The 242,500-nt window shown below is 47.3% G+C and overlaps 2 protein-coding genes and 1 pseudogene across 2 annotated transcripts in view; all 3 read right to left on the reverse strand.

Annotated features, from left to right (window-relative positions):
- LOC116906639 (myocardial zonula adherens protein-like) overlaps positions 1-39,631 on the reverse strand; it is a 112,138-nt gene extending 72,507 nt beyond the window's left edge. The window contains 7 exon segments of the mRNA XM_032909416.1: positions 112-237; positions 3,230-3,382; positions 6,628-6,741; positions 8,249-8,341; positions 11,756-11,911; positions 27,071-27,157; positions 39,463-39,631. Of these exon segments, the coding sequence (XP_032765307.1) occupies positions 112-237; positions 3,230-3,382; positions 6,628-6,741; positions 8,249-8,341; positions 11,756-11,911; positions 27,071-27,157; positions 39,463-39,537 (804 nt within the window). The 5' untranslated portion in view covers positions 39,538-39,631.
- Positions 39,632-47,995: 8,364 nt separating this feature from the next.
- LOC116908203 lies at positions 47,996-50,478 on the reverse strand (annotated as a pseudogene).
- A 19,462-nt stretch (positions 50,479-69,940) lies between these two features.
- Positions 69,941-220,357, reverse strand: Cgnl1 (cingulin like 1). The gene is made up of 19 exons (XM_032910331.1): positions 220,283-220,357; positions 172,035-173,630; positions 170,891-170,985; positions 169,225-169,330; positions 161,837-161,938; positions 160,868-161,016; positions 159,705-159,840; positions 150,255-150,467; positions 100,641-100,847; positions 99,866-99,970; positions 95,900-96,052; positions 94,928-95,098; positions 91,091-91,252; positions 87,322-87,411; positions 76,155-76,238; positions 75,285-75,409; positions 74,324-74,432; positions 73,930-74,093; positions 69,941-72,880 (listed from the first exon to the last, which is right to left on the reverse strand). Exons 2-19 carry the CDS (start codon positions 173,613-173,615, stop codon positions 72,748-72,750), a joined length of 3,885 nt encoding a protein of 1,294 aa, XP_032766222.1. The 5' UTR covers positions 173,616-173,630; positions 220,283-220,357; the 3' UTR covers positions 69,941-72,747.
- Positions 220,358-242,500: the final 22,143 nt, after the last annotated feature.

The following is a 242,500-nucleotide window of genomic DNA, read 5'->3' on the forward strand; positions in this document are numbered from 1 at the left end:
TGCCTTGATTCCTCTTTACATCCAACCTCATGACTCCCTTCAAGGACAAAACCTTCCAACGGAACCCGCCAGCCACGTCTCATGCACTCTGTTTTAGGAGCGCACACGCACCAGGAGGACCTCCTTCTCCGCGCTGTGCTTGCGCTGTGCTTCCTGCAGCTTCTCTTCATACTGACTGTACAGCTTTCTCGTCATCTCCCGCATCACCTCAGCATTGGCTTCTTGGGACGACTCCACCTGCAAACAATTCCATTGCAGAACTGTGCTTTGCCCCTCCAGCATCTCCACACAAGAGGACAGAGCACGAGCCCCAGGGGTTTGCAGTAGAGAGAAGCAGCAAGCAGGAGGGCACAGAGAGAGGGAGAGAGGGGAAAGAGAGAGAGCGGGGGAGAGAGAGAGAGAGAGAGAGAGAGAGAGAGAGAGAGAGAGAAGAACACAAGGTGTTTCAGAGGATTAATTTTTGTCAGAAGGCCACTTCTTAGTGGTCTCAGTTGGTAGCTTTTTCCAGAACCCATGAAAGAAAGAAAGAAAGAAAGAAAGAAAGAAAGAAAGAAAGAAAGAAAGAAAGAAAGAAAGAAAGAAAGAAAGAAAGGAAGGAAGGAAGGAAGGAAGGAAGGAAGGAAGGAAGGAAAGAAGGAAGGAAAGAAGGAAGGAAGGAAGGAAGGAAAGAAAAGTGGAAAAGGAGTAGGGAAAGGAAAGGAAACACCATGCATGGTGGTACACTCTCATAATTCCCAGCACCGAGCAGTAGTTGGAGACAGTCAGATGAGCCCCAGGGCTCACGCCAGCCAGCTATAAACACCAAGCCCTGGCTTCCTGTGAGAGACCATGTCTCAGAAGACAGACAGCTCCTGAGCAACTGCACTTGAAGCTGACCTGACTTATACACACATGCACCTTATGTGCGACACATGCACACATTAATTATTTTAAAGATTGCTTCTCCAATCAATCCCACTCACGGTACTGAACAACCACATCTCTAAGTCAGGCCTTGTTAAACCAAATACAAAATCTGCATTCATCTTTCCCACACTGCATGCTTTGCAAACTGTCGTCCTTGAGAACATCTTGGCCTAGTGTGGCCACTGGGCTGGGAGCCTTTGGTGGCCAGCTGGAACTGGCACAGCTTGGGAGAAGCTTTGGAGCTAGGGTGGGTGTGGTGGATCTCCAGAGATGGGGTCTCCTTTCTGGCCATCGGTAAGGACCTCATACCACTGACCCGATGCTGCTCCTACTGGGATGTGCCCTCGCCCCTCCCCCCAGGCTTCTGCTCATCTAAGGCACCTGAGCTCTCAAGCGCCTCTGAGAAAGGGAGGTGCCCTTTGGCCTTAATGAATTGCATGGTGTTTACTCCAAAAATGTGACAAGTCCCTCTTGATGCCTTTGGATGCTCATCACTGGGCAAGAACTCAGGATGGAGATTCCGGAGTAAAGGTTATCATTACCTTAGAACCCAGGTCAACCCCACAGACCATCTCTACTGCACAGGTGGCAGAGAAAAGGGCTCTGCCTGAAGTCTGTCCATGCTACACTCCAGTCACACGAGGCCCCTTGAGTCCCTGGAACTTCTTTCATTTTTTAATTTGAAGGATTAGAAAATTTATTTGAAGAATAGAGGGGAGACACTCTATTTAAGTTCTAGTGCTTGGAACCAAACTCAGCATCGATTTCTAAAACAGGCCACCGTAGGCAGGACATGAGGGATCAGACTTTCAGGCTACCTTGTCATGCCGGATGACACACTACCCCAGAGAAAAAAGGAACACACAGGGCTGACCCTAACAGTAGGTGCTCAATAAGTGGTTGTGAGACAGATACACAAAGGTTTAATTCAGGAACTTCTGACTACTTCCACAACAATCTTTTCTTTTTTAATTTTCAAAATTAAAATTTTGAAATAGTGGAAAATAGAATGTATAAAATTGTAAAAAGAAAGACTGACCTAGCACAGAAGAGATGGCTCAGTGGTCAAGAGGACTTGTTGATCTTCCAGAGAACCTGAGTTCAGTTCCCAGACCCCACCCAAGGGGCTCACAATCATCTGTAACTCCAGCTCTGAGTCATCTGACGCCCTCTTCTGGCCTCTGCGGGCACTACACTCAGGTGCACAAACCCACACTCAGATACGCATATAAACACATAATAAATATTAATAAAAACACAATGAGTCGTCTTATTTGGAGAGAGAGCAAAAGGGGGCTGCTATGTTACACAAACCTGATCCCAGGGTAGCTGTAACAGCAGGACCCCAGAGGGGAACAACAGAGTGTCTATGGTGCAGCCTGGCACCACAGGGAAGGATACACTGCTAGATGGGCTCCCTGACTGGGTTATTAACAGTTCCACTTTTCACTGGCATACTCTGGTTTAGGTGACAAGTTATACCTGATCTACAGAATAGCTTAAGGCTGTGCAGAACAGAGTCTTGAAGGAAGAGCCTATGAAGCCACTCCCTTTCTTGTAGGTAATCAAGGGAGAGAGAGAGGTTTCTTTCAGTGGTGTGGTTGTTGGTTGCTAACACTCCCGTAAATAATCCCTCACCCACACTCCAGTAAGCAAACCCAATCACACTCACATACACAAAACGACATAAAGCAAAAGGAGGCCTAGCTGGGACAAAGGAGGTGATCTGGGAGAGCTGGGAGCAGGGATAAGAAGGAATAAAGAGGGCACAGATATGATCATTTGATATATGGATGCTATGCATGGAGATGTCATATGTAAACCATTCTGTAATAGATGCTTTAAAAACCCCACAGGATAAAAACCTGGGGAGGCCCCACTGGACTTCCAAGTTTTAGAAGTCTAGCTTAGGCATGCAGCCTAGTGGTCAAGAAGGACAGATCTTTGTGGGGTGTCTACATGTGTAGGGCAAGGATTGTCCTTGGGACTTTAAAGAGTATATGCACAGTGAAGGGAGAACCCTTCAAAGCTCCTGGGTATATCCATTGGCCTTCCCAATAACATAGCCATAATGTCATGCTGATTCTAGGAACGCCTTGAAGCCACTGTACTTAGCCATGTAGTTAGAAAGGCACGCCCTAAAGGAGTGTTTGTGCACTACCCCAACTCTAGGTGGGACACTGTGAACAGACACTTCCTCCTCCTCATCTTTAGACCACGCCTGTAAGAAGCTCTGATGAGAAGGAGGATAGGGAAAGGGAGATGAAGAACTGAAGAGGAGAGAGAGAACAGAGAGGTCCGAGGGGAAGGTCGACTGCCTTACCCTCATCTTCAGTAGCTGGTTTTCCATTTGAGCAGCCTCCAGCTGCCTCTGCTTCTCTCTCAGCTTGTCCATGGACGCTTCGTAGGTTTGCTGCAAATGTCTGATTTGATCCTTGATGTTGCTGTTTTCCAAAGTCACATCCACAAGGGTTTTCTATTTGGGTGAAAATTAAAAAACAAAGACCTAAGGGCTGTGGGAACACACACAGCAGCACCCCAATTTTGTCTTGTGCTGCAGCAGCTCTCAGGTGGGGGTCCAGGGATCCCTACAGTGGCTGAGGCCTGTCCCACTGTGGTTAAACGGACCACAGCTTTCCCTACAATCCCCAACAGCTGTGGACTATTAGACCACCTACTGCTTAGGGTGGGAAGATGAGTTAAATGGAATCTTTGCCAGGGAAAATGATCATAATGATATCATGTGACATTGGGGGGTGGTGCAGGTATAAAGTAGTAATCACAGGCCAATTCCACTCAAACCCATGATAGCCCTCACTACCCGACAGAATTGAGATTTATTTTATTGTTTTTCCAACTTTCCCACGTTTTTTACAATGAAGTAAAACAAAGTACTTTACAGAATAAAGATAAAGTTTGACAATGTTGCTTGACAAGTTCAACATTGTTGCCTGTTATGGGTCTGTTATAGATGTGGCTCCCATGGTAGAGAGCTTAGCTAGTGTGCTGGTTAGTCAACTTGACACAAGGGGGAGGGGTCCTCTGGAAAAGGGAATCCTCAATTGAGAAAATGTCTCCATCAGATTGGTGGGTGGGCAAACCCATGGTGAGTTTTTCTTATCTGATAATTGATGTGAGGGCGCCTAGCTCACTGTGGGTTGTGCTGCCCTTGGGCAGGTCGACCTGAGTTCTATAAGAAAGCCGGCTGAGCAAACAAGTGAGCAGTGCCCTCCGTGGCCTCTGCATCAGCTCCTGCCTCCAGGTTCCTACCCTGTGTAAGTTCCTGCCCTGACTTCTTTTGATGATGAACTGTGATGTGGAAGTGGAAGTCAAACAAACCCTTTCCCTTTCCTCCCCCAGGGTGCTTTTGGGATGTATTATAACAGCAATAGAAAGCAAACCAGGGAACCCAACAAGCACTCAGCCCAGGGATCCATCCCCAGCACTACATACACGACTTGTGGTAGCTTACTTAAGTTGCCAGGAAGATCAAATTCAAAGGCATCCTGGACTACACAGTGAGTTTGAAGCCTCAGTTTCATGAGACCCTGTCTAAGGGGAAAGGGAGATGCTATTGACTGCCTGCTGCTCCTGGACACCCAGGTGGGTGGAGCTAATTAAATTAATAATGCTGCTGTTTATTGCTTCCATCTCTACCTAATTAATTAGAGAGAAACGATTCCCATAATCCCCAGACTCCTACCACTGGACACTGGGTGTGGGCATTATCTACCACATCAGATTGCAAGACTCGGAACCAGATGGAGTGTGTGTCTCCCCTGTCCTGTGATGGATGGATGGACGGCCTCTGAAGACTCCCCATCCCTCACTGGACAATATACCTCTCGATCCTAAATCCACCTGAATCACCTTAGAAACGGTCAGTGGAGGGGAGAAGGTATCAAAGGAACACTGAAGCCATCAGAGTCTCCCAGAACTTCAGAAGACACCTAGCCTAACACCCAAGTCCTTCTGGGAGAAAATAAATACACAGACACTTAGCCTTGACCAGGAGACAAGGTTCTTCTAACCCTGTCTCTGCCACTAGCTAGATGCTTAATGTCAGGGCATTGATCTCTGCTGGTCTCAGTTTACCTACAGTCTGTCTATAGTGCTACTTTTCTAAGAAACAAAGCCAAGAGTCTGGTCTCCATCAACAATAACAAACAAGGAGAAGAGATGGGTGGCAGAGGCTGGGATCTTGCACAACTAAGAAGCCAATGAGCTTCAGATATGACCAATGGTGTAATATTCTAGTTTTACGGCCCTGATTTTTATAGCCTGGAACTAAGAGAGACTAAAGATCCTTGGGTTAGGGCTAACATTGTTCTAATTAGAAACCTGTGGGGGATAAATGCCTAGATTGTCAGCTAAATTGCAAATGACAAGAATTTGCCTAAAATATACTATTTTTCTGGGAAGAGAATCCAGAGACACAATGCAGACACCAGCAGGTCTAAACTCAGGGAGGCAAAGCCGTTTCTGAAGGCTGGGGAGTGAAATGGTTTCTAAGAGGGAGAGAAAGAGAGACTTGGCCAGTCCCCTTCATGATAGGAAGAAGGGAACAAAGGGCTCCTGAATAAACCAGGGACTTGGCCCAAGGCCGGGGGGAAGCTGCCATACACAAAGGGGAGCCAGGAAAAGCATGGGACCGTGGCCCAACCAGAAATGGGCATCCCAGACAAACCCAAACACAGTCCTGCCCCACCCATTTCTGGAAGCTGACCAAGCTGTTGCCTCTGGGGCTCCATCAGCTGTGGTTGATGAATACCAAGTTCTATGAGAAGTGGAGGGGCCCAGTATGGCGGTCTGCTTGCTTATCCACAGAACTATTTGCATAGGACCAGAAAGTACTAGAAACCAGTGGGATGAATTTTTAAGAGGACATAAAAAGATAAGCCAAATAAACTTAGAGGGTGGCAGAAACGATTGTTTGTGTATTTGAAAACTGAGACCAGAGGCTTGCTTTGAACATCTTCAAATGAACTTGCATGCTGGTCAAGGGACTACATCGTTGGAAGTGTAAAGACTGAAAGGCCTTTTAACGGCTAGCTCAGAGCCAATCTCTGGCAGTATGTCTTAGTTAAGAATGTGTGTCTAGGGGCTGGGGATTTAGCTCAGCTGTAGAGCGCTACCTAGGAAGCGCAAGGCCCTGGGTTCGATCCCCAGCTGAAAAAAAAAAGAACCAAAAAAAAAAAAAAAAAAAAAAAAAAAGAATGTGTGTCTACCAAAAATGTCTTCATTCTTTGGAACACATGACTCTTTCCAATGTAAAATCGTGTTTAAATCAAGAAAATGTGCTTGCTGTGAGAGCTTCTTCTTGTGAAACGTTACATCCTTTCTTTGGATGAAATTGTCTTTTCTATCACCAAGTGGGACTTCCTGAAGCACCAGAGCTACAAGGAGAAAGTAGTTGATGTACTGAGTAGACAGACACACTGAGGATCTAGGGAGCAGGAGACGTCTCTATGTTGGAGCTGAGCCTAAAACCTCATTGACATGGGCACCCGACAGAAGGTCATGGGCACCTGACAGAGGCTCAGCTGGAAACATTTCCTTCAACTTCCTACCCACTTTCCAGAAACTGTCTTTACTGCGGCTGTGCTTAAAGGACCATGACCACAGGGAATTCTATGACTTTTCTGCAAATGGGCCCCACTCCTGGTTAGGCTCATCTGCCCTGTAAGAGAAGGTCCCAGCTAAGGAAAAGCAGAGGGATACCTGTAAGCCAACAGAGTCCAATGCCAACGCCGAGTTCATGGCATTGAAGCTATCCAGGGCCGATGCCTGGGCTTGGATGTGACTGTCTAGATAGTCCTGCTGAGCATGGGAGACCTGGGGAGAGAAAGACAGTCACTCCAAACCAATCCACACCCCACAGGCTCCAGGGAAGGGGAAATCTTCTGAGAGCAGCTACTTCTACTTAAGTAATATTTACAGTAAAACTATAGAATACAAACCAACATCTGGGGCCAGAGAGCTAGCATAGTCAATGAAGTTCTGACAGGAGAGAAAAAACATACTTTTTTTCTTGGTGTGTATTTCAATTTCCATCTCTTAAAAACTATTACAAATAATTAAAAAATTGTTTCATGCATGAGTCATTTTGCATGTGTAGGAGCCTATCTGTAGAATAAATTTGTAAAAATAGAATTTGAGGCTGGAGAGATGGCTCAGTGATTTAGAGCACTGACTGCTCTTCCAGAGGTCCTGAGTTCAATTCCCAGCAACCACATGGTGGCTCACAACCATCTGTAATGGAGTCTGACATCCTTTTCTGGTGTGTATGAAGACAGTGACAGCGTACTCACATACATAAAATAAATAATTCTTTTTTAAAAAAAGAATAGAATCTGAGGGCTGGGAATGTGGTTCAGTTGGCTGAGCATGTGCAAGGCCCTGGGTTTGATCCTCAGCATACCATAAACCAGGCATAGTGGTGCACCCTATAATCCTTTCACTGGGGAAGTGAGAACAGGAGAACGAGGAGTTCAAGGTCATGTGACTTTGAGGCCACTCTGGACTATTCAAGTTTTTTTTTTTTTAAGTAAAAAAGAGTAAAACAGATTTTTAGAGAAGGCCATTAACTAGAATTCATGTGGGTAGGGGTTGGAGAGATGACTTGGTAGTTAAGACTGTGTAGTATACAGTTGTAATGCAACTGTAAAAAAGATTATTAGACATTTTCCTCTGAATAATAAAGTTCAACCTGCTACTCAGAAGATGTCCTCTCAGGTCCTTTAAAGTATGACTCAATTCATTAAAAAGCATGAGCTATTCAAACATCTCCAGGTCACTGCGTACGGGCCCCAAGTCCCACCATTCTCTCACGGTCTCAGAGTTGGGGTGACCTTCCTTCCATTGCATTAAGATGTGTATCTGTCTTTTCAGTTGTTAATTCTGTACCAGCACAGATCTAAATGCTGGCAGGATTTTGGTACTGTTATTTGAATGGCCTCTCACCAGCCTGTAACAGCCCTCAACGCCTTAGGCAGCCAACGAGATGTTCAGGTGTGGTCTCCCTGCTGATTAGTTGTAATAAAGATCTGACGGCCAATAGCTGGCACAGGAAGTACAAGGGCGGAACTTCCAGGCAGAGCGGGACTCTGGGAGATTCGAAGAGGACTGAAGGGAACAGACAGATCAGAGCAGAGAGGTGAAGAGTTAGCCATGTGGCAGGTCATAGTGTTAGAATAGTCAGTTAAGTTTAGACAGTAGCTGGGAGACTGCCCCAGCTAACGGCCTAAGCTTTAAACGATATTAGAAATTTCCAGTCATTACTGAACCACTGGTGGGACTACAGAAAGTCCTGTAATACCGTAGTGCTGAGGTGTGAACTCACCGACAGGTCTTGGGTGAGCTGTCGGATCTTCTGTCTCATCTCGTCATAATCTCCGTACATCCGCTTCCTCACTTTCTCCAATGTGGCCCTCACCTGCAGCCACAGAGGCGCTAGTTAGAAATCAAGTTATAATCTGTTCCTGAAAGATACTGGAAACTTTATTAATAAGAGAAAGACTCACAAAAACAACCCTTAAGAATAAGACACGTAACAAATTAACATCGAGTTAGAAAAAATAGAAACTATCAAAGCAATAATGTCTATCATACATGAAGATAACGATTAACAAATGTTACGTTTTCCAAACAATAAGCTATAGGATGATACGCTTGACTGTGTTGAGACTCACCCATCACCCTCAAACCCTGTTTGAACAAAGTTCACCCCTTCCAACCACATGTCTTTACAAGTAGGAAGTTTTTAACTAGTCGACGGTAAACACATGGCTGTGAGGATGAAAACACTCCAAAGAAAGCAGCAACCTCTAATTTTCTCTCTTCTCTCTCTGCTCCAAGTGCCAAAAAGCAATTAAATGTCTAGAATGTGAGGTAGAAAAATGTGAGGCCTGAAGGGGTCATAAATTCAGATGTCAGTTTCTCAGTAATTATCAACAGAACACACACTGGGTATAACAAAGAGGAATGTGGTCCTCAAACCCTCACTCATGCTAACACTGTGCGACCCTGGGCGGCGGGTGGCTAGCAAAAGTGCGTTAAGTGGGAAGCTGACACCCAACCCTGTTTCCCCATTTTCTGGTGTCCTTACTAAAGTTCTTGGGAGTCTTCCAACAGATCAAGAAGTCTTGAGGGAGCTTCCTCCAGACAAACTCTAAGCTGCTGGGCTTCCAAATGGCTGAAGGGAAGCAGTCTGGCTTGAGTGTAAATGTTTAGCAACCGTGCTGGAAGACTTGCTACTAAAGGTATTTTTGTGGAAGAAACGCCCTGTTTTGCTTTCAAGGTTTTTTTTCTCTTGCTCGTACTAGGGATTTGAACTCAAGGTCTCGTGTATGCCAGGCAAGAATTCTAATACTGAGGTACATTTTATTTTAGAATGGATATTGGTAGAGATTGAGAGAAGAGAGGAGTCCCCAGTTGAGGATTTTTTGTTTGTGTTTTTTTTTTTTAAGATTCTATTTTTAACTGTATGTGCGTGTGTTTGTGTGCAAGTATAAGTACCAGTAGAAGTCAGAAGATGTAGGATCTCCTAGAACTGGAATTACAGATACTTGTATGATGCCTGGCATAGGTAGGTGCTGGGAATCAAATTTGGGTCCTCTACAGCAGGAACCCTTAACCCCTAGGCCATCTCTCTAGCCCCCACCCAAAAGAGTTCTAATAGTCTACATTGGCCACAAACAATTGGGAAAACAAGGTTCAAAGTATGACCCTTCATTCAAGAGGGCGAATGACTCTTTACCACCCTAGCTGGCTCTTGTGCTGTCTGTCAGCAGAGGGCGGAACCTTGAGCTGGGTGTTGCTGCCACTGAACAGTGTAGGACACCAACAAGGCCAGGGTGTCTCCCATCAGGGAGCAAGGGCAACAAACTCATAAACACACTGAGGAATGAGCAGGCTGGGCTGTATCTGAAACCAGCCATTAAAGGTGGGACCTAGGAATTAACTTTGTATTGCAGATCATTGTGGAGGTTGGGAATTTGGGGTCAGAACCAGTTCTGTGATTTCAGTGCATATCATTTATAGCTGAGGATTAGCCTGGACCTGCTGTGTTTGTCTTGGGCAATTTGGGAGTCTGAGCTCTACTTAGAAGGTTTACTTCCAAATTAATCCCAAGTTATATGGAGCGTGAAAATGAAGCTCTAACTATTTCCTTGAGAAAGGACTGCATTGTTTAGCAATCTGGGATGAAATATTTTGCACCATTAAAAACAATCTTTAGGAGATCATATAACTGGGTGTTCAAGACTAGTGGTTATAATACATAATGAGTGTGTGCGAGTGTGTGCATGTGTGTGTGTATTTACGTGCCCATGTGCATGTGAGCATGTGTGTGTGTGATGTATGGACCTGTTTCTGTGGGTGGTACATGTATGTATGGGTGGATGTGTATACATGTGTGCACATGTGTGAAGGTCAGAAAATATGAGGTATCTTCCTTGATCACTCTCTACCTTATGTTTTGAGGTAGGGACTCTCACTGAACTTGGAGGTCACCTAGTCAGCTACGATGGCTGGCCAGTGATCTCCCAGGACCATCCTGTGTCAGCCCCACCAATACTAGAGTTACAGATGTCAGCAACTACACAGTTTTTACACGAATCCTGGGGATCTGAACTCTCAGATCCTCATGTACTTTATGGTCTGCTCCCAGCCTATGCATGTGTTATTTTAAAAAACAAACAAGAACAAAGCTTGTACAATAATAGCTAAGAAAATGTGGCTTTGCACATCATCTGCCCCAAATCGAATGAAGCTCACAAAGCCTGCCTGAGGGCTACAGAGGACAAAGGGGCACAGTAAAAGGAACCTGGATCTGTGAGGATAGAAGCGGAAGCAGTGAGCTCACAGGCATGCGGGGGACTTCTCAGCCCAGTACTGACACTTGCTTCCCCCAGCACTGAGCCACGGGTCAGTGTTTGGGGCCCATGGGCATCAGAGAAGTTCGTTTCTCTCTCATCTAACTAGTCTGGTTTGAGCTCAGCAGCGTCAGTCAGGTTAGTGTGGTGAGGAGACTCTGGCCAGAGAGCCATCAAAGCATTTGAAGAAAATGATCCAGAACGCTAGCCGCAGAACAGGTGAATGGCGAAAGCGTGGCCACTTGCTTTCTTTTTCACACACTTCCGAACCCTCTTGAGGTAAAAGACAAGAGGAAATACACTAAATACATAGGATTTGCATTGATTGGCTGAGACCGAACCTTGTCTCCTGTGGTTGACTTCCCAACATTCATTTCAATCCAAATCATTGGTGTGAACCTGCCAGGTTCTCTTATATTCCCTCTGTCAGGGGTTGGTGTGGGATGGGGTGCAACCATCCCTGGCCAGGATGGCAATATAGGGGCAACTTCAAAGACTGTCCAAGTGGGAGAGACCCAGGCTTGAGGCCAAAGATACAGACAACCAGCCCCAGAGCCCAGTTGTGCCCTGCCTGGAATGCCCCTCTCTCCACTCCAGGTTCATCTCCAAGGAAGACTTTCTTTCTGAGTTGGTGGTTCTCTTACAAATAGCCAGTAACACCTACGTTTATACACTTGCCCAAACGTATACATTATGCGTGTCTAGTATCTCACGCAAAACCACCCAAGAGTCTCCACAGCACACCCAGCAGGAGCCCTGGGTCTCACGATCCCTCTGCCTGGAACAACCACCCAAGAGAAACCTGTTGAAAATTTATACCTGAACCTTTAAGCATCACCATAAAGAGATGGAGAAACATTCCCATCCCAAATAAGACTTTCAAAATGCCTACTTAACATTTCCATCCACGCTTCTGACTCCACCCTCCTATCTACTTCAAAGCACAGAAAACAAAACATCCTTGAGTCGCTCACATCCTTGATGTAATTCATCTCTTCTTTCAGCTGATTGGTGGACCAGCCATACACCACCATTTCCTTCTGCTGATTGGGATCTGATCTTCGCACCACACCGTAGACAACACCCTGAGGGAGCTTCTTGGTAGATTCTCCATTGCTTAGTTCTGGAGGCTGGGAGAAGGCAAGAAATGAGAAAAAGAATATAAGGCTCTTTAATACAGCAATAAAAATGACCACCCATGTATGATTAAGCATGGCTGGCCCTGGTATCCCAGCAGCAGAAGCAAGGGGGCAGAATCCCAGCCTGGCATATGTTGGTTACACTATACCTGGCATGGGCTGGGTTGCCTACAACTATTGCCCACCTCTAACAAGCCTTTGATCCACCAACCCCATCGGTAAGAACCCTCATACCCCAAGTCCCCAAGGGTACAACCATTTGTAATTCTCGAAAAGATGCCAGAGAAATTATGTCATGAGACCTTGTACTGAGGTGACACTGTTTTCTGCCAGTTCCTCTGATGACTTTAGCTGCCTGGCTAACCACGGCCTGAATTGCAGGAAGTGGATGCTGACACTCATCTGGTAGCGAAACTGTCCTAGGAGGGCAGAGCTAACCCTGCAGCCGAGATCCGGGGTAAAGAGGTGGGGGTACCACATGACCTGCTGTGTCCATTTGCGAAATCTTTCTGAAAAGCCAAGCAGAGGTGGTGTGACTCCAGCCCCAAGGAATCTTCCCACTCCGCTTAGCTGGTTTTTAATTCCAGCAGTTAAGGCTTGAATCACCAGTAAACTGCAATTCAAAAGTAATATGTCCAACTCTTACACAGCTGTGTAGGGTGAAGGCTTCAGGAAGCAGGAAAGAAAAGTATTCTTTGACCACCAAGAAAATTCCTTCACACATCTAAAGTTTATAGCCACTTAGCAACACAGAGTTTTTCCTGTCCACTTCACAGCTGAGGCCGTGGAAGTTCAAAGGGCCCAAGTGGCTTGTGTGTGACCACACAGTCACATTTAGGCCAATCTTGTCTGGTGGTAAGCAAACCTCATACTGTGGGTTGTCAGATGTGGGGAGGAAGAGTAGGGACCTCCTCAAACAACAAAGAACTTTTAAAATAGAAGGGGAGGGGGTAGCTCAGTCAGTAAAAGTGCTTGCCACTAGGCCAAGTGACCTGAGTTTGATCTTCCACATGGTCAAGGGAGAGAACTGACTCCCACAACTTGTCTTCTGACCTCTTTCTTCATGGGCACCGTGGTTCACCCATGAGTGCACATGTACAGGAACACAAAGAATAAAAAAATAAGATGTCACAAAGAACATTTTTAAAAGAAGTATCTTTTAAAAGAATAAAAGACAGAAAGAGAGAAAGAAAACAAGACCAGCCTGAGACTTCATAGAGAAGCAGCCATTCTTCACCACCCAGTACCTAGTTCTCCCCTTGGCCACCAACTTTTCTTTTTTCTTTCCTTCTTTTTTCCTGTTTTCTGTTTTTGAGACAGGGTCTCACTACATATAGCCTTGGCTGAACCGGAATTCACTATGTAGAGCAGACTGGTCTTGAACTAATGGAGAGCCACCCGATTCTGCCTCCCAAGTGCTGGGATTAAGGGTGTGCATTACCACATCAGACTCAGTACCAACATTTTCAATTACCTTTTTGTAGATTTTTTTTCCATGTCTTCAGAAAAATTTTGAAATACAAAACTGTAATTTGTATTTTAAACTATTTGTTGCCACCAAATCTAACGAGTGCCGAATTCATTCATAGTTCATTAAATAGCAAATACAGACCAGAAAGATTCAGGACCATTGTTAACGGTGACCACCTCTGAGGAGAGAACAGGGAAATAGGTAGGTGCCAGAGAACAAAGAGGGGGGGTTTCCTCCGCTTTCTGTATTACTCGTTTGAGTATTTATTTTACCACAAGAACTTTTAAAGAAAAGGAGGGAACACAGGCCATGCTTCTCACTATTCTGTACGAACTTGGGAAGTGATGGCATGTGAGGGTCCGAGGCATCTGGTGTTTGGTTTCTGGTAACAGTTTCTGGTGTTTCCCAGGCGCCCCAATCCGATCCCATGGGTGCTGCTGCTACCCTTGAAGTTTGTTTGTCAGTTCAAGGTCTGGGCTGCTAAATGGTTCGTGGTGGAGCAACACGCCGGCATTCAGATATCCCTCAATTTGCTAAACACGCTAATTAGGAAAAGGAAAATCTCCTATGAAACTCCCCACAGACCGGGACACAGAAGCTGTTCTTCAAGCCCTGGGCCCTGCCCAGTTCCTGCAAAACAAGCTGCTGAGAACGCAAGGCTCTGATGAGACACACAGCACAGATGAGCCCAGAGGTCTGGTGGCCTGACACCGAGGATCCCACCACTTGAGAAACGAGGCCAATACCCGCATAGAGTCAGGTCTGTGATCCCAGCACTCTGAGGCAGGGAGATTGCCATGAGTTTGAGACAAATAGGTGCTACACAGTGAGTTCTAAGCCTGTTCAGGCTACAGAGTGAGCCACCAACTCAACAAAGGAAAGGATTTATGTAAAGAAACCTAAGTTACACTGAGTTTACATTCCTGATTTTAAGAATGTGTGCAGAATATTTTCTAAGATACAATCCAAACCTTGGGGACAATCTCCTCAGTGGCAAGAGGATGCCACCTTTTCCTTTGTGTTCTTTTGTGCCCTGGTCTGCTGCTGTTGTTGCTGAATCATTTTTTATGTAAACTTTTTTTTAAAAGATTTATTTTGGGAGTGGACATGAAGTCCTACCCCTGGCTGCAGCTATTAGCATTTGATAACTGCTGAGAGCCAGTTTTCTTTAAGGGCGTGATAGGTCCACCACACTCCGGGGGCGGCCCCACACCCAGGAATATTTGGACAGCACAAACTGGACTGGATTGTTTCTTATAAAGGAGACCAGTGGGCAGTTGGGTGGAGAGTGAAGTGGGGGTGGGGAGGGGAGGAGTTGGCGAAGGAGTAAACATGATACGTTGTATGAGAGTCTCAAAATGTTAATAAAACAGTAAAGATGTATCTGTGACTATCTGTATATAAATGTACCTCTGTAGGGGTGTGTGTACCTGTGAGCACAGGAGTCCACAGAACCTAAAAGAGGGTATCAGATCCCCTGGAACTACAATTACAGGCAGTCGTGAGCCACCCTGTGTAGATGCTGGGCTCTGAGCTCGGGTTCTGTTGCAAGAGTGAAACACATTCTTAACCATTAGGCCATCTCTCCTGTCCCCTTTTATTTCAACTTTCAAACAGAAACTAAAAGTAAAATTCATTAAATTATCATCTAAATAAAGGACCTGTGGAAAAAGGGTCTGGTCACAACAGGACTAGCAGCACGGTGCTCCAAGATGGCAGCACGGTGCTCCTTGGAGGAAGACCCTGGACCATTCGGGAAAGGCCAGAAGGCCACATGTGAAGAAGAGATGGAGGAAAACAGGTGCTGCCCCATGATTTTTATTACACAGTACTTCCTTTAATCCCCACAGCTCTACTGTGTAGCTGTTGGTTCATCCAGGGCGAGCATTCAGGTTCCTGTCTCTGTCTTTCCAAATGCGACCTTCTCCAACCACACTGCCTCCAAGCCAGTGAATAGTCAGTGTCAGCAGGGAACTAGACTTTAGATGGCTATGTTTCTAGGGGGCAGGGAAGCCACGATCCTGGCCCTCACATGCCAGAACCATTGGGAAGAGTCAGGCCAGAGATAGGGCTCGTCTCCACTTCTCCACCCCACCTCCATCCATCCTCATGGCCCCTCTTCACTTCTTCTACCAACTCATGCCATTCACAAGACTCTTCCCTCTGCCATACTGCTAGGCTGAGATCTCTCTTCCTCCAGAGTGACTTCCTTGACCCTTCAGAACTGTGAGGCTTCCTCATGCCGCTTCTCCCCACAACGACAGCCATGCACGAGTGACTGTGGCTATCCTTAGGGTAAGAGGCCTGCTTCCCAGCAACCACCAGTCCCAGGATGTCTATGCCCCATCTGCCCTCTTTCTCACTCCTAACTGCAGCAGCCAGCAGTGATGGACAGACTGTGGCTCTCAGCAAATATTTACTGGATGGGGCTTTAGAAGTCAGAAGAGGCTCTGGGGAATCACCTCAAACATGCAAATGTAGTTCAGCTGAAGGAAACGCCTTTTGTTCCTCTTAGAGCAAAGGACAGACAGGAGCCCAGAGCCTCAACCACAATATGAAATACAAAAACGTCCCAGAACAGGAGATGGGGCCATTATGTTTAGAAAATAACAACATGCTCAAGGTCAAAAAACAAGAGAACACAGAAGAAAAAAGAGCTAATAGGTCCACAAATGCTTATAGTTCGTTTTTTCCCTCCTCTTAAAATATCGCTAAAACGACTATTACTTTTTGGCATGATAAAAGCATTGTAGCAATATTAAAAGGCAGTGTTTATCTTTGAGACAAGCATAATGAAGTATTTATGACGTATTTATTTCCTTATGCAAGTGAAGGAAGTAGACAGGATGTAGACTTTAGATGAGGCAGCACTGACCATGGGTGTAGGGGGAGCCCTGACCATAGGTGGAGGGGCCCCCTGACCATGGGTGTGAGGGGAACCCTGACCATGCGTGTGAGGGGAACCCTGACCATGGGTGTAGGGGGCCCCCTGACCATGGGTGTGAGGGGAGCCCTGACCGTGGGTGGAGAGAAGCCCTGACCATGGGTGGAGGGGACCCCTGACCATGGGTGGAGGGGACCCCTGACCATATGGGGGGGAGCCCTGACCATGGGTGTAAGGGGAGCCCTGACCATGGGTGTAAGGGGAGCCCTGACCATGGGTGTAGGGGGAGCCCTAACCATGGGTGCAGGGGGAGCCCTGACCATGGGTGCAGGGGGCCCTGACCATGGGTGGAGAGGAGCCCTGACCATGGGTGTAGGGGGAGCCCTGACCATGGGTGTGAGGGGAGCCCTGACCATGGGTGTAGGGGGAGCCCTGACCATGGGTGTAGGGGGAGCCCTGACCATAGGCGCAGGGGGCCCTGACCATGGATGGAGAGAAGCCCTGACCATGGGTGGAGGGGCCCCCTGACCATGGGTGTGGGGGAGCCCTGACCATGCGTGCAGGGGAGCCCTGACCATGGGTGCAGGGGGAGCCCTGACCATGGGTGCAGGGGGCCCTGACCATGGGTAGAGAGCTGCTGAGGCTGAGGCAAAGGCTAGAAGCACATAGTCCTTCGGTATACATGTTAAACTCTCCATGGTTAAAAGATTTTTTTTTGAAGCTTTAGAACACTGCTTTGTATCTTTTCAAAAATCAAGTTTTAAATTTTATATGGAGGCTGGCAGGATGGCTCAGCTGGGAACGGTGCTTGCTACTTAGCCTGAAATCCTGAGTTTTCCTGGAATCCACCCGGCAGAAGGAAATAATCGACTCCTGCAACGTGTCCTCTGACCTCCTTACATCCGTCATCACACAGAGAGAGGGAGAGAGAGACAGAGACAGAGACACAAAGAGAATGTGTGCGTGTGTAAAATAGATGTAGAAGACAAAACGTCTGAAATATGTTTGGGGCTGAAGAGCTGGTTCCGTGGTTAAGAGCACGCACTATTCTGTTAGAGGACCCAAGGTAAAGTCTCAGCACCCACCCACCTACATTGGGTGGTTCACCACCACCTGTATCTTCAGCTCCGGGGAACCGGATGCCCTCTTCTGATTCCAAGAGCACCTGTATCTATGTGAACACACACACGTGCACACACACACACACACACACGCACACACACGCACACCTTAAAAAGAACAAGTCAAATCTTTTAAAAAAGAATGTGTATACCAGTCCTATCATTAGTGTTATGAATCCACTACGAATATGACCTGTTATGAAAATATTATGAATATGATCAACGTCAGGCAAAGATCCCTGAGATCTGAAGCCCTGTAGGTGTTGCTCCTGTCACAGTAGGGAACAGAGACAACTCACAAAATTCTACCAACCCCCGTCAAACGCATCAGGGGCAAACAGCAACCCACGGGCGGAGGCTGTGATCCACGACTTCTCATGAGCACTCGCAGCCCAGAATTTACCTCAGGCTCCGGCTACAGCTGTTTCCCCTGGGCTGGAGAAGGAGGAGAAGCTGCAAAAAGGAACCCAGTCCAAAACTCTATAAAATGGCCTAAGGAATCCACTGGTCAGTGAATTAGTTAGGCTAGTGATGGGGAACTAGATCTCTCACCTCTTAAATTAGAGTATGCGATCTGACGACATAACTAACTCCACAATGGCGGGGAATGTGCCTAATATTTTCACAGCTCCATCTGAATACCCAGCATAAATAGACATTCAGTAAACCTGGGGAGGATGGCATGTGTGTTCACATGTTGGCAGGTGCACGCGTGGGTGAAGTCAGTGCGTGTGTGTGTGTGTGTGTGTGTGTGTGTGTGTGTGTGTGTGTGTGCGCACGCAACATGCAGAGGCCAGAGAGGACAACCTCGGGTGTCAACCTCAAGAATAATATTTCCTCCTTTGAGATACTGCCCTGACACTATTTTACATAAGTGTATCAGTGTGAAAAAAGAGCTCCACTGTTGGCGAGGGGTGAACGCTCTTGTGTTCTAGAAGAGGAACCGGGGTCCCTTCAGGAGGGCTTGGGATAGGAGTCCTGCTGACGTCAGTGAGGGATCCAGGACCAGAACCTCAGGCCTGTTCGTTGAGAGGTGGACACAGCCCCTGCACACCACACAGGCAGCCCAGCCCGTCTGCAGCCGTGAATCATGGCAGTACACCCACTCACCTGGCAACAGCCAGGATGTTGTATAAACAGGCTCTCCGAGGGCAAGAACCAGCAGGCTTGCTCATCCAGGCTTTTAAAGGAAAGGGGCTATAAAATCTGCTGGCCAGGGTTTCCTCCTCTGACACAATACTGGCTCCAGAAGCCCTGGACTCTGCACCCACACGCACACAGCCACTCTCCCTCACTTAGCTTCTCAAAGTCTCAAAAGTGAGTAATGAACGGTCACTGAGGGACATATAGTGTCCTTCCTATGTGTTAGTAGCTTCTCACAGCATTGTCTCTTCTAGCTAGTCCATTAATATGCACCAGATTTTGCTCATGATGAAGATCTCAGAACCAGCTCCAACCAGATCCAAGACTACGCAGCGACATTCTGGTTCAACATGATAGATCTGTCATAGCTAGTATTGGTTTCTCTCTCTCTCTCTCTCTCTCTCTCTCTCTCTCTCTCTCTCTCTCTCTCTGTGTGTGTGTGTGTGTGTGTGTGTGTGTGTGTGTGTGTGTGTGTGTGTGTGTTCACTCACAGGATTACAGATTTGGGCAGAAATATAGATACAGACCTTCAGAGAGTTACAGAGTTCTTTGAAAAAGACAGATGACAGTATTTAATTTCAAAATGATCTGCTACCATTTTGATTCCTAAAGGTTAGCCATATTTGAAAACATTCCACACTGACCAATTCCTCCAAATGAAATCTGGGTTCAGAAGAAACCGTCTTTCCTCCGTCCACATTATTATGTTCGGTAAACAAAGACAGAGCCGGAAGCTGTACATACACCTGTAATCCCAGCCCTGGGGAGGTAGGGGGAAGAGGACCAGGAGTTCAAAGCCAGCCTCACTCTATGAAACAAACAAAAAGACAAGCAAGCAAACAAAAAGTAAAAAGAAAACAAAAAGCTAATCTATCTGAGTTGCTCATACAATTTAAAACAACTTGCCATGGTTTGAAAAAAAACTTGCCATGGTTTGAACTATGTCATTTCCCAATAAAAAAATATGGTGGGGTCTTAACTGCTAGCAACTCAGAATCTGTCCTTACTCAGAGATGGGATCAACTTACAAGAAGGCAGGAATTTAGACAGACGTGGATGTGCACACAGGAGCTCTGTCTGTGAAGACAGCAATTACACCGCCGAGAGACCAGGACTGACCAGAGGCACCAGACTTTGGATGAGTTTAAAGAAGGGCTCTCCCTTCCCAGGGAACATGGGCCCGCTTTCATCCAGGCTTCTAGTCCGCAGAACCAGGCAGCAACAAAACTCTGTTGTTCAGTCCATGTAGTCTACAGCGTTGTTATGGCAACTTCTAAACCTGATCATCACTAAACCCCTACTGCGTGTAGGGAGCAAGGCTCTATAGGGACGGAAGAGTCAATGCCTTTTTGCTCTGTATGTTTCTGTGCTAACTCAGTGTCATTTTCACATCCAAATATTTAAACAAATGTGTATCCATGCCTATGAAATTTCTTTGCTAAGAATGCTAAAGACAAAACAAGAAAGGCAGGCAGGAGCCTGCAGCCTGAGGGAAGCATGGTCATGGAAGCACAGGGCAGACAGGGGAGGTCTCAATGGAGAAGCGACGTGTTTGTTGAGCCTGGATGGACAGGATATCTGGGCAAATGGGGACAGAGAGCTAAGAAGACACTGCAAGCATGAGAAAGAACCTTAGCATGGGCTCTGAGGAGGGACGATACGCCGGGAACACAGAGATGACGAGAGCTTACTGGGCTGGGTTAGGTGGGTGAAGCCCATGAGGGTGAGTTGGCAGGGCCCAACCAATGCTGTCACAAGGGAGCAGAATCACAATACCAGAACTTGGGCTGAGGAGAGATAGTATCACCATCTTTCACCTTCTATTCTCATAGATCGGGTCCTGTCTCCTTAGAACACTTCACAGGCCGGCTGCTGAGGAGAGCGCTATGATAACTCAGCCACTGTTTGTTTGTTTGTTTGTTTGTTTGTTTGTTTGTTACTTAGAGACAGGGTTTCTCTGTATAGCCCTGGCTGTCCTAGAACTCACTCTGTAGACCAGGCAGGCATAGAACTCACCAAGATTCCCCTGCCTCTGCCTCCCAAATGCTGGGATTAAAGGCATACACTGCCACCACCTGGCTTACTTTATTTTTAAAAATGTTCATGTTCATATACTGGGGAGGCACACACATGTGTGTGCAGAGGCCAGAGAATGACCTTATGTGTCACCCTCAAGAACATTGTCTACTACCTTTGAGAAAAGTTTTCTGACTGACCTGGAGCTCACCAATTAGGCTAGACTGGCTGCCCAGCAAACTCCAGGGACCCCCTACCTCTGCCTCCCCAGCTCTGTGGTTACAAGTCTCTATCTCCACGCACAGCACTTTTATTTGAGTGCTATGGTTGCATCTGCTCTAGGGGTAGGAAGCCTCTCCAATACACCCCGCTGTCCCACAACTCCAGGAAAAGTACTTACCTTGAGCATCTTCCCAACGCATTCCCATGCAACAGGGTAAAATGTGCCCTCTTCAATACTTCTAAGCTGTGAGGAATTCCTCTCTATGGTGAACAGAGAACAGACAGACGAACAGCCAGCAGGCAGTGGGTCTACGTATAGCCAGCTGCCTACTGGCATCTACTGTGCCAATGTCAGTGACTAAGGCCCTGCTGCCCTCAGGCAGCTACAGCTCTAAAGGTCAGGAAATCTTCAGGGAAGTTCCACGTCATTAGAAGTCGGCGAGGCCATTTGATATCTTGAGACTTCTGTGTCCTATCCAGCCCCAATCCCTGCCTTGGCAAACCATGGATTCCTCTTCAAAGGAACCAAAGTCACTGAGCTGGGAAGATCATCCAGAATGTTGGGCACCTTGCAATTTTGTGGCTCCCAGGGTGGGGCAGACACATTGCAACCACAACAGAAGGAGCTGCTCCGGGGAACCTTTGTCAGTATGTGAACCCTGCTCCCAGTGACTCAAGCCCAGGAGTCCAGCCAGGACAGAGGGTCAGAATCACTGTCTAGCTGCCACTAGAACCTTTGAGTGCTGCCACCACCCAAGAGCTTCAGTCCTAGGGAAACAGCCAGCCTCGCCCTCCTCTCTACCCCAGTTCTTCTGCACTGAGTCAACAACTTGTTACAGACAGGCACTTAAGCATGGTTGTTCCTAAAGTACGCGTGTGTGTGTGTGTGTGTGTGTGTGTGTGTGTGTGTGTGTGTGCGTGTGTGTGTGTGTGTGTGTGTGTGTGTGTGTTGATTCAAAGAAGAAATTAAGAAGCTCAGAAATGGTCTTCTTGGAAAGGCTAATGTTGAGGTTTTTGTCTTTATTCTTAGCATTCCCTTTGTCAACTGACAGACTGCCCCCAACAGTACCATTTGCGATGCCTTGGGATCAAACCCAGGTTGTTAGGCTGTGGCTCTTCTAATCTTTCCAGTGATGTCTCAGAAGAGTAGCCACTTTGCTCAGGGAAATGTGAGGAAGTATCTCTTAGGGAAAAAAGTAAATAAATCCCAGGACTTAAAAGTGGGTGATAAAACTTAGCCCCTGAAAGGGTTAGACTTATACTGTCTTTCTGATTACTAAGGCAATTGGAAATTACACCATTGGAAGAGTGAGGTGCCCTTTCCTAGTCCAACAGCTTACACCACTTTTACGTGACTTAATTCTGAAGCAAGATTATTCTCTTGTATGCCTTCCTCCTTTATTGGATATACTCTCCCAGCAGGGATCCTTTCTGTTAAAGTCTAGAGCTATTCTGGGACTTCTCAAAGGTATGGAATCTGGTTTCTTTCACTTATCATTTCCTTTACAAGTTTAAATATTTACTTAATGCATATGTGTGTATGTGTGTGTGTGTGTGTATGTGTGTGTATGTGCAGAAGTGTGCACATGACATGATGTACACATGGAAGAAATAAAAGGACACGCTGAGGGATCAGATCACCTTCTACCACACAGATCCTTGGGACCAAACTCAGGTTGCCAGGGGTTGTGGAAGGTCTTTACCATCTCACTGCTCCTCTCTGCCCTCAACCCCATGGACTCTCGTAAAAGAGAGCTTCTCTGCTGACTGCTTAGAGTGCACACGCTATTTTCTTCTAATTGTAATCAATAGTTGAGATTATTGTGGCGAAATATACAACAAGTATATTCTGTCATGAACTTTTTCTCCCCGAATGGATTGTTTCCCATTGAATGTCTGTTATAAAATTCTTCTTCTGACTTCTGGTGCAAGTTATAGCAATACGCAAACGATGCTGTCAATGTGTCCTTAGCCATTTGCATAAAACCATTTGAGATTTTCATTTTAACTTTTGACACTTCTTCTTTCTGTAAATAGAAGCAATGCCTGATGTTTCATTACAATAAAAGGAAAAAGAAGTCATTGCCTTAACCAATTTGGAAAGCATTCTTCAAGACAAAAGATGGGCACATACACTGACTGTATGTCTATGAATTCCACAGCTAAGCACTCCAGCTCTTTCCTTGGGAATGTTTGGTTCTTCTATGAGAACACCCACTCCATGGTGCCTTCCCCCATTGCAGGTCTCAGAAACACCTCACTCCCCATAGCCCATCCATGCACAGGACACAGCCACCATGACCCTGGTCCTGTCACTCAGTCTGGACTTTGCTTCTCCCTCAAACTCTCCCAGATGCCATCAGCTCTAACAGGGACAGTGAGAGTAAGGACACAAAGGGGAAGAGACGATGTCCCTTCAACAAGAGGACTCCATTCGATCCTGGTCATCACAAGAGCCCAGCAGTTGAAGGAGCCTCACTGCCCCTTGCTCTCGTTGGTGTTATGAGCTTTGGCACCTCAGTGGTTAACACTGACTGTCAATTTGACAGGATCTAGGACCACCTAGGACGTCAAGTACTAGGTACCTCTGTGAGGGAGCTTCTAGATTGGGTAAACTGAGGTAAGACTCCCCATCCTGACTGTGTATGGCGCTATCCCATGGGCTGAGTAGAGAGGAGAAGGCAAGCTGAAGTCCAGCTTCCATTGCTCTCTTCTTCCTGCATGCTGATGCACTCTGACCAGCTGCCTCTGGTTCCTGCCGCCATGGCTTCCACACCGCCATGGGCTGTACCCTCAAACCATTGGCCCAAAGAAAACACTTCCCTCTCCTCAAGGTGTTTTTGTTAGTTTGCCACAGTAACGAAAAGAGTTATGAGTGTAGCTGCCAAGCATTTATGTCCATAGCTATGAGGAAGCTGAAAGAAAACTTCATATTTCACATACCTAAAAACAAAACCCATTCAGTAGCCAACACACGGCCCATATTCTAAATTCGATAAGTATATCAACATGTCTGTTACAAACTTTCTGGGCCCCGATTAACCAAAGTTTGATCATAACATTTCCTGTTCAGTGTCTTAATCTATGTTTTCAACAACAGAAACTCGTCTTGTTTTTAATATCATCAAATTCATGGGAGGGATTCAGGCCAATTGTTCTATGTATGTATAGAATGTCCTATATTTTGGACTTTTCTGTGTCCTTATCATGAGTTCAACCTGGAGATTACATGGGTATTGTGTGTACTTCTTAATTACTTCAGAATCTTAGTCACTTCACTTCGGAAGTCCCTAACAAGACTGTCATCTGCTGGTAATGCTGGGTTGGGTCACCTGGTGGAAACTTTACTCTGCTTTAAGGTCTGCTATTCCTTTACAAGCTATATTTTGAAGACCATGTGAATAATTGAGTGATAATGTTTAACTAACTAGTGTCTGAACCATCGATGAGCCTATCTGGAAATTCCAAACGGTTTCTAGATTAATTTGCATTCCATAACAAGCCTTTCCCCTTCCCCTTCCTCCTCTTTTTCCCTCTGTGCCTCTCTGTTTATCACTAGTGTTGTGAATTTTTATTATTATTCAATATATCATAATCCTTATAGGTTGAGGGTCCTTTTTCTCAAAATGCTTGGGACCGGAAGAGCTTCAGATGTTGGAGTTGTTTAAACTTGGTTGAGAATATTTGTACAGACTTTGTCAATTAGGCATATATATCCGCCAAAATTCAACATCCAAAATGTCCCCAAATCCAACTCATCAAGAGGCTCATAAGATTGGAACTATTTAGCTGGGCACTAATGGTGCACACCTTTGATCCCAGCACTTGGGAGGCAGAAGAAAGTGGATCTCTGTGAGTCTGAAGTTAGCCTGATCTACAAAGTGAATTACAGGACAGCCAGGGCTACTACACAGAGAAACAATGCCTCAAAAAAAATTAAATAAAGGACTGGGGCTATTTAACTTGTACAAATCTTAGTCTTTTTGATGTTCAAGCTATGTCCATTTTAACCGGAAAGAGCTGTCAGGACTGGAGAGATGGCTCAGTGGTTAAGAGCATCTTTTGCTCTTCCAGAGGACCAAGGTTAGATTCCCAACACACCTCACAACCATTTGTAACTCCAGGTGCAGGGATCTGACACCCTCTTCTGGCCTCCATGAACCATGTATGTGGTACACAGACATACATACAGGCAAAACACACATTCAAATAAAATAAAAATAAACAAATATTTAATAATAAAAAAAAATGAAATCAGTTCCTAAAGCCCTACCTGTGCTACCTGGATTCCAGAACCGGGTGTCTCAGGTCTAGCCTGTCCTCCCAACCTCCTGGAACATTCTTCCAGGTGCTGTTGGTGAGACACTCCCTCTCCTCTGGAGCAGGTTGGAGGGTTTCCTTCTCTCACAGCTCTCTGGCTACTTCCTGTCTCCCGCCTGCCATCTGCATCAGCCCTGGTAACTTGTTGTCTTTGGTAGAACGTGAAGAAGAGGACGCTTGGGAGACGGCTCAGTTAGTAAAGGACCTCTGCACAGCCATGAGGATGTGGGGGGGGGTCAATGACCACATTAAACAAACAAACAAAGAGGGTGAAGGGAGGGGACAGAAGAATCCCAGGAGGTCCATGGCAAATCGGTAAGTTTTGGGTTCTGTGAGAGACCCCACATCAAGAAATGAGGCCAGTTATAATAATAGTGTATGACTTTAATCCTGGCACACAGGAGCCAGAATTCTTCATGAGTTTGAGGTCAGACTGTTCTACATAGTGAGTTCTAGAACAGTCATGGACCCTATCTGAAGAAAGAGAAAAGTAGGCTAGAGAGATGGCTCAGTGGTTAAGAGCACTTGTTGCTCTTGCAGAGGACCCTAGTGCAGTTCCCAGTGCTCACAATGGTGGCTCATAACCATTCACGACTTCAGTTCCAACATCCTCTTCTGACTTCTGAGAACACCAGGCACATGTGTTGCTCATACGCACACACACACACACACACACACACACACACACACACACACACACACACACAGGCAAAACACTCTTATGTGTAGAATAAAACTTGAAAAAATTTGAAGGAGAGACAGACAGATAGACAGACAGAATAAATATGGCGGAAAGCAACTGAGAAAGACACCCGATGCTTACTTCTGGCTACTGAAGGCACACGGACATAAATGGACATACATAAACACGCACCACAACAAGTGAGGAGAAGCATCACGGGAAAAGAACCACAGATAACAGACAGATAACAGACAATAAACCCTGGGACAGTATGAGCCTCTCAGCAGTCTACAAGAGGCTTCCTTGTTTATGGTTCGTTGCTGATTAAGTCAAAAGTGAAGGTTGCATTTCAAGAAGTCACAGTCTCATCATTCTACCCATGAAATTTATAACCTATTATTTCGCTTTATGTCCACATAAACTGTCCACCAGAGACCTGCCCAGTCTCCGGCATGCCCATCGCTTTCTCCCACACCGTCCCTCCAGAAAGCACATCATTATTTTGCTTTCTTCCATTCTCAACCCACTGCGATGTAAGCTGCGTGGGTGACAGCCACTGCCTTGTTTACTGCTGGGCTCTCCACTGGAGTCCTAGTGGAGGAGATTTCACAGGTGCCAGTCATTGTTTAGGAATGAGAAAAACGGTCACCCCGGGCACACAGGCGGAGAGGTAAGCAGGTCCTCCCACTTACTTGTTAAGCCTGAACTTCTGCCAAGTCACTTGGTGCCATCTCTATGCTCCCAGGTGGGAACGAGCACACGGGACATGACACCCCCACTGTTTCTTTATATGCTCGTCCCGCCTGAAAGCCTGCAAGTCCCTCTAAAGCAAAGGTAAGGCCATGCTTATCTGTACAGTGCCAGCACTCTGTTCAGAGATGACACGAAAATGCCTGCAGAATTCTCTGATATCCAGCCAAAAGCATGCTCAGCTGCCCGCTGGGCTCTTCCCGACAGCTAGAGCCAGGCTCCCAACTTGTTGCTCCAGTCCCAGCAATTCACAAAAGGCCCTTTGACTCCACCGCATGGGCCATTCCAGGAAAAACCACTTTCCCTGCCACAGCACCTGTCGCTAAGTCCAGTGCCCTCACAGTCGGGAGGCTGCACAGAGCCACGGTGTTCCTAAGGAAACAAGGCTGGGGCCCAAGCTGCACGGGCAGCTGGGAGAGCAGTGTGGAAGGCTGAGGGTCTTTTCATCAGCAGCGGCCAACACATAACTTGGTGAGGGATGGAGAAGAACACGTTAACTACAAGACCAGCCGTGGGCCCTGGCTCAGAGATGGCTCCTCACCTGATCTTTCCTCTCAATCTTCTTTTCTTTTTGCTGTGGCACTGGATTCTCAGGAGGCACGGTCAGCCGCAGTCTGCAGACATTTGCCTAAGAGAGGTGGAAAGCGAAGTCCAATTAGGATATGTGTTGGCCGGAAGAAAGAGGCCCTGGGCTTCCCCTCTGCCCATTCCTCAGTAACAAGCACATTGTACCATCCTGTTCACACTGGAAAGAAACTAACATGCTAAGACCAGCATGGCCTGGTGCCAATTGCCCACCAGCATCCAGCAGCAGACTGCTGCTCAAATAAGGAGCTATTAAATAACCTCAGAGATTTCAAACACTTTCAAATGGCTCAAATTTCATAACACGAGGCCTAAAAGGATCTCGTTTTACACATAAAAGCCAAAATTCCACTGGAGAGCTAAAAGCCAAAATCCACAGGGCAGTGTGACCTATTGTCTAAATTCTAAATTGTGTAGATTTCCTCTCGTTTTTCCAGTGATGGAGTAGGAGGTATTTTCTACTTCTCTGGCCTATGTATTTAACGTTCCCACAACAGACACGGAAATGTTAATCACAAGGGTTTTATTCCAGATACTGTGTGTGCACGGGCGCGCGTGTCACAGCATGCAGGTGGCAGTGCAGAGGACAGCTCTATGGAATTCAGTTTCCTCTTTTCACCTCTGTGTGGGTCCTGGAGATCAAACTCGGGTCGCCGGGCCTGTGTGGCGGGTGCCTTTACCTGTTAGTCCAATCACAGCGTTCATAAAGGTCTCTAGTCATACTCGTTATTCTCAATAAGTAGCAGTGAGTTAAGGGTCTATTGCCAGACGGAGGGGCCAAGTGCATACACGCAACAGAGCGTACTCAGCCTGCGGGAGCTAAGGAGGCAGAGAACCAACCGGGAGCTGGTGTTTATTGGGTCTAGACTTTCAGTTTGGGAATTTGGGGGAACTGACGGTGGCAATGGAGCCGCAGTACTGTTGATGCACTGAAAGTCACCAACCTGTACACTTAAAACAGCTGGGGCGAGAAACGTAATGCTGTGAGTAGTTTAGGATTGAAGGGAAAAGGAGAAGAAGGAAAAGCCAGAGCCGCTTGTGTTGTTTGCTAAAAATCAAAAGACATTTAGCAGAAAAGGCCAGGGCACCAAGAACATAAGCAGTAACGTCTCCGGGTTTCATTAGCTATGTAGTGAGCGCCTGTCACTGACCTCGGAGGCGCTCCTGTCAGGTTCTCAAAAGCTGTAGATGAAAACCACTGAAATACTGGAAGAAAGGCCAGGCATAGTGGCACACACCTTTAATCCCAGCACTTGGGAAGCAGAGGCAGGCAGATCCCTGTGAGTGCGAGGCCAGCCTGATCTACATAGTGAGTTCCAGGATAGCCAGGGTTACATAGTGAGAACCTGTCTCAAAATCAAACAAAACGTAATATAAACAGGCCCATACACACACATACACACACACACAAACACACAAACACACACATGCATTCATACATACATGCATATATACATACATACATACATACATACATACATAAATACATACATACATGAATGAATGAATGAATAAAGGTTCCCAAGGAGTTTTCAAAAGGCCAGCATGGGGAGTATGTCTTAATGGTAAATTTCTGGACTAGGAGGCCCTGGGTTCAAGCTCAGGACTGCAAGGCCAAACCAATCCAACGAAAGACTAAACTGCACTGTTCCTCTTAAATTAAACACAAAGGAAGCATTAAAGCATCCGCTGAGGAAAGGTATAGCTTGTGTGATTTGTTGAGAGTCTGATGACAGTGGGGGATCCCGAGCGCCACCATGCCTGGTGTATGTAGTGCTGGGGAGGGAACCCAGGGCCCGGTGTATGCTAGAGGCAAGCTCTCTCAACCCGAGGTCTTTACCGAGGCAATCAGGTAAAAATGAGAGCACAGAGGTAATCCTTATCCAAAATGTCTGGTTACTGTATGAAAGTGGGAAGTTCCGAGACAGATGTAGAAGGAGAACACGTCCTGGCCATTACAATGCTCATCTAATTCAGGTGGTGCTGGTCCACAGCCTTAGCTACCTGAGAGCCGGAGGCAAGAGTATGGCAAACTGAAGGACTGACTGCCTGGCCACACAGTGAGTTCAAAGCCAGCTTGAACAACTTAGCGAGACCCTCCAAAACCTGCCAGGCTGGCCATGGTGGCATATGCCTTCAATCCCAGCACCCAGAGGATAGAGGCAGGGGAATCTTTGCAAGTTCAAGACCAGCCTTGTCTACATAGCAAGTTTCAGGGCCAGCCAGGATTACATACTGAGACCCTGTCTTAAACAAAACCAAAAAGTAATCGCTTAACATGCACAATGCCCTGGGTTCTGTTTAAGGCTCTCTCCATCCTGGTTCTTTAAATATATGATGAAGTGTCAAGGTACTTTTCCATTCTTGCATTCTCCTGGACAAGCTTCATTTCCCAGTGACCTCAGGATGGAGTCTGCCCCACACCCAGGGCTATCTTTGTTCTGGCCAACTTTACAAGAAGCATTCAATGCTCACACCCAAACATGTTGTCCAAGAGAAGAGCTAGCCATTCCACCAGGTAGCTCTCTTTCTGGATGGGCAGAAACTAATGGCTCTCTGTCACCTATAGAGAAAGGCAACCTTTGAACTGTAGGCCACTCCTGGATAAAACCAGCCTGGCATTTACAAACACTAAAACGTAAGCCACACCAGGTGGCCCATGCAAATCTGTGATTCTCTGCAATCATTTCTGTCAGGCTGAATCTGATCCATGACGTATCTGTTGGCAGAAAGAAGGAAGTATGTTTCTAATGCACCACATCCCATACATATGTGAGGATGCTCACACATCTATATGAACTCGCATGCACAAATACACACATGCACACAGACTCTAACATCCACTGGCTATGTAGCTATGGGAAATTTATTCTCTGAATTTCAAGTGTAAGATGAGATTAAAAGAAAGGCATGTCTTTATAAGTGTTAAAGTTGATCATGTCTGTGTGTGTGTGTCTGCATACATGCACACATGCATACATTTATGTATAAAAGTATGAGCACACACATGCCATACATATGTGGAAGCCAGAGAACAACCTCGGATGATAGCCCTTGCTGTGTCAGACCAAGCATCAGGCTTTCAGAAGGACAGCTTCTTGCAAAGAAGCAAGCTACTAAGCTTCTTCCAAGACGATATATCCATGCAAAGAAAGACAAGGTCACAAAGACCAACCCTAGGGCTCTTAGTGCTGGCACAGTATGAGGACAGGTTTGCAACAGAGCGTCTTCACTGTTTGCTGCTGCACATGCCAGACTCACAGGCTTGTGAGCTTCCAGGGACTCCCCACCTCCCATCGCTTCGTAGGATTTCAGTCTGGAAGTGGGTTCTATGGACTCAGACTCAGATCCTCACACTTTCTCAGCAAGTGCTTTGCTGGCTGAGTGGCCTCCCCAGCCCTGTTAAAGTATTTTTATTAGTGTTTAGATAGTATCACTGTGTTCTCAACCTATGCTCCAAAACAAAACAGCTCCACGTGGCTTCCTGACCCTTGTTTCCATGGAAACTATTTAGTCAATGGAATTTGGGACATTAGAAGGTAAACAACGCCTTTTTCTCTGGCTGGTGAATCCTAGAGGGGCATTCACTGACGGCTACAATTTTCAGGAAAAAGACTTTATGCATTAAGTCACCCCAAAGTGAGATGGCCCTTCACCACAGTTGCACCCACTCTCTACTAGCCCTCCCAGGACTCCGACATTCCTCCACACACTTCCCACAGTTGGCAGCTACACTATGTCCATCGGGCTGGGCTGTTTGAGCCATGCCTACCATGACATGCACAAAGTCAACAGTAAACACAATACACAAAAATGAAAAGAGCCTGCAAGATAAAAGATTTGGCTTCAAAGCCATTTGGCTGGTACAGCAGATGCCTGGGGCTACACTCTCGGGTCCTATCCAAAGCATCTGCTCTCATCAATAAAGGGCTTTGATGGAAATATTAAAGAGCTTAATCCCAGTTTGGAGCAGGATCACACGTCTCCCTATCAAACATATAGCTGCAGTGATAAAAGGAGGTTGTTTGCTGGGCAGTGGGGGCATACAGCTTTAATCATAGCACTTGGGAGGCAGAGGCAGGTAGAGCTCTGTGAGCTATAGACCAGCCTGGTCTACAAAGTGAGTTCCAGGACAGCCAAGGCTACACAGAGAGACCCTGTCTTGAAAAAAAAAAAAAGAAAGAAAGAAAAAGAAGGTTGCAGAATAAAATGTTAAGACTAACCCTGTTTTGCCTTTAAACATGCCCTTATAATTCATATAGATTTAAAGGGGAGAAATAAACCCTTAAGGAACCACAAATGTTAATGTTGTTTATCTTTAAAAAAGGAAGTGTTTGTGAGTGAGGTATAGATTTCTGTTGTTCAAAAGTGTTCAAGTAGTTTTTTAAATTAAAATAATGAAGGGACTAGTGTGGTAGCTCATTGATTAAAGGCATATTTTCCCCAATCAAGAAGACCAAAGTTCAGCTCCTAACAGCAACCATGAAACAAGGTCGGCATTCCATCCATATGTGTAATCCTAGCTCTGAGGGGGATGGAGACAATTTGCTGTTGCTGAAGCTATCCAATTTAGGAAGAATTAGCACCCCTCCGCACATATTCCCTTTTAACTTTTATTATTGTTATTACTATAATTGTGTGTGTGTGTGTGTGTGTGCGTGCACGCGTGCACGCGTGCACTCTTGTACATAAATGAGGAGGTCAGAAGAGAGTGTGGATCTGGTGCTTACAGCATAGCTGGAAAAAAAAAAAAAACATGAGCCCCAGATTTGAGGAGAGATTCTGCCTCAAAGAAATAGGTGGAGGGTGATAGATGAGGACACCACATGTACCCACTCTTCTGACCTCCTCATTTGTGTATAAGAGTGAGCATGCGCACACACGTGCGCGCGCACACACACGCACACAAACACACATACACACACACACTTATAGTAATAACAATAAGGAAAATTAAAAGAGAATATGTGTGGAAGGGCTGCTAATTCTTCCAAAATTCAGAAGCTTCAGCAACAGCAAATGAAATATACTAGAGGCCCAGGAGGTATTCTGAATTCCTGATAAAAGCTCGGGTAAGGAACATGACCCCTGAACCCTGCGCATAGGATGACTGGGCAGAGTACACTTCCCTCTACCCATCTTCCCGGTGTAGAATCTCCTCTGAGTAACACCAACCCAACATGGCTTATCTCAGCATTTTATGATGCTAATCACTACAGCTTCCTGAAACTCACAACTCCCAGGGTTTTCCCAGGCTAAACAGTGCTCAAAGGTAGTTAGTGCAGTTTATACCCAGGTATCCTCTCAGCAGTGGGCTCAGCCCCTGAGTTCTGAACAATTTGGAGATCTGCAGCTCACACACCATTGCTGTCTCACTGTCTCACAGCGTGCTCCTTTGAGCATTGAGTTCCTATGACTTGTAAAGTACTTTCGTAAGGGATAGAAAGGGACCATGATGACAAAGAAGCTGCTGTACCCCCAGGAGCTAGTGAGCTATTAATATTCTCAAACAAAGCTACTAAAAAAATGATGGTAGGCAGGGCCAATACATGGTACTCAGAGGCAGGGTAGCTTGGAGGTTAAAGCATGGAGTTTGCGTGTCTTGGGTTATAATATTGGTTTTGACACTAGCTATGAAACTTTAGAAAGTGGCTTCGTCCTCAGTGCTTCAATTACCTTAGTTGTAAAACAACTTTCTCTTTCAAATGTGAAGGCTAATTTAGCTGACATGTTAAGAGCTTTGAGCAGTCTCTGGCATATGTTAAGAATTCTTATTATGAGGTTAAAGGAAAGAGAACCTTAATCTTAATCAAAGTGGGACTCTATGAGAAAGGCATCAACTAGAAGTGATGCCAGATGAGCTGGGTATAAAAGGACAGAGCCGTCCTTTTGAGTGAGGTCTTTGGGTCTAGGAAAGCCATCATCACCCATTGCTGAACAAAAGACATCTCTCAGGCAAGATATTTCAAGATAACTCAGGTAAAGCTCAATGTTGACACAGCCAGAGAGTGGCATGTTACATACAACCTGAGCTTTTTGTATAGCAGGTGAGATGAACATAAACAGAGAGCTAAGGGCCAAACTCTCCCAGTGGACAGGGAATGGATAAAGAGACTTAACACTGAAATATAAGTTCAACAACTCATCTGAATAATGACATTTCTCTTAATACTCCCTGCACTACAAAATGATGGAAGGGAAGACACAGGTTGAAATTAGGCAAGCATTTTACCAGGATGGCTTTTATAGACTTTCCAGGGCCTAGCAAGGTTTCAATGTAGTTGGATTAGATTTGAGAGAGTGAACTCAAACAAAGGAGACCATACCTGAAACTCCCTAGGGATTCTCCCACTGTCTTTAAAGCCACCCTCCTGGGAGGGAAGGCAAGGGAGAAACAGCTAACTAACATTCAGGTCTCCTTCACACAAAAAGGTACAATCGAGCTTCTGTTTATAGCTCAGGACTGAGGAGCTCTAGGGCTCTCTGTGACCCCTTTTGTGGAGGCAGAGGTCTTCATCTAAAGACATGCTGGGGTTTCACCCACCTTTCTGTTCTCAGCTTCTGAAACTGGGGTTCACCTAAGGGGGAAGGGAAATCTATCTCAGGGGGTAGAAAAGATGACCCAGGGTGGTAACAGGAGTTTGCTAATCAGTTTGCAAACTGGATTTCCCTAAGGAAATAAACTGAATGCATTTATGTTTCCCTCAGGTCGGGTCCACTCCTACTGTGGAGTCCTGCCAAACTGCCCTTCACAACACCTGGTGTGGCCTTTGTGGGTATGGCTGGAGGACGGACCTCCCCTCCCTGCTCAACACAAAAGAATCCAAGTCCTGGAACCTGTATGCCAGGCCAAGTGAGAATGGAACATACACCATCTAGATAAGGATTGTTGTGACCCTGAACTTACAGCTTCATTATCTTTATCAAGATGGGGTCAACTTTTTTATATAAAGGGCTAGATAAGAACAATTCAGACTTTGTAGGCCATGGTAAAATCCACTCTTAGCTCAGAGACATTCACAACAGAGCAGGCCAGATCTGCCTAGGGAGCAACATCCACCCTCCACTCTCACCATGGGAAGGGACCCTTCTTTCCCATGTCAGGGCTGCAGCCTCACAAAATCCACCAAGAAGGAGGCAGGGGCCTCCCTTGCTCTCTCGACTCTCTCTGGATCACTTCTGTACTAGCTATACAATGCATCCAAATGCTAAGATATGGGAAGGAAGTATAAGTCTATAAATGCACACAAAGATTTTAACCCCTTGGCCCTGCCCAACCCATCACCTTGACAGCCATCTGCAAGGCCTAAGGGATCTTGCTGAATGTCTCAGAATATCTGCCCTTCCAAGAAATCTGCAATGCTTAGAGAAACACTCGTCCTCAACTGTGCTCACAATCACATGGGGTGCTCCCCATGAACACAGGCACCAGTCCATGCTTTCAGCCTAGTCCCATATGGTTCAAAGCCTGAGTTGGCCTTAAGCTGCTGGTAACTCTATATAGATTCCCAAGGTTGGGAATCACTGACTTAACCCAATAAACGAAATTCCAACTGTGGCAGAGGAAGAGGCAAGGTGAGTACTTGGAGACCTTCCTAGAACCATCACACTTGTCACCTGGGCCAGCATTCCCACCCACTTGTCACCTGCTTCCTTCCTAGGTAGGACAGAAACATCAGGCTGGCTGGATCCCAGGCCTTCTCCTCTTAAATTCTCATTTCCCGAATGGATGTGAAGTGAGGTTTCTTTGGGACCCTGGATGCCATTATATCTCGTGGCACCCACCTTGGATTTATCAGAACATGGATCTCTTTTTCCCTGCATCCCCATTGCTGAGATTATGAACACATATTGCTGACATTGCTGAGATTATGAGCATACACAGCCACCATGCCCGGCAGGCAGGCAGGCAGACAGACAGACTGACAGGCAGACAGACAGACTGACTGACTGACTGACTGACTGACTAACAGACTGAAAGTCTGACAGGTAGGTAGGTTGACTCTAGGGCTTGAACTCAGGACCCTTTGTTTGTATGGAGAGAACTGCATCGTCAACGTGTACCTCCAAGGTCTCTAAAGCTTCTCAATGGTCATGCATAGCTTCACACAACTGTGGGTCAGACAAGCTGAGGAAGGGAGGGTTCAAGGCAATTCAGATTCTCATTAGGGGAGAAGTATGAAGCAACAAGGGGGCTGGGGGGACAAGCAGCATTAGAAGCTCCAGAGAGGGAGGTATTTGAAATATCTGGGAAGAATAGAGAGATAGGCAAGGCAGACAAGAGTCAGGCTGGGGGCCTGAATATCACATGTGGACTTTGGCTTTGTAGAGGCTCCTGAAGCGGAAGAACCAGGTGGCAGGATTTTGCATGTTAGAGAAGATCGTCATATGGTTGACATTTAGGAGACACGGCTCATTGGAAGAGGGAAAGAGGCAGGCACCACTGCTATTCTCCTACATGCTGGAAAAGTACTGGGGCCATTTTAAAGCATAAAGCAGGTAACAGAGGAAGTACTTCAGGTGGAAGTACCTCAGGCTTAGCTCCAGCGAGCCAGCTCTTAAACTCAGACAACTGAGGCTCGGAGACTTGGAAGGGTGTGCCAGCTACCAAGAAGCTTGGTAGGGACACCGAGGTCCAAATCAGTTTTCAGTGTGTATGCACAGCATTAGAGAAATAGCAACAGAGACCACAAGGCTGGACTCCCAGTCCACACGCTCTGCAGAAAAATGTGGGTGCTCCACAAACCCAGCGTTCTGTAGTATCCTTCAGAACCCCGAGTCTGACCACCCTACACTGAACAAGAGTAGACAAAAGAAAGAAAAAACCAGCTGGCGTTTCTGAGCCTCTGTCATCTGTCTGTCTGTCATCTGCTTGTGGCAGAAGCTTTTGGCTTAAGTCCTGATGATGCCATAATTCTAAAACTCCACCTCCTAGCCTGCCAGGAATTGGCTCAGGAGGGTCCCAAGCTAGAGCCAGGCAGTTTTTGAAATGCAATGAAAACCTGATCCCCACAGTGGATACATCAACCAGCTTCCTTTCATCAGGGGCTGAATTTCCCCCAAATCCCCATGTCCCTTCCTCAGATCCTACAGGATGGTAGAGTTTTGTGCACTGTCCTTGGATTCCACAGGGTGCAGGAAACAGAGCTATACAGACTGTTTCCTCCACTGACAAGAGGAAGTTGGAACACCTGCCAGTTTCTTTCATATGACAGCCAAGGGGGGATTCCTTTTTCTGAACCAACAAGGTAGGATCAAGACTCTGGTGAGTACGGCATCAGCCAGGGAGTGACGATGGACAGGCCTGTTCTGGGTTTTAAGAGAGAAAGCCTCTGCCAAAGGAAGGGCTGGCTGGGAGAGAAGCTTAGCCCGTGGCCTTGTTTGGATTTGTTTCAGGTTGTTTTGTTTTTTTAATGCCACTGAGGGGTCACAATGCCAGCCAGAAGCAGCCAACAGTCTCCTCTTATCAAGAGAACATGGTGTGGAGAGAATTTGTGACAGGCTTCACAGCTCCTTCTGCTCTAGTTCAGGGTCTGAGCTCAAAGTACCTGGCTACAGGAGACAGCATGTGCCTTCCATGCCAAGCACACAACCGACTTCATTTCAAAGGCCTATGCTGTGAGATTAACCTTCTATCGCAAAATTCCTTTCAAAATCATGAAGTTATTCATGTTACTATTTTTTTAAAGCCCACCCCCACGTCCGTTCCCCAAGGTCATCATTCTAGCTGTGCCTATTCTCCACACATTTTATCTTCCCACCGTTGCCATAGATAAAACTATTTTTAGTGCACAACTGGTTTGAAGGCAGATCCTGTTTTGTTTTGCTTTTTAAATTCCCACTGGTTGCTGTGTATGAACACCTCTCAGAGTTTTGTTTGTCGGTTAACAGAAACCGTTCTCCCCGCTAGGCACCCTCCTCCCCTTCGAGATGGTTTCAGACAAGAGGGAAGTAAGAGCATCTGCAGGTGGCAGTCTCTGAACAAAGGGTGACCTGTGACAGCCTGGTTGGATACTGCCCTTGCAGCTGACTCAGGGCAACTCCTGCCCAACGTCAACTGCCACCAACACTTCTGGTTGGCTTGAACTCTGCGACAGCACAGCCTGGTTTTTCCCACAGCCACTACCTTGATAAGCCCTGTGGATAAAACTGATCTATTTTAACAGCTAGCAGACCTTTTGACTTTGAGACACGGCGTTGTCCTTTACGAAGTTTACACTCAAGAACCACGCCATTGAATTACAAACCAAACCAAAGCGTCTCATAGTGCTTTAAGGACATTTATGATTCTGTGCTGGATTGCATCCATAGCTACCCTTGGCTGGAGGCTCAGGAACCACTGGTTGAACCCACCCCAAGTATGCCAGTTTGAGACCACTTCCCTTCCAACATCAGAGAAGGGGTGAGAGACGGCTTGACTTCTTGAAAACTTTTCAATTTCAGAAACATTTTTCATGGTTATTTATTTAGCGTATAACTTTATTTTCTTTCTAGAACGGTTTTTTAAAATTATTTAAAAAACACTTGGTGTTTTGTTCCAAAGCAGGTCTGACACACATACAGTCCCTGTCAAAAATCTACTGAGATAAAGGATAGTTCTCTTTTTACAATCCATCAATCTTGTCAACTGCCTTCCAAACTCCTGGTCCTGCTTGGAGACTAAGTAGCAGCTCAACTTCAGGGAGAGGCTTGCCCTACACACCACCTCCTTTCAGTGTCACTGAACCCTGGAAACATTCTGTTCACTACACAAACTCATTTGTGATAACATCTGCCTCCAGGAGCAGAGTGGAGCTGAGTGCCCAGCCCTGCAGCACACAGAAATAGATCTATAAATATTCAGTGAGTCAGTCAGTCAATCAACACACACACACACACACACACACACACACACACACACACACACACACACAGCGTAGAGCCTGGAGCCTTTAGAAAGATTTTGTCCACAAGAAGTGCTAGAATGTTCCAATCGGTTCTATATGGTCTGAATTCAGAAGCCTGAGTTCTTCAGCCCAAAGAATCGATGCAGTCTTAGCCAAAAGACAAAATGTGCCAGGATGTCCAGACACCATCGAGAGAAAACTCTCAAAGGTGCTACTGAGTGCACTGGCTATACCCGTACTCACCCACAGGATCCCAGCATCTACCTAAATCGGAGGCTCCCTGTGGGTAGTGGCCGCTGCACACAGCTCAGGGCTATCTTTTTAATGATTTCTCCAATTAACAAAGCCGTCCATGGGAAAAGGTCAAACATCTTGCAGTAGGATAAGCCTATGGTTCGAAACCCACTAACCAAATGTGAAGCTTTCTATGAGCCTTACGTGTCTAACATACACACACAAAAATAAATAAAAACACACCACACACACACATACACACACACACACACACACACACACACACACACACACACACACACACACACACATCACTTGGCCCTCACCACAAAGCAGCACATGCCTTTGGTGCATAGGTGAAGAAAGATACACTAAAGGTCAAATCAAACTGACCTGACTACAGGAGGGGCTTTTGGAAGGGGACTTAACCTGTTAAAATGAACGGTGGAGAAACTCGATTAGAGAAGAGGTAAGTATTTAATAACAGGATACCAGGAGAACCAAAATGCTACAAGCCAAGCTCCTGGCAGTCTTCTCTGAGGCCCTGATCTTCCAAAGGGCATGGAATTGAGCCTGACAAGTCTGGCCATTCTTTCAGGAGCATCTGGGAGGTAAGAAGAGATTCAGCAAAGATTGTGGCTAAACAGATTTTCTCAGGGAAACCTCCCTGGAGGTGATGCTCCGGGCTTTGGGACCTGCCCCTTTGCCACAAAAACAGAAGTGCCTGTATAAAATGAAGAGTCCTGCACAGCTCAACTCAGGGCCGGCAAACAGGAACCACCTTGGCAAAGCTGGCTCCTGGGTCAGAGGCTATCACTGGTGGATGGACATACGAATGATGCTCCCAGTCGAGACATGTAGGAAAGTTTGCGTTTCAAATATATTCAGTACTTGTGCATCTCAGGGTAGAGACCACAGAAACCTCTCCCTTGCCTTTTAAAGACTGGTGCCACATTTAAGCTTGGCTTGACAGTGGAAACGCGAAGGAGAAGTAAGTTCTGGGTATTCCAGAAAGTCCCCTAAGCCCTTTCTTCCAGCCTCCGGGACATCCAGAGCGAGGGTCATTGTCCAGTCCCTGGGAAACTTGAGCCAAGATGAGGTATCGGCGGGCCAGCAGCTGAAACCAAGCATCCTTCTCCCCACACCCCTACAGAGGGGGCAACAGAGATGGGTGCAAGAGAACCCCCACCCTCTTCCCTGGCAGCTCCTTCTTCAGCTAGCTACTCACCCTTCTACTGGGCGTCCCAGGCGGCTTGGCACTGCCGCCTGAGAGCAGGGTGACAGTGGACGTGGAGCGCAGCATCTCACAGCGGCTGTGGAGCTAGGGCTGGGTGCCTGCGCAGCTCCGGGACAGGATAAGCATGCGGGGCGCACCCGAAGCGGGGGAGGCTCAGACACTAGAAGCTGCAGCTTCCGCAGGGCGAGCGCTCAGGGGGCGGGGCATGGGAGGGGCCTGGGAGGCGGGGCTAGGGTTCTGGTGTTCGCCAGACTAGTCCGGCAGCATTCTCTCCCCAAAGTTGAGCGTCATCCTCTGTATCTCCCTGTTCAGTCTTCCTGCACACAGTGTGGGTCCCGGTTCTCTATCGCCTGTCTATTCGACCTCACGACCCCAGAGCTTTCCATCAAACCCCAAGGACCATTGGGACCCTTGGTCTGTGTCATTTTTCCCCAGTAACTACTGAGTGCCTACTATTTGTGCCTCCTAGTGAACGACTGATTCCTGTCCTTACAGATTTGCACCCTGATGGTGACCCTGAGAGAAGACAGCTGTCTTGCTGTGGTAGAAAAGAGGTATGTGTGCTGGGAGTGTGCAACGTTCCTCAGGTCGAGCCAGAGAGAGACTCCCAGAGGAAGTGACTAAGCTGAAGACCAGAAATGCAAGTTGGAGGAAGCCAAACACAGGCTGTCCACATTTATTTAGTGATTGCTGTGTGTCCACCTGGCAGGACTGACCATCCTTTACGTCAATCAATCTTCACAACCACGCTCTGGAGTAGGTGTCATTATCCTGCACCCCACTTTGCAGATGAGGGCATTGACTCATCGAGGGTTGAGTAAGGCAGTAGGAGCCCCACCAGGTGCTAAGTGGCCAAGCTATGAGGCAGACCTACCCTGTCAGCCCCTAGGGCCTTGCTGGACAACACTCTGCTGCCCCCTAGGAAAGATGAGCAAGGAAAGGCAGGTCAGCGACCCTGCTTCAGAACCCTGTCAAGGTACAAGGAGAGACTCTAAGGGAGCTGAGGCCTGGTCATTAAGAACCTGGTGTGTGAGTGCTTTGGCATTTAACAACAAGACAAAGTGCTTTTGGGGAAAGGGAGGGAGGACACAGTATCTCCATTCACCCTTCAACGCCGAGACAAAGCCAGCCTTCTCAACCTCCCTACCTGACCATTGGCACCCTAGAAGCTTTGTTCCCCTAGCTTCTGCGCTCTCTCTCTCTCTCTCTCTCTCTCTCTCTCTCTCTCTCTCTCTCTCTCTCTCTCTCTCTGTGTGTGTGTGTGTGTCGAGATTTACTTTTATGGGCTGGAAAGATGGCTCAATGGTTAAGATCACTGACTGCTCTTCCAGAGGTCCTGAGTTCAAATCCCAGCAACCACATGGTGGCTCACAACCATCAGTAATGAGATCTGATGCCCTCTTCTGGTGTGTGTGAAAACAGCTACAGTGTACTTATATATAATAAATAAATAAATCTTTTTTAAAAAAAAATCTTCTAAAGGTAGTCATTGGAAGCCACTAAAGATGTATGCATGATTGCCTCAGTGGAAAGAAACTAATGGTTACTGATGATTTGCTATTTTGCCCCAAGGAGATAGGAAGTAGGCTGTTTTTGCAGACACAGTCGAAACAACCTGGCATAAGTAATGTTTATTTACATCATGGCCATCACCCGGGAGACCATCAAAGATTGATAGGCTCAGCATGGAAAGGGAATTTGCAAACCAAATACATTTTGTACATTGTGCTGGTTAGCTGTTTGTCAACTTGACATAAGCTAGAGTCACCTGGTAAAAGGGAACCTCAACTGAGAAAAATGCCTCCATCATACTGGTCTGTATGCAAGTTTATAGAGAAGTTTGTTATTGTGATATGGGCGAGCCAAGCTCTATGTGGGTAGAGCACCCCTGGGCAGGTGGTCCTGAATTCTATAAGAAAGCAGGCCATACAGAAAGCCAATAAGTAGTATTCTTCCACAGTGTCTGCTTCAGTTCCTGCCTCCAGTGTCCTACCCTAGTTCCTTCAATGAAGGTCTATAAGCAGCAAGCTCAAATAAACCCTTGCCTTCCCAGGTTGCTCTCGGTTACAGTATTTTATCATGAATGACAGAAACTCTAAGCCATCCATCCACCCAAGGTTTTTGTTTTCACTTTAATATAATGGTTTCGGTTATTAACAAAGCAGCAAATTCCTTACCATGTGACTCTGGTTAAGAACTGGATCCTGTTTATATCCCTGCCCCACATCTACAATACATCACTGAGTGCTACATGCTCAGTAATTTTGAATGGGTGGGAAAACACTACAGATCAACACTGCTGTTCATTCATAACCAATCCAAACAAATAAGGTCCTTGCCAGCCCAGCTTAGAGGGCAGCCCAGGGCCTCCCAGCAGTTCAGTAGTGTGAGTAGCCAAAGCCCCACTTCGTTCCAGCCAGGGCATCCCCAACATCGGCTGTCACAAGGTGTGTGGGTGGTGATCAGGCAGGTGCTGGCTCTGGCCCAGCTGCCCACCATGAGAAAGATGAGACCACAGGAGTTACAAGAGCAAGGAGATGGCCACACCCCCAGAAGGGGGAAGGAGAAGTAGAAAGGAAAGAGGGGAGGGAAACTGGACTTGAATCGATGAAACTGGAGTGAGGGATAGAGGGGACTTAAAAAAAAAAGAGATCCAGTTTTCTGTAAATGGTTCTGGAAGAAGATGTACAAATGAAGGCTGTCTTTTTCAAATGAGGAATTAGGGCTAGAAAGACAGCCCAACAGTTAAAAGCATAGACTGCTCTTGCAGAAAACCCAAGTTTAGATCTAAGCACCCAAATGGGATGCCTCACAATGACTATAAATCCAGCTATAGGAGATATGATGCCCTCCTCTGCACTCCACAGGCACCTGCTATCACACACACACGCGTGCACACGTGCACACACGCACACACACTCACTCACACACACACACACCTCCCCACACCTCTCTCTCCATATATATATGTGTGTGTATATATATATATATATATATAGTTTTGGTATATAAATATATTAAATAAAATAAATCTTAAAGGGGAATCAAAGGCTGAGAACTGCAAGGTCTGCAGACGGTTGGGGAAGAGAAGAGAAGTGATAAGGGTTGGGGCAGCTCTGGTGCAGAAGGCCATCAAGCAATCTCCCAGATGCCCTCCCTGGTCCTCTCTGGTCCTCCCTGGGCTCTCCCTACACATTGATGGTGGATGGATGCCATTGTCTGTACTGGAGGGAGCAGGAGTCTGACAACACTATCTTGGCTGCCATTGTTTTGCACCCATGGTAATAGCTATGCATGTGTGAGTTCTGTCCTAACAGCCTCTGCTGAGGCACGGGTGTGCAGAAAATTCTGGATGCCTGTATGAATGCCCTTCCCTTTCTTGGAATCAGTTTTTAATGGAACCTCATTCCCTTCTGTCCTCTAAGCCTCTGCTTCCTGTTGTCTTTGTCGCTTTCTGATGAATCTTCCTAAACTTGGTGCATCCTTAGCTAAAGGCCTTATGGTGGATCCATTTGTCTTAAAAAGTCCTGAGAAGCAAAGGTTGTTTTTATTTCTGGGGAGAAATGATCAAGAATTGAATCACTCACCAGACACCAGAGCACAAAACGGGTGAGTTCAGGGCACACTGGGTCTTCTGTTGTGCCCTCTTCACTTCTGAGTCCCTGAAGAAATCCCTTTCTTCTGCTTTCATTGGACAGTGACAACATCCCAGAGTCCTGGCATATTCTCCTCTTGTGAATGCCACAGAGACCAAATGTTCACAATGGGAAAAGGACACATTTCCAACCCTGGGCAAGGGTGTTGAATTACAGATCCTCTTTGCACAAATGGAATAAGTATAACAGCCATATTGACAGGCCTCTGAGAGACAGGGAGCAGGGCACAGTGATAAGGCAGGCAGACAGAGAGGAGCCCAAGCCTCAGTCAACTGGCTGCCTCGGATGGATCCTCTGCACTCAGTGTAGCTGTGGGCTGGGTCTGCTGCTGACCCGCTCTAGAGAGACAAACCCATTGAAACAGGCCTGCAACCTCAGAGCTAGCGCAGTGGACAGACGGCACATTCATCACGCCGATCTGTACTGCTTGGGTTTAGGTAAGCAGTGTTCCCCCAGGCCGTGGTGCCCGCCTCTTGGTCCCTAGGTAGTGGCTACTTTTCTGAGACTGTGGAACCTTTAAGAAGTGAGGTCCAGCTGGAGGAAGTGAATTACCACAGGCAGGTTTTTGAGCAGCAGAGTCTGGCTAGACTCCTGGTCCTGTTATTTTTGTTTGTTTTGGTTTTGTTTTGTTTTTTTGTTTTTTGGGGTTTTGTTTTTTTTTTTTTTTTGTTTTTTTTTTTTTTTTTTGCTTTCTCTTTGACTGTGAATAGCTGCTCTGCCACATGCTCCTTCCAACATGGACTAAGCAACCCCTGCCACCAAGGCATTATACCTTGATGGACAGAAATCCCAAGAAATGGTGAACTGAAATAAGTCCTTTCTCCCTTAAGTTGCTTCAGTCACAGGAATGAGAAGTTACCAATACAAGTAGTGCTTTTTGGACACTGGGGATACAGAAACAGGGAGAGCAGCCCCTACTTGCTAGGATTTGGTTAAAAAATTGGGGCGAGAACAACTTGGGTAATAAATGATGGCTAGGACTCACACGGGCCTGAAGAGAAAAGTGTTGGTGCATTGGAAACTTTTGGACGTATGACAATAAGGAAGGTGCTAATGTGTCCCCTGATCTGCAGATGAGGAAGTGGAACCACAGGTAGGTGGAGTGCCTTGCCCGTGGCACCAATACTAGGAAGTGGTTGGAGTAAGCTTCAACTGAGGCAAGATGACTCCGGAGTCTGAGACATTGGCAACTTGCCTTGTGCTCTGGGATAGAAGCCAGATTTGAGGCATGCATAGGTCCCTGGAGGTAGGGAAGAGATGGCCTGGAAAGATGGCCCATGAGCTGGCCCTAAAGAATGAGGAGGAAGAGAAAAGAGTTCCTTAGAGGAGACGGGCTGGAGGAAGAGTCGGGCTCGGTGGGGCTGGGATGCATGGATGTAGGAGCAGAGAAAGCTCCTGAGAGAGTCGAGTCCTGAGCGAATGTGTGTTTCTAACATAGGCACAGTCAACATGAGACCCCAGAGCCTCAGACTTGGAGGGATGCCAAAGCCCTCCTCGAGGGACAGTGAGAGGGTTAGCTATGTCCAAAGAGTATCTGCCACAGCTTTCTCCTCTCTGGGCATTTACAGCCTGAAGACCGTTCCCTCTCAGAGCCCTACCAAGATTAGCTAAACCTGATTCTTTGATCCAGCTGTGTACCATAAACCCCGCCTGTTCATCTGCACGAAATAGCCCTGCCTCTCCATTCAACTCTATATAATAAATGTGTGGCCTTTCCAGCCTGCCTCGGCTTCTCCAACAGAGGGTCCACGCCATCCGAGCCAGCTGTCTGTGAGTGTGTGTGTCATTTCTTTCCTCTCTTACTGCCCCACTCAGGTCAAGTCCCTGAGACTGCACGGGCATGGCATGTGGTAGGAGGGACTGTCCAGAGAGGAATTAGAATATAAATGGCCTCAGTCCGGTTGAGAGTTGTCTCACGTGGGGGAGTCTTGAGCTTTCTGAGCAGGGCAGTGATAGGATTTCATTTTCATTAAGAAAGACGTCAGCAATAAAGAGGCTCACGGGCGGGAGACAAAGGCTGAGGAGGCATAGCCTATGGTGTAAAGAAGCTTTGAGCTGGGAGGCCGGGTACAGTCAAAACTCAGAGTCCTCAGAGTTTAAAGCCAAAAGCTGGGATTTTGTAAATCATAGATCACCCTAGTGACTGGCAACCAATAATTACATACATCATGGGGGATGGGGAGGGAGGAAGTCAGTTGAGAAAATGAAATAAAAAGAAGGCGGGGCCGAGCTCAGTTGGTCAATATTTACCTAGCATATAGGAAGCCCCAGATTTGATTCACATCAGGGAATACGCCAGGTGTGGGGACACACGCCTGTGCCCTCAGCCCTCGGAAGGTAGAGGTGGGAGCATCGGAAGCTCATGACCATCCTCGCTGCATGGTGAGTTAGAAGTTGACCTGGGCTACATGAGACCATGTCACAAAAGAACGAAGAAAACTGTAGCTTCTAGAAGAAGGCGCCTGTCTGACTTTTTTCAGTAGCTACCACTCTGGTATAAACCCTTTAGATGCAGAGGTAGAGAGCTCCTGTGTCTATTTTTCAGAAAGACATTCTGGTGACTGTCTCTAAGAGGAGACGGGCCCCACCCAGCGCCACAGATGAACGGAAACAGGAGGCAGACAGGTGAGAAGGGCTGATGGGGTTAGGGCTTTCCTGAGTCTTGTGGCACAAAGTTGTTGGGGAGATTTGCCGTGAAAGCCACTCAGCTGGTGACTGGCCCTATTTGAACTAAAATGCGATCGTGTCCATAACCCCACCTCTACCAAAGCGGACATAGCTCATCTACTGAGAGGGAAGTTTGCTCTCCACATTGTCTTCCTGTTACCCTCCACCTTGCCTTGTGAAACACGGCCTTCCTGGAGCTTGCTGAGTTGGCTGGGCTGTGAGCATTCCAGAGAGCCTCCTCTCTCCACCTCCACAACGCTGGGATTACAGGTACACGCTGCTACTCCAGGACTTTTATGTGAGTTCTGGGACAAACTAGGGTCTTCATGGCGATGCCAGAAACTTTACAGACTGCGCCATCTCCCCAGCTCAGGAAATTTTTTTCTCATTTTAGTGTTTCTACAAATATTTTCCTGAAGGACTTCTGCTGTGTCTTGGGTGTACTACAGCTGTCATTTCAGGCCTAATTCTTCAGGAACAGAAGTGGTCACTAAGAAGCCGAAGCCAGGAAGAGTAGCAGCTGCAGACCGGGGAAGACGCAAGTTGAAGGTGCAATCTTGGGGAACAGTCTGGATTCAGCCTGTCCCCATGGGCAGCTCTGCAATAAATGGCACCCCAGAGCTAGTTCTTCCTCAACACTGGGAATCTCTACACTAGGCCACCATTGACTTGGGCTCCTAAAGGCTGGAGTGCATACAAAGGAGATGCACGAACTCAGAGAAGAATCATCTGAAGGTCGCAAGTACAGAGAGTTACCATCAAAGGACACAAAAGCTGGGAAAGAAACACCAAGAATCAGTTAAAAATGAATAATGAGGTTTGAGGATTGTGTCTGCTACATCTGTATGTTAGTCCTATCTACAAACCTAGTGGACAGTCTGAAAGAGTTGAGGGAGAGAACATTTAGTCCAGATCAAAAAAGCAAGATACAGAATCCGATGAGGTGAAGACTGTGGTCCCAAGCCTAGGTCCACAGCCAACAACAGCACAGGCGGGACCTAGGGGATCCAGCTGCACAGCATTGTGGGTTAGAGAGACAATTGTGAGCCGGGCCGGATGGAAAAACCCAGAAGCTCAGCACTTTGGAGGTGGAGGCAGGTGGTCATGGGTTTAAGGTCACCCTCCACTGTACAGCAAGGTAGACAGAGGTCTGTCCCAGAACAAAACCAAACGAAGGTACCTGGGAAGCTCAGTTTGCCCAGCTGCCTCAGAGAAGCCCATCCCTCTGTGGTACAGAAATTTTGATCACCTAAGAAAGCAAAAATCCCTGATGGGTGGTGGTGACATAGCCACGCCTGGAACATGGCCTTTCGGGTGGGAATACTATGTTTCAAAGTTACGTGGAACCCCAGGGTGATTTCAGAAGAACATGGGCCACGTGACAGCAACGGGATGTGTGAGTAAAGAAACTGGGGAAGAAGAAAGAAGTTAGATGCCCTCCACAGTCAGGCAGAGAGGAGAGAAGAGAGGAAGAGAAGGTGGGGCGGTTGGGCGGTGGGCAGTTAGCTTGGATGTGGAGGTAGTGCTTCCTCCAAGATGGGACTAGGACTTTGCCAGTAGCCCCCAAGTCAACTGCACAACAAAGCTAGGTCTTGCTAGTAATAGAATATTTCTGCACATGAGTCTACAGACATAGTGACTCAGTGTGTCAGCATACAGAAATTGATGCCCCAAAAGCTCTCACTGGGTTGGTTGTTTTGATTTTGTTTGTTTGTTTTGTATTCTCCATCCTTTACAGTATGGCCGCAGTCTAGACTGTGAAGACATTGCATCGAAGGCTAGCAAGGGCTCAGCCTCAGATGGACAATGAAACAGCAGATATGGTCAGTATCTGCTGAGTTTCAAATTCTAGACACTCATGGCCCCAGGTCTCAGGTTAGAGCAACATAAGCTCTTTGTGTATGTATTCATCCTGGTTTTTTTCTTTTCCATCTCCGACAGATTTATTTTTAAAGGAATGACCTAAGGTAGGGGAAAAAATGGGATACAAAAGTATGGACTAGAAAATAAATCCAAATGTAAGCTGTTCTACTAATTTTATAACCACAAACTTGCACAAAGAACGATTCCTTATACAAAATACAACATATTAAGACGGGGTGTTCCCTTAGCAAGGCTGAAGGCAGTCTCTGGTGTTTGAAATTTAGGATGCAGTCCTTGTTTCTGGGTGGATCACTGGGTGTTTGGCACAGTCCACGCTTTTAACCAGATTTGAATGGAAGAGTGGCCACCTGGCTCAGGTAGAAGTGGATGGAGTGTTTGGTCTCGTGTGTTGCGTAGCTACCGAAGTTCTGGGCCACAGTGCAGTGCCAAGGTGGAGTTTTATTTCTTGTCAAACTTCTCCTTGATATGGGCCACAAAACCCTTTTCTAGGCTGTACTTCTTCTTTTTTTTTTTTTAAAGATTTATTTATTTATTATGTATATGAGTACACTGTAGCTGTCTTCAGACAAACCAGAAGAGGGCATTACAGATGGTTGTGAGCCACCATGTGGTTGCTGGGAATTGAACTCAGGACCTCTGGAAGAGCAGTCAGTGCTCTTAACCACTGAGCCATCTCTCCAGCCCTAGGCTGTACTTCTATGTCTGAGTAGCACGCTCCACCGAGTTCTGTTGCATTTCTTTCGACATTCTTCATTCTCGATCACCACCTTCCGGTCGCACGTGGTCACTGTGGAGCAAGGGCCAGCCCGCTGCTGTGAGCTCCTAGGGAAGCTGCGGGCGCCACTCAAGCAGCAGAGGACAACAGGTTACTATTGAAACTGTGGCACATCTAAGCCTCACGCAGGGTTTTTTAAGCCTTTATTTATTTGGTGTACAGGTCAGAGGTCAACCATAGGACTCAGTTTTCTCCTTCCACCACGTGGATCCCAAGGATCAAACTCAGCTTATCCGTCTTGGTGCCCAAGTGCCTTTAAAGGCTGAGCCATGTCCCTGACCCTCATTTATTCATTTATTCACTTGTGTGTTGGGGGAGCAGGGGTGACAGTGAGGCCAGTGGTCAACCTTAGGTCATACTTTAGTGTTTGGGACAACGTCTCTCACTAAACCTGGAATTCACCAATTCAGCTCGTCTTGGCTGGTCAGGGATCCCCTGTCTCAGAGGCCTGACCAGCAGTGGGATTACACGTGCACCTCACCATACCTGCTTGCTATTGGGCTCTGGCTCGTCTGCTTTGACAAGAAGCACTTTACTGAGCATCTCTAGAGCCTCTGAGCCCCACTAGATAGGGGGCTTAATGGGGACTCACACCCCAGAGCCAAGCTCCTGTAGGTTTTGTTTACACTGTTGCTCACTGTTTTTGAGATAAGGTCTTGGGCAGCCAAGGGTGGCTTTGAATCTCTGGCCCTCCTACCCCTACCTCCCAAGTGTTGGGATTATAGGGATGCACCACCATGCCCGGCTGATGCAAGTTTCTGTTCCTGCCCCACCGCTATTAACTGGAGTCTGGATCAAGTCACCACTACTCTCCCAAGTCTTAATCTTCTCACCTGTAAAATGACAGCTGTCCCTCTGGGGGCGGCTATAAGGCTGGACTGATACCATCAAACAGAAGCCGTGTGAGTAGACCGCCACAGCCCTCGTCTGCTGGGAAGTCCATTTGAGGACACAGAATAGCCCCAGCTCATGCCTTGGGTAACACTGAGTGTAGAGGAGAACAGAAAGCCTCTTTAGACTTGGAGTGACTTCTTTGAAGCAAAAATGTTGAGTGTTATGGGTGGCGGCAGCCTGTAATCCCAGTGCTCATGGGGCAGAGGCAGGTGGATCTGAGTTCAAGGCCCACCTGGTTTATACAGTGAGTTTCTGGATAGCCAGGGCTACACAGAGAAACCCTGTCTCAAAATGCCAATGCCATTGGATGGCGTTTGGGAAAGAATATAGAGGCTTGCGTTCCCTGTCCGGTTTGCTGAACAGAAGAGCTTTCCCTGCAGAATTTATCTGCTCTCAGCCTATGAGAAACAAAGAGGCATTCATTTTTCTGTCATAACAAGACCAACAATATTCCTTAATATTATTCCCCTACTTTTTTATATTTTATGAACATATATAGGCAGGCTTGTATCATGGGAGTGGGGTAGGGATAAAATTCATTATAGAGCATGAGAGATGAATACATGCTTCCTCTAAGTTTGATTTCCTCTGCCTTAAATGTGTACCAGGCAAGTCCTACTTCTACTTGCAGGGCTTTCTGAAGTACCAGTTGTCAGTCCCCTCCCATGGCCTCTGCAGGTGTCATGAGGGTTGTTCACGGCACAGAAGTTTTGTGCTGCCAAGGGAATACACCCTAACATACTGCACCCTAATGCGAGGCTGTGCCCACCAGAGGGAGGGATGCTATTTTTATCCTCACCAATCCGTATAGGTTAGTGGGTGTTCTAACACGAATGTTGGAGGTGTTATTATTTTTGACTGACTAGGACTCCTGATCTCCAGTAGCTCGAACCATGATCCTTGGGGGGAAGGGGTTGTCATTCTTGCTCCCTTCACTCAATCCCACACTTGATTTTTCACATCTGCTCTGCTCCCAGAGTGTGCCTGGAATCCAAGCAGTTTTCCCAAGCAGGTCTTAAGCTACCTTGGCCTCTCCTCTTGGTCCTTCAAGTGGCCTCTTGAAAGCTCACCTCTGCCCTTAGCTAGCAGTGGCGTGCTCACAGCACGGGTCTCACTATCCTTTTCATTCATGCCACTCTCTGCTTAGCTCTGCAAAGACTTCCCAGGTCTTCCAATGGAGGCCCAAGTCTTGTACATTTGGCTAACATCTCAGAAAGGCCCTGTCAGAGGAAGTGGGCCCAGACTAGCAGAGGCCCACAGCAGTACCTGGCCCAGCATCACTCCCAGAAGTCATTCCTGAAAAAGTACACGGTCTTTTGTCCTATCCCTGTGGCTACAAGCATGTCCAAATCAGTCCTTCAGGATGTTACCACCTTCGGGCAGCAATGGTATGGGCTTCGTTACTCTACTGGCTTGGAAGAAATCAATGTCTTCTCCTACCTCCCCTCCGACCTGGCCATTCTTCCTCCCATGTTCTACAGCAGGCCTTTTCATCTCCTCTTCATAGACAACCGTTGCCTGGCTTAGGGCTTTATAGAACAAAAGGAAATCCTGACACAGCCATAACCCCAGTGGCCAAGGCAGAGGCAGCAGCTCCATGAGTTCAAGGCTAGCCTGGTCTGTATAATGAGTTCCAGGCCAGTAGGACTACACAGTGAGACCCTGTCTTGAAAAGGGAAAAAACAAACAAATAAACAAACAAAAAACAGTTGAATTGGACCTCCATAAAAGGCCCCGAAGTATAGGAACAGAAAAGCCTAGAAGAGAGAGGAGGGATAGAGAAGCCAGAAAAGGCCACCCCACCAATTGTTCTGGGATTGCCCTAACCTTCTCACACCCTGGTTCTTTCCCATGCCTCCACAGTCGTCCTTCCTCTGAGTATGCTCCTTTGATGTCAGAGACTAATCCTGCATCAGTGCAGACATCTGCGTGGTTTTGAGAGTCAGTCCCCAGTCACAAGGTGTCAATCTCACAAACCCTGTTTATCTGCAACCTTGGGGCTGGGGTGGGAGGGAAGAGGGAGGCCATGTGCTGTTGCTAAATCAGTAAACATGGGTGCCTGGTCGTGTGAGCTCCTAGTCAGCTGGGATCATGTCACCAGGCTCTGTCTCTGTGGCTGCTCAGCTCCCCTGTGCAACTGACAGAGCAGGAAGATACTCTGTGTGTGCTGAGGGCCACTGGAATGGATCAGTGCCACTCAGTGGGGCAGGAAACACTCTGCCTCAGCTGCCTGGGTTTGGAGGAGATGGAGTTCAGCTGAGACGGGAGGGAGCCAGCATGTAAGCAACTTCCTAGTTGACAGCCTAGCCCGTCACCCACCCAGACGTGGGGAGTCTGGGATTAGACAGCGGCAAGCTGACTGGTGGCTCAGTCTAGCCACAGGGAGTCCTGAGGAGAGTTCACTGGGGTGCATGGTGAGCTGCCAGAACGCGTTGGCCGTCCTGACGAGGAGCTTCATCCAGATGGCCCTCCTTACACAGTGCAGAGCTTCTGTACCTCCTTGGTGACAAGTCCCTGCCTGATTCAAGATTTCTCTGAGAAAAGGACTTCATGTTGGGCAAGGAAGTTCCAGCAGTCCCTGGGCAGTTCTTATGAGCCACTGCCATCCTCCACTCCATAGAGAGAACTAAGGGTAAAGAGGACAGAGGGAGCAGCCTGTGGTATCTGCAGCTGAGCCTCCCACCATGACTGTGATAGCATTGGCTGAAAAGCCTCTCCCCTCCCAGCACCACTCCCACAAAGTGCATCTCCCAAAATGCCATAGTTTTACCTCCTTAAGGACAAAAGTGCCTTATGATTCTGTTATATCAAAGAAAGAGCAAGAGGTCCCTGCATCAGACTATGAGTTCAAATTTTGCAACTACTCATTGTAAGAATAATCACTTTTCCTCCTTAAGCCTCGTTTGCTTAATCTGTAAGGTAGGGGTGGTCATTATTGCCTTTTAGAATTATTAAAGTCAAATAAGCACTGTCAAAAAGTCAGTACTGGGTAAGGCCAGAGGCTGCTTCCTAAGCCCTTTTTTCAACCAGAATCAACAAAGATCTGATTATTCAGTAACCAGAGAGAATACAGGGAAAAGTCAAGGAGGAAGAAGCCTTGATCCCAGAAGCAGGCATCCTGGGGAAACCCATCCCTTAGTAGTAAAGGGGCATTGGAGATAAAGGAGGCCAGACCTGTGGTCCTCTGACCTGCACAACTGGGAGAAGCCTGAAACTGGGAGGGAAAGTAGCTGAGGGGAAGAGCCAAGACCAAGCCTAAGCCCTGGCTCAGAGCCTGCATGCTATCTCAGAGCGGCTCAGCACCTCTGTCTGTGCCGAGTATCTCTGCACACACTGTCTTTGCTGTGTTTATCTCCCCCAACAACATTCTCCATGGATAAGCAGAAGGACATATCATAAATGCCAGGCGTTTCCTCCCTCTCGGTTAGATTTCAGGACAATGTATTTATCGCTGGCTCATCATATGGGCCACCACGCATGCTACGGAAAATAGGAAACCACCTCTATTAACAGGGAACAGTGGATCCCAGCTCTCTCACATCCTGTCTCCCACAGGCTGGGCCAGGCCGGATACCCCACTGCAAGCCCACTTCCTGTTACCTCCATCCCCTCTCTCAGCAAAATTGTTCAGTGCTTTCCTGTCCTGGCTAGACACCGACCTTTGTCCTGTCTGCATCTGCAGGGGAGTGAAAGAGGAAGGTATGTCGGACTGGAGGTTTCTTCCACCCCTGCTGTTCTTGGAAGTTCAGCATTGCCTCCTCTGGGTCCCAGAGTTCTTATCCACATGGTGGGTTTTATGTCAGGCTATTTTTGCTCAAAACCCTAAAGGATCCAAACAGATCTAAATCTGCCATGAGTTAACATTTAAACGGCTAGTAAGTAGTATTTGTTATAAATACTTGACAAAATTCAAATCTCACCTCAGCTGGCTCAGTATAGACTGGGCAGTTTGAGGTGGGCATGGGAAGAGAGGCTCTAACCTAGAACTATACAGTCTTATGTTCGTTCATTCCATGAGCCGTCTTCTCACCTACGAACTCCACGTGCATCCTTTTAGTTGTGACTTTTAACAGACCACGCACTGTTCTAGGGGTATGGGAAACGAAAGGGTGTCAGAGTCATCTCTTGCCTTGGAGAAAACATAGTTTGGAGAGGGTGGGAGGGAAGAGAGGCAAGGCTGCATGAAAGTGTTACTCACTGTAGTGGAGGGAGGGGTGGAGGGGGCCTACACTCATATGTACACATGGTATTCACAGTTGCCCTGAATTTTACCATTAAACTTTACATCTGAAGGTCCTGGGAAGTTTCTGAAGCCTTTCCAAGAAGAATAACCCTACAAGACTGTTGGTAACACCTCCAGACTATTATACAAATAAGGGGTGGGGGCAAAGAATATGGCCTCTCTTACTCAGTTGCTTGCTTTGGATGATGGCATAGGCTGCCTGAAGTTCAGTAAATTATTCTCCATGACCAAATGCAGGAAGGTGCTTCAGAACGTCAAGAGATAAGAGGGTGGGAGAAATTAGGACCTTTTGAAGTCTAGAAAAGGTTTGGAAGACCCACAATGGGAACCCAAGAAAAAAATAAGCAAATGATGGAGAAACAATTGGGGGAAAAAATGGCCTTAGCCATTGAGGTTGTGCAAATTCAAACCACAGTAAGATATACGTTCATGTGTAGGACAGGATAAGGGAAATTCGTACTCTCCTACACTGCCTGTGGGAGACGAGTGTAACTGGTGCAGCCACTTTAGGAAATATTAGTTCCGGGGATAGTTTAATATAGACAGAGCACTGGTCCAACAAACATATCTCTCCCAGGTATACATACAAGAAAAAGAAAATCAGGGGTCCACTCAAAAACCCACCAACCAATGGTCACAGCATTATTTTTTTTTCTTTTTTCTTTTTTTTTTTTCAGGGCTGGGGACCGAACCCAGGACCTTGTGCTTCCTAGGCAAGCGCTCTACCACTGAGCCAAATCCCCAACCCCTGGTCACAGCATCATTTATGGTCATTAAAAAGTAAAATCCTTTAGGAGCTTGCTCTGCACCCCCACTCCCACCCCCAGAACCTGTGTGAAAACATCATGATGTGTTCTTGTAATCCTGGTACTGGAGAAGTTGAAGCAGGCAGATCTCCAGGGTTCTTGGGCCAGCCAGCCTAGCCTACTGGGTGAGGACCAGAGCAGTGAGAGACCCTGCCCTCTGCTCCCTAACCAAATCACCTGAGAAGTGACAGCCAAGGTTGTCCTCTGGCCTCCACGCACATGCGCCCCCTCACCTCCTAACACACACAGGTAAAAACGAGTCTGTGGTGAATAGCAGTTTCTAAGTCGCTCAAGGTATCTGCAGGCCCACTGTAGAAAGTTCCCCCATTATCTCAGTATGTAAATATAGTTTATGTGCGTATTAACATATAACAATACATACATTATGCTGCCCCCATCCAGGGAAGAAGGTGCTCTCGTAAACTTCAGTTTACACACGGGAAAACAAGCGTTCTAGAATGATTACGTAATTCATCTGTGGTCTGATGGCCAGCGAGCAAGGGTAGGGCAGGATGCTCAGCACATACTTAATGAACCCAGCCGAGGCGAGCCGTCTGCCCCGAGGGTCAGGACTGGAGACAGGTGCAGAGGGAGGTCATGAGTTGTTACTGCCTTGGGAGGAGCTCCGGTGGCTGTGTGGCTCAGCGAGGGCGGACTGGTTCTGAGAGTACTACACACGATGGAGGAATCCGCAGTTATGACTCTGGCCTATCAAGACAGGCTTACTTACAGCTTGGCTCATTGACACCTTGGTGCATTCCAAGGTGTGGAGGAAGTGTGGCTGGACCAAGAGTATGGCAGTTGCCTGTGGGCCTTTGACAGCCAAGGCAGGTTTTGTATAATCCCAGGATGTGGGATGTAGACATAGCCATGTCTTGAAATCCTGTGAATTTCAGAGATGAACATGCCAAGCTCATGTCTCTCGGGGGACAGTTCAGGGGAGCCCCATCACCGACCAGCTGAATCTGACAAGAAGCCAACTCCCAAGGAACAAAGTAGTTTGTGTCAGTGTTTTTCCAACTTTCTATTCTAGGTAGAGCCCCTCGGCAACACTAATAGTGTTTAATATACAATTGCATATTAAAGAGTAGGTAGCTTATTTCCAACATCCTCCATTAATCAAGGTGATTTACGATTGCCAACTAAAGCCCCTGGTTAGTGGAGAGAGTCAGCCTCCTTGGCTGGGGTGCTCTGAGTCCTAAGCTGAGAAACCTTGATCTTACCAGCCAAGGCAGCTCCCTTCAGTAGCCGTGTGGTCTCTTCCTGTGAGATTTTCAGAGGAATAGAATGTAAGTTCCGTGAACACATCTCCAGGCCCTGAGGAGTGCCTGGGTCCTGTGCCAGGACTCACTGTTCCCATTCTGTCTTTTACAGTTGGGGGAGGGCTGAGCAATATGGTAGGACACAGTGTCTAGCTAAGTAGCTGTGGCCGGGCCCAGGGCCACTGGAGGACAAGACACTAATATCCAGAATTGGCGAAGGCACTGGGATGGCACCTGCTGCTCTCCAGCTTTCTCAAGAGTCGTGAAGCTTGTGGGGTTTTGTTCTTTTCAGTGAAGGTGATCCATCGGGGGTAGAGCCTACGTTGCTCGTCCACAATAAGAGTATAATGTGAGCCACTTTGGTGGTTTTAAATTTTTTAATAGCTGGTTTCCCACTTTTCTTTTATTCAACCATGGGGATTGAGGATTGAGGCCAGGACCTTCCCACTGAGGTGTATCCACTTCCCTTTTAGCCACATTTTGGAGGAGAGAGAGAGAGAGAGGGAGAGGGGGGAGAGGGAGGACAGGAGGGGTCTTAAAGACATGGTGACACTTGGAGAGGCAGAAGCAGGAAGATTTTTGAGTTTAAAGCCAGCTTGATCAAAACAGTGAATTCCAAGACTGTATAGAGAGATCCTGTCAAAAACAAAAACAAATTTAATTTAGTAATTTTTAAGGTGTATTATTTTGGGGGTCTAGAGAGAAGACCCAGTGGTTAAGAGCAATCACTGTTTTAGCACAGGACCTGGGTTGGATATTAGCAACCACATGGAGATGCACAAGAGTCTGTAACTCCAGTTCTGGGAAAACCTAGCACCTCTTCTCACCCTTATAGCTCTTTCTTATAGCTCTTTTTTTTTAAAGATTTTATTTATTTTTTAATTGAATGTGAGTATACTGTCACTCTCTTCAGACACACCAGAAGAAGGCATCAGATCTCATTACAGATGGTTATGAGCTACCATGTGGTTGCTGGGAATTGAACTCAGGACCTCTGGAAGAGCAGTCAGTGCTCATAACCATTGAACTACCTCTCCAGACCCCCTCATGGTGCGTATATGCACATTGTGCACATATATACATATACTCAAACATATGCACATAAAATGTTTAATAACATTTTTATTTCTAATTATTTGTATATGTGAAGTGGTATGCACATAGTGCAGATGACCGGGGGAGCTAGAGTCGTGAGCTGCCCAACATGGCTGCTGGGAACTGGATTCCACTACTCTTCGAGAGCTGTGTGCGTTCTTGACCACTGAGCCATCTTCCCAGCCAAGTTCTAAGGGTGTCCTCTACCGCTGAGTTATTACCCCAGCAGCCCTTTCAACCACTTTTGGAAAAAAGAAAACAAGTAAAGTTAATATGACTGATCTATTTTATTGAATCCATACACCCAAAGAGTATAATTTCATCATTGATATTCATGTCACCGTTAACGTTACAATGGTAGTGAGACATTTTTACAAGTCTGGCATTAACTTTTTGGAGGTCCACTTTGGAGTTCTTGTGCTCACTGTCTCAGTTTGATTGGTTCTTTCCAAAATGCTCAAGAGCCACGTTGGCCAGTGGCTCCCCTGCCGGTCATCTGCAACTGAGTCCAGGGCCGTGCTTGCCCTGCTGTAGTACATACCATGCTTTGTTTCAACACAAGACAATAGTTTCTTTGAAGATACTGGTAAAATATACCCAGCCCAGCGACCTCTCCCAGATGCCTGAGACTGGACCTTACAGAGTATATAAGAGGAACCTAAACTCATTCGTTAAGATGGGTTCCTCACTATACTCCCATAGGAACCTTCCCTTGACTTTCTCTTATTGAATCTCCTTCCTAGTCTTTACCAAGTGGCTCTATTCAAGTGCCAGCTAAGTGGCTATTTTCTGTCACATGCCAACTGGGATTTAGAGGAAATGTGGGGTATTCTCCAGAGCAGATTCTTCTGACATGAGTTTACATCGATAGGAAGTTGTTCAGGACCCCAGTGTCGCACTGAGTCTTCCTCAGGGTGAGCTTTTAAGCATAAAAATCATATTCTAGGTTAACGTATTTTAGTTAACAAGAACAGTTAGCCAGAAGTGGAACTGCAGAAGACAGAAAAAACAAGGTTAGGACTTTAGAGACTTTGCAGAACTATATAGACTTTGGTGGGGTAGGCCTTTGCTCTGGTTTTGCCTAACCGTCTACACTTCACTTTGATTTTGGCTGTCTACCTGCTGAGTCTTACAGCCTGAATGGTATTTTATCATGGAGTCAGTTGTGTTTAGGTCTGGGGACCAACTTCGGTTTGGGGCTCTGTTACATAATGACAGGAACGAAACCACAACTCATCTCAGTCCAAGGAAGCAGACTAACTCAGGGAGCCAGAGGGAGAGGACTGACCAGGGCCTCAGAAGCCTGATCCATGACTCTGTTCACCATTAACTAATTACCAGAAACTTGGATAGGAGGACAGACTTTCAACACCTTACCTTGATGGCCCTTGGGCAGCCGGCAGGGAGGAGTCCTGGGTGACAGAATGGGCGTTTTGGATGCTTAATAAGCATGACAGGATACTGTCTTACTCAGGATGACACCTGGCTAACTGTAGTACTTATGGGAGCTGGCCTCCGCTGAGACACGGCTGCCAGCAGAAAGTCTCCATGATCCTACACTAGCCTGTTCCCTTTTGGTGCTTATGGTTCCCTCTCCAAACTCTAACTCCCCTCACCCTATCAGTACTCAGGGTGGTTGGACGCCCGCCCCATTGCCATCATAAAACTTATCCCAAAATACCTAGTAGCAAACAATGTCTTGGTATAAAATAAAACATTTACAACCAATTAACAACCCCCAACCCAAGACTGTTGCTGTCTTTTCAAGCCGCTAAAGCCAGAACCCAAGTGTGTTTCGTTCCCCGTTCCTTTAAGGAAGTAGGTCTAGGCTGTTCCTATCTGTCCCTGGCTACTTTCTATATGGATGAAGAGCCCACCCTCACGAAGATTCAGCTTCCTGTCTGTTGCTAAGGAAATTTGCCTATCACTTCCAGATTTGTCCCAATTTGTCAGCAGTATAGTGTCCCGAAAGATTTACATCCATGACCTTTCTCTGTGAACCTGAGAGCTATCAGATCTGCCCTCTTCCTACAGGACAGGCTTGTAGACAGTTGTGGGGGTCTGAGAGAGGGTGTTTGGATTGGGAGTGAGAAGATATCTACAGAAAGCACAACCGACAACCCACCAATAGCTTCCATCCACACTGCCCCTTGGATTCTGGGAAGCCGAATGTTGCGGTTGACTGGCTGACTGGCCTTGATTGGTTTGAGAGACCTAAAGAAGAAACAGCCTTATTCTCTGTCTCTGGTTTGTTCGCCCTGCGGTAACTGCCGTGCTCTCTGCTGCCACCCAGTGGCTGTATTGACAAGGACCAGATGGGAAATTTAATTCAAAGGCTGGGGTCTAGGACCAACAGCCTGTCTTAAATCCCCAAGGTTATTCTGAGTCACATTCAAGTTTTAGGAGCAGGCAAAGGGGCTTTTTGACAAGGCTCATGACCCAAATTCAATCCCCAGAACCCACATAGGGGAAGGAGAGAACTCATTGCCACAAGTTGTCCTGGGATCTCCACATAAGAACTCTGGCACGTGTACCCACACACAAGTAATAAACAAACAAACAAATAAATAATTTACAAATGTAACTTTAAAACATTGAAAATATAAAAATTAACTAAAACTCTCCAGTTGTGTTAAAAATATTCATTCCCGGGGTTGGGGATTTAGCTCAGTGGTAGAGTGCTCGCCTAGCAAACACAAGGCCCTGGGTTCGGTCCTCAGCTCTGGAAAAAAAAATTCATTCCCCCTTTCAGGGATGATGAAACCTGGAAATGATACTTAAGCTCCTTAAATATTATGACGCCAGGAGCCGGAGAGACGGCTTAGTAAAGCCCTTGGAGGAGAAGTACAAGGACCTGAGTTCTGATCCCAAGAGCCCACAGAAAAAGCTACATGCAGCACATGTATGTGCCTCTGACCTCTCTATCGGCATGTATACCACCCACACACGTGCGCACATAGAACATGGCTCCAAATCTTTTCCAACCGCATCTTCAATCATTCTCCAATTATCCTGGACTCTAATGCAATTGAGGTCCAACTGTTATTCCTGTGTTCGCATTCCTAAAGATGCGTTCATTGGGAAGGTGATTCCTTCACAATAAAAAGCTCCAAGCCCACACCTATTTTCGGGACCGCTCAGGCACCACGTCCTCCAGGAAGCCTTCTCTGATTGCCCTGGCAGACTATGGTCATTTCCATTTTGAACCTCACACTTCGTTTTTCCATGAATCAAAACTTTATTTTTACCTAATAATGAATTCTTTTTTCTTTCTTTCTTTCTATTTTTCGGAGCTGAGGACCGAACCCAGGGCCTTGCGCTTTCTAGGCAAGCGCTCTACCACTGAGCTAAATCCCCAACCCCCTAATAATGAATTCTTAGTGGGCGTTTCTGACCTACGAAAGCCCAAGCCCAGCGTCTGCGCCCTCTTCCTTCCGGCATTGGCTGGTGCAAAGCAAGCACACCGCAAATTCTCTTTTAAAGGGACTATCAAAACAGGGACTCGTGGCAAACTCTGGGATCAGATTCCTTAGAACAGAAGCGAACAGAGGAGCACGAAGTGACCCTGGCAAAAGAAACCTTGGTGTGGTCTTCTTGGGATTCTGCCACTGATGGGTGGGACTGTTTTCACAACACCCGTGGGCCAGAAGGGGCCATCAGCTCCCTCTGCTGGCTACTGTATGTGTTACACCAGGACTCTAAAAGTATCCTGGAAAAGCCTTCCACTTCCACCCGCTTCTTAAAGAGCCCACGGGGAACCCTGTAGCCTGCAGAAAACTTGAGTGCCACAATCGCCACTGATACTTAATGGTTACCGATGCTGCCTCCCACAGACGATACGGCTTTCGTTCAAACCTGTGGTCACTTCAGGAAGATGAGGCCAACGCTGTATAGTAGGTCTTGTCCCAGCAGCTCACCCCCTTGGGCTCCGCCCTCAATGCCTTTCTGGCTAGAGTCTCTATGGTTTCAACCCACTGTGGACGGTTTGGGTAGCGATATCTCAGGTCTCTTGTCCGGACAAGAGGGGTACTTGAAACTACTGAGACTGTGCCGGCTAGTTTCATGTCAACTTGATAAAAACTAGAGTCATCTGAGAGGAGGGGATCTTAATTAAGAAACTGTCTTCATAAGATTAGGCTGTCGGCAAGCCTGTAGGGCATTTTCTTAATTAGTGATTAATATGGGACCACTCTGGTTTCTATAAAGAAGCAGGCTGAATAAGCCAAGCGAAGCACGCCGGTAGTTGGCTCTCCTTCATGGTCTCTCCATCGGCTCCTACCTTCGGGTTCCTTCCCAGTTTGAGTTCCTGCCTTGACTTCCTCTCCTCCCTGAGTTGATTTGGTTCCAGTAACTTAAGACTCAGAGAGTGAGCAAGAGATCCTGGGCTCCCAGAAAGAAACAGAAGACCAGAAGATGGTTGTCAAAAGAGGGGAAGCGGAAGGTAAGTAGAAAAGCAGTTCACCCAGTGTCTTGGGGGATTTGGCCTTTGCAGGACTGGGCCGCTTGCAAACTTCCTCACGCCTCTTAGAAGTGCACCCTTTGTGTTGCTGGCGTTACAGTACTGGAAGGGACAGCCCTCATGAACAAACTTCAGGGCCACCTCACTGGCACAAACTGGGGCCTAGTTAAAGTCCTTTTGGTGAGCAGCCAGGGCAGGTAGGACTCTCACAGTAGCAAGCTTAGTGAGTCTTCAGAGGGAGGTGTCATCCTGAGGGTTCTCAGTCCCAGGACCCCCACTTGCTCCCTTGTGAGAATCCTCTCAATTCCTTTGTGTTGCTGGTGATGGTTTTGAGACCGGGGCCTTGTGTATCCCAGGCTGGCCTGGAATTCACTATGTACCCAAATCGACCTTGAACACCTGATTCTCCTGTTTCTACCCTCCCACCCCCACGTGCTCTGATTACAGGAGTATGCCACCAGCTGACTTCAAACTGACTTTTTCTTTCTTTCTTTATTGGGGGTGGGAGGGAGTCGTGTTTTGAGACAGGGCTTCTCTGTATGGCCCTGGAACCAACTCTGTACACCAGGCTGGCCTTGAACTCAGAGAACCATCTGCCTATGCCTCCCAATTGCTGGGAATAGAGGCATGCAACGCCACCACCCAGCCTTCATTTTTACTCCTTGTTTATTTGTTTTAAAATATGTTTTATGTGCATGAGTGTTTTGCCAGCATATGTGTGTGTGCACTGTGTGTGAGGACCTGCAGAGACCAGAAGTAGGTGGAGCCCCTGGATCTAGGGTTCTAGACAGTTGTGAGTTGCCCTGTGGATGCTGAGAACTGAACCTGGTTCCTCTGGAAGAGTAGCTAGTGCTCTTAATCCCCCCTGAAGCATCTCTCCTGCCCTGCCTTTACTTTTCTGTGGCACCTAGAAACTCTGGGAACATGAAAATGCTGTCTTGGAAGACCTAGAAACTGAAATGTTTGGGCCAAAGAACGAGGGACCTAATTTTTCACTGTCTAGCCTATTGTGCTATTTGCATGCTCTCTGAGAGGCCACATAAAACTTACACAGACTTAATAAGGTTAAAAGACAAAAATAGACAAATCACATACTTTATAAAACTATATGCCACGATAGCATACAAAGGACATTACCCCACATGATGGATGGCTTTACTTGTCATTTTGACATAGCCTGGAATCACCTAGGAAGTGTCTCCATGAAGATTTGTCAATGCTGGTTTGGCCTATGAGGATGTCTCTGAAAGATTGTCTTAGTGTAGAAGACCCAGATCACTGTGGGTGGCACCATTCCCTAGGCATGGAGTCCTGAAATATGCAAGAGTCAAGAAGTAGAGCTGAGCACAAGTAATGAAGTGAGTGGGTACATGTGAGGCATGCGTTGGTTCTCTCTGCTCTCGACTGTGGACATGGTGTGAGTGGCTGCTTGGAGTTCTTGTCTCGACTTAATAATAATTGATTATAACCTGCATTGTAAGATGAAATATATTTGCGGTTGAGACTGTTCTTATTCCTCCTTGATGTATAATATTCCTTTAAGTGTCTTCTGCAATGCTGGCTTTAGTGATCATGAACTGCCTTGGTTTGTCTTGAGATGTCCTTATTTCTCCTTTATTTTTAAAAAGATAGCTTTGCTGGGTATAGTAATTGTGATTGGCAGTTCTTTCCTTTCAGGGGTTGAAATATTAGTACATGCTCTCCTGGCTTGGAGAGTTTTGCTAATGAATGACCTGGTGTTATTTGGTGTTTCTGCTTCTTGAAGGTGAGTTAGCATTTTTCTCTTATAGCTGTTTGATTGTGATTTAGACATTTTGACCATAATACATCATAAATCATAGAGAAGTTTCCTGATGTTTATCTGGGGTCTAAATGTCTCTTGTGTTTGAATGTCTATTTCTCTGGATTTGGGAGGTTTCTGCTATAATTTCCTCAAGTAAATGCCTTTCATGTTTCCCTCAACTCCTATCTCTTGGGTTTTTAGATATGGTCTCTTGATCGTATTCCAGAATTTTTAGATTGTTTTGTTTATTCTTTCAGAAAACCAACTGGTTGTTTTTTGTTTTGTTGACCCTTTGTGCTTCTTAAAATTTCCACTCACTTATTTGTGTATGAGTGTACATTCACGTGTGATGGCCCATGCATGTCACAGTGTGTGTGTGTGTGTGTGTGTGTGTGTGTGTGTGTGTGTAGAAGTTAGAACAACTGTTAAGAATTTGTTCTCTCGGGTTGGGGATTTAGCTCAGTGGTAGAGCGCTTGCCTAGGAAGCGCAAGGCCCTGAGTTCAGTCCCCAGCTCAAAAAAAAAAAAAAAAAAAAATTTGTTCTCTCCCACCACATGGGGCCTGTGAACCAAGCCCAGGTCGTCAAGTTTGGCAGGCAGTAGGTGCCTTCACCTGCCCAGCCATTTTTCCCGCTCTTTTGTGCTGTTCCCCCAGCGTCTGTTTGCTCGTTCCTGCTCTGATCTTTGTTATTCTGTCCCTTCTGCTCTGGGATTTGCTTTGTTCGTTGAGTGACGTTATTGGGCTGTTTATTTTCATGTTCTAATTTAGGTTCTAGTTCTGTAAACTTCCTCTTGCTACTGCTTCGCTTGCCTAAAAACTTTGCTACACCACATTTTCATTTTCATTTATCACAAGAATATTTTTAACTTGTTTCTTCATTGACCCAGTGGTAATTCAGGAGTATATTTAACTTCCCTGTATCAGAGTTCTCTGGTGTTTCTCCTCTTGCTTTTCTGGTTTTATTCTATTGTGCTCATAGAAATGGGCCTGGTATGAATTTTGCCTTTTTTGAATGTGTTGAGATTTGGGTGGTAGCCCAAGACTCTTCCATGGACTGAGGGAAAAGAATGCAAACCCTGGGGCTGGAGAGAGGGCTCAGCGGTTAGGTTACTGGATGATCTTGCAGAGTCCGGGAGTTCTCAGTATCCATATCAGGCAGCTTACAACTAAATACAATATAGATCCAAGTGACCCTAGGTCCTCTTTGATCTATCTCTGCTGGCACTGAACTCCTATGCACGCACACACACACACCTATAGACCGATACACTTAAAATTAAAAATAAAATATACAATTTCTCCATATGGAAATTGTGAAGATGTTGGTGGAATTGTTCATAAATCACTGTGAGAGCATTTGTTCTATAGCCTAGCCTGGTTGTTTATTCATTTATCTGGCCTGATGGTCTCCACTGATAAAAGCAAGGTATTGAAGTAACCAACTATGGCTGTATTAGGTTCTGTTCTCCCTTTCCAGATCTAATAAAGTTTGTTGTATATAATTCTGTGCTTCAGCACTACCTCCCTATGTCTAAGACGCCCTCTTGTCAGGTCTCTCCCTTCGCTGTTACACAGTGGCCTTCTTTGTCTGTTACTTTTTAACAGCTTTTCATTTAGAATGGATCATCTGATAAAGGCAGATCTACTCCTTCACTTCGGGTTTTCATGCTAATGTGGCGTCCTTTCCTGACCCTATGCGTTTAGTTCCTGTGTCTTTCATGGTGAAAGGAAACAAGTTTCTTGTAGGCAGCATATAGACGAATTTGGCTCTCTTTGGTTGTTTATATCTTCGGATCAGAGGTTTTAATCCAGGTACCTCTAACGTTATTAGAATACGGTGAATACTTGTTCCTGCAAATGTGCCTGTCTCCTGGGTGCTTGGCAGACTTTTTTTTTTTTTTTCTTTTTTTTCTTTTTTGTATTATTCTACTTTTGTGGCTCGGAGGTTGTCTGCAGTGATGGGGTTTGGTTCACTTCTCTTCCAGTTGTTTGTGGAACTGCTTTGCTCAGTCAGTTTTAATCTTTTGTGCCTTTATTTTATAATAGTAGCTCCCAGACACAGGACTTCTTCAGCCATTTCTTATAGGACAAGCCTAACGATGATTAATTCTAATCTTTGCATGCTTTGGAAGGTGATGTTTCTATTCATACCTGGATTATGCTTGATTTGGAAGCCCCAGCTCTTGAAGCACTGGACTTACAGGTACATACTACCTCCCCCAGCTTAGCAGCTAATGAATGTAATTAGTTGTTGATACCTCAACAAAATGAACCAAAAACATACCTAGAAATTCCCAGTGATCTGATGTAGCACTGTTATATATCTATTTTGTCTTCCTTATATTCAGCGCCTTAAAAGTCCCAATTGGAGCAAAGTCCTGGGACTCTTACTGTGTAAAAAGCAAGTTCCAGACACATTGCTGAAAAACGTGTGCCCAGGTGCCGACCAGAGGAGGTGCCAAGGCTCCCAGCTTCCATATCACTGTCTCTTACAAGTGGTGAAAGCCCTGGTATTTACCTTGCACGCGCTTGACCTTTGCACAGGACCTTGAGGGGGTCACTGGACTTTGGTAAGCACCAAAGAATTCAGAAGCAATGAGGCATACAGCCATAAGCTAACAAGGTTGTTATGAGGTCTGGGAGACCACAGAGGGGTTGCTTTATTTCCTCTACCACTCAGTTTCAGAAAGTGAATGGTATTTAGCCTGCTCTCCATGTATGCATCAGGAGCCAGCATTAAGGAGTTTATTCCTGTACCAAAGGAGGAGGCTGAAGACAGGGCGAAGACAATGGGAGTTGTTTTCTAGTTCTTTAGAAGCTAGGAGAATCCTCTCTGGAGAGAGAAGACAGGGACGTGAGGAGCCAAGAGGCCCAGAGGGAGCTTGGCTGGTTTCACAGAGCTCTTCCCTGGCTCTTCAGGGAACTTCATATGTGTTGGCAGATTGGCAGTATGCATGCCCCGGGACATTCACGGGACAGATGAAGCATAGGTAGCCTAAGCCACCAAGATAAAAACCAAACTGACTTAAGAACTGGATTGGCCATCTTATCAGCCAGTCCCCTCAAACAGGAGGGAATTTAATTGGAGGTGTCAAGTGTCTCCCACTCTCCAAGCTCATTTCTACAAAGCAAATCTGACCTAGACAAGCCACACAGAACAATGAGTGAGGTGGGCTGGCAGCATGCAGGTGGCAGGGAGGAGGAGGGCAGGCTGTCTGCCTTCCACTCAAAGGTCTTAGGCTCCAAGTACAGACTTCCATTGAGAGGCCAGGGGCGAGAGGCCTGAGCAAACCACCCGCCTTTGTGCCTAGGAAAGTCAGCAGTACCTACTAGGGAAAGGGAGCACAAAGAGCGGAGGCCTGGTACAAGGCCGTGCTGGGCTGGCAAGAACAGTAGACCTGTGCCATTTCACTGTGTGCTTTGTCGATGACCTTGGGCGAATTTTCTCTCTGCACCTGTTCCCAGGCGTGTGAAAAGGAACTAGGCTTTGTCTAACTGCAGTTCTTCACAGTTAAGAAAATTTATTAATAAAGAATCATCCCCAGGTCATGGGACTTACTGGTAGAGCACTTGCCTACCAGATCAGTCCATCATACATGAGATCTAGGCTTCGATCAAATGTCATAGAATGATTGGACATGGTGTCACTATAATCCTAGTACCTGGGAGCTGGAGGCAGAAGGATCAGGAGTTCAAGGTCATCCTTGGTTATATTGCAAGTTCAAGACCAGCCTTGGCTACATGAGACCCTGACTAGGAAAAAAATATTTTAATTATTCTCACTACCTCAAAATACTATTGGGCAAAGCTGATCAGACTGCGGGGTTCTGAAGTGGCACCTCCCGCTTCGTGAGTCATGGGAGGGGTTTCTATCGTTTCCCCAGAGTGAGCACACACTGCTTACTTCCTAGTCCACAGCACACTACACTGAGGCCAGAATCCTATTCCATGGGTGGAGTCTCACTACCACTGGGAAAGGCTGGGACAGAGGCAGCTCCTCCCAGGGTGAGCTGCCACAACCACTCCAACCTCCTCATACTTCCTCTGTGCCCTGCAGAGTTCAGCCAGCCTGGACAGGCGCGTGCCTGTGAGTCCAGAGAGCCAGGGCGCCCCCCTCCCATGACTACTCCCCCAGCTTAGAGACTCTGCAGCTACTCCCTGCAGGGAAAGGTTTCACTATGAGCTCAGCTGACTCAGTGATCTGTGAGGACCCTGTGCTGGCTTCAATTTGCAAGTGCAGTTGTGAATTCCAGGCTGTCACATCATGCTCTCTGGGGACAGTTACTCTGGTGATAATGGTGTTAGGTTTTTCACCACAAAGCATTCTTTGAGGCAGAGGGGATGGATGAGTTCTGCCAGAACTGCACACACTCACGCGCTTGCTAATGTTGCCTAAATACTGCAGTGAGACGATACAGGGCCCTGTGACTACCCAGAGTGGCCCTGCCACCTAGATCAGACTCAGAGAATCCAGATTAGGGCATCAGCAGGAAATATCCCAATAAGACGGAGCTCCGAAGGGCACAGCTGCCAATGTCCTGGACCACCAGTTAGACTAAGCTAAAATAAAGGGGGGGGGGGGCGGCAAAGGTTCACCGATCTCTGTCGACCTCTAGTGGCTGCACTAAGTAGAAGCAGGCAGCAGAAGTGTGAACCTACAGGGTACAGCAGTGATTGAAGTGCAGGTTTATTGGAAGCCAGTGGGAGCCCTCGTCTCAGGAAGGATGTGAACAGCCTCTGTCTTCTCAGGCATGTGACGTTGGTGGGATGAGCAGAGAGCGCACTCCAGAGCCTGAGCCGGATTTACTCCTAAGTGTCCATATCCTACCCTGTGCCTTTGGCAAGGTTATGTGTGCCTCCGTCTAGGTCATCTCACTCGCCCACCAGGACATACTCCAAGGTGGTTGTGAGTACAATGTGCGGTACATGGCAAGTAAGCCAGGGATACACTGGTCCCTGCACAGCACACAAAGTAGGGGAAACTGGAGTGCTGTGCAGGGGGCTTAGCAAAACAGAAGGAAAAACAGGCAACCAACATGGCATAACCATAACAAACACTATGTGTCTAAACTCCTATCTCCACCACTTTTTTATTGTTGTTTTTGTTTGTTGTTTAGAGCCAGGGTTTCTCTGTGGAGCCCTGGCTGTCCTGAAACTCTCTCTGTAGACCAGGCTGGCCTTGAACTTGCCTCCGGAGTGCTGGAATTAAAGGTGTAAACCACCACCACCCTGCTCTCCACAAATCTTTAATTACATTATAAGCTCCCAGGGTTCCCAGACCATTTAGTGCTGTTGCCTGCCCCCTGCTGGCAGGCCCTACAGGGGCACCAGCTGCTGCTTCCAAGTGCACCCAGCAGCAAAATGCACAGTGTGCCAAGATCAGGGTTCCTGCCTTGTCTGTACCAGCCTCCTAAAAGGGCTGTGCTTATTCAGCAAAGCCCTAGGCATTCTGGCAGATTGTCCACCCTCTGTGGAGAGACCTAGCTGATAGTCTGTGGGACACTTGTACCCTCCCTAGATACAGTAGCTGCTGTGTGGAATGACTTCCAGAACATATTCTTCCATATTTATAAACACAGGACATGTATCTGTTCCCCTCTCCTGCCCTCTCTCCACTCTCCCTTCTCTCCCCCTTTCCTTCCCCCCCTCCCTCTCTCTCATTATTGTTGTTTTATGGAGACTTAGACCAAGTCTTGGGTCAACAAACAGAAAAGTTAGTGTTTAGCAGGTCTGAGCACAGGGGCCAGGTGTGCTGACTCCTCTGGAAGGCCAGGCATTTCTGGACTGGGAACTCTTAAGCCCCTAAAAAGAACTTGCTGTTAGCTGGGCTTTTGTTTTGTTTTAATTAGAGGGAGTGACTTCTAATGAGCTGTGTAAGAGTCAGGATTACTGGTAATGTCCAGGAGGTCAAGGATGGAATGTCAAGAATGTGATGGGAAAGCAGGGCAGTGGTCCTGGGAGGACTTGGGTTTTTGGGGTTTTGTTTTGGTTCTTTTCCCCTCCCCTCTGGGCTTCCCGAGCAGAGCAAGCATGTTCCTCCTGACAGCTCAGGATCAGGAGCCACACAGAATATCACTGCTACCCTGGGGATCCTGAGAAGAGACCTACAGCAGTCTGAAAGTTAGATGCTGGGCAGGAAGATTTTGTTGACAAGGATAAAGAACGCAGACGGTACTAGAACATTCAGGAAAGACACTGAGGGATCTGGAGAGCCATGGCTACCTTTAGAGAGAATGGTACAATGGTCAGGTGGGATACCCGAGTCCCAGGGAGCACACCCAAGAGTGCTGCACACAGGAGAAATGTCCAGATTCCACCTGTGGCCGGGCCAAACCAGTCATCTCAGGAAGCTGGACTGTAGAGCTCCCTGAAGTCAGGGTAGAGGACAGAGCTGACAACGGTGGTCAGAGTGAGTCCTTCCCAGGGCCTCCCTTCTAGGGAGAAGCGGCTCTTGCTCCATGTAAAATGGGGACTGTGGGGAACCTGTTATGAGAGCAAGAGAGACCATAACTGTGCTTGCAGGGCAGGCAGCAACTCTAGGAAAGGGGGGGTATTCGAGTCTCAGTTGTCAAGCTGGAGCAATTCCCCTTTGTGATTTTTCTGGAATGAACCATTTGGGGCTCAGCACATCATGGTCATCCGTGGCTAACATCTCATCAGCATTTACTGCTGACCCCCACAGTCTCTCAGAGTGGCCCTGGGGCTGGTCAACCCTCGCAGCATTTACACTGGTGCTTTCTTTCTGGCTTGTACCTCACTAGTTCCATGCAGCTGGCTGGCCACCCAGCTCCCCAGCTCCCTGTCTCCAGCTCCCCAGGAATTACAAGTGTGCACCACCACACTTGCCTCTTTTATGTGGGTTCTGGGGTTCAAACTCAGGTCCTCTCGACATAACATCCAAACTCCACAGAAATCAAAGGACAGGAAGTAACACAAGAGCCAGGATTCCTGTCAGCCGACAGTTTATTGAAAGGAAATCTTGCTTTATCCATGAAGTCACTCCCATGGAGGTAGCTGTGATAAAAAGTGTCTCTTTCCCATGACATCGCATAGCGACCAATCCCTACTGAAAGACCCGCCAGAGTATACCAACTGTCATGGTGGAATGACACTCCGGAGCAGGAAAAACAAATTTATAAAAGGCATACAGTGATTGTCTTCTGAGCATTGTGGTTGGCAACACATATGTTTTCACACAAGATATTTTTAAGCTAGCGAAAGAAAATACTCAAGCAGGATTAGTTCTTAAAGCAATAAACAGGGGAATAAAAACATCATGTATATATAAGAAAACCAAGTCTTGCTCACAAGTTTGAGCCAAGAAAGACCTGGAGCCCCTGGATGATAATACATACATAATCCCCACCTTGTCCCAGGATGCACCTGTCATGATCACAGGGAAGAGATGAGTCTGGGATTTACAAACCTCTCTCTAAACCTCAGTCCAGTGTTGTGCCGCCGGCGGTACCACACACACCGCACAAACCCCGACTGCTCCCATTCCATTATGGCACAGGAGACATGTCCTCACCCTGCCTAGCCTGCTTTGGGGGGAAGGGGGGCAGGGAACTCTACAAGTGTTTCCAGTGGTGACCTCTGTTCTCCCTTTCAGGAGCTGTTTTCCTTCATGTAGCTAGCCCCATGGCTACCAGAAAGAACTAGAATAGGAGCTGGCTGATTTTGTCAAACCCCAAAACAAACACCCCCTTTCCTCAGGGTCTTGATTTTGTCACCTGAATCTCTGGGACGAGTGGCCGAGGCATTTCTAGGCTTACTGCAAGTATCAAATGATGACATAAGATTCTAGGAGTCAAAGAATTCCTGTGAGTTCTGGGGAACCAGCCAACCAACCACAGGCTATCAAGTTGCCGAGAGGACAAAGTTCTCAGAGGCTGGGTATAGAGAGGCTCAGCCTGCACCACCACACTCTCCTGGACGGTTACTGGAGGGCAGGGTTGGTTTGTTTTTTTTGAGATGGGGTCTCCTATATCCCAGGTTGGCCTGGAACTGCCTATGTATCCAAGGCTGACCTTGAACTCTGGATCCTCCTGTCACCACTTCCTGAGTGTTGGGATGACAGCATGCTGCACCACACCCGGTTTAGGGAGTTGGGGATTTAAACACAGGGCTTCCTACATGCTAGGCACAGCTGAGCTCCAGCTCCAGCCCACAGACATTTTCACTTTTATTCACTGTGTGTCCAGTGCTAACGTCTGTGCCTGACACATCTTGATGGATGATAATACATATTGGTTAAATGGAAGAATGGCTGAAAGCAGAAATCTCTCCATACCCAGTGAGGAAATGGGCAAGGGCTGTGTCCAGCTATGTCGAGGGAGACAGTGGCTCTCGTGATGTGTAATAGGGCTTGGTTCTCTGGTAGCAAATGCTCATCCTTCAAATCTCTTCTCTTTAAATCTAGGTGGTGATCTCTGACCTGCAGGGGACCAGACTTTTTGGTAACCTGGTCCCCAGGAGTCCCCACATCAGGAAGCCCGGGGACCCTGCTTCAGTGTCCTGTCTCCTCTGCCTTACACACATAGGCAACTCACAAGGTTCTTTCATAGGCGACTGTCATGGTTATGAGGAGACACAGGTAGGCCAGGAGATAGGCAGGGATGCCCAGCATCCTCCCAAAGCCATGCATCATGTGCTTACCCTTGGACCTCTCCCCTTCCCAACACCTGAAGGTCCAAAAAAGACCTTCAGATGGCAAGCACCCCCAATTCTTTTTCCCATCATCCCAAGCTCCAGCTCAGCCCCCAGCCCTCTGTCCTTCCTGCACATCCTCCAGCTTTCCAGAACATCTCTGAATTCCTTCCTACATCAGCCCTACTCCCACTTATTCCTTGAACCTCCTGGATGCCTCCCTCCTCGTCCTCATATCTAAGCCCAGAAGCCTCATCTCAGGGCCCCTCCTACTCCTCCAATTCCAGGCCTGAGCAAGCTTCACTTGGAGGTCTGCCATGGAGGAAAAGGGCCAAGGAGACACAACAATAGGGTTCTTGACCTTTGAGAAGCACAGCACTTGTTGAAAATCTCATCTGTCTCCCCATTCTACTTGCTTGAAGGAAATGGGGAGTGGAAACAGCTCTTTGCATGGTTCAGATACAATAAGCCTCCTCGGTAAAATAAGAAACCAAGGCCTCACACTCAGCCCTAAGTGTCCTTCCCCAACCATCAATGAACTGTTTTCCCATACAATCCATGGATTGATTCCCAGTGCTAATTTTCCAGTCTGAACCCCTCTGGTTTCCAGAGTAGCCTTCATTCTCCCTCCTTTGCCTCCCGCTTTTTAATTCTTGAGATCTGGTAGCTTCATATTCTAAAAGTTAATCAAGATCCATGTGTGAACTTTACAAAGACGTCACACTCCAAAGACGCTGAAGCATTCTAAAGTAGAAGAGCAGTGCTTGAGAAGTTCTGGTTTAAAATGCGTGCAGTCTGTCCATCATTTCATCCCTACACGTACGTCCCTATAGTATTACAGCCGGCATTGGAACCTTCCCAGGGGCAGGAGAAGGAGTGATGGCAGACAGCAGGGCACAACAGGGCTTTGTCTTACCCCCAATATCCCAGTTAGGTCATCTGAAATTTCAATAGCTCCCTATCTAAGATCCAAGGTCACTCAACCACGTAGAGGCCCCGGGAAGAATGTGAGGTGGGAACTGTGGGTCTGACTCCATTCCCAAGCCCTCCTGCTGTCGAGATGGCTGCGGAGTCCTGTCAGGATGAACGGGCCCGGAAGTGGATCAGATCTGGCCGGTGATAGTGCTGTCTTTGGGAAAGGGATAGCTCAGTGGGGCTTCGTAGAGGCTTCCCGAATCACTGCTGAGGTCATCATCGTCTGAGTCATCCAGTACTTTACTAGACAGTGTCTTAAGCCTGCGGAAACACAGAAGAGATATTTCTCGATCCTGGCTAGGGCTTGCCTCTGATTTGGAGATGGAGGAAAGGACGTTGGGCTCCTACCCTCCACACCCACTGCTGCATCTGCAGACATGAATTTGCCAGCAAAGGACACTTGTCACAGGTGCAAACTGCCTATTACTCCTGATCGATGTTGTTAGGGTGAGCCACCAACAGTATAACTGAAATCTCCTAACTCTAATATGGCTGCTGGCCAGGGTGCTTCTGATTTCACTATGGATCAAAAACAAGTTTTCTTCTAAGATGGGGGGTCTCAAATAGCCAGCCCATGCTGGCCTCAAGCTAAATATGTAGCCAAAAATGGCCCTGAGGTTTTGATCCTCTTGCCTCTTAAGTACTGAGGTCATAGGTCACACACCTATATGAAGGGAAGGAACCCAGGGCCTTCTGCGTGTGAGACAAGCGCTTACCACCTGAGCCACATCCCCACACAGTAATGTCTTCATGGTTTATCAAAACCTTATCTCTCGCCCACTGAGTCCTTAACTATTGTAGCAGACTGCTGACCTTGGGGCAAGTTCTCAGTCCTGTGTGGTAGGATTCTCAGGGAGCTGGAGGCACGTGAGTGGAGCTGTTGGTTTGAGAGCTACCTCAAACAGCAGGCATCAAACCCCAGGTGCAGACAGCCTCCACAAAAGGCTAGTGCTCTGGGTGAGCATGACCCTGCACTCAGCCTTCACCTCAGTATGGGGTTCTGGTTCTGGGGTAGGGAAAACACTCCTCTAGTCCCAACCTTCAGCTTTCCTCAGAGCAGCTCGGAAGATCCTCATTCTTAGAAGAGTATAAATGAGAACTTTACTCTCCAGTCAGATAGGAGATGCTCCTCCACAGTGGAGGGGATACCCCGACCCTCCCTGTGCCTCAGGCTCCCTCTGGGATGAGGGTGGCTTACGTGAGACCTTACTGAACAAGTAAGGCGACTCATGTAGACACAGCCACTTTCACCTCAAGAATGGGATGACCCCATTAGCTATGGGCCTTGGCGGGCCACCACCTCTACCCACCTTAAGCCCTTCTTCATAGAGTTGAGCTGCCCCTGCAGCTGCTCGTTCACTCCTATCTGCTCCTCCAGCTCCCTCTGCAGCTTCTTCTTAGAACTTTCCAGTCTGTCGATCTCCTCTTCAGCCTCCTCCACCTGGCGCTTCATGGCTTTCAGGCGCAAGCTCAGCTGTATGAGGGAAGATGGCACTTGAGTGTTAGCTGAATGTCCAGCTGAGCTAGAGAAGCCAGAGCAAGAGATGCCTGGGAACACTGCCTCAGCAAAAGTGAGAAGACCTGATGTCAGGGAACCCGGCCTCACAGAAAAGTGAGAAGACCTGTAGGGTGAGTGGGACAGGGGACTCTGTACGGTCCCCATGTCCAGGCCCCATCTGAGAGAGGAGGCAGAGACTCTCTTACCTGGTCCTTCTGTTCAGTCAGTGACAGATGCTCATCATCCACCTGTATCACCAATTCCTTCACCTTCCGCTCCAGCCTTCGGTTGTTGAGCTGCAGGTTGGCCCGGTCCCTGGGAATAGAGAAAGCAGTACAGACATATTCTCTAATTCCTCTAGTTCTCAGCCTTGCAGGGACCCCAGGCTGGGAGGAGGAGATGGAACTCCCCAGCCATAGGTGCCTGGTCAGCTCAGGATCAGAGAAAAACAGCTACACAGGAAGAAAGGGCTGATCGTATCACAGGAGGAAACATGAAGCCCTAAGAGGGGCAAGACTCTCCCAAGGCTGTAGGACCAGAGCTCAGAAGTGGCCTGAGCTCTTCTGCTGTGAAGCTTAACTTTTGAAGCAAAGCATCACACACCAGTATTTGGTGCCTATATCAGCCAGGCTTAGAAATCTTACTGAAATCGTGTACATATGTGCCAGGCAGCTTCAAGGAAGGTTGTGGGGATGATCCTCAGGCTGGGACTTTGTGGTGAGCTCAAAAGTCATTTTGTTGGGAAGAAGTCCCACATCTTTCCTACCCGCTGTCGAAAGACCCCCCAATCCTGGTAGGTGGTTGGTGACTTCTGTTTGAATACACCTACCCTCAGGGCCACAGCTGCTTCCTGCCTGCCTCTAACCTGTCTCAAATTCAACAGTTTACAAAGTAGTCTGCTCTGCTAGTGAGATGCAGACAGTGACCAGCTGCAGTCCAATCCTGGATTTCTGTGCAGGCACACAGAGCACAGCCAGACCACCCTTATCGTCCCTTACCTTGGTGGAGCTCAATGGTTTTATCTGAGAACTGGAGGTGGCTATAAGGCTGGGCTTGGCTCCACCTTGCATGGGGGCTGATAGGATGGGAGGAGAGCCTCCAACCCACCAGGCCTAATGAATGACCAGGGCCTACCTGGCCCCCTGCCTCACTCCAGACTGGGCCTACCTCTCTTCGTTCTCCAGCCGGTCCTCCAGCTCTGCAATCCTGGCCTCCATTTGCACCACCAGGCCCTCCTTACTGGACCTGTAGGAACCTTCCAGGTGGGTAATCCGGCTCTTTAAGTCTTTGTTCTGGAAATGGAGAGGGACTCTGTGAGAGACTTGGTTGGGTTGGGCGTGCTCTTTGAGCAGAAGCATACTAGGTAGAATGAGGAAACTGGTCAGTGCCTAGACACCAGGGGATTCCAGAGACTGTTCCACGAAGGCCCTTTGAACTCAGGTCTTAGCAGGTAAAAGGGAGAGACTCTAAGCTGTTGCCTTATGAGCCTGGATGAAAGGGCTGGCACGTGACAAGACTCCTGAGCATGGAGGGAAGGGGCAGTGTTTTTCAGCAGCAGACAGAGAAAACTGATGTGACTGATTCTTCTCAGTCGCTTACATTTTTAACGATGTGATTATTTTCCATCCCCTTTACACTGGTGTTATACTCTCCTGTGCTGATGGCTTTCTTGCCACTGGTTATAGTCAATCACTTCTAAACACTGTGCTAAATCTTCCTTGACTGCTGAGTCTACCTACTGTAGACATTTGGGACCAGTTTCTTGGTGAGTCACCTTGTCAATTAGGAGCCTCCTTGAACTGGAGCCTTTTGTCCACTCATGAAAATGACCTGGGCCCTCAGCAGTGAACTGCAGGGTTGGCCTCTGAGAAGGGCTGACACTGAGGTTGAGCACCAACTTCATCCTACCTGTCACCTCAGTGCCCCACATGCTGACCCTGGGGTAGGGAGAGCGTCTGCCACATTCCCATAGGAGAAGACCAGGAGCCCAACATGAGGGAGTAGGAGGCAGGAACTCATGGAGCCGGCTGTCCTCACCTGTCTCTCTAGGGAAATCTTGTCACACTCTAGGTCTTGCTTGGCAGCTTTCTCCTGAAGTAGCTCACTCCTTATCTGCTCCATCTACAACAAGCAGAACAAAAGGGGTTAAAACTTGGCCCTCACACTCTTTCACTTACATGGTTCCAACAACAAATCAGGTTTAATGAAGGCAGGATACCCATCAAACTGCTTCTCTTGAGTAGACCTTTTTCTGAGATGCTCTTGATCCTTTGGTGAGTACAGTGATAGTTAACTAAAAATAACAGTAGTCACTGGAGCTAACTCTGCGATTATATATTGAATTGTTCTCTTTCCATATTCATCTGTAGGTCCCAGAGATGAAGACCTATTGGGTCTCCATGTCCTATGGTCCAGTAACCATAGGTTCCTGGTGACATAAGATTTACATCACCTGTACCTGATCTGAAAAAGTTAGGAACAGTGCTTTCTATATATGTACCACAGATCAGACCCTAGTTCCTAGCCTCTGTACAGCTCTGCAAGCTCACATGTGCTGCACAGTCTTGTAGCCACTTTCAGGAAATGTCAAAGTCAACCATGGCACAGAGACACTGCTAACATCAAAGATGAAGACATCACCACAGGCTAGACCACCACGAGCAAACCTATTTCACAGGATACAACCCCAAATTTCCAAATCTGAAGAGATCTGTGATGCTCAAAGTACGTCAACTAGATTCACTTAAAACAGATCATCACCAGGGTTATGTCAACATGTCACAGGTATAAGACAAAGACAGTATCATAAAAGTAGTGAGAAGAAAATGACAGTGAGAGCCCACTAAACTTAAAGCAGATTTCTCAACAGAAACCTTACAGGGTAGATACTATATTAAAAAACTGAAAGGGGCTGGAGAGATGGCTCAGCAGTTAAGAGCACCGACTGTTTTTCCTGAGGTCCTGAGTTCAAATCCCAGCAACCACATGGTGGCTCACAACCATCTGTAATGGGATCTGATGCCCTCTTCTGGTGTGTCTGAAGACAGCGACAGTGTACTCACATACATAAAATAAATAAATCTTAAAAAAAAAAACTGAAAGAAATAACACTTAGATACCTAATACTAAACCCACAAGTTAGTCTTAATAAGTGAAAGAAAAAAATAGTGTTTCTCAGATAAGCAGCACCAGATCAAACCTACAAGAAAATACTAGAAATGAAAAGATGTCAGCTATCATCCTGAAAGCACACATAAAACCCAGTAGGAGAGCAGATATGCAAAAGAGAAAGGGAATCACACACAGGTGAGGAAAATAAATCACAAAAATAAATAGTAATGGAGATAGGAAAGAACAAACATTTAAAACAAGCAGAGTGTAGTTGACAGATGAGAATGTTATTTATTGATAACAACCTCAAATGTGAATATGATAAATTTATCAATCAAAAGACAGATTAGTCAAGTGGGGAGAGAAATAAAATCCCAACTGGATGCTGCCTACAAGAAACTGACTTCATTGGGAAAGACATAGTGAATAACAGTGGGGAGCTGAGAAAAGATTATCATTGTTATTCAGAAATGTGGAACAACCAATGGCCGGCCCTAAAAACATGCACATGTGTGCAACATTAAATGGACTCATGTGTACATGCACTTAATAATTTTAAAGAACTATAGAAATAAAACATGAAAGCAGGAGGAAGATTTGAAGGAAGAGCATGGAGTGGGGGCAGGATAAGGGACTGCAGATGATGGAAGCATGTTATGTACACGTGTGAAATGTCATGAAATCCATTAGTTCATACACTTAGTAAATGATATAAGGCTGGGCATGATGGCGCATGACTTTAATCCCAGTACTCAGGAGGCAGAGGCAGGAGGGGCTACAAAGCGAGTCCAGGACAGCCAGGGCTTGTTACACAGGGAAATCCAGTCTTGGGAGAAAAAACAGATAAAAAATGTAGCAGAGTTTAAACAAAATGTTAATATAGACCCAGTTCAACAAGATTTAACCACTGCACCATATATGTGTGTATATATATATATACATATACATATACATATATACATATATATATACATATATATTTGAAAATCATTACTTTTAAGGAGATCTCTCAGACAAAAGTAGTGGGAATTCAAAAAATCAGATCATCCAGGTTAAAAAAAAAAAAATCAACAAACCTCTGAGTCCTGCTGTTCTACATAGAGAAAGGACCCAACGGATACTTACTGAACATCTCACCAGCAGCCACAGAATACACATCTGTATTACCAAGTGGGACATCCTCTAGGACAGTAGTTCTCAACCTTCCTAATGCCGAGACCCTTCAATACAGTTCATGTTGTGACTGCCAACCATAAAATGTACTTCATAGCAGCAATTTTGCTACGCTTAACACTTGAGAGGCAGAGACAGGTGGATTTCTGAATTCAAGGCCAGCCTGGTCTACAGAGCAAATTCCAACTTAGCCAGGGTTACACAGAGAAACCCTGTCTCAAAAAAAAAAAAAAAAAAAAGAATTGTAATACCTCATACTGATACACAGGATATCTGATATGCAAAGGGGTCTCAAACCACAGGCTGAGAACCACTGCTCTGAGGTAACACGCATCAGCCCACACATCAGGTCTCAAGAGACTGAAAGCTGTGAAACTATATCATGTGTCTTCTTAGATGATGTGGTGGTTTGAATGAAAATGCCCACGCCAGGCCAAGTAACATTCTCAGTTATCAATCTAGTACCATGTCTGCCTGTGTGCCGCCATGCTTCCTGCCACGATGCTAATGGACTAAAGCTCTGAACTGAGAGCCAGTCCCAGTTAGATGCTTTCCTTTATTAAGAGTTGGTTATGGTGTCTCTTCATAGAAATAAAGCCCTGAGCTAAATGATGATAATGGAATAAAATTACAAGTCAAGAAAGAGAATGGAAAGTATACAGACACAAAGAAATTACATAATACTAAATGGCCCATGGTAACAAAAAACAAATTGGAAAAGGAAATGTTTGAAAGCTTTACAAAAGAGGGGCTGGAGAGATGGCTCAGCGGTTAAAAGCATTGGCTGCTCTTCCAGAGGTCCTGGGTTCAGTTCCCAGCAACCACATGGTGGCTCACAACCATCTGTAATGGGATCCGATGCCCTCTTCTGGTGTGAGGTGTACATGTAGCAGAGTACTCTTACACATAAAACAAAATTTAAAAACAAAAAGCTTTGCAAATAAAAATTCCAACCAAAATCTGTGGACCAATACAAATGCAGTATTGAAGGTAATCTTGTAGTAATCAATGTATCTACCCATTAAAATAGACCATGAGCTGGGGGCTTGGGAGCTGGGGGTTGTGTTGAGGGGAGACCTAGGCCAACCCAACACTGGAACACCTTCCTGTCAGCCTGGGCTACATAATACCCTGTCTGAAAAACCAACATGGCAGAACGAACTGATGGGCAAAGACTGTAAAATCGTTTCTATAGATAGAAACAAAGCATTTGATAAGATTCAGTATTCCTTTGTAATGGAGGACCCAAAGGTCATCTTGCTAACTGAAATAACCCAGTCCTGGAGAGGCAAACACAATTATCACTCCTGTGGAGACTAAGGGGTGTGTAGAGCTGAATGGAAAAGAGGTCGGGATCTGGGAAGGGGATGGAAAGCTCAAAGAGGGACTTGAAAACCACACAAATGCAGTAACGACTTCTGGTTCTTCTTTGGCATAGTAAGGTAGCCATCAGTTAAAACATAGCTCAGTACTCACATGTAATCTCAGTGCCGGGAAGGCTGAGGCAGGAGGACTGTTTTGAGCTCCATGGCAAAAGCGTCTCAAAGATTAAAAAAAACCCTAAAGAATAAGCCAGGCAGTGGCGGTGCACACCTTTAATCCCAGCACTTGGGAGGCAGAGGCAGGCAGATCTCAGGAGTCCAAGTCCAGCCTGGTCTACAGTGACTTTCAGGACAGTCAGGGCTACACAGAGAGACCCTAGAGAGAGGCTGGGAGGTGGGGGACCAAAAAATTAAAAACAAAACCCAAAACTGTTTAAAATCAGTTTTTAAAGAATTATTTATTTATTCTATGTATGCGAGTGCACTGTCGCTGTCCTCAGACACATCAGAAGAGGGCATCGAATCTCATTACAGATGGTTGTGAGCCACCATGTGGTTGCTGGGATTTGAACTCAGGACCTCTGGAAGAGCAGTCAGTGCCCTTAACCGCTGAGCCATCTCTCCAACCCTAAAATCAGTTTTTAAATGACTAGGTGACACATGATAATGTCCCACTCAGAACTACTGAAAGGCAATGGCTGCCAGGGAGGAAGCATCAGTTTGTTCGGGGTTTCATCCTGGTAGGTTAACCTCACACCAGCAGGCAGGCCTATACCCAAGCACGTGAGCAGCACTAGTTGGACTTGGTAGGTTATTAATTAAAGGTGTGTCAGGGGAGCTGCGGCTTGCAGTAGATGGCAGTTAGAACAGAAAGCCACAACTGATCGATGTCCACAGAATAAGAGACTTGGGAGCACTCAGCCCTAAATGGGATGAACCACACCCTCCCTTCAAGGCCCAGGGATCTGTGTGGAAGAGAACGGTGGAAAGATTGCAAGAGCCTGAGGCGGTAGAGGACGTCAAGGAAATTGTGTCTTCAGACACAACACAGGGCAGGTACACATAGGAGCTCAGAGAGTGACAACATGTACAAGACTGCACACGCTCAGATAAAATCCCAGTGTGCAGGAGGGGAGGTAGGTATGAAATGCTAGCCCGAGCGAAGGAGCTATCAGAGCCTAATTAATTACTGTTGGATGAGAAAAGAAATCCGTTTTCTTTAATGGCTGATAATCAGAGAAGGCCCAGGGCCCAGGAGGAGGAGTTGACCAACAGAAGCAGACTCTGTGTTTTGTTCTGTTTTTCCTCTTAAACGAGAGAACATTAAGTTGGGCGGGTCAGGGGTGTGGAAGAGTTGAGGGAGGGGAAAGAACATGACCAAAATGTACGATAGAAAATTTTCTCAAAAAAATTAAACAGGGGAACTATGAAGTTAGAAGGAGCTGTGAGGGTGAAACACATTGTATACATGTATCATTGTATACATTGTATACATGGAATGCTCAAAGAATAGTGTTACACTAAAAATCCTTAGTTGTTGAAAAGATGGAAATACTTATTGCCCTAACTAGAAAATGACACACTGTACACACGTGTTAAGTGATCACAGTGTCCTCTATAAGGGTATTCAAATACTAAGACACAAAACCAAAATAGCCCAGTCTAGTTCCCTCAGGCCATCTTTGTACAGAGCAAGGAAAAATGCCAACAATGTAACGGACAAGCAGAGAAAATGCCACACTCCACCAGCTACTTCCTTCCACTTGCCCCAGAGCCCTCAACAGTCACACGCTGTTGAAGAGCATGGACTTATTCCTGTGACTGCTGGCTAACGAATGCGGGCTCACAGCCTGCTCTGGGCACAGCCATGCCTCCTAGGGGAAGCCTGTGCTTGGGGGGCACACCTGCACTTGAGGCACACTGTGCATACCTTCCATGGTGGGAAGGAACTCCACAGCCTGGTCCAGCTTCTCCTCCCCCATGGGACCTTGCTCACAGAACAGGGCCTGCAGGTTCATTTGTACCTGAGCAAAGTAGCCCACAGTGCCCTTTCACTTGCCCAGAACAGAATGTTTTGGTTACCACCCAATCCTGTAGGATGCTGTTCAAGGAGACTTCCAAGGAAGCCAGAGGACCCTGCCCTATCCTACAGAGAAGGAAAAACGGTCCCCAAAAGTGAGGTGATGCAGAAGACCCGACTGATGCTAGTAGAGAAATCAAGTTGACCACAGAAGTATTAAAATGCACACAGAGCAGAGGCTAGCCTCTCCCGGCAGCTGTGCAGGGAGCCAGAGGGGTAGTAGGAACAGCCCTGCTCCAGCCATGTACTGGGTCTGAGCCTGTTAATCCTTCTGGAAGCTCCCACACAGGTGCTATCACCCTGTTTGTCTGATGGGAGAGTCAGAATAGTGTCTGGATCAGATCTGAATGGAAGCAGCTTGGGGATTTTACCCCAGGGCTTCTGACAAAAGCCCTCAGTCCCCCAACCTCCACCCCCAGCCATTGTCCCTCCACAGAACCATAGACTCCAGAGGTTTGATGTATGGCAAAATCCTACAGGAAACCGAGTGTTAGTGGGGAATTCTGTAGAGCTCCAGAGGAGGTCTACAGTGGGTAAGTGGGGAGAGCCCTGCAGCATGGAGGACTGCCTCCATCACTGTGCTGGGTCCCAGCTGTGAGCTTAGACCATGCAGCGTCCAGCATCTACCAGAAAAGACCTCCCCTGTGGCAGAACTTTAAGGAAGAGATACCTCTGAGGGTCTCTTCAGGTTCAAGCCCTCCCTGGAGAGCTCCGGGGAAAACGGAAAAAACGAAAACAAAATAGTAACTTTTCATACCTCACTCCATGTCCCCTCAAAAGAGGGCTCTTAAGATGAAAGTGTAAAATAAATCGGAAGAACAGGAAGGAATAGAAAGCAGACAGCCATAAAAACCCAGCGGTGACAGCAGCCAGGTAGGCTGTGCTGCTGAGGCTTTTGGAAAACACAGCAGGGTCCCCCCCCTCCACGCTCCTAAAAACCAGCCCGACATTATGCTCTAAAATAAATCCACCATGTGGAGGAGACTCAAGGAATTCTGCATGGCTTTACAGTCAAGGTCCCAAAGAAGAATGATTTCACCACAAATCTAGGCAAGCCTCAGGGAGCCCTTGCTTCTGCGGCTCAGCTCTGCACCCGGATCTCACGTTCTGATCGTTATTTGGACCCAGGGAAGTGAGGCTGGAGAAAAACCTCACGTAAGCCCAGTGTTTTACATGCTGTTTACCCTTAAACCCTATTAAACAGTCTGAATCCAAGCTCTGTGGTCAAATTAAAACAGACAGGAGCGCAGCTGGACTGACTGGGTGCTAACTCACGTGGAACGTATTGGTAAGAAGCAGCAGGTCCCATTCTAGCAGCCGGTGGCACCAGGATACCAGCGACCCAAGCTAGCTCTCAGGTTTAGAAGCTGCAGCCTTTTGGGTTAATGAGACACCAGAGACGTTTACGGTTGCTGCTAATAACAGCCTCCTGGCCTGGGTTTATCAATGGGCTGTGAGGAGGTAGGCAGGCCATCACTCCTGGACTGGTGCTAAGAGTTACATCCTAAGAATTATCGCCAGCCAACCTACACAGCGGGCTTTTGAGCAGCTGAGACCCTAAGAGGCAGCTCTGAGCCTGGAGTCGCTTTAACTGAAAGAGGAAACCCCACTTTGATCTGTCACTTTCCTCATGAAGGGAGGTCATTTGGAGTCTCATTTACTGGTTCCTAAGTCCCCAGGTACTGAGGAGCAGGTGTGAGCCAGCCAGCGGTCTCTGACAGTAGCTGTTCATACCTCGAGCTTTACCCCCTGGGATTTGTCTGGCAGTTTCCAAGGCAACGAGGCAGGCTAGCTAGTCCCTGAGAAGATGGGGATGTTTCCCAAAGTTTGAAGTTGGTATTCGCTCCCTGCCAGCTGCCAGCTGTCTGGGTGGGAGGAGTCAACTCACCGCTGTGCTGTGTCATCCTGGCTCTCAAGGCTGACTGGCGGGGGATGGAGGAACACGGGATGGAGGAACCGGGTGCCCGTGGGCAAGCCCAACCCTGCTGTGTGTATTCAGCTACCAGCCGTGGTATGCTCAGTGCTGTCCACTGAGCAGGACACCAGCCTACCCAGCACGTTTAACTCAGGCTAGACCTCTTTCTGCCTGACTCTTACACATAATGAGTGTCAGAGGAGGCAAAGGTAAATGCAATCCTGTGTATTTTAAGTGGTAATAATAATAATAAACCAATTATTATTATTATTACTATTACGAGGTGCTGGGGAATTAATTCAGGGCTTTGGGAATGCTAAGCAATTACTCGCTAACTGAGCCACAACCCTTACCCATTCACATTATTTTTAACTTGAAGATCTTTAGAATATGATGCAAGTGTAGGGTCATAATGTGACCCCTACCTCTTACAAACTATGCAACCGTAGGCCATGACTATTCCTTCCAAGCCCTGAATATGGCCAAGAAAGCATGCAAAGAGCCAGCACTTGAAAATCCCCTGTATGGTTGCCAGCAGTCATGGGCAGAAATGTTCAGTTTGTTTCGTGGCGCTGGGAATTGAACCTGGGGCCTCCGGGATACAGGAAAGTTAGTACCAATGTACAGTATCCCCGTCTCTCTTATTCTGCGACACGGTTTCACTAGTAATCTCTCTGCAGCTCAGGGAGGCCTTGAATTCACAAGAACGTTCTCACAGCGGCTTTCTCTGCCCCAGAGCAGCACAGTGAAGGGCGTCTGCACCCCCTCTTTACTCCCAGCTCTTTCTTACATTGACTTTCTAGAACATTGTATATGCTTCACTGCTCTGCTGAATAGCCTTCCATGGCTCCCCCTTGCCTTCAGGATGCAGCCATTCAAAGCCTTGCCTCTCCAAACCTGGCCCCTCCACTTTCCTCATGGAAACCAGAAATGTGTGAGCTTTCGTTGCTTCTCAACATCCGGTGCTGACTTGTCGACCTGTTCTGGCTCTGATGCCACACCCACTGTGCCCAGCTACTCTGCTGGATCACTTCTTCAAGGTTGCCGCCTGGCCAAGATTTCGCTAAGGGCCTTTCCCTTGTGGGCTAGCATCCCACTCTTGGTATTTAGCACCTGTGCCATTTTACTGTTAGTTTTCGCTTGTTAAATCTAGTTCCTCTCCTAGGCTCACTCCGGAATTCTGCAGCTTTATCACTCTGTCATGCATGAAGCCATATTTTCTGTATTTTCCAGGCTCTGGTAGCTAAAAGACCATGTTTGGGAAGAGGAAGCCTAAGCTAGCCCCTAGAGCTACCTGCCACAGTCTTAAGTCCTTTGTTGCTCTGGGTCTCAAATCTTTCATCCATTACACAATTCTGCAGATTTAACCTCTGACAGCCTTGCCAGGGCCAGCCTTCTGCTTAGATGGCCAGAACCCTCTGGTCTGGCCTATTTACCTAAGACCTAACGCTGGGATGAGGGGAAAAACTTGGATATATTGGGAGGAAACAAGGATTCAGAACTTAGAAGTACTCAGTTTTAAATAGAGAACAGAAAACTTACTTTTAAAAGGAAGCAAGAGGCGTTTTTGTTTTTGTTTTTTTAATCTTTTCCTGTGCTGCTTCTTTTTCTAGCTGTAATTTGCTGGGAGTCCCTGGTTAACGCCATTCATAGGACTCAAGGTGACCGGTGCCACTTTCTGTCCTTTAGTCTCCTGACTTTGTTAGGATATCAGAAACTCAGAACTGATTAGAGGAGAAAGGGGTTCAGCTTTTAAGGGTCCCCTTCTTGCTGTGATATAACAGGCAGCCACAGGTGCATGTCCCTGGGAAGTCAGCACTGACTCTCTACACGCCCTGTCTACATGCCCTTAAAGGCAGAAAGCCAGCCTTTGAGACAAAGGATTGTTGGTGAAGCGGGACATTCTTCTCAAATGTCCCTCTCTAATCAGGAGGCATCAAGGGCCAGAAGGGGTCAGAGACCTCCATCAGCAGGCATCACTCACCAGCCATGGTAGCAGACCTGAAACCGCAGTGCTCAGAGGCTGAGGCAGGAGGATAGACAGGTAGAGGCTAGCATGGGCTTCATAACAAGACCTATCACCACAAACCACGGAAGGGAGGGACGGAGGGAGGGAAGGGGAAGCAGCATTGGTCTTAGAGCTTTGGGTTTGTTTCTCATCAGTTTCTATATCAATTTGAACTTGATTTTCAGTTTCTCCATTTACAGCAAGCATGCACTTACTTTCTCTACCTCCCAGAAATGACAAGGCAGAAATGGAACCGGACAATAGGCAGGTTTAGAGAGGGGGCACCTTTAGATACTTCTACATAAATAGCTTTGGTTTATTTGTGGAAAAAGGTCTTGTGTAGCCCAGGCTGGCATAGAACTTAATATGTAGCCAAGGATGGATGACCTCAAACGTCTAATCCTCCTGCCTTCACTTCTTAGAATCACAGCCATGCGTTACCATGCCAGTTTATGCAGTGCCAGAGATTGAACCCAGGACTTTGTGCATGATGGGCAAGTACCCTGCAAACTGAGCTACATTTCCAGACTCAGTAATCTGGGAATTCCCCAAAGCTCCACAGGAGGCCAGCACAGGAGCAGGCCTGAGACTGCGCATGGAGTCCTCCAGCATGAACCTCAAGTTCTTGGCTCAGTGGAAAATTTTCAGCATTGACCACTGAGGCGAGCAGTCGCATTCCATGACTCTACTGCTCAGTGAGAGGAAAAAGCCAAAGGTGCTCTGGGACCAGACACCTCATGGTTCTGGGCCAGCGGCTGAACCAGTGGAAGTGCTGGGTTCTGGTTCAGCATGCCTGTGTTTTCTTCTGGGTATTCATGGTGGAACTGGAAACTGGTTTTAACCGCCTGGAATATTAGTAAGGTGACAGTTCTCACCATTCCTCCCACTGTGCTTCTATCACAGGGAACCTGGACAAAACAAACCTACGGGCATTTCTCTCATTATGCACGCTTAGCAAACCTTGGAATGCCCTGAGGTAACAACGGCTGCTTAGCCAGACTGGCAGGACCTCCTAACAAAACAGCTCTGAGGCCAGTATGAGAACTTAGAAAACACAGGAAGAACTGTGGGGAGCCAATGTCGAGGTTGAGCCGCCCATCTGTGTCCTGGCATTCGAGAAAGTCCCTCTCTAAACCTCTGCTGCTCAGGCTTCTGAATGCTACCCCACCATGAGCACAGCTCAGGAGCCAACACAGAACCAGAGCCCAGTGGCCTGGCTTAAAGTCCCCGCCTCACTCCCCCTGGAAACGCGTGCACATCAGAAGGGCGGGTGGCAAAGGAGCCAGTGACCTTCATCTTCGTCTGTGAGCAGGGACTGCCAGCCCACTGACGCCCCAAACCTCCAGCCTAGTCACCCTGAGTTGAACCTTGGTTTCTGCAGCTAATATATCATTTCCTGCCACCACTCTAGGAAATTCCCTCATGTTACCAACCCCTTCCCTCCCAGTGGCTTATGATGTCAAAGACGACTGAATCTCTCCTTGTGCTCTGTAAGGCAAGACTGTCTCCTCCTCGCTCTGAGTCCCTAGGCTCAGCCTCTCATGCCTCATTTCCCATAGTGCCACACACTTCTCCCTTCAACAACTCCCTCATACCTGTTCCCTGCTCCACGTGATCCTCTCAGACAGCAAGTCAGCGTTCATTCGTTCTTCTTCCAACTCAATCTCCAATTGGGACACCTTGTCCTGGGAAAGGAGGACACAAACGGGTCACTTCAGTTCGACTGACCTGCGTTAGGAGCACGGGGTGCCCATGGAAAGAAACCCCGAGAGCAAATGAGAACCGAGCATTGTTAGGGCTTGCAAACATAAGGCATCTATTTCTTTTCCTCTCTCCTTCTCTTCTCCTTCCTAAAGGGCTTCATGGATCCCAGAGTAACTTCAAATTTCCTATGTAGCCCAGGATCATCTCAGACCTGCTCTTCCTACATCCACCTCCCAAGTGCTGGCGTTACAAGATCGAGCCTTATATTCAGTGCTTGAGATTGAACCCAGAGCTTCACTGCTAGGCAAGTGTTCTACTAGCGACAGACACCCCCAGCTTTTATCTGTGTCATTTCTTACACTGTCCACAGCAGGTATTTTAAAAATATGTGTTGTTGCTTTTGTGATACAGTTGGGCACACAGGAAATATACAAAGGGAGAAAAGCATTACCCTAAGCCCCGATGAACGAAACAAACGCACTAAGGATGTGTTGGTATAGTTTGTGTCTTAACTGGGAAGGCAGCCCGGACAGTCCTTCGTGCTCCAGAAGCTTTCTCCCGTGAGTGACCTGCCTCTTCTCTACAGCACCCGTGAACCAGCAGTGGACACTCCCGAACCCGCACTGATTGCACAGGACAGTGGTGGCCAATTCTGGTAAATCACCATCACAGAGTAATGACAGTCTGTTCCTCTGGACGCTATTAAACATCACTGGGAATTCAGAGAGAAGCATTTCAGAGTAGTTTTATGAATGAGAGAAAGAGGTTTCCGCACGCAGTGCTGGGGGACTTGAACCTATGTTTCCTCTGTCTCCAGTAGATTTTACATAGGTCTGGGTAAACTTGGTCATGGGTGCTTCTTAAAATGTATTATTTATAAAACAATGTTTTCATTCTTTTATGTTATGCATATACGTGTTTTGTCTGCCTGTAAGTCTGCGTACCACACATGTGCAGTACCTGTGGAAGCCACAGAGGCTGTCAGATTTCCTTGGACTGGAGTCACAAGTGGGGTTGTGTGCCACTATGTGGGTCCTCTGGAAGGGCAGTCCCTCGCTCTTAACCACTGAGCCGTCTCTCTAGCCCCAACAGTGCTTTTTAAAAACCAAGATTTTGACTTTTCAAAGGCAGCACTTGTGTCTAAGTATGAACTATGGAACTGCCAGTGTGGACGGACAACCGTGGGTGGCTCTGTAAACACCAGCTAGGAAGCTCTTGGAACTCGCGTGACTGATGAACTGTCTATGAATGAACGGCCGTATCAAGTGTGATCAAAGCCTCCCGGGAGGACCAGGTAAAAGCACTTATTGTGAAGACGGAGACGAGAGTTCAGACTCCAGAACTCACGTGAAAACGGAGAGAACGGACTCAGCCAAGTATCTTCCATCTTCCACATTCATACACACACACAATAATAAATAACATTAAATAAAATGTAAAACCTAGAAAGGGGGCTGGAGAGATGGCTCAGAGGTTAAGTTCCCAGCAACTACATGGTTAGTTCATAAACATCTATAATGAGGTCTAGTGCCCTCTTAATGGCCTGCAGACATCCAAGCAGGCAGAATGCTGTATACATAATAAATCTAAAACAAAACAAAAAGACCTGTAAAGAACCAAAAGTTCTCCCCTGGGAGCAGAAAGTCCCAGAAACTAACTCAGGACATGGTCAGCTGCTGCTTGAAGTTCCTGTCCATCCAGAATATCTGCAGAGCTTCAAGCGCCTGCAGCTGAATTCACAGGAAATGTCTCTGTGGAGAGCTCCTGAGACCTGAGAATTAGCTACGCTTTAGTGAAGGAAGGGAAAAGGCACAAGTCATGACAACGTGGCCCTGCCACCTCTTAGAGCAGCTCCTCTCATGATCACGATGCCTTTCATGATGGCAGGACCCCGGGAGGCCGGAACTGAAGAACAAGTGGGGAAATGCCTCCAGGAGTGTTTGGCTGCACTACCGCCTCAAGACCTTACGTTACTCAGAGGAAATACCTTGTTAGTCGGAATGTTCTGGACTCTCGGGAGGTGATCTGACAACTCAATCTGATTTCAGCTCAAACCACTCATCTTTAAAAGATCTATCTCTTTATAGTTAGGTAGGCAACTATGCCTGTGCGAGGGCGTGTGCATGTGAGCGCAAGTGCCAGAAGAGGCCAGCAGAGGGCGCTCATTGGATTTGCTGCTGTTGGAGTTGCAGGAAAACTGGGAGCCGCCCACAGGGTGGAACTGAACTTGGGCCCTCTGTAAGAGTACCGTGCGCACTTAACTGCTGAGCCATCTTCAGAACCCAAAATCACTTCTTAGGTTCTTTTCCTGCTCCCAACCCACACTGTCCAGACAATATCTGAGGTCTAAGCCAAGGGCCATCATACCAAGGGCCTTTGTTTATTACTTGATTGGTTTCCACTTGAGGTGTGTGTGTGTGTGTGTATATAGAGGTCAGTGTCTGGTCTCAATCACAACCAGCCCCAGGGACCATCCTTTCTCTGCCTCTCTGCCACTGGACTGGGATTACGATGCCCACTGCTGTGATCTGCGTTTTGCACGCGTGCCAGGGATCTGAAGAGAGGCCCTCCTGCTTGTATGGCACGTGTTTTACCAAATGAGCATCTCCCCAGCCCATCCGGTTGTCTTTAACCAGGTTGTCTAGGCTCTGGAATGATCCATTTCTAGTTAACTAGGTTGACTTTGCTTATCCAAAAATGACTCCCTAAAAACATCAGAAGCACAATACCAGAAAAATAAGGCAACCCATAAACAAAGCAATAAAATTGCCATCAGTTTTCTCTGGTCTGAGAGAGGCCCATCTAATAAAATCTCCACTGGTTCAAACTTCACTCCTAGATACAAACTGCAAAGCACCCTGGAGCTTTTAAAAAGCGATTTCTGCTTATTTACAAAGCTGAATGAGGAATTCATTGATTTTGAGTTTAAGCCATCTTTGATGGCCTTGAGCGCCAGGGCTGCTTTTTATCAGAATCCTGACAACACTAACGTCTTCCCCAAAGTCTGAGCTTTTCTCAGTCTCCCTGTTCCTCTCTAAATTACACTGGAGAGCAGAACACACGCCATGTTTCTGGTCTATGGTGAATTCCACTCTTGCAAGTTACTCCTTTTTAGCAATATTCAGGTTTTCCCGTCACCTCAGAGGTCCTGGTATTTTATTTGTGTGGGTTTTCTCAAGTGTTGAGTATTAGCCTTGTGAATACTCACCCACACGGTGGCTGCTTTGGGCAGTTCCAGGCAGACTATCTTGGGACTGGAAAAGGCATGGATTGGACCACAGTTTGCTGATAGCTGTAGCCATGATACATATACACTCAGAAAGATGGGCCAGGAATAAGAATGCACTGGGTGGTTTGGTCAGTGGTCCCTGATGTGCAGTGGTTTGGGGTCTAAGGTACAGTGTGGACGCCGACTGGACCGTCAGCAGCCTTTGTCAGGGAATCATTACTGAAGGGACACAGTATCATCTGCTAAGTTCTTTGGGGAAACAACTGATACCCCCTCTTCAAAGCAATGAAGCCATTGGACTAAATCACAGGTCCGTTCCTTCCATTAGCACACTAAGCACGATAAGCTGCACCCTCCCCACCCCAGGCAGAGAAAGGATCTTTATAATGTCAAGAAAGAGTAGCAGCAGCCCGTGTTCCCACACCACACACCTCCATCTGCTTGACCAGTCGGCTTCGGTCATCCTTGAGGTGACTCTTGGCCTCCAGCTCGTACTCCAGATCCTTCAGTGACTGCTCCAGAAGCTGCCGTTTCGTGAGCGCTTCCTCCTCAGCTCGTTGGTAGTCCCGCAACTCTTCCTCCTTGAGGCGCAACTGAAGGAGAGTGTATGTGGAGATCCCCAGGCAGTGGAAATGGCAAGGAATTGAACTGGTAGCGGATAGCTCTCACAATGACATGGAACACGGGCTGGCATTCAGGCTTGCATGCCACATGTGTGCCTTGCTCAAGGAGGCCGGAAGACAGAGTGCACAAGCCCACCCCAAAGCAAAGATGAGCAAATCCCACCTCTCTCTAGGCTCCGGCTTTCCATCTTATAAAACGACCATGCTTTTCCTTTGCAAGCAATAGACTATTAGGTTATAAAGTCAATTGACTAGATGTGGACTAGTATTCTCACTACAGAGCACACACACAAAGTATGAACAAGCACTGTGATGCTTTTGTGGTAAGCGTGTGGATGCTGTGGTCAAAACCACTTGAAAGACACTTAAGTAGCTAAGCATTCTTGTATCAGCATTGTCTCAAGAGAGGTTTGAAGGTTTAAAATAAAAACTCAATCAATGGTCTCTAAGCAACCAGCAGGCGCAAAACCCAAGAACAAAATCACACTCATTTGGTAACAGCCATTGCTGGGCAGAAGAAAAATGATCACCCATAACTACAGTGCTCTTTTTGTCCACAAGGTGGCGCTCAACTAATAGTTTTGAGGAATGTACAACTGTTTACATCTCAGGAGCCGGCCACCTCACTGGCAGTGGGAAGGCCAAAACCAACCTGGCGGGCTGATTCAGTGGGGCTCAACCCTGGCTCTTTGGTTGCCAATGTCAAACCCTCCCAGAGTAGGCACAGAGCTAACAACGGAACACCACAGAGGTTTATTCCTTCAAGGAGTCCACAGAAAGCCGGGGAAGCTCTGAAGGATCAGGCTAGTGTGCAAAGACCTCAGGAGGGAGGAAGACCTCAGGAGGGAAGGCTCCCGCACTGTACTCTGTTGGAGATGAAGATACCCATTTCCAGTACAGTGGAGAACACCAGCCATTCTAGCACAGCCACACTTGGGAGAAGATGACTTCTAGACACAGGCCCTGGTCTGGTCTAGTCGATCACCCACAGAGAGAACAGAATGGATTTGATACACTACAGAGAAGCACTAAATTTCTCTGGGGCTCAATTTCCTCACTATAACATAGGGAAAATGTTAAGATGTACTTTCTCTGAGAATCAGATGATACCAAAAATAATAACCACAAAGAATGCCAAGCAAATAAACAGCCCAAACTTCCTTCTTGGCATCCTCAGAAACAAACAGCATGCACACCTCTCCTAATACCTACCACCACCACCACCATCACCACCATCACCTCCACCATGAGGCCCCGCCCTTCCTGAGGATGTACAGTCAGCTCATTGTTGCTCATGGAGAGACCAAGGTTTTTTTCTTCAGTGGCACAGCCATTGTTGAGCTGCCCATGCTCCAAGAGCAACCCTAACCTGATAGGGACCCACACAGATGAGAAAGTAGGAGGCCCTGTGGGCAAAGGGGAGCAGCAGGAGAGACCAGAGAGGGTGGTGAGCTGAACAGGATCGAGGGACAGGAGATCCATATGTGAGATGTCACAACTGCCATATAAACTAATCAACCTGCTAATAAATAAATTTGTTGGCACGATAATAAATTGTCATATAAATTAATTTATCTGCTGGTACAAATGCAAGTAAGCAAATACCTTCTTAACCTGTCAGTACCACCTTTAAGTAGTTAGCAGGATTTAGTAAATGAACTAAAGACAAACTCTAAGCCTTAATTCCTAAAGGTCAAAGGTCACCCTCATCTGACCCTGGGTGTCTCAGGCCACAGGCAGAAGGGTAGCTGTCTGGCCTTACCGAATCTCTGTGGCCATCGGCTTCTTTATCTTTTCTAGCCCCAAAATATTTATACAAACAGCCATGCGGATCCCTGTTCAGGGTCACAATGACACTGTGGCCTTTTGAAGTTAAAACAGACCAGATATTTGATGTCTGGCAAATGTCTGAGCCCTTCCACCCCTAAAAATGAAAAGAAAATTCTTTTCACAGCAGAGAGCCGTGATGTCAGCATGCTGCTTTCTCGGACTCCTGTATCTTGACCCTGAGGCAGAGTGGACCCATTATAGGGCCCTTTCAGAAGTGTTCTGGAAATCTGTAACAAATATCCATTGTTCTTTGATGAGTTCAGCACTGACTCAGGGGGAAACCATCCTTTGATCCTCAAAGAAATTAAAAGTTTGGTTCTTTTTGTTTTGTTTGTTTTTTTTAAAGAAAACTTGTTTTCCTGTGGAATCTGTGGGCTTTTCCCACTCAGGGAAGGAGGGCACTGGGAGGAGGAGTTGAGAAAGAAAGAGAAATGTGTATTGGATGTCCAGGACCTACATGACTCCACTACACCCTTTCATTATCTTATTTGTCACTAAGCTACTAATGTTTGTAGAAGGTGTTGCTGAGATAGCTTGTTCACCACCATTCAGTTAGCACAGGCTAGACTCACAACCAGGTGTGGGGGCTCATGCCTATGATCCTAGCACTCGGGAACATGGGGCAGGAGAACTGACATGGGGGAGAAAGAAACAGAGAGAGACACCAAGACACACAGAGAGAGACAGAGACACAGAAAGACAGACAGACAGACAGAAATGGGTAGTCATGGTGCTTCCCAGCCTCCAACACCTAACATCCCCATTAACTTTTCTCTTCCCAGGTCAAGAATGCACCGTTGCATTTCTTTGCTCTATTACTAATATAAAACCAAGAACGAGTCTTAGGGTGGCCTCGCAGGCTCAGCAGGTAAAGTGCTTGCCTCACAAGCCTGGCAATCTCAGCCTGACCCCCCAACCCACAGAAAGGTAGGAGAACCCACTCCACAAAGCTGTCCCCTGAGCTCCATACATACACTCGCACCTTCACATACATACACCACACACCCACAACGATAAATAATAAATAACAAAGATAATATGTTTTAATTATTTCAGCATTCGTAAACTCCTGAGACTTGGAAACTAAACCAAGTCTAGACAGGCACTCTACCACAGAGCCACATGCCCAGTCCCTAAGGACATCTTTTGGTTTATTTTTCAATGGCTATCAAATTCTTATCTGCCCCAATAGAAGCCAAGAGAAAATTGTCAGGACTGGAGAGGTGGCTCAGTAGCTAAGAGCATTTGTTTCTCAATCATGAGGACCAGAGTTTGGACCCCAGCCCCTACATCAGGCAGCTCACAAACGCCCACAACTCCCGCTTCAAATGATCAACAACCTCTTTAGGTTTCCATGGGCACCAACACATACGTGCTGCAAACAGACAAACTCACGTGGAATCACGCATTTGCACATAAAGAAACAAACAAAATGGTTGTTAAAAGAGCCTTGTCCCTTCCTGCCATCTTGTTCTCTGAATGAGAGAAGGCACGGATGTGAATGACGTATCCGGACACAGATGGACGTAACAATATCCTTGCTCCATAAAGGATGGTTCAACTTTTCAGGCAGAAAACGTTGGACCTAACCAGAAGGCGACCCAGTTAAAGCTGTCCCTGTCTCGCTTGTGCGTCAGTGGGAGTTTAGCACCTTAGGAGGCTACCTGCATGGAATCACTAGAGAACAGAGAATAAAACAAGCCCCGAAGCTTCCCTGAGCATCCCCTGGCCCAGCTGCCTCAGCAGAAGCCTTGGAAGCAAGCTGAAGAACGCGCTCAGAAGAGAGACAGGAGAGGATTACCCAGCACGCATTACCTCATCCTGCATCTTCAAGGCTGCCAGTCTGGCCTTTTCCACCTCCAGGCTTTTCTCCTTCAGCTGTGTCTGCATTTCCGCAAGCTCCCGGCGATTCTTCTCCTTATACTCATCCAGCTGCTTCTGCAGCTCCAAAGAGGAAGTGCGGGAGGCCTCAGCAATGTCGGCCATCTAGAGGAAGTGGCGTGATATGAGGGGACCCTGCCATACTCCATCTGGAGCCCATTCCTACATGGCAAACATCTCCTCTCATCACTGCTAAGCACCAGGCCCTGGGCTTAACCCTGCCTTGGGGACAGCATGGAAGAGTGAGCAGGGGCTGGATGCACAGCTCTGAGGTCAGAACTTTGCTTTCCACTATCCAGTGTATGGTTGAGGTGAATCCTTAGCCACTGAGGGCCTTGGCACTGTCCTTTTGGAAACACTGAAATCCTATCTACCTCCTGGAGGCATCGCCAGAGTAAAGACAATACCCAGATAGACCTCTAGCTGCAGCTAGAGATGTCACTAGCAAAATGCCTGGCACAGGGTAGGGATCAGAAAATGACAGCCTCCCGTGTGTGCCTTTCTTTGTGAGTATCTTGGGGCAGAAATGAGCTGAGGGGCAGAAGTTTCAGGGTTTAGAAACTGCCTTTGGCACTCCTGGATACATCGGAGAGACGTAAGTATGCAGATTTTCCCAGAGGCCTCAACTCCAGGACAAGGAACGTTGGGTAAGTGTGTGTCTACACCAGCTCTGTTTATTGTTAGCAAGTGACCAGGTGCCCAGGGCCCTGAGGGTTTCGGTGTTTACATTTTAGCTAAGTTTCTCGCATCTGGAATTTCCAGAGTCCAAGGAATGGCTGCAGGGTATCTGCACCGTCCAGATACATCTGTGCCTGGGGGAACTATGGATTTCCTGAGCCTTTGCGGGAGAAGCTGCTGGGTTCTCCTGGGTCGGCCTGCCCTTGGCTCTGCCTCCTGCCCTCTCACCTCCTTCTGCAGCTTCTCGATGGTCTTGTCCAGGTGCCTTCGCTCACTCTCCATCTCGTTCTTCAGCTTCCTCAGCTGCTCCTTCTGCTCCACCTCCTCCTGGAGTTTCTCTAGGAGTTCCTTCTGCTCTTGGGAGATCTGGCTCAGCTCTCTCTGCAGATGGAAAACCACAGCAGTGCCACTCACCGACCTGTTCGCCCTCTGCCACAGGTGGCAAGGGGAACTTCATAGTCACACCGCAAAGGCAGTGAAACCCATCACCTTTAGGCAAAGGGGAAAGAATCAAGGGAATCAGGGACTGAAAAAGGCAAACTGACTTAACCAGCAACCTCCACAGTCATCAGTGGAAGGATGAGTGATGGAAGGACATCGAACAGACACAGTGCATGGTGGGGTTTAGGAAAGACTCCTAAATCTGAATGTTTGTTCTCAAAACAGGACATTGATATTGCAGATCGACCTAAACCAACGGGACAAGCGCCCTAGCAGCTGAGCCCAATCTCCAGCCTAGTACAGGAACGTTTTTCAAAATTCATTCATTTATTTAATATATTAATATGTGTATATTTTTCTTTTGAGACAGAGTTTCTCTGTGTAGCCCTGGCTGTCCTAGAACTTGTAGACCAGGCTGGCCTCGAACTTAGAGATCTGCTTGCCTTTGCCTTCCAAGTGCCAGGATTAAATGCATGCACTGCTACCACGACCTAGCACAGAGCTCTTAAGCCCTGCCTTGTCTTGTGTCCTTGCAAGAGGCTGTACAGAACAATGGTTGACGTTTGGACACAGTGCTTCACAGTTTATAATCTGCCGTTCTGTGTGGTTACTCATGCATCTTGAAGCTATTCCTCAGTCATCCCAGGCCCTCCTGGGTTTGCAGAGTATACTGTAGGTGTGCTTGCCAAGTGTACAGCATGGGAGTGAAAAGCCCTGGGGCGGTCCTGAACTTGGGCGGCAGAGGGGCGGGATGTACATTAGCAGCAAACATCGTCAGGCTGCTGAAGTTTACCCCTACAGGGAACCAAGATCAACAAAAGCTGTTGGGGAAAAGAGAGCAAAGAAAAATATCCAGGCGCGGGGGTTTGAATAGGAATGGCCCCCATAGCTCATGTGTTTGGATGCTTAACCCATAGGGAGTGATACTATTAGGAGGTGTGGCCTTGTTGGAAGAAACGTATCACTGTGGGGGCAGGCTCCTAAGCACAAGCTCTGCCCAGTGTGGCACAGTCTCCTTCTGCTCCTTGTGGATCAGGATGCAGAACTCTTGGCTCCTCCAGCACCGTGTCTGCCTGCACACTGCCATGCTTCCTGCCTTGATAATGGACCGAAGCTCTGAACCTGTAAACCAGCCCCAATTAAATGTTGTCCTTTATAAGAGTGGCCTTGGTCATGGTGTCTCTTCACAGCAATGGAAACCCTAACTAAGACAGATGCCAGTGTGGGGGCAAATTAGTCCACTGCAACCACAGCTGGCCACACAGCAAGAGCAGGTCAAACCCTGCGGTTTACTTCCTGGGGTTGGGGAGGAAAAATGGGAAAGGGGGTTGTTACAACCAGTGAGATTGATTCCAACCTGTGGGGAAAAACTCGAAGGAACTAGATCTCAGAAATGTGGGTGTACTCTCTCCCCTGCCACCCATGGTGGTGCTGGCAGTGGTGCCTGCCAGCCCTCGGGAGGCCCGGGGGCAGAGCTCAGTGAGAGTCCAGCCTGGTCTACACAGCTAGTTCCAGGACAACAGGGCTACATGAGAAAAACCCTGTCTCAAAACAAAACAAAAACAAAACAGGTGGAAAGCAATAGAGAAAGATTCCCTATGTTAGCCCCTGGCTTCCACAGATGATTGTGGGGTCCTGTGACACAAGCCAACTCTTCATCTTCCCTGGTGTGACCCTGGGACGGCAGGGGCGGACACACACACAGGACGGACACACACACACACCTTCCAAAGGTCCCAAGCTTGCTTCTTTTTGGATGAATTTGGGCTATGTCTTTGTAGCAGTGACTTTTTATAAATTTTTTTTCTCAATCCACCCCCTGCCCCGTGTGTGTGTGTGTGTGTGTGTGTGTGTGTGTGTGTGTGCGTGCACCTAGAACATATTTCTTAGATAGCCAAGGAGACAGAACATTTTCTAGGTGGCATTTCTAAATCGTGGGACATTTTAAGATTATCTGAGATAAAGCTCAAATTCAAGTTTATGGATTCCTATCTGTTCCAAAAACAGTGACTCCACTCGAAAAGGCTGGAATTTGCATTCTATGTTAAGGGACATCCCACTGCTGATATTGAATCTGATATAAGAGGTAGTCATATAACTATTGGGTTTTTTTTTTTTTAAATATATTTTTATCCTTAAAAGAAGGCTTTTAGGGCTGGAGAGATGGCTCAGAGGTTAAGAGCACTGACTGCTCTTCCAGAGGTCCTGAGTTCAATTCTCAGCAACCACATGGTGGCTCACAACCATCTGTAATGGGATCTGATGCCCTCTTCTGGTGTGTCTGAAGATAGTGACAGTGTAGTGTATTCACGTGTATTAAATAAATCATTAAAAAGAGAGAGAGAAGGCTTAGTGCTTATCCCCCGCTGCCACTCCCCTGAGCCTTCTGTGTATTGAGACAGCAGAAAGGGAGAGCCCTGTCACTTCACGGCTGGTCTATAGTCGCTCGGCTCCCACACCTCTGAGAAGCTACCTTCCTCCGGTCCTTCATTTCTGGGAGCTTAGTGAGCCTTGGTTACTGAGCTTAGTCATGTAGTCAAAGGCTCTACATCCAGTAACGGGTAATGATCCTCAAGCTCAAGGGTGTCATTGTAGATCCACCTACTCTGGGTCTTAGAATCACCTATCGGGGATTCCCCACCCCCAACCCCGCCCCGCCCCACCCCGCACATGTAAATCGTATTCCACTGTTAGCCAGTGGGTTTGGACTGTTAGCACCATTTCTGAGGCGTCAAAGTGCCTCCCTCAGCATTGCTCCCAGAGCGTTAGAGCTGCAGAGGGGATCCAGGGAGCTGCTCAGTGGGTAGAGCACATGCGTGCAGGCAGGAGGGCCTGAGCTCAGATCCCTGGCTCCCAAGGTAAAGCCAGATGCCATGATGTCCAAGTATGAGTCCTGCTCAGCACCACAGGAGAGAGCTTAAGAAAACCAGCCTCATGCACTTAGAGCTCTGAACCACGGCTCCAAGCTTGACTCACTTCCTGTTTGCTGTCCCCCACCTGACCCTGCAGGCCAGTGGGGAACCCACTGCAAACTTCAACAGCCTGCTGGATCCAGTCCTTCGGCTGTCACCTTCCCCAAAACTCGCCCCAAGGATATTTAGGCAGCATTTTAAAAACCTCAGAGTGGGAGGACAGAAAGAAGTCACACTGAGTCCATGGCGCAAAAGTCAATTTACAGACTTGACGCTGGCTCTGACTACAGTGGGCTTCGAATAATCTTCCTGACATCCAAAAGGAAAAAATCTCATTTTCTCCGAACGTCCTGGTTTTGAAAAGAGATAGCTATCTGGTCTCAAGGAAATGACTTCTTCCTGCTCCTTTTAATAGCTGCTTTGAAAGAGTGACTCCACAGTGTGGACTGCGTTTGCCCAAAGGAGAAGGGAAATTGGCTTCTGCAGAGAGGCCACTCCAGGCCGCCTTAGGGACAAGTCCTGCTAGCCTTCATACCCTGTTTGTATTTTATCTCTGCAAAGCTGTCGAGAATTTCCCCACCCAGGGCTTCTCAGCCTCGGCACAGTGACATTTACACCAGAAACGTTGGTGGTTGTGGGGCTGGCCTGTGCTTCCTAGGACGCTCACCATGGACCTGCAGTATCTTCCCACAACTTAAACCTCTCCAGATATGACCAACCATCCCCTACCTCTGAGTCACCAGTCTAGAGCTCAGCGTGGCTACCCATGTGAAAGGAACTCCCTGGAAGGACAGACCCAGCGGCCATGTCCACCTACGTGGCTGAGGAAGTGACGGCTTACCTGAGCTTGCTCCAGCTCCCTCTCCACAGCCGCTCTGGCACATGTGGCTTCCTTTTCTTCGTTTCTGGCGCACAAAAGGGCTTCCTCAAGCTGCTGTACTTCACTCTACAATGAAACAGAGAGGCCAAAGGATATAAGGACGGAAGATAGCCATGGTCATAGTATGCCTCTCATGGGGTAAAGATGACAGGAACGGCTGGGTTCCCGGGTGTGGGCCCCTCTGGAGTCCCACTTTTATCTCCATGCGACTCTCTGGGTTACCTTGGTGCTTTGTTTTGTTGTTTTCCATTAATACAGATACCCATGCTTTACCCCTAGACATGCGGAAACCCCAGGCAGGGCCAGGTCCTGCTGTAGAAGGTGCGCTGGTGACCCGATGGCGCCCAGCGCTGTCTCATTCAGCTGCCCTTTCTCACTACCTCTTTTCCTAACTGCTTCCCTGGCAAACCAGATAACTGGTTTGCTAAACTCTCCTAAAATATCAGCTATGTGTTAAAGAAAGGATGTCTTTAGTGAGTCGGCTTGGTGGAGGTGTGACAAGGCCTCTCAGGTGTTGGGAGGTTCCCCAGTGAGCCTCAGAGAGATGAGTGTCTGACGCCAGAGTCACTGGGACTGTTCTGTGAGGGCCTACGTTTCTCATCCTGGTTTTGTCATCCCTGCTCACAGACCACTCCTACAGATGCTTGCAGTTTACCTTGGCATCTTGAATAAATCCTGACAGTCCCTCCCCCACCTCTGAAGTCACTTTCCGGAAAGAGCCAAGGCCCCGCCTTACCTCACACTTCCGGAGTGTCTCCTTCGCTTGGGCCTCGTCACCCTTCACATCCTCCATCTGCCTCTGCAGCTGGGCCGCCCTGCGCTCCAGCTCCACTATCCTTCCCTGCAGCTTCTCATTCTCCTCCTTCAGGGCTTTCTCGCGCAGGTCAGCCTCTTCTTGGGTCTGCTCTGAGGAGTGGCTCCTGCTGGCCAGGACCTCAACATTCTAAGCACAAAGAGAACAAAGGAATGAGGATTCACAGGCCGTGCCCAGCTTGTGAAGGAAGCCGCTGCTGCTGCTGCTGCTGCTGCTGCTGCTGCTGCTGCTGCTGCTGCTGCTGCTGGGACCTCCTGGAACATGTCTCCCATCCCAGTGACAGGGAGAGGAGGCAGGATGATTGGAAGTTCCAGGCCAGCCTTGAATAGTTGATGAATTTGAGGCTAGCCCAGGCAATTTAGAGACTCTATCTCAAAATTAAAGATTTTTATAAAGCTGGAGATGTAACTCCATGGCATAGACTTGCTTAGCATGTTTGAGGGACTTATCTTCTTCATCATCATCTTCATCTTCATCACTATCATCATCATCATTATTTCTTCTTCCTTCCTCTTCCTCCATTTTTTTTTTTTCTTCTCCTTCTCCAAGACACGGTTTCTCTATGTAACAGCCCTGGCTGTCCTAGAACTCACTATGTAGATTAGGCTGGTCTTGAACTCACAGAAATCCTCCTGCCTCCACCTCATGAGTGCTGAGATTAAAGGCCTGAGCTATCACCACCCAACTGGGGGAGTAATTTCAATACTCAGTATTAAAAGAAAAAAAAGCTGAATGTCAGAGGGAAAAGAGAGGGTGATTAACAGCCTACAGCCCACTTGCTGCCTGTCACCTGATGTTTTGAGGGCCAGGGTAGAGCTGTGGATTTATGCCGGGTCCTTCCTATGAGTCCTCCACCTTCTAAGGAGCCCAGGAGCTATTCTCAGCCCACCGTAAAGGTGGGAAAATGGTTGGCTGGCGGCACAGCAGCTCCATTGGAATGCTTGGCCGCATACACAAAGCCCTGGGTTTGGCCCCTAGCATCACATGCACTGGATGTGGTGGCACAGTCTCCAGCACTAAGGTGGTACAAGCAGAGGGAGAGGAGGTCAAAATCATCCTCAGCTACATAATAAATGTGAGGCTAGCCTGGGCTACACGCGACCTTGTCACAAACAAAACACACGAAGCCAGCACCTCTTACCCTTCACACAATGACTCTAGAACTGAATTCTAGAACTAAAACTATTTAAACTCTTAGAAGACTTGGGAATGAATATCTGTGATCTTGGTCTAGACCAAGGTCCCTCTGCTTCAATACCAAAAGCACAGATGACAAAAGGACAGACATCTGTGTGTGTGTGTGTGTGTGTGTGTGTGTGTGTGTGTGTGTGGTGTGTGTGTATGTGTGTGTGTGTGTGTTTGCCTTCATGTTTTATAAACACCAAGTCTGTGAAGTACCCAAGGCAGCCAGAAGAAGGCATTATAGCGCCCCCTACAACGGAAGGTGGTTGTGAGCTTGTAATTCACTGTGAGGGTAGCCTGTGGGAACCTTTACAACGCTGCAGGATTACAAGGTGGCCCACAGAGCAAGAGGAAAGATTTACCAATCAGATCCTAGCAGAATAAAGAATTCTTCACCTTCATAATAAAAACAAGCCATTTATAACGCAAACAAACAAACAAAACAAAACAAAATAAAAATACACGGACTCTCACACAGCTCTGGCTGCCCTAGACCTCACAGAGATCTGCCTGCCTCTGCCTTCCCAAGTGCTGAAACCAAAGGTGTGCATCTCAATGGCCAGAAAACCACCCACCCTTGATGTGGGCAAAGGATAGGAATAGGTTTGTCTCCAAAGAAGACACAGAAACGAGCACATGAGATGCTGCTCTACCAGTTACTAGGCAAGGGCAGATCAAAGCCGCCACTCACACATGCTTAGTGCCAGGGAAGATACAGAAAAGCTGAAGCCCTCACGCACTGCTGAGACGATAGAAAATCTGTAGCCATGCAGGAAAACCATCAGCGCTTCATAGCAATGCTAAACCAAGTTTCCCTGAGGCTGTCAAGCTCACTTTTCTATAAAAACGTACACACACGTGTTCAAGGCGCCATTGCTCACAGTGTCCTAAAAGTGGAAACAACTCACTCCCCTACCGACAAATGATCGGGTGAAGAAAATGTGGCGCTCCATGACAGGGAATAAAATGCTGACATGGGCTACAGCAGAAGCATGATGCTGAGTGAAAGATCCTAGACTGGTGTGGAAGGAACGTTCTGGAATAATAAATCTAAAGACACAGGAGATAGCTTAATGGTTGGCCAAGGCTAGAGGCGGGGATACAGGAAAGAGGTGGGGAGGGTCTGCTGATGAGCATGCATTCCATTTGAGAACTAATGAAACCATTCTATTGACTGTAGTAATGGCCACACAGCCCTGTAAATATACTATAAATCATGGAGTTGTATATTATGTGAATGATAGCTTAATGTCCTTCTTTTCTTTTCCTTTTAGACTGACTGATACAGGGAAGACCTGGAGGCAGAGTATTAATGGTGGGCAAAGATTGTTTAGCCCTGAGCACAGTTCTAATTGTTTTTAAAGATTTATTTTGGGCCTGGAGAGATGGCTCAGTGGTTAAGAGCACTGACTACTCTTCCAGAGGTCCTGAGTTCAATTCCCAGCAACCACAAACTGTCTGTAATGGGATCTGATGCCCTCTTCTGGTGTGTCGGAAGAGAGCGACAGTGTACTCATAAATAAAATAAATAAATATTTTTTAAAAAACTTATTTTACTTAATGTGCATGAGTGTTAGCCTGCACGTATGTCTGTGTACCCCTGGAGTTACAGGTGGCTGTGATCAGCCATGTGGGTGCTGGGAACCAGACTTGGTCCTCTGCGAGAACAAGTGCTTTCAACTTGTAAGCTGTCTCTTCTGCCCCGGGGCACAGGGGTTTGCAGCCCTGTTAGTGATCGGAAAGGGATCCCTGATGCCCAAATCTTTCAGTGAAGGAAAGAACACTTGTAGTCAGCAGGTTCCCTCTCTCCTGGAAGTCTCAGGAAAAGGAAGGATGCTGAAAATCAGACCTGATTTAACCTTGGTTTGGACCCAACTCACACCCTGGACTGCTAAAGAAAGGCACTTGGTCTGTAAGTTTGAAGCTGGCAGGGTCACCCCGGCCTGACCTTCACAGTGGCACAGGCTGTGTTTGCCTCCAGGGGAGCGTGTATATTGTCCCTGCACTTAATGCTGTTCTGATTATTTGCTAATTTGCCTTTCTCAGTGTGGTGCACGATGTGGTAAACCGCATTGTGTTTACAAACAGTTTAACATTTAACATAAGCCTTTGTTGGCAAACCTCTCCAGAACCCTTCTCTGGCCCCTGTTCCCCCACCAACCCCAGCTTACTATTTTATAAAAAGACCATAAAACAAACTTCCCCTTTCCTGGAACCATACCTAATTCAACAACAGCCCTGGCGTCTAAGAATAAACAAAGCCCATGCCTTTGTTCAAGACATGTGCTGTAACAAAGTCATTCTAGAGAGATCCAAGCGAAGAAAGTCGATGTAGAAAAGCTGTATCTGGCCTCCCAGCTCCCACATCACCTTTTCCAGATCCGTAGTGATGTCTGGGTCCCATCCACGTGGCAATGATGCCAGGGCTAGGAAAGCCCTGCTGACCCAGAGGCACTGTGTAGACACAGAAGCCATATTTATAGTGCTGGGCGTATTTCCCTCCATCTTATGTCCAGATGTCATAGCAAGGTTAGAGAGACCATACCATCAGAAAGAGCACCCAAGGCACTCCATCAATTCGCAGAGCTGTGCACTTACCACTTATCATTTTATCTTATTCACTCATCCAGGCAGTCAACAAAAATCAACACCAATCCCCGTCACTCCAGCAACTCAAAACCCCTATGCGATTATCATGGCCACAAAGCAATTGGGCTTTTTTTTCTACTATTGTTTTCAAAGCCTAAACCATAACTAAAAGCTGCATTAAGACTGAGACAGCCGGGCTGGGGGATTTAGCTCAGTGGTAGAGCACTTGCCTAGCAAGCGGAAGGCCCTGGGTTCGGTCCTCAGCTCGGGGATGGGGGAGTGGGGAGGTGGGGGGGGGTGGGGGAGGTGGGGGGTGGGGGGGTCTGGCAGGAAGGCCTAGAAGGTAACGTGGTCGACCACATGGTTGTAGCCACTGAAATTACAAAGGCGTTCCTTTGCACGGCAACCTTTCTCCCAGTATCATAGCCTACACATGTGCAAAATGATTCAAAAGAGAGACGAATGGCCAGGGTTGGGGATACACACTCCTAATCCTTGTACTTGGGGAACAAGTGAATCTCTGACTTCAATGCTGGCCTGGTGTACACAGTGAGTTCCAGGCCAGCCAGGAATACAAAGGGAGACTCCATAAAGCAAAAGCAAATGAAAAAGATCTACCATAAAAGCCTGCACTCGTACTAAATGTCGTTCGGTGTTGTGTCAGTTCAATGACGCTATGCAGCTGGAGAAGGAATGAACGAGGGAAAACCTAGAGGGGGCAGAGCAGTCCACCCAGGCCTTTCTGTGCACAAGATGGTTACGTGCTTGACTTCACACTAACAGACTGAGGAAGGGAAGTGGGGCTGAGGAAAGGCTGAGGCAAGTTCATCCACTGCAAGGGTGCCTACAGCATTTGGATTCTGAACCTCAGAAATGCAATGTGAAGTCACGTTTTTAAAATACATGTTGATTTCATTTTAAAAGTTCAGCCATTTTGGCCACAGGCACCTGGAGGACACTCAGGCATGTCCTCACCTCCTCCAGCCTCTGGAAACCTTTCCCCAGGCTGTTCACAGGCCCTTCTGCACTGTAAGAGATAGCGAGCCGAGCTGGAGGCCAGCAGCAGCTGTGCAAACAAAGCGTCCACAGCGCTCTCCTGCTGGTTTACGTGTGAAGCAATTCCTTCTCACCAATGGTGAGGAGGCAAACAGGCGCAGGCAGCCCAGCATCTTGCAATTGCAGTGGTGGCCCTCCAGTGTTTATACCAACGGACCCTGAGGTGGAGAAACTCATTTTGGGGTGACAAGAGAAAGCCAGGGGCTCTGGACAACAGCTCTTAAGGCTTGGGTTTCTCCTTTACAAATCCTGCTTTTTCCAGTGTAACATTTTAACTTTATGCCATGTCATTTGTGTGTGTGTGTGTGTGTGTGTGTGTGTAGGGGTTGGGGATTGGGAATGGAGGAGAGCATGTGTACAGTGTCACAAGTGGAAGCCAGAGCTGTCATTCCTCAGGCACCATCCATCCTTCCATCCATCCATCCATCCTTCCTTCCTTCCTTCCTTTTCATTTCTTTTCTCTTTATTTTTTTTTTAAACAAAGTGTCAAATTATCCTAGAACTCAGGAGTAAACTAGATTGTTGGCCAGATAGTCCCCAGAGAACCATCCCCCTGCCTCCATCTCCCAGGTACTAGGATTTTGGTACCTGATACCACAGCCAGATTTTTCACACTGGTTCTTTGAATCAAACTCACATTCAGCGCTTGCCAGGCAAACCATCTCCCCAGCCCTTGGTGTCTCCTTTTGTACTAATGATGATGCACATTTGGCACCCAAGGAAGGTTCACCGCTAACCTTCAGATCCTTGCCAGACTCCCTCTTCCTCACCCACTCTGCATAGGAACAGGTATCCCAGCACGGGCCACACGATCATAAAGCACCTGTGGGAATGGAATTCCCACCTTTGCTTGGGGAAATGCCTGACAGGGTAGAACGAGGCATGAGAGAAGGGGCGACTCAGCTCCAGTTTTCCCACAACCTCCAGTTCCTCCCTCACCAATGCATGGGGCAGAGCTTGCTGCTTCACACACTGCTGTGGATATCAGCCGAGTGAAACCCTGGCTCCTCCAATGGGTGTTCCTATTAGCCATCCAACTATACCTACGCGTGTTTCCACAAAGAGAGGACGTTCACCTGGCTTACCACTGCAGCCTTGGCTTCAAGCCACACCTGCCCATTCTCAGCAGCCTCAAATCAAACCTACACGTCTTTTTACACTTATTTATTTATTATTGTGTGTGTTAGTGCTGTGCATGGGAGGAGACAACTTACTCTGTGCTGTCCTCCACCATGTAAGTTCTGGGGATTAAGTTAAAAATCTTAAGTCTTGGGGGCAAGGACCCTTACCCACTGAGCCATCTTGCTCCTCAAAGCTACCTTTAAAAAAATGAGATTTTACTCGTGTGTGTGTGTGTGTGTGTGTGTGTATGTGTGTGTTTGTATGTGTGCACACACATGCACACATGGTCCTATACTCACATTAGAATACAAAGATCCCTTAGAGCAGTGGTTCTCAACCTGTGGGTCACTATTCCTTTGGGGTCACATATCAGATATCCTGCATATCAGATATTTTCACTATGATTAATAACAGCAGCAAAATTACAGTAATGAGGTAAGCGACAAAAATAAAGGGACTGTATTAAAGGTTCACAACCCTAGCAAGGTTGAGAAACACCTCAGGACTACACTCATAAGTATTTGCAAATGCCCCATTGCCATCGCTCGGAACAGAACTCTGGTCCTCTGGGAGAGCGCAAGCACTCTTAACCTCTGAGCCATTTCTCCAGCCCCGAAACCTACACATCTTGGAAGAAATGGTGGAGATCCTTGCCTTTCCAGAGCACCTGGTGCTGTGCAGAAATGAGCCTAAGGTATTTAAAGGGCAAGTCAGGATTCCTGGCTGATCATTCATTAAACACCTAGGCCACTGTGTGCATCTGGTGAACTAATGGTGACTCAGGGCAAGCAGCCTATTTGAATGTGCTGAACTGCTGAATTTACACTGCTTTTGAAACCCTTCGCGCCCGACCACGTGCTGTAGTTACTAATTTAAAACTCGGTAGCAAGGGTGAGGGGCATAGAGTTGGGGGAGGTGTGCAATTAGTGTGACACAGAAAGACCAAATCCTAGTGTTTGTCTGATGTCACCATGCGTTGCACATAAGACAGGTGCCACCTGAGTTCATCTGGCCCCTGGAACGGGGTAACACATCGGCGAGCACAAAGCTCAGCACACCGATGGCGATGTCTTGAGTGTTCCGCTTAACTGAGGGGCTGACTATCCTTTCCTTCCAGAGCTCAGGTATGACACCTCGCTCCTCATGGCCGACAGACAGACGAGCAGGGTCAGGGCCTCTGGGCTTGCCCCAGTGCAGAGTCAATACACAGCCTTTCAGGCTTTACTAATTAACAAGGTCTCTGCCACAGCCAGCTCTTGTTTCCTTCCTGTCTCTCTTTTCTGCTGAATGAGGGCAAACAGCTGAGGCGTGGAGGCCTGGAGGCCAGGAGGCCAGGGGATAGAATGCTGGCTTGTCAGTTCCGAGCCACTGGCCACTCACACGCCAGTGTGTTGAGGCTGCAGGAGCTGAGCTGAGAGGTACCCAGTGCCCCTCAGCTCAGCTCACCTGCTGGAAGGTTGTGCTCTCTCCACAACACACAAGGAGAGCATAGTTGCTCTCCTTGGCCCAGTGACAGCCTAGACGGATGATAATGAATCCCTTGTCGCTCTCAGATATAGGCAGTCATACACTTATACTGCCTTCAGGGTCACCCCACCCACCCAATTTAAAAAGCTTGTTTTAGGCTGGGCAGCGGTGGCTTCCAGGCCAGACCCTGCTGGTCTTTTTATGATGGCTCTGTGTAACTCTTGAACTTATATCAGCTTCCTCTGTAGCATACAAGGCCAGTCCAGCTGGTTTCTGTGTCCCTGAAAGGAACTGGAGAGCAGGCAGCACTGGGCAAACACGGAGCTGAACTTGAACTTCTAGGACTCTCAGTCTTGTCCTGTCATGGTCACATGTCATTTCTGCCGGGTCTCAGAGTCCTCGCCACAGCACCTAGAACAGAAGACTGCAGGCGACTTCTTGCCACTACAGTATATGACGTCCGTCACCAGCTCATTTTCTCCTTCTTGTTATTAACTCGATATACCTTAGGCTAAACAGGCAAAGCTTCCAGAAAGCTCTGTATCCCTATTCTGTGTGCTTGTTGCCAAAGTGGCCATTTTCCTACACAAAGAAGCACCGAAAAGATACTTCTTGCTCTCTCTTTATCGTACTTAACTATTCCACGGTTTTCCCTATAGTAACTCGTGATTATGTGGCTTTAAAATGTAAATGGTCCCCTGTGTCTGGCAGGATTGCTCAGTGGGTATCAGGATTGCTCTGATAAACTAAGACCACATGACCTCCACGTGCACATCATGACATCGCACACATCACAAACACACATTACACACAATGATAAATGTGTGTGTGCACGAACACACACACACACACACACACACACACACACACACACACAGAGGAAACAGGAAAATAAAAGAGGTTAGACTCTGGGTTGAGATTAGCTTGGTCACTGACAGACCACAGGCCCTTACAGAGAGTCACAAAGGAGCTGGTTGTCAGTGCCTATTCTGGGCAAATTGAGCAGGATTTTTGAAAAGGATATGTAAGTACAGTATCTTACATACACACACACACACACAGAATCTTAGTCAGGGTTTCTATTCCTGTAAAAAACATCATAACCAAGAAGCAAGTTGTGGAGGAAAGAGTTTATTCAGCTTACACTTCCACACTGCTGTTCATTGCCAAAGGAAGTCAGGTTAGGAACTGACACAGGGCAGGAACTTAGAGGCAGTTGATGCAAAGGTCTTCCTTGGAGGGGTGCCGCTTACTGGCTTGCTTCCCCTGCCTTGCTCAGCTTGCTTTCTTATAGAACCTAGGGATGGTACCACCCACAATGGGCCCTCCTCCCCTGACATCACTAATCGAGAAAATTCCTTACAGCTGGATCTCATGGAGAAATTTCCTCAAGGGAGGCTCCTTTCTCTGTGATAACTTCAGTTTGTGTCAAGTTGACACACAAAACCAGTCAGTACACATATATAACTTGTTTCCTTGTAAAAATAAGTTATGTTTTAAGAGGGTAAAAAAAAAAAAAAACCCACAAGATTCACTCTCAGAGAGACCCGTAATTTAAAACTGACCCAGACAAAAACTATGATAATAAAACCATCCTAAATTTGGATAGAGAGATGTCTCAGCAGTTAAAAGCGCTGGCTGCTTTTGCAGAGGATCTGGATTTAGTTCCCAGAGCCACCTGGAGGCTCAAAGCCCTTTGTAAAACCAGTTCCAACTGATGCGCTCCTCTGCAGGAACTGCATGCATGCGTTGCACATGTATTCATGGAGGCAACACACACACACTCACACACACACACACACACACACACTCACAAAGTGTGCGTGACACAGGCTGTTATCTAAACCACATAATAAACACATTCAGATACTCAAGATGAGAATAAAAGTAACTGCCATAAAAAACCTCTCTCGACCAAATTAAAAAACAAAACAAAAAGGCCATGTGCTCAGGAGTTCGTGCCTAAACATATGATTCTGTTTATGTGAAATTTCCAGATGAGAGACATAAGATTGGCTCGTGACTGACAGAGGATGAGAAGGAGAGAAAGGGAGAGGGAGAGGCTCTGACAATAAGCTAGTGGCATGGTATTGGGTGCTCTCATTGTGAACACATTAAAAACTGTGAACTAAGGGGTTGGGGATTTAGCTCAGTGGTAGAGTGCTTGCCTAGCAAGCACAAGGCCCTGGGTTCGGTCCCCAGCTCTGAAAAAAAGAAAAAAGAAAAAAAAAAAACAAAACTGTGAACTGCACAATTTAAATTAATTAAAATGGTGGATCTGTGCCCTGTGAAGGGCATTTCAATAAAAGCAAGGGAAGGGGGGCATACCTGCTTCCTCTGCCCCCAGCTTTAGTCTTTTAACATCATCTCTTAAAAAGAAACGTTTGCTGAATGTTCTCCAGTTTCTCTGGGTTCTCTCAATTTCTGGGACATAAAAAAGCCCCATGTCATATCTATAAGACACATTCTCCCTGCCAAAGAGGGCTAGTCTAAGCTAACCTTATGACCAACATATAAAATAACTGTTTATAGAACCCAGCATCCCCAGCTGTTAGCAGCAAGGAGCTCCCTGCAGAAGAGGCCCCACCCAGGCAACGCCATGCTTCTGAGCTTGCGTCACCAGGAAAGAACTAGGGGTGAAAGCAGGAAAATAAAATAGGAGTTAGACTCTGGGTTGAGATTAGTTTGGTCACTGACAGACCACAGGACCTTACAGAGTCACGAAGGCTGTCAGTGCTTACGCTGGACAAGTTGAGCAGGATTTTTGAAGAGGATAAGTAAGTCCAGTACCCCATACTGATGTGGGCGTCCCTCCAAAACAAACTGAAGGTTCAACCTGGAGCCACACAGGTCTTCAAAGCCACCATGTTACACATCTCTCTTCCCCACAGATCTTGTTATCTGGGGAAATGTATCTTCTACCTTGTCGCTCTGTTGTCGACACGTGTCCACAAATGCTGGGGACCAACTCAAAGCTGTAGAAATCACACAACTTTTAACATTTAAAATGTAGGGCTGGGGTTGTAGCTCAGTTGGTAGTGTGATGGCCCATCGTGCACAAACTTTGGGTTCTACCCCCAGCATTTAATAAACTGGGTACAATGGTATATGCCTTTAATCCTATCGCTCGGAAGGTTAGAGGCAAGATGATCAGAAGCTCACGGTCTGCTTGGGCTCCTTGAGAGCACCCACTCCCCCCACCCCCACCCCCAATCCCACCCCCACCCCCACCCCCACCCCCACCCCCACCCCCAAAGAAACCTAAACTAAAATGCTCACACCAAGAGCCTTCAACCCAGAGGTCTCACTTTTGTATGGGGGCTTCTAAGCATCCTCAAGTTAGGACAAATCACCATTCGGAACATAACCAAATAGTCCTTTTTACAGCCGAGGCTACAGCTGGAGAAAGGAAGTGACTGACATCATATTGGGAATCAAGATGCTAGACCAAGGCTGTTTGCAAGATTGAAGGTTGAGTCCTACAACCCCTGGGGTCAACTTACATAACAAGGGTATCACTTTAGTTATTTCTCACTTTAACTGAAAGTGGCAGAACTGAGAAAGCAGCTCCTACCGAGCCTTAAGGTCTCTGGACTCCTCCAATGTCAGCCTGCAGGGGGCAGCAGTCAGCTCCGACCTACCAGCCTGGAAAACAGTGTCAGGGCTCTCCCAGCCCAGGTAAGGCCACCTGCTCACTCTGAGGCTTTTGTCTACATATCAGTGCCAAAAGAGTCACAGTTTGGTTTCCTTAAAAACACAGGTGGCATTCTATTCCCTGCACAGAGCAAGAGAAGTAAGAGATAAGAGTGCCAAATGTCAAATCACTAGTCGCTGTGTAAACAACCCACAGTGTCCAGGAAGGAATTACTGAGCACACCCAATGCTACAGAGCATGAATCACAGACTTCCTGTTGGGCAGGGCCTTGAAGGAGGCAGGTGACTTGGGCCTCTGTCCCCTTGGGCCAACTGTTCCCAGTCAGGCTGTAGGCATGATTCTTATTATGGGTAACAAAATGCCACCTTCTCCTTAGTACTGGGAAAGGTAGAGGGGTGGGGAGATTAAGTCAAATCAAGGCACTCAGGGTCACCCTAGAGTGGCTTTGCAAGGTCTTTCTAGGGCAGTCCTCCCACGGCCACTCTCCAGAAACACCACTCTGAGTGCTGACCAGAGATCCGATGAATGTGCTACCCCTGCTATTTCCAGTTCTTTCTTGCCCTCCCGATACATGAAATTCCTGTTCCCTGTCCTCTGGAAGTTGAGGATGACCATGGGATTGGCTTTAACCCATCGCACCCCAACATAAAAGAAAAGAAGTCAGCCTGGGGAAACCCCGTCAATAAACCCAGTCAGTAAACTCAGTCAGTAAAGTGTTTGTTGTCCAAGTATGAGAACCCGAGTTTGATCCCCAAAACCCAGTTAAAATAAAAGGAGCTGGGGGCTGGAGATGTAGCTTAGCAGTTAAGGGACACTCGAGGCTCTTCCAAAAAACATGACTCTTGTTCTTAGCACTTACATCAGATGGCTCACAACCATGTGTAACTGTGTAACTCTAGCTCCAGAGATTTTCTGGCCTCTGAGGATACCTACATTCATATGCACAGATACCTACACACACACACACACACACACACACACACACACCACACACCACAGACACACACGCACAAGCACATACACAAATAATAAATAAATATAATAAAGTTTTAAAAGCTGGTGGGTGATGAGGAAGGACAGGTAAAGGGATGGGCAAAAGCACTCCTGGAACATTAACGAGGGAGAGCTGGGGAGGTTCCCCAAGGGGTGGGAGTGAACGGCTAAAGCATACTTTGCTAATTTAGAAAATAAAAATCTTTAAAATGAGTGAGACGTTAGAGCTGGGTGAGATGTGGGTGCTTACAGCCCTAAGCCCAGTACTGCGGAGGTAGAAACAGGAGGATCCGTGGGGCTCACTGGCAAGCCAGCCCGGCCTACCTGTGAGCTCCAAGCCAGTGAGTCTCAAATCAAAAAAGGAGATAGCACTGGAGGGATGCAAGGTTGGCCTCTGGGCTCCAGATATCTGCATCCCCGCATGCACACACAGAATCCCCCACATACATAATACATGCACATACACACATGGTTGCATTCACACATGTACCTCTATAACATCCCGCATATACTTCTCACACATACATGTACTCCCATACTTGCCTTCTATACATATCATATGCAACACACACACACACACACACACACACACACACACACACACACACACGGGAGAAATAGCATACACCATATCCTGGTACAGACCCTGAGACCCGTTAGCACAGCTCTCCCTCTCACTACAGCAGAGGTTACAGACACGTGGGTCTCCCAGGAACTCTAATGAGCTAAAGAACACCTTCCTCATCTGCCATGGCACGCACCGGAGATGTGGCAAGAGCAAGAAGTGTTCCTCAGTTCAACCCCTAGCTGTGGGCCCATTTATTACTACAGGGTAAATCTAGCTTCTTGAGTCATGCAGAGACCTTCTGTTCCCAGGCTCAGACTGCCCGTCCCAAGCTGACAGAGAATAAAACTCAAGTCCACTCCACACTTCATCCCCAAAGAGACATAATGAGGAGAGAGCATGGGCTTCTCCAGCCAAATTTGGGTTCAAAGCCTCTGCCACTTAGCAGAGCCACATGACTGTGCTAGCCAGTTATCCTTCACCGAGACACCACCTCCACTCTGGAGTGAGGGTGGGCTGCAGTATGGGACAATGGACAGCTGTGCAGCACAGGTCACATGGACAGCAGTGGTTACACTTGTCCCATCACGGCCAGCAACCTGCTCTGGTCATGTGCCAGCTGCAGGAAACCAGGGCTTTTCCCTTGATCTATATAACAGGAAGTAATGTCTATGCTCAGAGTGGATTCAAGAGTTCCATGGGGGAGCCCCTGAAGGCATGCAGAACAGAGGTGGCTGCCTGGTAAGCACATCCCGAGTGTTCTGCTTGGAGCCCTTTGCCCAGACTATCCTAGCCAGCCCCAGAACACGCATGGGCCAACGAAACAAGGAGGGACCAGACTGTGAGGGCCCTCCGCCTTTGACTCATCTGACAGGGGTCCTCTGAGATATCCCATGCCACATCACTCCACCTTGGGGATGCTGAATGTCAGCATACCCTCAGAGATGCTCATAGTAGCCCAGAAGGTAAGCTGTTGTTTGAGGAGCTCACCTAGATATCATATGCAGAAACCTAGCCCATCCCTGAGGCCAGTTAGTGGGATATTCCTTATTCAAGTAAACTTAGACTGACTTACGACTGAGGACCCAAGAGCCTGGTAGCCTCTCTTAGCCCCAGCTTTGACAATGCCTGTGTTACCATGGGTTTTTGAGGAGAAACAGATCAAACAGGAACATCTGCCCTTTGTCACAGAATCTCTGGTCACTGTGTAAGAGCAATTCAAGCTGATCACTGAGGTAGCAGAGGGTTTTCTCTGTTGTAAGGCCTTGCAAGCAAGCCTCTGAGAGTGGCCTCAAGGAACACTAGAAGCTCGGTGAAACTCCTTATCCTGGTCCTGGGTGGCCTCTGGGGCTGACTGACCCAGAGTGAGCAAACCTCATTTGTACAATCATAAAATGTGAGGGAAGGGACCCCAAGTGAGGACTTCAGTGCCCACCACTGAGTATCTATCTACACACGCCGAAACGGAAGTCAAATAAGGCGCAGACCCATTCTGGAAGCCCATGAACTCACACACACGAAAATTAAACATGGGCCAGCAAGAGAGCTCAGCAGGCCAAGGCACGTACTGCCAATCCTGGGACCCGTATGGTGGAAGGAGAGAGCCGACCCCTGAAGGTTGCCCTCTGCCTCCCACATGTGTGCGGTGGAGTGTGAACAAACTCAAACAAAAAGAGACTACATTTTATACAAATTTAATTAAGCACGGTCTAACAGTCTCAAGGCCATGACTTATGTAAGAGAGAAGACGGTATCAACATGGCAGATGAAGGTTATTGCCCCTCTCTGACCTACCAAAGTTTCTATTTCTGCGAGTAAGTTAAGCCAGGTATAGAATGCATTCATCTCCGAGTCAGAGAATGTCAGCTACCTGAGCTGCCCAATTTCTCGAGTTCAAGCACTAACTGGAATTTCTAACATGCGCCCTACCTCCCCGCCATATCTCTGATAGAAGAGCAGCTACCATGGCCTCTGTTTCTAGGGCTGGACAGACAGACAACCTTTGAAAAGTTCTCATTTCTGCCCGTTTCTGCCATGTAGTACTAATGATTTCTCCAAGTGTAAGGCTCAAGGCTGTGGGCCTAAAATCCCTATAAACTTAGGAGGCTGAGGCGGGAGAATCACAAGTTCAGGGTCTGCATGAGCTACACAGTAAATTCAGGACCAGCCAGGGAGACTCTGCTAAAACAAACAAAACCCCCAATAACCACCTATCCCCGAACCAGAACAATTGAAAGAGCCTGGCTCTCATCCTGACTGACAACTAACTCCTCTCATGAGACGATCTTTCAATCAATAAAGCAGTCCAATCCCTCAGAGACACAGGAGAGGCCAAAATCAAAACTGGGGCTTGAACTGAAGTCCAAACCAAAGACACGGGGACTTGTGTGAGAGACACTGGTCCCAGGATGCCCTCAGAGCGCCCTCCTGCAGGAGCCATGGGGACAACCAGCACATCACTGTGGCATCTCCCACTCCTTGTCTGACTCCTCTGACTCCCGGGCCACTCTTCTTCCCTCCCCCTTCACCCTCAAGTCCCCTGCACCCTCATGTAGCTCATAGAGCTCCTGGAAGTCCTGGCACTGTCCTTCTGCAGTGAAGTTGAACTTGACTTCTAGAGACAAATAAGATATCAGCCTTGCGCCTTAAGTCACACTATTTTATACGACCTTCATCAACTACCCCACCCAGTGTCTGGAATCTGGATGAGGGACCCAGCTCCCCACATGCCCCAGATGAGCTGCTGAATGTACTATCCAAGGTCAAAGCTCTGACCGTGTGTGTGTGTGTGTGTGTGTGTGTGTGTGTGTGTGTGTGTGTGTGTGTGTGATGTAACATTACTTTTGTATTTTGGTTAATTTTCCCCCCAGACAGGGTTTTCCTGTACGACCCTGGCTGTTCAAGAACACCCTCTGTTAGATCAGACTAGCCTCGAACTCACAGAATGCTAGGATTAAAGGCCTGTGCCACCACCAGCCATTGTTTTAGTTTTCCTGTTGGGAGGTGATCCTGTATACATAGAGGACCACCTCTAGTTCATTTCCCAGGAGCCATTCACCATGAGCTTCACCATGGAGGATCTTCCATTGAACTGGAACTTGCTGATGGTAATAGGCTGTCTGGCCAGAGAGCCCCATAGATCCTCCTGTCTCTATCTTCCTGGTGCTGAGATTTTAAGCAAATGTCACCACACTTGGCTATTTACATAAGTGCTGGGGTCAAACACAGGTCTGTATGCTTACAGGCAAGCACTTTATTAGCCGAGCTATCCCCTGCACCATTTTCATTAGTTTTGTTGTTATTGTTTGTTTGTTGTTGTTATTTATTTGTTTTGTTTTGAGACAAGGTCTGTCTTAGCTAGGGTTTCTAGCACTGCAATGAAACACCACGATCAAAAAGCAAGTTGGAGAGGAAAGATTTTATCTGCCTTCACATTGTGGTCCATCACTGAAGGAGCTCAAACTGGAAAAAACCTGGAGGCAGGAGCTGATGCTGAGGTCACAGAGGGGTGCTGCTTACTGACTTGCTCATCATGGCTTGCTCAGTCTGCTTCTTTATAGAACCCAGGACCACTAGCCTAGGGATAGCATCCATCACCCACGATGATGGGCTGTCACCCTCCCCTCCCCCAACCAGTCACTAATTAAGAAAATGCTGTGCAGGCTTTGCTATAGCCAGATCTTATGGAGCCGTTTTCTTAATCCCTCCTGGAAGAAGAGCTCAGCTCGTCTCATGTTGACATAAAACTATCCAGCACACGCCTGCCTTCAACTCCAGTCCCTTGCCTCTACCTCCCAGGCGTGGAAATGGCAGGTGTGTAGGCTCCTCCAAGCTTGGTTAAACGAAACTCTATTCTGGCTGTGTCATGGGCTAAATCTACGTTTGCTAGTAGGACTGAGAACCTAACCTCAATTTACAATACTGTCTCTATGAGAAAACTCTCTCAACTTCTAAACACCCTCTATAAAAATAAACGTCAGTCCTAAATGGAGGTCTCAATTAGCAGATTCCCTCATTGGGGTGCTGTTTACCTTTGAAATCACTAATCAGTTCCCCGCAAACACTGAAGGGGCCCTTGCCTGGCTGTGCTGTCACCTCAGAAAGGAGGCCTGAATTTCAGAGGAACGTGTGAATTGAACGCCCTGCACATTTCCCCCCAAAGGCTTTTTTTCCTTAGAGACTGAGCAAACCAGTAGCTGGCGGGAGGCTTAAGGTCTTCCTTAACCGTGACGTGATTGCTCCACCTAATGGCTCCACAGCCCTGAGTCACTCACTCTCTAGGTGAGCAAGAGGGGTCTAGAGAAAGAAGAAATGGCTTGTTCAGAGTGACACAGGGGAATTCACACTACAGTGAGATCCGAAAGGACTTACCTCCAACTGAACTCTTGTGTCAGGAAGGATATGAATAGGGGAGGGAGGGAGGGAGGGAGGGAGGGAGGGAGGGAGGGAGGAGGGAGGGAGGGAGGGGGCCCCATCCTGCTCCCTGACCCTCTGGTCAGGTTCCTTCCCTACCATCTCTGCCTGAGAACCTGGGCTCAACTTATCAGGCCCCTCTTCTTTGTTTTTGAAACAAGAGCACATGTAGTCCAGGCTAGCCTTAAACTTGCCAGGTAGCCCAGGATAACCCTGAACTTCTGACTCTCTAGCCTCTATCGCCTCAGTGATGGGATTACAGGTGTGTCCTACCATGCCTGGTGTATGTAGTGCTAGAATTGAACCCAGGGCTTCATGCATACTAGGGCAAGCACCCAACCAACTGAGCTATACCGTGGCTGCAGAGGCTGACCACCAATGGGAATGGGTGTGAACACACACACACACACACACACACACACACACACACACACACACAAGTACCCCTTCAAGTCCAGCTCCCTACCTTGTCTCTTTAAAAGTTCAACTCACCACTTCTAACACACATCTTGGCACTGATCTTTTAGAATGACCTTGCAGAATTAAACATCCTCCAGGACAAGGACCTGAACTCAGGGTCACTTTTTGCATATATCAAGTAGAATCAAAACACCAGCTAGTTTGGTCTCTAAATCCTTCCTACATTGACTCCAGTCTACACATTCACTCTAACCTTGCCCAAGTCTTCAGTTCAAACCCTCCATCAAATGCAGCCTATCCATGTGGTGAACTGGGCTCAGCTGCAGATCTTTGAAGTATCCTCTGTGGAGAGCACCCAGGAATTATATAACAGGTTTCCCCAGAGGTATTTCACAGACCATAGATACTGTGGGTGATTCTTAGAGGAAAAAGAAGTTTGTCAGGGCTCAGTGTTGCTCCTTTGCTTCCAGAGGACCCAGGTTCAGTTCTCCAGCATCCACATGGCAGCTCCCAGCTCCCCATCAATTCCAGGGAATCTGATGTCCTCTTCTGGCCTCTATGGGCACTGCATGCATGTGGTGCTCAGACACACAGGCAAGCAAACACGCCTACACATCAAACAAATGATTCTTTTAAAAGCGTTTATAGACCAGGTGGTGATGGTGCACACCTTTAATCCCAGCACTCAGGAGACAGAGACAAATGGATCTCTGAGTTGAGGCCAGCGTGGTCTACAGAGTGAGTTCCAGGACTGCCAGGGCTATACAGAGAAACCCTGTCTGAAGAAACAAAAAACAATAAAAAAAAAAAAAAAGTTGTTGATCTGTTCCTATCATTCTGAAAATTTCTGATGTTGGAGTTCTTCCTTAGAGAGTGAAACCTGACCATTGCCCATGTACTAATGACTTTGAGAGTCCAGTAACAAAACAACAGCTAACATTGTCCCAGCAGTTCCAAACATCATTTCAGAGGCTACCTTCTGCTACCTTCATGCCAGCTTGACCTCCCAACATTTTCTTCCTAGACAAAAGCATGAGCTCCTCACTGGTTTCCCTCCAGGCCCTCTCATGCCCGCTAGAATTCATCCCCATGCAATAGAGCGAGAGATTTTTATAAATATTTATTTGTTTTTACTAACATGTGGTTTGAATAAGATGTCCCCCATTAGCTAACAGGTTTGAACGCTAGGTCCCCCGCTGAGGTTCTGTTAGGAAGTACATCGCTGAATGTGTTCACTGAGAGAAGATGGCCTCGCCCCTTACACCCTCTCTGCTTTCTGTCTTTGGTTGAAGATGTGATCTCTCAGCTTTCTGCCCGAGCGGTCTGCTGCCTGACATCACGGATGCTCCCTCCAGTACCATAAATCCACACAAATGCTTCTACAGGTTGACTTGGTCATGGTATTTTATTTCATAAAGGGGGGATGGCAGAAAAGTAGTATTAACCAATATACACTGTTGTGTGTATGAGTGTGTGTGTGCATGTATGTATGAGTGTACATGTATGAGTATGTGTATGACTGTGTACGTGTGTGCATATGTATGATTGTGTATGAGTGTGTATATATGTGTATGTGTGTCAGTGTGTATGTTTGTGTATTTGTGTGTGTGTATGAGTGTGTGTATGTATGCATGTTATTTAAGTGTGTGCACATAAACCACAAGTGTGTATGTAGATGTGAGAAGACAGCTTTAAAGAGCCAGTTCCCTCCTCTTTTACATGGGTTCTAGAGACTGAACTCAAATCATCAGGCCTGTCCACAATCCTTACCTGCTGAACCATCTCACCAGCCTGAGATGAGTTTTAGTCAGAAGTCAGATCATGTTGCCCCATCCTTAGGTGTTTCACCAGCTTCCCTGTGCTCTCAGGATATAAGGCCTCTGCAGGCCTTCCTTCAGTTAGTCCATGGCCCTCAGTGATCTTCTCTTCTCACCATGGCCTCTTGCCCTTCCTCCTCGCTCACGCTTCTGTCATCCTTTTTAAAGTCTTTGGTTTGTCCCACGTCTTCCTACCACAGGGACTTTGAGCATCTGCCTGGAGGATTACCGGTCACCTTCCCTTCCTCATCAGCTTCCATTCAGTCCATTGTCATCTCAACCTGACCATCCAGACTGGGTGAGACCAGCCCTGCTCTTCCATGACCTCATCACAATTATAGGTCTACCGACTGCGTGAATGTCCACCGTGCTCGCTTCCCCACTGGACTATATGTGCCTTTCGAGAACAGATAATGCTTGCCAATTTTTACTTATTGGACTAGACTCACAGAAATACTTCAAGATAACAAGCAAGGAAACCACCAGCCATGTATTAAACCGTTGTGTCAGTTACTACAGCTGAGGGGCTGGGATGGAAAAATTCCAGCAGCCTGCTCGATATTCCCAGTGGAGACACAGCCCACAGGGTTGCGTGGTAGGGGAGGAGCCTTCACTCTGTTAGGGAAGATGGGCTAACCAGGCCCAGAAAGTGACATAGGCTGATGAAAAGGGCACTTCCTTTCCATCTCTTGTGTACTTAGCTCATTACTGTCTCTCATCCTCAAGGGTGGGACACACACAGTAGTGGTTAATATTGCCAACTTGACAGGACCCACAGTCACTTAGGAGATAGAATTCTCAAAATGTCTGTATGAGAATTTTTAGATTGGGGTAGCTGAGGTGGGAAACCTACCCACCTCGTTACTATCCCTTGGGTTGGTGTCATTGACTAAAAAAAAAAAAAAAAAAGTGAGAAAATGTGCTAAGCACCAGTATTCATTGATCACTGTTTCCTGACTGGATGCAGCACAGTGTGACCAGCTACCTCACGATCCTGCCATGGAGTGTTCCCTGCTCTGGTGGCCGCATACTTAAACTGTGAGTCATCAAACTGTGAGCCCAAATCAACTTTTCCTTCCTTAACGTGCTTTCCTCAGTAATTGTCATAACTATGAGGAAGCCGACCAACACAATCCACGCTGATGGCACAGAACCCTGGAAGTACCCTGGACTATGAGGCGTCTCTCTCTCTTCTGGTGTGCTTCTTCCCCACAGGGAGGTCACCATCTCCAGGCATACTTGTGCACTGACCCAGGTCTTCACCTCCTGGCATACATGCTTGGCTGGTCATGGCCTTAAGATTAAGATTGCCATGTGAAGAGCTGGGGATGTTGATGGAGCGCTTGCCTAGCGTGCACCAGGCACTTGGGAGACGGATGCGTGAGAATCACAAGTTAAAAGTTATCTGTGGCTACCCAGGGCAATCTAGGGCAGCCTGGCCTCCACGAGACTTTGTCTGTAAACTATCCCAGGAGGGCTTATGTCCCCCTCTCCCTGTGTGGGCCACCCTTGTGTCCAGGATTGTAGAACATCCCCATTTCTACAATGTGCAGGCTCGTTTTTAACCCTCTCTGATTAGCTGCTGTCCCCAATCCCTTTTCTATTTATGACACCCAACAAGCCTAGGGTTAAGAGGGTCAATTTTCTCATGACCCTTTTGTGTGGCCTTTTGTTTGCTGGATCAAAGTCTAAACTTGTGACTGTGGCCTTTTTTCCCCCCCATCTGAAAAAGGGAGACAGACGTAGGCCAGACGCTTTCCCTAAAGTGTGTTTTAACCAAGAGGAACCCTTCTCTGGCCTCCCATCATCCCGCCTCCCGCTGGTCCCCTCCAGCCCAAATAGGCCTGTTCTTTGTTCTACAAAGCAAACAGCCAGTTCCGCCTCCCAGGCCAGGGCAGACAAGGTGAAACACACACACACACACACACACACACACACACACACACACACACACACACACACACACACACACAGAGGCCTCTTGCCAAAGGCATGCTTCCCTGTTGGACTGTTGTCACCAGTACCCTTTGTTTCAAGTCACCAGACACACCAGGCCCCGGCAGAGCATTGCCAGATGATCCTCAGGCCTGCACTGGCTGGGGAAATTGCTCAAGCCTTCTGTTTCCAGCGCCAGACCCACACCAGCAAATGGAATGTGATGTGGGCCCAAGAGGAGGCATAGGGACTGGGGGAGGCAGTTGTGGGGCTTCCCATTATGGGGTGGGTCTGCTGTTTTGTTCTATTTGATGAACATCCAGAGAATGCTCATCCCACTCCCCCAGTCCTCTCAGAGCTGAGAAGCATGGAAGTTACAGGGCAGCAGCTGTGAGGAGAACCCTCATTCTCCTCTCTCCTCTGCAGGGCACCTACCTGTGGGTGAATCCAGTGTGACAGGCGAGCATCTTTGTGTTTGCACGTATAAATATGTGTGAGCAAATGCATGTGTGTGCATACAAGTGTGTGTGTGTGTGTGTGTGTGTGTGTGTGTGTGTGTGTGTGTTTTATAGAGACCAGAACTTAGGCTTAGTGTCATTTCTCGGGCAACATCTTTGGAAAAAAAAAAAAAAGATAGACTCTCTTACTGCCCTGGAAGTCACCAAGTAGCTAGGCTGACTGGCCAGTGATCCCCACGAACCCACCCGTCCCCACCTTCCTGTCACTGGGAATGCATGAATGTTTCACCATGCCCTGCTTTTTTGTGTGTGTGAGAGTTTTCAGGATTGAACTCGGCAAGCATTTTACTGACTGACCTATCTCCCCAGCCCTTGTCAACCATTGAATGTATCACTCTGCTTTTTATCCTCAGGGAAGACTGGTGGGGTGGGCTCTGCTATTTTCCTTATCAGTGAAGTGGCAAACCTAATGATGTGCCAGGATCAGATAGCCAGGATCCTAGCCGAGCCTTGCTGCCCCAGAGCACAGGCTTCATGTCCACTATGACTGCCAAACACAATGGGACACTAAATTCCATGGCGCTTACACAAGACCATTGACCTCTTGAAGGCTGTTAACAATTCTGTGCTATAACAGACTTGGGCTGGAGTAGAACGCCCTGCTCCCCCCAAACGGTAGGGCAAGCACAGCTCTCAGACTCTGCTGCACGTAACGGTTGATAACTGTAAGGAGCTGCAAAGAGATTTCAGTTTCGAGACCTGACAAGGAAGAAACAGGGAAGCTGTCCGGGTTCTGTTTTTATTGAAACGCTTGCTGCTTTTGAGCCCATCCAGTTGTTCTCAGAGCGGCTTTCCTCCTGGGATCTGTTTATCTTATCTCTGCTCCCCAGAGTTCAGGAGGCTGCACCCTGCAGTCCTCCGGGTTATCCGCTCTACTTTAACGAGCAAGTCTTATCTGCCCCGCTAAGACATTCCTGGACTTCTGGAAAAATGCCCTCATTTTCCTCATCAATTAGTCCCCTAATGTGCTTCCAAAAAGTTATGTTTTCATTCATAAACGGGCGCTTCCCAACTCCCCCACGTCCATGGCATCCTAGGGTTCAATAGATCTAGGGCATTGTCTTAGTTGGGGTTTCTATTGTTGTAATGAAACATCAACCAAAAGCAAGTTGGGGAGGAAAGAGTCTCTTTGACTCACACTTCCACACTGTAGGCCATCACTGAAGGAAGTCAGGACAGGAATTCAAACAGGCCAGGATCCTGGAGGCCGGAACCGCTGCAGAGGCCATGGAGGAGCGCTGTTTACAAGAGGTCAGGGCTTGCTGGTCAGGGCTTGCTCAGCCTGCTTTCTGGAGCACCCAGGACCACCAGCCCAGGGATAGAATCATGCACAATGGGCTGGGCCCTCCCCAACCAATTACTAATTTAAAACATGCCCTACAGCCAAATCTTCCCTGATATACCTAGTTTTTGGAAACAGGGTTTCTCTGTGTAGCCCTAGCTATCCCAGAACTCAGAGATCTGCCTGCCTCTGCTTCTCAGGTATTGAGACTTAAGGCGTGTGCCACCATCCCCTGGCATGCCCTACAGGCAGATCTTATGGAGATATTTTCTCAGCTGAGGCGCCCTCCTTTTGGATAACTCTAGCTTAGGCCAAGTTGACATAAAACCAACCAGCACAGGTAGTGACCACTCCTTCTCAGGTCCTGGGAATGTAAGCTGGCCATTGCCCAAGTCCCAGCACACACCTCCCAGGAACAGTGGACTGGTCCAGTGTTTTCCCAGGGCTTAGTTTTTCTTTAGTTATTTTTGTAGAATGGGAACTTGTAGTCAGGGCCCCACATGTGCTAGGTAAGCGTTCTACCCCTGAGCAACAGCCCTAGCCCTTTCTTGGGATTTCTTAGGGTTTTGAAGCGTCTCCCTCTGCGGTCTGCCCTTACCAGTTCACCATGTAAATCCTGAGGAGGGTGGCTGTGCTCCTGTATTTTCCCAGACAGATGAAGCTCTGGGGTGACACTTCCCTATTCCTTCCTTCCTTCTTTCCTTCCTCTCCTCTCCTCTGAGATGCTTCCTGGGTCAAACAGGCAAAGCAAGGCTGTTTACTCTTTGAAAGTCGCCACATGTTTAAAAACCAGAAGTTCAGGTTTTACAAGAGGTTTGACTTTAAAGAAGCAGCCAGAGAAATTCGAACCAGAAGGGACCTTTCCCACAGGAGAGGTCAAAGCACCCTTGAGGGCTTGAGGTGGGGCAGTAGATTGATTCTCAGTCACTGCGTTTCACAGCCCCTTAGGAAGCTGGTGATGACACCAACCCTAATCAGAAGGCCTGACGTCAATGGAGACGGTGAGGAGGAGATGCTGACAGCTGATGTGGGGGTCCTGTGTGCACATTATCTCACTGATTGAACTGGAGACTTCCTACAGAAAGCACTAGAGACATTCCAGGCCTTTAGGACCCACAGGGACCTGCTAGATGGCATGCAGTTGGTTCTCCACCCTCCAGGGCCTCTCTGGAAGGAAGAGGTGCCTTCCAGCCATGCTGAGAAGTAATGACAGCTGTTGCCACACAAAGGAGAGGTGTTAAGTCTCTCAAGAAGCCGGGAGGGAAAGCCATGGCCAGCAGAGACGGAGACGAGGAGCTACCTTCTGGCTTTGCATTTAGCATTTTATAGGAAGCACATGGAGTTATTCTGAGGGGTGGCAAACACGCCAGGAGCTGAGCTCATGCCTAGACAACTCAAGTTTCCAGGGAACACCCTTGGCCAAGGTCTGTGGGATGGGGTGCCAGCTCAACACTGTGCGCCGTCCCCCGTGGCTGGAGCTCAGGAATGAGGAGGGATTCATGGGCCAGTTGTAATGGAATGGAAAATGAGAGACACCCGTTTGCAGTTAGTCTGGGAGGAAGAAACAGAACCACTTAACCTAAATGAAAAAGAACAGAAAGTTCATGGGAGTAGATCCTTTCCCAGAATAAAATCCGCACCTCTTCGTGCCTTTGTATGTCCTGTTCCCAGTTTAATGGTTTAACGACAGAGGAGCGGTACACTCAAGAGACTCCCAGTGGGAGCGAGAGGCCGACTCCAGGTGCACAGGGTAACAAGCATGCAAGGGTGGCCGCAGAGGTGGGCTCCTCCACACCCTCCACACCCAGGGATTTAAGAGAACTGTGGCAGGGCCTAGAGACCAGAAGAGGGGAGAAAGAATTCCACACCTCCGTGTGTTCTCTATGAATAAGGCTTCTTGGGCCCCATTCTGCGTTCCCACTGGCCCCATTGCCCTCACACACTATCCAGTTACAAATACTCATTGGATGGCTATTCCTTCCAAACATCGTCACTAGGGGAGCCTGTCAATGTGCAACTTTAAAATAGAAGGAACACAGACACGTGGGAATGATGGGCTCTGGAACCCCCACCCTTGCCTCGGAAAGTTGGTTTTTTGAAAGTTTGTTCAGTGTTTGCATATAGCTTGAAGGGATGGTGTTCAGCCCATGCTCCCAACAACTGCAGGCTACCACAGCCGCACAGACTCATGGGAGAGAAATCTGGGTCCCCGTTAGCTTCCCAGCCCCAGCACTTGGACAGAAGATATGTATACAGTTGCAGCTCAGTGAATACCAGCTCTTGGCTGAGCGCCCCTGGGAATTTACCAAGTACCAACCAAAAGCACAGCCGATGGAACAGAGAGTAGAATTTAAAATCATGGCACCTCATTAAATCCACTAAATGGTACCTTGGAGGAGTCTAAAACCTAACAGCGTGTTTGCTTGTGCACACAAATGTTCCTGCCAGAGAGCGAGGCTTGAGGTTTCCTTCAAAATGTACAAGACCATGGTCCTCACATTGTACTTAATCCCTGAAAATAAAAGAAAGGCAGAGGTGGCTCTGTGGGTAAAGGCGCTTACCACCAAGCTTGACGACCAGGGACTGATTCCTGGGACCCACGTGGGAGAGAAAGATACTAACTCTTACAAATTGTTGGTTTGCCCTCTGACCTCCACATGTGTACTGTGGCATGTGTATACGTGCACACTCATACACACACACACTGAATACAAATTCTTAATGTAATAAAAAAGTAAAGGGAAACAGCAGATGTCTCTTATCTTGTTCAGTTCAACATGGGATTTTTTTTAAACCCCATTCCACTCTGGGGTCATTGTGACTCTTGGCGGCCATTTCATACTTGGTCTGTCTCTACCTGCTTTGCGTTACCTACAGCCTTGATGAGTCTGCTTTCTCTGTCATGAAAAACAGAACAGGACCAGGTGTCCAGTCACACATCACTAGAAAGTTCCTTCCACAGCTGTCCGTTGCCCCCATCTTCTTCCTTAGAGACTTTGCCAGAGGGAAGAGAGCACGGTCCGAGCAGTTCTCAATAGGTTTTTCTGACTTTTATGGGCCATCTGTTCTTTGGATTTACTTGAATTATTTATAGTTTAAAGGGAAGAATAACATGATAGAATGTTATCATTGCCAATATCACTATACAATTGAAATGAACTTATCATTAAGTGCATCAGACCAAGGCCTGGGGAAACAGCTTGATCAGTAGAGCACTTCCTGTTCTTACAGACACAGGGACCTGAATTCAGATCCCCAATACCCACATAGAAAGTGAGGAGCAATAGGCACTTCTGTAATCCTGGGACTGGGGAGACAGAGACAAGAGGAGCCTAGTCAGCCGGCCCATCTAGCTTACACAGTAAGCCCCATTTTCAGTGAGAGACCCTGTCTCAAAACTAGGGGAGGGTCTGGAGAGAGAGGTCAGCAGTTAAAAGCAGTCAGGAGATCTCACTACTATCATTAACTCCAGTTCCAGTAGATACAACTCTTCCTAGCCTCAGTGGGCACAAGCTCACACAGGAACATGGGCATACACTTAAAAATCTTTTTAAAATAAAGTAGGGTAGATAGAGATTGAGGATGGCACCTGATGTTAGCCTCTGGTCTCCTCACGTACACATTTTCTGTGCCCCACCCCCACATTACTTCTGGTCTCGTGTATTTATCCCCCTTGCCTTGCTAATGATGTCAAATCTAACTTCAGTTGCGTTCAGAGCTCCTGCCTAACTCCTGTGTAGGCAGGACATCACGCGATACTTTTCTACAAGGAAGCAAGATTGGAAATGAAATGGTTCTTCTCAGCAGCTGGTCAGTGATCTGTAACCCTTTGCTTTCCCATGGTGAATGTGCACCTCAGGCATATACAAATGATACCTGGAACCCCAGCATCCTCCTGCACTCCCTCTGCTCACAGGGACCTAGACCCTCAGACCGGAAAGAGAACTGGGTATACTTCTTAAACTTACAGGTCAAGCAAAACTCCTTTCTTAGAGTAATGGCTTGACTTTGGCTTTTGTTTTGTTTTGTTTTTCTAGAAACAAGAGAATAATTTGTTTCACTGTGGCTGCCAGGAATCTCGGCACTAATTTCTAGTTACCTTCAGAATCTTGGGACTAATGGCTGTGCTATATTCTGTCCTCAGTAGACTATAATTTGAGTCTATTAAATTTTCTTTTCCTAGATCTTTCGTAATAGCACATATCTTTGTTTGAGACACATAGGATTTTTGTGAGTAGCTTTAAGTTCAACCTATATAAAAAAAAAATCACTGTATTTAACAAAGTTATAAACTCTGTCCCTCAAATGGGAACTGACATTCCCTGGTCTCACTTCACTGTCTGGTGAGGCTGCGGTGCCGTCCAGAAGTGAATGTGATAACTGTGAGGGCGTGGCCAGGCCAAAGCACCTCATCTCCTCTAACATGGCTTCTGAGGCCACAGGGCAGATCAGCATCTCCAACCTTCCTCAGGAAGAGGATGCTCTGCTTACTGCAAGACTATCGATCCACCTTTACCTTCTAAGGAACCCAACAGTTAATTATGAACTCTATCCTCTATGTTAGTCCCCCATTAAGTGAGGAACTCAAAGGTTAGAAGTCTCTCGTGAGGTTAGAGGCACCAGGACAGATGGTAGAAAGCAGAGAAGGGGACGGCTGGTCCCACCAGTGCTGCCCAAACCAGCTGGAGACAGAATTTATGGTACTTTTGCTGGCCCCATTGTACATTGTGCATCATTGCACAGTGGGATTCATGCAGACAGAATAGGTATCTCCCTCCTTCACCACATCAAGGCACTCATTTTAGTTAACTTGATGTTTCTATAAAATACTTGAGGCTGGATACTTTTTAAAGCATTGGTTCTTACCCTGTACATCATGACCCCTTTGGGAGTCAAATGACTTTTTCACAGGGGTCATGGAAGACCGTGGGAAAACACAGATATTTACATTACAATCCACAACAGTAGCAAAGATACAGTCATGAAGTAACAACGAAATTAATTTTATGATTGGGGATGACCCCAACATGAGGAGCTCTATTAAAGGGCTGCAGCATTAGGAAGGTTGAGAATCACTATAAAGGAAGGAGCAGCTGAGCTTATGGTTCTCTGGTAAGCAACCAACACCTTGTCAGCCTGGCTTCTGATAGGGATGGGATCACATGGAAGGATTATATGCAAGAGAGACGGAAGGCCACAGAGCCAGAGAGAAAACAAGAGACTCGGGAGGGGCCGGGTTCTTCTTTAGAATCCTTCAACTGTTGCATGTGCCCACTGGGACTAGACAGACTCTGAAGCTCCAGCCCAGACCCTCTCTGACTCCAGGCACCCATCCTTAGTGGCCTCTCTACCCCAACACAGACTCCTTATGGACAAAACAGTAGTCACTGGCACTCTACTGCTCCATGCGTATATTGCCTCTACACACACAGGGTGTTAAAGCTAAAGGTCACACCTATGACATCACAGGAACTTCGGCTAAAGGACTACAATGGTGAGAAATGAGACAGGAAAGAGTAGACAGATACCAGAGAGACAAAAACCAGCCAGACTTCTGATAACAACTCATTTCTTGCCGAAGAGCTTGAGCCCTGGCTTTTTTTTTTTTAAAAGACAGGTCTTTCTATATGGCCCTGGTTGAACTTTCTATGTAGACCAGGCTGGCCTCAGACTCACAGATATCCTCCTGCCTCTGCCTTCTGAATGCTGGGATCAAAAGTGTGCACCACCACATCAGGATGTCCTGTCTGTCTTATGCGAACTCACTCTCTCCCTCAGTTATGGCTGGCTTGTTCCTCTTTTTGGTCTACAGAATCCTTCCCAACCTCCCCACTGCTGCCATTCTCAGTCACTCAGAGAAACAAAGCCAATGGATTCTCAGCCACTCAGAGAAACAAAATCAATGGGTCCCAAAATTGTTTTACCTGTTTCTGACAGATCACCTAACACAAAATGAGGCCAAATTACTTGGCTGAATCTACCAGCGCAGTCCTGGGGCAGCTGAGGGATCTCAGGCCTGACCCAGAGCAGCAAGAAGGTGGCCGATTCTAGGAGGTCACCACCTTAGTTGGCTGAGTCAGCCAGGGCTCTGATTCTGACTTCCCCTACCCATTCCAGCCTCCTGACTCAGCTGCTCGAGAACTCCTGAAGCTTTAGCCTTCCTGGCTCTGACCTAGTTTACAAACTTCCTCTGGCAGACCTTCAGTTTTCTTTCTTTTTTATCTAGAAGGCAAAACCTAGACTGTAAGGAGCATGCAAAGTAACAAGGACAGCGGGAGCTCACAGGTGGCTAACCTCTCAGATGACCTCTGTACATGCTTTACTGACACAAGGGCACGGGGACATTCTAAATGTTCATCTAAAAAGATCCCTTAATATACTGGGAGGCGGCGAAAGAACATCACCAAAGGGTGAACTTTCTTTCCTACCTCAGGTGCTCATGCACTGACAACAGTTTTTGTCCACAGAGTAACAGCATCTGTGTTTGATGGAGAAAAAGACCCACTTATGTCTAACCCCGCAGTAGACCCGCAGTTCCTGTTTTACAAATCCCTTCTTAACAAAATCTGTATTGTTTTCCAGGGCTCAGGAAGTTTTAACCAACATAAGCTAAAGGCTGAACAGCAAAACAAAGGCATTTAAAAAGTTGAAACCACATGTTTTATAGTCAAAATACAAGCAGACTAGAAATGGTAAAAATATACCCAAACATTTAGGAATTATTCCTGCAGTTGCTCAAGGTTATACACTCACACATAAAGATGCTGTGCTAGAACCACAGATGAGAGAGAACGTGCGACATTTGTTCTCCTGGGTCTGGGTCACCTGACTCAGTATGATCTCTTCTAGTCCCATCCATTTACCCACAGGGCTCATGACTACACTTTTCATTACAGCTCGGTAGGACTCCACAGTGTATAGATACCAGACTTCACTCATCCGTCTGCTGAGCGCATTGAGAACGTTGCCACTTCCTAGATACCGTGAATAGAACGGCAATGAGCACGGAGGCAAGCGAGTGTCTGCAGAGTAGGGTGCCGAGGTCTTTTGGCAAATGGCAAGGAGTCATGGACTTATTTTGCAGCTGGTTTAGACTTCTCCCTGACTGCACTGACACCAACAGTGAACGTGGGTTCCCTTTCCCCACGCCCTCCTCAGCATGCATTCCCAATCGTTTTCGTGGACATTCTGACTGACTGGAATCTGATGAAATCTCAAAGCGGTTTAAACTTGCCTTTCCATAACTGCTCGGGATGTTGAGCACTTCAGATACTTAGCCAATTTTACTTATTCTCTTGAGAACTCTCTAACTGACCCAAGGGTCAAACGCCAGAGGCTTTGTGGAAAAGAGTTCAAATATACCTACCTGAGTGAGAAATTAAAAGGTATAGTACTAATGTTATTAGGAAAGAGGAAATGTTGAATTTGACATTCTAATCAGCCTAAAAGGGGAAGAGAAACACAAACTCAAAGCAATCAGAAAAGTAGATAATGAAGATCTGGGTAGAAACAGTGAAACTGAAACACAATCGGGGAGACCAGTGAAACAAAGAGGTGATACTTTAAAATATCAGTGGGAGGGGCTAGAGAGGTGGCTAAACTCTTAGGAGAGCTTGGTGCTCTGCCTGAGGACCTGAGTTCAGTTCCCAGCACCCACATCAGGCGGCTTCCAATTGCGTGTAATTCTGGTTCCAAGGGATCTGATGGCCTCTGGCCTCTGGCCTCTGGGGTTACCTACATGCACACACAATGCACGTATATACACGTAAATAAAAATCAGGGCTGCAGAGATGGGTCAGCAGTTAAAAGCAGTTGCTGCTCTTGCAGAGCAAATTGCGGTTCAATTCTCAGCACCTATATGGCAGCTCCCCAGTTGCAGGGAATATAGATGCCCTATTCTCACCCCCTTGGGCTCCTGTGTGCATGTGATACACAGGATCACACATATACATATTTTTAAAATAACAATAAATAAATTTCTTTATAAATAAAAATGTCAGATCGGATGATGCAGAACGATAAATGTTGAAGGGGGGCTGAACACATGGAGAAGTATCCCTTGCCGGTTGCCTGGAAGAGTCAACATGGTAGATACACTAATGCCTTCTGTATTGGTATGGAGGTATGTTGCAATTTCCATCCAGATCTTAGCAACATGCTTACAGCTACACACTACATTTTTCCAGCAGTTATGAGAAAGCACAAAGTGGGCAGAATTTTGAAGAAAAGTAAAATGGAAGGACTCCACCTATCAGAATGAAGGCATCAGAAATCAGGACTATATCGTTCTCAAGTGAATGAAACAGAACAGAGGTCCCAGAAACAGAGCCACACAAACGTGCTGTCCAACTCACTGGGACAAATGGCCTAAAGCATCCCTTATCAGAAGCATAAATAGCAATTCAGTAAATAGTGCTAGAGGAATTAGAAGTCTATAAGCAAAATCCATGAACCTTACAACATTAAAAATTTAGCTAAAAAATGAGCCATAAACTTTTAATTTAATCTTTATGTGTATGTGTGCCAGAGTGTATGTATGTCATGTGAACGCAGGTAGCTGCAGAGGCCAGAGGGTATCAGATCCCCTGGAGCTGGAGTTGCAGGCAGTGGTAAACTGATGTGAATTCTCTGCAAGAACAAGGGCTTTTAATCACTTGGAGCCATCTCTCCAGCCCCTGAACAGAGAAATATGTAGGCAAAACCTTTGGGATATATCTAGGCAAAGAGTTCTTAAGTGACACCAAAATCACAAGTCTAGAAAGACAGATTAATAAGTTAGACTCTACAAGACTTAGCTCTTCAAAAGACAGTTAGGAAAAAAGAAGATTAAAAAGCAAACCATTGGCTGGGAAAAATATTTGCAAGCCAAGGGCGGAATCTGGCCCACTTCATTTCTTTGATGTCTAATGGTTTCTCAGACTCCCACTCAAAATCGAGAAGTCACAGCAGCTACAAGTCATTGGACCAGTAAGGGGTGTGTTTGATGCCATAGATGAGCAGACCCTTGAAACAAGGGCCATAAAGGTTACCCGTCTCGGATGGCAAAGGTTCGTTGGTCCTCTTGTAGCTCTCTCCATTAACCAGTAACAGTGCATTGCCACATCTCAACAGAGCAAACCTGCCTGTCAACACTCTCCAGCATTTCTGAAACAGAAGTCCCGCCCAGCAGGCTATGAGCTCAGCCCCTACTCTCCATCTTTGCTGTCCTCTTGTGCCTTTTGGCTCTCTAGATATTTGGCTCCAACTCCGAACTCTTGTGTTTTCGTTCCCAATGTTTCCAGCTTTCTGCACCTTATCCAGTAAGTCAGGCCTCACTCAGACACAGAGCACACTGACATGGTCCCTGATTGGTCTCACTAGGCAGCTTCTGACTGGGGACCCCCTGCAGCCTCCTTTCAAGGCTGGAGCTAAAGCAGACCTCCACTCCCACACAGCCCTTAGATGGAGTCTAAGGATTTGAACCCTGGTCCTCATCCTATCTGGCAAGGGCTTTCAGCACTGAGCAACTTCCCCAGCACCCTCCACCTACTTCTGCTACTGTTCCTGCCACTGGGCACTGTCTGACTGTAGCCACCTCCCTCCCAGCTCCATCTTCCTCTTCCACATCTCCCCTTCTCTAGCTTGCTCTCTTCCACTGCAGCCTCTCATCTCGGGCTAACTGCCTCCTCTCAAAGCACATGTTTATGGAGCAAGACATGGTGTATGAGAAAAAGCAACAGAGGGGGGAATCCCTTTCTTGGAGCCTCAGGAAAAGAGGCAACTGTTGTGTTTCTCAGCTCTCATAGAATACTAACTGCTCCTGAGATAAACAAATGTAACCACAACAGGCTAACTTGAGTGCCTTCCTAATGAGGTAAAGTCATCATGCATCCTCAAGCTGTCCAGGCCACTGTAGGCAGCAATAGCACTGGAGTTGAAGGCACTGCAGAGAAAGAGGAGGGCAATGTCTAAAATGAAAGGGCCACTTCCAACTAATGCACCTTCTAGAAGCAGTAGCTGGATGGACATTACACCAGAAAGGGTTATCAGCTTAAACTCCAGGTAAACATCCAGAACTGCTCAAAGCGATGCAGGAGGGGATGTGGCTTGGTTGATAAAGTGCTTGCCCAACACCCCTAGAACTCACGTAAGTGCCTGGCGAGTGAAGCAGGCTGCTGGTAATTCCAGTTTCAGAAAGCAGAGACTGGGCATAAGCTTATTTCAAACAAATGAGGAGTGAGTGGGGATGATTCCAGATATCAGACTCAGGCCTCCATATGCATGTACACACATACCAGCACCTACATCCACATAGCACATATGCCTATACACACATGTAGCCTGAATTCAGTCCTTAGCCCAGCATACCCAAGTATGGTGGTAAATGTTTGTAATCACAGCACGCAGGAAGTAAAAGCAGGAAGATCCCAAGTTCAAAATTATACTCAGCTACATGGTGAATTTGAGGCAAGTTTGGGATGGATGGAGGGAGGGAGGAAGGGAGGGAGGGAGGGAGGGAAGGAGAGACAGAGAAACAGAGAGAAAGAGAGACAGGGAGGGGAAGGGAGAAAAGAAATCAAAGGGAAAGAAAGAAAGATAGGTCCATTTAAAAATAAAAGGGTCATAGGGACAAAGGAACATTGATTGTCCCTTGCATGTACCCTTCATATAGGGTGAATTTGTCACTGTACCCCTGTCCTCCTGCCTTGGGAGCAGCTCCTTGAAGGCTCTAACCCTGCGTGACATCTCTAGACAGTAAATACAATGAGGGAACCATTCTGTCTGCTGGATGAGACAGAACTGGGGATTACATATACGTATCAGACAGCATTAACAAGAAGTTCTTTGTGGGCCAGTGTGATGTTAGTTAAACACCAGGCCAGACTCGCAGATTTTACCAGCATTTGTCAAGGTCATTACCAGTGGCCACGGTGGGCAGAGTAAATTATTAACTCTGATTCCCCACTGAGCCAGGCTCGGCCACAGAGCTCCCTACCTGCCTGCTCTGGCTTCTGTCTGATCCAGGAAGTGCACCATCCACAGTAATGGTGCTTACTTCCAGCTTGACTGAGTCAGATACAAGGGACAGCATTGAGGGGGCCCTGGAGGGCACCAGATAGCATTATGGGAAGAAGTGAGCGCAGAACTGGGGTAGGAACTCAAAACCCTGGGGTCTCAGGAACCAAGTATCAAGGGACCATGGGACTCTCTCACCCAAGGTCACGGCCTAGAGAACTGGAAGAAAGATGTCTAGACCAAGTAGACGTCCTTGCAGACTGGAGAGCAGGGGAAGGCTCAGACGATTCCATTACATCAGAGACAAGCTAGACACAAGTTCAGGGTCATCTGCGCAAACCTTCCTGCCTTAGAAGGTTTCCCTATGTGGGAACCCAATGCCAGTTTTCCTGAGCTTTGATTCTTGCTATAAGGAACAGACTTAGTGTTTCCCATCACGACTCGCCACCTCCTGACCTTCCTGCACTGTCATCTCGCCGGTAGAACCTGCTCAAGCAGATGTCTCCAGGTTCTTGGACAGTTTGGGATGGAAAAGACCAGGGTGCAATGTCCTCCTCCCATATCCCATGTGCCCACATATGCTCAGACCACCTTTGCTTCAATGCCACCTTTGCTGAGTCCTGCCATTTATTAGTTTGACTTCTTGACTATTTCTACATACTCAGTTTGAGTGAGTGAGAGAGTGAGAGAGAGAGAGAGAGAGAGAGAGAGAGAGAGAGAGAGAGAGAGAGAGAATGAGAATCTTTGATGAACATCCAGGCTTTTCCCTCCCACTATGTATAAATGGACTCAAAGTTTCCTTAAATCCAGACACAGCCAGATTTCTTCCCTTCACACCACACACTTGAGAAAAATGAACAGAAATTTACCAAATAAAACAAAAGGAAGGGAAGTGTTCAAAGGCAAAAATATGTGTGCTTGGCCCTGTTCTCCACAGCATCTGTATCCCCAAGGAAAAGGCCCATCCACAGCACTGGAATTTCCTGAGGAAAGGCCACTCCCCTGGCACTCACACACCTACTCCCAGGCCAACTGCACATCCCAGCTCTGTTTCCTGCTCTGGAAGTTTCTGCAGTCTCCCTGAGAAACTGAGGCAAGAAAAATAGAGAAATTTTGGGGGACTTGATTAGGAAAGGGAGCTTGGGTTGGAACAAGAATCCCAACACAGTGTACAACCATGGAAGGCCTTTCTCCCTTCCTGGCTGGAAACCTGCAGGCTTTGAAGCCACACATCAGAAACTCCATTTTTGAGGAAAGTGTGTGCACTAAAGCTTTTGCCCAACTACAGCAGCCCTGGTTTCACCTTATCAGATGATAATTCCATCCAACTCATCTTCAAAGCCAGCTCTCTTTTCTCAGCTCTCAAAAGTGAAGAGCACAGGCCACAGGGATGAGCCTATGACGACTATTTTGCTCCTGTACAAAGCCTGCCCCCTAAACACCTTTCTCCGTAAGCACAGGTGAGCACAGCTCTCAGTCCTCATCAGAGAAGTTTCTCTGCACCGTGGACAGTGGTTAGTGGAGAAACTTGGCAACTAGTCAAAGTGCAGAGAAGTGTGTCTGGAAGGCTCGGCCACAAACAGGACCATGGTGTATCTCTCTCTCTCTCTCTCTCTCTCTCTCTCTCTCTCTCTCTCTCTCTCTCTCTCTCTCTCACACACACACACACACACACACACACACACACACACACACACACACACACACACAGCTCAGGAACCATTGTGGAAGAAGTGGTGGGAAGATTGGAGAGGCCCAAAACAAAGAAGTGTCTTCTGGACATGAAGGAGTTCTTGAGCCCCCCACTTGCTGAAGAGCTAGCTATCAATGGTTGATAATGGCAGAGAGAGGGAGAGTCAGTTTTCTTTGAGGGTGTGGCCCTTAGTAGGTCAACTGTGCTCCATTGGGGGTCCATGCCAATGGGTTTATGGACAGAACAAACTGGATTTGGTGGATTATTTAAAAGAGAACAAAAGGGAAACCATGAAGCCAGGACTGAGGGGTAGATCAGCTACAAACTGGGAGACACGTGAGGGTAAGTTGATCAAAATGTATCCATGTATAAAGTTCTCAAAATGGTAGCAAAAAGATGGTTTTTAAAGGAGAGAAAAGAAAAAGGAAAGGTTTCTCTAGAACCACCAACAGAGTATCTAATGGCCAATGGTAAGACAGCTATGACGCTCCTTTGGGGAGGCCACATTAGCATAGCCTTATTTCCTGAGCACCTCTTTCTCTTAGCTTCAAGCCTGTATTAAAAGCATCTTCAATAAAATCCCCATCTCTGCTTCATCTTATTGGCTGAATTTTCTTTCAGCATCAAAGTCTGAGTAGAGACCCTAAAAGATTAGGAGGAGTTTGCCGAGTTTGCCAGGGTGGAGCTGAGGTCTCTGTCCAGTCACCAATAATGGAGCAAACAATTTGCCCTCTAGTTTGCCTTTTGTGAAATTAACTGAATGATGCTGGCTTAAACTAGTTCCCTTGTCCGGAGGTGACCAGGGCAGAAGGATTTTTCCTCCGTGTGTGTGACGCTAACTTGTTCTTACACATTTCCAGAGTCCTGAACACATGACTCACTCTGTACTTCAAAACTCACTAAACCACATCTAATCACTCCTCGGGGCACCCACCTGCTGTGTAATGATTGCCACCGGAATCCGTCCACCACGCACGAGGCACCTAAATCCATCTCTACCAGTCCAGGTCCAAGATGGATAAGCACATTATCTGCAGGACCGAGAGGACTTAGTAGGTGAGAACACTTGGTAAACAAGCAAAAGGAACTGAGCTGAGGTCCCCAGGTCCAACAAAAGAAGCTCACCAAGGCTGTCTGTGTGCCTTGCGATGCAGAGGGCCAGGTCAGGAGGATTCCTGGAATTTGCTGGCTACCGGCACGACTCGAGAATAAAGCAGAGAACAGGAGAGCAGGATAACCCAGTGCCCTTGGCCTTGGCACTGGCACCTCTCTACATATACTACACTAGATACCCACATACACACACACATATGCACATAAATACACATATACATTCATACACTCAATACACACGCACACAATATATACACATACATATTTACACATTCACACACACACAATCTTTTGGATACACAAATATAAATAAGACCATAACTGTCTAGAATAAGTTAAAATGTTATAGTAATTATCTACTATTACATAACCAATTTCCTCACAATCCAGCCTTAAACAACCACCGCTGTTTGCCTTCACGAGTTTCTGGGGTAGTAGAAGTGATGTAGCTCGGTGGTGCTGGCTCCAGTGAACCAGGAGCCAGGATGTTGGCCAACTTGAGCCTGGTGGCACAGGCCCGTCATTCCAGGCTAAAGCAGGAGGATTAAAAGTTCAAAGCCACCCTGTGCTGCAGAGTGGGTTTAACACCTGCCCATGCAACTTAGTGAGACCCTGTCTCAAAAGAAATGGGAGGGGGGCTGAGGATGCAGCTCAGTGGTAGATCAGCTACCTGGCAGGCACAAGGTGCTGGGTGAAGTCGGTGGTATTCCGCCATGCACTACAAAAGCGGGAAGGGAGGCATACAGACCAGAGCTAAAGGCTCTTCCTCCAAAATGGCACAATCATATGACAGCAGACAGGTAGATTCAATGTCTAACAGCTTAGGTCTTCTCACAGGCTCTTTGAATAGCCTTGAAACGACGCAGCTAGCTCTCCTCTGAACAAGAGAGCTGAGAGAAACCAAGGAGAGAAGCCATCATGTCTCCCAAGACCTACCAAGAAGCCACACGCTGCTCTTCCTATAACGGCAGTCAATGTGGGCAGAGACTCCAAAGGAGCAGGATAACTAAAGTGCGGCCATTGGAGGCCAACTTAGAGCTGGGCTCCCATGACGCCATCGGTAGCCTGATTTCCTCTGCTGCTGTAGACATTCCAGTGTCCATGAGATTCCCACGAATGGGTTTAGAGCACATGACAAATTCCATTTTTCACCCAAAATGATCAAATGATAATGCCAAATTCTTCCACCAAATAAAAATCTAATTAATGATCTTGGCAAGACTTCAGAAAAACATCTACCAGACAGGGTTTAGAGAGTGGGACACAGACACACACACACACACACACACACACACACACACACACACACACACACACAGACAGAGAGAGAGAGAGAGAGAGAGAGAGAGAGAGAGAGAGAGGTGGGGGGGAAGGTGTTACAAGCTTTCTGATAAAGCTTTTCCCTCCCAGATATTAAGGACTGGATGTCTGTGGTTGCTCTCGGTTATTTAAATAGCCGCTCTCCAGCACTTCCTAGTTCCTGTGGTATGACCATATCTACACCAGGAAACACTCTTGGTTTGTTTGACACCGTCCATCAGTAATCATGGCTTTTCCTCATTCACACTTCTGGACTCCAGGCAGTATTTGTGACAATCCAAAGAATTCAGAATGTCTGTCTCACTTGGGAAGCCTTTGAAATGTTGGAAGATATTTAAACGTAAATCCACTGGGGATGCAGCTCAGTAGGTAGGATCCGCCAACTGTACCAGGTACCTGGGTTCAGGCCCCAGCAGCCCCTAAAATGGAGCAGTAGAAGTGCACAGGCACGTAATCCATGTTACTCTCGAGATGGATGCTGGGGAACCAGGACTTCCACGCAGTTCCATTATAACAGACTTAACAGTCAGTGAGCAACCCCCACGGATCTTCACCACCTACAAACAGAAGCTATCCCTTCAACCCTACTGACCCGCCCACTCACTCAGTCCTTTTACAAAGTCAGCATGACTGTTAGAAAGGTCCCAAGCAGAATGGAACCATCCCTGGTCTGTTCCCTTCCCCTCCTCTTCCAGAACCAGTGGAGAGGAAATGGGTCATAATCTTATTAAAAAATAGCTGAGGAGGCTCAGAGGGGCAGGCCTCTGTGTGAAGTGGCAGCATAGACAAGCGTCCCTCAACACTGTCACCTGGAAAGACAGAGCAAGCCCTGCTGCTCCAAAGGGATGTACCCCATCCATTTAAGAGGCTCAGCCTCTCCCTCAGGCTTTTGGTATCCACCTCCGTCTGTTAGTCTCTGTCTGTCTCCTCCTTCCCTCCCTCCCCTCGTCTTCCTTACCTCCACTTACTCTCTTCTTCCTTCTTCTATCCCCTCTCCTTTTTCCCTCCCTCACCGCCCCTTTCTCCCTCATTCCCTGCTCCATTCACTATGTTTGTCTGTCTTCCCCTCCCATCTCCCATATTCAATGATCTTCAATGTTTCCCACTAAATATAAGAAAGGAATCAGTAAGATGCACCCCAGGACTTGAATGGCCTGCTGCTCCCACTTCATCCTACCCCAGACTTTCCTCTGCCCCAGCCCAGCCTCAGGGACTTCACTTAACATCTTAACAGCCCACACTCCCTCCACAGGTCAGCCCCTTGCACATGCTATTTCCTCTGATGAGACCATTCCGTAATTTCTGATTTTAATATATTTAACTCTGTTGGGACTCAGACCTGAGACAATCAGCTGAGGTGCTATTTAACATACCAAAGCGGACCTGGCCTCTAGGTTCTCCAAGCGTCCTTCAGTCCCTACCCATTGTAGGGCGTGGCTGCAAACCTCAGCCTCTGCCCAGAGCTTTCCAGCCCGGCTTCCCCTCCCCAAGATGCTCTTCCCTATATAATCCAGACATTTTGTGCGTGCTCTCTCTCCCTCTCCCTTTTCTGTCTGTCTGTCTGTCTGTCTGTCTGTCTGTGTCTGTCTGTGTTTTTCTATCTTTCTCTTCCCCTTCCCCTGTCTCCCTCTTCATGGTGACTTCACTGACCTCTTCCTATGAGATCAGTGAACCCACCAGAGAGCTGTTTCCCAATAAACCTGCCTTCATATCTTTTAATTTGGCTTGAATTGGCTTGTTTTATTGGTGAGGAATAACTTATCAAACTCCTTTCTGCCCTTTAGATCTCTATCAACTGAGAGCACTTGCCACAGTGGAATTACATATTTACAGGTATAACCACATACACACAATCAATGACTGGCTCTTCTCTGTTGTTCCCCTTATCCCTGTAACTCAGTGCAGTGCCCGGAACAAATGAATGTTTATAAGTGGATTATCTATTGAACAGATCCATTCCACGTGGTTAGAATTGACGTGAACTTTTTTACATCAAACCAGCTGTGTAGTTCAATCCTGATCTCCCCGTCTCGGAGAAGTAGGAACGTGCCTCCCCACCCAGCAATCGTGAGGGTAAGGGAGGGAAGAGCATGTGTATTTGAGAGTGGGCTGCTCTGGCGTTTTTTCTGAGGCCAGCTCAGGTTTTGTACCTCTTTCTCCACCTAATTAAGTCTCCACACTTTCTCTTCACACTGCATGTGAATTTGTCCCGGTTTTCTGGGTCAGCTGAAGGCTGCGTGTCCTGAAAGTCCTGTCCCCGGGACCCCACAGGGACTGTGTAAAATGCATTCATGATTCTCAGTACAGTCAGTACCCAAATGCCCCCACCTCCATAGGCTGAAACCCTTCGGCTATTCTTCCGGAACTGTAACACAAAGCCAGCATCCTTCCCACACGGCAGCAGCAGTAAAGCCCTCCAGTCTGGAGAGGAGACCTCGAAGGCAGCTCTTTTTCCTGCCATCCTTGGAAATAGTTCCTTCTGCGAGGGCCCACCTCACAAAGTCCTAACTGGGACAGGAAACTGAGTTTTTGTTTGTTTGGTTGTTGTTGTTGTTGTTGTTGTTGCTGTTGCTGTCTTTTGAGACAAGTTCTCCTTTAGCCGAATCTGACCTTAACTCACTACAAAGCCAAGAATGACCTTGAATTCACAGTCCTCTGCCTCCAGTTCCTCTGTACTGGGATTACAGGCCTGTATCAGTGCCCTGGCTTCATGCCGTACTGGAGATTAACCCCTGAGTTTCATGCAGGCTAGGCAAACACTTCACCAGCTGAGCTACATTCCCAGGTTCTTGATTTATTTTTATTTTACTTAATAAAATATATTTTAAGCAATTTCCCCCGCCAGTATTCTTTCTGCGTCGCATGCTTAGATGATTCAAACGCTGTGGCCACTTTTGTTGTGACCCTGCTTTGCTGAAGGAGCTGCGTACACCACACAGACTCACAGCCCGCGAGTGTCCAAGACCTCTCGATGAGAAGATAATCCGTGTTTATTCTACCTTCTAAGATTTGCTCCAGTGACAGCACTTAGGCTGTTTCTGGAGCTTTGCTATCAAGAGCTGCCCGCCCACCTTGCTTTCCTACCCAGCTAAGACCACAGTAGTCTTAGCATCGAGGTCATTCTTATCTTCACATTCTCCTTCCCACAAGACCACAAAAGATTCTCAAGCCCAAGCCCATGGTTTGGCTGCCTTCGTCTTGGGAACCAGCACCGTGCTGGCACGTGAAACACAGCCAGGCACTTGATGACAGATGAGTCATTGCCTCAGAAAAGGACATGGGGCCAGGAGGCGGCTCAGTGGGGGAAGTGCTTGCTGCGCTGCATGGGGACCTGGGTTTGACCCCAGTACCACACAGAACTGGGGCGTGCCCTTGCCTACCTAAAACCTCAAGGGGAAGAGCAGGAGCCTCCTGGGAAATCACTGGCCAACAAGCCTAGAGAGAAAGGTAGCTTCTGCGTTCAGTAAGAGACTGACTCAAATAATAATGTGTTAAAATAACTGAGGAAAGCACTTGATTTGACCTCTGACTTCCACACCACCCTGCACTGATAATCTCACAGGTACCCACACACGCACAGGTACCACATCCACACACACAAGATACGCAGATCTGGAACTTCTCAACACGGTCTTCTACAATCCACAGCACATGACCTGGGCAGCTCAGTCAGCACAGCAGAGTGACTCACGGGGACACTGCTCACTGAGACATGCCAGCTAGCGGGTCTGGAGTGTCCTTGTGATGGGCATGAAGTTCCAGACACCATGATTATCCAGGGTCAGAGCCATAGAACGAGGCCTTTGAAATCCACATGGGTGCCTTATTTAAATACCTTTTAATCAATACAGGAGGCAGAAAATTATTAAAAGATTCAGAAAGAGAGAACACTGGAGAATAAAAGGTAATTTTTAATTTGTTGAGACAAGTTCTCACTATGTAGCCCTGGCTGTACTGCAATTCACTATATAGACCAGGCTGGCCTAGAACTCAAAACGCCTCTGCCTCCCGAGTGCTGGGATTAAAGGCATGTACTACCACACATGGTTATAAAAGATGCTTGGGATATAAATCTTAGCTCCTACTTCTGCTAAGGACCACTCTTATGTCTCTCTAGGCCAGTGGGTTCTCAACCTTCTTAATGCTGCAACCCTTTAAGACAGTTCTTCATATTGTGGTGACCTCCAACCATAAAATTATTACACTGCTACATCATAACTGTAATTTTGCTACTGTTATGAATTGTAATGTGAATATCTGTGTTTTCTGGTGGTCTCAGGCAACCCTGTGAAAGGATCCTTTGATCCCAAGGGGACACAACCCACGGGAATGAGAACAGTTGCTCTAGGCACTCCTGCATCTGTAAGGAGACATTTTTCTTTCCTGTTTAGAGACTCTACAGTTAATCCACTGCTCAAGAACTGTCATTCAATATAAATTGATTTTTGTTTTGAAGTTATAATGCTAAGGAAATTGGTTTTCATGGCTCCCCCTGGCTAACCTGGCTCTCTTAGAGGATAAAGCAATGAAATTTTTATACTGAATTATAGTCATGTCTGAAGGGAGGCAGGTCCACAGATCCCAAGATTAACACTGGATTTCCCACGTGACCCTTGGCTGACCTGCTACTTGGAAAAAAAAAAAAACAAAAACAAAAACCTGCTCACAGACTGGCTTCTACCCTGGGTTCCTGTCCTGCCTTCTCCAAGAGTGGACTATGATCAGGGAATAAAAGCCAAAGAAACCCCTTCTTTCCTCCCCAGGTTTGGTCATGGCCTTTACCACAGCAAAAGAAACTCGGACACAGAATCACGGACACTCCTGCTGTGGTTGGGATGTGAGCTGTCTCCTGCGGCCGGTTTGTTAAGGCCTAGGTCATCAGCTGATGGCACTATAAGAAGATTTAGAAACTGCAAGCTAGGGCCTTGCCAGAGGAAGTCAGCTACTGTGAGCAGGTCCTTAGAGGCATCTCCTATCTGACTCCTCCCTGTCTCCTCCTCTTGTCTGCGGTGATGTGAAGACATTCCACTCCTCCACAGGTACAGAGTCCCACCTGAGCACATGAGGGACAGAATCCAATCTCTGAAACCACAGGCCACAGTAAATCTTTATCGTTTAAGTTGTTCTCTCAAGTACACACAAGTAGTAAGCATAAGTAACAGCAGCACACTCTCTCTCTCTCTCTCTCTCTCTCTCTCTCTCTCTCTCTCTCTCTCTCTCTCACACACACACACACACACACACACACACAACTATTTGAACACTTCTTAATGTTGTAAATCTAAAGGCCTCATTTAAGTGGTTCTGGTGATTCCAAACACACTGTGCTTTTGATAGTTGGTTTCACTGAACTAGGGATCCAAACCCAGTCCTTGCATTGGGATGGCCCCTACCTCTTAAACCACTCCTAACCTGTAACTACCACCACATCTCCCAATTCCAGTCCAGACACGCATCTCCCTGTCCACAGTCATTGCTAATGCTGTATTCAGAGCAAACATATCCTCATCACCCACGGCCCTGTGTCTGAACAATATTCACAGTCCAACTTGGACATCACCCTGTCGTGAAATATTCCCAACTGCTACCATCCCCACTCCCCAGCCCACACTCCGGGTCTCGCTCACACTTCGCCTATAGCACTTTGTCTCCACCTCGCCTGGGCGGTCACTCTTCTCTGTAATTGGCCTGAGTGTTACTTGTCTCAACTCCAGTGGCCCCGTGGAACAGATTCTGCCAGCTTTATCTTTACAGCCATCACAGAACCAAGCACCGTGGTCTGCCCTCGGTAAATGATCAGTAATCAGTATGATCACCTTAGATTTAAAAACAATACCAACAGGGGCCGGAGAATGGCTCGGGGGTTTAAGAGCATCTGTTGTTCTTGCAGAGGACCCAGGCTGGGTTCCTAACACCCACACAGCAGCTCATAACTCCAGTTTCAGGGGGTCTAATGCCCTCTTCTGACCTCTATGAGCACATAGACACACATGTGGCATACATACATGTAGGCAAAACACTCATGAACATAACATAAAAATAAATCTAAAACAAAGTCAATACAAAGGTCGAATTCCCCATTTATAAATAAATAAAAACAACAGGAATGCCAAAGACAGTCTCACTCAGCTTAGCCCTCCCTCTTCTCCCTCATCTGTTCACTTGGGTCCCTGCTATGTGTCACACATTCAGAAAGAGTCTAATGACAAAAAAGCTCATATTTCCTGATACAAAAATGAAAGTGTCTTTTTACCATCCCCAAACTCTCTGAAGGACTTAGATGCTGAGTTAGTCAAAGTGAACTACTAACACAATTGAGACTTGTTTTCGTAAGGAATAATCTTTCTACATAAATGGAATCCTCCAACCCTCCAAGACCACTTTGGGATAGTCAGGGCCTGACCTCTCCTTTTGTGTGTCCATCCCTCTAACCCACAATATTTAACCTTGGGGATGTCAAGTGGGAAACAAAAGTATTCCGTAAGATGGTAGGAAAGATAAAGCCAAGAATTAAATCTCTAACAATGCCAGCTCCCTGCACACTGGGAAGGTACAGGAAGTGTTTGTGTGTGCACATGTGTGTGCACTCAAATGTATGAAGTGTACATCTCTTCGTAGGCACCTGTAAGCCAGAGGTCAGGCTCAGGTGTCCTTCCTAGGGAGCTAGCTACTTGTTTTTGAGAGGGTCTCTCACTGGTCTTGAACTCACCATATTAGTCTGGAAACCCCAGGATCTGTCTACTTCCACCCGACCAGCACTGGGATTCCAAGCACACACTATCATGCTCAACATTTTTACATGGGTTCTGGAGAGCAAACAGGTCTTCACTTTTACAGGACAAGTGCTTCACTAACTGAGCCCTCTCTAGCCCCAGAGTCTCTCTCAAGGGAGCTGGATTTGAGCTGACCCTCCGCTCCCAGAAAGCTTATGAAACTATTTCTCTAATGTGCTCTTGATAAAAGAAAGGAAGGTTAGAGATGAGAAAGAGAAGCCAACCCCATCACCATTGTGGTGTGGGACGATGTTCATGGTAATCCCATGCCAGCAGTAATTCATATCCCCCAACTAACCCCTGGATCTAACCATCGCACCCAATCAAAGTAGAAGGAGGACATTTCCGTTTTAAAAATGGAGAACACCGTTGGAAAACAAGGAGCAAAGCCCTAGGTGGTTCTTTAGAAGACTCAGTAAGACCCCTTGCTAACCACCTATGTAGACCCCTCTCCATCAGAAGGGACAGGGAACAGGCCACACAACAGCTGGACCCAGCATGGTTCTGCAGGGAATGTCCAGCTCGCTCGGCTAAGCCAGGAAGCCACACACAACCAAGGCACTGGTGAGTTCCTGTCTGCCGAGCCAGATGGCTGTCTGTGTCTACGGAAAAAAGAAAGATTACCCAGGACCTGTTTGGAATATCAGTAAAAGGTTCTTGATGTAACCTGCCAGTTTTCACTAAGAGTTCCACTAATTTAAGACATTCAGTGCTAGGGCTCGGGCCAGATAAGGTGCCTTGTACTTGGCAGTGATAAAACAGCCTTTTAGAGGCTTTTGGCTTGAGGCAGTGGCAAAAGTTAGAAAAACTGACAAGAGAGGTTGGGCTCCTAAGATTTTCCAAGGAAATGAACGTTGTCATGCACTTCACTTCCTTATAGAAATGTCAGCTTTTAGTCACCATCTAAGATGAGGCCTTCTCAAGGCTAAATACAAGTGAACAAATTTGAGAGAGAGTCCTTACCAAATTAAAAGATTATTATTTAATCCCCTCATATCCAAATACTTAATAGCATATTCTTACAAGTCTATACTAGCATGTTATAAATAACATAACAGCAGATATTGCCTGTTACTAAGTTTGCATTTAATAAATTGGGGGAAGAGTGGGCAAGAGAGCTCAGTGAGTAAAGCCACTGCCGCCAAATCTTAAGACCTAAGTTCCATCCCTAGATATGGAAGAGAGAGAGAGAACGATCTCCCAGAAGTTGATCTCTGGCTTGCACACTGTTGTCATGCCCCTCCCCCAACACTCCCACCTTCCTGCTCCTTGAACACAAATAGATAATAATACATTCTGATAAAAAAACAAACCAAAAGATTGTGTCACATACGTCAGCAGACATTTTAGAAGCAAAATTACCAAAAAACTCAAACATCTTCAGACTCCTTTTTCAGAAACTGCACAGGAATTTACAGAGCTGTGGAGTCCTCTATAAGATCTCCTTCACTGCCACTGGGAAATCTCAGGGAGCCCAGCAGTAAGGATGTGACCACGCTGGGAGGGAGTCTGTCCTCGGCCATCTTGAAAACACTACAGTTGTCGCTTCCGGGCACTGTGCTGAGCTCAAGGACTAGAACCGCAAAGCACTGACCTGCAGGTGGATGGATATGTTTGTGCTATATGCCTTTGGTTACTTGAGGAGTTGTTTGTCTGTCTGTTGTTTTAGCAACACTTAAAAGTTGGAGCTCTCACATCAACATGCAGATATCCGACTCAGCCTTGAAAGGTGAAATGGGAGAACCTACTCCTGCCACTTCCTAAAGCAACGCGGCCTCCGGCTGTTTCATAAACACAGCTCTCGCCACTTATCAGAGAAGTTTCTTTCTGCAGCATTGGAGGCTGTAACAGAGATCTGTAACTGGTCAAAAGGCAGAGACTAAGTGGCTGTCCCAACCCCCTTTGGAACATCTGTAACAACACCTTGAGTCCTAAGGCTCAGGGAACATGTGAGGATGTGAGAGGGTCAAAGTGTATGAAGGAGGTCTGTTGTGAGACAGTGCCTTCTAGACATGACAGGGATGCTGCCCCATGACCCTTCAGCAATGTGGTCACCTGCACCAGTCAATATTCCAAAGTGAAAAAGCGAAGAATCTAAAGAGGCCCGTTCCTGGATGAAAAGTTACAGACAGTAAAGTTACTGAGCAGGGAGAATCCATTTTCTCCAGAGATAGCCTCCCAATAGACTTTCCGGGTCTAAGTGGTCATCCCTAAACACTTTACAAAGGGCAACACTAATTGGACTCAGTCTGTAGTGTGATATATGTAACGATGTATATGTAACATATATTACAATATATATAATTATATATGCTGTGTAATATTTAATTAGAAAGACAATATTATGTACTGATAATAATTACAGAATGAGATGTCATGAATTCAAGAGGGGATGGCCAGGCAAACTCAGGACAAGCTGAAGAGGAGAGAGAGGAGTGGAAATTATGTCCATAGCACACACTCAGAGAGGCAGCTGCAGCTCAAGCAGATGGGCACACTCTGAAACTCGTCCCATTCTGCATCAGCTGTCACCATCACTGCTGAACTAATGGCTCTGGTCATCAGTGCTTCCTGTTTGGCCTCAGAAGCCCTCACCTCGCCAGAAAGAACAGGTAAAGACACACCTTGTGCTTAAGACGCCAACTTAAAGGAACATCCATTACAGCAGTGCATGATGGGAACCTAGGGTTCAGTCAAAACCCAAAGGTGCAAGTAACTCCTAGGTGTGTATTTGTGGCTAGGAGAACGGGATGGGGACAGGGACACAGAGGCAACAAGGGCAGTTCACAGGCGAGAGGATACTGAGGATGCTGAGGAAGTGGAAGGCAGCCATTCCTCATGGGCAGAGAAGTGAAGAGGTTAACAACAGTTTCAGCAAGGGACCTTTGTTGCCTGCCACATAAACAATTTTGAATTTCAGTCTGGGACAGTATAGTGCCAGGCAAATATTTAAGCAGAGACCAACTGGAAATTATTGTTCCCCAGGGAAAGATACTAGTGTTGATGTATGTATATTTTATTGTATGTATATGAATGTTTTATGTGCACTGAGTATATACTAAATGCCTGGGGGGTCAAAATGGGGCACTGGATTTTCTGGAAATAGAGTTACAGATGATTGTGGGCCACCATGTATATGGTGGCGTGGTGGGGGAGTAAATTCAGATTCTCTGAAAAAAACAAGTGCTCTAAACCACAGACCTAGCTCTTCATCTCCTAGCAATTCCTGAATTAGTATAAAAAAGAAAAAGAAAAACCCTCTATGAGCACAAAAGTCATAATTTAATAGCCTAGGTCTCTGTTGGTGATCCTCAACTCCATACAACAAAGATATGTCTTTTCACCTTCGTCTTTCCCGTCCCCATTTATACATCTATGCCAGCAGACCTAGAACCTTCCATCTAAATAGCTTCCATTCTACATGTGGTACAGGTTGGATTCCTCTTCTGGTCCGACAACTATAAACCCTGATCCCTACCACCCCCAAATGGGTCTCCCTGCGGAGTCCACATTAAACCTGTGCATTGTTGCAAGCCCTAAGGGAGACAGAGCAATGGTGTGCTCCATAGGCAAATCGCTTGAGCTGTTGAGGTAACAGAATGTGAAGAGCAACAGCAGGGACACTGGGCTATTGCCCAGACACAAAGGCACAAAAACCAGACATTTCTCCTCAAGGGACAACAAAGTCAGTTCTACCGGTCCCCCTCAAATTAAAATCAAATCTAGAGGGCAGAAGGGCACACCAAGAGGCCCTTTTAAGTATCTCAGAGTTATGATAACCCCAAGCAGGCAGTTTCCCAGACTTCCCTGTTGTAATAACAAACAAACTTATCTTTCACTTCTTGTCATTGGTAATTATCATGACCTCATTGAGAATCAGTGAACCACCATAGAGCTTAGCGGGGTCAGGGGAGGCGCTGCCACTGTCATCACTGGAGACTGGACGTACGAAGAGTTCTCTCTCTTCCGCACTTTCACCCTTTGTTTCAGGCACTAAAAAGATGTACACTCTGTAGTTCTCTTTCCCTCAGGATGGCATGGTATTTTCAAAGCATTTTCCCTTCAGTGGCTAACGTGCACCCTGCACCAAAAGACTTCCACACAATTTACAACCCATTTGTAAGAGCCAAGAATTCAATTAAGGGGAAAACTTATCTTGGAAGAGTTGGGGCAATTTGGCCAATTAGCCCTCTTTCAACTCCGCTGAGAAAAGGACATGAATTATCTAACGGAACACTGAGCAAAGCCCAAAGGAAGCAGCTGGGATAGGACAAAAGGTTCCAGAAATCCAGGTCCTATCTGCAATGCTGCACAGAAACACCGTCACACAGTACCTTAGGGGTTGAGCCTTGAAGACACCCCCCCAGGAGGGTACAGCTTTCTACTCCACAAAGCTTGCAGAAGCTGAGCCCTCTCAACACCTTAAAATCTCACCTTAAAAACCATTTAGTCTTTACTGATGCCTGAGCTGATAGACTCAAAAAGTCCAGAGGCTTAGCCATCAACTTGTCCCTTGTCAACAAGCTCCTCACCGTGGTGTGATGAAGCCAAGGGCCGTTGGCATGGGAGAGTGAGCATAACCTCTTATCCGGCTGCATCTTGACACCCTCTGTGGGTACCTGGCTCACCTTGGTGGCTTCCTCCACACTCTCCCTGAGGGCCTGCAGCTCAGCGTCGTACTGTTCCTTCAGCTTGTCCATCTCCCGGTCATGGCTGGAAACCTCCTCCTTCAAGGCACCCTTCAAGGCAGTCAGCTCCCTCTCCCGCTTCCTCAAGAGATCTTCCTGTTCCTCTTTGGCAATGAGCAGGTCTTGAAGGTCCTGCTTGGCCTGCAGGAGCTCCTGGGGGGAGGGACAATTGCAGAGCTGAAGAACAGGTATCTTTGCCAGCAGCCCAGCATGACTCCTCCAGATTGGCCACCTACCCTGTCCCATCCCTGCTCTCCTTCCCAGACCACACGGATCTGGGGACAATGTGCACTTCCCAGAGCCATCGCTACCTTTGGGGCTTAAGTCTTAGGTTTTTTTCCCTTTTCTTAATGATTGTCTTTTATTTTACATGCATTCGTATTTTGCCTGCATGTCTGTGTGACGGTGTCAGATTTCCTGGAACTGGAGTTATAGACAGTTGCGAGCCACCATGTGGGTACTGAGAATTGAACTCAGGTCCTCTGGAAGAGCTACCAGTGCTCCAGCCCCCGTGTCTTAGTTCCTTCGAGATTTAACATGAGTGAGTTCACTGTCATTGCTTCAGGAGAGTTTTGTTTCTTGTGTTGTTTTTCCTTGTTTGACAGGTTCCCATATAGCCCAGGCTGGCCTCAAACTTGCTCGGAAGCTGAGGATGGCCCTGTCCTTGGGATCCTCCGCCCTCCACCTTCCACGGGCTGGATTAGTCATGCACCACCACAACTGGCTGATGTGGTGCTGGGGTTAAGCTCAAGGCCTCATTCATGCTAACCACGGAGTTTACCCTATGAGCACCCCCAGCCTGTGTGTTTACAATTCATCTTGCATCTGTCCCACAGCTCAGCTACAGACCTTATGTGCTGCCCTGGACTAAGTTTACTCACGGCCTCATCTCCTCCCCATTCTCCAGGGTGCAGCCGCCTGCGTCCCAAGCCTATTCCTGCTCCTAGTACTCAGGACAACTTTTCTTATCTTCCTTTGTCTGAGGAGAACACAGCATTCACATTTTACCCTCTCTTTCACTGCCAAGAGCTCACAAAGAGACACAAAACTAAAGCCAACAGCTCAGCTTCAAACCACATTCTTCAAGCCCCGGGGTGTCCTGACGGAGGCTCGGCCATCCTCAGTCCTGGATGCCCCACACTCTGGCACCTCAGAGCCTCACCGTGCACAGGTCTTCCCTCCAGCAGAAGCACCCAACTGAAGTGCTGTCAGCTGTCCCGTGTTCTCAGCCCTGGTTCCTTCCCTTTTCCTGGACTCTTGGCTACCTGCCACCTTTACCACCAAACTTCTTCAAAGTGTGGCTGTTCACCAGTTCACACCCTCCTTAATCACCTGCTCGGTGGCTTCTGTGGCTCCCCTACCAAGACAAGATCACCGAGTGTCTCCCGTTCTACCGCCACCTTGCCTGCTTCCTCAGTTAATTTTCTTCGTCATACAATTCAGAGCCCAGCCCATGAAATAGTGCTCCCCATGTCCATCATGGATCTCCCCACCTTAATTTTAAAATAGCAAAGTTTAATCCCCCACAAACATGCTCCCAAAACAGCCTGAGACAGACAATTAATTCCTCAATTGATATTTTTCCCAGGTGATTCCAACTTTGTCAAATTGACAAGTAAAATTAATCATCACACCTCCTCATCTCCCTGGTCCTTCCTTGGTACCGTACCCTGGACTCCTCCTAGAGCCTCCCCCTGTCTCCTTAAGAGTCTTCTCTCCCTGGAAATCACAGGACAGCACACTCCTTCCCGGTAGCCACTTTCTCCACAAGGATCATGTCTGGCTTCTCTCTCAAGATATCTCTAAGAATGCAATTTCGCATACTTTCCTTTAGCAAGCTTCTTGACTTTTCCCCAATATTTGTTGTTTTAAGTTACCTCTCTCTCATCTTTTCTCAGCACCACCACTCTGATCTGCCAGCTTCACATGTTCCACACAAACCTCGGATTTAGCGCAATTATAGTTTTAGAAGGATCTAGCAGGGGCCTCCCTCTCTGCTTCCTTCCCGTGACTCTGACCAGCAGCTGGCCAAGCACCCGATGGATGCAGGAGCATCCTGCCCTTTATAAGCATCAAGTCAGTTCTGCAACTTCTAGATCCTTCCTCTCCTCTGCCCAGGTTAGCCCCTCATCCCCTTTGTTAGAAGCGCCCACCTGTTGGCAAACCAGGCTCACAAAGGCAGGCTTTGAGCTGTCACCTCCTCCCTTCCCAATCCCAGTCCCTTTGCCTTTTGGAAATTCTTTGAAGACACAGTGTGGCTCCTCTGAGAAGTCTTCCTACAATCCCTAGCAGTCTTCTACCCTTCCTCTGACACAGTTTGCACTCTTAACACACACACACAGCCCATCTACATATAGTGCATTTTCTTTTGTGGTTGTTTTGTTTATTTCAGACAAAGGTTCATGTATTGAAGGCTGGCCTCAAACTCTCAACACTGTGACCTTGAACGTCTGGTCCTCCTGACTCAGCCTCCTGGGCACTGGGGTTAAAGGCATGTGCCCGCACGCCCATTTTATACAGTGGCAGGGATGGCAGCCTAGGCTACATGCATGTTAAGCAAGCATTCTACCACCTGAGTTACACCCCCAGCTGTGCTCATCTCTCCTAAATCCTTACTGAGAGAGAGAAGCTGCTGGGAAAGATACAGATCTGCCTTTTGACAGTTTGGACTGCATCAAGAGCAGCTAGCAGCACTGTCTGTTCTGGGTGTGAATGAGTCACCTGCTGCAAACAGCTGGAGTCTCAAGAGACTGGGATTCTCGCCGTTCTCCCTTCCCCCACCCTCTGACTAAAAACACACCCTGTTTCTTCTCCTGAGCTCCTTAGGACTCAGAGCAGTAGCTGCCACTGGGCCCCTAGGATCTCTGAGAGGACTTGCTGGTTCGAGAGGTGTGTCACTGTGGAGGGAGAGAAACCTTCGGATCAATTATTTAAATTAATTGTATCAGTATGTTTGTGTGAGATGCATAAGATGTATATCAGTGTGTGTGTGTGTGTGTGATGTATGTTTAATGTGTGTGTGTGTGTGTGTGTGTGTGTGTGTGTCTGTGTGTATGTGTGTGATGGGTCAGAGGGGTACTGTGGCCACACTACAGCTTATGTATTGAAATCAGAGGGCAATCTATAGAATTGGTCCCTGCTCCCATCTTTACATTCACCCATGAACTCAGGGTACCAGGATTACCAGGCCAGCACCTTTGCCCACCGAGCCAGATCTTTGACCCTTAGCTACTTTTTCAGGTCAGCATACAAAGTAATGAGTTTCATTTAAAAACAACTAGCAGGGGAAGCCTCTCCTTTACTCTGGAGCGGTGGTTCTCAACCTTCCTAATGCTGTGACCCTTGTTTCTCATGATGTGGTGAAATAAAATCATTTCGTTGCTACTTCATAACTGTAAGCTTGCTGTGATCAATCGCAATGGAATTATCCGATATGCAGGATTATCTGATGTTCGACCCCTGTGAAAGGGCTGAGACCTGCTGCTCCTGCATAAGCAGGAACCTTGGACCAGGCAAACGGGTGGGAGACCACAGCACAGGACAAGCTTTAGCCAGCATGCCCCCAGCAGGCCAGGATGAGCTTTGACGAAGCCTGAAGACTCGAGAATTCCTCATATACATATGCATATATGTGTGTGTGTGTGTGTGTGTGTGTGTGTGTGTGTGTGTGTGTGTGTGTGTGTGTGTGTGTGTGTGTGTGTGTGTGTGTGTGTACATGGAACCACCTAGCTATCCCTACCCATCTCTTTTTGAAGGGTGGAACGTGCCCACCACTGTTGGCATTGGTGATCTCTGTAGGACTTGTTGGCACCTCCACCTAGCAACTTCAGAGTGACCCTTCCCTGCTTCGTCTCTCACACATTTTTCAGTTGTCCTTAGATAGAGCAGTTCCTCTTCCCACCGTTATCTCCCCCGCAGGACGTATCTATGTTTGTGCTGCTGCCAAAGGCGTGTCAAGGACCAAGGGTTTGCAGTCCGTTCTACACAGACGGTGTTATCTGTGGCTGGAGCTGCCGCTTCAGTGGGCCATGCTGCACAGATCCAATCAGATTACACCTTGCCATATCACACAGAAGTTTCCAGAAGGGAGACCAACAGGCACATACAGTTTCCAAAACTTCACTTCAATGCATGAAATCTTAGTTATATCAAATAAAAAGGAAAGTAGTAACTAGGAAAAACTTAAAATATAAACAGGCATCCAGTAGAGAGAAATGTCCCTCTCTCTTCACTACAGTCAAAGAAAACAAGGGGAAATCTGGCAACTTAGAATCAGTCATTTCTAAACCTCTATGCGGTCAAGAGGGGCCATGTGACAAGGAAGCATCCATTTCACGTCTAGGGTGGGGCCTGTGAGATAGATGCCTTGGCCAGTAAAGGTACTAAATCCCAAATCTGGTCAGAGCCTGGTCCTCAGCACTCGCAGGCTAGACAGAGAGAACTGACTCCCTCCCACAAGCTGTCCTCTAACCTCCAGGCAAGGACGAGAGCATGCCCACACCCACACCCATAAAAAAGTAAATAAATTTAAATAAAATGAAAAAAAATGACTATTCAAAGAGACTAAGATCCATTCATAAATGAGAAAGCCAGGAGCTCTGAGATGCTAACACACCTCCTCTAACATCACCCGTGGGGTTGGGGATCCAGCTCAGTGAGTAAGGACTTGTCTTGCTGCCACCAGGACCCTAGCTCAATCCCCAGAATGTACTTGCTTTAAAAAAGAAGAGAAAGTAAGGCTGGCTGGCAGGCGTATTCAAGCCCAGCTTTTGAGAGACAGAGATAGGCACTCCTGGGGGTCCCTGGCCAGCCACTTAACTGACCTGACATCAAGGTAGGGCTGACATTTGAGAAATGAGGTTTTCTTCTAGAGCCCACATGTGCACGCGTATATGTATTCATTCAATCTGTTTCTCTCTCTCATATCTTCTTCTCTGTGTGTCTCTCTGTCTCTATCTCTCTCTGTCAGTCTCTCTGTTTGTCTCTCTCTGTCAGTCTGTCTCTGTCTCTGTCTGTCTTTCTGTCACTCTCTCTGTCTCTGTCTCTGTTTGCCTCCTGTCTATCTGTCTCAAGCACACCCAGGTCACACAGCTGATAGACATTAGAGCAGAGGGTGTGGCCTGGAAAGGACCTGGTACCGTCTTTTTCCTACAGAGTGACCACAGATCTGACCACAAAACATCCAGAAAGCTGAACGCTGACACTGTGTGTGGCCTAAGTGTTTGACGAAACAGAACAACAGAGCGCTGTCTATTAGGAAAGGCTGGGATGCTGCCCTGGGAGTAAGGGACTCTGAGGGGATTCAGTTCTTAAACTGAAGCAGAGTAACCCAGTCAGAACCTAACATCGAGGGAAGGAAGAAAAACTGGAGACAAAGGAAGTGCATCCTGTGGGAAGCTGCTATTGGCTGTAGCTGTAATCCTAACAGCAGGCTGAGAGGCTGTTAGGCTGAGAGATGGGCACTAGGATGTCCCAGGGCTGCAAGCCCTGACCACAGAGAGCTGTATACCACACCCACCGCAGTCCTGCCCTGCATGCCGAAACGAAGAAACCTACGCCTGGCTCATGCCCATTGCTGGGGTGGAAGAAGGTTTTATATTGCAGGAGTCCAACAGAATTCATTTTTTCTGGTTCTAACGAGGTGGTTCTCAACCTGTGGGTCATGACCACTTTGAACCACCCTTTCACAGGGGTCACATATCAAATATCCTGCATATCCGATATTTAACATTACCATTCTTAACAGTAGCAAATTAGTTATGAAGTAACGATGAAATTATCTTACGGTTGGGGGAACCGGGGGTCACCACAACACGAGGAGCTGTATCAAATGTCAAGCATTAGGAAGGTAGAGCCTCAAGGCTCTAACCAGTGGCCTAGAAAGTGTATGATGGCTGGAGAGAGCCATGCAATCCTCGGCCACTGTCATTAGGATCTAGGCAATGCTAGAAGGATCATAGTGTACGTTTATTTTAGAAGTGCCTGGGGCTCGGTGGGAAAGGGCCACCTGTCAGCTCTGCAGACTCTGTCCATCAGAAAAACCCACCTGAATGGCATCTGGACAGGTGCTGCAGGTTGGACCTGATGCTACCTGAATGGACAGCGAAGGAGCCAAACCCTAGTCCTAAGACTGCTTTTGTATTAGAGCTGAGAAATGGGTCTCATGGGCCAGTGAGCTGGCTCAGCGATGTGAAGGTGCTTGCCACCAAGCCTGGTGGTTTGAGTTCAATCCCTGAGACTCACAAGGCGGAAGGAGAGAACCAACTTCTAAAAGTTATCTTTGACCCCCACACATGAGCACTTCTGCACGCACACACACACACACACACACACACACACACACACATACACACACACTTTTAAAAGTTCTTTTAACAAAAAGAACACACACAGTTCTCGGGAGCTGAGGATGCAGTTCATTTGGTAGCACTCTTGCCTCTCGTGCATGAGACGCTGGCTTCTATTCACAGTCCCACATTTATTTAAAAAAACGAAAAAATAAAAACAAACAGCAAAAAAAAAAAAAAAAAAAAAAAACAACAAAAACCTAAACTACGGGAAAGAGCCCCTGACTTAAAAAAAAAAAGTTTACAGACCCAGGAGTTCTACAAACAACAGATCTGCCCTACTCATCAGCTCTTAGCCCAGCGAAATGGTTCTCTCTACTATGCTTTCCTTTAAACATTTTTGGTTCTTTTTTTTTTTTTTTTTTTGGTTCTTTAACATTTTTGATTTCTGGTTGTTGTTTGCTTTTGTTGTTTGTTTATTGTTGTTGTTGAGGAAATGGAGTCTCACTATGTAGCTCTGGCTATTCTGAAACTCACTGGGTAGAGCAGGCTACCCTCTAACTCATGAAAATCCACCTGCCTCTATCCCCCGAGTGCGGGCATTAACAAGTGCGGGCATTAAGGGCACACATCACTATGTCTGGCATTAAAGGCACACATCACTATGCCTGGCATCAAAGGCACACATCACTATGTCTGGCATTAAAGGCACACATCACTATGTCTGGCATTAAGGGCACACATCACTATGTCTGGCATTAAAGGCACACATCACTATGTCTGGCTATTCCCCCACCCCGCCATGTTATTTTACAGATTCCATGTAGAGGCCTGATACTATTTAAGAAAAAGTGATGAGCTTCTGGGCTGGGGTGGAGCCACTTGCACAGCATGTGCCTAGTGTGCACAGGGGCGTGGCTTCGGTCTCCAGTACCGTAGCAAGAAAAGAACGGTCTCATGAAAAATCTGGGCTGCCACACGGGCTCACCGAGCATCCAGGCATCAACAGTTTTCAGTGAGTTCTCATGGTGGATTCCATGCTCATTGTGCTCAGGAGTCTGTTCTCAGCCAAAAGCCAGGGAAAACTTGGCCCCAAGTCTAATCTGTTATCAAATTTCCCCAGTCTACTTCTTATTAAGATACAAAGAATAAATTGAAAGTGACTAGGAGATGAGATCTTCATGGAAACTGTAGACCGTATTTTAAAGATTGTTGAAAAGTCAGAGCAGAACAATAAGACAAACACGAGAGGCATAGTCACCAACAACTTCTCCACCTCCCTCCTTCTGCAGACTTGTCAGGAGTGTGACAACTGGGAACCCAACCACAGGGCAACGTCTAAGACAAGGTGTGCTTTGTTCCCATCCAGCTGTGGCCTGAGCACACATCACCAAAGCCAGAGCCCCGTCTTCATCCCTTACCACTACAAACGGACCTGCAAAACTACCACTGAATCAAATTCAGGACAGTGGGTAGGATGTGCTTCCGGAGTGGAAGATGTGGGTGCAGAGTGTGACTCAGTTGGTAGACTGCTTGTCCAGCATGCATGAGGCCAGGGGCTCAGTCTCAACACAGCATAAAGTGGGAGTGGAGGCGCCCACCTGCTCTCCCAGCACTTGGAAGCAGGAAGACCAGAAACTCAAAGTGATCCTTAGCTACATAGTAAGTTCGAGGCTACCCTGGGCTACATGAGACCCTCTCTCAAGTAAAATAGCACGCAGTTCATCCTAGAATTGCTTCATTTTGGAAAAATATGGAAGCACTTCAAAGTAATTTAAATCGTAAAAATTCTTCTTATGCACTGTCATTCAGAAGTATGCTGCAAATGAAACGGGGGAGGAAGCAGGAGTGACTTGGCTGTGCTGAAGGAAAAAATGTAAAGGAAGAACAAGATGGAGAGGAGGAAGAGAATGGAGGTAGATGGAACCAGGGCCTGTCCTCTGGGCTCTGAGGTGAAGTACCACCAAAATGTCTAAGCTCTCCACTGGCATCATCTCTGGGGATTTATCCTTAGAGAAAACTTTGTTTTAGGGAGGGGCTGGTGTACCCCAGGCTGGCCCTGAACTCACTACATCAACTGTTAAATTGACTCAGAGGTAGCAAGGGTTGAGTATTCAGACTCCTTTCAATTACTGTAGAAACCACACACACGTTAGTTACCACAATGGTATTGCAACTGTGTCAGGAAGTTCCCTAAATTCTAAAAAGAGTAAAATATGATCTTATCTGTAATTTACTTCAGAGATGAATAGGAGAGCAGAACAATTAATGCAGGGATATGGCGAAACATTGTCAACTCCTTGGTCTGTGCTGAGAACTGATGGGTGTTAATGTACTGTTCTCTATGTGTGAGTGTGAGTATGTGTATGAGTGTGAGCATGTGAGTGTGTGTCTATGAGAGCATCTTTGTAAGAATGTGTGTGTGTGGGGTTGGGGATTTAGCTCAGTGGTAGAGCGCTTGCTTGCCTAGGAAGCGAAAGGCCCGGGGTTCGGTCCCCAGCTCCGAAAAAAAAGAACCAAAAAAAAAAAAAAGAATGTGTGTGTGTATGTGTGTGAGAACATCTGTGAGTGTGTAAGACTGTTTATATGTGTATGAGTGCATGAGAGAGAATATAAGTGAGTGTGAACATGAGTGAGTGTAAGTGTGGGGTGGGAGGGGTGTAGGCCAGAAGTCACCTCTGATCTCATTCCCTGGGGTCACCTTGTTTTCTGACACAGGTCTCTGGGCTAGGAGCTCAGAGAATAGGCTAGTCTGGCCAGCCGGCACACCTCTGTCTATCTCGTCTACCCCCACACTACGATAACCTGTTCAGCTATGGTTTTACATAGTTTCTGGGGGGTTGATCTCAGGTCCTCATGGTTGCCCTGACAACCCTTTACTGACTGAGCCGTCTCCCCAGCCTTTAACATACCACTCTTCCTACTTTTCAGCAAGGTCGAAAGTTTCCCTAAGACAATGATGGCCTCCCTGAATCTTAGTGTAGGAACCATTGTGATTGTGCACATCGAATGCACACAACAGAAAATGGCTTATAGCACCCAGTCCATGAAGGCCGCCCCTTCCAGGCAGGTGGAGCTGACACCTGGCCCACAGCCCCCTTACCTCGATCAGGGCTCCCTTCTCCCGGTCCTCGGATCGCTTGGTGCTGTCGAGCTCGTCGTGCATTTCTGACAGCTGGTCCTGCAGGTCTCTGATCTCAGTCTGGTGCTGTTCCCGCTCCATCTTCACTTGGAACAGCCTGGCAGGTGACAACAGGAGGTCTGTCAGAGAGGGTCCTGGGATTCGCAGTCCTCACCTAGTCTGACCACAGCCTTTCAGGCTGTCACAAGGTCACCTGTAGCCCCAAGAAGCCTCCTCAGGACTACAGTCTAATTTGGCCAAGATGTCAGATAAGAACTCAAACGAATGAAATGGGACAGATTTGCAGGGACATTTTCTACCAGAAACAGACCATATGTTATGAGTGTGAGGATGCGAGTGTGTAAGAGTGTGTGTATGTGTGTGCATGAGTGTATGAGTGTGAGCGTGTGTGTGAGAACATCTATGAGTGTGGACCATATGAAACATTAGGACACAGAAAATGAAGAAATGCCAAAAACCATGGAAAACCATCCAGTACTATAAAGCAAGAGAACCATCAAGTTAAGGTCAATCTTGTGAGCTTGATTAGACCGAGAAGCACCTAGGAGATTAGAAAACACATCTCATGGGTGTGTTTGCAAAGCTGTTTCCAGAAAGAAAATCAGACCTTGATTTTAGATTCCGTGCCACTAAGTTTCACAGGATAATATAGCAGGAAGAGCCTGGGAGCAATGCCTCTCCACAGGCTGAGCATAAGTGTGAGTATTTACCACAGAGAGCAGCCCATGCCGGAGAAAGTGCTCATGCTGGGAGAGACTGTGAACCCTGTAGTCTAACACATTATGGAAGCTAGGCCGAGGCTTCTGGAAACCTTAGTTCTTAGGTATCACACTCAAGGTTCCTAGTAGTTACCTCAGTCACTCCATATCTCCCCTCAGAGCCCACCGCTTCTCACTCACATGCCAGAAGATCCCCTGTTGGGGCTGAAGCTTTACAAGACACACTCAAGGTACACAAAGGGTTTCAGTAACTATTATCCCCCTGCTTATACCCTGCACAACTTTGTAAGAGGGGAAAAGGAGAGAGGGGTGAACAGTGTGGGTGGGAGGTGGGAAAAGGACAGAAGGTTCTAGCAACACGTGACTCAAGAAGGCAGAAGGGCGGGGCTCCAGCCGGACACTCACTCTTCCAAGTTCTTCCTCAGCTCTTCTTCACTTTCCTCCAGCCGTCTCTGCAGGGTGGTCGTCTCCTCCACTTGGCTCTGGTGCCGGACTCGCAGCTCTTCTAAATCCTCTCTCATCCTTTCTCTCTCCTCCTTGATGTTCTGATGGTTCTAACGTGAGTCAGTATGATTTTAAAATACCTCTGCTGTCTATCAATACTGAAACACCACCCCCCACATCTCCATGTCTGCCTGCCTGCCTGCCTGCCTGTCTGTCTGTCTGTGGCAAGATCTCTCACAGCCCAAGCTAACAACAAACTGGCTATGTAGACAAGGATGATCTTGAACTCCTGATCTTTTTGCCTTCACCTCGAAAGTGCTGGGAGTTCAGGGGTGCACTACCAGGCCTGGGTTATGAAGCGCAGGGGCTGGAAACCAGGGTTTTATGTGTGCTGAGCAAGGCCTTTACCCTATGAGCTGCATCTCGAGCCCAGAAGCCCACTTGTGAGCACGAATGGGACCCATGCAAGTGTCCCTTCATTATTAAACAACTTAATCAAACCACGTAATTAAGGTTTAGAAGTTCCAGAAAGAATGTGAAATATCCATACTTAGTGAATACTTTAAAAATAAAAACATAAACACAGCCAGACCTCATTTGCTGTTTTTGTTACTTACGTTTACATGTTTTATGTAAGAACAATACATGTGGCTTCCTACTGCACTGCCTGTCTCTGACAGTATTTCACTTGTTCAAAGCGAACAGTGTTTGTCTGTTCTGTTGCTTTAAAAAATTCTTTGGCTAGCAGCCACCAAATCCAAAGGAATGTGCTCAGGGATGAGAGGAATGTTTCTTTTAGGGGGTGAAAATGACTCTCACCTCACCTAATATCTCGCCTCACCTGCATATCTCAATATGTTTTTTAAAAAAAAAAAAAAAAAAAACTTTATCAACCAAGACAAAAATGGGGAAAATGTAAGAGCCAGCCACCTTCATCTCCAACTGCAGTTGCTGCTGTAGTTCAGACACTTCTAGGATCAATTTGTTCTTCTGATCCAATAGATCGTTGCCTTCAGAGGAAGAGTTCGGAGCCTGCAATTAATCGCAGAGATAGCCTCGGTTACATGCATAAGATGCTTTTCTTTCTTTCTTTTTTTCTTTCTTTTTTTTGGAGCTGGGGACCAAACCCAGGGCTTTGCGCTTACTAGGCAAGCGCTCTACCACTGAGCTAAATCCCCAACCCAATGCTTTTCTTTAGTTCACTTTCCTCATGGCATCATCAGGGATAGAATGCATGAGACAGCACCAACCATCCTAAGACTCAATCAAGTGTCAGCTTCTCCAGAACACTCCCCACAGTAGACTGTGAGGCTCCCTCAGAGTTTATTTTACATCTTTCACCACAGTCTGAGCGACTATGTCACAGATTTCCAGCATGACTAACACTTGAGGAAGGTGCAGATTTACTGGACGTTTTTCAGGCGTATTATGAACTATTAAGGTACTAAATTTAGGACACATGCCATCCTGCTTGTGTATGCATGTGAAAGCCCAAGGACAATCTTAGCTGTGGTCCCTGAGGCACCTTTAAAAAACAAAACACCAAACAAACAACCATAGTCTTTCACTGGCCTGGAGCTGGCTAAATAGGTTAGGGTGAGCCTTGACATCCTCCTGTCTCTGCCTTCCCAGTGATGGTATTTGAGAAAAAAACATAAGGTGGTTGGCAACTGAAGAAAGCTTCCAGTGTCAGCCTCTGACCTCCACATGCATGTGTACACACATGAACAAATATATACACATATACACATACATACCTATATACTCCAATATAATGTATACTACACCAAGAGCAAATCCAAGTGAACTACAGGATTTAGATCATAACTGTGTGTGCTAATATCTACCCATGCTTACAAGTGTACCAGAGGATCACAATAGGGCAAGGGAAATTCCTGTCCTTTCTACTCAATCTGCTCTGAGCTTAAAATAGGTCTAAATACACCAAGTTTGCAAGGTTGGGGATGTAACCCAGTAGTACGCATAACTGCCTAGCATATGTGAGGCCTGGTGGTGCTCAATCCCCATCGCCACAAAATAAAACCAACCGTCGAGAATAATTTATTGCTTTAATTCAAGAGGAAAAAAGAGTCCAATCAAAAGGATTGCACAACTCACATTGAGTTAAGAAGCACCTAGGAAATTAGGTATTATAAGCAAAAGATCAACCTTGGGGTAAGTGTATTGGAGAAGTAAGAAAAAGCTATGTTAAAAAAAAATCTTTTTTGTTTCTTAGATGATCCCTAAAGTATATTGCAAACAAGGTGAGATTCTAAAAGTTCATCAGAAAAACAGGGTCCAAGAGGTAAAGAAGTCAACCAACCACCACAGGTTGTGCTGAGCTGCGTAGACAATGGAGTTGAACTCAGCCAAAATAGACAAAGCCTGGTTAACATCTTGGCATTCAGGAGAGCCGAGAAGGGACTATAGGTCATGCCATAGGCGCAAAGATAAAAAACTGCAATGAGACCCACGCTCAGCAAAGCCTAAAACAGCAGCAGGATGAAGGCGACCTACACATATGATTTAGCTCTTCAGAGAAGATCCAATATGCTTCGGTGGGAGATAAGGCAATCCAGCACATGTATAAGTCGCCTACTACCCAGCATGCACCTAGAAAATCCTAGACATTTACAGAAACGGAAAGCCTGACCAATCAGAGAGAGGCACAACAGAAGTGAGGATAACCCAGACAGAAGACAGATACCCAGAAGAGAAGGAGAGCAAAGAGCTATAAATTATATTCTTCAGCAGGCAGAAAACTATGAGCAAAATGGGTTCTTTAAAAAAAAAAAAAAAAGTTCCTCACACCAGTTAGGATCTAGAAACGTGCCCAAATGGGCATCTTAGAAAACAGGACCCTGGGAGAGAGCTGTCGGGCAAAATGAGTCATACTAGTGAGTTCTGGATTTGATGAGAAAACCCCATAGAGTATGGTCAAAGGGGGCTCCAGGAATCTTCTCTACATCAACTCCAGGGCCCCACACACATGCACTGGTGTACCTGTATACATTCATGTGCATGCACACACATGAACACACATATACAAACACGCACTCCAAAACACACACACACACAAGAGAAGAATAAGATCATCCTTAAAGAAGGATGAAGAGGTCATTTCAAGATATTTTAAAAGAGTAAGCCTTTAAACTTTAAAAAAAATGACCCATAAAACAAAGTCGATGAATTTGAAACATTAAGAAAAAGTGCATGGCTTTAATCCCAGCACGTTGGAGGCAAAGGCAAGTAAATTGCATCGAGTTTGAGGCCAGCCTGGTCTACATAGTGAGTTCCAGAACAGCCAGAGCTGCATAGTGAGAGGCTGTCCCCTGCCCCCCTCCAAGAGAGAGAGAGAGAGAGAGAGAGAGAGAGAGAGAGAGAGAGAGAGAGAGAATATCCAGAATATCTGATATGCCAAATGAAACCACAGACACACACATACACACACATGCACACACACAGATACACAAATACACACACATACAGACACACACACAGATACACAAACACACACAGACACACACACACAGATACACAGACACACACACACACACACACACACACACACACACACACACACACACACACACACACACACACACACACATACACACACACACACACACACACACACACACACACACACACACACACACACATACAGACACACACACACACACACACACACACACACACACACACACACACACACACACACACACACACACACACACACACACACACACACACACACACACACACACACACACACACACACACTCACACACACACACACACACACACACAAAAACACACATACACACACAGACACACACACATAAACACACACATATGCACATACATACACAAACACACACACACAGATACACAGACACAAAGAAACACACACACATACACACACACAAGCACACACACACAAACAATACACACACAGATACACACACAAACACAGATACACAGATACATACTCAGACACACAAACATACTCACATAGACACTCATTCAGACACACACAGAACAAGATAGACTATAAAAAATTCAAAATACATGCAACTGAGGAGAGCAGAATGTGATAACAGTATTCAAAACAAATGGCCAGGGTGTTTCAGATATGATGAGTACCAGAGACCTATGAGGTCAAGAACTCAGGCTAAACACAGGAAAACCATACTCAGGCACACTACTCTCAAACTTCCAACAGTAAAAGATCAAATAGTCAAAGCAGCGAGAGAGAAAAGATGTACTGCTCTCGGCGGAACAACACTAAGAATGCAGCCTGCTTTCCAGGGAACCCATGGGAGACAAAGGACCAATGTGTGGCTGCAGTTATCAGAGAAAACAATGCTTCCTGAACTACAGAGCCTCGAACACAGGGATGGGCATAGGGCATCTGAGAAAACAGAGAGAGAGCCCACTGCCAGCAGAAAAGATGGTGGGACAGACTAGAACGTTCCCCAGGGTGAGAGAAAACAGGTAGAGAACACAGACAGACACACGCACAAAAGAAGGAATGCATTGCAAAGTCCACAAACCAAAATGAAAGACATGTGAGAGACAGGAGAAGCAGAGGGCACAAATAAATGGGAGATGGTCCGTGCTTCTGTAGGGGCCCAGCCACACAAGGAAGGCATCCTGAACAAAGGGATATGCATATCCGGTATAACCCCACGCAAGAGTCCTTGTTTCTCTCTCTCCTCTCCTTGCTTTTTATTAAAAATTTATCCCTGTTATTATTTTAATTTTGTGTATGTATGATGTACATGTGTATACATGTGTGTGCATGTGTACACATGTGTGTGTACATGTGTGTGTACATGTGCTTCCAGAGCAGGGTGTCTAATCCTCCGGAGCTAGAGTTGCAGTGTAGTGATGTAGATGCTAAGAACCAAGCTTAGGTCCTCTATAAAAGCCCACTATTTACCCTTGAGCCATGTCCCCAGCTCTGCCTACCCCACCCCCACTTCTGGAAAAATCTAGCGTTTGTATGGAAAGGTGAGAGACTTAGAATAGACAACTTGAGGAAAAGAAGAAACATATAAAGTCAGGGGACAGACATTACCAGATTTTAGAGCTTATGCTAAAGATAGAGTGCTCCAATCTGTATGGAACGTACAGTCACAGGATCCCTGAACGGAACACAGAGTGACGGTCAGGGTCTAACACCCAGGCCTTGCGTGCACCACTGTGGGAGTGTTAACTGTTCCACCCTTCCTGAAGCCATTCGCAGTATACACAGCAACAGTCCTCCCTACTCTGTGAGCTGGAAGTTCACCTCTGCTTATATACCAAAGAGACAGTGTGGGTGAGTGCCCATTACACTGAGTATACGTACAATAGTGCCCAATGTCCACTGTAGGTTTATTGCTGAGTCCCAAGCTAGAAATACACTAGGTACACACACACACACACACACACACACACACACACACACACACACACACACACACACACAAAGTGTGTAATACAAACTACTTACTGATAAGTGTAACAGTGAACTTCACTGAAGAAATAAAGCCGTATAGACAGTAATTAGGTAACCTATTGATATGAAGTTTAAGGAAAACTAATGTAGGCTATCTGTGTCACAATGGATTACCTCTAGAAAGAGGACTTGCTTGACAGGGAAGGTGCACACAGGTTAACTCCTGGGTGAGGAGCACCAGGCCTGTGATTGGAGTAGGAATTGCACAGATGCAAATCTGTGTTAAAAACCCAGCAAACTTGGGGTTGGGGATTTAGCTCAGTGGTAGAGCGCTTGCCTAGCAAGCACAAGGCCGTGGGTTCGGCCCCCAGCTCCAAAAAAAAAAACCAAAACCCAGCAAACTACACAGTTATGACTCGAGCATTTTACTCTAAGTCTGATCCCAATAAACAAACAGAAAGGTATTCGTTGAAGAAACACCTGTTGGGTGAAGTTCGGGATCCTGTGTCTGCAGCCAGCGGGACCCTCCCTTGACTGGTTGGGGGAGAGGGGCTAATGCTCCAGGACTGCTGAGCGGACTTTCACCCCCCACCTTCAGCACAGATCTGTCAGCAAATGCAAATATATGCATGTGGGCCGAACTGGCTTTCCCGATCTAATCCCTACCTTTCCATCGAGAAGAGGGGCCAGATTAAATAGTCAGCCTGGAGGCATCATGTCTGATCTAGGTGTGAATCTCAGGAGCTCTTGTTTCTTTTCTACCGTGGAAGTGATAACAGGACGAAGCTCTCAAGGGGAATTGGCTAAAATCCTACAGCTAAGTGGCAAGGCGAAGAGATAAAAGCAGGAGCAGAGTCTTGGCTCAGAGCTGCTGATCCAGGTGTGGGTTGCGTATCAAAAGCCTGGAAGAGGCCCTGCTCACCAACTGCAGGGACCTGCGGGGACAGGAGAGCCCTGCAGCAAAATCACAGGAGTGGCAAGTTCCAGTGGAATGGCACCGCTCCAATTTAGAATCTAAATCAGTGCAGTGGGAGAATCACATACTGAGGGAAGGAAGGAAGGAAAGGAGAGGCAAACAGGGAAGATGGGAAGAAGAAACAAAGGAAAGAAAAACAAAAGCAAAATCCCTATCAGCTATGCTGGTTCCAAGATAGTTTCAGTCCGAAAAGAAAACATTCTAACGCTCAGCATCCCCCTCCCAAAAGATAAAACTCCAAAATGTAGCCAGCAAAGAATCAGATTCAGAACATAAGAAGGGGGGTGGGAGGGGAGGGACAGAGACTCTAGCAGTTAAAGTCAGACTCGGAGTAGTGCCAGAGATCCCACCCCCCTCTCTTCCTCAAGCCAGCAGGGTTTCTTAACTAATCTTCTCACTAGAAGCAACGAAGGGAATGAATTTTGTAATGTAATAGCATGGTGTCTGTCTGAAATCCACTCATGGAGCCTGGGGATACAATTCCGTCGGTAGAGTCCTTGCCAGGCATACATGAAGCCCAGGGTTCCAACCCCAGCACCATATAAATGGATGTGGCAGTACCCACCTGCAATCCCAGCCCTCCTGAGCTGGGGGCAAGAGAATCCCAAGTTCTAGGCCAGCTTTAGTAATGAGACTGTCTCAGAAGAAAATAAAAATGCCTTTCACAGTGGCCCAGCATGGAGTGTCCTATCTTGCTCTTCCCACAGACTGGTTTGTGTAGCAACTACATAAAATTACCTCAAGAAACATAAACATGGCAAACTCACAAGGCTTAATATTGTCCGTGCCACTGTTTCAACCCAGAGTACCTGCCTTCCTGCCTTCTCACAAAGAACGCTTTGACCTTAGACATCGTGTTTACAGAAGGGATACACTGACTTCCCCAGTTCCGGCTGACTGTCCCAAGTCTGTAATCCATAATGACACAATCTTAATATCAAGTCTAAAGGCTATGTCCTCCCCAGAACACGCAAGTAAATAAAAGGCAAGGATAGTAGATGGGATTTAAATTTGAATGCTTTATCAAAATATATTAAATTGATATTAAGAGATAGGAGAAAGCCAATCTCAGCGGCACTCTGGAGGCTCAGGCAGACAGATCCCTGTGAGTTTGAGGCAAATCATAGCTATCAGAGAGGAGGATTAGGTATGAAAAAACCTAAAATTATATACATATAAATATATTATATTATACTAATATTAGAATATATTCATATACATATATAAAATTGCCAAAAAATATTTTTTTAATGAAAAGAAAAATTAGATACATCTCCTGAAAGCTGTGTATGAGCAAACTGTATGCTCTCAGGTCAGAATTACGGTGGTATATATATATACATATGCATACACACACAGACACCACCACCCTTACAACATAGGCACAGGCATGCTGAGTGCTAGAGAAGAGAGTAGCTGATACATAAAAATATTCTGTTTCTACAGCAGGTAGCCAGGATGACTGGCTTTAGAAGTATTTCAGACTTGGGATTACTATTTGGGGATTGGAATATCCACATGCATATAAGATCATTTATGAAGACAAGCAGAAATGTAAAATTTATTTAAATCACAAAAATTTCTAACACACGGAGCCCAGAGGTGATTTAATTGTTTTAATAGCTTTCTGCCTGAAAAGAAGTTTGTGTTCATGTTTCTGCCTGTGGCCAGTGTTGACCTCTCCCCACCTACCGTATCAACACTCAAGTTTGGGGGCTCAGGGTATTTTGGATTAGGACATTTGACCTGTGTTTAAAGCCTGGCTGTTCATCTGAGGCATGGATTGCTGCTTGAGAGGGAATCCCACTTACTGCACCAACAGACAGAGGAAGGAAACAGTCCCTCTCCACATTTCGCGTTCAACACGCTCTGCAAAATACAAACACTACGACTTACTTGATTGTTTCCCTGGGCACTCCCTGCTGCTCTGGACTTCAAAGTCTGGATTTTCTCAAAGACCAGGTTCACCTTCCTTTTGGTGGCATCCTCGTTGTCTGTGCCTCTGTGGAATGGCAGCAGAGAGGACACTAAGTGAGCCAGCCTCGAAATATCCCAAATGCTTGCACACTCGCATCACAAGCCCCTGCAAGCGGCCTGAGTAAACTGAGGCTTCAGACAAAGCCAGTGTTTGATGGGCAGGAGGGAAGGGTATCACCACTCAATGTTCACGTCCAAATATCTGAGCACGCCCGATGCCCAATCACAGTGAAGCCCCAGGAAAACACAGTAAGCTTGACTCGATGCTCACAGGAATTACACAGACGCTCGAGCATCTTTAACTTGCTTAGCCTATGTTTAGGGAAAAGACACCCCAAATGCCAGACTGCCCAACAGCAGCCCTTTGTCTGCACTTCCACAGTGAATCAGACCGGTTTACCTCACCCCTGGCAATTAAGAGATTTAAAATAAAAGTCCTTAAACAGGCACCTGCTGCTAACTTCCGTCACCTGTCTCTCAACAAATCAAATGAGAAGGAAGAGAAAGAGAGGAGAAAGGTGGGAGAAAAGGATGAAGAAGCCCAGAGGAGGGGGAAGGGGGGAGGAAAGGAGGAACGAGAGGAGGCGGAGAGGGAGAGAGGGAAGGGAAGGGAAGGAAAAGGACTGTATTTCGAACCCACTCTGTCAGCTCTGTCATGCTGACAAGTCACGCATAAATCACAGAAGACAGACAAGCAGCCAGTGTTGACAGCTGCCCATCTCATGGCCGGGATCTTCATCCCCCTCACTACAGAGCTTCTGTCTGCCTGGTTGGGCAGAGAACCCAAGTGCCTGGGACCGAGTCTCCCAAGATAAGCAGGACAAACACTGCTCTCGGATGCTTGACGTGCTTAACAATCCTGAAGTCCAGGCTCGGACCAGGCCTCCCTCGAGGAGAAAAGGATGAGCTTCCAGTTGTAACTTCCAGTTAGGGAGGATGGAGACTTATGTGGCATGAAAGACCTCAAGGTGGGGCTGAGCCAGCTCAACACTGACTGACTGACTGACTGACTGACTGACTGACTGACTGGTAGGTCTCCCCATCTCCGGACTTGTTTTGATGCAATAAAGGCACCATTTAAAACACTAATCTCAGGCAAAGGGCATGAGTCAGTGAGTGTACCCCTGAGTTTGGATCCCAGCACACGCATAAAAGCTGCCCCAGTGTTTGGAGGCAGAGACGGGTAGATCCCAGGGCCTTGCTGGCCCAGGCTAGCCGAAAGTTGGAGTTCCAGGTTCAGTGGGAGATCTTGTCTCAAAAGAACCAAGGTGAGGGCGACAGAGGATTCCTGACTTTGCCCTCTGACCCTCCCACGGACACGTATGTCAAATGTTCCTGCACACACATGTGCACACATATTCATACATAACGGGGGCACACACATACACAAATACGTCTCTATATTTTTGTAATTGTCTTACAAAGAACACCTTCCCTGCCCCCTACACCGAGTTTGAAACTGCATCCATAGAGACGGAGCCCTCAAATGGCTCAGGAAATAAAAGTTAACTATAGAGCCTCAAATATGAGCCAAGGGCCCCGCTAGAAGCAGCGATGACCTTGCTCTTTAAGGAAAGCCACCCACCCTTCTCTGAGGTAATTGTAAAGGATCTGCTTGGCGGTCTCCTCGTTGGTTTGTTGTGTGAGCTCCTGCTGGCCCTTTAAGAGATCTGGCGTGGCCTGCAACATAATAAAGTTGTTATTAGACCAGGAGGGTGATGCTCCCAGGAAGATGGCAACAACCTGGAAGCAGAGGCTTTTAGCCCACTCCTTCCCAAAACCAATTTCTTAAGGTCAGCCTCCTCAGCCCCGCAGCTTTGAACCCTCGGGTGAGGGACTCCCCATCCCCTGGAAGGTCAGTAGCAATGCCTTCACACAGCTGGCGCCATGCTACAACATCATAACGCCTGGAAGCCACCAGCCTTATCATTGTTTTATTACTGTTATTATGGTTTTTACTGCTATCAAAACAACCAATGTACCACTTAGAACCTACTGTGTAATTGACCTAAATTAGGATTAGCCTAATTTTTCAGACTGGAAACCAAGCCAGTCACTTATACGGACACAAACCTAGCCTCAGAACCTAGGTGTTAAAACTCACTCTATATACACCTAGATGTCACACCCTTAGAGAGAAATGGCTCTCTCTGTACTGTTCAACAGGGACGGGTGCAGAAAGTGAGCCCATCAGCACTCAGAATAACCTAGAAAACATACAGTTGGCAGTGGGACATAATCTGATAAAATAATAATAATAATAGTAGTAGTAGTAGTAGTAATAATAATAATAATAATAATAATAATAATAATAATAATAATAATAAAATGTGCAAGGGCTGTGGAGATGGCTCAGTTGGTAAAGCACTTGCCCTGAAAGCGTGAGAGTCCGAGTTCGATCCCCAGCTGACATGTAAAAGCCAGGCACTGGATATGACTGACGCCTCAGCACTGGGTAGGTGGAGACAAGTGTGACTGCATCAGTGAATGCCAGACTCAGCGAGAGATCCCATCTCAAAAAATCAAGTGGAGTACAATAAAGGAAGATGCTAGCCCATGCCCTCCACACGCATATGTGCCTGCACACCTATGTATGTGTACATATAGGCAAATGTGCACTCACACACACAAAATCATCAAATGTACTGCTACGGATTCGAGATTTAGGACTCTCCTTCCCAGGGCACAATGCTTAGGCCACTCTGAAAAGGAAAAAACACCACTGTTACCTGAGTACTCGAGTCGGAAGGAAATGTCTTCACTGAAATTTTCTTGGCACCAGAATCAGATGTGGCAGCCACAGCCCGGTTCTGTAACATCAACGTGGCGGTGGCTATTTTGATTTCTTCCTCTTTTTTATTCTGTGCTGGAAGGGAGGGGGCACCTGCCCCTATGCTTTCCTGACTTCCTTTGTTCAGAACTTTCCCGTCTTTGTTCTGCAGGGGAGGCTTGGGGTGGGCACCTTGCAGCTTTGCAAGGGTGGCAATGGGACTGTGCTTCCCACGGTGCTCCTGGGCCACTGACCTCTGCGGGAAGACCTGGGATGGCCGAAGGAGGTGTTCACTAGACTTGCCCAGATTCCTGCTGAACTCTGTGAGGTATTCTGTATTTCCCTGGAGACCAAATGGAAAGGCACTATCTACACTTCGGGATCTTTTCCTGTCGTCTGCATTGATCCTGTTTCTCCTCCCAGACCTTCCTCTTCTCTGAAGGCCAGGCTTTTGGTCAAACTTTTCAATTAACTGGTCCACACCAGGAATTGAGCAGGTGTCGATGTCCCGCCCAGTTCCTGGCAAGAAGGGAATATACCTTCGGTTTTCATGGCGGTTGACACTGTCAGCATGGATGGCGCATTCCTGATCATCAAGTAAAAATTTGTACAAGGAAGTGGCTGAAGTGGGAGTCGTGGATGACGAAGAGGACCTTCGTGACCGAGCTCCATCCAGGATGGGTCCTGCAGAATCTTGTCGTCTAAAGGGTAGTACATCTGGCCTGCTTTTCTTGGTTTCGGAGTAGGCCTGTGGGCTGGGGGCTGTTGGGGATTTCCGTCGAGGGGAAAGGGTCTCCTCTCCCACCCCTTCCTTGGCACACCTCTGAACATTCACACACACTGAGGTCTGCTTTTGGGGGTCTTCTATGACCACGGAGCTGCAGAGACGGATAGCTGTCATGTTGGTCTTGGCTAAGTCTTCTGGAGTAGGGCTGTTGGGCTGGGAACCGCAGGGTTTGGGAAAGCAGTTCCGGGACGTCTTACAGTTGGTCCCTTCCGCTGTTGTGTTTCTCAGCCAGGGACTCTCCGGTGGGTGATGCTTCTTTGAGTTCACCTCATTCTTTTCTGGGTCGTAGGGCTGCAGAAGCTCAGGGTGCCTCTGGAAGTTGAGCACGTGGGGTAGTTTTGTGGGCCCGTCTTTGCGTTCTAGAACTCCATTCCTGCCCTCATGGAAGGAGAACTGCTTCTGGCCGCTTACCGGGCTGGTTTGCAGGTATGGGTTTTCTGGAAGCTGCAGTTCCTCTGGCGTGTTCTCCTTCAACACGGTTCCATTGCTTGGATGTAGGGACAAGTTATTTATCATCGGAGATGGAAACGATGGCCTGTTTTCTGGGAAAGGTATGCCTGCTAGACACCGTTCAGTGTTATTCAGGACTATGTAAGGGTGGCCATCAATTCCCTGGACTCTGATACTGACACCATAGGAGCCTGCCTTTGAGGGCTGGGAATTCCTTGGCTTTGGAGTGCCATCACTGGCAAGTCTCAGGTGGACACCGTATTCCTGCTGCACGTGTTGGTATTCACCAAAATACAGCTCCATGGTTCACTGTCCCAGCTGGCAGGAGAGAGGACATTACATTAGAATCACATCTGTTTAGGCAAAGTCTGGGGTAATTATAAGGGGGAAATGTCAGGGTTCAAAGCCAACTGGACACTCTTTAGTGACTTCAGAATCCACGGCTGAGCACTGCCCTGCCCTGCACTCCTTTCTGGATGTCCTTGAGCCCGTGTGACTGCTGGCTTGCCAGCACTGGCTGCAGTCCTGGCCTGAGGGCAGGCTCTGGTGTAATGACCTCACCTCTGGCAGAACTCAGGCTCTGGTTTCCAGCCATTCTGGTCATTTTTTCCCTTAGTAGGTTTCCTCACACTTTGTCCTATTTATCTTTAACCAAGAGGGCGTTCTGGTTGCCAGCAATTAAGGGCAAGGTACTTTTCCATGAAAATAGTTAAAAGCTAAGAAAATCTGAGGCTCATCTTCAGTCTTCCCTTCCTCTGCCAATTCTCCTCTCAAAATGCCTTCAGGCCTTTCTAATGAACATCTGGCTTTAAACATCTTCTACGCTTATTTATCTTGTGTATGCATTTGTGTGCACATGTGTGCAGATGCATGTGTGCCACAGTAAGCACGTGACCAGAAGACATGCGGAAGTGAGTTCTCACCTTCTACTACTTAGACCCCAGGTCACCAGGATTGACAGCAAGCACCTTACCCCCTGGGCTATCCAGCCGCCCACCCTATCCAACTGTGTCTGTGCTTCCTTCCAATCCCAGCTCTTGCTACTAAAATATACACAAATATTTTAGTTGGTTTTTTTTTATTTTATTGGGTATTTTTATTTACATTTCAAATGTTATTCCCCTTCCCGGTTTCCTGTCCGTAAGCCCCCCTATCCCATCCCCCTTCCCCTTCTTCCATAAGGGTATTCCTCCTCCCCAACCACCCTCCCTTTCTCACCTCCATGCCCTGATATTCCCCTACACTGGGGGATCCAGCTTTGGCAGAACCAAGAGCTTCTCCTCCCATTGGTGGCCAAAAAGGCCATCCTCTGCTACATAGGCAGATGGAGCCATGGGTCAGTCCATGTCTTTAGTTGTTTCTTTACACATGGGATTAGAGAGATGTCCCAGTGACGAAGAACATGTACTTCTCTTACAGAGGACTGAGCAACCACATCGGGAGGCTCATGACCACCTGTAACTCTAGCTGGTGCAGGCCCAATACCCTCCTTCTGGACTCTGTGGGTACCACACTCACAATGGGTACAAACCTATAAACATGGCTTCCTCCTGGGAAAAGCCCACTTGCTGGCTACCCTAGCCACAAGGGAAGATTGGGAACTAAAGTCCTTAAAACCGTTTGCTGTTGGGGCTGGGGATTTAGCTCAGTGGTAGAGCGCTTACCTAGGAAGCGCAAGGCCCTGGGTTTGGTCCCCAGCTCCGAAAAAAAGAACCAAAAAAAAAAAAAACCGTTTGCTGTTGTTCCACTGCTGGGCTTCATGCTGGGCTACTGGTGTCGTATGACGAGGCAGAAGCCCCAGCGGCCATGGGTCCCTCTCACTCCATGCACCACTTGTTCCCGGTCCATTTCTTTCCCCTAGTGCTCCTGGAATTAGGGAGGGGTGCAGGGAAGAGCCGGCCCTCTCTTCAGGGTGTTGAGAACACTCCAAATCTCCAAGTCCTTAAGTGATTCCCTAGATGCTGACCCTTCTCGCCTGCATCTCTCTCTGATCGAGGGCTGCATTTCACAGCCAGCCGTCAGCATGCTGCAGGCATGGGGGATTTCATTCTGCCAGTGCAAGGCCTGCCCTTCCGTTGGCCTTGGCACCATATCTAACATCTCCACCCGCATTCTCTAGACGTTGTGGGTCTCAACGTGTTGATCCCTTGACTATCAGGAGAGCTGAGGAAAGGAGATAAACCTTTGAACTTGATCATCTTTATTACATTCGTTTAATATGTCTAGTGTGTTTACGTTTATGTGTGTGTGAGCGCACGGGCACATGCCATGACACACATATGGAAATCAGAGAAAAACGTATTCCTTCCTTACACTACTTAGGTTGCCGGTTCACACTCAGTTCATCAGGCTCGACAACAAGTAAGTATCTACTGAGCCATCTTGCCTGCCTTGGCTTGATAATTTTGGTGATAATTGACTGCTTCAAAATTAGTAGCATGTATAATTACACATAGTGGGCTTCCTTATGGCATTCTCATACATGTTTGTTTTCCCTATGGTCACACTTCTTGCCCTCTCCCTGCCACTAGAACCAATACTCATCCTCCTCTCAGCCAGTCCCCCTTTTAAGTGTGTGTGTGTGTGTGTGTGTGTGTGTGTGTGTGTGTGTGTGTATGTGTGTGTGTGTGTGTGTGTGTGTCCCAATGGTTTGAATTAGGCCAGCTTACAGGAAGGGCTGCTCGTGTCTTAAAACAGAGCAGGTGGGCAGGAGGGCTCTATTCTAAACACTGGCGATCTTACTTAGAGCCATGAACAATGCGTGGTGAACAGTACCAAACTCACCAGCCACATCTTGACCCCGTTTTGCAGCAGCATCATGGGATTCTCCCACTGTTTTTAAAAATCCTTTACAAATCTTCTGTGGGTAGCGCTGGGGACCAAACCCAGGGTCTTCCAGGTGCTAAGCAAACACTCTACCACTGAAGAGACCTCATCCCTGTGGCTTTTTCTTAAGACCCTCTACAAATGAACTCATCCACTGGGCTTCTTTTTATTCACCAATAATCTCCTCTTACGCTCATGCTGACTCCAATGAAAAAAAATTCTGATATTTTCTAATGAGAAGCTCAGTTGGGTTTTAAGAGTCATTGCCATAGTTACTATGATCAATGCTAATTACACTTCAGTCTTTGAATATGGCCACCATGGTTTATTCCCACTCCAGCTCCAGGTTGGTAAAGTGATTCGCATATCTGAATTTCATGAACCATTCACAGTTCACATTTCCTTCCCAACAAACCCCAACCCGATATTTTCTCGAAATGGTATTTCTCAGCTGGGCGCATTAAGCAAACATAGATTTCCTACCCAAGTATAAACACTGAATGAATGAATGACTGAATGAATGAATGCGTCTAAGGACAGCTGTTGTCTACTTCCGGGCACCAGGCCTGGTGTAAGATCCTCACACACATCCCAGACACATTTGCCCCATCAGGCAGCCCCACAAAGGGTTTACATAATTTGGCAGTAAACGCTGATCAACTGCCAGGATGCAACATTGTAGCACTTTGGCAAATAAAAGTGGCGTTTCGGAGTGGAAATGAGTCTTTCTGAAAAGGCTGCTTAAGCGATGATAATAGCCTTAGTTAGTGAGATCTATGGGTATGTATGCAGGAACAAAGACTCAACTCTTGGCAGAGCTCAAGACTCATGCCAGATGGAGACGTGTCCTCTCTCTGAGCCATCACACATGATCAGCAAGCACGAATAGTCACGTAAGGCTGGTGCATGTGTCCCCGCCTCTCCACTCTAACTCCCTGTGCCCTTGCCAGGCACAGCAGAGGGCATCCTGGCTCCCGAGAAAAAGCAGCCAGACCATCATAAACCTTATCTTGGCTTCCTTTCTCAGGATGACGATGCCCAAGCACGCGGCATGGTACCAGGCATGATGTTCAGGGGACTCTGTTTGCCTTGTGTGGATGATTCCACGCTGCCATACGAGTTATTTAAACTAGCAACTAAGAGGGAGGTGGAAAGCCAAGGAGCCTTAGTGCACATTTAAGGGAGTCTAGGACATAAAAAGAGAGCCATGGACCAAAAAGTGATTTCCCTTGAATGTGATGCTCTGGCTGCTGTCAGAGGGAAGCTGCTGCCAGGCTAATCAGGAACAAGTTCACACTTCCAATGACAAAACGTTTACTCCTAAAGGGCCTGCCTGAAGGACTGTGGGAAGGCAGGATTTTGTGGGGGGGGTGGGGGGGGGGGGGGATGTCCACACCAGAATCTCCACTGAAAGGGTGGCTGAGAGCTTGCGCAATCAGTAAAGGGCCGGCCACACATGAGGACCTGGATTCAACCCTCAGAACCTACATTTAAAAAAAATCTGAGGAAAAAAAAAAAAAAAAAAAAAAAAATCTGAGGAGGAGGAAGAGGAGGAGGAGGAGGAGGAGGAAGAAGAGGAAGAGGAGGAAGAAGAGGAAAAGAAGAGGAGGAGGAGGAGGAAGAGGAAGAAGAGGAGGAGGAGGGCTGGGGACACAGAGGCAAGTAGATCCCTGGAGTTTGATAGTCAGAATTGGTGAATCTCAAGATAGTGAAAGATCCTAGAGTTGAAAAACAGGTAGGTAACACCTGAGGAATCGCAAAGTTGTCTCTGGCCCATGAACACACACACAACACACACACACACACACACACACACACACACACACAGACACACACACACACAAACAAACACACAGAGAGACACACACACACACACACCCTGGACCAACAAACGCACACACAGACACACAAACATACACACAGACACACAAACATACACACACACACAAACACACACACACATACACACACTGAAAAATAAAAAAGTGAGACACTGGAAGCCTAAGATGAACAAAATGTCAACATATCCCCAAATTGTTCTTAAGAAAGAAAAACTACAGCCCTTCTTAAGCAAAGCATTATACGTTCCCTGGGTGCTTTCCACAGTACAAAGACAGGAAACTGACAAGGTTTTCATGATTGGCAGGCAGCCTCCTGGCACTCAGGGAAGCCTGGGGACACCATCAGGAAAATGAAGGTGGGATTTAAAAAGCTGAGCAGAACTCAAGGGAGCGTGGGTCTTATGTAACCTTGACAGTGAAATTCTCTGGTTTTTAAAACATTTTTTATTGTTTTTCGATTTTGAGTATATGTGTGTCTGTGTGTCTGTGTGTCTGTGTGTCTGTACACCTGAGGGCAGGGGCTTGTGGAGTCTAGGGGGCCTCAGATCTGCTGAAGCTGGGGTCATAGGCAGTTAGTTGTGGGCTGCCTGATGTGGGTGCCAGGGACAGAACTTGGGGCCTCTACAAGAGCAGCTCTTAATGCCTGAGCCATCTCTTGAGCCCCAATTCTTCTGTCCTTGGGGTAGGAATGACTGCATCCTTAGCACTGAGTGCTACAGCTCTCTGTCAGACCAACCTCGTCCGAAAGGAACGGCACAAAAGAAGCAAGAGGTGATGAGAAGAGTCCTTCTAACAGTACTGTAGCCATAGCAACTCAACTGGGGTCTCAGGACCAGGGTCACTCGGACTAACCTATATAACATACGCATTGCGCTACGTTTATGTGCCCCCCTACCCTCCAGACACCCACTTCACCCTTTATAAGGATGGGTCTGGTTGACCCACTTCTCCATCTTGGTAGCACACAGGTCACCTCTCTATTTACGGCGTTTTAATGTTTCCAAACAGAATTTTAAAATGTAGTGACTATGTGCTGGAGAGATGGCTCAGTGGTTAAGAGCACTCGTTGCTCTTCTAAAGGAACCAAGTTCAGTTCCCAGAACATACGTGGCAGCTCACGGCCATCTATAACTCTGGTTTCAGAGACCTAGTGGTCTCTTCTGGCCTCTAGGGCACTGTATGTATGTGGTACATAGGCATACATGCAGGAAAACACCAATATACAAAAAACAAAATAAATTTTACCAAAAAAAAAGTCTGACCTGAGGAGAGACTATCAAAGGTCACGTGCTGTCCCCTATGCTTCCAGTACACGCCCACATCTAGTAACCGATGCAGCAGGGCCTCATGTATTCAAGCTCCGGAAAAATATGCAGCTCGTGCTCAAAAGAGTGCTTGAGTTACATTCATGTCCTGACCCTTGAGATGGTTCCTAAAAGTCCCAAAAATACAGCCCAGATGCAGAAAGGACGGATGTGAGCTAGGGGTGTAGCTTAGCTCCTAACCCTGGGTTGGGTTGGGTCCCCAGTGCCACATAAACCCCGAGAGGGTAATGCCTGCCTGTCATTCCAGCACTGATGGCTGGAGGCAAGAGAACCAAAAGCTGAAGCCCATCCTTGGCTACCAAGCAAGTTTGAGGCCAGCCTGGTCTATGTGATACCAAGTTTCAAAGAACAGCAACAAAGAAACAAAACAAAACAAAAACAAAACGAAAAACAGATGGGTGAGCTGGAGGGATGTCCCAGGCATTAGGAGCACCGGTCACTCTTCCAGATGAACAGAGTTAGGGTCTCAGGACCCACATGCTGGCTCACCATCATCTATAACGCCAGTTTAAGGAGATCTGACATTCTCTTCTGGTCTCTAGGCACGTCCACAAAAGCATACACACACACTTAAAAACAAGCAAGCAAGCAAACAAACAAACAAACAAAAACCCCAAAGGCACAACTAGAAGAGCGAACAATGCACAAAGGGATGGGACCCCATTTCTAACTCAGGGACTGTAGTCAAATCCCAACTGGATGCATTAGTTACCTCCCTGGGTGTTTGCTTTGTTTGTTTTGATTTTTGTTGTTGTTTTGTTTTGTTTTATTTTGTTTTGTTTTTCAAGACAGGGTTTCTCTGTGTAGCCCTGGCTGTCCTGGAACTCACTCTGTAGACCAGGCTGGCCTTGAACTCAGAGATTCACCTACCTCTGTCTCCTGAGTGCTGGGATTAAAGGTGTGTACAACCACCGACTGGGCTGCTGAGTGTTTTCTTATCTGTAAAGTCAGGATAGCAAGAAAGACTTCATTATGAAAAGTGAGAAATCCGAGCCGTGCTAAATGAAAGAACTAGAATCCGGAAGCAACAAGAACCGGTATTGTACTTATGGCCACAGAACACTGTTGGTGCTCATGCTCTTAAATACTTATGAGGAAAAAAACCCCACTTTTGACCACACAACATTAACATCCCAAAAATAATTGATTAACTAATTAAGAAAGCAGAGGGTGATGAATCTAAAGTACAATGCTATGTCCACAGATGAGATATAATAAACATTGCCGATGTTCCCTAGGTGCAGCCAAGGTCTTAAGGCAGAGACCCCTCCTACTATCTTTGCCTCCACTATGTGGAGAACCAATGGGTAAAGAAGCACCCTGAATCTCCAAGCCCAGATCTGGCTTCTGAAGCTTCCTTAATAACACACACACACACACACACACACACACACACACACACACACACACACACACATACACACACACACACAGTTGTGGCCAACTGGTCAGGGTAGGCACAAAATCAAACCTACTGACCAATCCTGACATGCCTCTACCTTAACCTACACTCAAACAAAATCACCCAAGAAAAAAAAGTCTTCCTAAAATCACGTGGAATCTTTTCAGATTTCCGTCTTGTCCCAAGTTAGCACCGGTTAGCTCAGCATGGAGAAGCTCTTCTAACACAGGACATCCCTGCACTGTGCCTGCCTGTGCACTGCCACCAAGCACAGAGCCACAGGGAGGGGGCATCCTACAGATAACTAGTAGAAGTGCCTGTCTACACTATGTGGCCGGGCCTAGATTTATGACATTTCTTTATTCCTCTTTCCTTCCCTTCCCTCCCTTCTTCCCTTGCTCTCTCTCTCTCTTCTTTCCTTCATCCCTTCCTTCCTTCATCTGGGTGTTGTGTAGCCCAGGATAGCCTGGAACTCACTCCATGGCTAAGACGGACCTTGGTTCCCCTGCCTCTACCTCATGAGTGCTAGGATTACAGGTGTGCACCATCACGGGTCATGAGGTGCAGAGGGTGAACCCCAGGGCTTCATGCATGCCAGGCAAGCACTCTCAACTCAGCTGCATCCCTAACCCAAGGCTTTCACTGGCTGTACTTCCTGGGAAAAGCCCCATCCCTCCCCAGGGCTCACCCACTGGAGCAGCTTCCAGCGTTTGTCAGGCACTGGCACTCAGCTCCCTGGAGCTCTGCACAGGCTCCTCTGACAGGACATTTCTGTCCCCCAAAACCACTTTCTGACGTGTTCATTGTCCCGACATGCCAGATAGGAGGCAGGGTCCCTCCGTCCTGTCACTCAGGCCAGACCCTGTGGCATCAGCATGGGACACTCTTTTCACATCTTCTGGTGGATTGGTCATTTCCTCCCAGGTCTCGCACTCCAGTAAGGAGCAGCCTTGGGACTCCCAAAGTTCCAGCTTCACTGAGCCAGTTCTTGAGTCGTTCCATGTTCCGGCCTCCCACAGTGTGTCTGGTTTAATTATCCTGAGCTTCACTGGAGGGCCATAGACCAACACATCCCTGCATCCCACTCTACACCCCTGTGCCCATCTCATCCGGCAAAGCTTAGTGAGAAATGTCACACGGCCACACCTTGCTCCTTGCCACATTCCTGCCCAGTGGCTAGGAGGCACTGAGTGAATAAGTGAATGGGTGAGGGGACGAGTCCTTTTCAACGCACACAGATCTGAGTTCCCAGCTGGGAGAAGCTCAGTGTGTATGAGGATCTGAGTTTGAATCCCCAGTCAAAAGCAAAAAGTGGGGCATGGCTGCATGTTCCTATAAACATAGCACGGGATGGGGGGAGGTACCGGGGCAGCTTCTGGGCGTTTACTGGTCTACCAGCCTAGCTGAAACAGTGAGCCTCTGTTTCATAGGTCAAGGACAGAACAGAGGACACTTGACATTCTCCTCTGCACTACACACACATAACTACACCTGCATACTCATGTGTTCGTAACACACACACACACACACACACACACACACACACAGTTTTTATCCTTATGTTTTCCATAACAGGCCAGGGAGAAGGCTCAGTGGATAAATGCCTATAAAATCATGAGGACCTGAGTTCAGATCTCCAGTGTCCTTTAACAACAAAAAGCCAGGTAACCACCTGAAATTCCAGTGCTGGAAAGACAAAGACACACTGGCCAGTCAACGTACAATTCAGTGAGCTCCACACCCGGTGAGAGCCTGTCTCAAAAATAAGACCTGGAGCAGTGACTGAGGAAGACAGCCGATGCCAAGGCCAGGCTTCCTCATGCCCATTTACATACACCCATGATGGAAACCCAAGTCCCCAGAACAACTCCCTGTCCTTTAGGCCCCTCCAGCCAGAATGTTTATCTCTGCCTTAGGCACAAGAACTATAGTTCTACTGTGGCATTTCTCCCCACCAAGGACCGCTATGTCACAAGGTATGCATGCTGTAAGAGAGGGACCAGGCCCTGGGATCATCAAGCCTGCATCATTGGAGAAAAATCAACAATGTGCCCAGTGGACAAGTCACTTACAGGAACCTACTCCAAGAAGCCTACTGCAATAGAATCCTATGCTCACCCACCCCCCCCCCCCCGCCTTTCTGAGGACTGAGCTTTTTGAGGGGTCCCAGAGAACCAACTAGGGGTCCTACATCCACCCAAGTCCTCATCAGAGAAAGAGCACATGGGCAAATGTGGCAAAGCAACTATGAAACAGAGCCACTGGGAGGTGCTCCTGGGGTGCAGGCTCCCTATGTCCCTGACCCACCTCCTGACTCCAAATCACAACCAATCACGTCTCCAGCTGTCTCAATCTTCTGGGCAAAAGTACCAAATGGGCTATGTTACAAATGAGGGACACCTTCTAAAGACCATCTAGTAGAGTTGTTTAAAAGGGAGTGGGGGGCTAGAGAGATGGCTCAGTGGCTAGGAGCACCACTGGCTGCAATTCCAGAGGACCCAGGTTCAATTCCCAGCACCCACGTGGCAGTTCACAACTGTCTCTAAGTCCAGTTCTAGAGCACCTGATACCATCAAAAGACATGCATGCCGGCAAAACACATCAGTGCACATAAAAATAAATAAATCTAAACAAAGAAAGAAAAAGGAAAACAAACAAACAGAAGGGGCTAGGCATCCCCAGGCCTGTCGGACCAGCTCTTGGGAGGCAGAAGTAGGAAGATCATGAGTTCCAGGCCAGCCTACACTATACACAGTGAGTTCCAGAACAGTATAGGGTACATAAGAGCTGCTGTCTCAAAGTAAAATGGGACAAGCAAAAGAAAACTAGAACATTACACTGTCTTAAAACAAAAACAAATAAACTTCCTAAGACTGAACCTTAGCAGATCTGTACACACACAGATACAGGTTATCTCTCGTTCAAAATGACTATTATAGTTGGTGGCAGCAGGGACATTTCTGGTACAACCTTTCAACCTGCAACTCTCTTGAGTGACTGACTGAGAGAAAGGATATTATCCAAACCCTGGCCCAAAGCCACCAGACCCAAAGCCACACGGGCATGTTGTGCCTTATTCTCAATGACTCTTCAGGTCCTAGATGACCTGGCTACCATGGAAACACCCTGTGGTTTGGAGCAGCTTCTCTTTCCTGGAGCACCTGAGCACAGCCTCATCTTTGGCTCTGGGCTCTCCTGTGTCACTGGTACAGATGGCTGGGCCTTTATTGAACTACACCAGGCACGGAGCCATGTTTAAACACACATATGAGGTCAGGAGAAATGTACACAGGAAAAGGGCCATTCACATCTCCTTTCAGAGCAAAGATGTGTCTCCACTGGCCTCTGATTCCCAAGCACCAAATCCTTTTTTCTCTCCCTAAGAGGACTTAGGGTCTGCTCTGTCCCTTCCTACTCTCGGCCCTGGAACTGGTTTATGTAATAAAGCACCCTTATTGTGTGCAGATGTCTAAGTGAGGAAGTTTCACTGGCATGAAGACATCATCTAAGCATTCCATCCACCTTGGTTCTTTCTATAGCTCATAATTAACATATGGTAACGTGACATACCACCATACTGAACTCTTCCTCTACAGCCAAGCGGTAACATCCAGAGGCCATGCTATGATTGTACATCACCACTAAGTTCTTCCCCAGAGTCTGATATCATGCTTGCCGGCCTCCTGCAGCAGTTCTCTGGAGTGGTGGGGCCCTTGCCCCACAAAGCTTACACTGTGTGGGAAAGAGTAACATGAACTCTGACAGTTGTATGTGCTGTAAAGTTGCCTGGGAGACAGTTGGGCAGAGAAGGACCCCCTTTTGCTAGAGAGGTGTGGGAAGGCTGCTCTAAGAAGGGAACTTTTAGCTGGAAGGAGATTGCCAGCCTTGCACAGAGTGCCAAGCAGAGAGAGCAGTATGGACTGAAGTTTGCAGGGAAAACACAAACACAGACGCAGATACATACATACTTACATACTCACACACATACACATACACACACACACACACACACACACACACACAGAGTTAAAGATTCTACAAAGGCTGACAGATTAAACTTGCAATTACTGAAAGTTGGAATGTTGCAAATTCAGATTTAAATTATCTTGGGTTCTCTTTAGCTTCCTTTATAACCATTAGTCTAACCTAACAGCCTATAGTTGTCATGTGACTTTTGGTATGTGTGAATGCACCACTCCCTTCTAAGTGTCATCAAAACACAGCTTCTGAGACCTGAAACAGGGCCTCCCACTTTGCTGTAACCTGCTGCCCCCAAGGTCCCTTAAAAACATCTTGATTTTTATATAATTATAAATGCTACAGGAAAGCATTACCACACCGGAGTAGGTATTGGAGGCAGCCTGACTCCATATTCCTAGGCCAGTCTCTCATATCGCTTCAGAATAAATTACCTTGTATTCCTTGAAGGAGAGAGCTGTTTTCATGTCAACAACAGGCTTAGAACTCTGAGCCAGGCAAGTCAGAGACTTAGAAGGTTGAGCCAGATCCCAGACAGAGTGAGCAGAGCCTCACAAGGCTCCAGGGTTTGCCAAGGTTGGGGAAAACACCAGCAAGACTCAAAGCCATGCAGAAACCCAGGCCCGGGGCAACACAACTTGGAAGTGAGTGGGGCAAAGCTTCAGTGTCCTGTCGCACGGTGTGCTCAGCTGTCAGTCAAGGCGTCACCTGGGAGTGTCTTAGAAACACTGGGAGTGCTGCTCAGTGGGTAGAGTGCTTGCCCAGCATGCCCGAAGCCGTGGCTTGATCCCCAGAACTATACAAACTAGGTGTGGTGGTTGGGTCTGAAATTTGAGACATTTGGGAAGTATAGGCAGGAGGATCAAGGTTATCCTTAGCTACAGACTGAGTTTGAGGCTACCCCGGAGTACATGTAACTGTCTCAAAGGAGAAAGGAAAGCCAAGCTATAAGACAGCAACCTTCTCTCCCCACACTCTCTCCTTCCACCCCCTGGCGAAACCTCTGCCAGACCTGGCTCCTGTCCCCAGCCTGGAAGTACGAATGCCAAACATAACCTGGGGCCCATGAGCAAAGAGCTGAGCAGGATCAATACTAACTGGAGGGGGCGTCACTTTCCTTCTTCCTCCTGGTAGTTAAGTGTCGTGCTGAACGGCTGCCAAATTTCTAAGGGTATAGCAAGATCAGCGAAGGGTATGGTGAAGTTTTAACAAAGAACGGCAGTGTCAGCCCAGGGAACTATCTGGTGCCTCAGGAGTGCCAGGAAAGACATCAATAAGATAATCCAAATATACAAAACAAAGTCGCTCCTGTCTCTCCTCTCCAGAACCCACTGTCCACCTCCGCCCACCTCCTGGAGACAGATGACAATGTACAAAGGAAAAGTGTTCAGAGGCGAACACACCTGAGCCTCCCCCCAGATGAGCCAATGCCAAGATCCCAGTTCTGTGTTTTGGACACCCAAACCTCTGCTTAGCGATGCTCTTCTCCATCCCTAACACCATATCGCTCACACCAGTCTTGTAACCATAGCAACCGGGGTCCATCCTCCACCCTCTAAGCCCAACTGTAACATGGGGCCCCTTGTCTTTGCCTCATAGCGTCACAACAATCAACAGAATAGAAACTCTTCAGATTGCAATAACAGCGAAATTAACTCTTAAATGCACCCACTATGGACCTTGACGTCTTTGCTCTGAACATTAACCCACTCAGGACTGCAGTATCCAAAACAAGCCTCTGGACATTAACCCAGGTGGACATTAACCATTAACATGCAGCTCAGGCCGGGTAGCCGATGTGCACAGAACCTGAAGAACAGAGGCATTCGAACGCCTGTGGTTTTCCCCGTAAGGACTAATTTATGCAGTTTATTTTATTTTATTTTGTATGAAAACCAAAGGATCCTTTTTTTTTTTGGTCTCTGGCATGTCTCTCTTCTGGCGGCCTCCTGACCTCGGCTATGACCTCAGCAGACACCATGCTATGAAGTCTTAGACTAATGTACCTCGTGCCCTGACTGTCCTGGCAGCAGCAGGAAGCAGACATTCTTACTAAAACAGGTGTCAAGTTGTGAAATAGAACAGGCAACGTTTAAAAAAACACAACCACTGCAAAGATAGGAAAAGGGAAATAAAAACTGGAGAGGGAAAAGGAAAAATAACACAAAAGACAAAGAAAGGAAATCCTTGCTTGGCCATTTGGGGTTTTAAAGAAGTTGGGGCTCAGTGGTTAGAGCATTGGTTATTCTTCCAGAGAACCCATGTTCAGTTTCCCAGCACCTACGTGGTGGCTCACGGCCAACCATAACTTCAGTTCCAAGGGGGTCTGACACCTTCTTCTGACCTCTGTGAGCTCCAGGGAACACACATGCTATTCACACACGCATGTAGGCGAAACTCATACACATGAAACAAAATAAATCAATCTTTGTTAAAGAATTTAGATGACTTGGAGCTGGGAAGGTGGCTTGGTCGCTAAAGGGCTGGCCTTGATAGCTGGAGGATCTGAGTTTGACCCCAAGAACCCACAGAGGAAGAAATAAAGTGACATAAACAGGTGCAGGCACACCTTTGTGGCCCCAGTGCTGGGGAAATAGAAACAAGATGCTCCCTCACTGGTCAGACTGCCTAGCATAGCTGGGGAGCTCCAGGCCAATGAGACACCCTGCCTCAAATATCAAGGTGACACCACCTGAGGACTGACAGCTGAGGTCAACCTCTGGCCTCCACATACACAAACGGTCATGTGCTTATACATACATACGGATGTGCGTACACATAAAAAACCTGAAGCAATATCACGAAAATGGGGGAGGGGTACAGCTTGCAAAGTTAGCACTAGATCTGTGAGACCAAAGACAACTAACTGTGCCTGCTGGAACTGACAGTCATTTCTCACAGAGGGACAACTCTGGGATCGTGGTACAGATACATTGACACTGAACAATAAAATTTATAGATATTAGGTGGGAGCCACTTGTACCTATCTCACTGTTGGGAGGGGAGGGGACATATGTGCAAAGGGAGAAGGCCAGAATGACCCATAATGTGAACGGTTAGAGTTGGAGACATAAATAGGAACTCATCTATTATCTGCTACACAGATGGCTCCATGTGAAAATATTTAAATGTCTGCATGTGAGGGTCAACACACACACACACACACACACACACACACACACCTTGTTATTTTCAGCTGACAGAGCTCATAAGTAGGACCCTCACCCCACCCTCAAGTAGCAAAGAGCCACCTCATACTTCCCTCTTAGTTTCTAATACCAATAAATCCTCCATAGAAGGATCCACAGCTCACTGACAAAGGGGCTGATTCCAAGTATGGGACAGAGAATTCTCAAGTGGAGTGTGGAGCACTACACAGAATCAGATATTACAGAAGACAGTGGTGATGCTGGCCATGACAAAGGGATTGTGCCTTTAGCCAACTCAAAGAGCCCAATAGCCACAGCTAGAACAAAATTATCTAGGACTGGACGGTCACCCAGGTTATAAATTTCTAATTAGGGGTGTGTGTGTGTGTGTGTGTGTGTGTGTGTGTGTGTGTGTGTGTAACAAACTAAATTGAATGGTGTTAGAGCTAGGGTTGTAGTTCAGAGTGTGTTCAACTAGCATACATGAGTCACTGAGTTTGATACCCAGCACAGATAGCCCAGGTATGGTAGCACATACCTAGAATCCGAACCCTGGAGAGAGGGAAGCAGGAGGATCATAAGTTCAAGGTCATCTTCATCTTTACATGGAGTTCAAGCCTGGGTTACATGAGACCCTAAGTAAACACACAGTGTTGATAATGGAGCAACCAAGTGAAGGGTACACAGGGGAACTTCCTATGCGATCTTCAGTATTTTCTTACAAATCTAAAAATAGCCTCAAATAAGGTTTTCTTTAAAACATTAAAACAAAACAAAGGCCAAGCCACTGGACACTCTCAATTCCTGATTCATCCTATGCCTGGGGTTTAACTGGGCAACTGGAGGAAGGTTACTAGTGGCCTTCCTTCAGCAGGTGACCTAGCTACATCTCTAAACATTGTTCTTGGATTACTGCTTAGCCTGAAAGGATGAGTTAATGACCTCCTGGGGCCCCATGAACACAGCATGACACGGAGGGGCTGAGTTCATCCCAGGGGCTGAGCTAAGGCTCTGTCCCAGGATTATGTGGTTCTGATCTGTGGGGTGATAACTTATAAGCTTAAACAATTTCCCAGCATCCAAAGAATATAGCTACACTTTATCAAAACTGCCAACTGTGCCTCACAGACAGAAGGACCAAGAAGAGGGGGGACCTACACAGAGATGCACCTTCTCCAAGAACAGAACTTCTAAGTATAGTGCACAATAGGGCAGAAACCAACATCATACACCAATATCACTCCCGCATGGCTATCCTTGCTCTTCCCCTCTCTGTCACAGAGTCAAGGAGTCTGTGTCTCCAATGGAGATACGGTCATTGGATTGAAAATAAAAGAATGGACTTAGTCACGGAGCCGAACCAAGTGAAACCAAACAGGAGTGAAGAGGAGAGTGTATGCAGAGTGAGGAAGAAGAAAGGTGGAGGCCAACTACATGGAGAAAATATTCATTACGTTTGTGTGAACACAGGAAGTGCTGACGGGGGCGTAATTGGACTCGGTACAGGAGGCGACCATGTTAAAACACCCCTTAATAAGCACTCTCTGTGTCCTGGCTTCCCTGACCCGAATGTGGGGAGTCTTCTCCCCTCTTGCGATGACTCCTCCTTAGTTACCTCAGATCACTGGGGGTGCCCCCGACTCAGGCAACTTGGATATTAAAACAAGACTAGCTACCGTCATCAATTCCCCAGAGCACAGGCCACCCCTGTAGGGATGTGAACCCAATGGCTTCAAAGCCTCGAGCCACCTAGCAGAACATAAGGTCTGTCACTCGTTGTCACTGGTTGGTCCCCCCAAAACCAGGACCTGGTCAAGTTCTAGGACAGGCTTTCCAACAGTGTTCCTCAAAGCAACTATCACTCTATATCTATGTCATTTTTAAATGTTTTACTTAATGTCGACCTCCCTTACCAAACCAAAAAAACCAAAACCACATGGAACGGACACTACAGGCTTTGAACTCAATGAATGAGACACTCCCATCTAAGACTTCTCCTCCAAAAAAGACATTGCACTCCTGAGAGACCAGTGTAGAGTTTGACTGCAGGGCCACTTTACCCACAGGTGTCTGATGCTAAACACACCAGTAATTATCACTAATTAATAATGATTACTAATACAGTCATAAATCATGATGACCATTCACGATGTGTCAAGGATGACGCTAAACAGCACATATTTGTCATGCTTTTCTATGAGCCTACCGGTAGGTATCATGTAATTTGCCACCATTTTGCAATGAAGCAACTAAGGCTCAGAGGGGTTCAATCACTTGCCTAGAGTCACCTAGTAGCTATGACAAAGCCAAAGGTTGTGTGTACCTGTCCGCCTCCAAAACTCAGCTGTACACCAGGCAAAGGCATCTTAATTAAGGGCCTGGACGCTATCCAACACTCACGATGCTGCCCAACACTATGATCCCAGGAGAACCCCTCTACAGCCAGAATTTTTTTTTAAATGACTAAATGAGCTTTGAAACTCATCTGCAGTGTAGGTTGTGGAAGGAGGTCCTTGCAGAGAATTATAAAAAGACAGAGGTAGGGTGGTGGTGCTTGTGGCATACCTGCCAGGAAACCAGCCATTGGGCATAGACCAAAGATGTGTCCATAACCAGCATTGAGGACAAGTTTCCAGGCCACCTTGGTCCTGATCCTGTGTGGACCTGGAAGTATCTCAAATTCACAGCAGATGGAAGGGGGAGAAAGAATAGATAACTCTTATATTCCAATATGTGAGCTCAGAAGTCCTCCATGCTGGTCTCCCAAGAAAGCAAACTGAGAGCAGGAAGCATGGGGCCATTATGGGATGGAATGAGGTCATGAATGAGGAAGCACTTTATCAGCTGTGATACAAGAGGGAAACAAGAGGAAGCAAGCCTGTATTCCCGGAGTCATTGTAAACCCGACCTCTGCTTTGTGCTCGCTCTTTCTCCCTCCCTCTCCCTCCCCTTCCTTCTATCTTTATCTATCTCTTATTCTCAAACCTGGTAGACACAACACAATGATGGCTCCAGAGCAGGGATTCCGAGCTCCCTTTGCAGGGCAAGGGACTGGCCTGGGTTCCCATTTTGGAGGAGCACCCAAGTACATTGCTGGGTTTCTGAAACACAGCGTCTCGTTTCCTGTGGACAGTTATCCATGACCCGCTCCCTACGGCTCCATCCTGGGTAATGGAGGAAGCTGGGGGTTAGGAACAGGAACTGTGCCTTCAAAGTGGCCTAGAGGTAGTTAGGAAACCGTCAGGTAAGATGGGGGAAAGAAAAGCTTAAAGTCACAGAGCTACTCAGGGCACAGCTGGGCAGCCTTACCTTTCTCGGCTCCTAGCAGCCCCATGAGCAAGTGCGTGGTTCCCTCCAGCATCATCAGAGCTAGAAGGAAAACCTCTCCCTGATGCTGCTTCCAACGTCACCAACCAGCTCTCCTGCCCCTCCTCCCTGATGAAGACCCAGTGAATAAATCGGGTTGGTCTCCATATGTTGGGTTGTTCTTCCAGATCAACATGGTTCATGTGATTACACCCCATCCCCTTACTTTACAAAGAATCCATGAGATTCCAGGATTAAGACGTGAGCATCTTTGAGGAGTCCCGGTCCCTACTGGAGGATAAGCAAACCTTGCTTTTCTGGGCCTTTTTTTTTTTTTTTTTTTTTCTATTTAAAATAAGGGAGCCAGACATACACCACAGGCCGTGAAATCAGTGCTTGGGAAGATGAGTCTGGGAGATCACCCTGAGCTCCACAGGAATACCTTGTCTCAAAGAACAAGCAAAGAGACCATGCCAGATCATCTAGACAAAGTCACTGGCGATAACTGTGTGACTTCTGTAAACAACAGGTCCAGATTGACAGGGCAGAATGTTAACCACACAGTAGGTTCTCCTTGAGTCAAGAATTCCCCCAACCCATGCCAGAGACACGTGTGTCCCTCAAGCACGCAGACTTACAGGCATATCCAGAAAGGGTCCAAGACAACAGCCCCAAGAGCCAGGTAGACCCTACTGACCAGTGTCAAATATCCCCTCACCCCCGACAGAAGGGAAGCTACAGCCTAGACTCAGTCTCAAGGGCCTGGATTAAGTAAAGACAATTTCAGAGATTCCAAGAGAGGGAACCGGTGCAGAGGAGGGAATGAGACCAGGAGTAAATAAACTCCCATCAGCTACAGATGCCAGAGGGGCCGTCATGTGAAAAGGAGATTTCCCGTTCTGGGCGGTTCGAAGAGCAGGGACAATTCCATTTGGGCTTGCCTGACCTACATATCCCAGGATAGCAGTAAATGAAGCTCAACACAGCATTTTAAACTTACTTAAAACATTATGAGGGCTGGAGAGATGGCTTACCAGTTAAGAGCACTGGCTATCCCCAGCACTCACATGGAGGTTCACAACCAGTTATAACTGCAGTTTCGGGGGCTCAACACCCTCTTCTGGCCCCCATGGGCACTGAACATACATTGTACATGTACACGCATACTGGCAAAAAAAAAAAACCCCATACCAAAAAATAAAAATAATCTCAAAAAATATTTTTTTTTAAAAACACTATAACTGGGTTCGGTAACTCACTGTACAGTTGTGAAATACAAACTTTGTAAGTGACAGTGTCCTGTCATAAATGTCAAAAGTTTGGGCACACCTATAAGACAAGAAAGCAAGCATTTCAACAGAGATGCCCAAAGAGAAAACAGGGTATTTTAGGAGACTGCAAATGTCCATTGCTGGGTGTGGCTGATCGTTCACAGACACATTTGAGATGAGAGTCTAGAGTCAGTGAGGACAAGATCTGAGAATCAAACTCTCAGACTCTGATCCCTTTATACAAACAGAAAACATCCAGATAATCTCACAAAGGAGCTCAGGGACAGGAGGGAAGAAGGCAGGACACTGAGGAGCACGGCGGAGCCTTCCTGCAGATCTGACCCTGCCTTACCTGCAAGCAGTCAATTAACCTCTTCACCGGGAGGCCTCACGCCTGCCTGCCCCTGGGAGAAGGTGGTTTGGATCCATTCTCTATGGGGCTGTAGCCTGGACCAAAGAATCAGTGATACTCTCAGTGATGACTTCAGGCCATCATTAGCGCCTGTCTCATCCCAGGACAAGTTCCTGCACCATCAGCCGCTGGTTGACACCCCAGAGGAAAGACATCATCAACCCAAGCCAGTCCCCAGAAGGAAACAGGGAGTGGTGCACGAAAGTTTGCTCGGGCTGTTGAGACAGTCGGCGCCGATCAGGTAACTGAAAACACAGAGTCAGAAGCTTGGCTGGAATTTTCCAAGAAGCATTTGATGCACTTAGCTTAGAAACTTTTCAGAACTAAAACAAACATTTCAGAACTAAAACAACGGCAGGAAATTGCACGGGGTGCTGCAAAGTATTAAGAAACTGCGTACCGAAGTGAGTTAAAGGCCGGTGAAATCAGACGCCTTTAACCCCAGCATTTGGGAGACAGATGCGATTGGATCTCTGTGAGTTAGAAGCTAACCTGGTCTACATGGAGCTAACCTGGTCTACATGGAGAGTTTCAGGACAGCCAGGGAAGCCTTAGTAAGCCCTCTCACAGAGAGTGAGAGAGACGGACGGACAGAGAGAAACAGAGAGAGACATGAGTGAGTGTGGGAGAGACAGAGACAGAAAGACAGAGACAAAGACACAGAGACACAGACACAGAGCCAGAAAGAGGAGGAGGGGGAAGAACAACGGCAACAACTTTGGTGGATCTTATATGGCAGAATGTCCCCTCAGCTAACCTGCAAGTTCCCTGCCAAGAGGAACAACTGAGGGCTGGAGAGATGGCTCAGCGGTTAAGAGCACCCGACTGCTCTTCCAGAGGTCATGAGTTCAATTCCCAGCAACCACATGGTGGCTCACAACCATCTGTAATGAGATCCGATGCCCTCTTCTGGTGTGTGTGAAGACAGCGACAGTGTACTTACATATAATAAATAAATAATTCCTTAAAAAAAAAAAAAAAGGAACAACTGAATACTTTGATAGGTGGCTGGAGGAACAGATGGGAGTGTTTTATATTCTGTATTATGAAGACTCACCTGTACTTCATATTACAGAAAGAAGAATGTGTGTATGCATGCACACATTATTGTCAGCTAAACACCACACACTTCTAATGGTCGGTTTGTTCTGGGTTAACCCTTTGCTGGAGCACAGCCCCTGCCAGAGGACAAGGCTGGTACAAGCAGGAAATAATTTGACACGACAGTCCAAGAAGTGCCTAAGCCCAGCCAGCCACAGGAGTGAGGAGAGCAAGGGATGACAGTGATAAAGAAATAAAGACAGCATAGGTCTCAGAGAGGCAGCCAACCATCTAACCGGAGGAGAGGGCTGAACTCTGGAATGACACACTCTGTTGCCCGCCCCCTCCCCTATATAATCAGCTGACTGGAGACAGTTTGAAGGCAGCCTTCTAGGGTGTCAGACAGCAAGCCCTCTAGAGACAGTGCAGTTTTAAGATTCAACTCCTCCCCTGCTGATTGGCTTCTGAAGTGGCAGGGAGCATAAAACTGAATTTACATATAACTTTGTAGGTCTGAGAGAGTGATGAGGGCAGAGGCAGCAGAGAGCCCAGAATGCTCTATTCCCCAGACAGCATGATGCCGGGCTCTAGATCCTGATGAGCCCATCTTCCACCAGGAGAGACTCTGACATTGGCTCTGGCAACAGAGTAACAGAGTCCCTCAGTGACCCTCAAACTGATACTGAAACATTCCCAATGCCATCATGCAATTTGTTAGCACTTTAATTTTTTAATTTAGTGTGTGTGTGTGTGTGTGTGTGTGTGTGTGTGTATACACGTGCACGCGTGTGCCTGCATAGGCCAGAAGAAAGCATCAATCCCTTTCATCTCACAAGCATGTTTAACTACATACATGTATACATATATCCACACACATGCATATAACACACACGCACACACACTATTTTTATCGTTCTAGCAAAAGCAGAAAGAAGCAGCTAAGACATGAGTACATCACGTTTAAGACTGGTAGATGATAGTTCTGGGCCATTCCATAGCCCCACTTTTACCAAATCAGGCTCCCTCCTAAACATGGTCCTCAAACTGCAAGAAGAAAACACTAAGCGTAGCACAGCTTGTGTGAAATAGCAAGGACTCTCTCAGAGTCCTGAGCCCTCTGTATCAAACACTCTCTGGTGCTGATGGCTGGAGCCTCTAATCTCCAAATAGGGAGGGACCGTAGCCACCAGCTAGGCCTAGACTGGCAAGTCTGAATGCCAAAGGCCACAGGAAAGGCTCTGCAGGGCACCTTCAGTTCAGGACTCCTCCCCAGTTGTTTGGGTTTTCAAACCAAACATGGTTTTTATTGGACCTATTTCTCTGAATTTTTCTCATAAGAAAAACAACTCCCTGGCTAGGCTCAATTTAGAACACACAGCCACACCTACACTTTATCTGAGTGGCTTCCAATTATCTAAAACCCTCACAGGCCAGGGCCAATTTCAACAATTTCTTCAAGTGTGTAAGCGCACACTGTATGCATGCTGAGAGAGGTGCGCACGCATATGCAAATGCATGCGTGCACCTGCACGTAGAGGTCAAAGGTCAACCTCAGGTATCATCCAGGAGACATTTTAAGACAGTATCTTTCACTCAGCATGGGAGGCAGAGTTTGAGGCCAGCCTGGTTGACAGAGTGAGTTGTAAGTTCCAAGACAGCTAGGACTATACAAAAACCCTGTCTCAAAAAAAAAAAAAAAAAAAAAAGGCATTTCTCACTGGCCTGGAGCTTATCAATCAGACTAGTTCCAGGGATCTAGCTATCTTGGCCTCCAAGCTCACATTACAGAACCTGGATTCTTATCTGGGTTCTGAAGATCAAACATAAGTCATCTGAGCGCTATACCGACTGAGCCCTCTCTCCAGCCCAGCCCTTCTTTCTTTCTAAGATTTATTTCTATCTTATGTGTATGAGTATGTTTTGAAAACACGTGTGTGTGTGTGTGTGTGTGTGTGTGTGTGTGTGTGTGTGTGTGTGTGCGCGCCTCATGTGAACATAGTGTTTGAAGTACATCAGATCCTGTGGAACTGGAGTTGTGAGCTGCCATATGGGTGCTGGGAACTGAGCACAAGCAGGTCCTCTGCAAGAGAAGCAGAGGCCGCCTTCACAGCCGAGCCATCACTCCAGCCTGATCACAGACCATTGCCCAGATCTCAGCAACCAAGAGCATCTCGGTTCCTCCTCCTGCTCTTCCTGCTCCTCCTCCTCCTGCTCCTCCTCCTGCTCCTCCTCCTGCTTCTCTCCTCTCCCCCTTCGTTCTCCTCCTCCTCCTCCTCCTCCTCTCCTCACACACAGAGGCAGTGGCTGCTGCCATTGCCCTGCCCCGCTCTCTCAGTCCTCTCTCCTGCATACCAGCGCCCTAATTCAGACCGGCATGTGCTTCACTTGGATTGCAGCAGCACATCTTTTAGGAACCTCAGGTCACAGATGCCTCCTCCTCCTCCGACCCACTCTCCTAGTATCCAGTGTGATCATTTCAGACAAGTCCCACACACTCACACTTCAGCTAAAAAGCACTCGATTCTTTCAGGATAAAAGTGTGAGCTTCACAGCCTGTAGACAGAACCCCGGCTCCTGACATTTCCACGCATGCGGCAGCTCTGTGGTCTCCAAGGGCAGCACGATCCTTTCCCGGCTCAAGCTTCCCCCCTGACCTTGCTCTTCTCAGGCCTGGCTCTTCCCTTGACCAGATTCCCGGATTTCTGTTCCCTGACGCATTCACATGCTGCAGTGGGCCTCATCCCAATGTGCCTTTGTCTATCTGCCTGGGCTGCAAGGGTGTGCCCTAGCTTTAATCCCTATCTGTCTAGTTCCTAATAAACAGTACGCAATGGATAACCCGGGACCTCTCAAAGTCAGCTTTGAGAGGGGAGTGGTGTCCTGTACTTCCAGGACTAGAAAGGAGGAGGCATGAAGATCTCAAGTTCAAGACCAGCCTCATATAGAGATCCAGCCAGCTGTATAGTGAGATCCCATCTCGAAATAAAGAGATCAATAAAATAATCAACTTCGAGGGAGTCTAAGAACTCCTTGCTGCTTGAGGTAAGAGAGACGGGTAAGTACAGTATCGCCCAGAGATCTCCCTCTGAGAAGATGGCTCATGCTACACCATGTTCAGAGTAACAGACCCTGTGATCCCAAAGAGAACCACCACACTGGGTACACTGCAGACCAGAGCATTGTCTACCAAAGAACATAACTTCAGTTTATGACTGTATGCATCTGTCCATCAGAGATTCAGGCCTCAAGGAAACCTAACTCTGAATAATGTCCTACAATCCTTTCCAAATAGAAGAGAACTACCAGTATATTAAACTTACAAAATTTAAATATCAAGAGGGAATATCTTGATTTGGGTAGCAAAAAGACTAGTTATTGTTTTGTTTTTTTCTTTTTAATTTTTACTGCATTTGTGAACATGGGAGAGGGGACACACGTGATGAGAAGTGAGAGTGGGAGGTCAGAGAACAACTGGTGGAAACCGGTTCTCTCCTTCTACCACATAGGTCTCAAGGATTGAACTGGAGTTATCAGGCGTGGCAGCAAGTGCCTTTATCCCAGGAGCCATCGATTGTTATTCTAACAAGCTTTCTGGTGGGGAAAAAAAAATCACATCCACAATAGGACTGTTTCAAAATTCTCGTTGAACATGTGTGGGATGTAAGAACAAAAGCAAAGCACTAGGGAAGGCAACGCAGATGGTAAGGGTCTCTCCTTAAAGTATTTCCAAACAAAGAAAGCGCCATCCAAACACCAGGTTGCCATGAATTCTATCAAGTCAGCCAGGATGTCTGGTGCTCTCCTGTATACAGCCAGCCATCCAGGAAGCCCGTCTCCAGTTCATCAGAAGACCCAGCCATTGGCCATCCCATCCAGGAAGCCCGCCTCCGGTTCATCAGAAGACCCAGCCATTGGCCATCCCATCCAGGAAGCCCGCCTCCAGTTCATCAGAAGACCCAGCCATTGGCTCTCCCTACTCCCAGAAAGCAAGAAGCCCTTTTCCACCCCATGCTCATGAAAAAAAAAAAAAATAGTCAAAAAAAAAAAAAAAAAAAATCTGGGGCTGGGGATTTGGCTCAGTGGTCGCTTACCCCAGAAAGCGAAGCCCTTTTCGGGTCCCCAGCTCAAAAAAAAGAACCAAAAAAAAAAAAAAAAAAAAATAGTCAGAAATCATATATCAGCTAATCCAGAAAATACTAGGCTACTATTTTGTAAGCACTTGACATTTTGATAAATAAATAAATGTAGGTAAAATGTTTTATACTGTATGCAAAGCCCAACAAGAAACTGAGGGCATACGGTCGTCGTGGTTTGGAATTGGATGGGCACTTCTGCGGCTATTTGATGACTGCACTGCATCAGTGCTTGGCATTTTTAAACACAGTTTAAAACCCTCAGGATCCGGCGCGCATCTGGTTCCTGGAGATATCCCAGATCTTTAGTTCCCACCTTCTTCCCCCTCACATACACTGTTCCCCACAACACCCATTACCAAGTTACACCACCTTGTGATGACTGAAAAATGACCTCCACAGCAAGTCCTGTCTCCTTCACCAGACTTCTCACCAGCATCCTTCTCAGAATGCTCAACAGACTCTCAGCTACCATTTGAATGAACCCTTGAGATGACTCTGAAAGTCCGCCCCACCCACCCATCCCCACCACCCCTGAGAGTACTTCCTCCCCCGCCCTCAATCCAGCTACTTCAGCTCCCTTGCTCTTCCCTGTACACACCGGCGATCCTCCTGTCCTTTGATGAGTATCTGAGACTTTCAAGTCCTGTCCTCCTGTTCTAGGCCCTTCCTCCTAACAGCCAAGCAGGCAGGCCAGCTGCAACTCAGCTTCTTGTTTCAGAGAAACTCTCCCAACAGCTCGTAGGAAGGGCCTTTCCGATAAGGGAGGCCCCAAGCCTCCGGACCACCTTATCTGACCACATTGTTCTTTTTGGCTTTTATCACCCACCGATAAGCCTTTATCTGCTGGTATGTTTATTATGTCTCCACCACTACCCTTCAAGCCGTCTTGATGGGGCCTTTGATTAGCCAGATCTTTAGGATCTGACACACAGCAGCAGGCCGTGGGGAAGTGCCCAGCATGCAGGCGTACATGAATAAATGGATCAACCAATCAATAAACAGCATTTGTATTAAAAGTTGTATCCTGCCCAGCAGTGGTGGTGTATGCCTTTAATCCCAGCAACCAGGAAGGACAATCAGGAAAATCTCTTGAGTTGGACCAGAGAGGAGGCTAGCCTGGTCTACAAATCGAGTTCCAGAACAGCAAGGGCTGAAGAAACCCTGTCTCAAAAAAAAAAAAAAGTAAAACAAAACAAAAAACAAAACAGAAGAAAATGTATCTCCAAAGAGCTCTTCGAAAGGTCCAGCTTAGCCATGTTCCCACCCCTGGAGCTCATTGTAGGAAGAGTTGCAGATCCCACGGGACAAAAGTAAGGAAATCACAGGGACAGGCTGGTCAGAGCAGGAAGCTCTTACCTGAGGGTGGTACAGATAAGGCCACCGCTCACAGTGACCCACAGCACGAGACATCAGATACGCCAGCCAGAGAAGAAAGGGAAAAACCCCCCTGAGAGAAGAACTGGAGTATGGCGTCCTGATTTACAGTAGGGCAGGTGAAATGGAACAAGTCCATGATGTTGATACCAGAAAACATACAACAGCTCTGAACAGCTGACAGAGCACGACAAATATACAGGCGAATGCTCGCAGCCAACCATTAAGCTGAGAACGGGGTCCCCACTGGAGGAGTTACAGAAAGGATTGAAGGAGCTGAGGGGTTTGCAACCCCATAAGAACAACAATACCAACCAACCAGAGCTCCCAGGGACTAAAGCACCATCCAAAGTGCACATGGACAGACCCATGGCTCCAGCTGCAAATGTAGCAGAGGATGGCCTTGTTGGGCACCAAGGGTAATGTCAGGGAGGCGGGAAGGGGTAGGTGGATGGGTGGGGGAACACCCTCATAGAAGAAGGTGAGGGGGGTGGGAAAGGGGGCTTATGGACAGGAAACTGGGAAAGGGAATAACATTTGAAATGTAAATAAAAAAATCCAATAAAAAATGTGGCAGTGAGAACATCTGCTGAGTGAGTAGGGCGCTTGCTTAGCGTACGTACATGAGCCCTGTGCCATTCCCAACTCCATTACACACTGTGGGGAGGGACGGGGATGAGGGGATGGGGAGGTGTCCAGCTCCATTACACACTCTGTGTGAGTGTGTGTGTGTGTGTGTGTGTGTGTGTGTGTGTGTGTGTGTGTGTGTGTGTGTGTATGTATGTATATGTGTGTATGTGTGTATGTATGTGTATGTGTGTGAGTGTGTGTGTATATATATGTGTGTGAGTGTGTATGTACATGTATGTGTGTGTGTGTGTGTGCATGTGTGTGTGTGTGTGTGTGTGTGTGTGCATGTGTGTGTGTGTGTGTGTGTGTGTGTGTGTGTGTGTGTGTGTGTGTGTGTGTGTGTGTGTGTGTGTGTGGGGAATGGGGAGGTAAGAGAGGGTGGGGAGTGAGGTAGCGGAATGTACTTCTACATAAATGTACTGCATGAAAGTGTCAAAGAACAAAAAGCGTTTTAAAGATCTATTTATTTTATGAGTAGGGTGTTTTTGCCTGCTTGTCTGTCTATCACGGCAGTCAAGAGTATTGAATTCCCTGGAACTAGAGATACAGATGGTTGTGAGCTGCCATGTGGAGTCTGGGAATGGAAATGGGCCCTCAGGAAGAACAACCACTGCTCCTCCCCACTGAGCCTTCTCTCCAGCCCTTGGGGGTTTTGCTTTGCTTTGAGAGATTAGAGGGATTGCTCCAGGGTCTAGAGGGCTTGCTGTTCTCATGGCGGATGTGTTTGGTTCCCAGTACCCACAACTCACTGAGTCAGGCAGCTTACAACCTCCTCTAACTCCAAATCCAGGGCCTCTGATATCTTCTGGCCTCTTGTGGGCACCCACACTCATGTGTGCATACATACATACATACATACATACATACATACATACATATATACACATACACACATACACACACATACACACATATATACCACACACATTCTTTAAAAGAAAAAAGATAATTATTTTTAAAAGGCACGTTCAAAGTTGTTCTGGTATACAAAATAAGACCCTATCTCAAAAAAACAAAACAAAAAACAAAAACATGTCCTTATTATAACATCATCTGCATTGTGGTTTTGATCCCACTGTAGGCTTTCCATAGGGATCATGGGAAGAGATGCCATAAAAGGGAGAGCCAGTCTACCATGTTTGGGAGGAGGAAAAGTATTGCCTAACCTCTATGAAATGCCACCCAGCCCATGACTATGCCAACATCATCATGAATATTCACAATAACTTAATTCCATTAATCCTCACAAAGAACCCACTGTGCGCTGCAGGACCATGGATGCAGTGTGCCCCAGTCCTTCCTTCCCACTCCCCTACTCCAAACGGAGCTGATTGCTGAGGTCTAAGTAGAAAGAGAAGGACTTCACTCATGTTGGGCTAACGTCTACTCAAAATCAGGCCCCTCCCTCTGGGGCCTGAGGGAGTCACTCTGTGACCTCCTCATTGGGAGAAAAGGTGATGTGTTCTGTCTTTGCCTTCCTGGTGTTCTTGAAAGCTGAAGAGACCAGAGAGAAGGCTCAGTCTCAGCCTTTCGGGCCAATGGCCTAAGGCTCTGAGAAACCACAGTCAAGGGCTTCAAAACACTGAACAAAACTGCTACAGAAAGCATTTGTATAAAAATGCACCCCTTTGCAAAAAGACATTTGGTATAAGGGCACATATATGAATCAGTAAGTTCATTCAGGGTGCCATCCCCCCAGCTGCATAGAAATGTGGCTTCAGAAAATCCATGACAGGCTCACAGATTGATTAGAACTGCATTCTGCTGGGAAAATGTCTTACATGCTGAGAGACAGACAGACAGACATACAAACAGACAGACACAGACTTGCCATGCATAAATCCATGAAGATGCCACGCCACAGTCGTGTACCAGAGGGCAGAAAGGAAAATTTGCTTAGCTCCAGTGTTTCCGAAGACACAAGGCTGGGCTTTTCCAGTTAGCAGGGAAAACAGAGCGAAAGCTAAGCCATTTTCCTGGAAATACCACGGGGCTTCCAGGTCCCTGGACTTCTGAGCCCAGTTAATGAGAACAAGAGCCCGGGCGGTCTTGAGAAAGGGCCACGGGGCAGAGGCGTTTCTAACAGACTAAATCAACACCTCAAATTACAGGGGAAGCCACAGCTGCCCACAGAACACTGGCCCAGGGCACTCCCTGGACAGCAATCACACTGAGGTGTCTCTGGGAGCAAGGAGTGTGGGAGGTCTCTTCCTGGATGGGCCAAGGGGAGGTCCCTGGTTTCCCTGGCAGTACACGTGTCTTCTGAAGAGACGCCCCCTCACTTCCGGGGAGCCAACCCCGGCCAGGGAGGAGCTGCCCCTCTAGACTTGGAGAATGGTACCCCGGCCATTCTCTCATCTGAGGATGTTTTTGCCCCCCACAGCATCGCCTCTGTCTATTTAAACTGAGTATTTGCCGGCTTGCCTCTAGCAGCCAGATGTTGCCTTTCCAGGGTTGTGTATTTCCGTAATGGTTTCCAGAAGCAAATGCTCCGGCCACTGAGGTTTGGACATGGAATTCACCATGAAAGCACCAAGGCTCAGCCTCTGCCAGGACTCTCAGGGCTGCGCACAATGGAGCAGGCCTTTCTGATCTTCAAAGTCAATGAGACCTGTTTTGGAATAAACACCCTAGCATCCTTAAAGAGTTCTTCCCCCGCCCCCAACTCTCCCCACCCCAGGTTTTGATTGTAGATTTGGGAATTTAAAAAAAAAAAAAAAAAGTCTATTTGATCAAAAGAAGCTTTACACGGTTGAGAGAAAGTGCTTTAAACATACTGTGATGCTTGCAAAAACAGTATCATTTTCTTAGCACCAGAGTCTTGGCCTAAATGTCTTCAGGAAACCAGCTCTGTGGACGGGAGGTCCAGCCCACTGAGAAAGCACAGCATGAGTCAGGCACAGACTGGTCCAGCCAAGACCACCATGCTGGTTGCCCCTGGGAGACAGACCCCCTTCGTCCACAGCTAGCAATCAAAGCTCCTTAACGGTCACTTTCTAAACACTCCCCTGACATCCTGTCCCTGGAAGACACTGTGGAAAGTACAGCTCTGTGATCGAGGCTTCAGGCTGACATCATTGGAAACACCTCCTTCCCTCTCCAGGAAAGCTGGAATAGTACCCACCTCTCAGTTTTCCTTTGACATAAAGGATGCACGGATGCATGTGTGTATGGATGCATATGTCCACGCCTGCAGCCAGACACCTGAGTGCCTGTAACTCTCACTACTTTCTCACATTTGAATCTGTATCTTAAAGTCCTGTTCAGAGGTGGAGGAAATATGTTCCCGTGGGCAAGAAAATAAGTCACCCTCCTCCTCAGCAGCAACTTACTCCACCTGAAGGGCAGAGATCAGGCCGCTGAAGTCTTTAAACTCCACCAGCACCATTGGGTTAACTTAACCCCTCAAATGCTTCAAATGCTTGCCAGCACTTCCCAGAGAACCCCTGGGAGAGAATAGAGAATACTGGGAAATCAACAAGTGGGGAGAGGCAGTGACTTTTTCTAAACAGAGAACTCTCCTCTCTGCTCTTAAGACAAAATCCAAGAGACTACTGGCCACAAGACACACAGAGTAAAGCCAACATTGTAGCCCTTTGTTTCTTTAGAAAGCAGGGTAGGAATGCTCTGTAGACCAAGCTGGCCTGGAATTCAGATTCGCCTGCCTCTGCCTCCCCTGGGAGTAAAGTAAAGGTGTGGTATGATTTCTTTTTGTTTTCTCATCCACAAGCTTTTTACTGGCAGTCAAAATAAGTAGGGTGGGGGTGGGGGGAGCAAAGCATGATTTTTAAATGGGGGAAAAGTTTGACTTTTCAAAACACAGGTGACTTAGATTTCAGTCAATAATACCATAATACCACCCGTTTTCAACTATGACTGGAATTTTAAATTCTTTGTTTTTATTACATATTTATTTACTTGTAGATGTGTGTGTGTGTGTGTGTGTGTGTGTGTGTGTGTGTGTGTGTGTGTGTACGCACACTCAGGAGTACCATGGCCCATGTGTAGATATCAGTGGACAACTTGCAAGAGTCAGTTCTCTCTTTCTACCATGTGGGTCCCAGTACTCTGACTGTGGTCACCAGACTTAGTAGCAAATACCCTTACCTGCCGGTTCTTAGGGTCATATTTAATGTGGAACAACAAAAGCTTGGATTTAACACATCTGAGGGAGCAGAGGCAACTGTCAGAAGCAGGAGGATAGTTCTCTGGTTCTCCGTTCCAGGTGCTGGGGACGAGGGGGAAAGGGGAGGGGTAAAGGGGCTGTAACTGGTCAAGCAACCTGCAGGTCCAGTCTGAGCAAACAATTCACAGCCCATCAAGGGACTGTTTCCCAACACCTGGGTTATTAGGCCTCAAACAAGACTGGTTTTCAAACACACTGTCTGCTTAGTGGCTGCTAAACTGATCATCCTGACAGCTCTGTCTGGTCTACTCTGGGCGTGTGAGCACCCAGCTCTCACACTGGGCTGTGGGCACACAGTCAGACCTCCTGCCTCTTCTCCCTCTTCAAAGAGACTCAGAAAATGCTAGAAGGAAAATCCCTGGCATCACCGGGTCTTTATTCCTGAAATTTCCATTCACTGCTTTCCAATTTAATTATATGTGGATTGAAAGTACTCCTTTTTTCCTGAACAAACGAACACTAACCTAGAATTGAGGAAAAAACAAAAACCAAAGGGAAAGCCACACATACACATGAATAAATGCTGGGGAGTATTTCCGTAGATTAACAACTGTTTATCCCAATGATAAAAACTGAAGCCAGTTTTTAAACTTTCATCCTATTTTTTTTATACTTTCAAAATATTTCTGTGCAATTAACCTCCTCCTCCTCCTCCTCTTCCTCTCCTCCTCCACCCCCCCCCCCAACCCCCGCTCTGTCCTTGAGACAGGGTTTCTCTGTGTAGCCTTGGTTGTCCTGTGTAAACCAGGCTGTCCTTGAGTTCAGAGATCCAACTGCCTCTGCCTCCCTGGGAGCTGGGATAAAGGCGTACACCACCATGCCTGGGTGCATCCATTGTTTCTTGCTGGGATAAAAATGTAAGTCAGTTGTTCAAGTGTTTGCCTGGATTCAATCTCCATGGACTAATTTCACAGACATAATATTGACAAGATGGCTCAGTGGGTAAGGTGCTTGCCACCAAGCCTGATAACCTGAGCTCAACACCCAGGACCCACGTGACTGAAGGAGACCCAACTCTTGCAAGTGGTCCTCTGACCCCTCCACCCATGCTAGCTACCCCATGTACATAAAATAAATAGATATCAAAGTCTTCTACATAAAGTCAGACACAAGATGGTACACGCTCTGTGAGTCATTCCATTTTTCATGAAGTTCGAGTAGTGAAAGCTCACAAATGATAAGAAACAGTGGCTATTGTTGAAGAATGATAACTAGGACACAGTGTGAGAAAACATTTACAACTTGTACGTGTCACCTTAAAAAGTAAAATCTGGGTTTGAGCTGTAACTGTCCCTGCTTAAGAGCTGTATCCATGGTCTTGAATCAACCTCTTTAGCGTCTCTAACTTGAAGTGAGGATAAACACATCACCAGCTTCATGGAAACAAGGAGAGAATTGAGTTCTTTGGTGCCGCCATCATAGGACTTGACGAAGTGTCCTGTACGGGGCAGAGCTCAGTACTTAACTGGGCAGCTGCAGCAAACGCTGATGTCTTAGCTGGTGTCAGGGTCTAAGCTTTGAACCCCTAATTTTGTTGCAACCTCATCCTTCTAGCTCCTGTTCTTATCTGTCACCAGGCCAAGTGGGTGGCCCAGGGAACTCAGAAGCATATGGCCCCAACTTCATCTCAAAGAGAACTGGTCACACTGTGGACGCTGCCCCTGAGGTTACAGCAAAAGGAAACTGGCTAACGTCACCCCATCACGATTAATCACCCACGGAAGAGAAAAAAAAAATGACTGGTGGCTCTAAAAGCAGTAGCTGATTTTTGCGGGAAAAAGAATATTTCATTCTGGTATAATAATTCATTTGGAATGGAGGAGCTGCTCGAGAACTGAACCGGTTCATCTTTCTTCCCCAAGGAAGAAGAGACAGCCAGCCCTCTGTCAGAAGCGTTCCATGTTGACCGGCCAAATTTACTGTCCCTTCATGAATCCAGGATTTACACTCAATTTTTGAAGCCTCTGCCTGTGGGTGAAATAACTGTAGACACTGGTCATGCGGTAAAGATTCGGATTAGCTCAGACACTTGAAGCACATAAACATGTCCTCCACTTTGTGAGGTCAGCCTGACCTTGCACCAAGATCGTGACTCACTCTGACCAGCCTTTGCTTTAACCCAGTGACCAGCCTTTGCTTTAAACCAGGCACGTGTGCTCTGGTTCAAATCCAGCCCCACCACCTACCAATTGTATCACTTTCACAAAGCCCTTTATCTCTCTGTGCCTCAGTTTTCTTAGCAAGATGGTCTAACAATGAGGTCAGTACAGGAAGAAGATAAATTAGTACCTGTCAAGCACTTGGAGGAATGACCCTGTTGGGTCATTTAGAGGTATTAGCTTGTTTCAATCTTTTGGTAGTTTCTGATGATAGAGCAGGACTCATTTAAAATTATATAATCCAGTCACAGGCTTTGCAGATATAGTATAGAATGTCTGAAAGCCAGGAGGCGTTTACTAAAATTAAGTCAAAGGAACATAAGTATCATGTTATATGTGTATGCACATGCACCCTTGGGCACACACATGCATGCGTGCTCACGCGCTCACACACACACACACACACACACACACACACATACACAAAATTTAAATTTAAATTAGGTCAACTTTAGAACGTAACATGCTGATGAGCTCAGGTCATCTCTGCATCTCAACTTAATGTCCCCAAAAGATGGAAAACAATACTTTAACTCCAAATATTTCTAAGGATTTGAGAGAGAGAGAGAGAGAGAGAGAGAGAGAGAGAGAGAGAGAGCGCTAAGTAACTGAGTTTTGACTGTGGGTTCCTTTCAACCTGCAGCAGAGAAGGTTCACTAAGATTATTCATTTTCCTTCCTTTGTAAATGTTGAAAGCTTTTCATTTTGTTCCAAAGGAAATGGCTGTAGCAAAGTTGAATGAGATCAGACACCATCATTGTCTGGGCAGTATGAGTATCCGGTGGCCCTTGCAGAAGGGCTTAATGCTAAAACCCAGAGTTCACAGACGCTAAAGGCAACTTCATGGAACTTCCCTTACAACATTATCCCGTCTGATTTACCAGCTCCAAGTCAGCCAGCCAGCTCTAGAGCAAAGGAGTGGTTTGCAGTTGCAGCACGCTCAATGGTCTGCTACCCCGTAACCCACCCTCCCAGAAAAAGCCTTCCAATGCTCTCACACCTTGGCATTCCCATGTGGGAGGTACTCACACTTGGAAGGCTGCTGTGTAACTTTCTTCACACCAACAGACACATTCACACTTTCTACAGACACTGACCAAGGACACTGACCAAGGACACTGACAGCTCCTATCTCAACAACTGCTACCAGTGGTTCTGCTCTTAGGTTCAAAGTAATACAATCAGAATAGCATTCTCTGCTATACTGTCCAGGGTACCTAAGAGGGCAGAGGCAGGCAGATCTCTGTGAATTCGAGGACAGCCTGATGGAGTGAGTTCAAGACCGGCTACGGCTACATAAATGAGACCACATCTTAAAAGAGAAAAGGACACACAGACTCCTAGAAGCCACACACTATATAACCACCACACTGGAAACCACCTCCAAGGAGATTGTATTAGACCCTTTTCTGTAAGACCCCTCTCCAGCTTTACTCTGCACGCCTTGGCATCCCAGGGGTCAGCTTGTGACAGATGAACAGAGTTCCACACTCAGACTGATTCCCAGAAATGAACTGGGTCTGAGAGCTCACAGCAAATGCAGAAATGACAGCTGAGTTTTATGTGCAAGATAAATTGTCAGCAGGCCGTACTTCCTTGCTGAGCTGAGCTGGAAGGCTGGGAAGTGCACTTTATAAATTTTGCTTTGGGTCTTGACCTAAGCATTCATTCATTCTTCAAATGTGTCTCTCTGTGCCAGGTACTAGGGAGGGTTGTTTTTTTGTTTTTTTTTTTAAAGGAAGGAAGGAAGGAAGAAAGGAAGGAAGAAAAGAAAGACTTTATTTCACCTCCCTTTTACATCAATCTGACACAGTTAAATGGGACTCCTGTCCAGTAGCTAAGTTTCAGACTGTCCTTGCCAGGGCTTTTGCTGCCTCTCCTTAAGCTCCCCTCCTCCACTCCACTAATCCCAAACCTGGTGGCCCAGGGACAGCAGATAAATGCCATGGAATTACTTAAAACTATAGCTGAATTCCCCAAATAATGCTCAAGTGTTAAATTTAAAAAAGCATTTTTTAAAAAAAAATTCCTATAGTCTAACTCCATTGTCTGTGTACTGTGTTTCATCAGTAAATAAGACATGTTCTCCCTGACAGACAAAACAGGCCTATTCCCTCTCATTCCTTCTCAGTGTCCATCTCTACTCAGAAAACTGGGAGAACCACACACTGAATGAACATCCTGGGCCATGAAACCTTTTCAACAAGGCCCTGGGAAAAGTTCACAGTCCTCATTGTGTCCGCCTCAGGATCAAGTGTGCCTTCCCCATCTTTGAGTCATTTGCTTCAAGAAGTTAGACACAACACCATGTCCCATAAGCCCACCAGATCGGAAACCAGATGAGCTCTGGAAGCAGGAAGCGTCCCTCTCTGAATGTCTGTAAGCAACTTGCGCACATAGCTCAGAGTATGCAGGGCCAGCCTTTACTGACTGGACCCCACAGCCGTCAGCCCCAGCCTGAACCAGTGACTCACTGGGGTTCTCTGCCCTCCACCCCTCTGTTCTGGTCCAGTACAGAAAGGGTTTCCAGAACATTAGCCAAAACATTCTATCTGAGGACCTCACTTCCTCCATAGTAAATCCTCAAGTGTTTGCTAAAAGCCAAGCAGTCAGTGGTCTGCATTTTGCTCACCTCTCCAGAGCCAAAGCAAAAACCAGAGACTCCCTAGCTCTCACAGCCCCAGGCAACCTCCAGCCAGGCAGGCCCCAAGAAGTCCTCACCCTGGGAACACACGAGGGAGTGGCTGAGAGAAAAGGGACAGCTACCCTTCCTGGGTGGGAGCTTCTGTCTCCATACAGTCTCTCCAGAGAGCTAGCTTTACATCTCTGTGCAACTTCAGGCTTCTCTGACATAGACTCTCCTACCAGAGGACCCTGGAGGGTCAGAGGGAGAATGTAGAGCTAAGAATGCTTCTATCCCCTCTCAGGACAGACAGACAGGCAGACAGGCAGACAGACAGACAGACACACACACACACACACACACACACACACACACACACACACACCTCCCCAGTTCCCTACCTCCCACCCTCAGGTCTGGGTCAATGACGAAACTACAAATCTGGCAGAGCCTCAGCCTGAAGTCTAAAGCAAAGGATATTATTAAAGCCACAGGTTAAGGATCCTTCACTCCAAAGCTCCTCATTTAGAAGCCCTTGGTGGCGTGCAATGTAAACACGTCCCAAGAATGCTTTAAAATGAAGGGAGGATTTTATTAAATGACTTAATTGAGGGCCACTTCTCCTGGCCGAAAGCTTTTAAAGCGAGGAATAAAGGGGGCCTGGCGGGTGTCTTCCAGACACTTGTTTTGAAAACCTGCCATGCTGTCACGGGAAATTAAGCACAACGGGGGGTGGGGTCCCCATGTGTGTTCCTGCAGTGTGAGCTCCAGCAGAAATAAAACACCCAAGAAAATCTCTTCCTGAGCTCGCAGGGAGCCTAGCAAGAGTGCTTCATTCCAGAGAGCTTGACAGGGGTCATTGGAGGCAAGATATGGAAAAAGTGGGAAACTTAAGGCTGAAAACTGAAAAGGATCCAGATGGACGGTGAAAGATCATTTTAAAATTGAAACCGGACAAGACTCCAAGTGGCAATAAGCCTGAGACAGCTAAGGACTCTACAAAAAAAAAAGAAAAAAAGACACTTTAATCCCAGCACTTGGGATGCAAAGGCAGGCTTCATCTACATACTGAGCCAGCCAGGGCTGCACAGCGAGACACTGTCCACCCCCAACGCCCACCCTGCCCCCAAAAGATATTGCTGAGAAGCCTTCGAAAGCTGGTGAATGGTGCTCAGGTAGAAAGGGCTTTGCAGCTCCAGATGCGGAAAGCCACACTCGGCGGCAGGAAAGGTGTTTGCAAAATCTCCAGAATGAGCATCTCTATGGAGGCAGAAAGAAGGCCCTTTGCTGCTGGGGCCCTGTGGCAGGGAAGTGATCCCGTAGAGGGTCACTGTTTGGGGCCATGGAAAGTTTTCGATTCAAACGGTAAAGAGGTTGCCCAACACAATAAATGTGCTCCCTCCTACTGAAGTGTAATTTCAAACAAACAAAAATACAAATAATAAAACATCTCCCATGGACAGGAGAGAGGACTCAGTGGCTGCTCTCAGACAGTACCCAGGGTCAGTTCCCAGAACCCACAGGGCCTGTCACAATTATCTGTAACTCCAGTTCCAGGAAACCAGACTCCTCCTCCTGGCCACTTCAGTTACTGCACACATGTGTACACATGCACACATCCTGACAGACACTCATACATATAAAATAATTTAAAAAAAATATGATGAGAGGCTTCAAAACCAGAAGCAATCCCCCTTAGCTGAGTACCGACGTACATGCCACGGACTAAAACAAGATGGCGATCACGCTACTAACAACTAAGACACCGAGCCAAGCTTCCAACTTCACTCTATGTCCCACGTCCCACAGTGATTCAACCCTCCCTCCAATCCTCAGGAAGACGTTATCATTTTCACAAGCTGAGGCACAAGAGGTCACACAACAGACATGGGGACAGTCAGCCACCTCTGAAGCTGATACAGTGGCCAAGCCACTTAACCCCTCTCCACACATCCATCCCCGTACTGTGTGGCCTCGAGATCAACAGTCTGCGCATGTCAACCCAAGCAGTGTTCGCAGGACAGATTTACCACCCAGTGTGAGACCCAGAAGCTCTTTAACTGTTGCTTATTGCCTGCATTGCCCTCGAATGTGCTCACGCTTGAAGTTCAACTTCCGAAAACACCGGCAGAAGGGGGTGTCTGTTAGCTGGGTCTCCAGCTCTTAGGAGAGTGTTTGTATAGCATGCACAAGGCTCCGGGTTTGAGCTCACGCACCACGACGGTCATAAAAGCATATTCTGGGATATCACCTTCATACTGAGAGAGTTACTTGATTTACTCCTTGGAGCGGTGCTTCTCAACCTGTGGGTCTCTGTCCCTTTGAGGGTGGAATGGTCCTTTTCACAGGAACTGCATATCTGATATCCTGAATAGCATATATTTACATTATGATTCATAACAGTAGCAAAATTACAGTTATGAAGTAGCAATAAAATAAGTTTATGGTTGGGGCGGGAGGGGGGGGCGGGTGTCACCACAACATTTAGGAAGGTTGAAAGCAACATGAGCAGTGTCCTTTCCGTCTGTCGCTGTGATGAAAATGCCCTGACAAAGAACAATTCAGGAGCCGATGAGGTCTATTCAGCTCTCAGTGCCGGGTTATATATCGTCCATCATTGTGGGGAAGTCGAGGCAGGAACTTACATCATATCCACCATGAGGAACGGAGAGAGAGCAGACGTGTGGCCCCCTCCCTCACTTCCCACCAGCTTCCCCCTAACAGTTCAGGACCCCCTGCCTAGAGAATGGTGTGGCCCACAATGGGCTGGTCCTTCTGCGTTAATGAGTAGTGCAAACAATCCCCAACGGGCAAGTTGGATCTAGATAATTCCTCATTAAGGCTCACTTCTCAGATGATTCCTTGCCGTGTCAAGTTGAGGGCTCAAACTAACCAGGAATATGAGGCAGGTGGAGCTTCAACCCTACCCCTGAACAAACAAGTAAAAAGGCTTTTAAGGTCTGTAGCCAGCCGCAGGCCACTCCACCTGGTGATTCCTCCCGGGGCTGAGGTTAACTACCACAGGTTAAGGGGTTTCACTGCGGGAAGCATGGTGATTTATATGTTAATAGTGTGAGTAATTGCAAATGAAGTTACCGAGGGCTTAGCGGAGAGAAAAGTGGCTATTCCCACTCTGGGCCACATGCAGGCCAACCAAAAGCACTGATAAAAAGTGAAATTCTACTCTTTGTGCGGCGCTCTAGAAAGCAGGGGTCTTTATCTCTGCTAGAATCCCCCTTTGACTGCAGCCCCCGATTGTCCTCAGGACTGGAGGATGCGTGGCAGCCTCCTGACCTCTACCAGGTGGGAATCAATAACTCCGCACCACCCACGGCGACTTCAACTTAGCAGTGAGAAATGGGCTCCGAGCCCCCACACCATAGGTGAGGAGACAAAGTCCAGATGAAGAGGAATCTGCTTGAACCACACTCCTGGTGTCTGATAAAGAGGACTTTTTTTAATAGTCCTGGGAAACAGCAAGCTCTCATCCCATAGCAAAATGGGGGCCCACAGCCTAAGATTTAAGAATCTCCTTTAAGAGTACTTAAAAAAAAAAAAAAAAAAAAAAGTCTGCACAGATTTTCTTCTTTTTAAAGACAGGCTGGCCTTGGGCCCATTACATGCTGAAGATGACCTTCAGTTTCTGATCCCTCTGCCTCTACCTCTCCAGGGCTAGGCTTACGTGTAACTACAACAACCCCACCAGGTTTATACAGTGCCGGGCGTGGAACCCAGGGCTTCACATGCTGAGCAGGGCTAACACTACCAAGCTACACCCCTGCCCACGGCCCCGCTCCCCCCTCCATACACTCATTCACAGGATTGTGAGAGTTCAGACAGGTGCGCAAAGGACCTGAGCAGAATTCTAACTGCTAAGGTAAAGGTATATAGGGCTGTGGAGAGGATGGCTCCGTGGTTAAGAGTGCTTGCTGCTCTGGCAGAGGACCAGGGTCCCAGCATCCATGTCACATGGCTCTCAACCTACTGTGGCCCTTGGTCCAGGGGATCCAAGATTCTCTTCCAGCCTGCACAAGTGCAAATACTGACAAGCAGGCGCGCACGCGCGAGCACACACACACACACACACACACACACACACACACACACACACACCCCTAGACGCAGGCCTTCATGGAGAGGTATCCATGCCTTGAGAAGGCCAGTCCTAGGTAATAAACTAAAAGCCCCACCTCTCTCTCCCCTCCTCACCTCCCAAGGCTTACAAGAGGCCCAGGAGAGCAGGAACACTCAGGAGTAACCTGGTCTGGACCCATCTTAGACAAAAATACCTAAATCCTAACCCAAAAAAAAAATTCATAAGCAAGGGAGCTCTTAAGTTTGGTCAATGGTACCCTCTGGTCCCCAAGCAAACTCTTCCCCCACCTGATGCATTTCCTTTATTTTACATGTATGAGTACTTTACCTCGTGTATGTCTGTATACCACATGTGCTCCTGTTACCCTTGGATGTTAGAAGAGGGCACTGGCTCACCTGGAACTGCAGTTGTGGGTGGCAGTGAGCCACCATGTGGGTGCTGGGAACTGATCTTGGGTCTTCTGCAAGGGTTGTGTGTGCTCTTAACCACTGAGCCATCTCTCCAGCCCGGGTCCGCTAACACACACACACACACACACACACACACACACACACACACACACACACACACACCAACAGTAATAGCTGCTCTAAGCCAGTTCCTCCAGGCTTCTGAGACTTGACTGGCTGGAGAGATGGTTTCCACTTTCCAGCTGCAGCTGTGCTGGTTCTGAAGGTGGATAAAGACCTCACAGCAAACACATCAGAGAATCAAATCTTTAAAGCAAGGTTTCTCCACCTCCTTCCAAAATCTACCTATAGGGCTGGGGATTGATCTCAGTTGGTTAGGCATCCCAAACACGCAGGGGTTCCGTCTTCCAGCACAGTATAAACCAGGCATGGTGGTGCCTGTCCATCCCTAATCCCAGCACCAGACACGGTGGTGCCTGTCCATCCCTAATCCCAGCACCAGACACGGTGGTGCCTGTCCATCCCTAATCCCAGCACCAGACATGGTGGTGCCTGTCCATCCCTAATCCCAGCACCAGACACGGTGGTGCCTGTCCATCCCTAATCCCAGCACCAGACACGGTGGTGCCTGTCCATCCCTAATCCCAGCACCAGACACGGTGGTGCCTGTCCATCCCTAATCCCAGCACCAGACATGGTGGTGCCTGTCCATCCCTAATCCCAGCACCAGACACGGTGGTGCCTGTCCATCCCTAATCCCAGCACCAGACATGGTGGTGCCTGTCCATCCCTAATCCCAGCACCAGACATGGTGGTGCCTGTCCATCCCTAATCCCAGCACCAGACACGGTGGTGCCTGTCCATCCCTAATCCCAGCACCTGGCATGTGGAGTCAGGAGATCAGAAAAGTTCAAGGTCGTACTCTGCTTCACAGTGATTCTAAGGTAACCTGGACTTCGTGAGAGCCTGTCTCGATAGTAATAACAATATTGGTCTTACAGATACAAAATCTACCCAAAAAAGCTCTGAACCATCACACACTTTACCTAAGGTGAGCAAAACTCCCTGTGGTTGTAGAGCAGGGAATAAACTCCTCCCTATAAACAAAGAGGTATCCGGCCTGTTCCAGATTTATGGAATGTGCCCGTGCTGTAATTGTGAACTCTTAACTCCCTGTTGACTCTCCACTAAGCCCCTGATAATGCTCCCTGAATCCTGTCTTTCTGGGTGGGAGTCCTGCGTGCGTGGCCGTGATAGTGACAGCCTCTCATTTGGGAACCTGTTCTAGGCTCATCAGTAATGACAGCACTGTTGGGCCCGAAGCCCTGCCTACCTGCAAATTCAAGGGCTCACGGTAATTATGGTGCATGCCAGTTCTGTGTTGGTTGCAGGCAGCACATGAACAAGACTTGGACTGCAGATCTTTGCTGCACCTCAGAAAGCCCAGCACTGAGGTTTCTTTTCCACTCTTACCCAATAACCAATTACTTCCAAATCTCAGGGGTTTGCAAAGCTTAAAGAAACGCAGGAACTGCGTCTCTCTCTGACCCAGAGTGGGTTCCCATTCTGATCCTTTCCCAACAGCCAAATCTACCTTCTCCTCTTAAGAAGAAGAAGAAAAGAAGGAAGGAGGAGGAGCCTGCGAAAAGTCCTTGGACCAGAAGGACACAATAGTCCTTGAGATGTTTACATCTTTTGGAAGGAAAAACAATAAATCCATCCACACTCAAGGGGACTGTGCCACTGGGCAGGGGTAAGTGAAAGGAAGAGTTTCTGGGGAGCACTAAAACCAGAATGTTCTAAAAAGATGCATTAATTTCTATATGTATGTGTATTTTGTCTTCATGAAGGTATGTACACTTCATATGTGCAGTGCCAAGCCAGAAGACCGTGCCAGATGCCCGGGAACTGAGGTACTGACAGTTGTGAGCTGATGTGTGGGTGCTGTGAATTTGACCCAGCTCCTCCTCATCAACAGGAAGTACTTTTTTTTTTTTTTTTTTTTTTTTTTTTTTTTTTTTTTTGTTCTGAGGGGACCGAACCACTGCCCACCACTGGCTAAATCCCCCCCCCAACAGGAAAAACCACTGAGGGCCCCTGAAAACACGGTGTCTTAATCAGCTCTGCAGAAGGGGGGGCACCCATACAAGGGGCTGAGCTCTGTAGCATTTTCAACCTTAGCAGCACAGCGCATGCTCTGGGAGAGGCCTCAGCTTGACCACAGCGCATGCTCTGGGAGAGGCCCCAGGACCTGGAGTCTCTAGTGGTGTCAGGATTGGAGCAGAGGAAAAAGGTGCGGAGTGTGCAACCTGTCCCTTGGATATAATCAATAAGCAAACAGTTAACCCCGGGTTAATGTGGTTCAGTTGGTAGGGCTTGCCTGGCACACATGAAGCGCTGGGTTTGCTGTATAAATGGGTATAATGACTGCCTATAATCTTGGGATCTGGGGCGTTCAGACTGGAAGTTCAAGGTCACCAGAGCAACCTAGCAAGTGAGTGAATGCTCAGGGTGCATGAGGCCCCGTGTCAGAAAAGAAACAAAACGACAACAAAACAAAGCAAACAAACAAACAAACAAAACTAGTTATTCTCAGTTCTAGTTTGGAGACAGTTGCCCCAAGCTGGCCTTACTCTCAGCCGAGGCAGGCCTTGAACCTACACTCTGACTCAGCCTCCTGAATGGCTGGGATGGCTGCAGGCCCGGCACGGTAACAGGGAGGCCATCAGCCTGTGAAACACTACTTGGAAGCCTGGAGTAAGGGAAGCCTGGCTTTGCAGTCTGCTCAGAGCCCCGGGTTATGGAGCAGCCATGGCAGGGTGGTGATCAGAGTCAGACCACACTCTGAGAATCTGAGCGTTGCCCTCTGCCGGACACTTGTCACTGATACAGAGCCACTATGCTTCCCCTGCCAGTCACCAAATGCCAGGCAGGCCCACTCCATCACACGAGCTTTCCAGCCTCCTGGAGACCCTCCAGGAAAACACATTCCCCTGGGCCCAACATCCTCTTTCTTTCCTACTGAGGGGTGTGTGCCCATCCCCCCTCCTCCAGTCAGGAAAAAACAAAACCCAAAGCAAGCGCCACAAGACAAGCACACACACATACACACACACACACACACACACACACACACACACACACACACACACACACACACACACACTCACACTCCAAACTCATTTCAAGTCTGGAGCAGAGAGAGTCCCAATGAAATAAGCTTACTCTCAGAAAGTGCTTCTTATGCCCCTCCATTATCTACAAAGTGCAGGGCGAGTAACCCAGGTGAGGCTAGCCTGTGTCCTGAACTACCAGCTGGACACGGTGCATGGCAAACCACATCGCAGTCTGCAGACCCGCTGCCCAGACTCAGGCTCCATCAGGCAAGGACTGTATCCTGTTGACCGGGACTTGGCAGGTGGGACAGAACCCTGGCAGCAGTAATCAGCTTCTTCAACAGATGCTCAATGAGTAACCAAAGAACCATTAACAACCACCCCTCCTGTGGCCGGGTAAAATCCCAGAACACTTGGGAGGCTGAGGCAGGAGGACCTCAGCTGGCAGTGCGCCCGGGCTGAATAGAAAGACCCAGCTCCTACCACTCTCAGCCCACTTCTCACAAAAGTGGCCGTGGGCACTGGCTTGAGGAACAGAGGAAGGCAGGCACATGAAGAAACAAAGTAAGAGAGGTTGCAATTTTTTTTTTTTTTAATGTGTGGGGTGAGCATGTGGAGGTCAGAAGACAACTTACAGGGACAGAGCCTCCAAGGAGGCTCCAGGGATTAACTCAGGTCACCAGCAAGCATCTACCGGCTGAGCCATCTCCCAAGCCCCAGTGGAGACATTTGACTGAGCACTCCAGCAAGCTTCCCACTTCATGAAGGCCACTCAGCCCTGGTGCCACTCCCACCGGCTCCCCTCCTCTCTCCATCCCTCCCCCCTTCTAGGGTCTCATACCCTAACTTGTCTCATCATAACAGCAATGCCAAATGACAGAAGGCAATGTGTGCTTGGGTGTCACCCAGGGAAGGTACTCAGTTTTCAATTCCCGTGAGCTTTGTTTCTCCTCGGGTGCCAGCCTCTGTCTATGTCTTTGCCCTTTAGCACTAGGACCAAAGGAAGGACAGAAGGAAGGGTCCGGAAGGAGAGGAGGGAAGGAGGGAGGAGGGAGGGAGAACTCAGCTGGGCCTTTTAAAAGACTTAACAGCATCTTTTAGATAAATGAGTTTCAGAGGGAAAGAACTATGAAACACTTTAAATTCTGTCATTCCTCACTCCATCATCATGAGAAAGTAACTTAAGACTCTCTCTCTCTCTCTCTCTCTCTCTCTCTCTCTCTCTCTCTCTCTCTCTCTCTCTCACACACACACACACACACACACACACACACAGAAGCCATTATACTAAGTGGATGGTTCTACCAGACAATCGGTCCTCAGCACAGACCACGGGCCTCTCCTTCCTGGAGGCTGTACCCCTTCCCCTGGATGAAGTGCACCCCACTCACTCCTTTCCCTTCACTTCCTTTCTTCTCGTCAGGTCAGAACATCACAACTGCTATCCCAGGGTGGGAAGTGTGGTAATAAATCTGCCTCTCCCACACTGAGCTCCGAGAGGGATGGGGCCAGGCTGCACTCCCATCTCCCAGGCATCTTCCAGAGCATCTTTATTTAGGTGGGCCTTGTTCCCCAGGCGGGACAGAGATTCACAAGTTTACAGCCAGCGATGGCCTACCATGCTCGTATGCATTTGCACATACATCATATCCATATATACACATATACACATACATATACATATATACATATACATACACAATTTACATACACACTCTGCAGGGATGGGAGAATACCTTCTATATGGTTCTGTTCCCCAAAGGGTGAAGACTTGGGGTCAGGGACCACCCTGTAACACCACACCCTCCATATAAGTCCACTCCTGAGCAAGGCCACTGCTATGTTGGTGACTCCCCAGTGGTCACATTCTAGCAGCTGAAAAGTGACAGGAGAGGGAAGGAGAGTGACAGGAAGAAAGGAAGCAGGGGCAGGCCAACAGGACGAAACTTTATCATTTTTTATTTTTAAAAATCAATGTTCTTCTGGCTCATGTCAGAGGTCAGAAGCAAACACAAACACCCTCCCCAGGGCATCCGTAAAGGGACATCATCCTGATACTACAAAAAGACAACACACAGGGCCATCGCCTATGGATTTGTGGCCACAGTGCAGCAACCACCAGGGGACTTGTGAGAATACGTGGAGAGCAGTTAACCTAGTGATGACTGTTAACCCAGGGACAACCGTGTTGTCCTAAAACATATGTGACAAAGTGTCCTATAAAACATATGTGACAGAAATCACCGGATTCAAACATATGCTCAACCTTCCCATTGTCCATCTTTATTTATTTATTTGTTTTTTAAGATCACCTGACAGGTGATTGAGCTGAGCTCTGTACTGGAAACTCTTATCCCCTAACTCAGATGTTACTTTATCAAGGAATAAACACATGGCTGCTCCTGAGGGCGGGAGCACACATCAAAAATAAGTAACTCACAAACGCACACACATGGACGCGAGTACTAGGTGCAAACCCTTCAGGGTCTTCTCCACTCTCGGGAAAATCCCCACGGTTATGTAAATGAAGTGCTTTTATGTGTGTGCGCACACCGGTGTGCAAGGAAGCGGTCTCCAAAAGCTCACCAAATCCTAAGTGTTCTCTTTTCATCTGAGACACTTTCCCAAATTACTTGGTTTTTCCTGATAGGACGATCGTGTGCTATAACCTTGACTTTGGCAAGGACCTCAGAGTTTAATGCCCACACTCCAACCTCCTAAATAGAAAGTGCCCTGGGAAATATTTACTGTAAACAGATTTAGGAACAAAGAGAACTTTTTTTTTTAATGTCACCACCTGCGGTCTAAGGTCCGCACGCGGCGTTCCGGGACCCCTGGTGGAGAGGTGGGTAAGGAGCCTGAGCGCTCTTCTCTTCCAAACTTGGCTGCACCCAGAGCCACCGCGGCTGCTTTTTAAATGTTCCCACTGCCCACTTCCCCCAAGACCCCTGGAATCGGGGGTGTGGGGGGGGGCACTGAACGTGAAAAGGTGAGAATCTTTTCATTGATTTTGTTTTTAAATCTCACCAGGCGTGTAGCCCAATTTGCGAGCTAGGTCCTCTTTAAAAGAACTCCCACAGTATTTTGAGCAGGGTACTCAGTGTTGGAAGGGTTCTTGGGGCGAAAGGGCACTCACATAGTAAATACACAAAGTACTTAAAAAAAAAATCTCTGTTAGTCCAACACCACAGCTAGGCACCTACCTTGAAGCCAAACGGTGATGCAACTTGGAAAAGTCCCTCAGAGGGCGAAAAAAGTGCTCTCGTGGGGTAAGGGCTTTCGGGGTGACCTGCCTGGACAGTGAGTGCAGTGGCGCGCCGGGCCAGGCAGGACAGCAGAGCGGCCACCAGCCTGTTCTAAGGCACAGTCATAAAGAGCACGCTAAGATCAAACTGCAGAGAAGGGTCGGGGGTGCGGTGTTCCGTGGGGCTCGCCCGCAGCTGTCACTAGAGCCCTGTACAGGTTCGCCGCCAACTGTTCTGCGCGTCTGCGGTACTGGGCGCAGTGTAGGAGGCAGGAGCGCACCTCCAGCCCCGGGACTGCGGCCGCGGTGCCCGGATTCCACGACCGACGCTTAGGCTGAGCACTGCGCAAAACTGCAAGAGCTCGAGCCCCAAGAGTTCCCGGGCAGCGCTTGTGCTCTGGGGTCCCGCTCAAACCCTCCCGGCTCCTGCTCCGAGCTCACTTACCGCCTCTGCCTCCGGGGTTCCACTCCCGCAGCAGCCCGCAGAGCCGGGCGGGAGAGCAGCGGACGCCGCGTCGCCAGGAGGCCGCACCAGCCCCGCCCCGCCCTGAAGCCGCCCGCCCTCCCGGGAGGAGGAGCAGGCGGGTCTGCGTCCGGACCCTCCCAGCCACCCGGGACCCGGCGGACCGAGGACTGCGGCCCCTCGCGGGCAGTCCCAGACGCTCCCTAGAACCCTGCTCCATCCGCTCCCTCCCCAGCAGCCCCTCCCTACACGCAGCCACCCTCTTCTCTCTCTCAGCGCTCCCTACAACCTTTCCTCCTCCAGGAAGCCTTCCCTATTCCGCAGTCCCATCCCACCCCAGATCTCAGTTTCCCACATCCTTCCCCGCAGCCTGTTCTGTCACCTGGAAGCAAATCACACGAGTGGAAAGGCACAGAGTGATGCCTATAAGCGAAAGCCTGTCTCCGAGGTCACCCAGCTCCTGGTAACAGAACTGGCACTAGAGACAAACTCTCGGGCCCTAGTTTAGTTCGTCTTCCAGGGAAGATGGCATTACGTTGCCAACTGTGAAGGCCAGAGTGAAACATTGTCATTTCCAAGCCTCAGTTTCCTCCGTCGTAAAGCGAGCCAGGACACTCACTCAAGCGTTTATTATTCCCGAAGAAAGGACTGCAGAAATGTCATGTCTCTTACAGTATTTTAATAAGTAAATATTTACTAACAAACAAGTCGGATAAAAATCAACACTCAAAAATTCAGTTACTCAAAACAGTAATGTGAAAATATTTCAAAAAGTAATAGTAGTTTGTTTTTTGGTTTTTTTTTGTTTTGTTTTTTTGTAGGAAAACCATGCAACAGCAACAGAAAAAAACCTGCACAGTGATTGAAGGCACTTGTGTTTACAAGGCTGGAGAAATGGCTCAGCAGTTAAGAGCACTTTGTAGTCTACAAGATCTACTTCAATTCCCAGCACCCACAAGACAGCTCCCCAAACCTCTGTAACTTCAGCGCCAGGAGGATCTAGTACCCTCTGCTGGCTCCCCGGGTACTGCATATATGTGGTGCACAGAAATACATGCAGGCAAAATGCCTATACACATGAAATATTTTCAAGTGATTTTTTAAAGAAGACAAGGAGGAAGCCATCCTCCCTGGACCCCTTGGAGAACTTGCTTCTCAGAAATAGTGGGTCTACTAGGCAAGTTGCACCCACAGACAGCCAAGTATAGTTATGAATGAATGCAGCCTTTGTCCCCTCCTCCCAACAAAAAGAAAGTAGCTGTAAGCCTACTTAAAACTTAGAAAGTTTTTGTGAAACTTGATTGCTTAACTCTCAAGCCTGGGCTTTGTAGATGATAACACGGCATGAACAGCGTTCTTGACGGGACTGCTCACCAGTGCGAAGGCATCAGGGGTTTGGGTGCATCTGGAATTAGGCAAACCGGTAAGGAGACTGTGCTAGATGATGAAAAGTGTCGTATAGCACAGGCATGGACACAGGTCAACCATACTGCAGACACCACAATGCCTGCAATGGACCCTGCATCTAAATGGCTCTGAACACCGGGATTGGCAGAACCATGCAAACCAGGAGGAGGCTTACAGGAGAAGCCATTTGGGAAGGGATGGTCCCAGAGAGCATCTAAAACTGGCAACCAGATGTGTTTCCAGAAACAGAAATAGGGCCACGGGGAGAGAGGTAGTTCTTTTTAGAGTTGTATTTATTTTACGTCCACACGTGCGTCTGAATGTATGTATGAACACCATGCATAAGCAGTGTTCACAGAGGCCGGAAGAAGATGTTGGACCCCTGGAGCTGGAGTTACAGGTGTACTTTCCCCATTCAGGGCTACACCATTGTTAAAATTCCTTCCCAAAGAGAGACAAGAACAAAATCTACCTTTTCCTAAGGTTTCAATGATAAACCAAGCAAGGCACTATCCTGCCAAGGTTGGCTATGGAAGACCACTTGAGTTTATTGGGCTTCCTTGCAGAGCACAACTGAGGGCTATTTACAGGGGTGGGGGCACACCCCCAATATCACCTCTGGAAAGCCTTTACCCAACAGGGACGAGAACTTCCTGTAGCTGCAGAAACAGGGTTCCTTTCTCCTGTCTTCCCCCATTCTATAAACTCTAGCTGATCCCCAAGGCCTTGTGCAATTAAGGCAAAGTTACATTCAGCAGGTAGTCAGAAGAGGCTGGATACCGAGGTGAGGGCCTGGGTGAGAGAGTGTAAACAGTCAACAGGGCCGCAGGGATAGTCGGTTTGCAAAGGGGCACAGCTGAACTCCCCAACAGAGTGGACGATTGGCTCAGAGAACAGTCACTTACAACTCTGCACTCCACCCCGTGATGAAGACGCCTCGGGGCAGAGGTGTTCCCATGAGGGAGCCAGCAGTAGTCTGGAACTGGCACCCCAGGGCCCATGGCTCCCCCAGCATGCAACAGCCAACAGTTTCTTTCGGCACTGTCTTCTACTTTATCCCAAGTTGTCGCAGTGCAGCAGCTCAAACGGACTCCTCACAAACAGCCAGAGGTCAAATCTCTGGGTAGGTCTATGGCATCCCATCATGCTCTTCTGTCCTCCAGTAAGACCAACTGTGCCCTCTCCGTAGGCGGGGCTAAGAGCCAGGGAGGGAAGGCAGGCCTCAGGTGCTCAGCCATGTCTACACCATATGTACCTCTCACATGAGCAGTCTCGGTCTTGGCAGCTGGGGAGATGGTTTAATGGGTAATGGCGCTTGCTGCATAGACATGAGTCCTTAAATTCAATTCCCCACATAACAAGCTGGGGCATGCATGTGAGCCCAGCCCCGTGCGTGGCGGCGTCAGGAGTGCTAGCTGCCATCCTAGCTCTGAGTTCAGTGGAGGAGTAGGGCAGAGGGTGATGGATCAGAGCGTCCTCCAAAAGCACACGGGAGTTGTGCTGACTAGGTTTCATGCCAACTCAGCACACAGGCTAGAGTCATCTTAGAAGAAGAAACCTCAGTTGAGAAAATGCCCACAACAGACTGGTCTGCAGGCAAACCTGTGGTTCATTTTCTTGACTGGGGATTGAGATCCTCTCTGACTTCCTTTGGTGATGGACTGCGATGTGGAAGTGGAAAGGAAATAGACCCTTTCTTCCCCACGTTGCGTTTTGGTTATGGTGTTTTGTCACAGCAATAGAAAGCATAAGGGAGGAATACTCACACACAAGCGTATACTAATACCACACAAGTGTACACAGTGCCTACAATCTCTGCTCTCAGGAAGCTGAGACAGGAGGATCATGTGAGCACAGGTGATAAAGCCTGTCTGAGGAACAGAGCGAGACCATCACAAAACAAAACACAAAACAAAACAAAACAAAACATGACAAAGTTGGTTACCCCTCCCCTCGCCTCAGACAGGGTTTCTCTGTGTAGACTTGGCTGCCCTGGAACTCACTCTGTAGACCAGGTTTGTCCTCGAACTCATAGAGATCTGTGGGTTGCTGTCTATATGCAGGTGGGGGCAGGCAGGAGATAAGGCGAGAGCTTGTGATTGGGGAGTGGAAAAGGAAGGCGGGCTGAGACTTTTAGAGCTGAGGACAGAGAGGACAGGAGAGACAAGAGGGACGGAAGGAAAATGGAGAAAGAGAAAGATGATCCAGATTCCGAGTGGCTTTAATGGCCACAGGTAGCTGTGACTATCTCATAAGGGACGGCTAATTACAGGACAATTTGTCTTATCTAGGTGGGCAGTTTATATCAATATTAATTGGCTCTGAGTTCATTGTGTAGACATTTGTGAGTTGAGAACTTACTGAAATCTGACTGATGAATTACAAGCCTTGAGAGTTTTGATTTTACCGGGTTGGGGTGATTTGTGACAGCTAACCACAGGGGGTGGATGGCTGGGAATGTGAACAGAATCTGCAGCAAGAGAACCATGAGATGGGAGGTCACTGCATGGGGCTAGCCGTGGAGGCTACGAGACAGCCGGGGCCGAGAGTAGAGTGGGATAATGTTGTTGTTGTTGATGTTGTTGTTGTTGTTGTTGTTGTTTTTTAAGATTTATTTATTTTGGGGCTGGAGAGATGGCTTAGCAGTTAAGAGCACCGACTGCTCTTCCAGAGGTCATGAGTTCTATTCCCAGCAACCACATGGTGGCTCACAACCATCTGTAAAGAGATCCGATGCCCTCTTCTGGTGTGTCTGAAGACAGCTACAGTGTACTTATATATAATAAATGAATAAATCTTTAAAAAAAGATTTATTTATTTTATGTATATGAGTACGCTGTAGCTGTCTTCAGACACACCAGATCCCATTCCAGACGATTTTAAACCACCATGTGGTTACTGGGAATTGAACTCAGGACCTCTGGAAGAGCAGTCAGTGCTCTTAACCTCTGAGCCATCTCTCCAGCCCGATTTTTTTTTTTTTTTTTAAATATTTCTACAACAGAGATCCACCTCCCAAGTGCTGAATTAAAGGTATGTGCCACCACCACCCTACCCCAAACCAGTCAGTGTTAAACCACCATTTAAGGTATCTTCTCCTCTAAGCAGTGTAAGAGCAGGAGAGACACTCAGCCGGTAAGAGCTCTGCTCCTGTAGAGGACCAGGTTCAGTTCCCAGCATCCACATGGCAACTCACAACCATCTGTAGCTCAAGTTTCAGATGCTGTCTTCTGGTCTCCATGGGAACCGCATGCACTTGGTACACATAGATAAATGCAGACTCTTCCTTTGGTGTTTAGTCACCTGAACACAGCAGGTATTCAATACATGTGATGAATGAACACATGTGGGGCAGGGCACAGGGCACAGGGGAAGAGGCAGGATCTAAGGAATAGTGATAAGCTCAGGAAGCCATGGAAAAGAGGCTGTGTTTATGTCTTGGGGAAGGAGAAAGGTGAGGGTACCCAGAGATAGTCACGTTCTGTGAGAGGTGGGAAGAGGGGGACACCATTGCTTATGTTGCTAAGCACTCTAACTGTAGGGCATCCTTGTCACAAAGTTAGGATCACTCTAAGAGGGATGGCATTTCTCAGTAGAGAAATAATCAAACGAGGCTGTAAAGACTGCCTCTGTGGTCTCTGCAGGAGCAGCTCCAGGGGACACAGATTTCCTGTTCAGATAGTTTAAACTTTCACAGTACAAGAGAAACCAAGAAAATGGATGGAGGGCATCAAGGGATTCAGCACGGCCGAACATTTTGTTGGTTCGCTGGTTGGATACAAGCAGGGCCTGCATTTCTAGAAGCTAGGCTTCCTGCCTTAGAGGCACGAGAATAAAAGCAGGGTATCAATGCAGGTGAGGGAAGTATGAACCTAAAAAGAACGGTTTTACAGCCAACATCACAGTCACCCCTGTGGTGGTTTGTATCTGCTTGGCACTATTAGGGGGTGTGACCTTGTTGGAGTGGGTGTGCCACTGTAGGGTGGGCGTGGAGACCCTCCTCCTCCTAGCTGCCTAGAAGACGGTAGTGTTCTCCTCACTGCCTTTGAATCAAGATGCAGAACTCCTAGCTCCTCTTGTGTCATGCCTGCCTAGATTTGGCCATGCTGCTGCCTTGATGATAATGGACTGAACCTCTGAACCTGTAAGCCAGCCCCAGTTAAAGGTTGCCTTGGTCATGGTGTCTCTTCACACCAATGGAAACCCTGACTAAGACAATCCCCAATCACCCATGCTAACCAACGAAGACAATTGTTAAACGTTATTCCCCAATGCCCTGGCTATGGCAAAGCACACAAGCACAGGGGTTCCCTTTCCACTGTACCTTGGCCAAAGCTAGGACAGCTCAAATTTCAAAATTAAAACAAAAAGCTAGCACATTTAACAATTTTTTTGTATCCTCTGGGCCACATTAATTACTCATTGGGTTGAATTATTTGGTAATGAAGATAGTACTCAAAGTCTCAATGTGGATGAGAGCTCCCCAAAAAACTATATAGACATATTTTAATATATAGCCTGTGACTTCTTTCAACTATATCTGCCAAAGTCCTTTACCAAAGAACTGCTAGAATCCACTTTTCTACAATCTGTGTCAAATGAAAGGAGAGAGCTGGACCACTTAGTGGCTAGGCTTCAAACTTAATTTGAAGTTTAATTTGCCTTTCAGAACTGGTCCAGGGTTTCATGTAGCCCAGGCTGGCCTCAAGGTTGCTTTATAGCCAAGGATGACCTTTAATTCTGCCTTCCAAGTGCCAGGATTATAGATGTGCATGTCTGCCCCTGGGACTATAGACGTGTGACCACGCCTGGTTTTATGGGATGTTGGGGCTAGAACCAAGCACCGGAGTGTGCTGGACAAGCACTCTACCTCCCCACCCCAAGTCTATCCACAGCCAGGTCTGAGTACATTTTTTTGCAGACCCTAAGGATAAGGGTTGTCACTCCCATCTGTCCTGAGTGTGGAGCTGCAGTACCACGGAGGTAAGGACCACAGCAGGAAACGCAGGTTTCTTGGACAACTTGAGGAACTTCACATTCAGCATCCAAACTGCAGAACAACTCCAGGAAACAGATGTTTCGTTGTTCCGTTCTGTTTTGCTTTATTTGTTTTGTTTTACAATAAGGACAGAAGTCAGGATGCACACACCCAGCAAATATTATGCCTCAGCCCACAACAGAGATGTCCTTCTCTCTACCTCACTGCCGAGAGAGTGGAGGCTCAGAAGAGCACAAGCAGAGCCGAGATCACATCTCTGGTAAGTAACTGGAGAGCCAGAAGTTGAGAGCCTGCTCTGCAGTCAGAGTTCACTGAAGAATCCCAGGACTCTATCCTCCTCACTTCCTGTACCTCCTGCCTTTGCCATCCAAAGCCTCGGGAGTCTCAGGATGGAGGGACTCACCCACGTGAGTTCATCTCTGTGTGCTTCAGGCTCAGGGATAGCGACTGCCTCTGTGGAGACCTGCCCCGTGGCATCAGAACTGAGCCGAGATCTGACCCTCTGGGCAGTGGTACACCAGACTTTCATACCCCCAGGCTCCCATCTGTGAAAGTCAAGGAAGCAGAAACTGATACTCACATTCCTCGCCTCACCATGCAAGTTCAGATCTTGGGCTCACACAGTGAAAAATGAGTCAAGACATGGGTGTGCTTTTAGAAGCAACGGTGACAGCGGCCATGTTGTGAGCTCAGCCTGTTCTGCTTTGGATATGCAGTGTCCCCTCAAAGGGCTTGGTCCCCAGCTGGAGTGCCTATATCTTGAATACAGGACTACACTGTTGTTTTTCGTGAATGAATCCAAAAGGCTACGACCTCATCAGTGGCTTGATCCACGGGTGGAGTCATAACTTGATGCTATTCTTAGAAGGTTGAGAGAACTTGCAGGGCAGGGCCTTGTCGGAGTGAGTAGGTTACTTGTGGGTGGGGAGCGGGTGTTCTTTCATCTCATCCCTTCCCCCGTTCCTCTCTGCTTCCTAGCCACCGTGAGGTGAACATCTCTGCTCCACCACACTCCCACTTCCACGTGATTCCGTGTCTCAGCAGCAGAGCAACACATCATTGGATGAAAACTTTGAAGCCGTCAGCCGAAGCCAATCACCGTTCTGTTAGCAATTTCTATCACAGCTGCAATGAGCTTTGTCCACTAGAAGAGCCAGGTTGGGGGCAGAGCCACGGTGTCCCAGGCCAGGATGCTGGAGCTAAGAGGCTACTCTAGAGGAAAATGGCTGACCCAGGCCCCTTGCTTGGGTCAACGCTCCCATTTTTTGGAAACCAGCATCAGCTCTAGGAATGAAATCTCAAAGTCTGGGCTCCACAGACTCGGTCACATATCTGAGAGGCGGCAGGTGCGTTTGAGTGGGAGAGTGGATTCTCAAAACCTCGTGTTATTCGAACACTTAGTTCCCAGCTGATGGCTCTATTTGAGAAGGTCGTGACCCCTTTAGGAGATGGAGTTTTGCTGGCACAAGCGGGCCACCAAACATAGGTCTTGGGGTCATTCGTTTCGTTTTTAGATTTTTTAAAATTGCTTTTTTTCGAGGCAGGATGTCGTTATGTAGCCCAAGCTCGCCTGAAATCCATAGAAATCTGTCTGTCTCTGTCTCCGAAGTGCTTGCATTAAAGGTGTGCACCACCGTGCCTGGTGATTTATTTTTAATTGTGTAAATGCATTTGGGCCTGTATGTGGCCATATGTGCATGTGTATAGATGTATGTGTGTATAGATCACCATGGAGGCCAAAGGCATCAGACCCCCTTGGAGCTGGAGTTACAGGTGAATGTAAGCGTTTAGATTCAAACCCAAGTCCTCCTCAAGAGCAGCAATGCTCTTAACCAGTGAGTCATGTCTCCACCCACAGGATCTTGAGGTTTTATAATTAGGCTTCACTTCCTGTTCCTTTCTGCTTCCTGACTCTGCTGGTGTGATTTTATGTTTTGTTTTGTCCACTTGACACGAGCTAGGGTCATCTTAGAAGAGGGGCCCTTAATTGAGGGTCTCCTTCCGATTGGCTGTAGGCAAGTCTGTGGGCCTTTTCTAGACTGATGATTGACGTGGGAGGGCCCCGCCTCTGCTCATTGTGGGCGGTGCCACTCGGACAGGTGGTCAGGAGTCCTTTGAGAAAGCGGCTGAGCAAGGCTGTAAGCAGCATCTCTCCATGGTCTTTGCATCCAGGCTTCATTCCTGAACTCCTGCTCTGACTTCCCTTCGTGAAGGAGACTTAGAATATAAGGTGACATAAACCATTTACTCCCCAGGTTGCTTTGGGTCATGGTGTTTTGTTTTGTTTTGTTTTTCTTTTTTTCTTTTTCTTTTGGAGCTGGGGACCAAACCCAGGGCCTTGCGCTTGCTAGGCAAGCGCTCTACCACTGAGCTAAATCCTCAACCCCCGGTCATGGTGTTTTATCATGCAACAGAAACCACTAACTCACTGACTTAGATCATGCTCCTGCCTCACCTCCGCTGCCATCGTGGACTAAATCTCCCAAACTGAGTCGAAATAAACCCTTCCTTCCTAAAGTCAGGTAGGTGCTGTTGTCAGGCATTTTTGTCATCGCTTCGGCCACACAAAACTACAGACAGTCACGAAGCAGAGTAGAGACCACCATTAAGCCATAGTCAATAACTAGGGACAATAAGGGGAAATTTAGGCTGCATGATTGCCCAGGTGAGATGCCAACATCCCCGACCTATCCATTGTGACGTCTTAATGCGAACAGAACAATAATTACACCCAGTGGTGATCGGAGGTGCACCACTCTCTAACACATATGGTCGCCATAGGCTTTAAGAACTTTTATCTTGTGGGGACCTTCCTCCATAAACTGATCATACTTTATTAGTATGCTGGTATATAAAATTACTACTACTACTATTACTACTACTACTACTACTACTGCTGCTGCTGCTGCTGCTGCTGCTACTACTACTACTACTATATAAAAATAGCCCCTTCCACTATAGGTCAACCCACCATTTCTGATTTTAAGAGAAGTCAAAGAGCCTGGATCTGAATGCTATATCTGCTTATGACTATGGAATAGTACCTTGCTTATGAGTGAATGAGTTTGTGCCATATAATAAATACTGGGGAACTTTAAAAATTAGCTTTGCTTGGGCCCCACATGGGTCAATTAAACCCAAGGTCTGAGGGAGGACATTTTTCCTTAGTTCTCCCAGGTGATTCTAAGTTAGAACTGGGACTGCACTCCCGGCTCAAGTCATATTTTCCAAGCTTTTTGAATTCTCCATAGAAAATTGTTTTCCTGGTTTGGGGTTTGTTTTGTCTTTGCGCATTCTGATTTTCCAAGCACAGAAACTGACTTCCACCTGAGGAGACCCCTTCTGTGTGTCTGTCAAGCAATGCTTTTGAAATGTTAACCAAAACACCCCAGACTCTGCTCCATTCAGCTCCATGTCACCTTCCCTGGCCTTTGTTCTTCACAAAGCTGCCTCAAAGGCAAGATAGGACTCTGTGGAAGGAGGGAAACCAGGAAGCTGACAGTGACTGCTTCCAGAACTGGGCCTAGACTGCAAATGTGAGGGATGTGAGGCTCACACATGGGGTTTGGCTGGAGGAACTAAAATATTGTGGTGGACCAAGAGGTGCCTGAGACCAAAGGCATTGGGTCCTCTCAGTACCTGAGGGTGGAGTAGCAGGCAACTGTGGGTCACTAATGGGGGGTCTTGGAACCAATCTCAGGTCCTCAGGTAAAGGGACTCGTCACCAAGACTGACGACCTGAGTTCAATCACTGGCACCTATCTATTGGAAGGAGACAATTACATTCCCAAGAGAGAATCAGGGGTTGACTAGGTACGGGACCATTAAAACGAGACTGAAGAAAAGAAATGGCTGCAAAGGTAACTGAAGGAACCACAGCGAGCTGTGGCAGCCGCACCTCTCCATCAGCCTGCCCTTGAGCCCTTGGTGCTGTGCTACAGCACAGTCAGCCTTAGAGAACAGTGAGGCACTGAGGTGCCCATGTGTCTTTAATGCCTTTATGCGCTCCCTGCTCCTGGCCCTGGAAATTCCGTTCATCCCTTACAACTCTGCAACATTTTTAAGCTCAGAAGATAGAAGTCTGAGTACCATACACTAATAAGTGGTTGACCTCATTTCTTTTTCTTTAAAAAAAATTTTTTTAAAAATTATTTTTATGTGTATCAGTGTTTTGCCTGCATGTGCATCTGTGCACCGCATGCCTGGTACCAGAGTGAGGAGGTGGTAAGCCTCCGAGTGGGTGCTGGGAATTGAACCTCGGTCCTTTGCAACAAGGGCTCTTAACCACTGAGCCAACTATCCAGCCCCAAGAGATGTGTGTGTGTGTGTGTGTGTGTGTGTGTGTGTGTGTGTGTGTTTCTGTCTCTGTGTGCACATGCATATGTGTGTGTGTGTGCCAGCTCCCCCAGAAGAGGGCATTGGATCTCTCAGAAATAGAGTTGCAGGCAGTTGTGACCTGGGATGCTGGGTTCTAGGAACCAAACTTAGGTTCTCACGAGAGCATAAAACATTCTTAACTACCGAGCCATCTCTCTAGGCCTGGCCCAGATGACTTTCATAGGCTTAAATTTGTTAGGAAATATAGAAGTAAAATGTAGCTTCCATAAACATAGTATAATTTACTTTTTAAGATTTTTTTAGGGCTGGAGAGATGGCTCAGGGGTTAAGAGCTCCGACTGCTCTCCCAGAGGTCCTGAGTTCAAATCCCAGCAAACACATGGTGGCTCACAACCATCTGTAATGGGATCTGATGCCCTCTTCTGGTGTGTCTGAAGACAGCTACAGCGTTCATATATATTATAAATAAAATAAATCTTTAAAAAAAAGATTTTTTAATGTGTATAAGTGTTTTGCCTGCATGAAAGTATGTGTACCTCATGTATGTGTGTTTGTGCATTTCATATGTGTGTATGTGTATCACATGTTTGTGTGTGTGCACTACATATGTGTGTGCACATGTATGTGTGTTTATTCTTGGTGTCTGAATAATTCAGAGATGGGGTTAAATCCTCTGAAACTGGGGTTACAGATGTCTGGAAGCCATCATGCAGAACCAAACCCAGGTCCTCTGCAAGAGCAGCAAGTATTCTTAACAGCCGATGTGTATCTCTAGCACTCTAATTTATACTTAAAAGCCTTAATATTTATGCATTACTTTTGAGGCAGGGTTTCTCTGTGTAGCCCTGGCTGTCCTGGAACTTGCTCTGTCAACCAGGCTGGTCTCAAACTCAGAGATCGCCTGCCTCTGCCTCCTGACTGCTGAATGAGAGCCCTGTATGAAGCCTTCTAAGAAAACATGGATGGACATGGGTAACTTTCTATGCAGAAACACGCCTCTTTCCCCCAGCAGGAGACAGATATGGGAAGGAGGTCTGCAGGACTGGAAACAGGTTCATGCCCAATATCTAGAATTTATTCTCTGCTCAGGGAAGGAACATTATAGCATTAATCTAAGATAAAATTTGGAGCCAGAATGTATAAGCAAGAAGTCACCAGGGGAGGTCACTCCCCTGCACGGGGACCTGTGAAAATGACCAAAGGCTTGAATCGACCTGCTGCTATGAAGACGATCGATGGATGGGCTGGGTGCTGGTGGACATGCAGAGTCTTAAAAGGCCGACACAGGAAATTAGGAATGGTATTCATAGACTAACACTAGAAAACTATGAAACAAGAATAGGTAGAGATTAGACTGGCAAGCTGACTCGTGGGTGAAGGCTGCTGGCAACCTGAGTTCTACCAGCAGAACCTGCATGCTGAAAGGGGAGAATCGATTCCCAACAAGTTATCCTCAGGCCTTTCCACAGAGGTGTGATGGCACACATGCACACACACACATGCACGCACACATACACGCACATGCACATACACACATGCACACACACACGCACACACATCTATACATACACACACACGCATACACACACATCTATACATACACACGCATATACACGTACATCTACATATACACATACATCTCTATATACACATACAGAAGCAAATTTAATAAAAACAATTTAGGGAAAATGGGTAGTTATTGGAAAGGATTGTAACTACACCAGATTAAGAATAACCCCTGTGTGTAAGGATAGCTCCCGTGTGGCTCTCCCTGCAGGCTCTGGTGTTGCATGCTGGTTCTCCAGCTGGGGGTGCTATTTGGGGAGATGGTGGGAACCTGAGGAGGTGAGGCCTAGCTGGAGGAAGTAGGTCACAGGGGCCGGCCTTCTCCTGATCCCTCTTCTTTCTCAGCTTCCTGTCTGTCATGAGATAAGCTGCCTCTTCCATGCCGCCACTACCAACCACTGTGATGGTCTGCCTTCCATAGGCTAAGGGGGCCACAGACGAGGGACTGAACTGTGAAAATGTGAGCCAAGCAACCCTCCTCCCCCAGCTGAGCCAAGCAACCCTCCCCCTGAGCTGAGCCAAGCAACCCTCCCCCCGAGCTGAGCCAAGTATTCTTCATGAAGTTGTTCGAGATGTATTTATTTTGCACGCGTGAGTGTTCTGTCCACATACGTGTGTGTACCATGTGCATACCTGATGCCCATGGAATTCAGAAGAGGGTGACAAATCCCATGAAACTGGAATTACAGAGGATTGAGAGTCACCGTGTGGATGCTGGGAACTGAACTTGGGTCCTCAGAAGGATAACAGTGTTCTTAACCACTGCGCCATCTCTCCAGCCCAAGCAACCTCAAAGTTTGGTTGTTTCTTGTTTTGGTTTCTTGTTTTGGTTTCTGTTTGTTTGTTTGTTTGTTTGGTTGGTTGGTTGATTGGCTGGTTTTCAAGGGATAGGTCTTCTCTCTGAAGCCCTGGCCATACTGGAACTTGTTCTGTAGACCCTCACAGAGATCCTCTTGACTCTGCTTTCCGAGTGCTGGGATTAAAGATACGCCTTTTTTTTTTTTTTTTTTGGTTTTTTTTTTCGGAGCTGGGGACCGAACCCAGGGCCTTGCGCTTCCTAGGCAAGCCCTCTATCACTGAGCTAAATCCCCAACCCCAAAGATACGCCTTTAATAAGCACCTTAAGGAACATATTTTGAGGCTATGTAAATGCCCCATTTCATCTAAAATTTTTGGTAATTTAATATCATTTGGTAGATTTTGTTATCAGTAATAATTACCCTAGTATTTGCCTAATGAGAATTTTATAGTTCCTTTATTAACCAGTTATTATATATAAACTTTCATTCATTCATTCATTCACCAACTATTATATAAACTGGAATTCTCTCTGTAGAGAACTGTCCTCCTCTCTCCTGGTTGTCTGGGTTACTTGAGTATAGACTTGTGGGTATTTATTATATCGTGTGGTTATAATACATATGGGCTTTGGCTTCATAGAGACATCTCACATTCTAATATAGGATCCAAAATCCAAAACTCTGCAAAATTTGAAACTTTCTGAGCACCAATGTGATGTCATAAGCACACAATTCCACATCATAAAACCTCATATCACACATGTATTAAAAACTATTATGTAAAATTAACCCCAGGATATGCATTGAAAGGCACACAGTGAACACACATATTTAGTGTTTGGTCTCGGCCTAGACACAAGAGACCTCACGATGTAAATGCAGATATTCAGGAACCTTTCAAGTCCGACTCACTTCTGGCCCCAAGCATTTTCATGCGGCCATTGCTTACTTCGTCCAAGTCATTCCAGCTTCCCTCGCTGCAAGTTCTCCAGCCTGGGTCCACACATCCTTTCTCATTTGCTTGCTGAGGTAGAGTCTCGGTGGCTAGCCCAGAACTTGCCATCTTTTACCCCTGCTGTGTCAGGATTACAGGGTAAACCATGACCTCAGTGAAGAAATGCACCCATTTTCCTAATTCTTCAGGATGCTCCGGGATCTGTGCTGTCCCTGCTCTGTCTGGGACTCAGCTACATCTGACTCCTTTGTTTCAGATGTGAAAGTCTGGGCAGTAGCTATCATACTGTCACGGGGCATACCCTTTCTAAACCTTCACGGAACAGAGAGAGCAGGAAACCCCGTCTTTCTACAGTAACTCTTGTGTGCTCACATATCTGGGTCTATCTGTCTGTTTGTATATGTTTCTCTGTGGAATTTCAAAAACGTAATCTAAATTAAAAGAAATTTTAGGGAGCTGGAGAGATGGCTCAGTGGTTAAGAGCACTGACTGCTCTTCCAGAGGTCCTGACTTCAAATCCCAGCAACCACATGGTGGCTCACAACCATCTGTCATGGGATTCAATGCCCTCTTCTCATGTGTCTGAATACAGTGACAGTGGGCCCACATATATAAGATAAATCTTTATTTAAAAGACAATGGAGGAAGAATCTGTCCTTAAAAAAAGAAAAAGAAAGAATGTTTAATTCATATGGGTATCTCGGCATCCATATAAGATTTATTTGTATCCCCCTTTTAATTTGCAGGATTTTTTTTTTTTTTTTGGTCTGAGAATAAGAAACTAGGCCCCTAACACATCCTGCCCTAGCCCATACATAAAGCAGTTGTACAATTGCTAGGTAACGCCTGTGAGAATGACCCTAACAGCATTCTTTTTGTCTCTCCTGGACCAGGCTAGGAGCCCACCCTCCAGAGGCACTTGGTTGGCTTGTTCCCACATCCCCACCGCCTTCGGTGTCTGTTATATGGTGGGTTTATTTGTAAAGGCGGGTGCTCTGTTTGAGCCTCCACACCATGGTGAATTTTATTTTTTTTAAATAAAAATTTAGGGGCTGGCAAGATGGTTCAGTGGTCAAGGTGTTTCCCTTCCATGGTGCTTCAGTTCCCCGAGACTCACACAATAGAAGGAAAGTACTGACTCCCTCAAATTGTCCTCTGACCCATTCATCATGCCATGTCCCCACACTCATACACATGGACACAAAATACAATAAAATGCCATTTCCAAAAAAAAAAAAAATGTGTTTTACAGTCAGTAAAATTTGCTGTCTGGTTATTTCAGTCTGTGAGGGTTTTGTTTTGTTTTGTGGGATTTTGTTGGTCTTACTGTTGTTCGTTTCGTTTTTGAGGCAGGGTTCTACTGTATAGCCCTGGCTGGCCTCGAACTCACTATGTACACTAGGCTAGATTTTAGCTCACAGAGATCTGGCTACTGAGTGCTGGGACTAAAGGTGTGTGCTACCCCATTCAGTCTCCAGTCCTATGAATTTTTTCAAATATATACAATTGTATATGTAGCACTGTAATCACAAAACAGAAGTTACTTCACCCACAAACACCCTTCATGCATCTCTTTAAAATCAGCTCTCCACACACTCTTTATTTCTGTCCCCCACTAATCTGTTCTGTGCCTACAGTTCTGCCTTCTCTGGAATCTTGTAAGTGGACTCATTCTACGACAGGTCTTGGATGTCTGGATTCCTCTACTTTTCATCCTCTAAGTCAGTATCTACCGCTAACATTGCTGTCTCAGTGCTCAAACCCCCGCCTTTGGCTGCTGAAAGCTGTAATGGACAGGGCTGACGAATTGACACAATGTAACATCACTGGGAAACAGACTTGCGAGGATGCCGGGACAGCGGCCTTGATTGCGTTGAGGTGATAAGATCCGCCTTCCGTGGCTTGATTGCCTTGAGGTGATAAGACCCGCCTTCCGTGCCGGAACCTTTCCCTGGCTGGGATCCTGGACTGTACAAATGGAGCTAGGAAGCTGACAGCACTATGCATTCCGTGCTTCCTGCTTCCTGAGTGTGGATGCCACATAACCAGCTGCTCGAAGCTCCCACCACCCTGGCTTCCCCGCCATGACAGACCGTGTCCTTGAACTGTGAGCCAAGACAGACCCTTTCTTTGTTAAGCGCCCCCCACCTCCTCCCCTGGAATATTTATCAACAAGGGGAAAAGAACTTAAGACAAGAGCCCTTTCACATTAGCTGTTGAGATCTTCTGCCTTGACGTCCATCAAGATTTGAGCTTTTCCTTACTCTGCCACACTAGTTGCCAAATCTGTAAGGAGAGTTCTGACCTTGTTACTTTTAATGGAATCTAAGAAGTTACTATTGAGTTTATTTCTTTCTGCAAGAATTACTGGGAGGTGGTGGTGGCTGGGGAGATGGCTCAATGGTTAAGTACTTGCTGCTCTTGCAAAAGACCAGGTTCTTTTCCCAGCACCCCGAGGGAGCCTCACAATCACTTGTAAGTTCAGGGGAATCTGGCTTCTGAAAGTAGCAGATATATGATACATGGACAAAAAAATAAAGGCAAAACACCCATACCAAAATAAAATAAAATAAAATAAAATATAAAATAAAGTGCTTGCTTGGCATTTGAGCACAAGGACCTGAATTTGGATGCAGAGAACCAAGTTAGTTCATCTGCATGCAGTAGACACATCTATAATCCCAGCACTCTTATGAAGAGATGTGAGGTGGACACAGAAGGCTCTCCTGGCAGCATGCTGTCCTAGTTTCCTTTACGTTGTGAGAAAGAACATGTGGAGGAAAGGGTTTATTTCAGGGCAGGAACCTGGAGGCAGGAACTGAAGCATAGGTTCTGAAGGAGTGCTGTGTGCTGGGTCACTCCTCATGGTGGGCCCTCCCGCATCAATAATTAACCAAGAAAATGCCCCACAGACTTGCCTATGGGCCAATCTGATGGAGGCATTTTCTCAACCAAGAGTCACTCTTCCCAAGTTTGTCAAGGAGACAGAAGACTAGCCAGCATCCTCATGGGCCAGCCTGGTGTATGTAGCAGTGAGCAGGAGACCCTGTCTCAAACAAGGGGGAAAGTATGGAAGGTGAGAACAGACAGAAGATGCCGCCCTTCGACCTCGGTATGGGGACTGTTGCCTTGCCTGTGTTGTCTGCCTCTCTCATCCCTACCTTGACCACCTTTTCTTCCCTGTCCTTCCTCCCTTTCCTCCTTTTGCTGTTACTGTGAGACTAGTCTTTTTTACCTCAGGCTGGCCTCAAGCCTTCACCTGATCCTCCTGATTCTACCTCCCAGTGGTAGAATTAAAGGCCTGAGCCCCCATAGACAGATTATGCAACACTAGGGGGCCAACCTGGGGCTGTGAGCATGCTGGGCTAGCTCTCTACCTGAGCTAGTCCCAAATCCTCCCACTATACTTTTGATAACTTCTACGGAGAGAAAATGCTGGCAGTTTAAAAGCTCAGTGAAACTGCACACGTGTCAGGGAAAACAAACAAAACAACAAAAACCAAACCAAAAGAAACAAAACAACTCCCCACCCCCTCAACCCCCTAACCCCACTCAGGGCCAAGTCCAAGTATACAGAAAGCAGCCAGATGGGATGCAGGGTCTGGTGGTTCTCCCAACCACACAAAGGCTGTTTCTCAGAATGTAAATGTCATATACAGGGCTAGGGAGGCCAAATTTCTCCAGGGCCGGAGGCATCGTACCTGGAATGAGCCAGAAATTTAAAAGCTAACCTGTTATAAAGTCAACCAAGAGCAGAAAGGACAAAACTCCCTGGTCCTGCCACACCTAGCCCCACCCCCAGTACTGAGCAAGCAATGCCAAAGGGGTCAGATACCTAGAAAATGTCCTGTGGTCAGGGAAGCCAGCAGTGGAGAGTCCTGGGAGCAGCTACTTGAAAAGATGCCTTTGGAGTGCAAACACTCTCCTAAGGGCTCCCACCCTGACCTATGTCTCCCTGGTGCTCTAGAAGCTTCCCAGAAGGCAGAGCTGGACACCATCACTTTCCCTGAATCCGCCAGCAACTCCATGCGTCTTCCCCACTAAGCCCAGATTTCACAGGAGGGCCAACCAGACTCCTCTCAGCCCGGGACTCTGCCGTTGATGAAGCAGTCCCTCTCCACACGAGCACAGCCCTCCTTCCGTTCTCAGTGCCCCTGGAATACACACCCCTTCTTTCTCTGGGAAACTCCATCCAAGACAATTCTCTTCCTCTAGCTTCATGGTGGAGATGCATGGCTGGCCCCTGCTCATAGCCTGGGTTCTCCTCTGTGCTGGGTCACTTAAGACAATGGAGACAAGGGGCTGGCACAGCCGGTGCCCTTTGCACGAAAAGGGTTACAGACTGTTGACAAGCATGCTCTACTTTTCCAGTTTCTTAGGAATTTGGAAGCACAATCAGAAAGAATTTCTTTAAAGTCTGAACATGGACTAAGCCCACAAATTAAATGAAAAATGTTGGCTAGTGTTGTGGTTTGGATGTAAACCAGCCAACACAGGCTCACATGTTGGAGGACTTGGTCCCTGCCTGGCAATGCTATTTTATTTCAGGGTCTAGTGGATTCATCCTACTTAAGACCAGCAGCCAACTGAGCCCAGAGCAAGCCCTCCTAAATCCGGCTACCCAAATCACTCAGCCTACCCGCAGATACACAGGTGATCATGAATGATCGAAACTATTAATTCGTCGCGATTTTGCTACACGAGGCAATAGATGGCAATAGAAACCTTTGATGGCCAAGAAACTAATAAGGAGTGAATACTTGACTCTTCCCGGAGTAGAAAGCAGAGGATTACTATGGTCACAGTCGCATGTCACCTGACTGTAGGGATACAGGATAGGAAACGCATCTCTACCAGGTTTGTCATTGTATGAACACCGCAGCATTTGCCAACATGAAGGCTTCTATGACATCGCAGGGCAGTGTCACCTTGTGAAACCACATCATCCATGGCTGACCAAATCGTCGCTATGGCACACTGCTCTACTAAACGGTCGAATTTCATTCTGGGGAAAATGGGAGTTCCCTCCTCCTTGGCTCTATATACACGGAGACTGCTTTTCCTCTGTTTCTTCCTGGGGTTTACTTGGGGACCAGGGCAGGACTGAACTGCGACATGACATTTTCCTGAGTGGAAATAATTAATTCGAGGCTTCCTGAAATCAGGAAGCCATCAGAGCTCTCTTCAGTGGCCTGCGTAATGAGTCCCGGGTTTGTAGTCTATTTTTAGGAAGGCATTACAGACCCTGATGCAAGACATCGCTTGAGGAAGGGCTTGTCTGAAATATCAAAAATTAAGGTGAAGATAAGCAAGTTTGACTCGACTGTGGAGTTCTAGAGAGGAGGAAATGGGAGGACGGGTCCAGGCATCACTTAGAGGCTTTCGCAGATATGGAAACCCCGTTACTAACTCAACACACAGTGAGCGCCTCGACGTCTGCCGCGGATGGATCTGGAATCTTAGCATCATCTCATAGCTCCCGGGGCCTGGCTTAGAACTAAGTGTGGAAATTTTCAGAATCTTTCTTAACAACAACAACAACAACAACAACAACAACAACAACTAGAAGACAGGAAACCGGAAGTGCTGGTCCTGTCCCGGAAGCCATTACCCAGCACTTCTCTGAACTCAGATTTCCCAGCCACCTAACTTGAAAGTCACAACAAAGGGCTCCTGGGAGCAGGGGCCACACAGCCTGCCTGGCCTGCCCTGGGCGCAGTCTTCCCTGTTTGCCAAGTCTTTCCAATAGTCTGTCTCTCTCCCCTCAAATCTGATAGTGAGCGTTTACATCGCAAAGGAGGTTCGAGAAGAACCCGTGGGTCAATACCCAGGCTGCTTCCCGGGAAGTCTCTGAAATCAACCTGCCTGCAAATGACCTTTGCTGGGCTCACAGCCACGTCCAAGGTGGGAACAAGGACATTCTTCTCCCTTGGTTTTAATTGGGAAACACAGTTCAAGTTGTTTTACATAATTCATCTGTCCTTCTAGTCCGGGACAGACTGTCCATAGGTGGAACTTCCCACAAGGGGAATTAACTCTGCTTCCATGACCTGTGGCTCTGATAGGCTTCCTTTCCTCCCCACACAATGGTTCTGTCTGTGTTAATCGTCTGTCCACATGAACCTTCTTTACTCTTTGGTCCATAGAAAGCAGCTTTCTTTACTGGTAATGGTGGTGAAGCCAAGCTGGGCAGTCACAGCCATAGCGAGGCCTGTGTCTGGAAGGCTTTGCTGCACTGTAGGGTAGACGTTGCCAGCTGCAGGCAGCCATCGGCCAAGGCAAACCTGGCCACACACAGGGCCGGTGTTAGCCTTTATTGGAACTTCCTTAATCCGAGCGTTCACTCTTGTTTATTTTTAACTAACAAATAAGTTTTGTTCATCCTTGTCTGCAAAGTAAATTCAAGCCCAGCCAGAGACACATGAGATTCCCCCTGCCCCAATACACACACACACACACACACACACACACAATTAATTATCCAAACACAGAAATGAATGACAGAGCCCAGGACTCGCTGCCAGACAATCCGGTGGTGGAGGCAGAATGGCCTTGCTGGCAGTGACTGGCGAACGGTACTAGAATTAGGAGCCCTGTGGTACCAACTCTTTTCAGATGCTTGAAAGTTCCCACATTTTATATTTAGTTTATCTGCTCACTGGGTGATGGACATCTGGCTTGTTTCTGCCTCTGGGCTCAGCCAATCGTGTTGCACTACCGCTGTGTCAGAGTGCGCGTCTATGCCTAGGGGTGACTGTGCCGCGGCCCAGGATAATTCTGTGTTTAAGTTTTGAGAGGAGCAGCCATGATGACCGCAGCATTTTACATGCTCAGCAGCAGTGAGTGTGGGGTGTGTCCCACTACCTTCTTCGTTCCCAGTTTCATTATAGTCTTTCTTGGTAGTGTAGAGCGCCCATGAAATTTTGTCTAACCTCTTGGGCTGTGCACAAAGTACTAAAGCCCCAGACCATCACTCTTTTCATGTTATTTATATTCATACCTCCTCCTCTTCCTCTTCCTCTTCTTCCTCCTCTTCTTCCTCCCCTTCCTCTTTTTCCTTCTCTTCATCCTCTTCTTTCCCCCTTCTTCCTCTTCCTCATCTTCCTCTTGTCAGTGGTAGGAATAGAGCTGTGGCGTTACACATGCTAGGCTGGCCATCTTCCCCAGAGCTGTATTCCCTACCCCAACCTTGCAATGCTGGGGACTGACCCCAAGACGTCTTGTGTGCTAAGGAAGCATTCTTCCACTGAGCCCTCGCACTTGGTTTTTTCAGAACAGGCAGTCGGGAGGCTATGACTTTCACCTGCTGCTAGAGAGGAACGGGGTCACTCATTCATGCGCATGCACACACACACGTGTTCCATCCAGTACTATAGACAATGATGAATACTGGATACTTCCGACCTCTGCCCCTGAGTCACTCCAGAACAGCCAACAAGGTATGACCTGACTCTTTCACTGGTAGGAATAAAGGTCCCCTCCAGCCGCTCTGGTGGAGAAAAAGGTTTACCATGAGACCTGGAGGGTCTCACAGTGAGGACCATAGGGAGCCCAGATCCTTCTTAGGGCCATGGGATCTCTCTATACCTCCTCCATCTTCCCCAGTTTCCCACCTCTGCTCGCCTGCCTTCCTGCAGCCCCTGCAGATACATTCTGTCCTTTAGTTTTGACTGATGGGGCTCCTAACCTGGCAGGGCCCCCTCACTCAGTGTTATCCTCCCATGGCTCAGTCTCCACCAGTCAATCCCACATTTCCAGTGGGCCTCAAAAGACACTCTGCTTCTCTCCAGCTGTGGAAAGGAAGGAGCACAGGGCTGTGTGGGGAGTGCACTATCAACCCAGCTTCAGCACCTAGGAGACCAGAGGTGCCCTGGAAGAGGATGAGGTGTGAACCAGGATGGAGCCACAAGAAACAAAGAGAAGAGAACCCTCTAGGCCAGGCATTTCGGTGAGAAGCAGCAAGGTGTTCAGAGCGCAGCAGGTGAATGGCTTTGGAGGGGAGGGGATGTGCCAGGGTGTGCTGCCTGAGGACTGTTGGTTATGCAGGAGAACACAGCAGGCACCTAGTTCCTAACTTTTGTTAGGAAGGAGCCTTTTGTTTACACAGCAAATATCACCAGACACTCTCTGCTTGA

This window comes from Rattus rattus, chromosome 8 (assembly GCF_011064425.1).
Source record: "Rattus rattus isolate New Zealand chromosome 8, Rrattus_CSIRO_v1, whole genome shotgun sequence".
Classification (NCBI taxonomy): Eukaryota; Metazoa; Chordata; class Mammalia; order Rodentia; family Muridae; genus Rattus; species Rattus rattus.

Bases quoted from the DNA above. Each gene is read 5' to 3' on its own strand.
- Cgnl1 (XM_032910331.1), bottom strand. From the start codon at position 173,615: ATGGAGCTGTATTTTGGTGAATACCAACACGTGCAGCAGGAATACGGT. The intron at 100,848-150,254 runs GTGAGCCAGGTA...CTTTGTGCTTAG, and splicing joins GTGTGGAGGAAGCCACCAAG to AATGTTGAGGTCCTGGCCAG. The intron at 72,881-73,929 runs GTGGGTAGAGGT...GTGTTTCCGCAG, and splicing joins TCTATGAAGAAGGGCTTAAG to GCTTAAGACACTGTCTAGTA.